Source organism: Biomphalaria glabrata, chromosome 9 (genome assembly GCF_947242115.1).
Source record: "Biomphalaria glabrata chromosome 9, xgBioGlab47.1, whole genome shotgun sequence".
Lineage (NCBI taxonomy): Eukaryota > Metazoa > Mollusca > Gastropoda > Planorbidae > Biomphalaria > Biomphalaria glabrata.
In genome coordinates this window covers 38,793,062-39,081,419 of record NC_074719.1, presented here as the reverse complement: position 1 = coordinate 39,081,419, position 288,358 = coordinate 38,793,062, and the positions used below count along the sequence as shown (strand labels likewise).

Below are 288,358 nucleotides of genomic sequence, written 5' to 3'. Positions count from 1 at the left end.
TACACCACATCTGTCAAGCACGATTAGTTTCCTTTGTTTAATACCAAACAAAAAAAAAATTACCAAGTGTTATTTATCTCAAACTTGTTCTTTTTATTGATTCTTGTGTTGTCATGTTCAAGAAATGATTGTGCAAAGATTCTACTTGATCCGAGATTGGGTAACAAATAACGTGTACAAACTTTTTACCAGACAGAAAGATTGAGTTGATTAAAGCTTTGTAATGTGTTTTAAACCAGAGGCAAATTAACCTGTACGCGGAGCATAGAGCGAGTGACATATGCAGTGCCTAACTCTAACCCAAAATATCACAAGCGCTTTTATCTTAAAAAATAAATAGAGTCAAAAGTTATCACAATAGTTAGGCAAAGTGCAAAAGACATAGTCCTAGAATTTGTTTTCATTAAAAATTGGTTTTCTGATATGATGTTATCTTTTGTAGGTTTTCTTCTTGTGTTTTTCTAGGACATATGAACACTATAGCAGGGATATAAAAGTTGTTGTTTTTTTTAAATCAATTCCTCGTGTATGAAGCTGATATCTTTTTGTAATATCGATTACCCTGAACTTTTGCCTCCTGTGTGTTTTTAGCCGCTTTACAGCAACACCAGAATTTCCTATCCGGGCGCATCCCTGGCCCTTAGATAAAGGAATCATGGGTGACTTATGTGTCATGGTCCCTCTCCTTGCTCAATAACTAATATGCGATTCATTTTTTTAAAGACTTTTTTTTTACCCTGCTTCAACTTATCCCCACCCCCACTCAAAATAAAATCCTGTTGTCGCTCATGTATAAATCTATTCTGGAAGATTCTAGTCCACGTGTTACGTATATTTTTTTTCCAAACAGCCATTGAGAGAGGTTTGCATATAACTATAGTATAATTGTAGGAAATGAGCGGGGAACTAATTAACTCAAAACTCGCGTGTGAGAATTTATTACGTTCCAAGCATGGGGCAATAAGTGAAACCAAATTATCAAGCAGAGGCGTAGTCTTTTCGAATGTTCCTTGGAGTATCGACGGTATTTTCTTATAAAATTGTTATGGAATGTGTGTGCGGGTTGCTATTAGATGAATAGATTCTCATGAAACCATCAGTGAAACTATAGCGGATAATTTGTTCCTATTGGCTTACGGATATTGTCGTTTAAATCTTTTTCTCCTAATTGACGATATCATCGTTGATTAGACCTCATTAAATTAAATTAATGTTTCATTTTATAAACTTGACTTTGTGTTATATAAAAAGGGCATGCATTTACCTTTAGATCTATACCAAATAAAACATTTTCTGATAACAAACGACAAAGCTATTGAGACTTAATCATAACAGGGGAGGGAAATAGTAATGTGTAAAAAGACGAATTCCTTCCAAACGTGAAAATAAATCATTACGGAGAGAAAGAGTTAACTATATGTAAGTCCACACTGTTGGAGTTATAAATAAGGGGGGGGGGAGTTGAAAAGGGTTGACAAGCTGGGGATGCGTGTTTAGAGCATACTGTACATCCACGCGTAATATATTTATATACAATATATATATATATATTCAATATACAAGATCTATATTAGGTTTAGATTGCTTACCATATTAATATTTCATTTGTGTTTTCTACTTGCATATAAATTGCAGATGAAAGCTGTGTATATATTGTCTATAAAATTTATGTTTATATCTGTTTAAAAAAAGAAGTTTGTTCAATGTAGAATCAATTTGGAAAGCTTTTCCAGATCTTCAAGGAATTCGAGGGACTCGACAATTTCAAAACAATAATTCATGTTGAACTTGTCTTCCAGCAAGACCTCAACTTTTGTTTAAAATTCTGGGGTCTCTACTAGACTCGAGCGTGCGTTCATAGAATCTGCTTTGATCTTTATAGACACTAAAGATTCTAATTAGATTTTTAATACTTTTATTTAAATCTATAAGCCTTAACATGTTTACTGTAGGCCCTATCTAAGACTTTGTGGTTGAAACAGCCATCAATCTTATCTGACAACATACTATAAGGTGTTTATTTTTTTAATACTATTTAAGTATTTAATTGGACTGCAATTATGAATTATTACCAAGTTAAAACGGGCATAGCCTTTCGGCCACACACCCCACTCTTTACCTTAAAAATCTTCGAGGCCAGAAAAGGGCGTTCATTGCAGCAGATCGGAAAGCCTGGAAAGACATCTCTTTATAGCATTGGAGTTAAGGAAATACTAAATAGATTATAAGTATGTAAATATTAATAGAAGAAAAAGATTTCCTGAGTATCACAGCCTTATAGATTCAAATACTGTCTGTCTGTTTGTCTGTCAATTTAAGATCACAAAAACTAAATTTGCGCATTTTTAATGGATTCGTTAGTTTGAAGTTTTGATATATTGTATGAATTGAGCGACTTCAAGACGTGTTTCGTTATATAAACTTTGATTTCATTGCACTGGAAATACTGCATTCCTCATCCCACTTCTGACTCGAAGAAAAGAATTAGTATTTTCATAGAGCGTTAGAAAAAATAGTTTACAGAGTTTGCACTTTACATAAACTCAGAGGCAGTTCTCTCAACTATTCTGCCCATAGCTCCTCTAGTTATGTGTTTATTTCTAAAAGCTTTTAAATATGGTACTCTGTGTAGTCCCAACACTGAGAGTGATCTACATTGTTTTTTACTTCCATAACGCTATCCCTCACGAAAACCCTTAAAGACATTTCATGACACTTAAAAAATGGGCAATATTTTTGTGAGGAAATCCTATACACTTACCACATGCCAATATAAACAAGTTTATTTATTTCTGTATGCTGTGTCGCTCCCCTATGTTTCTATAGTTACTAATATTTAAATGTTTTGCTCTTCCTTCAAAATCTTCAAAAGTGAAAATAAATATGTCCTACCCGTATCTATGTGTTAATTTAATCGTGCATGTTAAGTAGAGACTTACACTCTGTTAATACATTTGTTTCCATACATGATTCTGACAAACAGTGCTACGCTCAAGCCTATAAATCTAATGGTACTATGGAAAAAGGAGAACTTCCATGTTTAGCCCTAACATATAGGATAAGAAATATGCCTTTATCTTTGTGTCTTTCTGAGTATGTAATTAGGTTTTTGTTGTTTTGTTGTTGTTGTTGTTGTTTTTTGTTATGGTTCAGTCCTTTGTGTATTATCACTAATTTATTTTTTTGTCTTGTTCTGAAGTGTCTCTAAGCGAAATCAAAAGACAATTTCCTCCATTAGGAATTAGTACAATGTTTCACATGGCTTCGCAGACCTAATTGCGACCTATATATTTTAACATACGTTATACAGACAAAGCCGTAGTCCACCGCGTGTCTATGTAAGTTCTCTTTACGTCTGCTGTCTCTCTCCTCTACGAAGGTTTTCTCTTTGCCTCTAATGTGAGAGTTCTCCGTCTCTTTTAGAGTCCATCTTCTGCCAGCCACTTTATACTATGCCAGTGAGGACCGAATAGCGCCTGAGATGACTTTTATAACGCTTACCGGGGAGAGAGAGAGGGGGCACTTCTGTTACGCCGTCCTCCATTAAGCTAGCCAAATCTATTGATTTTACTGATTAACTAATACATCTCAAACAATCTACCTAAATATTATTTTAAATCCAGATTTTAGATACACTTTTTTTGGACTTATTAAAGAATAATTGGAAATATCTATCTGTTTAGAAATTAAGAGACTGTCAGGACTGAGTTCTGGCCAGCCTTGCGTCTCCTGTTAATGTAGAGGAGAGGGGGGGGGGCAATACAGGTTGTTTACTTCAAAACTGTTTTTGTTTCGGATGTTTTATTTTGTGAGATTTTTTTTTTTAATGGAATGTAACTCATAATAAAGTATTGTGGTTTTGTTCCTAGTCCAGTACAGATGGACTTTTGGTTATAGAGTTGAAGTGTAGACTCTATTTTCTGTATAGTCATTATTCAGTCTATTGGAATATTGAGCTGTTTCATTTTAATTGATACTGGATATTTCATTTGTCAGCACTGAGCCTGTATTATAGTACAGCATATGTAAAAACATGTTGTATGTCTGTGAATTTGGCGTTCTGAATCTTTATTCTGTCGTTATATGTGTCGTTACGGTATTGCCAAGGCCTTGGGTACATTTAGTAATTAGCATTGAAGTACGCATATGTATATTAGAGAAGAAAAAAAGCCTTGACAGAGACAAAGTGCTCAGTAAACATATCACATTAAAATCTATAAGGCTGTGGAAGTGATTTTTTAAATAAGTCAATAAAACTTACAACAATAATTATTGAACTATCGAAATTTTATTCCTTGATTATAATATAGAAAAGAATTTTTTTTTTGAAATACATTGAATATAGTTAAAAAAGAATATCTTGACTAATTAATTTTTTTTTAAATCTTGGACATCATAAGATTTGAACCGTGAAGCTGGTCGACATTTAACGTCTTCTTCTGACACCAGAGATGATCAAAGGAACGAGTCTTGATCTCAGAGTACCTGAAGAGGTTTTAAAAACACTATAATTTCACATAATTTCATGCATGTTAACCAAAGTCGTAAATTCTGCCCAGTCTCATGTTTTCCTGATAGAATGTATTGAATACATTAACGCTTTCGTTTCTCCTCAAGAATATTTTATAGGATACTTCCATTCATATGTATTTTATTTTTAATTGTTATGACGGATAAAAAATGTCTGAACATATTTGATTGTCTAAATTTGATGAACTATCTAATTAAAACAAAAGAAAAACTTACGGATGTGACGAACTTGTTGACCACAATCCAACTCCCTGGCAAAAGGCTGGTATTCAATGTCAAAAAGTTTTCGAGCAATGATGCCAAATTTTGGGCCACAATGATTTTCCACTGATCCCAGAGCGCAACTTCTCAGTTGATCTAAGTAGCTGTGAGGAAACGTTAGTTTGATTCAAACAATCCTACTATTCAATATACAAGAACACAAAAAAGAGTTATGTGTTTACACAAACGCATTAGCGGCCTGACAGGTCCTGCTGTTTGCTAAATGAATGAAGTTTAATAGTAAAAAATAATGCTTATATTTTCAGGAGTAATATTAGAAGCCATGAGTTTTTAAACTATAAATAAACTCTATCTATTTCCCTACATTTTAAAAATTATTTTTTTTTTCGCCCTCTTCACACAAATGTTGGTCCACTTCTGTAAAGGTATTTTAGCAAAACGATTTTTTGTAATGCTCAACTTGAAAGAAATTTAACTTACAAACAGATATTGACTGACTCCATTTCTTCCTCACTAGACATAGCGGAGAAAGTGGCCAACAGCAACTCATTCTGGAAAGTCTGCCCACACTCCTCCATTCCTTCTTTGGCTGACAAGAAAGTCGTTTGATCGTTGACACACGGAGAGTCTTTGATAGAATCTAGCTCTGGTCAAGAAAAAAGGAACTTCCTTACACTTGACGTCAAAATATGGGAATATTCTTGTTTTTACTCTACCACACAAATATTTATGGATTTTTTTTTCGGCGTGGGAAGGGTTAGACCTAAACCCTTAGTCTAAGTACAAGAAAGAACTTCGTCGCCAAAATACCTTTAAAATGTATAATTACTTTTCTAGTTATGGAGTTTCACAAGTAAGAAACATCAAGTCTCAAATGTCGTAACTCTTTTTAAATATCATATACCAAACTGCAAAGGTTAGCTGACTGAAGCTGGGAAAAATTAATTAAACTTAATGTCAACTCAAAGTTTGGAATGTGTGTTAGGACTTACTTACTTAGACTTAGGTCCTCATTGGGCTGCAAGCTGTCTCCACAAAGATCTGTCATTGGCAATGTCTGAAGCCTTCTCCCACCTGGTGTCCTCTGTTCTGAGGTCCTCCATGAAGGAGTGGGGCCAAGTTATACGAGGACGTCCCTGTTGCGCTTTCCTCGTATTGGCTCCCACGTTATAGCAACACTTGATATACGTAGTTCATTTTGTCGTAGAACATGTCCCGCAAACCTCATGCGACGCTCTGTCACAACCTCACTAAGTTTTCGACTCCCAGTTCCTTACTTGAGACCCGATCTGTGTAACTCACTCCCAAAATTCGTCTCAGCCATTTTTGTTGAGCCTCATTTAGTCTTTTCTCAATTTTGAAAGATGACTTCCATGTCTCACGTGCATATATTGCAGTTGGAATGACGATTGTGTTGAGAAGGTGTATTGGCTTGGTTTGTCCAGATAGGCTGCAGACTTTGGAAAATGCTCCCTGCCTTTCCTATTCGGCACGCTACATCATGGTAGGCATCCCCATCATTTGTTATGATGCTGCCAAAGTACGCGAACATTTCCAGCTCTTCAAGCTTTGACTCGCCAAGTCTGACGGGGGCATCCTTTGCCTTATATCCCAATTTTAGTCTTATCCAGGTCATTCGGATTTGTTCATGCCATGGAATACCAAAGACAGTCTGGCTCATTGCTCTCCTCATTATTTAGTTGATGACTAGGAAGAAAAGGAAGGAAGATAAGATGCACCCCTGTCTCACACCTGTTTTGATGGTAAAAAAAATATGTTGTTCCTTCTTCTGTTTTAATGCAGCAACTAGACTGACTGTATAGGTGTCGTAGGATCTGGACGAATTTTTCTGGGATGCCGTATTCTCTAACTATTTTACATAGTTATTCTGGGTGGACACTATCAAACGCTTTCTTGAAGTCTACGAAACTGATCGTTAGCCGTTGTTGGTACTCGAGACTTTGTTCTATGATATTTCGTGTTACAAGATCATCTGTCGTCATCGAGAAGTACATAGATGTCTAATTCATAAAGCACTGGTTGTGAATGTGTATGTGTTTCGTGTGTGATTGTTGTTAGAATTTTTCATCTATATTGTTATTGTACAGTAGTTACGTCGAGGTTGTCAATTGTAATGTCAAAATGAATTTCATATGTTTGGATCAATAAAAATTATCTTATCTTATCTTATTTATATATATTTGACTATATGTTTACTGAAAATACTGATTATATCAGCAAAAAAGGGCAGCAAAGATTATGATTACTAAGAAAACTGTCCTCGTTTAATGTTAGCTATGTTTTATCACGCTCATATCTGCAATATTTTAAGTTTCAATATCACTGCCTGGTATGGCAATCTGAGCATTAAAAATAAGAATAAACTTTATAGAATCCTAAATGCTGCTGGTAAAATCATTGGCAAAAAAACAAACCCCATTTGGGCAGATGTTTGAGACAAACATCTATAAAAAACGCTAACAAGATCCTCGAAATTAAAAATCACCCTTTGTGTCAGGATTTTGTGATTTTACCATCACAAAAAAGATACAAGACACCGATAGCAAAGACAAACAGACACAAACATTCTTTTGTTCCCCTGGCAATCAAATCATTAAATAAGAACAATCTGGTATGAACTTTATCACATGTAAATTATGAGTGAGTCTGGTGTGAATGTACACTTTGGTTTCTTATAGTTATAATGTTTTTGTTTGGTGTAATGCACAAATTGTAAGACGAATTTCCATACGGACAATAAAGATTATTATTATTATTATTATTTGTATTATTATATATATATATATATATATATAAGTAAGCTTTAATTGTGCTCCAACCTTCTTTGCCCTCTGCCGAACAAAGGAAGTCTATCGTCTGAATTCCTCCAAGAACCATGTTGGACAAAGTTAAATCTTGGCAGTCATCTTTGTTGTCGTCAAAACACTTTTGTAGTTCACCGTTCTTCCTGGAGAAAGAAATATTCATAAACATGTTGGTAAGATTTCTTCGGAATTTATCAATATATAGTGTAACATTTTTTTCTTTTTTTGTTTCATTGCACAACACGTGACTTTGCCTGTGTCAAAGATAATAGCAGGGCGGGTCTTAAGCATTGGTAAACTAGGCAGCTGCGAATGAAAACAATTTTGTATCGAGATGAAATGGACTAAACGTGTCCCAGTGTAATGTTAGAGTCACTCGCCTGACTAGGTTTTTATATATAATGCGTACTTTTATTTTTTCGCTATCAATTTTTTTATTTTTCTATTTTGTTCACGTAGTCTTGGCCACATTTTTATATGCTTGCGAGTCTTGGACGTTGAATTGACAGGCAGACAGCGTGAGTTTGCATTTTTCTTGTATTGGCCTCCATGCCATTGCCACCATTAGGATGCGCAATACATTCTGTAGGAGAACAGGTCCTGCAAACCTCATGCGAGTCACAACCTCATGAAATGATCTAGTGCGCGTTCGGCATAATATTTCTTTGTTTGTGAGTCCGATCGCTGTGACTTTTTAAATCCGTTTTGCTGAGCATTATCTATGAGAATGGAGCTCTTACTCCAATTTGTTCTGTTTCATTTCATAAGGATTTTTTTTCTTAAGTTAAACTTTTTAATTTATAGTTACAGAAAAAGAAGATAAAGCCATATAGAGCATTAAAATCTAAAATTAAGAATAGTTTATATAGATCTATGTTATGAATGAAAAGATAATGGTTTAGAGAGAATTTGAAAGAGACTATTATAAAGTGACAATGCCTAGGACGCCATATTAAAACATATTGAACATATGAAACAGTCCATAGAAAAGTTGGGAATGCAGTATTTCCCTTGGCTGCGCAGCCCCAGCTGGGATTTACATATTTTGCCTCATCCAGGGCAAGCATAACCATTGTCCGCAGGTGGTAGATTTAGATTTTCTTTTCTTTGCTACTGTGAACTGCATTTAGTTAAAAGAGTGATATTGGTCTGCGCGAGCCAATTATCACCTTAAATATACACTGCCCAGGCTGGAGGTATTGCAGTGATTAGCCCATATTAAACATATTAAACATATTAAACATATTAAACATATTAAACATATTAAACATATTGAACATATTAAAGGCCAACTAAATGGAATAAAAAAAATAAAACATTTATTGTGCTTCAAAGCTTAGAAATATGATTTTGCATAACTAAAAAGTAAAAAAAAAAACTATATTTTTTATTGAATGATAATATACACTTCTGTATTTGTAACACTATATTCATCAAATATTGAGCTACTTTTAGATTACTTTTACTTTAAGAAAATCTGCATACGAAAAATGGTTACGATAAAAAAGATTAATTTAAATTTAGAAACAAAAAATTTTTAATTGACTGTCTTACTGGCATAGCTGTTTGTATTGTTCTTCATCCTGCAAAGGACCAAGGCTGGATGTTTCCATTTTCGAAAGTAAAGCAGAACACTGTAACAACCCGGTGCATTGCTCGTCTCTCTTGGCTACATTCGCTGCTTCTGTGTTTCAGTAAATAATCATAAAACATATATTTCTGTGGGAGTCTTAAACTAGGTCACATTTGAAACATAAAGGAACTTTTTTAAAAAATTAATCTTATGTAATGAAATACTATTAACAATTTTCTATTTTTTTCAGAAGTATCGACAAATTAAATCGAAGAACTAGTGTCGATATCGCAAAATGATATTTGAAAAATAAAACTAAGGAATTAATGTCGTTTGCTTTCTCTCTGTCTTTGGGTTTCATTTTCTGCTTCCGGGTGGGCAACTAACATCAGGCAATAATGCTTGAATAATGTAATTGTATATCAAGAAATCAAGACACGAAATTTAAATGTACAATAAACTTATGCAGTATAAACACTAGTAGTCTGTTGGATTACATTCCCAATTATTGATTCATAGATAGAATATATATATATACGAGGCGCAGTGGCTGTGTGGTAAAGCCTAACCAGGGGTGGGGGCCAGGTTCGAATCTTGGTGAAGACTAAGATTTTTTCGGTATCCTTAGGACTCCTTCTATCCCACTTAACTCTAATGGGTACCTGACATTAATTGGGGAAAAGTACAAGAGGTTGGTCATTGTGTATGTGCTTGATCTGAAATCGGAACTTATTGTCTTATTTTGAAATATGTACAAAATATATTTGTGTATTATATAAATATATTCATACTACAAGTCAGACATATTTGAGTATCATGGTAGCCACTATAGTCACTAATATAATATATTAGAAACAATTAAATAAAATAATAATGTTATAAGTAAAGTGAATACGTGAATATAAAAAAATATTATGAATGGAGCAACAAAAAAGCTAATCGACCAAAATCCATGTATTTTATCAAAATATTTGCATGTATATATATTTAGAAGACAGACGCCCGATATACAAAAAAAAAACAGAGCTATTGGGCAAGGTTGGAACTAATTCAACGAATGTATGTAAAATAGCTTTAGAAACACACAGTTGAAGATTAATTTAATTAACCTATGACATCAATCAAATCCGTTTAATATTTTCATGTGTTAAAGTATTAAAGAAGAGCAGAGCTATCTTAGAATAAGATATAGAACTAGATTTAGGCTTCCAGAGATGTTCTTTCTGGGCATGCGCGACCTTTGGGTTATTTCCATCGCATACACCCCTCTCGTAAACAAAATACCATAGGTCTGAAATGTTTCGGTATTTCTTCAGATTTAAAGACTAACCCAATCCAACCGCAGAACGGAGAGGGGGGGAGGCGGTGGGAATGGTTCGAACCTGTAACACCGAGACGACACTCCAGAGAGCTTAGACTTTACCAGGATATCACTCGACCAAGCAGTCCTCATTCAAATCACACTGGTATTTTAGAAAGAACACTATGGAACTCTGTGGCTGTTTGGTTCCTTTCCTTTGCAACCTCTCGTGTGACTCAAGAAGCCAATACTTGAAGCCAATCTATGCTGAGAGGTTAAGCACACGTGATCATTAGACGCTACAGCATTTTCAGCATTTCTCTTACTGCTGGCCTGCTCACCATCTGAGGTCCAGGACATCTCCGTTATTCTTGTCCAGCTGTGCCCTTTTTTTTCTCCCAACTATTTGTGTCTATTTTAAAGAGCTTCATGTCGTGCTAGAGTTATCAGTGTATCTGAGGACTAGACGACATTCAGCTATCCTTCCCATTGCGAGATATTGTGGAACACAACATTTGTTGCATTTGGTGTCCAAGTCCAAGCCAGCCAAAGCGTCTACTGCTGGTAACATTGAAGATATCTTGGCACTCTGCTCTTCGCAGGACGTCCTCGTCGGTGATTTTGTGTGTGTGTGTTGCCTTATTTTCGGAATCTGGTTTAAGTATCAGAGGTGGAAGAAATTAAAATTCTTTTCCAGCCAAGAAAAGGTAGTCAATGTTTCACTGTAGCGTAGGGCTGCACCTCATGTGTACAATAATGACCCTGAAAAATATAAGCTAATCATTTTTGTTACTTGGTTCCACTATATGTAATGATGTGTTGTTTCTTTATGAAGACATCAGTTGCAGGATAGGAACAAGTTATGGGTGCATAGGTTAAAGAGTTTGAGACAAAAGTTTGCTGAGTATCACTACTAAAGCCCTAGTCTATATCTCGTGTGTGTTGGGCACTATGGTAAAAAGTAGCTACTTTTAGTTTAAACAGCTAAGCAATTTGCAACAATAAATACGGTATATGAGGAAGATTAAATATTATTATGTAAGTCCTTTATTAAGTTGTTTTCGATAATATAATAAACTTCTAATTTTATATCTAATTAAAATATTTCATAACTGTACCTTCATGTTCTAAATGAAAAAAAAATCGCAAATTTTACTTTTGATTTTAGTATCCAAAAATAAGCAAAACATTTTGAATATCTCCATAAAAGAACATTCTTTAAAAAACCTCAAGTAGTAGACATTGGACATGAAATATCTTAAAGGGAAGCAATTTTAAAAAGTCTGATTATAAAACGAAATGTTAATATCTCAATAATACAATTAGTTTTTACAACATCTTACCACAAAAAGCAAAAGCTGCTACAAGTAGAGTTACTGGCATGTACATTTTATAGAACACAATAAATGTATTTATTTATTTATTTTACTAAAAGAAAATGCGATAACTCTTTTTTTTTTGCACAGAAATTTGTGGATGGTCTCCCCTTGTTTTATAGACTCACAGTTCCAGATAATTGAGCCTATTATGTTACAATGTCACCTTTGAGCAACAGGAAATGGCATTGCTTGCCACCTTTATTCAGCCATTCTCAACTGGAAGCTCAGGAATTAGGCACTGGAAATAAAAAAAAGCGGAACTTTTTTATTACAATGTAACATTCATGTACTAACAATAGAAATGCAAGAGAACAATTACCATTCAATAACTCATACAATGTCAATTATCTAAACACTATTTACAGATTAACCACTTATAATTATAATATAAATAATAATAGAGTCTATATAGCACTACTTTTATGCTTATAGCATGCTCTGAGCGCTATGGTCCAATAGTTCACCAGTAGGGGGAAGGGGGTATATGGGAGAAGGTTTTTTCTCTGTGGTCGCTCAGTACCTCGAGCCCCTTTCATAGGTAGCCAAGATCAAGCGCACTTCATCTCTCGACCACGCTTCCATCTAAAAGCTTGCAAACTCTTTACGAATTCAGAAAGTAGGTCTACAATAGCTGGAAACTAAACTGTTTGCTTTTTTCAAAACGTCTTAAACTTTGTTTTTTCATAGAAATCTGACAGTTTATGTTTTTCTTTGAGGAAAAAATTACTAGTTTGCCATACAGTTCAAATTAAAATCATCTTGAAATTAAATTTGGCTTTCTTCTTTTTATTTTAAACAAGCTTCAGCGGGAATTCCCGCACTTGACTTGAATGTTGCTTTGCAATCTGTAAGGAGTTAATTAAATAAATAGCTATACAAGAACATTTTACAAGTTCCAGTCCACATTTCTTTATGGAATCATTAGCTGGACTATTAATAGAAGAGCTTGATTGTGAAAAGCTACAACCAAGATTCCTTGCAATATTGAAGCATTGCCTGAAATAAATTGAATGAGAAGTATGCCTAATTAACTTTCATAAAGTATTCTTATCATCATCAGGGCTCAATCCATTAAAGCAGTGTTTTCCAAACTGTTTTCTTACGGGAACACTTCACACATCCTGAGTATTTATTGGAACACTGTGCTTATTTTTTTAAGAGAGATTAATTCGCGAGTTGGCTTACTGGTTAATTTTTCAAACAATTTGTTGAACACCTATTAAGGCCTCGCAGAACTCAGTTTGGGAAACACTGCAATGAAGTAAAGTATTGCAAGAGACTTGCCTTGACACTACCATTTCTGGGCTCGACACTATAGTGCCTACACTAGTCAATGTCATTTATTATAAACCCCGAGCCCCAACATAGACAGTACTGTCTCATAGCGAGCGAGTAAAGCCAGTGTCAGTCAGAGCTTAGCGCTTCATTCAAAACCTAGCAGCAAAGTTATGCACAGGTGGAGAGTGCAGGCCAGGAGAAATCTGAGGCTCGCGTAACATTTTATTTTTAAACTTAATTTTCCCTTTAACATTTCAATTTTAGCCAGGAGAAGATAGATAGATAGATAGATAGATAGATAGATAGATAGATAGATAGATAGATAGATAGACAGACAGACCGACAGACAGACAGACAGACAGACAGACAGACAGACAGACAGACAGACGGACGGACAGACATACAGACAGACAGACAGACAGACAGACGGATGGATGGATGGATGGATGGATAGATAGATAGATAGATAGATAGATAGATAGATAGATAGATAGATAGATAGATAGATAGATAGATAGATAGATAGATAGATAGATTACACAGATATATAGATTTTATTTCCATGCTTGCCTGATATTAAATAACTTACAATTTCGCACTCTCTACAGTACGTACTTTTAATATTTCGCAACTTTTTAGTTTACGGTGCTACCACTAAGAGCGACCTTCATACATTCATTCTCTATGTTGAAATGTCACCCAGCCATTACTTTGACATTTTCTTCTAAAGCCATTTCTCAATATAATCAGTGATTTCATTTTTGATGTTGTGCAATGCTATCTGTGGCCTAGACTTTTAGAGATCATGAATCAGCAGAATCAAAGCAACGTAACTATCATTTGAACTTTTAAAAATATTAGGTGGACTACATTAAAAAAAGCATTGACTATTGACAGCATACAGTGGCATGCGACAGTCACAGGACTAAAGCTTGTTCAGCAAAAAAAGCAAACAATGCAAAACATTAATACAAATACATTGTTTAATGCTTATTGTCAAGGCCGGTCCTAGCAATGGCGGGGCCCTATGCGAAACATATTGCGCGGGGCCTAGTCTGGGTAGGGATAAGCATAATGTCAACATTAACATTTTTTATTAGAAAATACATTCGTCTTTACAATAAGTTTTTATTAAATGAAAGCTGACAATGCCATTTTTTTTATTGCGCGCAGGATTGGCACCCCAAAATGACAATTTTGTCTATTTTTCAGGAGATTTGTATGAGTTTCCAGAAGATTTTTAATTTCACGAGATTTCCAGAACTTTTTGGTATATTTTGCAATTACAAGAGATTTCCACTAGCCCTTGGATATCAGGAAGTTGCGTAAAACATAATATTATATATAAGTTAGAATGTTTTAATTTATTAATTTACACCTACAATTAGCGCTGGGCCTATGAAAGTGCGGGGCCCAATGCGACTGCATAGGTTGCAGTGGCCTAAGTCCGTCCCTGCTTATTGTAATACGCCTCAATACTTCTATATAGTATAAGTGAGATGCCCTTGTACCTTAGCGAACTGATTACTCCATCTGTTCCCCAGAGAGCCCTGCGCTCAATGGACTCAACGCTTTTAGTGGTGCCACGTTTCTCCCTCAAAAGCTACGGTCTGCGGGCTTTTTCAGTGCACGGGCCAAAGGTTTGGAACTCACTCCCCATTGATCTCAGACAGACAACATGCTATACCACTTTTAAGAAGAACATTAAGACCTACTTGTTTAAAACTTTCTTAGATTATTTTTAAACTTCCATTGTCGTGTTTGTGTTTATAATGTTATTACAGCGCCTTGAGCCTACATTTTGTTTGTTAACAGCGCTTTATAAATAACATTATTATTATTATTAAGTTCCATTACACTAATACATATTATTTATATCCTTTTATGTTCTCCAAGGCCTAGGTTATGAATGTGAATAGTCTTGCACGTGCTATGAGCTGAATGTTTTAGTCTTCGTTGAATGTGCGAGAGAGTGTGTTAGTTAGTGAGGTTTTGTCCCCGGTCCAGGAAGTTTGGACGGTCGCTTCTTCGACTTGTGGTTTTGTATTAATATTTATTGTTGTTGATGACATTTTTGTGCTCTATCGGATATTAAAGTATTAACTATATTTCCAGGGATAGTCGGAGTTAAAGTGTGTTAATTAATCATTGTAATTATAAGTAATATTTCATTGTAACCACTGATGAGCCAAGAAAGCCAAGCAAAGAATAAGAACCCTGACATCAAGCTATGTTAGAGCGGGCTAGGCCTCTCGGCCACACACCCCACTCTTTACCCTAAAAATCTTCGCGGCCAGAAAAGGGCGTTCATTGCAGCAGATCGGAAAGCCTGGAAAGACATCTCTTTATAGCATTGGAGTTAAGGAAATACTAAATAGATTATAAGTATGTAAATATTAATAGAAGAAAAAGATTTCCTGAGTATCACAGCCTTATAGATTGTAATACTGTCTGTCTGTTTGTCTGTCAATTTAAGATCACAAAAACTAAATTTGCGCATTTTTAATGGATTCGTTAGTTTGAAGTTTTCATATATTGTATGAATTGAGAGACTTCAAGACGTGTTTCGTTATGTAAACTTTGATTTCATTGCACTGGAAATACTGCATTCCTCATCCCACTTCTGACTCGAAGAAAAGAATTAGTATTTTCATAGAGCGTTAAAAAAAAAATTTAACAGAGTTTGCACTTAAGATAAACTCAGAGGCGGTTCTCAACTTTTCTGCCCGTAGGTCCTCTAGTTGTGTGTTTATTTCTGAAAGCTTTTAAATATTTTACTCTGTGGAGTCCCCACACTGAGAGTGATCTACATTGTTTTTACAGCCGTAACGCTATCCCTCACGAGAACCCTTAAAGGCATTTCATGACACTTAAAAAAGGCAAAATGTTTGTGAGGAAATCCAATACACTTACTACGTGCCAATATAAACAAGTTTATTTATTTCTGTATGCTGTGTCGCTCCCCTTTGTTTCTATAGATACTAATATTCAAATGTATTGCTCTTCCTTCAAAATCTTCAAAAGTGAAGATAATTACGTCCTACCCGTATTTATGTGTTAATCTAGTAGTGCATGTTATGTACGAACTTACACTCTGTTAAGTCATTTCTTTCCATACCTAATTCTGACAAACAATGCTCAGCTCTAATGGCACTATGGAAGAAGGAGATTTTCAACATTTAGCCCTAACATATGGAATAAGAAATGTGCCTTTATCTTTGTGTCTTTCTCTTTTTTGTTTTAGTTTTGGGTTTTTATGCTATGGTTCAATACTTTATGTATTATCGCTACTTTACTTTTCCGTCTTGTGTCCTACAATGTCCTAGATTCCAAAGATAAGGGAATTAGTGATTCCCATGACTCTGCAGACCCAATTGCGACCTGTATATTTTTACACACCTAATACAGACAAAGCCGTAGTCCACCGGGTGTCTATGTAAGTTCTCTTCACTTCTTCTGTCTCTGTCCTCTGCGAAAGTTTTCTCTTAGCCTCAAATGTGAGCCCCGCGGGCTTGGTGAGAACTCTCCAACTGTCTCTTTCAGAGTCTATCTTCTGTCAGCTACTTTAAACTATGCCAGTGATGACCCACTAGCGCCTGAGATGATTTTTATAACGCTTACGGGGTAGAGAGAGAGGGGGCACTTCTGTTACGACGTTCTCCATAAGCTCGCCAAATCTAGTGATTTTACTAATACAGTGACGCCCAAAGTACGGCCGCGGGCCACATCTGGCCCGCGACGTGGTTCCATCCGGCCTATTGAAACTCGGCACAAAGTGGAGAAAATCCCCTCTCCAACAAAAAAAAGGTTGAAAAATGTATCGTTACTAATTAAGGGCTCCCATACTTTCTCTGATAGATTGGTACCATGACCTTTAACGTATGTGCGTTTATGAACAAGGACTCTGATGTAAAATCTACCAGGGAAAGTGGGCGGATATTTACTTTTTTTTTTGTAGAACATAATAATAAGAAGCCAACATCTTTGTTTTATAAAGAAAAGTGGTTGTTTAAAAAAAACATCAACATATATATTGCATTATAAAATGAAAATATGGGGGCATCCTTTGTTTGAACGTTGAACTAAGAATAAAAGATTGATTAACTACAACTAGAGATTGGAACATTGATGGGAATATTCACCAAAAAGATACAAGAAAATGAGTTGGTTTTAAAGGTACTTTCACTGTTTCTAACATTTGAAGTAGAAAAATGAATGTTATTTTCTGACGCGTAAATTTATAATCGTCAAATATCACATCAATGTAGTACTAAATCTAGGGGGTTGTAGTAAAACATTTTCCGAACAATTTCATTTAATTTTTGTAACTTTCTGGTCATGTGGCCCGCGAGACGAATGTTGGAAATTAAAATGGCCCGCAGGTCGAATTAGGTTGGGCATCACTATATGATTACACCTCAAACAATGAACCTAAATTTTATTTAACGTGAGATTTTAGATACACTTTTCTTGTGGACTTATTAAAGAATAATTGGAAATATCTGTTTAGAAATTTAGAGACAAGGTGCTCAGTAAACACAACACATTAAAAAAATTTTAAGGCTGTGGAAGTGATTTTTTTTAAATAAGTCAATAACACTTACAACAATAATTATTGAACTATCGAAATTTTATTCCTTTATTATAATATATAAAAGAATTTTTTTGAAATACATTGGAGATAGTTTTAAAAAAAAATAATATCTTGACAAATTCATTTTTTTTATCTTGGACATCAAAAGATTTGAACCGTGAAGCTGGTCGACATTTAACTTCTTCTTCTGACACCAGAGATACTCAGGGGAACAAGTCTCGATTTCAGAGAACCTGAAGAGTTTAAAAAACACTATAATTTCAAAAATCAACAAGTGAAATATGTGTAATTTACTGCTATAAACTGCTTGGCTACCTATCTAAGGAGCTCGAGTTTGAATCCCAGCTTAATCTGAGTTTTGTTTGTTGAACGTTTTGTTTGTTGAACGTTGTGTTTGTTGAACGTTTTGTTTGTTGAACGTTGTGTTTGTTGAACGTTGTGTTTGTTGAACGTTGTGTTTGTTGAACGTTGTGTTTGTTGAACGTTGTGTTTGTTGAACGTTTTGTTTGTTGAACGTTGTGTTTGTTGAACGTTGTGTTTGTTGAACGTTTTGTTTGTTGAACGTTTTGTTTGTTGAACGTTTTGTTTGTTGAACGTTTTGTTTGTTGAACGTTTTGTTTGTTGAACGTTTTGTTTGTTGAACGTTTTGTTTGTTGAACGTTTTGTTTGTTGAACGTTTTGTTTGTTGAACGTTTTGTTTGTTGAACGCCTAAGTGCAGCACGAAAACCCTCTCTCAGTAACCTCCTCTTATCTTCTTATCTTATTTTATCTTATCTTATATAATACAGAAGTTACTTCAAAAAAAAAAAGAAGATGATTACGTCCTGTGCGTCCTGCATCTAGTCATGCATGTTAACCAAAGACGTACATTCTGCCCAGTCACAGGTTTTCCTGATAGAATGTATTGAATTCTTTAACGCTTTCGTTTCTCCTTAAGAATATTTCATTTGATACTTTCTTTCATATTCATTTTATTAAAAAAAATTGTTATGACGGATAAAAAATGTGTGAACATATTTAATTGTCTAAATTCGATGAACTATCTAATTAAAACAAAAGAAAAACTTACGGATGTGACGATCTTGTTGACCACAGCGCAACTCCATGGCAAAAGGCTGGTAGCCAATGTCCACAAGTTTTCGAGCAACGGTGCTAATGTTTTGGCCACAATCATTTTCCACTGATCCCAGAATGCAACTTTTCAGTTGATCTAAGTAGCTGTGAGGAAACGTTAGTTTGATTCAAAGAAATCCTACTATTCAATATACAATATTACAAAAAAAGAGTTATGTTTTTACACAAGCTCATTAGCGGCCTGATAGGTCCATTCATGGGTCCCGCTGTTTGCCAAATGAATGATGTTTAATAGAAAAAATAATGCTTATATTTTCAGGACTAATATTAGAAGCCATGAGTTATAAACTAGCAATAATTTCTATCTATTTCCCTACGTTTCAAAAATTTAAAATTGTTCTATTTTCATTTGCCCTCTTCACATAAATGTTGGTCCACTTCTGTAAAGGCATAACGATGTTTTTTAAATGTCCAACTTGAAAGAAACTTAACTTACAAACAGACATTGATGGACTCCAGTTCTTCAACAGTAGACATGACAGAGAAAGAGGCCAACTGTAACTCATTCTGGAAACTCTGCACGCACTCGCTTATTCCTTCTTTGGCTGACAAGGCAGTGGTTTGATCGTTGAGACATGGAGAGTCTTTGACAGAATCTAGATCAATCTCTGGTAAAGAAAAAATTAACTCCCTCAGACTTGACGTCAAAATATGGGGACATTTTTGTTTGTACTCTACAACACAAAATATTTATGGATTTTTTTTTTTCGGCGTGGGGAGGGTTAGGCCTAAACCCTTGTACAAGAAAGAACTCTCGTCGCCAAAATACCTTTAAAATGTATAATTACTTTTCTAGTTATGGAGTTTGACAAGTAAGAAAACACCAAGTCTCAAATGTCGTAACCCTTTTTTAATATCATATACCAAACCAAGACATTAGATAGAGACAGTTTTACTGCATGATAACCTGCTAACTATTGTAAAAAAAAAACGCAAGCTTAAAATCTATGGCGATATTACAAGATCTACGGGGCTCGCAAAGACCTTCCTTCAGGGAACAGTACCAGGAAAAAGAAGAAGAGGCAGACAGAAAAAAAGCGATGGGGGGACAACATAAAAGAATGGACGGGCCTACCATTGATAGAGGTTTTAAACAAGGCAAAAGACAGGGAGGAATGGAGAAAGAAAAGTTTTCCTTGATGCCCCAACGGTCCAACAGACTAAGGCAGTGATGCCCAAAATACGGCCCGCGGGCCAGATCCGGCCTGCGACGTGCTTCCATCCGGCCCGCCGAAATGTCGGCACAAATACAGAAATTCCCCCTCCCCCCCCCCCCCCAAAAAAAAAAAATGTTGAAAATGTATCTTTACCTACGTTAGGACCTTCACTTTTTTCTAATGGATTACTACCAAGGCATTTAACATTTGTGGGTTCATGAAATAGGACTATAGAATCTACTAGGAAAAGTGAACGGGTCTTTACTTTTTTTGTTAGCCAACATGTTGTTTTGTTTTTTTTTATAAAGAAAGTGTAGCTGTTTAAAAAAACAACAAGAACAACAAAATATAAACAAAACTTATCCATTTTTGAAGTGTAAAGAGAAAATTCTACTATCACAATAATTCAATGTAAGTAGGGCCTACTAGATCCCCCGGGTTTGAAATAAAATAGTTTCAGGTCAATTTCATTAAGTTTTTTGTATCTTTTACATCATGTGGCCCGTGACACTAATGTTGGAAATTAAAATGGCCCGCAGATTGAATTAGGTTGGGCATCACTGGACTAAGGGATAGGTAAAAATACCAAACTTTAATGGTTAGCTAACTTAAGATGGGAAAAAATCGATTGACTTGCTTGTCAACTAACTAATAGACTTCAAATTTTTGGAATGTGTGTTAGGAACTATAATAAAATGTAATATAGAGTCTAACATATACCAAACAACATCAGCTGTATACATCGGCCAAGTCTGTTCTGAATATAGGTGTGACATTGTTGTGAAAATCTTTGTCATTACAGCTCGTCTTATTCGACTCAATAAAACAACAATATTTAGCTGAGGAAGACATGTCTCGTTTGAAGACCACATTTTCGTTTCACAAAAATAATCCTACAAGAAGCAGTGCAATGTATAAGAAAGCCAGCTGTACTGATGAAACGAGAACAATGGTAAACCACGTTATGCATAGACATGGTCGATTTCTTTTCCACTTTCAAAAACCTTGATTAGAACAGTAGTGGATATTGCGATGTGGCGTAAAGTTGTAAAAGAGTCAGCAGAAGTGCCACAAGAAACTCTATTTTTAGGGAAAGTAAATTCTTTCTAAGGACTTCCAGTCTTATCTTTTCGAAAAACATTTTTTTTAATTTTATTAAATTATTAAAGAGGTCAAGCAGCCCCCTGCACCCAATTCCCTAGCTACACCACTGGATTAATGCAACAAACATTTGTAGACAGTCATAATGTGGTCTGGAGTCGACAAACTTAATGTGTGTGTGTATATACACCGGCGCCATATTCAATGTAGGTAACAAAAAATATTACGTTACTGCACCTTTTTTTACAAAAAAAGCACTGTATGAAAGATGAAAGATGCCTTTCCAAAACACTCACGATTCCGAAAGACAACCTGCACCCATTAAACCACTGTTACATCAGATCTGAACGAAGTGGTCGTCTCCTTTCCATTTGGACTTAATCAGAAAGATTTTTAAACTCCTTTATCCCACTTTTGGTCAGAGTGTTACAAGATCATCTGTCGTCATCGAGAAGTACATAGAAGTCTAAATTCATAAAGCGCTGGTTGTGAATGTGTATGTGTTTCGTGTGTGAATGTTGTTAGAATTTTTTATTCAATATTGTTACTGTACAGTAGTTACGCCGAGGTTGTCAATTGTAGACAAAATGAATTTCATATGATTGGATCAATAAAAATTATCTTATCTTATCTATATTATATTATTATTCTATTTATTATATTATATAATTATTATATTATTATTATATTATATACGTATATATATATGTGTGTATATATATATATAAGTAAGTTTTAATTGTGCTCAAACCTTCTTTGCCCTGTGCCGAGCAAAGGAAGCCTAACGTCTGAACTCCTACTAAAACCGTGTTTAACAAAAATAAATCTTGGCAGTCCTCTTCGATGTTGTGAAAACACGTTCGTAGGTCATTGCTTATCCTGGAGAAAGAATGTTCAGAAACATAGTTTTAAGTTTTCTGAAGAATTTATCAATATATAGTCTAACCTTTTTTTTCTTTTTTTTTATTGCACAACACGTGACTTTGCCTGTGTCAAAGATAATAGCAGGGCGGACCTTAAGGATTGGTAAACTAGGCAGCTGCGAATGAAAACAATTTTGTTTCGACATGAAATAGCGAAACTTGTCCCAATGTAATGTTAGAGTCACTCGCCTGACTAGGTTTTTATAAATTTCGTACTTTTATTTTTTTGCTATTAATTTTTTATTTTTCTGTTTTGTTTCGGGCCACCTAATTCATTTCACCTAGGGCCTCCAGTTATCTAAGGCCGGCCCTGTTGGAGAGTTAGAGTCATTTGAGTCATCACGTCAATATTTAGCAGACAAAACGTTCAAGTATACATGACATGCATGTGTCTAGGCCGGTTTAAGATTTGTACAAGTGCTCCTCTTTCCCGAGTACTGTAATAGTATAGAATTGGTTGCCTGAATCTCCATGAAAACCAAAGACTTGGTACATTTTAATCATTGATTAACAAAAGTGACTAGAATGACTCAGACATATGCGTAATGTGTAATTATCTCCTCTTTTAAAGTAACTGCTGTAATTTACAAGATAACATAAAGAAAAACATATAAAAATCCACATTTACAACCATACCTCGTATAAAAATACTTAAGACATATTTTCATTTTTCGATATTTGAATTAATTTTTGAGTTGATTGATGCATTTGTACGTACAGGGAATAATTGTGTATAATTTCAACTTGATCTTAGAATGGAAAGTAGGGGAAATAACGTGTACGGAGATTGTAACAGACAGACAGACAGACAGACAGACAGACAGACAGACAGAGCCAATTAACACCTTAAAAATACACTGCCCAGGCTGGAGGCAATGCAGTAATTAGCCCATATTAAACATATTAAACATATTAGACGCCAGCTAAATAAAAAAATAGAAAAATGTATTGTTCTTCAATGCTTAGTAGTATGATTCTGCATAACTAAAACGTTTTTAAAATACTATATTATTTAATGACGGATTAACGTACTATTTGTATTTGTAACACTGTATTCATCAAATATTGAGCTACTTATAGATTACTTTTCCTTTAAGAAAATATGCATACAAAAAATGATTACGATAAAAAAGGTAAATTTAAATTTAGAAAAAAAAAAATTTTAAATGACAGTCTTACTGGCATAGGTGTTCGTATCGTTCTTCTTCCTGCATTGGACCAAGGCTAGATGGTTCCATTTGCGAAACTATATTAGCGCACTGTAACATCCCGGTGCATTGCTCATCTCTCTTGGCTACATTCGCTGCTTCTGTATTTTTGTAAACAACCATAAAAACTGTATATTTCTGTAAGAGTTGTCTTAAACTAGGTCACATTTAAAACATAAGGGAACTATTAAAACAGCTAACAATTTTATGTGATGAGATACTTCCAAGATATTCTATTGTATACAAGTATCGACAAATGGAATCAAAGAACCAGTGCCGATAACGCGTAATGAAATACAAGTCCATTAAACAATAAAACTAAGGAGTTAATGTCGTCTGCTTTCTCTCTGTTGCTGTTTTTTTTTCTGGTTTAGAGCGTGAAACGAAGTATTTTATATTTAGTAGTAATTTTTCCAGGGTAGATAGATAGATAGATAGATAGATAGATAGATAGATAGGTGGGTAGATAGATAGGTGGGTAGATAGATAGATAGATAGATAGATAAATAGATAGATAGATAGATAGATAGATAGATAGATAGATAGATAGATAGATAGATAGATAGATAGATAGATAGATAGATAGATAGATAGATAGATAGATAAATAGATAGATAGATAGATAGATAGATAAATAGATAGATAGATAGATAGATAGATATACATATACATATACATATATACATATACATATTCATATACATATTGTTGTAACCCCGCTCCCGCGCTATACTAATGGTGCGCATCTGAACACGACTAGTGAAAGACATATTAGAGACAGGAAGAAGGACTGTTGTGAGCCGGCTAAAAAGTCATGGGAGTTTGAACAGTCTGGTGCTGAGTGCTGTCCTGTATGATACTAGGAAACTGTGTGTGAGACCTGGAGCGACACTGGGAAGTGTGTGGGTGGTCTGTTCTGTGTTCTGGTATGAAGTAGGACTCTTAGAACTTAAGACATATTACTCCCTGTGACTTTATAGCAGACGTCCAAGTCTAACTAGTAACTATTACTATTTGTTGATGCTTATACTTGTTATAATAAATAAATACATCGTTTACTGTTGCCGACCTGGCTTTCGTTGAGTGCCTGCCTTAGAAAGTTACAACAATATATACATATACATAGACATATACATATATACACATACCTATACATATAAAACCAAAGTCCACCAAAGGGTAGCTCAGTGTTTCTCAAACTGTGTGCCGCGGCACACTAGTGTGCCGCCGAAGATTTGCAAATGTGCAGTGTTTCTCAAACTTTTTTGCTTGCCGGCACAATAAAAAAACTACTAAAATTTCGCGGCACACTAGGATGAACAACAGGTGTTTTATAATAACATGAAAAATTATTTGACCTGTTTTTTAAGTATTACATTCAATGTGAAAGGTGTGCCTGTTTTTGAGAGGAAATGCAATCTAATCGAGACTCCAAATTCGATAGACAAACTCGCGTTTCATCGTCTATTGTAAGAAGTCTCTCTCTTTTCTTAGACTTGATTTCAGTCAGTGCTGAAAATCCAAATTCACAAAACCATGAAGATATATACTGATTGCAGGATATAACTTGTTGATTGAAATCCGAAAGATAAACTGATCACATTCCACAAAATTTGACTTAAGAACTGCATCATTTTTTTAAATGAATGAGCTGCTCTTCTTCTTCAGTTGTAGCTTCATTTTTCCAAATGGATAGCTAACCCATCCATATTCAAGACTTTTAACTGTTGGGAAGTAATACTGCAATGCTGACTGTCAAAGTGTTCATAATTTCGGAGGTGATTTCTTTAGTTGAAGCACATTCATTGTAAGTAGGAAAGCAGTCGAAGACTCCTTTCGAGATCTTACTTTGCCGCAAAGACAATTTTTCACCAAATGACTTCAGTTTTGAGGATGCAGTGATGGTCCTTGAAGAATTAAATTCAATGAATTTAATTTGTCAAATAAATCAGAGAGAAATGTTACCTTAACCCACCAGGTCTTTGTCATGAATAGAAAATCGAAACTATTTTTTTTTCAGCCTCCAAGAATGTAATCAGCTCAGCCTTGAGTTGGACGACACGCTTTAACACTTTTCTCCTGGAGAGCCAACGAACGTTGGTGTGATACAGGAGACATTTGTAGTCTGAATCCATTGCTTTACAGAGCTGCGAGAAAAGTCGGGATACATGCGGTCGAGATTTGATGAAGTTTACAACTTCAATCACTTGATCCATAACAGACATCAAATCTTTCGGCAAAGATTTGAAGACAAGAGCTTCTCTGTGGATCAAGCAGTGAACAACTAATACATTTGGATTTTCTTGACGCACAAGAGTGACGAATCCCTTTCTATTTCAATGTATGGAAGGACAGCCATCAGTGCAAACGCTGACGCAGTTTTTCCACTGTAGTTTGAAGAGCAAAATGTTTTCGTTCACAACATTGAAAATATCTTCGCCTTTGGTCGTAGTTTGTAAGTCTTAGCAAAATAAGAATTCGTTGACACATTTTTCATCCTTTATGAACCGAATAAAAGCTAGCAGCTGGGCTTTACCACTAACGTTAGTGGATTTATCAACTTGAAGAGACCACAGCAGAGACACTTCATCGTCAATCACGTCGAAGTGTTCGCAGATTTGATCTTGTAAATCTGACGATAAGTCTACACGAAATAGTATCATTTGACAAAAGAACTTTAAATTTTTCGGCGGCATCGGGTCCTAGAATAGTTTCAACAACTATTGCTAAAGCTGGTGCAATGACAGATGTGTGTGCGTTCTTGCGCTTTGCTAATAACTGAGCAACATTATAACTTGCAAAAAATCCCTTTTCTGGCAGCTTTAGGTACTTCGTAAGTTTCTTAGCTTGTTTATTTTGTTGAGCCCTGATGTTTTCCAAGTATTCCTTCGGTTGCGCTATTACAGCTGGATGTTTTGTTTCCAAGTGTCTCCTAAATTTGTTTGGAATAAGCGCCTCATTCAATAGAGTTGCATTGCAGATTAGACAGAATGGCAATGGAGCATCTTCAGGTCCAGAAGATATGAAACCATATCCGATGTAATATTCTTTGTACCTTCGTTTGGTTTCATTTAACGCTTTCACAGTTTCATTCTTGCTAACGTATTTCTCCATGGATAACAATGAATAATGCTTATTGATAATTTGTTATTATTAGCATACACCTAAACAATTTACATGAAACACATCGCTTATTATTATCGTGACCAATTCAAAAATTGTTGTGCGTCTGCTTAGGCGGCCTACATTTTAGACATTATAATAATTTTATTATAGAGGAAAATTTAATAACCTAAATGGCTAACACCCCTTTCCGTCAAAATAGAGCGATCCGATTTAGCAGGGTATAGAAAAGGGGACAGTGCGGACTACTATTACTGGTCGTTACAAGTGGGAATGTCATCGCAACGTAAAATAAAAATTTAATATTAGGCAGACCTGTGTAACGTTGCACGTATGGTGTTCTGAAAACTCCCGCGGCACATTTGCAAATCTTCGGCGGCACACTAGTGTGCCGCGGCACACAGTTTGAGAAACACTGGGTTAGGCACACGTGATCACTAGACTCTGCAGCGTTTTCAACATTTCTCTTACTGCTGGCCTGCTGGTATCTATCCTAAAGAGCTTCATGTCGTCGCTAGAGTTATCTGTGTATCTTAGGACTAGACGAGCTTCATCTATCCTTCCCTTTGCTAGATATTGTGGAACTGTGGAGCACGACATTTGTTGCATTCGGTGTCAATGCCCAAGCCAGTGCGTCTACTGCTGCTGTCATTGAAGATGTCTTGGCACTCTGCTTCTCACAAAACGTCCACGTCGGGGGGTGTGTGTGTGTGTGTGTGTGTGTGTGTGTGTGTGTGTGTGTGTGTGTGTGTGTGTGTGTGTGTGTGTGTGTGTGTGTGTGTGTGTGTGTGTGTGTGTGTGTGTGTGTGTGTGTGTGTGTGTGTGTGTGTGTGTGTGTGTGTGTGTGTGTGTGTGTGTGTGTGTGTGTGTGTGTGTGTGTGTGTGTGTGTGTGTGTGTGTGTGTGTGTGTGTGTGTGTGTGTGTGTGTGTGTGTGTGTGTGTGTTTTGTTGTTGTTGGTTTTTTTGGGTTTTTTTTTGCCTTATTTTCGGAATCCGGTTTAAGTATTGAAGGTGGAAGACATTGAACTTCTTATCCAGCCAAGAACAGGTAGTCAATGTTTCACGTCATGTGTACATTGATGTCCCTGTTACTTGGATCCATTATATCCAATGTGTTGTTTCTTTATGAAGACATCAATTGCAGTATAGGAACATGTTATGGGTGCAAAGGTGAAAGAGTGTGGTATAAAGTTTGCTGAGTATCACTACTAAAGCCCTAGTCTATATCTCGTGTTTGTTGGGCACTTTGGTTAAAAGTAGCTACTTTTAATTTAAACAGCTAATTTATTTGCAACAAAGAATACGATATATGAGAATAGATTAAATATTACTATTTTACTATGTAAGTCCTTTATTAATTTCAATCTAATTAAAATATTTCATAACTGTACCTTCATGTTCTAAATGAAAAAAAAATCGCAAATTTTACTTTTGATTTCAGTATCCAAAAAAATAAAACACCTTGAATATCTCCATAAAAGAACATTCTTTAATAACCTCAAGTAGTAGACATGAAATAGCTTAAAGGGAAGCAATAAAAAAAAACATCTAATTATAAAACGAAATGTTAATATCTCAATAATACAATTAGTTTTTACAACATCTTACCACAAAAAGCAAAAGCTGCTACAAGTAGAGTTACTGGCATGTACATTTTATAGAACACAATAAATGTATTTATTTATTTAATTTACTAAAAAAAAATGCGATACCTTTTTTGCACATAATTTTTGGATGGTCTCCCCTTGTTTTATAGACTCACAGTTCCAGATAATTGCACCTATTAGGTTACAATGTCACTTATGAGCGACAGAAAATGGCATGTACTTGCCACCTTTATTCAGCCATTCTCAACTGGAAGCTCAGGAATTACGCACTGGAAATAAAAAAGCAGAACTTTGTTATTACAATTTAACATTCATGTACTAATAATTGAAAAAAAAGCGAACAATTTCCATTCAATAAAACTCATACAATGTCAAGTATCTAAACACTCTTTGTAAGTATTATAGATTTATTGCAAATAATAATAAGAAGAATAGAAAAAATTACAAATGTGTTACATCGACTAAAAAAAGCTTTCGATTCAGTTCCGCATGATAAGCTATTAAAAACCCTGGATATTCATAGAATCAACTCAAGAATAAAACAACTATTGAAAGTCTGTATGGATAATTGGAAGATAAATTTGCACCTTAATCGTGATAAACTAGGTTCTGTGCACATAAGAAGAGATATATACCAGGGCGACTCTCTATCTCCACTCTGGTTCTGCCTAGCGATTAATCCTCTATCTACATTACTCCAAGACTCTACAAACGGTGTTAGGGTTGACACTAAATGTACAAAATGTGTCTCCCACTTATTATACATGGATGATCTTAAGCTATATGCAGAAACCGAGCAAAAATTACACACCTTAATCAAAACGGTAAAATGCTTTAGTGACGATATCTGTATGTCTTTTGGTCTGGATAAGTGTGGCATCATAAGCATTAAAAAGGGCAAGGCAACGAACACCAACATTGCATTTGAAGGCATCGAGGAATTGAACTCTGCCTCTATTTATAAATATCTTGGAATAAACCAGAATGCCAAGATAAACCATAAGAAATTAAAAGATGACTTTCTTGGTAAATATAGGCAAAGAGTTAATAAAATCCTCAACACCAAACAGTCTGGCAGTAATCTCATCACTGCAATAAACAGCTGGGCCGTCCCAGTGCTCCTTTACACGTTCGGTGTGATCAATTGAACTGACGCCGACCTACATGACATTGACAGACTCACTTGAAAATTACTAACCAAATTTCGATGCCTACACCCCAAGTCCTCCACCATAACTGCCCAGAAAGGATGGCGGTCGTGGATTTCAGAACATCTTCAAATTGTGTAAGATGCAAGTTTTAAAAATACAATCAAAACTGCACGCCTCCAGCAAACAATTAGTTTCCTTCCTACGGAAATACGACTCCGAAGCAGCCCGTCTGAACCTACAAAATGCGAATGTCAATGTCGGTTTGGACGACGTAGGGCATGAGATTCGCCAATGGGAAGAAAAACACCTCCACGGAAAAACCCCGGCTTTATTACATGGGGACAACATTGACAAGGCTGCTTCCTTAGCATGGCTCAAAGCAAGTCATCTCTACCCTGAAACAGAAGGCTTTGTTACAATAGTACAGGACAGAGTAATCCGGACAAAAAATTACGAGAAGCATATCCTGAAACTCAATGTTGTCGACAAATGTCGAAAATGTGGAAATGTGGGCGAGTCGATTGAACACATTATGGATGTCCAGCCCTATCAGAATCAGCCTACCTATGTCGCCATAACCAAGTTGCAAAGTTAATACACTTGGCTTTGACGCACAATTTGATCGGTAAGGACACTCCTCCTTATTATAAATACTCGGCCACAGGAGGTTCTCGAGTCTTCTTAACATCTGCTGTACTGGGATAGGCCTATTCTGACCGACAAAACGGTAGATTTCAATCGCCCGGATCTGCTGTTCATCGATAAAAAAGAAAAAACCGCTACCATTATCGACATCACCTTACCACTGTCTCATAATTTAAGAAAAACTGAGATAAAAAAAACAACGAAAATATGGGAACCTAGGCTTGGAGATTAAGCGTCTATGGAAATTGTCCAAATAACAATATACCCCATTGTCATCATCATCATCAAACTCCATTAGAGTGAGGGCTTGAGAGGCTCAAATCCTCTCTACCCCATTGTTATATCAACCGAGGGGATAATAACAACTGACCTCAAAAGATACCTTCAAGGCCCTTAACATTCCTAGGAACATCCTCGTTGCCTGTCAGAAGGCGGTACTGCTGCAGACCTGCCACATCACCAGAAAATTCGTCAGTGGAAACTGTTAAAGGGACTACGATGAATTGTGTTTCTCTTTAGCGAAACTCGACCCTGGCAGCGCCAGAGAATGACTACTCGTTCATTTCTAACATAATAATAATAATAATAATAGATAGATAGATAGATAGATAGATAGATAGATAGATAGATAGATAGATAGATAGATAGATAGATAGATAGATAGATAGATAGATAGATAGATGGATAGATGAATAGATGGATGGATGGATAGATGGATGGATAGATGGATGGATGGATGGATCGATGGATGGATGGATGGATAGATAGATAGATAGATAGATAGATAGATAGATAGATAGATAGATAGATAGATAGATAGATAGATAGATAGATAGATAGATAGATAGATAGATTACACAGGGAAATAGAGATTTTATTTCCGTACTTGCCTGCTATTTAATGAAGTACACTTTCGCCTTCTCTACAGTACGTATTTTTAATATTTCGCAATTTTTTTAGTTTTTTGTGTGCTACCATTAATAACGCCTTTCACACACTCATTCGCTTGGTTGAAATGTCACCCAGCCATTACTAACCAGATCTAGAATACTTGACATTTTGGTATAATTTATAAAGTCACTTCTCCTTCAATTCAGTGATTTCATATTAGATCTTGTGCAGTGCTATCTGTGGCCTACACTTTTAAACATCAGGTGAATAGGCAGCTCCAGCACCATAATTATCATCTGACCTTCAAAAAATAGGTCACAATTTGTGGATGGTTACATAGGTTACTGTTTTAATGTTTCTTTAGAATGGCGGCCTCCCGGGGCGACGTTTGTATTTATACACAACATTTATTTATTTACTAAATTGTGGACATTTTTACTTTAAAAATGTTTGATAAAAATACAAAATTGACCACGAGACATAAACATGAAAGTCATAAAAAATTATTAAAAAAAAAAAGCTTATATTAAGAGTAATTGTGTCTATTCTTATCTTATCTTATCTTATATAATACAGACGTTACTTCAAAAAAGAAAATGATTACGTCCTATGCATCATGCATTTATTCATGCATATTAACCAATGACTCTTTAAATTCTGCTAAGTCACTGGTTTTCCTGGCTAGCTCAGGCAACCCATTCCATGCTCTAATAGCGCTAGGGAAGAAGGAGTATTAGTTTAGACCAGTCATGTAAATGCATTTTTTAAAATCTACTTCAATTTGAACTCAGGGCTCAGGCCTTCTCAAGGGCACTAATTCAACTTATACACCACTTCTGTCAAGTAGAATTTCTTTCCCTTGTTCGATACCAAAAAACGAAATAATAATTACTAATAGTTAACTACTAGTTGTTGTTGTTGTTTTCTATTGATTCTTGTTTAGTCAGGTTCAAGAAATAACTATGCGAAATTTCAACTTGATCCGAGATTGGGTGAGAAATAGCGTGTACAAACCTTTTACCAGACAGACAGACAAACAGAAAGAATTGAGTTGATAAAAGCTTTGTAATGAGTCTTATATCAGAGGCGAATTCACCTGCGCGCGGGGCATAGTGACATACGCGGTGTCTAACCCTAACCCGAAATATCACAAGCGCTTTCATCTTAATTTGTATAGGTCTCGAGACAGGCTTAAAATATTAGAGTCAGAAGGTATCACAATACTTTGGCAATGTGCAGGAGTCTTGAGCTTTGTTTACATTACAAATGTTATCCGGTATGACGTCATCTTTTGAAGTTGTTTTTTTTGTTGTTGTTGTTGTTTTGAGACATATGACAAATATAGTACATTAACACGTGACATATAAAATTATTTTATTTTGTATTAATTCCTCGCTTATGAAGCTGATATTTTTTTGTAAGAATTAGGGTTAGGCTTTGCTGCAGCACATGGATTTCCTCTCTGGGGCGCATTCCTGGGCCTTAGATAAATGGAACATGGGTGACCCATGAGTCAAGGTCCCTCTCTTGACCTTTCTCAATAACAAATTTAGAATTAATCAAGAAAGAAAGTAAAATTTTGTACCCCGCTCCTACTTATCCCCGCACCCACCTCGAAAAACAAATCCGTTTGTCGCCCCTGTATAAATATATTCTAGAACAGCGGTTCTCAACCTTTTATGCTCGGCGACCCCTTTTTACAATCCCCCACTTAGCCGCGACCCCCCCCCCTTGCACACAAACACAGCAATAGAAGAATAGACAATAACAATCCATTTTTCAATGGTCTTTGGCGACCCCTGGCAAATCGTAAATCGACCCCCAAGGGGGTCGCGACACACAGGTTGAGAACCCCTGTTCTAGAAAATTCTAGCTTGGTGATAGAAAATCAGACATGGAAACATATAAAGACAGAGATCTATTCTAGAATACTGGATCTAGTTAGATATATGCTATAGGACTGAGGTTCTCAAACTCTTCACCTCTGGGATCCCATTGCTTGTCATATTTGTGGACCCCGACATAGCCTGATTTGCCCACTTAAATTATAATAGAAGAACCACAGGCTTCTTTATCTTAAGTCAACTTTATAAAGTAAATAATTCCTTGTCATCACATGAAAACAGCATTGACTATTGACAGCGGCATGCGGCAGTCACAGTCACAAGACTAAAAACCGTTTAGCCTACAATGTGGCTTATCGATGTTTCCTTTGTATAAAGTAATAAATCCGAATTGTGAATATGCAAGAGCATATTTACCTAACGTAATTACGCTAAAATTGTGAAAGATTAATAACCAAACCGATGATCTGTTCAGTCCGAGACATTAAACAAGGAATAGAAAAAGAGAATTTAAAATCAAAGTTTATCTAATGGGAAATAGCCGCTAATTACTGCCATTAATCTGAAAATTAAAGGGTTTAGCTCCCTTTATGTTACATGAAACAAAATTAATTAATCAGTACTAAATGATTGACCGACTGGTTTATTTTTGGATTGATTCGTGTAGGCCTATTATTATTGACGATGAATAATTAAGCAAAATTTCAACTTGACCTGAGAATGGGAAATTAGGGAAAAAACGTGTCCAAACGTACAAAGGGGACTAAATCCGCATATATATAAATAAATATAAAAAACTACATGGTGGAAATAGAAGGTACAAAACGAGAAAAGAAGAATTTATTATTTAATAAACACAAGGAACACCGCATTTCAATAGATTTGAAAATAATAAAATCATTAGATTGTAAATAACTCTTTCAAATATAAAGGGCCTTCCACTAAGAATTAATAAAGTTGTAATGAATTCTTACCTTTTATTCAAATAGTGAATACCAAGTCAACTCACACTCCGGTATTCATTTTGTTACAATTCTAATTAATATATATATAGGTACCCGTCGATTTGTCAGAACATCAATATTCGGGGGTGCTACCCTGCCTCAAGGTAACGCCCGGGTGGAAACGATTGTAGGAGGAAACGATTAGGCTAAAGGGTAGCAAAAGAAGACGCCCGTGAAGGTGTCTTAGGGGGTGCGATAGCATCCTCATTGCACTGTACGGAGTTGTAAAAAAGGTCACACAACCTTGTCACAATCCAGGCGTCTTTCCTCAAGAGGCCGTTACATAAATGGCGTGTCCTGCACGGTTAACCTGGTATAGAAAAGGAAAATGGCAGGGGTTTTAGTGTACCCGGCCTCTGGCGGCGAGTCTGTCCTACCCGCCAGACAGAACAGTGTACACTGTTCTCATTCAGGCCGGTGAGAGAGAGCTCTTGTTCACTTTTGCTGGCCTAGAGTTCCAAAAGCTGAAGACTCAGCTTTACCTGACAGTTTGAAGAAGAAGATCAATAAAATATGCAGTATTTCACGTGGCTACGAAGCCTCAGCTGTGATTTACATATTTAGCCACATCCAGGGCAGACATGATCATTTGGCCATCTACGCTTTTCCTCGGGAAGGGACATTACTGATACTCAGAAATAAGACAAATAAAATCTAATTGTTAATTCCCTTGAGTCTCATTGCGTATCACTGGGATCGTACGTGGAAAATATTTTAAAAAATTAAATAATCTTTCTGAAATTTTAATAAAATGTTTTGTCACGCAGCAAGAGTTTAATTGTGAAATGTCAGTCACTTAAGCTAATAAAAAGTTATCAAAATTAATTATTCACTTTTTTAACTATGTCTAAATTCGACAAATTCTGAAACGTGAGCTAATAATAGAAAATTTAAAACCATCAAAATATTGCAAGCACTTTTTTTTTTAAAAGTTCTCTCAGGGAAAGAGCACCACATTTACAGCCATCTCTCAATGCTTTGAGATTTAATTTCCCTTTTCAAACTAAAAAAAAATTAAATTAATTATTTAATTAACTAGTCGGTTAATTTTTTAAATTGGTTCATGTTTCATTAGGAACAACGAATAATTGTTGCAGAGTGAGTTAATATAGGCTTTGTAAAAAAAAAAAAAAAGTCAAACAATGTTAAATTTTTTTTTCAATCTTTTATTGCCATAGATAAGTACAAACTGTGTAAATCTATGGTACGTACAAATAAGTACAAATGTTCAGTTTCGTAAAAAAAGTTCAGTACAAACAAGTTATTCAGTTCATAATTCATGTGTTATACATTCAAATGTAATTTAAAGTACAAGAGCTCAAAAAAAATATTCAAGCTCAGTTATGAAGTTCAGTAAAAAAAAAGCAAATATTTAACAAATTCTAATGTATAACAATGTTACATACATAGCGTAGAGAATTAATTGAAATATACATTCAGAAAGCAGTATAAAATGTAACAAAATTCAAAGATACTTACAAAGTTAGGTACAAATTGTTACAAAATGTATTCACATTTAAAAAGTAAAAAAAAATTTGCTAATTCTAATGTACATACAAAATTAGTTATCAAAGTGAATTATCAAAGTGAGTTATCAAAGTGAGTCATCAAAGTGGGTCATTAAAGTGAATCATCAAAGTGAGTCATCAAAGTGGGTCATCAAAGTGAGTCTTCAAAGTGAGTCAATCAAAGTGAGTCATCAAAGTAAGTTATCAGATGGTAAAAAGCTTGTACAGTACTATGCATTCTAAATATGAAATGCAAACGGCTGGTGTTGCTTTTTAAATCAGAAATGTGAATTTGAAGTCTTCACCACTCAGACGGAAGACAAAAAAAACTTAATGATAAATGAATAATTTGTAAAAAAAAAAAAAAAAGTATCTTTATAATTACCACAAAAAGAAATATGTACAATTGACCAACATTAAGATAACATTAAAATATTTACATTTTTTTTAGAGTAACTAACACGGATTATCTTGCACCCTTTCGCTCTTTCTCTTTCTCTCTCTTTCCCTTCTCTCTCTCTCTTTCTCTCTCTTTCTTTCTCTCTCTTTCCCTCTCTCTCTCTCTTTCTCTCTCTCTCTTTCTCTCTCTCTCTCTCTCTTCATTACAAACTAGTTTTCTTTTCAATTTTCTAATACATTATTTCAACCTTTCTGTGTATCTAAGTGTTAATGCAACAGCGAATTTTAATTGTTTTAATAATTTAAATATTTAAAAAGAGCTCGTGTTTTGTTTGGTAAGAAAATTAGGTAATTTTGACTAAAAAGACATATTTAACATTTATACTGTGAAAAGAAATGTTTTTTTAATCCTTTTTCATTAAAATAACTTAACCCACTGAACAAGTCAGTATAGTCCAATTTACTTCTGTGAGCGTGCTAATAAGTATCAGTATAATAAAAACAATCATTGTACAAATATTCCACCACAGTCAAACTCCAGACGTTCTTGAATTAACATTTTTTTTTCATTTAGCTTATCACACAAGTACAAAGTACTTGATAACTCACAGTTATGATTAGCAGACGTAACGAATCAAAATATCACATGGTTTAACATAAGATGAGTAACAATGTGTAATCTAATGTACAGTAATATAAACGTAGTGTCAAAGCGTCAACATTATATACAGTATTCCGTCGTGTTCGTGTAAAACTCCAGCAATGAATTAACATCAGGTTTCACCGGGTGAGTTTTACGACCAAGATGAGTTAGAAAAAAAAACACAGACATTTATTTTACTACAAAGATGAGATTTAAAAAAAAAACACAGGCAAAGCTTAGAAACTTAAACCTTTCAAATCTTATGAAAATGGAATTATAGTTAAAATGATATGAATATAAGTGTTAAGGCATACTGTAAGTATGAATACACATTGGGTCACTGCGCATGACATGTAAAGACAGTCTGAAATCTGTTCTTAATTTGTTTAAGGCAACACAGTAACCTTAAATCCCCTACTGTAATACAAACGATTCCGTTTATTTGGACCACATTAGGTCACAATCGCTTGTGTCCTTTTAACCGGGTGGTCCCATAAAGCGGATTAAACAGTATAGTATAAGAGGATTTGTTAAGGGAACTCAAGGATTCAATCCGATTTGACAGATTCGAATGTACTTGCAAACGAAAAAAGAATAGAAGTGAATACATGATTACAATTATTAGAATCTATTATCTTAATAACAAGACTCTTGAACCAATAATCTTATAGTTGAATGTTTTGCTAATGTTGTACACACTACGTTAAATTATTTACAATATCAACAACGCTTGCATTCAAGTTTCAAGCTGCTAAGTGATGTTATAAAGGAAGTGCCATTTATTACAATCAAACTATTTTGACAATCACTCTCGTACTGTTTTACAAGTGACAACAATATAACAAACTCAATACACATAAATACTACACTCAATACACATAAATATTGCACCCAATACACATATACATTGCACTCAATAAACATAAACACTGCACTCAATCCACATCAATACTGCTCTCACTAGACATAAACACTGCACTCAATCGACATAAATAATGTGCTCAATATACATAAACACTGCTCTCAATAGACATAAACAATGCACTCAATCGACATAAATACTGTACTCAATACACATCAATGCTGCACTCAATAGACATAAATACTGCACTTATTACACATAAATACTGCTCTCAATCGACATAAATAGCAACGTTTAAAAAATCTAGCTTATTAGTACAAAATCTAGTCTATCAATGTTAAACTTGTATAAAAGAAGGGTAGAATTATAAAAAAAAACAACAATTAATTATAAATTGACAACACAAACAAAATAACAGTTATATACTAAGAAACCTCATTAGAATGATAGGAAGAAGAATGATTGTTTAAATAAAAAAAAAAAAAGAAATCACACTTTTGATCTCAAATAACTTAAATGACTAATATAATATAAATAATATTAATGAAGATCATGATGGCTGTATTTCTGTACTGTGTCGTAAGTTGGCGCTCTGAATGGCATGTGCATAAAATGTACTCATTCTATAAAGACATTCTAAGTCTATGACCAGTACCAATCATCATGGAATGTCTCTTAGGGTAGTGAGATGTTAGCTATAAAGGTTTCGCATAGCCCTTAAAGTTTGATCCATTTCTTTCTCACAATGTTCAGTTTTAGTTCATGAGATTACATTTCTTTTACTTCTTTTAACTTCTTCTAGTGATCATCTAGTTCAATAAGATATTTACAGAATTGATTCGTTTGTTTAAAACAAGTGTCGAATACATTAGGAAGGATCTAAACTTTTTGGTTACAGAAAAAAATCTAAGACAAAAAAAAACATTGTTTTAAGTAGATCTGGTTAGTGTACATCAGTTTCCTGTCTACTATATTGTATCGGTAGATAGCTTCCTATGTCGACCTTACATCTATTAATTGTAGATCTTTCTCTCTTGCTTTTTTCTTAGTCCGATTTTTCGGGTCACATTTCAAGTATCACAGATTCACAAAGTAATCGAGTTCCTTTTCTTTCATTCGCTACAGTTGCGAATGCTTGTAAGTGTCGTTTCCTCCTCAATGTAATCGATTTTCTTCAGTGTGTCGATTCTGTATAGATTCCAATATTTACAAGTATCGTAACCACTCGAAGTAATCGAGGTGCTCGTACACCCAGTCCATGTAGTTGGGCAGCCTGGTGAACACGTTGGGGAAGTTGGTGGCCGAGCAGTTGTTGATGAGCCACGACATGACTCCAGCCACGTAGAACCGGCCCTGGTCCTCGCACATCAGGGGACCACCGGAATCACCCTAAAAAGTTTATAAATAATGATTCGTAAAATCGGAGTTCAATTTAAAAACAAATTAAATCAATAAATGTTTTATTTATTTTTTTTTAATTAAAAAACGCTTCACACATTGAAAAAATAAATTCAAATAATGCAAATTAGCAAAACTCATAACAAAGACAAACTTTCAAAAATAATTTTAAAACGCTAGTATGCTAGTATGGGCATTGCGCTATACACTTGAACATAGAATATCAATTTCGATTTCGGGTTATGGATTGACTTTTTAATATTGAGATTTTTTTTAGAGCCCGCCACAAGTAGCTCGAAAATACAATTAATTTTGCTTTATCTAGAAAAAGGAAGCTAATTCCTGCAGTATGAAAATATTTTGCAGTGATTTTGCAAGACGAGATTATTTACACCGGATGCTGATAGTTCAACGCCTTACATGATATGAATTTCCAATACAGTTGATTTGAGTTTATCGATAATTGAGACACAAGAGTTGGGGAAAAAAAAAGGAAGTGAACATATGCAAATATAAAGGCCATGGGAGATAATGACTTAGGAAGAGTTGAATATGATAATTCCCCTTGCTCGACAATCTAGCACTTTTTATAAAAATAAAACCAAATATGGTGGTATCTACTGACGTAGACGTGAGGTAATGATGAATTTGTTTTGTTTTTTTAATGTAAGTATTTCTATGAAATGAAAGAGGTATCTTTAATAGTTTTATTTGTTGTTTATACAACTATAGTTCATATATTTTCTAGATAAGTCCGTTTAATTTATAGATGCGAAAAATATGAAGATCGAAACAAAGCAATACATTAGTCGTATACAAATGTCTTGATCTATGAATACAAATAAAAATATAAAGTTATTTATAACAGGATGAAAGAATCAGCTTACATAGCAAGCACCAGTTTCGCCGTAACCTAAGCAGACCTGTGTCTCAAGGACGTCGATGCTGACCTTGCCCCACATCTGCTGGCACTCTTGGAGGGGCACAACATCAACGGGCACTTCGTTCATCATGTTCTCAGCACCTCCAGAACCTGAAGCATACAATTAGATATACAATTAGGTTGAAAAGTAAGAAGCCATCTCTAGGGCAGGTGATGTAAAGGTCATCTGTTTCTATGGATGACGGTTAACGAGGGTGTCATGTGGCTAGCACAACGACCGACAGCCAACTCATGTCAGATACCCATTAGAGTTAGGTGGACTCAGGGGAGCCCTTAAAATCCTGATGTGTAAAAACCCACGTCTTCACCAAGATTCGAACCCAGGAACAATAGGCTAGGTAGCCAAGTTCTTTACCATACCACAACTCCAACAATTACTTTGGAGGAAAATAATTTGTTTTACAAATCAAGGTTTTTTTTTTGTCTCTTTAACTGTGTTTAAATGCAGAGAAATACCCATTTTAACAGCATCTATTTCATTTCAATTTAAATACAAGGATTATTCAAATCTTCACATAAAAACATAAAACATAAAAAAATAATTTATCAATGAAGTTTACACAATATTTTGTGTGAATAAGTTATAGACAAGACATAGTCCCCCTAAACAAGTACGATAGATTCTTTCTGAGCATAAACTGACTACACTCCGGAAATCAGCGCAATTATTTACCTCTGGTTTCTCCCCATCCACTGATCCAGCACTGTGTCCCAGACCCGAGCGGTAAAGTCTTTTCTGGAAGACACGCCGTCTGAACCTCCCCAGAGGTCAAGTCTACAGGTGTGTCCAGTTCCAGCAGGGCTATGTCGTTGGGGAAGTTGCTGGTCCTTACATAATCAGGATGCTGCAAAAATATAGATAGCTCACGATTAATAGGTGAACTCTAGATATATATATATAATTTTCTGTTACTGATACAAAAGTTGTTTACGTACAAATTTTTATTATAGCCAGACCTGCTAACTGTAGATTGTACATTGAATTGCTAAGAATGTAACAAAAAGAAAAGATTTGAATAAAAAACGGAAAAAAAAGTATAAACATTTTTATGCAACCTATTTTTTAAAATAAATCAAACACTTAAAAAAAAAAGTATTGCTATTCTCCTTTGTTAGACACACACTATCCTAATCTTATCGAAAAAAAAAAAAAGATTTGGTTAAATTAAGGTATTTTTTTTTTAAATATGTTTCTTTCGAAAGAAAAGGTAGTGGTTTATCAGGCATATGACGTGACGTTCATCGTTTTAAACTGTTGTTGTTTTTTTTTACGCTCACGTTTAAGTATGGTTACTTAAGGCCAGCACAAAGACTAACTATCTTTACTTTTACTCATTTCTGAGTCCCGTTGAGCTCTGTAGACGAATGGATCCTCAATTTTAAATCTCATCCTTTACAACCTCAAGACTTCTTGGCTTTGAACCCCCCCCCCCCTTTCCCAATCAAAATGTTCTCTTTGTACTTACACTTATAATCCTCACGACATCTCTGTAAATCTCATTTCCAGAAACAGTGTCAAGGTCATAGTCTGCCAAAACAACACGCCAGTTACGAATGTCACCGTAAAACGATCTGAAGAATGTAAAATATATTAATATAAATATTTTTATAAAAATAAGAAAACAAACTCTCTAGTCAAAGTTTAAGTCAGAATAAATTATTGTCTCAGAAATTGTGTACAAGATTTATGCCGCCAAGTTCTGAACATTGGGCTCAATTGTTGGGGAAAAGATTGTTATTTCTTGTCAGACGATGACTGATATAGCCTCGCATACAATTTTTGAACTATTTTTAGGAACTCCAGACATTAGATATCTTGATAAGTAATAATAAATGTGTCATGACGTCATTGTAAAAGTGCGATGACACCAGATTAGAATATTTTAATTTTAAGACTTGATACTCTATAAACCAAATAGTTTTGTATGACACAGAAATTGATGACGCGATGGTTTAAGGAAGTGACAACGCTACTTGTACACAAGCGAGAGACGACTTAAGCCCTAGTGAGAATGAGGTGCCATTTTGTCTCCTTGGAGATTGTTAATTGTTATAGGGAAATGATGTCTCGAACATTCTATTAAGTTTATTAAACAAAGCAGCTATTTGGACTCAATGCCGAATGTATGAATTAAATATCACAAAATATAATATCCAATAACATACGTATGCTTTATATTGCTCTGGGTTCACAGAAGATCATGACATATATAATATTCTATAATATACTTGTGCTATAAATTGTGCTGGACTCACCCCTCCACGCAATGAGCTGCCGTCAGAACCCATCGGGCGTGCACCAAGACGCCCCCGCACCTATGCCAAGGAGTAGTGGACGTGACGATTTGAAGAGAAACCTGCCAGGGCCACTGCCCAGACCTGGATCTCCTGCCGCCAATGATTAGCGGTCTTCCCATGATGCCACATCGATCTGAAATTAAAAAAAATAAAGATGATATAGGTCTTTATTGGTGGTTATAATAAAATAATTTCATATTTACATAGATATAGAAAAATATTAACAATTTTCATCCTTGACATGTATAGCTGGCTTTTTGGAATGCTCATTGTACAGAACATAGTGACATAGTGAGTTTTGATAATATCATGTGGGCTTCTTTTCAAACATCTGTAAACTCAATTTTTATTATTTAATTGGCCAAAAGTTATTTCTCCTGTTTTTTAATTCCTTAAAGACTGTAAAACTTTGACTTTAAAATCAAAATGTTATCCAGGAGAGATGGCTCTGTTGAATATGCTTTAAATTCCAGAATTGTATGTTTCGTGACAGTTAAAAATTAGTTTATGTTACAACTTATTGCCTTTCATTTCAAAAGTCTTGGTGCGAGGGATATAGGTATGGGGTCAACAATCACATTGTTGCTGCTCTTTTGAATGAAGTGTGACCAGTGCGAACACTTTGCACCAGAAAACCCATTTCCCAGATCAAGGTTTTCGTGATGAAACTATTTGTCAGGCATCTGACATCTGACATTGGATGACAAGCTGTCTTCCAGAATTATGAAAATGTCAAGAACAGTTGGAAAAGCAAGGGACAGGTCTAGGAGTCAGAAGGGAGGGCACGAGTGCAAGACAAGGGATCAACCATAACTCAAACATTTGTTCAGATGAGGTACCGCTACGCCTCTCATTCTTCGACCCTCTTTACGCTCAATGAATGGATAGAGAGAGAAAACAATAGAAAGAGAGTGGATAGGAGAAGCGAGAGAGAGAGAGAGAGATACAGAGAGTCTGAATGTGAGAAGCGAGAGAGAGAGAGAGAGATACAGAGAGTCCGAATGTGAGAAGCGAGAGAGAGAGAGATATATACAGAGAGCCTGGATGTGTTAAACCCATTGAACTTTAACTCTTTCTCTCTTAATTGACGATACCAACGTTGATTCCACTAGAATGTGATAAATAATTACGCAGAGAAAGAGTTAAAAATGTTTCTCTTATTTACTTTCCAATTCACTAATAAGAGAGTGAGTGACAGAGAATGAAAAACAAAGAGAGAGATAGCGTAAGAAAGACTAATTGAGAGAGAGAATAAGAGAGAAATACATAGAGAGATTGTGGGAGAAATAGAAAGAGAGAATAAGAGAGAGATGAAAAAAAGAGAGCTGGACAGTAAGAAGGGAGATAAACCTACATACAGAGACAGTATAAAATGAATGGAAGACAAAGTTATTGTATGAGACAGTGTGAGTAAATGATTTAGGTCAAAGAAGGTCACAAGACGAACTTGGTGTGTCAGGGTCAAGCGGTGAACTTTTCAGAGTGCATGCTTTTAAGTCTCCCCAAATCTTCGAGTGTGACAGAGGAAGAAATAAAAACAGACGAATACAGCAGAGATGAAGCATGTGTATTCGTCTTATCCCAGACAGAGACAGAGAGTACAATAAAGTATGAATCCGTCGTCTGGTCACCTGGTTCAGTCTGCGCTGTGTTTTCATTCCTCTCTCTCAAGACAATGACCGTGTGAAATATTAGCACGAATCAGTTCAACAAACAGGATTACTAGGGCAGACGACAAGTGATGAAACATGATTATTGAAAACTAGGATTGAAAGACAAAGAACGATTCTATGGGATTCGATTACTTTAATAGAATAGGGCAAAAGAAGATATTGCTCCTAATCGAATACTGAGAAAAGTACACATTCGGGATATTACGTTGAATTATTTTAATAAACAAATGTGAGATTTAATCAAATTTAACAATATTTCTAGATTGTTTTGTTATCTGAGCGAGCTTTAAAGAAATGATTCAGATTTTTGTTTGACTTACAGTTTGCTTCTAAGTTTAATAAGAACACTTAAAATTCTGTAAACCCTTCCCTCCCGCTATCGTCTGCTCCTATGGTGTTTTTTTTTTTTCGTTTATAAATTCTTGGCATTTAAAAAAAAAACTTTAAAATATTGATGCACAAATATATGGGGCAGTGAAAACAAAATACACTAAAAAAGAATTGAGAACTAATTTTGACTTTTATCAAATGCGTGGCAATCGAACATCTTATCAAATCTCTTTTGTTACCGCTAGTTAGCTGCTCAATTCTTTTCAAATAAGTTGTAAGCCATAGAGGGAGAATCTAATACCTCTTCCATATTCAAATTATTTTGTTTACAAACATAGAGAAGTTGAGAATTGTATTACACAAAAAAAAAACAACACAAAGTGCCAAAAAATTATCATATACCATTTAAAAAAAAACACACAGCTTATCAGCACTTTCTATTTTTAACACCGGATACGCCAAAAGTCTATTTAAAGTTTTATTCTGATTTAATTCCTCATTATAAAGTCATTGTTTTCCATTATTATTATTGTGTTGTGGTCTTTCTTACTCATCGTATTTATTTCGTTTTGTTTAGTGCAAAAAAAGGATAGTTTATATAATCTGATGCACATCTTGTCAATAGATTTTAGTAAATATTTTATTTAAATAACACCTTTTTTGTCTGTTCAATGCTAATCGAAAAGTATGATTTATTTCAGTGTAGGCCTATGTGACATTGGGCAAGCAAAAATATATCTTACTACCTATCTATTTGGTATCACACCTGTCAACCGACCACCAGAATGATACATGTAGCAAAAGACAAAAAAAAACTTTTTTTTATTAACGTGTTCAGAATTTCGTAATTTAATCAAAACTTTTATACAAAGACTTACGAACTGAAAACTAGCAAATATTTGGAAAAAAAAGCTTATCCAAGGGGAAAAACGCAGCATCAATTCAATATATCCCTACTGCAGGAATAAGATCCCTTTTTTTCTTAATAAAGCAAAAACAATTAATTACCAATAACTAATTGATTAACTAATTGGCTAATCTGTTTATTCAGTCATAATGTGTAAGCGACTAATTAACTGATTAATTATGCAAAATTTTAATTTGATCTTAGTTTTTGAAGTGAGAGAATAAACGGGTTTAAAACGTTATAAGGGGAATAATCCCATATACAGTCACACCTCTCAATAAGTAGCATTTATTTTCTTTTTTTTTTCGAACCCAAACAAAATAAGTAATCATCAATAATTAACTAACTAATTAGTGGGGGGGGGGGTATTGATTTATGCTTCGTTAGGTAGAACAACGTATTTCGTAAAGTTTCAACTTGATCAAAGAATTGTTGTGGCAGTGGGAGAAAATGACGAGTAAGAATGTGCAGGAAAATATGCAGGTTGCAACTGGGTTTGTGTAGTCATGCCCGGGTTCAAGAAGAGAATGGCGCTCCTACACCCCATCCATCCAAAACAATAAAGTACACAATTTTATGAGGCAAAAAAAAAAAAACAACAACTAATTGAGCTGTCCTGTTATGATCAGTACTTTGACTAAAAGACACTTCAGTGTTAAGTACCACCTTTTAGAAAATCTCTTGATATTCAGAACGTGTACAACCTATTTCAAAGTAATAAACAATAGTTTTTAGTGGCTCCTACAATCCCTGTCAGTCATGGACAGTGGCGGAAGTAAACCCTCTAGTGCCACGGTTGCCACGCCACTGCTTTCATGTCTTGAGGCTCTTCTAAACGTTTTTTTTTACAATGTCATGTTTCAATGACTGTTGGGAGCCTAAATGACATATAAACTAAGGCTTATATTGAATGTCAATCTTTGTCATTTATCTATAGGGATACCATATATTAACAAAACAAAAAAAACTTTTTTAAAAACAAAACTTAGATAAGTGAAAGAACTGTACATTTACTGCCATATCTCTCAATACTGAAAGATATTTTTCCCTTTCTCTATATGAATCACAATTAATTAATTACGCCTAATTAATTTACTAATTGGTTAATATTTTTAATAGATTTATTGTGTATGAATAATGGTGCAACGTTTCAACTTGAGCTGAGAATGGAAAGTGGGAGAAATAACGTATAAAAGAATCCAGACAGACAGACAGACAGAGTGAGTTGATATAACCTTTGTAAAAAAAATAAAGAATTATAAAATAACATTTCTAAAAGTTTTTTTAGCAATGCTCAAAATAAAAAATTATGAATATAATTTAAAACTTTCAAAAAGTTATGCGCCTGTCTGCCGCACTAATCTCTCGGTCAACTGTAATATTTGCTGAACTGGTCAGCGGCCGCAGAAGGTTACACAGAACGCACGAACGGATGACCCTATCTTTCTATGCCAAAGAACAATGCCACGCACTGTTTCTGCGACTTCCTCTAAAGGTCAGGCGTAGTTGTGGGTCAGTTTAGCATCCAGGCGTAAAGTTCGTGCCTTAAAGGTCAATGCAAGTTGAGCTGATCTTACAGGGCTTCTACACTTACACGCGAAATAGAGTAAACTATATCCTTAAAGTACATCCGACCGTTACGTTTTCAAAAAACTTGAGTTACATAGAGAGGGTCAACATGACGTAGATCTAAATCATTAATCTCATTCATTTAATAATTGGAACATAATTTTAAAGCTTTTTTGTTTTGTTGTTGTTGTTGATTTGAATGTGTGAAATACATTTTAATAATATTTTTTAATAAGAAGAAATAATAAGACAGCTCTGTGATGTTGGTTTTTTTTTTTTTACATAAGTTTTGTTTTGGTTTTTATATAGATTTGTATGTTCCTTCAAAAATGATTATTACATCCTTGCCCAACTTTCTATTGAATTACTGGGGATGATCTCGGGAAAGATTTGAACTCGTGCCCATCGTAACAACTATCGAAAGTGCAACCTAGACTGCCAGGTAGTTCTTGACTAGCTAGGTCGAAATAAAACTCTGCTAAGTTGTATTTTCTTCTTGTTGTTGATTGTTTGTTCTTATTTCTTAACTTCTTCAAATCTGTAACAGATTTGTTCCGCAACATTATTTTTCATTTTCATTTAATTTTCAGTCGCCACTGCATTTATTCAAGGGGGAAGGGCATAGTGGCAGTAAAACGCTTGGCTATCCGAACCAGTTTCTAATCTTCTTATCTTCTTATCTTATTATAATACAGACATTACTTCAAAAAAGAAGATGATGTCCTACGCGTCATGCATTCAGTCATGCATATTAACCAATGACTTAAATTTTGCCAAGTCACTGGTTTTCCTGGCTTGCTCAGGCAACCCATTCCATGCTCTAATAGCACTAGGGAAGAAGGAGTATTTGTACAAATTTGTCCTAGCATATGGAACGAGGAATGCGCCTTTATCTTTGCGTCTTTCAGAGTATTTTATTAAATTTTGTTTTTGTATTTGAAGATTATGGTTCAGTGTTTTATGTATAATTTCGGGATTTTCGGAACGCCCCTGAATCCACTCGACTCTGACGGGTACCTGGTATTAGTTGGCCGTTGGGGAAAGTAAAGGCGGTTGATCGTTGTGTTGGCAACAAGACGGCCTTGTTAACCGTCGGCCATGAAAACAGATGACCTTTACATCATCTTCCCTATATATCGCCAGTCTGAAAGGGAAACAGTTTGATGCATGAATGTTATCTTTAAGAAAATGGATAGTTCTATTTAGATCGCGATGCAATGTTGACTGTATGTTTACAAAGTGCTAAAAGTGTCAGTGAGACCACTAGATGCCAGTAAGTAAGAGAAAGTCTGGATCTAAATATTTTATTTTCAATTCCTACTATATCAGCTCACACTTCCGCAATAGTAAAAAAAAAAAGATTCATTTATTTTGGCAACTTTTTATTATCTAATTCGTGTTGCTGACTACCTATTTTAATACAGCTTTATAAAGATCAGTTCATTAGTTATTGAATTAATCCAAAATTACAGACAGGGAAGATACAACCCAAAAGTCCATCTATGGGACAGGGGGTAACAAACAATATAATCGGGTTCTCTTATGACTGTGTATCAGCAATATTCTTTTTGCATAAAGCCACTCCTATGCAAAGGTTAGACTTATGTTTATTATATTGTATGACTATAGGAATAATATTTAGTTTTATCATTATGGGGTGTTTTTCCACTGGTGAAAACTGGGAGTTTTAATTTCAGGATCTTAAGGGCGCTTCCGAGTCCACCCAGATCTATGACATTGGTTGGTAAAAAAATCAAAGAGATTGGTCGTTGTGCTGGCCACAAGACACCCTCGTTAGCAGTGGGCCTCTGAAACAGATCACGTTTACCTCAACTGCTGTATAGATCGCAGGGTCTAAAGAGATGCTTCACTTGTTACTTTTACACTAAGACTTCTGTATAGTAATCGTTGAGTTCTTAGAGTAAGAAATAGCTTAATGTGCAAATAGCATTGTTAAAATTAGACCAACTTAGAATCAAAATCAATAAGGAGGCCACGCAAGTTAGCCACATTTTTTTTTGTCTCTGCAAGACGTTAAAGAGAAAAAAAAATTCTTCACCATGTTGCTTCAAACTTCCCCTGAATTCTGTCAACACCTTCATGACCACATGAGACACTCCAATGCAACCAAGGGTTTTAACAAAATTCCAAGGGCGGTAACCATCTGCAGGATTACGCAAGCTAGCTTTGGTCAAGTCACGCTAACCTAGATGAAGGCTGTTTCTACATGTATCAAGAGTTGCAAATCTTTGGTCTAAAATGTGTGATCACTTTAGGAAAGTCGGGAGAAACAAATAAGCAGGTGGTATGGTTGACATCCTGCAACTGGAGCTGAAATGTGTATTTCAGGACTAAAAAATGTTTGCAATTCAAACACATAAACTCATTTATGAACAAAATAAACACAGTGCACCTCATGGAATCGGCCCCAAACTAAAATCCTTTGTATGTCATTTCCGATCGATTTAACTGTTTCTATTTCTCCATCTGTCACGCTCAAAGATAAAGGCACATTCCTTGTTCTATATGCTAAGACAAATTGGTACAAATACTCCTTCCCTAATTTTATTAGAGCATTGAATGGATTGCCTGAGCTAGCAAGGATAACTGATCACTTGGCAGAGTTTAAGTCATTGATTAACATGTATGACTAGATTGACCTAGGGATACGCACAGGGCGTAGGCTAATCATGTTCTTATTTTATTTTTATTTATTTATTTTTTAAGTATCGTCTGTATGTTTATAATATGCGCGAACACACTCACTGTGTAAATAACTTTCATTTGAGAAATAAAGTTTTTCCAAACATTAATAACAAGTATGATGTTACCGGGCCATAGAAATGTAAATGCTTGTGAGTTTTTCAACAATCAAATATTACATGTATAAGGACAAAAAAAATGTTCAGTTAACCCTAGAAATAAAACTTGCAGTGTGAAACAACTATGAACATCTAAAGTGAAAATGACAATCGTCTATTTTTCAGTAGATTTTTATGAGTTTTCGGAGATTTTAATAATTTCAGATTTCCAGGAGGCCCTGGAAAATCAGAAGGCCGCGGAACCCCTGTTATTATATATAATTTATAATGGTTTAAATTAATAACTTACACTTAGAATCAGCGGGGCCTATGAAAGTGTGTGGCCCATTGCGACCCCTTAGGTTGCAGTGGCCTAAGGCCGTCCATGAATGCATCCATTTACAGTTGACATTGTTCTATTTCGATGTCATGTGAGAACACTGAGATGACACATTCTGGCCCAGAATAGCAACTCAGTACAATTGTTTTAACAAGTCTTCTGCTCAGATTACTTCGCCTTAAGACTATCAAAGGGAGATTACCACAAGTGTTAAGAAGAATGCCGAATTGTCCGTCGGCGAGATATTTCGTTTGTCCAGACATTTCCCTTTTAATGTTTAGATTTGTGTGTTTGTCGTTGCTTGTGTGTGTGTGAGAGAGAGAAAAAAATTAAGCGGACAATCTAAAAATAGAACAGATTATTACAGCAGTAACTATCTATTTTGGAAAATGACATTTGGCGACCAGTTGTGACAAAACTAAAATAGTTTTTCTGGAAAAGAGAGAAAATACCAGAAAGAAAAAAAAAAGAACGTGACGGAATCAAATCGAATCGAAGACCTTAAATGGGCCTTAGTATTGTAATAAATAGAACAAAAGACTTACGCGGAATATACATTTATAATAACAAACTTTATGAGAAAAATTGATTCCATTTTACAAAGCTTAATATTATTCTGTTTGTCTTCTCGTAATTCAACATACGTTATTTCTTCCACTGCCCATTCTCGGATCAAGTTGAAACTTACCAACAATATAGATTGTCACCAACAGTCTCAATAGTTAATTAATCAATTGATAAATTTGTGGTAATTGTTTTTGTCTTTGTCTAGCTTAGTTTTTTATTTTTTTATTTTTAGATTTTTGTTTCTTTTTTTTTTTTGCTTTTGCCTTTCTGTGTTCTGGTTTAGACTCTTTTATGTACTAGACGGGAGAAGGGTTGTCTGCCCTTGAACACTCAGTAAGCGCAGCTCCTCCTAATTAAAAAGTCCGTGTTAACTTGAGGATTCGAACTCACCCCCCAGCGTCTCACCCGGCAGCCAGGCAGTTTATGTTAGATATCCACATTAATGTTTTGTTGTTTGTTGTTTTTTGGGTGGGGGTCTTTCTAACTAAGTTTCATATAAAACATGACGTCTGTTAAGTGCACGCATAATTTATGCAAAGGTCAGAGTTCCTACTTTGAAAATCTTCGCGTTTGAACGCCACCTAGACGTAGTACGTAAAGTAAAGTAAAGTAAAGTTCCCCTTTCAGACCTTGTGGTCTACAGGGCAGATGATGTAAGGTTTCTGTGGCCTATGGTTAACGAGGGTGTCATGTGGCCAGCCCAACGGCCAACGTAACTAATGTCAGGTATCCATTAGAGCTGGGTGGACTCAGAGTCACCCGAAGAGTCCGAAATTAATTTTACCAGTCTTCACCAGGATTCGAACCCCTGACCCCGGTTCGGAAGTCAAGCGTTTTACCGCTCAGCCACCACGCCTCCTAGACGTATTACGATATAAGATGCTATCCTGTTGAGAAGTTGATCAAAGACTAAACAAAATAATGTATGATTGCATCTCCCAATAAGGCTAAGCACAAAACAAATCGTGTTGCAAAGATGGAAAGAAATGTTTTCAAACTAAATAAAAGTCTGACGACCCAACCAAAACAAACAGCTCTATGCTCGGCCGAGCCAAGTAGGCCTTAAACCAAATGACTTTTTAAATGATACAATTGATACAAATAGCAAGGTCAAGGCTGAAATGACACCTGCAGAAGGACTGAGATTTTAAAATAACTGAGATAAAAATGGTTCAATCCAAAAAAAAAAAAAAATATTCACAATACGCCTTATTTTTAAATCTCTAGTTCAAAGAGCAAATAGAATGTATTGGGAACTCAAAGATATGTCTAAACTTCAATGATACAGTTTGTTTTCGAATGCTCAAATCACAATAGTGAAGTTGCGTATTGAGGCAAATTTTTCAAAAACTGTTTAGAAAGTGCAGATAACTATTAGGTGTTTCACGTGAGTCTTATTATCTACCCTTACAGTCGGCAAAATAATCTAACATGGATACAAGTGGAATATTGACCAAAATAATAACATCTTTTTGAATATATGAAATTTGAAATTTTTGGGTATATACGATTTTCTTACAAATATTTTAGATAGATAGATAGATAGATAGATAGATAGATAGATAGATAGATAGATAGATAGATAGTCAAAAAGCTTAAATTAAGTCTGGTAACCTAGGCCTACCTTGCATTTCTTTTCTGTATTCTGGGATATAGTCTGGCCCAACAAAGGGCGGCAACTTCTTCTGCTTCACGTCTATTTCAGTGGTAGTGGGAAGAAATGTGACTTCCGGTGTAGTTTTGGTTGTAGATGTGGTCGTCGTGGGTGGTTCGGTTGTGGTAGTCGTGGTAGGACTAGAGGTGGTTGGTAATTCAGTGGTTGCCAATGTGGTTGTCGAGAGTTGTTTCGTCACTGCTATTTGTGTAGTACTGACTGGTGATGTGGGTACTAAATAAGTAGGAGCCTCTGACTGTTTAGGTATCTGATATTTTGGCCCCATGGTCTGTGTTGGTATTAAATATTCTGGTCCTGGTTTCTGCGTAGATATCACATATTTTGGCCCAAGGGTTTGCATATATTTCGGTCCAATGGTTTGCGTCGATATTAAATATTTTGGCTCTTCTTTCTGTGTTGGCAGCAAATATTTCGGTCCATGAGTCAGCCTGTCCCACCAATAAGAGCTTCCCTTATCGAGCTTATTTTGACCCCAATTTGATGTCGGTTTGACATAGATCTGCATAGTTGTGGTTTCTAGGAGAGATTTGGTGATGTCCCTCCTTTGTGCGGTTGGAACGAGGCGGTTCCACAGTTTTGGCGTCAGTTGCCTTAACAGGTCAAGCTTTCTCTGGGAAATATTTGGGGATTGGGTGTTAGATTTTGTCTTTGATGTGGTGAATTTAGAGCCGTCTTTCTTTGTTGTTTTCAGAGTTTTTGGGGTAACCATGATGCCTTTGGTACGTGTGGGCGGTGGCACGTACTTGTTAGTTCTTTTAAATGCGAAGATGTCTTTGGGTTCTGTAGGTCGTGGTGCTACAGACTTAGTGAAGCTTGGATACGTTTTGTCTCTCATAGGGATCTTTCTATTTTGGGCATTGACAAAGGGATTGTACATTTGATAGAAGACTTGAAAAGTGGTTGGATACCAAGGGGTAATGAGCTTAGGTGTAGCATAGTTCTGCTTTGTGGGTTTTTGAATGGCCTGGACTTGTTTTTCCTTAAGCTTCTGAAGATTGATTTTATATCGAAGAAGTGATTCTTTATTACTTTCCAAGATTGATTTTAATTTATCTTGGGTGGTTTTAGATTTAGCTGTATTCCTCTGAGTCGGAGATATTTTTTTGTTTATCGGAGTGGTTCGAGTTTTCGGTGGTCGTGTTGTAGTTGGCAAAGAAGTTGTCTTTGCGCGTATAGAATGACGGAAATCGTTCAATGGCGCTCTGGTATTAAATTTTGTTTTTTTAATGGTACTTCGAGGTACGGGAACTGTTGTCTCGGGCTTGGGAACGTATGGAACTATACGGTTTGTGTGGTCTGAGTTTATCACTTTTTGAACTTTTGTGACTGGATACTTAGATATTGTGCGATCTAAAAACCCATTGAATTTATCCTTTGACCACGTTGACTTTGTAGGTAGAGTAAGTGATTGGTTAAAAATTCTCTTTTTGCTTGTCCATGTGATTGACGGGACTGAAAATGTAAATTTACTTTTCTTACTGGTTGGTCCTATATTTTTCGGCGAAACTGTTTTCTTCTGAACATTGATTGGAGACTGAGTAATTGGCCCTTTTACAAAATTTGGCTTAGTGACTCTCTTGCTCAAGCTTTGTAAATTTTGAAATTTCTCTTTTGCTATTCTATTGTTCTTTGAGTGGGAGAAATCTTGTTGGTTTTTTGGCTTTGAAATGTTAAGGAAGCGTAAGAATTCATCCATTAGTTTTGGATTGTCTGTTGCTTTTCTTGGCTGAGGTGGGCTTGGGCGACGGACAGGTCTTAGTGTGGATTTAAAAATCGAACTTTCAATCATTCGAGGGTAAAGTCTTGACCAGGGTCGGCCGAATGGAAATCTGGTATCCAAATTGTGTGATAGTTTGAGATTTTCTGAACTAAGGCTTCTACGTTTGGTATTTAGGAAGCCATTGTGTTTGTCTTCACTTTTGGTGGTTACATAAAGATCTGGTTTTTTTACGCTATAAAGCAGGTTTTTCATCGTTGAGACTTTGGAGTTATATGGCATGCTATTTTTGTTCTTTTTATCTGCAGAGGGATGTATTGTATTGCTTAGGATGCTTTTATATAGTTGGAGCGTCTGACTTTTGGAAGTTGTGACTCTGTTAGAGTGACCAGGCGTTTTACCCAGCCAATATTTGTATTCATTTGAGTTATATGACTGCGAACTATCATCCAGCTGATTTTCTAGATTGAACTGGGTCTCTGATTCTGATAGAAATGTTTGGTTGAAATTTTCAGCATTATTTTCATAGTAACTGGTTTCCGGTGCTTTAGTTAGCATTGATTTCTGCGTCTCTTCTTCCGGCCACGTAGCACTGTCGCCAACTTCAGACGGCCAGAAGGATAATTGTCTTTCATTAGGGCCATCGCTTCTATCGTCATTGAGCTGATCATTTAAAACCTGTAACTCTGATAAATCGCCACCTTTGATTTTGTTATTTTCCAACAAAGAGATGCGTCCATTCGTGGGCTCGGGGTCTGGATTAGATTTTACATCGGCATCTGGTTGCGAGTCATCTGCAGAAGTGGGTTGATCATCCGTTGATTGGGTTTCGACGTTAGGTTGTTTCGTGTTATACGAACGCCCGGTCGTGATGAAGCGAGTACCGTACGTGTCAAACTGCGGCCATCTGTCACGAATGTAATTGTCCCTGTAATTATACTTTTCATCTCCGACCATGTCTTTGTTCTCGTTTCCCGTTTTTATTTCGGATTTACCATTTAACTTCAGACTGCTATCTTTAGCTTCATTATTAGCATTTATGTCGTCATCAACTGTTGCGGTGAAAGAATATACCCTCGAGTCGTCAGAGAGAGCTTTTTCAGTAGATCTATATGTGGCTTCAGTAGACCAGCTATCTTCTGAGTCTGCATCAATATTATTATTAGAGTAGTCTCCCTTGTTATGATTATTTATCTCCTTCGAGCTTCCTTGTCGAGTTGCCGTGGTAGTGACGGAATATAGGTCATAGTCATCATTGCTTGTAACGTTATTTGGCTGTATGGCTGTGGATGGCTGTGTGTCTTCTGTTCTTTCTTTGTCGGGTTTGACATGATGTATTCCTCTTATGAGACTTTTGTAAACTTCAGTCTTCAAACGCTTTGGTCGGCTGCTATCAAATATGGGGTATTGTATGCTGTAGCCTCGGATTACTTGAGTAGAATGCCAACTATTTGTTTCAAATTTTGGGGTTTTGTAGTTTGTATCCCTTGTTTCTTGCTCTAGTCTAGGTTTTTGTGCTATGTTTTTCGATTCATAATCAAACTCGGAAAGAGTCGTACGAACTGTTTCATTTTTGGAAACGTAAGTAGAAGTGTTGCTAATTGTTATCATTTCGCTTGGCTTGGTTGTAGTGGTTCCTTGAGTAAGTTCAATTACAGCGTTTAAAGAACGTGCCCACAAATCGTTTTGTGTTGACAACTCAGACCCTTGTGTATTTGTAGGCAACATACTCTTTAGATCGGTGCTTGGAATAGTGTCATTGATTTGAGTCTCTTCATCTTTGCTGGAAACGACAACATCGATACTTTTATGCTGAATCTCTTTACCAAGTTTATGACTACTATCGTAAGTGAGAAAGGGGACCCTATTCCAGGCGTACGCTGTTGTCAGTCCTGTAGAAGGGGGCATGCAGTCGTCGTATTTGGATCCTTTCCAGACGCAAACGCTGTGCAGCAGAGAGAAGACTGTATTGTTCTGAGTGCAGGAGAGCTCCCAGTGCTGACTGCCGTAGCACATGTAAAAGATGGAGCAGTTGCTGGGGTGACGGATGTAGAACTGTCTCGTGGTCGCTCTGGAGACATGGCTGCAAGGAGCTGACAGAGTCTTGAGGTCCTGCGACTCGAGAGCCTCGCACCTTGTCGAAACACAAATGAGCAAAAAGATGGCAAATATCACGTGATATATGAATGTAGATAAATGAGCTTTAACAAGAGAAGAAAGTCCAGTGGTAAAAATACATGAAAGAAAAAGTTGTATCCCTTGAGCATATTGCAACAAAACGTTGGGGCAGGTCGAGTCAGACTCGGTCTGACTTGTTTTGTTACCATTGTCTTTTAGACGTGAAAACACAAGTCTTTCTTTTGCTTTGAGCTTATCATCATCAGAAAAATCTTCAGTACTCTTCATATTCTTTGTGTTTTCATATTGCACGTTTGATTTGCGTAGAGAAATATTCGGCAGGTCTTTATCCTGAACCGGAAATGCGTATGAACAGTGTCGGCAAAAACTTTCACAACTTTTCTGTCCGCTTTCCGGTGACTCCGAAGAATCATCTCCAAATAAGTTCATCGCGTTTTTGAAAGACGTTTTTCCACAAGCAATATTGACCATTGGAAAATCTCTCATTGGAGAAATCGTTTGTTTTGAATGCTTGGTCAGGGTAACGTTAACCTTTGGCCTCACTGCCTTGACCTTACGAGTATCAGGAACATGGCTACTAGCAGACGAAAGTTTTAGATGCTCCGAATACATGTCAACTTTCAACGATTAAAACGAGAAGAAGTGTTAAAGATTGGATGTAATGTATTTACTTTGAGAGCATAATTGAGACTTCTGTAGTCAACGAGGCAAAAGCTTTGATGTTTGATTTGCAATAACCTGTATAAAATGGACAAAGCAACCTTTAATACTGTTGTTTTTTTCAAATCGATTTTCAATGTAACATAACAACAACAAAAATAGGCATAATTAGTAGCCTGATCTGTAAAAAGTACCGCGACAACTTAAAGTTATTACATTGTGTTTTGGGACAGTGGTGGTAATTGAGAAACCGTTTTCTTTCCGATCCAATTAAGACAATGCCATCATAATTAATATTAACTAGGCGTCATATTTACAGTTAATTAATGTTTTCCTGACTTTATGTATTAAATAAAATTAAAGTTTAGCACCTTAGACATAAGCAATAGTTTTAAAGCTTAGTATTAAACAAAAAAAGAAGCATGAATGGGAATTTAGTTCATTAATTTTTTAAATTTAGAATAGGAAATTGTTTTCAATTACTACTAAATGTAAGAAATTTATTGAATACTATTTTCATCAGTTCCTTTTTTCTAAACTAAATACCTACAGTCTATTTCATTTTTTTTTTAGAAAAACGTTAAATTGGATGAGTTGTTTTTAACTCTTTCTCTCCATAATTATTTTCCTCGTTTCGATAATATTGTTCATTATGTTCATTTGTATTTCACTGTCCTGTTATGATTAAACTTCAATAGCTTTGTTGTTTGTTAACAGAAAATGTTAAGATTGGTATTGAATTGTATGAAAATGCATGCTCCTTTTACACAACACAAGTTAAAGTTTATAAATACAAAATCAATTTAGTTTAATGGAGGTCAAATCAAAGTTGGCATACTCTATTAGGAGAGAAAGGGTTAAGCTATATATTTTTATACAATATTTTATTGATATTAAACAACGCAAAAAAAAGCATATCAAATGCAAATCCTGAAATCTAATTAATTTGTGCAATATGTTCTTTGTAAACACTTAAAGCTATCATACTTTAATGAAAGTACGGTGACTTATTTAAAAAAAAACAAGACTAAAAATACATTCTTTATTAAACTTACGTGGATGTAATTATCTCCAGAAACTTTATGAGTCTCGGCAATCCTGGGAAAGTTTCACTAGTTCTGAGTCGAACAATACTGACTAGCAGGTATTACACAATCACAGAAGAAAAGAAACAGTGTATTGCTTTGCGGAGTCTAACAGCTTTAGCCTCTGCAGACGACACTGCAGACTCAACTGTTATTACCCGGGACTCGTAGCCTCCTTGGCCGAAGATGAACCAATGATCCCAGGTCCCACTTGGAGTCAAGTTTTATCAATGTTAATCGGGAAAAGCTGGAGTGTAATTATAGAACAGGTGAATACTTTACTATCTTTGTCTCGGCGTCTAAAAAGAGCATCAGAATTTGTAGATTTGTTGCCAAATGAGGGTTTTTTTTGTCAGGTGCCAATATGTATGTGTGTGGCGATTTGCTGGTCAGTTGTTGAGACTGATACAAGAAAGAAGACTAAGAAACTGCCCCCTTCTCTTCTCTCTCGGTATCCAGTCAAGATTGTAGCCAAGGTCACTCGCTGGATGGCTGACCAGTCTCACTGTGTTTGCATTCTCGGATTCAAAGCTTTTAAATCCTCGCTCGCCATTTGCTTTCAGCTTAAAGGCGAGAGACGTCATGATGAGCCAATAAGCAGAGAGAGAGAGGGAGGGATGGAGAGAGAGAGGGATAAAGAAAAAGAAACCAAAGAGAGGAGGGATTATTGTTGACATACGAAGAGCCATTCCTTACGACAACCTGGTTGATAGCTTAACATCGAGCCTCCCAATGAGTATTACACTGCACAGAAGAGGGTACTAGAAGAGTACAGGAGGTTAAGGGCGTGAAATTCCCAATCGCCATACACCTTAGCATCTAATCCCTGCTTCATGGTCATACGCCCTTTTTTTTCCTACTGGCATCTAAATTTGGACATAACCATTTCTTTTTAACTACCTTACGAATCGCCTTCCACTTTAGAGTTTAATTTTAGCTTTGACCTGTTCCAAAAAGGTATCCAACGATCTTTGAGTCAACACCTGTTATACAACAGGTTTCCTCTATTACTACACGCACAAACACACAGAGACACAAACTGACAATTAGGAATGTGCAGATTCTAAAAAAAAGGCAGACGATTTTTGCAACGCGACTTTTTCACGTTTGAGGTTTAATCGTCGAAAAAAAAATTGGGGAGTATTCATGTCAAATTTTAAGCGGTGACAACAGGGGTTGACTTAAGAGTTTAAAATCGACAATGACATTCCTTTGCAATACTGCCAACAAATAGCGTTCTATCTAATAAGCATTCATTAATACATTTCATCATATTTAGTTGGCGGAGGCCACGTCTGCCCATTGAGGGCCAGCCTAACGGGCATTGGCTAAAATACCCAGTCTGACCCTGAGTGACAAACATCGCAATCACAAATGGAGATTTCCATTTTAAAAATGTTATTCGCAGTTATCTAATGTTTATTTACATGTTAGATTTTTAAATTTGATTCTTCAGTGCCAAAAAATAAAAATCCCACGAAAATTATAATGGTATTTTAAAACAGAATAGTTTATCTATGCTTCCGTATTCTGTAAACAGGATACACATAAAAAGCTAGCTGTTTGTGAATTTGCATCCACTTGTTGTACATCTCCATTAGAGAACCTTTTTACAAAGCGTATAGCAACTCACTCCGTCTGTCTGTCTGGTACAAATTGTGTACATGTTATTTCTCCTACTTTCCATTCTCGGATCAAGTTGAAAATTTACATAATTATATATTACCCCTAACAAAGCATAAATCGATTTTAAAAAATAACCAATTAATTAATTGATTAGTGGTTATTGATAAATTTTGTATGACTTAGAAAAAAGGGTGAATTCTGTAAGATTTATTTCCCTTTTTATATAGAAAATAAAATTGTGTGTGTATATATATACACACTTTTAGGGCTTTTTTGTGACGATACGCACCGGTACGGTGTACCGGCACTTTTTTTGAATGTGGGGAAAAAAAATAATTTTCTTGCATTTTAACGTATATTATTAATTTATTAGAAGTTAAAAGTAAGCCAAGCAATCACTGAGTACCGGCACCTAACGCACAGAGTATTGTAACCAATTTTCTAGGAGAAAAAAAAGAACCCAAAATTACTTTCATCATTTGTATAAGCTGTGTACCTAAAGCATAATGTATTGAAATAGTTAACATCAACTAATGGAGGCACCTGCAAAGATAGATTACTATAACAGCCACCGACATTGACTTCGGTTGCATGTTTTGATTAATGCTTGTTTTTTACATTTATATAATTTAATTAGTAATTTTAATTGTAATTTTATATATAAAAAAAACTTTTCTAAAATTATTTTCATTAGTCATTTACATCTCAAGAATCTGTTTCCATATTTTATACTTTTTTTCTTGTTTTCAATTAAGTAATTAAGTTGTTAATTGTAACTTTAAAAAAAAAAGCAGAAAATAAAAGAAACCCAATAAAAAGGCCAGTAGCTCCAAAATGAGACAGAGCCCAACAAAGAGGCAAAGGTCATATGTTACTGTGGCCTAAGTTAAACGAGGGTGTCATATGGCTAGCATCACTGGCGGATTCAGGGGGACGGTAGGGGCGATGGGGGGGCGGACGAATTTTAGTAAAGAAATCATACAATTTGTATACGAATTTATTAGTTATGTTAATACTATAGACTAATTATTTATATTTCAGATTACTTTACCACCCCCTCTAGTATGTTGGCCGATTTGGTGGGATGGGGAGGTGGCGATGGCATCAATCCCGCCCCCCCCCCAACCATAAACGTTCTAGTGTGTGTGTGGGGGGGGGGGTCCAATTTAATTGTAGAAATCACAGCTTGTTTCGGAATCAATTAAATATCTATATAATTAAAACTTGTTATTGATATTTTAACCGATCTTTATATTATGTCTTTCCCCTGTTAGCCGATTGGGTGGGGGGGGGGGGGGGCGCATACATCTACTGCTCTTCCCACCTAAATCCTTTGAGTGGGGGGGGGGAGGGCGTCCTACTTTTATTTAGAAATTATAGTTTGTGAACAAAGTTAGTTAAATTACTACATAATTTTTATATTATGTCGCTACACTTCTGGTATCTTAGCCGATTCGGTGAGGTTGGGGGGGGGGGGAGGCGATTGCTTGTACTGCCCTCCCCACTCTAGCCCTCTGAGTGGGGGGGTCCTATTTTTGAGAAATCATAGTTTTTGAACAAAATTAGTTGAATATCTATATAATATAAGGTACATATTGATGTTTTAGCCCATTTGTATATTACGCCGTACACAGACTCTATCTCAAATTTTAACATTAGTAAATATAACATGAAAAAGTGTTGTACCAGGTGATAGGGGCGATACATGCAATAGCCTTCCGCCCATCGGACAAACCAATACTTTTTTCTTTTTGTATTTTACTTGAGAAACAAAATTTAAAAAATATGTCACTAATATAATTTATTTATGCTATAAATTAAATTCTTATATCGAGTCGCCCCACTCCCTATTCTTAAATGCTAAATTGCAATCATTAGCAGAAATTATAAAAAGGAGCAAGGCTTAACGTTTTCACTCTACCACCCTCTATTCTTTCCAGGCGAAAACATGACGTTTTAAAACAGAATAGTCAAATATGGCGACAGAGTTTATGTAATTGCACACGAATTTATCTTAGTTATTTTACGAAAGACTTTGTTTTGGAAAATTTAGAATTCATACCAAATTTTTCATTATAAGAGTAACAATTGAGATAAGTTTTGAAGCCAAATAATATTTTCCTAGTCACTTTTTTTTTAATCTTTACTCAAACAGATTTTTTTTAATTGTATAAAAATTTTGAGACGATAACTCACAATATATAATTGAATCCTAAATATGCAAAAAAAATAATAATAAATAAAAAATAGAGTAGAATCTAACTGGCCCACTTAATTTCTCCTCACACTTCCGAATTTATTTTTTTTTCCTTTGTTTAGAGCCTTGAATTATAATTCTGTAACAAAACAAAGTTACAAACATGCCTATTGAACGAAATGTATCACGTACAAATGAGCTTTTTAAAAAAATATTATTTTTCCAATTTTTTTTTTTACGGCGGCGATCCTCAAAGTCTTAATCTAAATCTGTGGGGTATCTTATCTTTTCAAGGAGCAAATCGGTTGTATTTGCAATGTAGTAAGGGCCTGTAAATTCATATTAGAATATTTTTCAAGTAAAACATTATTCAAAAGGTTTTTTATTAAGATGAATAATGAGCTGTAGATGTTTCTGCAGTGAAGAATGCAAGAAAACGTTTTTGGCGTCTGGTTAGGGACACTGGGAGAGCTTACAGCGCTCCCCCCAGATACCCTGTCAAGAGAAAGGCCTCAACATGGCTTTTATTTCGCCAAAGGTTGAGAAACACTGCTTTTTTTTTATCTATATAGATATAGATATAGATAGATAGATAGATAGATAGATAGATAGATAGATAGATAGATAGATAGATAGATAGATAGATAGATAGATAGATAGATAGATAGATAGATAGATAGATAGATAGATAGATAGATATTTATATTTTATTTTTATATTTTTAGATATATATGCTGTACGCGACTTTATACTTAGGGTTAGGGTTTATTGGGCGTTAGGTTTAGGGTTTGCAAAAAAATCGCCCCCCCCCCCACACTCCAATGTTCTGGATCCGCTTGTGGCTAGCACAGAGACCAATCGCCTTTATTTTTCCCCAACTATGTCAGGCACCCTTTGGAGATGGGTGGACTCAGAACAAATGACCACACCATTTTTGTCCGTACAATTTTGCTGATGACCTCATGGGATGACTGTATGCTTTAAGATGTTTTCTATGTCAGTGAAGTTGTTTATTTATTTGTTTCTGTGAACTTGGAATGTTTTTGTCTTTTTTTTTTTTAGATCATTTGACAGAAAATGTTTAAAGGGAAATAATCTGTTATAAAAGCTTTAATGTAATTATTGAGTTGACTCTCTTTGTTACACATTTTAACTAGGAATTGTTTGTAATTCCTTTTAGTCTGGTCGGTGTGGTGTATAATAGTGTATATATATAGAAGTTTATTATGCTTCCTTGTTGGAGGGTTGGAACAACAATGTTCATATATCCCCTGATAAAAGATTTATGTTAAACACATTTGACAATGTCATAAGTGGCGAATTCAAAGAGCGTATATAGTAGCTCTAAATGAAAGTAAAACAAGTGGCGAATTAAAAGAGCGTATATCGTAGATCTAAATGAAAGTAAAATGTTTTTAAAAAAAGTAAAGTTCCCATTTCAGACCTTGTGGTCTATAGGGCAGATGATGTTAAAGATTATCTGTTGCTGTGGCCCACGGTTAACGAGGGTGTTGTGTGGCCAGCACAACGACCAACCGCCTTTACTTTTCCCCAACTAATGTCAGGTACCCATTAGAGCTCAGAGGTTGGACTCAGAGGCGCCCAAAGATCACGAAATTAAAAATCTCAGTCATCACCAGGATTCGAACCCGGGACCCCCCGGTTCGGAAGCCAAGCGCTTTACCGCTCATCCACCGCGCCTCCAAAATGTAAGTGTTTCGTTGTTGTAATTCCATCTTGGATCTCTCTCAACTGTCCCTAGACTTTCATCGTAAGGATGCTGTGACAGCTCGTGTTTTCAAATCTCTCCATTCCTCTCGGTTAGCAGCTGTTCTTAGTAGCATATCAAGAGATAGGCCAGTCCGTTCCTTTTTTTACAAAGCTTATGCATACTCACTCTGTCTGCCTTGTAAAAAGTTTGCACACGTTATATCTCCAACAACCAATCTGAAATTTTGCACAATTATTTCTTTTACCTTACAAAACAAGAATCAATTTAACTATTATTAATTTATTATTTTGCTGGATATCGAACAAGGAAAAGAAATCGTACTTGACTGATGTGGTGATATACGTTGAATTAGTACCCTTTATAGATCGCTGCTTTAAAGTTTGAAACTAACAATAGATAACTATAAAGCCATCTATTTGCATAAGCTCTTCACTAGCAGAGTGGTTACTACGTCAGTTTGAGGAGACTTGAACCTAGAGTTCAAATTCAAATATTTTTGTTATATTTTTCTTGTTTCCAAACTTATATACACTCACTCTGTCTGTCTGCGAAAAAGTTTGTTCATGTTATTTCTCCCACACCCAATCGTGGATAAAGTTTTGCACCATTATATCTTGTACGTGACAAAATAACAAAATCATTTTTAAAAAAAGTTATCCATTTAGTCAACTTACTATTTTTTATCAATTATTTCGTTTGTTATTGAACAAGGGAAAGAAATTGGACTTAACTGATGTGTTGGTATAAGATGAATTGGTCTCCTTGAGGAAGCTTGAGTCTTCAAGTTCGAATTCAAGTCGTACAACTTTTTTTAATGCATTTAAAAAGCGATCACGGCAACATTTATACAGATACCCCCTTCTTGCACCACCACCACCCCCTTTGCCCAACTGAAATTGCGCTAAACAAAAACAATTGGTAAAAATATTTCTAATCGCACAGATGTATTATCGTTTTTTCTACATCTATTACACATTTAATTACATGACTGATTCATTCTTTTTGATATAATTACACTTAATATAAGATTTTTAAAAAAAAAATTATATGTTTTCCTGTTTTACATTGACTAGTCACCTTTTGTTCGGACACGGACACTCATTTCTTTATTCTTCCGCTTGATGAAAACTAAATATTTTTTTTTATATTGCTCTTTTTTTTTAATATATTTTTTTTTAGTGATTGCTGTTTTTCTTTAATCAAGATATTTTACAAAGTATACACTTCCCCCCCCCCTCTCCCTTCTCTCATTACTTTTAATTGTGTCTAATATATGATATCTTCATTTGTAACAGAAATCTCTCCTACTGCTTACTTCTAAGACAGTTTTAGAACCGCTGACTGGAAGAAGAACAACGGTGCCAACAGAACGTAAATAATCAATGCAGTTGCACTTTGTATTCTCAGCTGTATAGTTGTTGTTGCTTTTTTTTTTTTTTTAATGAATAACATCACATGTCAGTCACGTGATTTTCAGTAAAGATAAAAAGATCTGCATGTCACTGTGGACATAACATAGGATACAATTCAGATTTCATTGGGTCACCACCAGACGACTAGAGAAGTGTCTAATAGTACATCAACAGAGACACGTCAGGACAGATTGACTTTACGGTTTACTAGCTTCCTGGAAATGGAACGCGTAGAGACGTAAAAGACTGCAAAGTGAGGTCTGGTAAGTTTTTCTAATTATAATAAGACTTGTCTTCGAGTCCGAAGATTAATGAGGAATGCAGTATTTCTCTTGGCTGCGCAGACCCAGCTGTGACCTATATATTTTACCACATAACAAGCATAACAATTGTCGCCGGTAGTCGATTTAGATTTTCTTTTCGCAGTCTACGTCTGTGCTCGGTAGCGGATTTTCTTTTGGACTCAAATGTGTACCCCGCGGTCTTTGTAAGTGATATCCAGCTGTCTCGTTTGGAAGCCGCATGCTATCAACCATACATTCAAACTGATCTAACTCTTCATTCTCTATGGAATCCTGTTTGCCAGGTTTTGTATCATTTATGTGCCGTTCTTTCAGACTGACATTCTTAAAAGTTCGCAAACATTTACTGTTTATTGTTGTTGTTGTTGGACCATACAGTATATTCAGATTTTCTATAAACAAACATAGATAAAGAAATAAATATTTTTATTCAAATTTAATTCAGCTAGATTTTATACCGTATCCAATCATTTGTGTAAAGAAACATATATTTTCTTATTACAGCACAGTTGTATTTATTTGAGAATAAAAAGATACAATTTTAAGTTATGATTATCTATGTTTGCATTCAGAATTTCAGAATTGCGTGACTATTTGTCATTTATATTTAAAGGCGCGTTTCTTATTCCATGTTCTAGGACAAAATCGTACAAGTACTTTTTCTTCCCTAGTGCATTTAGAGCATATAGTTTGTCCATCGTGGTTCGATGATGACCACTTTGTCATCCAGGGGGCTGAGGGCTTTGCACTGGAGTTTTATGCCTCCTCATGTGGCTAGTGAGACCTATGTGAGCCCGGAAATTAGAGCATAGAATGGCATTAGCATTAGTTGTATGAGGGCGTAGGAGGATGCTAGTAGTTCGAATCTTGGCATTTCTGGGCTGAAAACAAAATAATAAAATAAATAACAAAATAAAAGGGGGAGATTTCATTTGGGGGGGGGGGGGGTTAAACCCCAACTCCACCCCCTGGCTACGCCCATGATATATATATATATATATATATAATATAATATATAAAATATTGTTTTTGCACAATTTAAAAGTAGTAATTCAATCTAAATAAAAGTTGAAATAGAATGTATAACCTCAATCTTAAGATACGTTTATATCACTTGATTAAACCTAACATATACTAGAGTAAACTGGCCAAATGGGGGTTGTTGAAATACGGACAGTCTTATAGAAAGTTTGAAAAAACAAGGGTGGGGGTGGGGTACTTCTAAAGTATTATGTGATCATTTGCAGGATGTAATCAGAAATAAACTCTATTATATAGCCTTGGAACAAATCAAAGGGAGAAACCGATGGGTAAGGCTATCACGATGTTGGTCTACAAATCACTCTTAAACTGGAAGCTCTCTTCACAAAATAATAAATATCCCTACACCCATTCTAAACCTTAAAAACTTTAAATAATAAATGATGAGTGGATGAAACAAAAGGACAATGAACATATAGAAATTCAAACAGAATAAATCGTAACAGTAGTCACTACTAATCATATCATCCGCACGTGTATACGACATACAGGTACACACACACACACAAACATTCAGAATTATTACTATTGGACCTAGACTCTATACACACACACATACCTGTAATTTTACGCAAGAATGATTTGCCAGCCCTAAATCTAGATCAGTGGGACTTGATATGATTTACTGTCCGTGTGTTTATTAGTGGTTCTAAAAAGTTACTTAGAGCTGCATAACCACAGGCAGAGGCGGCATAGGCAGTGCGCGGGGCACTGGGCGAATATTGCGCCCTTCCCTCCTAAGGCGCGGGTACTGTGGCGCCTGCCCGACTCGCCACCCACCAAGGCCGCCTATGCACACGGTCATGATATATAATCATAAGTACTTAGGCCTACACATCCACACGATCATAATTCAAATTTAATATGACTAGTTAGCAAGCATTTTTTATACACACCAATACTTACATATTAATACATGCATGACCATACACACCTATTAAACATTCATAAACACATATTATACAAAGACACACAATAAAAATATTAACACGGACATACACATAGTAAACGCCACATGCTGCTCGGCAGTAAGGTATTTATAGACATGCATGTGTATATTAGAACGAGCATAACATTTTTATAATTAACCATTTAACAGGCATTGTTAAGTTTACATAGACATCACATTCTTTTTTACATATTTTATATAGGCTTACATATTTACAGACAATAGGACTACATTATTACTAATTACGTGATTCAATGTTTTAAAACTTTATTTTTCTTCTTCTTTCTTTTCATAAACAGAAAAACTCCCTTCAACTCCCCTTCTCTTACATTTGCAATAGTATGCAAATAGCATGTGTATATTAGAACGAGCATAACATTTTTATAATTAACCATTTAACAGGCATTGTTAAGTTTACATAGACATCACATTCTTTTTTACATATTTTATATAGGCTTACATATTTACAGACAATAGGACTACATTATTACTAATTACGTGATTCAATGTTTTAAAACTTTATTTTTCTTCTTCTTTCTTTTCATAAACAGAAAAACTCCCTTCAACTCCCCTTCTCTTACATTCGAAATATTACTTCCCTTTTTTTTTTTTTAACTTCGTGTTTACATGTGTTCCCACTACGTAGATTCTACTATCAGATACTATGACTCAGCAGACTTTAGCGGTACGCATTTTATTGTAGTCCCGTCAAATCAAATAGTTGACCTACTGCACTAGCCTATATAGTGAAAAAAAAATAATTTAAAATGGTTTCCTAATCTTTAATCTGAGAAACAGTCTTAACTAGTTAATAAAAAAAAATAGTGCAAAATGCGCATGCGTGCATCAATAAAGTATACATATGAGAGAATAAACAATCCATTGCATTTTACAGTAAAAAGATAACATTTTATTATTAGCAGTTTTCTTATCTGCTATTATCATTTTAATGTATTATTACTATATTTAGGCCTTCTGGGTTGTCTAAATCCAAGAAACATTGTATGTTGCTTCTATATGTCCTGGTTTTATATGTTTTATATGCTGGTTTTGTATTTTGTTTTTTAAATAATTTTTTCCAAAGGCTCTAGTTGTTAACTTTTCTAATCTTATCTTATATAATACAAACGTTAGTTCAAAAAAGAAGATGATTACGTCCAAGGCCGCCGCTACCTATTGTGCGGCCAAAGCATTATTCCAAGGTTACCCTTTTTAACTTTTAGTTTAATAAACAAAATTACTTGAGTATTGAAGTATTTTATATAAATTCTAATTATTCTAATAGTATCCTTTGAAAACTTTTTAAAAAAAACGATATTCGTATATAAACAGTTTTTTTGGGAAACTATAACAAAACAATATAGTGCAGCGAGAGGAATTCCCAGGGGAGGTTATACATAGGCGCCTATTCATTTCTGGCCTAAAATTTTCGCATGTTGTTAGTAATATTTGTTTTGTGTTGAATAGCCCGCCCGGAATCATATGCCTTGCCGACTTGAGCGGAAAGCAACCGCATCTTCAATTCTATCTCCAGGAAGAACTTTTTACGACGCTTAAACATTATGTATGCACACTATTTTGGAAAAAAAAAAAAAAAAAAAAAAACGGACTCGTTTTAATGAATTCTCATGACGTAAATTTGGATTCTATACATAGTGTTCAATTAATATAAATGAAAAACAAAATTATTTTTTTTAAACTAAGATTCTTTTCTTTTTCATTACATTGACCTCACGATGGGAGCCTATATTGCTCCTATAGGTCCCCAGATTCTAAAGGGGGCTTCAATGAACATTTTGCCACCCGGTAATGTTTGAGAAACACTGCCGTACTGTGTTTTTTTTTTTCTCAAGTCATTGTGTAAATGACTTTTACTTGGAATATTTATTTTGTATTAATCTCAAGAAAAATATTCAGCGCTGAGTTTCTTCAATTTGTAGGCCAACCAGTGGTGTGTTGGATCAATGTGTAGGCACCTCTGAATCCGCGTATGTCAGATGATTGTGTCTCTCCAAAATACAATCGCGAGAATCATTATCAAACTTTACTTAACGTTGGAAAAGTTTCACCGTCTATGGCTTTTGTGTTTCGAGTCTTTTTTTGTATTCGGATTATACTTTAACTTACGCTAACACAAGACAAACAAGTTAACAGTCTACTTCCAGACCATATAACACAATTGAGCAGTCAAGTGTTAATCGGTGTTGTGTTGTACAGTGTTCAGCTCAGTCTTAATGACCTTTTTTAAAAAAATGGGGTGTTGGGGGGGGGGGGGGGTTAGGGCGTCATTTTTAAATTTCGCACGCAGGCGGCCACAACCCTCGCGTCGGCCCTGATTACGTCCTACGCGTCATTTATTCTGTTATGCATATTAACCAATGACTTAAATTCTGCAAGTCAATGGTTTTCCTGGCTAGGTCAGGCAACACATTCCATGCTCTAATAGCACTAGGGAAGAAGGAGTACTTGTTCAAATTTGTCCTAGCATATTTCGTTGAGAATATGTGAAAATGTGTGATGAGTTAAAAGACGAACACATAAAAAGACCATCTGTAATCCACGAGAACCTTTCCTGTTACATTGCTGTGTTAGTCAATAGGTTGATCATGTGACTAGGTCATGATGCAATAAGTCTGTTGCTATCGATGATACAAACTTATTACTAACTGATTGGGTACCCCATAGGCTTTTGTCGTGATATCACGCATAACAATATATAAACCAAAATATATGTAGACATATTTTATGCTAATTCCTCAAACTCATCATATATTAAGCATATGCCACCAAATAAAAAAAAACAGCAAAAATGGCTGAACCTGTACATATGTAGATCCTATTAATGGTTGTTGAAGGCCCCAACTCCACGTGTCGAGCTGCTATGTCAAGGTCAAAGAAAAACATCTTCAATCTGCTTCGATTCGATATAGACTATAGTTTTGTTTTTTTTTTAAGGTAGTAGAATAAACATGAATGCGTCCATGATAAAAAAACAACAACATGATTTTTGTTTGAAAACTAGAAAATAAGTTATTTTGGTTGGTTGGATATTGCTTGAACTTAAATTAGACACTCGATCTTATAAATATTTTACTTTAGAGCTTCTCTAAGCAAATCATGACTTTACATAGGCTATATATACACATGTCTCTTTTGAAATCTTATCTTATATAATACAGACGTTACTTCAAAAAAGAAGCTGATTACGTCCTACGCGTCATGCATTCAGTCATGCATATTAACCAATGACATAAATTCTGCCAAGTCACTGGTTTTCCTGTATAGCTCAGGCTCCATGCTCTAGTAGCACTAGGGAAAAAGGAGCATTTCTCTAGATCAGGGGTTCTCAACCTGTGGGTCGTGACTCACTTGGGGGTCGACTGACGATTTGCCAGGGGTCGCCAAAGACCATTGAAAAAATGGATTGTTATTGTCTATTGTCTGTGTGTGCGGGGGGGGGGGGGTCGCGGCTAAGTGGGGTATTGTAAAAAGGGGTCGCCGAGCATAAAAGGTTGAGAACCGCTGGTCTAGATCAATAATTCATTTTTTCCACTTTTAATTACGACGTAGAAGTCGTATATAGATTTAAATTTTTTCTTCCAGAAACGAGTCGCATTAATTGTATTACAATTTGTAAGCTCCTCAGTTGGCAACACTGCACTGGTTTTGTGTAATGTTTATATTTAGTTACCTTTGACCCCTAAAAGGTTAAAAACCAACAGCAACAGTTGTGAACCATGAGTTGGTTCTTTCTCCGGGGTGCACAATAAAACGCTTGGAATTCCAAACTCATATTATTCATTGATTAGATATGGATTCGTGTTGTTCTTTTCTGTACCCCCTTTTCGAATACTAAATTAAAGTGAGTAATATATAGATCTATATCTATACTCTAGAGACCTAGATTCTAGACAATCTAGATCTAGATCTATATTTTTGTTCTATGACCCATATAGATATCTAAATGAACACTTGAACTTGAATGAATTATTTCATATTTGATTACGATTTTACTGATTTAAATTTAGTAGACTCTAGGTTAATTTTGTCATTTTTAGAATCTCTAGATCTAGTTCTAGTAACACTCTACTTAATCTCTAGACAATCTAGTTCAACTCTAACTTAGATCTAGGCAATCTAGGCTTAGACTAATATAATCTAGAAATCTAGATCTAGACCTAGTAGACTCAGTCTGAGTCTTAGTCTTAGACTGTAGAATCTAGAGTCTTATTTATTACTTATTAGTGATTTTAGATTTAGAATCTAGATCTACCTAGATTGTCTAGTCAGTCTAGAATAGATCTATTCTATTTAGCCTCCGGCCTAGACCTAGACAATGATACGGTCACAATGAATCTGCTAACTCAACTCTTAGATCTAGATTCTAGATATCTAGATGTAGGCTTAGACTAATCTTAAATCTAGATATTATTTTTATGATATAGACATAGGACATAGATTCTAAAGTCTAAGTCTAGATTCTAATCTAGATCTAGTCCGAGTTGTTGGTTTCCAAGGCTGATTCAGGCAACACATTCCATCTGGCATCTTATGCTCTTAAGTCTTATAAGCTACTATACTCTATAGTGACTTACTTACTTTAGCCAGTATAGGGGAAGACACAGAGTCATAGATCTAGTAAATCACAAGGGAAGAGGGCTGCATGTCTTGTGCAATTATATAATTTTAATAATTTTATGGAAGAATGAACAGTTTTATAAGTTAAATTAGTCCTAAAGTAGGTCCTATAGTCACTAGTGCTAGCATATGGACCTAATAAGATATTTGACTTGAGATATCAGTTAGGGACTAAGAAACATATATTATACCTTTATCTTTTGTGTCTTTCTAAGTATATTTTATAAGGTTTTGTTCTTTAACATTATGAATAATGATTAAGTGTTTTTCTAATTTACTTTTTAACATCTTTAGCCACTTTAGGACAGAAGATTATTACTTTTCTCTAGAGCAGGGATGGCCAATCTAACTATGGCACATTCTCCAAAAGTGGCGCATTGAACAATTACAAGTGGTGCATTTCACCCTGTAAAAAAATCAAGAAAGAGCTTGCCTGTCTGCAGAAAATGATAAAAACTGATTTCTAGAAAAACAAAAATTCAACATAAAATTTAATTGTCTAGCTTTAACTATGCCCAAATCAGCCGGCGTGTTTTATAACTATTTCGACCATAAATTGTTGGTTTACTGATGTAGAGACATCACTTTATTGTTATCTAGCTAAGCTTTTAGTTTTTATAGGAATTGATCATTTCTACATTTTTTGAAAAAACAAAAACTAGTGATTAAATTTATAAATGCAAACTAAATTGTTAAAAAAGACAGACTTAGTATCTTGTTTATTTTTTGGTAAATCACCTACTACACAACACACTGACATGTACAAATATGTACTAATTACCTTACTTTAAAGGGCGGAAACTTGTAAAATTTAAAGTGGCGCATCTGAATTAGAAGTCAAAAAAATTGGCGTACGGAAGAAAAAGGTTGTCCACCCCTGCTTTAGAGGATATGTTGACAATCTAGAAATTAAACTTTCTTTTGCTTTTATCACCCCTAGCTAAAGGAAAAAAAAAATTAGAAATCATGTATAATCCTTAAGAAACGATGTATAATCCGTCTCTTGCTGGCATAGCGTTTCAAACCTCACTTCTCAGGAATAATTACTTCATTCTGATTTATGGTTTATCTTAAGTAAGGTAACACTATTGCAGACTCATGGGCCCACTTGGGCTAACTGAACAGGCTGTAAGATTCCATAGTGCCCTGGCTATAATTCAAAAAACAGAAATGGAAAAGTGGTTTGAGTGCTGAACAAGTCCCAAAAAGCCAGTGGAGTCTGGGAGCGCATGAGGCACCCTGACCACACTTCCCTGTGGTGGAGGCTGTCCAGGCCTGAGCAAGCTATTATAGCACAGTGCAGGACAGGCCTCTGTCCTGTTGGTTCATATTTCTCACGCCTATCCAAATTTTGATTCACGGTGCCCCCGCTGCAGGGAAGAAGAGGAAACCATGCCTCATATTCTGTTTGACTGCCCCAGACTTGCTGATCTCTGCCTCAACAGGTCTGGGAAACCAAAAAATTCTCGACCTGTATGGTGACATATATGCACTACGCAAGACAGCAGGGTTTCTGTCCAGGGCTTTTGCAAGAGAAGATTTGAGCCTCTCAAGCCCTCACTCAAATGGAGTTTGATGATGATGATGAAGTAAGGTAGTGAATTTGAGATTTGTTTGCAGTTTTAATCATTTTATCATGTGCTATCCATTCAAAATGGACAAATTCTTTATCATGAAAGTGTGAACTTCTTCTTCTTAAACTGTCAGGTAGAGTTGAGCCTTTGGCTCTTGGAACTTTAGCAAACGCCAGCAAAAGTGAACAAGAGATCCCTCTCACCGGCCTGTATGAAAAACAGTGTGCACTGTTTTGTCTGGCCGGTGGGTCAGACTCGTGGCAAAAGGCAGCGTATAGATCTACTAAGACCCCCGCCATTTTTCTTTTCTAAACCAGGCTAACCGTGCGGGACATTTATTATGTAATGGCCCCTTGAGGAACGGCGCCTGGATTGTGACAAGGTTGTGGGAGCTTTTTTACAACTCCGCGCGGTGCAATGAGGATGCTCTTGCACCCCCTTAGGCACTCCCATGGGAGTCCTGTTTTGCTACCCTTTAGCCTAATCCTTTCCTACGATCGTTTCCACCCGGATGCCTCTATGAGGCAGGATAGCATGCCCGGGGAAAGTGTGAACAAGAATCACAAAAAGCATTTATCATCAAGCAATATTGTTTACTCTCTTGCATGTCAAAGCACATGTCTGATATGACTCTATATCTCTCGCTTTTTTTCTTTTCACAGGTAATGGCTGTTAACACCATATCATCTTCTTTGTTGCTATTGCAACCAATGAAAACATTAAGCAAGCACACTGCAAGAACTTTACAACGTCATTGTAAATTAAAAACATCAGCCAGGAAGTGTCTGTTTTCAACCAGTGCATGGAACCCCCAAGATGCCTGCCCATTGGAACAAGTAAATTATTTTTCTGACTTTTAATTGCATTAAAATAAAATAGTATTTTACTTTGTCAATTATGTAGCTTGTTTTTATAAATTTAGTTCTGATTTAAAGCCATTTTTATTTTTAAATGTTTAAATATTTATTTAAATTTGTGCGCCCTTAATTTTAGTTGTATGATCATTAAACATTTGGTTGATTATATGGGGGTTTTCTTGAGAATTCAGTAAATTTGCATTCTATGTGATTTTTTTTTTTCATGTATAATTTTTCTGTTAATGTTTGTTTGTTTCACATCTTTCTGATGTAACTTCATTTTGAAGATAATTACATCCTAGCCCAAACCTCCCAGCAGGCAGGGTTTTTAACCTGGGACTATTGAGAGCACTGAAAGACAGTCCAGAGTGCATTCCATGTGACCAGGCATATATCATCATATACCTATGATACTGTGGAAACTGATATTTAGAATTGTTAATTTTTTTAAATGTAACAGTAAGTATTATTTGTTCCTTTGCTTTTGTTGTTCTAATGGATTTAACTTTTTAATAGGTTCCAACTCCTCCAAAGGAATCATTATTTGGGGATTCAGGACCCGCAGATGTTCAATTCAAAGGTCTAGAAACCAGTTTTCCTTGTGTAAGCAGAATGTATGTATTCTTTCAGCATCAAATTTCAGTTTAAAAATAGCATGTCTTTTTCTGTGTCATTTGCAGTAAAATAAAAATTTAAAAAAATAAAGAAATCTTTCTACATACAACATCAAGTTATAAAATTAGCAAAGAAAAAAAAAATTTCTAAATCACTTAAATATCTTTTAAATCTAATTTTACTGTTTAAAGAAAAATAGTTCTCAAATTGTCTTATGTATTATAAAACATAAATTGGCTATGCTAGAAATCAAATGGGTTGCCAAAATCGTTTCATAGAAAAATGGATTGTCTGCTACAAAACTATCCATTAAAAGAAATGATTGCACGCTAATAATGGCTGCTTTTGAAAGTTCTGATCTAACTATAATGACATCATGATATCTGTGTTGATATACAAAACAAAACATGCTTTATTTAACTAAAAAAACAACAACAAATGTAAATTCTGCTAAACCACTGTCACATAAATGTAGACATTTTGTCCCAATTAAGGAGCTGACATGATTACACCACAAGCATATAAAAAAATATAAAAAAAAACAAACAATGGTTACATAATGGAAAGAATTGATAAAATCAGGACCATATATCTTAACTCTTTCAGTGTGAATTTTTTTGATCGAAAAAAATTGAGTTTTCCGGAACAAACACAAATTTTCAAAGGGGGTGGAGTTACTAAAACAACTATAACTTTTTTATTTTATTCAATAATCTAACATATTTGATTTTATTTTGAAGGAAATGAATGGGCTACAAAAGTATAGTAAATCAAATAAATTATTCAAACAAACATTTTTTTCATTAATTTTAAACTGAGTACGGAAAAAGAAAATGTTTTCAAATGCATTAAAAAATCGATATATTGGGGATAGCATTTTGTTTTGTCCCGTCAACAAGTGTGCCGCTTTTGAATGACATTGTTGGCATTCCAGATGAGGAAGTGCTCCATACAGTTTTTTTGTTCTGTGTCCATAAGGATGTTCTCTAATTGTTTGGTCCTCTCGATAAAATGTGCAGCTTTTGTCTAGGTTTTAAGCTTCCAGATCATTCTGTTGTGACCTGTATTAAGGCAAAAATTCTATGTTGATAATGTCAGAAAAGCTGTAATATACATCAATATTTAGCTGCAATGATAAATTCTATGTATTTACTCAGTAAACAACAAGAATTATCCACAAGTTGAAATGCTAAAACTTCAATTAAATGAATTACACAAGTAACCACATAAGTTAGAATCACTGTATTGAAATGACAAAGTTAGATTTGTTGAACCAAACCAGAATTAAACAATCAATTACATTTATCTCCTCTGACACTAGGGTTATATATATATATGCAGTGCTTTTTTCTGTCAAAAAATAGGTGCTGGTACTCAGTAATGGATTGCCTAACTTATAACTACTAATAAATTAATAATAAATGTTAAATTACAAGAAAAGTAATATTTTTTCCCCACATTGAAAAAGGTGCATGTGCACCGTACTAGTGGATACCGTCACAAAGCACTGTATATATGTAAACAAAAATCAAGTGTATACACTTGTCTTTCATAGATGAGAATGATATTCAACAATTTATTTTCTTTGATATGATGCAAATACATAAAATAAAATAAAACAGTTTGTGCATGCCTAGTTTATTTTTTAAATTAAATGTTTCACTTTCAAAAAAAATCTGTTGTATTAGGTTTAAAATATCGTGATGCTGGATTTTCAATATCTTTTCTAGTTTTTAATTTAAATGAGATGGATGGAAAGACAGACCACACAAATGTAATAGTGGTTATTCCCCATTCAGGGGCCATTTAATGAATGTTAAATGGACATTGAAGTGGGCTCTATTTTAGTATAAGAACAGGTTAAGATTGGTATTGACTTAAATTTGTATCATCATTTTTGTTTTATATAATTGTAACAGCAAAAGCACTGGGCCAGAGCCTGAATATGACAAAGTGACCAAAGGCTACAAGCTGTTCACCACCAACAAAGCCTTCCCCATGAAGCTGAACAAAGGAGTCCTACCCAAGCTGGATATAGCTTACGAGACCTGGGGGACGCTGAACAATGACAAAAGTAACGCTGTGTTGGTGCTGGCTGGTCTTTCGGCTAGTTCTCATGCGAGGAGCTCAGTAGTGAGTTGAAAAAAAAAATGTATATGTATAAATATATAGTTAGACTTTCAGGATAACATACTAAAATCTTATAACATTTTCCTTTGTCATATTATTTTTATATATTTCAATGACAGGATAACATGAAGCCAGGATGGTGGGAGAGGTTTATAGGACCTGGTTGTGCTGTGGATACTAGCAAATTTTTCGTGATTTGTCCCAATAACTTAGGAGGATGTTATGGCAGTTCGTAAGTGTTGATGTTGATTCCCTACACATCCTAGATATACATCGTAATGTCCACATTTTCAATGATGGTCAAATTTGAGTAAAAATCATCTACAGCTTGTAGATCTTAAATGTTGTTCTTTTACAGAGTAATATCATGTACCATTCATTATAATTATAGATTATTGTTATAGATAATTTGGATGCAAGGGTAATCATTATGTTAAATTTTAAAAACTGTTTTTGTTGTTCTTGATGCCCAAAATTGCTTTTACTTATTTTTGATTTTATAAATTTATTCCAGTGGGCCTTCTTCAGTTAATGTTCTAACTGATAAGGTATGTATTGAGAAACTTCATACATATATATTTTTAAGTATTTGCTAGCAGATGCATCGTAGTAGCTTACATTAGGAGCAAATGTTTAAAATTATATGTTAAAATGTTTTTAAAAATCTAAATGTTTATCAGACTTCTTTCTGAGACTAATATATATGCATTTTATCTACAAGTATATTTGTTATTACATATAAATATTAATTACTTTTTTATAATTTCTCTTTCTGTTTTTAAGCCTTATGGGACCACATTCCCAATCATTGGGATCGAAGATATGACAAATGCCATATTTCTTCTCTTGGACCATCTGGAGATAGACAAGCTACACGGTTCGGTGGGCTCATCCCTCGGAGGAATGTTATCTCTTCAGTCAGCTGTCTCTTACCCTGAGCGCGTAGGCAGGTGAGGGAAATAAAAGCCTGTATCACTATGGACAACTTACTGTTTATGATCGCTGTCTATTTATCCAAGTTTTAGGCCAAGTTCATGTAAAGTTTGTCGGCTAGTTTCACTGACAGTTGTTTTCAACAGAAAATAAAAATAAAAACAAAATTTCATTAAAAAAAAATGGTTAACAAAAAGTTAAAACCAAATGTAGTTATGACTTGAATGTTAACTAGATCTATTGTGACCTGAACTAGTTAGTGTGTATCTCTATGATGACTTGATGCATAAGAGTGAACAATTGGTACTAATATCACCTTCACCTTTCCCTTAGTATGAAATGGTGAAACCTACATTTATATAAGTAAAAACTGAATATTTATTTTTTGTTGTTTTTTTTTGTATTGAAAGAAAATGCATAAGTAGGTATGTATTTCTTATTACTGCAAAAATAGTGGTAAATAAATTTTTTGTCTTGATAGCATAAGTACCATCATGCTTGCAGCATTTTGGGGTTGTCAACCACTCCTTTCAGGCAAAATGGGGCTCCATTCCTTGCATCCATGTCATGGCTTCATACCCTGACAACTGCCATCCTCCTTCATCCTGTGGGAGGTTTGGACTAGGAAGTAAATTATCTTCAACTCTGAAGGAACATCTGAAACCTGTAAAACATTTGACAAACACATTTTTTATAAACAATTAACTGAGGAAAGGTACCTCTTTTGTAGAGTGCCTTTCAAGGCTATTTACTTTTATTCTTGTGCTTATATTTCAATAGGTCTCTAAGATAGTTAAATTTAACTTACGTTCTGTTTCTATTACAGACTAATTATAATATCTTGTGTTGTGTTTCTATTACATACTAATTACAATATCTTCTTGTGTTCTGTTTCTATTACAATCTAATTACAATATCTACTTGTGTTCTGTTTGTATTACAGACTAATTACAATATCTTCTTGTGTTCTGTTTCTATTACAGACTAATTACGATATCTTCTTGTGTTCTGTTTCTATTACAGACTAATTACAATATCTTCTTGTGTTCTGTTTCTATTACAGACTAATTACAATATCTTCTTGTGTTCTGTTTCTATTACAATCTAATTACAATATCTACTTGTGTTCTGTTTCTATTACAGACAAATTACAATATCTTCTTGTGTTCTGTTTCTTTTACAGACTAATTACAATATCTTCTTGTGTTCTGTTTCTATTACAGACTAATTACAATATCTTGTGTTCTGTTTCTATTACAGACTAATTACAATATCTTGTGTTCTGTTTCTATTACAGACTAATTACAATATCTTCTTGTGCCCAGTCTCACCCGTCCTCTATTGCCATGAGATATTTGCAGCGTAAGTGCATCATGAGTGACCCTAACTGGAACAATGGACATTACTACGGCAAGGCTTATCCTAAAATTGGCATGAAACTTGCCAGGTACATGCTGTGTTGTGTTTGTGTTTTTTTCTTTCTTTTTGTTAAAAATTTATCTACTTGATTAGTTGCATCATGGTTCTAGAATAGTTTATTCTACTGTTATTGAGTTTTTGTAGATTTTGTGGTTATTTGTATTTTTTACTTCATGTGACAAGATTTTTCAAATAATGAATTATTGATGCATTGAACATAATTTCTATTTATATTTGGAGTGCATTCAACAAAAAAAAAAACTTAGTTAGAATTAATCTTTACTGCTATAAACTTTATCAGTAAAGCACCTGGCTTCCAAACCGGGGGTCCCGGGTTCGAAAACTGGTGAAGACTGGGCTGCTAAATTTCTGGATTTTTGGTCCTCTCTGAGTCCACCCAGCTCTAAGTCATACATATGCTGAATTATTTATTTATGACAATTTATGAAAGTTTGTATTATTATTAAAAAAAATGTTTATCAAAAGGAAAAAAATGTGCTTTTATATTACTCATTTTTAAAGTTGTAGACACATAAAGCAAACATTTGTATTTTGAATTAAAAAAAAATTTTTTGGTCACAGTTCAGTTTTTAAGGTTACTTCCTCTAGTTAAAATAGAAATTATAAAATTTCTACTATTCCCTTAAACAAATATAGTTAATTTTTTCACTTCACATAGATTTAGTCATTATATTTATCCTCAGGGAGATAGCAACTATAACCTACAGAAGTGGCCCTGAATGGGATGAGAGATTTGGCCGGGGAAGAATTAGTGATGAGCCTCCCTCCCTGTGCCCCACATTCCTGATTGAGGCTTACCTGGAGCACCAGGGAGAAAGCTTCAGTACAAAATATGACCCAAACTCACTTCTTTACATGTCCAAGGTACAATTTAATTTACAAAATTTGAGCTTTATATGAGCTAAGTCTCGTTTTCACTGTTTTATTATCCTGCAAAGAGAGCCTAAAGCTGGATTAAAGAGGTCCCTTTTGGTCATCTATCTAAATTAAAAACATTAATTAAAGTAATTAGCATACAATTAGTGATGGGTGAACACTTCCTGAAAGACATTTGACCAAATGGGGTGGGTTTGGGCAAACGACTGTGTGTACATGCCTGGAGAGGGAATGAGAGTCGGCGTGCATGCATGGTGTCCCACAGAGAAGATTACTTGTTCTCCAACCCTCCTCTTTTTTTTCTGAGCTGCGCTGTCTGTCGCCATGAAAAGTTACGTGGTGTAACTCTAGTCAGACTTGCAGAAACAAAACCATGACTTTTTCCATCTAGAGTTAGAGAGTGGGCATGTGTGCATGTCCCGCATGGTTGGGCGACATAGAGAATTATATATACATATTCTTCTTGTTTGTATTCTAAAGTATAGTTGTTATTTTAATCATTGATCAATTATACTATTTCCTGCTTTCTGCTTAGTTATGTTTTGAGTGATGGTAGGATGCTTTCTCAGTTCTCTCAATACAACAAGCCAGTAAACCTGTTTTAAAATATACTCTTGTTACAAATGTTCACAGGCAATGGATATGTTTGATATAGCTGAAGGATACAACTCATTAGAAGAAGGTTTATCTCGCGTCAAGTGTCCCGTCATGGTCATAGGAGTACAGACAGATGTTCTGTTTCCTATCTGGCAACAGAGAGAGTTGGCCAGCTTATTGCAGCGTGCAGGTTTGAGCTCATTTTGTATTACTGTTGTGGGAAGCGTGATCATGAAGCCAAGTACACTTGAACTTGGCTTGGCTACCTATGAAGAGGGCTTGAGGTTCAACACCTGACTCTGGCAGAGTAGTGTTACTGAGCTCCTAAAGGCAGCACAGAAAACTTTCTCCCAGATACCCCCTCCCCCCACTGGTCCACAAATGAGATTGGACCATAGCGCTCTGAGCATGCTATTAGCATGAAAGTAGCGCTATATAAAAGCTATATTTTTTTTTACTATTACTTGTTTTGCTTTCCATTCTAGAAGCCAAACACAGAATTAGTACTTGTCTCTTAAACTTTGTTTATGTTAACTTATTCTCTCCTAACTGACGATACCAACGTTGATTGGATCCCCATTAAATTTAATTAATTTTAGGTTTGATAAATTTTAATTTGTGTTATATAAACAGAGCATGCATTCTTTCTTCTATAATTATATACCTAATATACCATTTCCTGATAACAAACAAAAAAGTTATTGAAGTTTAATGATAACACATATGAGCAAAATTAATCATTCCATCGGAACGTGGAAAATAATTACGGAGAGAAGGAGTTAATTTTGCTTTAGTATACTTTAGCACTTATTGTTTTAGAGATCAGCTTAAAAAGTTGTTTGTTCTGTTCTTCCACATAAACCCTTACAGGAAATCCACAAGTAACGTTCTATGAGCTAAACTCACTGTACGGCCATGACACATTCTTACTTGATTTGAATGGCGTTGGTGCAGCCATCAAGGTAAATCAAGATATATTATAGGATATTTTTGACTGTTTTATTATCCTTCATTGAAAATTGAATTGCGAGTTAGATATATATTTATGAGTGGTCTGTGGCGTAGCTAGAGTGGTAGGAGGAGGGGGGAGAAATTGAAAATCCCCCCCCCCCCCCGGTCTCCCACGTTAGGGGGGGGCCCCCAAATTATTTTTTTTTACATTAAAAATTAAATATTACGCAAAATTCAGGGGCCCCCAAACAGGTCAAGCCCAACCGGTAGAAAATTCCTAGCTACACTCCTGTGAGTGGTGAGTCTGTCATTTGTTTTTCCCCTTTGTTGAGACAAAATATTACTTTTAGTTGGAATGCCAAATATTTGTGTGGAATTTATGTCCATATGATGAAAGTAAAGTTTTGTAACCGTCATGTTAATGGTATTGATACCCAAAGTATTTAATGTTACCTTTCATCTAAAACATTCAACAAGTGCTTTCATACATCTGCTCCTTCTTCCTTAAACAACATGACCTACATTATGGCAGACTTGAAGAAAATCCAAATCCTTTTTCCTTAGTTCTGCTAGAGGATTCTTGAATCAACCACAGAAACAAAAATCTTATAGTTTAAGTCTCTAATTAATATGCACAACTAGATTAACATTTGTAATATATAAGAAAAGAACCAGTTCCATATAAGATAAAAACCTGTTCAATGCACAACTAGAGTAACATTTTTAATATACAAGATAAGAACCAGTTCTATACAAGATAAGAACCAGTTCTATGCACAACTAGATTAACATTTTTAATATATAAGATAAGAACCAGTTCTATACAAGATAAGAACCAGTTCTATGCACAACTAGATTAACATTTTTAATATATAAGATAAGAACCAGTTCTATACAAGATAAGAACCAGTTCTATATAAGATAAGAACCAGTTCCATGCACAACTAGAGTAACATTTTTAATATATAAGATAAGAACCAGTTCTATACAAGATAAGAACCAGTTCTATATAAGATAAGGACCAGTTCTATGCACAACTAGATTTACATTTGTAATATACAAGATAAGAACCAGGTCTATGCTCTAATGCTGGAATAAACTTCTGTTTCACTGGTCTTGTTAATTAATAATAATTGAAAGATGGTAGACAAATCTTGCGTGGTGCCCCAACTGTCCAATCAGATTAAGGGATAGGTGAAGGTGAACTTGGTGTCCAACAGAAGAGATATATATTTCTGAATAATAAATTTCTATGTTGTGTTGATCAAAACATATATATCTATATGTACAGTCTGGCTTGTCTATGCCAACCCTGTTGAACTTTGATTAAATTTATTAAAATGGTATGTACATGCTGGGGTTCACTCATTTACTGAAATGGTAGGAATGTTGGCTTTTTTTATTACAATACAAAAGTTGGCAGCTTTATGGTGACGTACATCTTTTTTGAATTTCTCATGTCTTTGGTTTAAACTATTTCAAAACTTGCTTTTCTTCTGTATCTTTTGTTTTTCTGCATGTATTATAGTTACTGCCTAGAATATCAACTCTCTATTTGACTTTTTTTATAATTGTTTTCTGCATTATTGGGTTCTACAATTAGTTTAAAATTTACTGAGATTGTGATCAGATTGAAATGGAAAATATGAAAGTTTATAGCACTTAATGGTGATCGCTAAATTTTCATTTTATTCAAAAGGTCCTTAAAAAATACTGTTTAGAAATATTTTACACAGCAAAGCAATTTTATGTTACAATTCATATTATTTCTAAGGTATATTTTTTTTTGTTTAGATGTAATAAAATTTATTTGCTCTGTTGAGTAAAAGAATTAGCTATTGACAAAATGTATATGTTTATATAGTTATTTAATAGAAAAATGAAGACTAAGGTAATTAAAGAGTTCACTCTTTCAATAGGATTTAGAAATAAATTTTGAGATCATTTATTTAAAATTTAAATCAACATCTTTTTAAGGAAAGTTTTGGTCTTGGATTTTGAAAACAAAAATGTATTTGTGATTTATGGTCTGTAAATATGGTATTTGTTTTTTTTTTCTTTTTGATTTTTTTTTTAGGGCTGTCACATTCTCATTTTACTTAATAATATTCTTGTCCATTCTTAGGGTTTCCTTGAAACTGAACAGAGAGAGTCAGGACTTGTTTCTCAAAACAAACGAAGGAACAAAGAGAGGAAATTGTTCTAATAGAGCTTTGGTTCAAAAATATTTCCAATTTTCAACATCATCAATGATCATTTAGCAGGAACTTTGTTTCTAAATTGTGAAGCTCTTTAAGTACATTTCCATTTATTGTTTCCATTTTATGACATTCATGACAAACTAGAGTGTGGACTTTTTAAAAAAAATTGTTTAACATGGAGTATGCCAGGGAAAAACTTTTTTTAATGACTTGTTTCTCATGTTTGTATACTTTATTTTTTTTTTATCTTTGAATGACATGGAACTATGAGAGAGCAAAATAATAAATATATTATTGATTATGATGTGACATGATATTCTTGCCATTTATAATGTTATTAAGTGTTAGTGATAATGTAAATAAAGTCCCTGTGCTGCTGTGTACATTGTATTATGATGCAGCATTAGTCCTTAAAGCTAATCTAATTAAATCATTTTACATTTTAATCTGCTAGATCACCAACTTAATATCGAGGTTCATGTTTCTTTAACTTAGTTATGAACAGTAATTGAGGAATTTAACATATTTTGAGGGTTTTTTTCTTTATTTCAGTGTATTTGGCTTATGAGTCAGTGCAATTTTCTACCTGTTTTGAGTTTAAAATTTTTTTTTTGCTTTCAGTCCAGGAATATGAGTGGACCATCTCTCCACATTTTCTTTAAACATTAATTTAATGTCCATCAATCTAATGATTAGTTAGATAGTGTATTAATATAGTTTAAAAATAATTTGCTAAAGTTCTTTTTTGACACCATTGTAAAACTTTTAATTTTTATTTGGAAGGTTAAAATTTTTACCATAGTTGTATCAACTCACTCCATTTGTCAAGTTAAAATCTTTTATTTTATATCTCCCACTTCCCATTCTTGGATCAAGATGCAACTTTGCATAATTATTCATTGTTGATGACAACACATGAATCAATTAAAAATTACCAATTAGTAGTCTGTTTTATGTGGAAAATGTACTAAAATTATATCAGTTTTATTTTTTCAATTTAACTCAATATAATTGAGGTAATTAAAAAGTATTTTTTTTATATTTAACTTGTTAAATTATTGTGAAAAAACAAATAGGAATGTGTTTGACTGAACATGACTTCTGATAGTGATGTTTGAAATGGCACAATACATTTTTTTGACATTAAGCACTATATAATCATGCTTCTTTTCTAAAACTGAGATGCTGTTGTAATATACTGTTGTTTTTTAAAGCCTTTCTATGCTTATTTAGATTGTTATCTTAGTACCCTATACATTTTCTTCTAGTGGTTACTCTTATAACATTAGCTTCAATGTTATCGCTTTTAAGTATTATTACATGTATCTTGCTAATTACATTTGCTGTGATGGTAGTTTAGTTAAAGATCCACAATGACATTGGTTATGTCTGCGTTGGGTGCGTCAAAATATGTAGGTTGCTGTGTAGCCACGCGAAATACTGCACTAGTTTTCGGACTCCAAAACAAGCATTATAGATAGTAGTTTATGTTGAGCTGAGATTATACAGAGAAGCAGAAATCCAAAGCATATAGTTCTTATTGCAATAGTTATAGTATTTAATAGTATTTTATCTAATGAAGTATAAGTGAATGCTGTTTAGTTTAATTAGTAGAGTAAGAGGAAATGAGTTTGTGTGAATCTCATGTCAAACACTTTCATACTTTCATTCATGAGTATAAATTAGTTTACACTATTCTCTGGGACTTGTACTTTTCTCGCCATTATTGTAACTTTTGGGAGATAGTCAATCAAAGACAAATGTGGTTTCTAAGTATTCCTGTGATTACAAATAGTACGCTCATATGATTAAGTATTATATATCAATGTAAAGTTTTAAAAGTCTTTTTTTTATCAGGCCAAATTTCTAAAAAACATTTTGTTACCCTTTTTTTTTCCAGATTAGTTGTTTTTTTTTTATATATATATTTAGATTTATTGTATTGTTTAGTCTCAAGTGTGATCAAATATTATCTGAGACTGACTATATAAAATGGTGTCAAGAGAAAGTAAAATCAAAATACAAGTTTGTTGAAAAATAATTTCCCTTGCCTTTTTTTGTTTTGTTGACTATCAGTACGAGGTTAAAAAAAAAAAGCCAAACTTTTGGAAGAAGTCAGAACATTATTTTTGTGACAATTATTTCAAAGGGGAAAATCAGCTTTAAGAGAAATGTGTAAAGTATTAACTTTAAATTATAAAATTATATAAATTATATTCAAGAAACTGAAATCTAAATTTTAAATAACATGTGACATTTATTTAAATCTGTGTTATTGAAGAGAAGCTCTTCTCATTTACAGTAATGGAACTCTTTCAGTATCATTCACTCATTTTATTGAAACTATTTACACTTTTCACTTCACTCATTTTCAAGCACAAAAAAACTTTCTGTGATAGGCTCTTTCTTTATTATCACTGTCTGCTCAGTAGAGCATTACAGGAATTCACTTAAAAAAAATAATTTCTGAATGGAATTGTACTGGCAGGTCACCTCACATAATCAGTACCTGCTAAACTTTCATGTTCTATCTTTTTCTTGTTTGTATATCATCTGACATGAAATTTAATTAAGTGTTTTTTTGTTTCATTTTAAGTGTTTTCCTTATCACTGTTTCCAACTTCCAATTAGTTTGTTTATATCTCATAACTCATTTGTATTCAAGTCTATTTTTGTTGATGCTAAAACTATTTGCGTGATATAAGCATTAGAACGCATATGATGCAAAAATCTAGGAGGGTTTGTTTAAGTTAATTTCAGTGTAGACAAGTGGTTGGCATACATAAGGCCTGGCAGAACATTTTTTCACAGTCCATGGACAAATGCAAATATTAAAATAATTTTTAAAATGTAACTTTAATTGTAATTTGTCAGCTTGGAATAAATAAAAAATTATGAATTTGAAATTAAATTGCATTTTAGAGACTATAACTATAAATATGTATGCTGCCCCTCCCTCAACCCAGAAATATGTCTTGTGGCACTCCATAGAAAACGTTTGCCTACCTCTGGTGTTGATTTACTGTTCATGAGAATTCAGTACCCAAAAGCTCTTAAAATTATTGTATCAGCTCAGCTGTGTATTGGATAACATTCTTACTCTTTAATCTTTCCTTGCAAAAAAAAATGTGTTTATCATGTTCCTAGATCTCCAGATACTATAAGTGATCATACTTAAGTTTGTTGCCACAGGAGTCTTGAGCTTGAAACAATAACACTTTGAGTTTTGAAAAATTCAGATATCAAACACTAAATTGTAAGTGAGCTGAATGATGTTTGGTCTTTTACTTGTTATAATAATCCAGTGCCATTAAGTTTGAATGTGATATGAATTGCTACAGAATTTTATCTGTACTACATGTTGAATAACGTGACTTATATGTTTTGGAGATTTGAAGTACATATGTCTGAAGTAATTTCACTGTATGGTTGAGTATTGGATTTTACTGAATTTTCACTAAGTGATTTGAGTTTTTAGAACATAATTTGAAGGTACATTTTAAACTTGTTTACAGTAAAATATTATTAGAAAATAAAGTTGTGTGTATGTTAAAAATTATTTTTTTTTGTTTCTTTCCCTTACTACACTTCAGTTTTTTACACAGATAACTTTGCCTTTTGAATTCATCACATTTTATTCCTGTTTAGCAAAGAAGGAGACAAAATAATTAAAAATTTGAATTCATTTGCTGAAAAGTTTTGGTTGAAGTATAGAGAAATATTTTAACAGTAATTCTGTTTTCTAGCCACAGACAAAGATTACGTTGCTTAAAGTTTATTTGAACTTACTATTGACATTGTTAAAGTATCTAAGAAATTAATGGATAACTAACTGATGTAGTTACAGCATACCAGTTAAAAATCATTTAGTTCCCTTGATAAAATGTTTATAATACCAGATCTGTACACATATTAATTTTTTTAAATGCACATGAACTTTGTTTCTCCATTTATTACATTTGTTACCAAGGTATATAGCAATTGTTTATTTTGGTTTGTTGCATTCGCCTTAATAAAGTTGTTGAAGAAAAAAAAATGTTTGCATTTTTTCCTCATATAGTTATAGATGCTTTTATACAATTATTAAGAGAAGACTTCTAGAATTATTATTATTATTATTACTTTGTTTATTATTAATATTATTAAAGTTGTTGAAGAAAAAAAAATGTTTGCATTTTTTCCTCATATAGTTATAGATGCTTATATACAATTATTAAGAGAAGACTTCTAGAATTATTATTATTATTATAGCTTTTATATAGTGCTACTTTCATGCTTATAGCATGCTCAGCGCGCTTTTGGTCCCATCTCATTTGTGGACCAGGGGGGGAGGGGGTATCTAGGAGTTGGTTTTCCGTGCTGCCTTTAGGTGCTCATTTAACACAACTCTGCCCGAGTCGGGTGTCGAACCTCGATCCCCCTTCTAGGTAGCCAAGTTCAAGTGCACTTGGCCTCTCGACCATGCTTCTTGAGGTCTTTAAAAAAAAGCATTTTGCTTACAAATGAAAAGAATACTCAGAAAGAAAGATCAATGCAAATTTCTTATTCCATACAAAATCCTACAAGTACTCTTTCTTCCCTAGTGCCATTAAAGCATGGAATAAGTTTTCTGAATCAGCCAGGAAAACCAATAACTTAACTTATAAAATGCAGACGTCACTTCAAAAAAGAAGATGACTACGTCCTATGCAAGTTCCTAGGTCAATCTAGTCATGCATGTTAACCAATGACTTAAATTCTGCCAAGTCATTAGTTTTCCTGGCTGGCTCAGGAATCCCATTCCATGCTCTAATAGCACTAGGGAAGAAAGAGCATTTGTACAAATTTGTCTTAGCATACTAAATGAGGAATGAGCATTAAAGTAATTTTTAATTTTGAGTTTTATTAAAAATGTGCATTTTATAACAATAGTTAGCAGGTCATTGTGGGGTCAAATCGCTATAGTAACCCTGTCTCTAATGCTTATTGTTTTTTATTTAGCTTATGTGCAAAATTCAAGCCACATTACATAAGACAGGGAATATGTAAATACCTAAAGGTTGAGGATAGCACCAAGCTGATAGTTACTCTAACATTACATCCATCTGGCTGTAAGTAGAAAATTTAAAACTCAACATGAAACATTAGAAATAAAAAGAAAAGTACATATTCTCTACTTGTACATACTCTTTAATATCAAAACAACAATAAACATGAAGTCTTAAATTTTGTTGTGCTGTTTACTTATTGAAACAGAAATAGTTTACTTTTTCCTCAAAAGAATTTTCTCCAGGCCAATCATGGGAGACTCCAGGGCCAAGTTGAGTACAAATGATATCATGTAAGTCATAACCAATATACCCAAATAGGTTACAACCTGTGGAGCATAGAGAATGCTGTATTAGTTTATACACAATATAGAGTAGAAACATTTATCAAAAACAAGCTGATAATAAATAAATAATAAATTTAGCTGAGCTCTGAGATAAAGAAAGCAACAGGTTGACAAGAATAGATCTAGTTGAGCACCGAGATTAAGGCCAGGAACAACAGGTAGACTAGATAGATACATTATAGCCCTGAGATTAAGGCCAGGAACAATAGGTAGAGCAGATATATTATAGCCCTGAGATTAAGGCCAGGAACAATAGGTAGAGCAGATATATTATAGCCCTGAGATTAAGGCCAGGAACAATAGGTAGAGCAGATATATTATAGCCCTGAGATTAAGGCCAGGAACAATAGGTAGAGCAGATATATTATAGCCCTGAGATTAAGGCCAGGAACAATAGGTAGAGCAGATATATTATAGCCCTGAGATTAAGGCCAGGAACAAAAGGTAGACCAGATAGATATATTAGTGCTAAAGATATAAATTTGCTGATTTCTAGAATCAATTGTTTACTGTGGTGTTTGTGAAGCCAACATAATGACAGACTGACTTTATTGGCCCAAACATTTTGGAAGCTCATTTGAAATAACTCTTCACTGGTCATGCAGTATGCACACTGGACAGTTGTTTGGCTGTTTCTATTGCCCCAGGTTCATACCCTACCAGCTGCCATCCCCCATCATCCAGTTAGAGGTTTGGACTAGGAAGAAGATAATCTTCAACTCAGAAGGAACATCCATAGCATGTAAAAGATTCTGCAAACCATTCTATATTCAAGTTGGATACCACTTAGTTCATAAGGCTTATACTTTACTTTTTTTTTTTTTGGTTAGTGAAGGCAAAGACTTGAGTTTCTAGAAACTTACCAAGTTTATGTCACTTAGGTAGAACGGAACCTCATGATTACCATAATACACTTTGATAAGACAGGGATGAATCAGGTAAGCCATATAGGTGAGCCTACCTAGGGGAATGAAGGGTGACCAGGACAGAAGTTTGTTCACAGGACCTGTTCGAATATGAATTTCATAAGAATAATTAAACAATAAAAAAATCAAATTGATGGCTAAATTGTGACCAACATGAAGTAAATAAAAATGGCTAAAATATCTTACATAAAATGAAATAACTGCACTGACTTTCTCAAATTAAATGTATAGTTCTATTGTTTTAAAAAGTGTAATTGATAGTTACATAGAATAGGCTGCCTGGTTATGTGATATGCACTTTGGACTGTCAACAAAATGGTCATGTGTACAAATTCTGCTTGCTGCCATCCTGAAAGTGGACTGTCCATAATGTATAAAACAAACAAATATTTACTACATTACAAACATAAACTGAATTAATAAGGCTTGTCTTTGAGTCTAAAGATTAATGAGGAATGCAGTATTTTCCCAGGCTACCCAGCCCCAGCTTTGACTAAGATATCTTGCCACATCCAGGGCAAGCATAGCGATTGTCCGCCAGTGATCCATTAAGATTTTCTTTTTGCTGACTACGTCTGTCATCGGCAGAAGATTTTCTTTTGGTCTCAAATGTGTATGTTGTGGCCTTTGTAAGTGACCTCCAGCTGTCTCGTTCTGAAGTCAAATGAGGCAGCAATTTCAGGAAGGTATCTATGTCATGTTTTATTCAGACAGCAATGTATTTAATCTTCAACATCTACTGTCTCATACAAAATAAAAGAAATGTTTATAACAGAGCTTCTCTATGCCATTGATTGCTAGCTCACAATGAACATGATTTCCAGATGGAGGTCAACAAACTGTATTACAAATGTAATAACTACATTGATCTAGGTAATGTGAAATTCATACTTCAATATGTTTTAAAGTAATGTGTACCTCCATATCCTGAGACGCAGGCAACGACCACCCAGCACACACAGGCTCCCCAGGCTGACCTAGCCACTGCATTGTATAGAGCTGCCACCCCAACACTGCTTGGATGATCTCCTCCTGTGTCTCCATGCAGACCATAAAGAACTAACAGAGCTGTCCCTGCAGCGGTTGTCCATCCGAGCATTGCCAAACCCTGTAAACATATCTTGGATGAAAGTTTGTTTCAGACAAGTCCTTCATAAATGGAGATTATTATGTCTATGCTCAAGACATACCTTGTTTAAAGAGATTCTCCTATCAGATCTAACCAAAAAGTAACCAGTCAGTATACCAATAACATAAGGACCAATCCTGCACCATGGAACTATGTAGTAGTTTTTCATCCAGTGATCAGATGATTCTCTGCAATGAAAGAGTGTGAGGAGAGGAGGAGTGTCATATATCGCTTGACTACCTATAGACTATAGAGGGAGCTCGAGTTGGAATCCTGACTAGAGCTGAGTTTTGTTTTCTGACATAGGTCCACAAAAGAGATTAGACCAGAGCCCACTGAGCATGCTTTAGAATGAAAGATACGCTATATAAATGTAAAAGTTCTTCTTCCAGACCTTGCAATCCTTAGGGTAGATGATGTTAAGGTCATCTGTTTCTTTGGCCAATGGTCAATGAGCAGGGTGTCATATGGCCAGCACAATGACCAACTGCCTTTACTTTCCCAGACTAAAGTCAGGTACCCATTAGAGTTGGGTAGACTCAGGGACACACTAAAAATCCTGGAATTCAAAATCCCATTCTTCACTGAAATTCAAACCCAGGACCTCAAGTTCAGAAGCTAAGCACTTAACCACTCATCCACCTTATACAAAAGTAGTTTTTTCTTAAATTTCAAAGAAAGAATTCAATATATTTTTCATGGCTTGAAAATTTACAATTTTTAATTACCATGAATAAAAAAATAAAATGCTGAGAATTATTTATAGACTACATGTACATAGATATTATGTGTGACACTAAATTGTTACTAAATAGATTATAGAATTATCTTAAATGTTCAGTTTAGCAATATTATTTACATACTGAATATGTTTGTTGAGTCCTACCAATACAGTTGGCCATCTGTAGTGCACAGACAAAACAGCGACACAGATCCACTGACCAATCAGAAAAAAGGAACAAATGGATAACCCAAATATTATGTTGCTGAAACAAATGATGAAGAAAATATTCTCAATAGAAGCCTACCAAAACAATAAAATGCTTTCAAACTTTTATACTATATTCCATAATTAACTTATTTATATTTTATTTCTCATCAAAAAAAGTTACTTCTCGTTATGAACTTTCTAAATTATTTTCAAGTTTCATTCAATGCCATATTAAAGTTTCAAGCACAGTTCTCATTAGATTTGGCCACCACATAATATTTCTTTTATTGGTATATAGTATATAGTGATAGGCCATTTACTTTGTAATTTAAATGTTAAATCATTATTTATTGCAGCCAGTCTAAACCATATTAGAGATAACTTTACATTCAACCCTTAAAGAGCAAAGAAAAGTAACATCACTATATAGGCTACATATATAATAATTTGTGTTGTGTCTGTTCTATTTATGTGAAATAATGTTTTTAATAGAGAACAGAGTCTTTGTACTTACAATACCAACAATGATCAATAAAGCATTCTTAGTCTTAGTTTTCATTCTACTAATTCTCTTTATAAAAGAAGATAAACATAGATACCAGTTTAGGCTCATCCCAAGACATGGGCTTTCTTAATGAAAAACACTTACCAGTGCAATGGTATTAACATTAGGGGAGATAACAAGAAGAACTGCATATCATTAGCCAAATACCAGGAATGCCCAAAGCACTAGAGAGAGGAAACAATATGAGGTTAAATTTGTTTCAAATCAAACAGAATTATATTTTTAAAAAGTTGTTTTTTTTTCATATGATAAGGCAGAAAGATTTACATACACACCCACACAAGAACCATTATTTATAGCATGAGATACTTCAAGCAAACTAAAGTAAGATGTGATTCAGTGGCAAAAACTACTATCTATCAAAAAGACTGGCTGAGTTAGGTCCTGGCTGAGATGTTTGCTGAGACTGCAGGGCCGCCGTTACCTATTGTGCAATGTGTGCATTGCATAAAGGTGGCCGAATCGAATGTAAGGAGCGTCCAAATCATTATTCCCAGATTAGCCTACCTTTATTATTTAAATTTTTAGTTTAAACAAAATTTACTCAAATATTTTAATATTTTATATAAATTCTAATTATTCCATATCATTAGAAAGAGAGGCGTCAAAAAATACAATTATTGTAGATATTTTAGTTAGGTAATACATTCTAAGGTTATTTGTATTATATTATTATTAAATACTTTTTTATTTATAAGCCTATATTTCTATGTGATATTCATTGGGGGGGGGGGGGGCCAATAATGTACCTTGCGCAGAACGCACGTTTTGCTCATTACGCGTCTGCTTACCCAAAAGAGTTTATTTTACAATAACTTATATAAGTAGTTGGAGGCACGGTGGCTGAGTGGCAAAACACTTAGCTTTCGATCTGGGGGTCCTGGGTTCAAATATCAATGGAGATTTTTTTTAGGGTCTCCTCTTAGTTCGTCAAGTACCTGACATTAGTTGGGGAAAAGTAAAATTGGTTGGTCGTTGTGCTGGCCACATATGACACCCTTGTTAACCATGGGTCACAGAAACATATGACCTTTACATCATCTGCCCTATAGATCGCTAGTTCTGCAAGGGAAACTTTACTTAAGTAGATAATTTGTTTTGTATGTTTCAAATGTGGGTCAATGGTAAACGGTGGTGTAGTGTTCCTACCGCACAGTTTATATCGTATAGATAAAGGCTATAAATAAAAATCCACCATTTTCAGATCAGCAGTTGAATACTAAACTGACCCTTCCATAAATAAAATAAAGTCTTACAGATGTCAAACAAAGTGAATCACCTTCTCATATCTATTGACTATATTGTTTATATACAATAAATTGGTCCACCAGTTTTTCTCACAGGCCACCTGGTCGTTTGGTTGGACTGTATCCCATAAAGCACCTGAACCCAAAAACCTCTGAAAGCCAAGAACGAAAAGCAAGACCAGCATATAGGAGGGAGTCAATCTAGACCAAATAGGAAAAAAAAGATGAAAATATTTACTGATTTATAGATTCTGATATCTTTATTTAGAACAATAAACAAAAAAGTCCTTCAACGAAAAAACTATAAATAAATTTGCACGTGCCCTACTTATAAATTTATGTAGCCTAATAAGGCTTGTCTTCGAGTCCGAAGATCAGTGAGGAATGCAGTATTTCCCGTGGCTGCGCAGTCCCAGCTATGACCTACATATTTTGCCACATCCAGGGTAAGCATAACCTTTGTCCGCAGGCGGTCGATTTAGATTTTCTTTTCGCCGTCTGCGTTTGTCCTCGGCGGCAGATTTTCTTTTGGTCTCAAATGTGTATCCCGCGGCCTCCGTGAGTGACTTTCAGCTGTCTCGTTCTGAGGCAGCATGCAACCAGGTGCTCTCTTCTATGTCAGCCAAGGAAAGTTGACGCCTAAGCTGGTCTTTGAAGCGTTTCCGTGGGGCGCCATACGGGATACGTGCCTGCCCAGCGCAACTGTCGGACCAAAAGAAGTCCCTCTATACTGTCCATACCATATCTTAATCACTTTATCTCCATCAATCACTTCCAAGTTTTACGTAGAAATTATGTAATATTTTTATTGTAGATAAACGAAGCTTTTAAAAGTAGGCATAACTATCTTATGTTTTCATTTATAAACTAATAATACATAGGAAATAATGAAACAATAAGTAGGCTTCTTCAATGGAAATAAGCCAGTATATTGACTAAAACCTGGCTTTGTTAGCCAACTCAAAAATGTCGCGCATAAAATGAAAAAATACGAATTAAGCAATAAATCAATAACTGAAAAGCCAAACAAAATATGTGTTTTTTAGGCATTAGATCTACTATTCTCACCTCCAAAATCTGTGAAAGTAATAAAGTCCCCACTTTAGTCTCCAGCCTTTTATTGACATCTCCTTCAAAGTTAAATACGAAACAAGGAGACCACTGTAAATATACAACCTAAAGATTAAAGTTTGGTTGATATCTTATGATTGATATGATATGATTGTAGATTAATACGTAGAGCTATCATTATTGCGACATATTCGAATTGAATAAATGTAATATATAACATGATTTTTTTCCTTCTTAATTGCAAAAGACAGTCTATAATGCTACGTTTTTTGGAAGATTTTTTTCTTAAATTGAGCAAAGAAATTTTCAGCATTAATTTCTATTGCACTGATGTTTATAATATTACTTTTCTCCCACTTTCTTTACCCTATAGCTATGTAGATCTACACAGTGGCGTAGCTATGGTGGAGGGATAAGGGGAGAATTTGAAACTATTACGCCATTATCTCATGTCGACTCATGTCATGATGTTGAATGTCAAAATGCAGGGGCCTCTAAAGAGGTCAAGACCCACCAGATGATGGTATTCTGAACAATCGCAAGGCGTGGGAGCCTGAATGACAATACTTGACCATTTTGTTAGATATTGTCTTGAATTAGCCTAATTATCTTATAAATTACCGTCGTTCCTTAAAAAAAGCCACTCCCCTTCCCTTATCCAGCTTAAGTATCTTATTGAAGTTGTACAATCAATGACGTGGTACAGCCTCATTAGGTATGACCTATGACCTTTTTTAATGCTGTAGTTGACTATTCACAATTTGCAGTCAGTTTGTGATTTTTTTATGCTTAAATGTAATGTATGTATTTCTTTATCTCATAAAAAATCCACCACGCAAAAACTATTGATCATTGAATAACTTTTATAATAGTAGGCTATATAATTTTAAAAGCATAGAATTACCTGATGGCAAAAAATGTATCTACCGAGACAAAACTGTTGGATATAGCATCAGTTGACCATCGGCGAAGTAGATATGGAAACTCTGTCATTGCATTAGCTAGAAAAAAACATAAGCCTACTTTACTTTTAATTTATCATAGCCTAGATCTATAACTTAATATAATAATAATGGTAATGGCTTCGATTCCGAAGATTGAGGATGATTGCAGTGTTTCACTTGACTCTGCCAACCCAGTTGCGACCTGCATATTTTTCCACATATGTTGCAGATAAAGCCGTTGTTCGCTGGGGGTCTATATTTAAGTCTTCTTTTCACCTATAGCGCCTGTCTTCTACAATGGTTTTTCTCACATTTAGTTTAAAGATTTCAAATGTCATTTAGTGGTCAGTGCGCTATAGTCCTTCACTTGGATTGGAGGTATCTGGAACAGGGTTGGAGAAAAAAAAATTGTTTGACTCGAGGACTGAAGCCTTGTCAAGCCATTGCACTAACCACTATGCCAGCGACCTGCTTATGAATATAGGTTTCATAGCTATTTATTGTTTTAAATTTTTAGCGAGTGACATTCTCTACACAAGGCTTGTCTTCCCTTAGCTTAGAACGTTTTCTATATAAAACAAATTAATTAATTACTACTAATTGATTAACAATTTAAATTGGTGTTTTTTTTTGTCATTGACAATGACTAATTGTGCAAAGTTTCAACTTGATCCGAGAACGGGACTTGGAAGAAATAATGTGTTAAACATTCCATCCAGATAGTTAATATAAGCTTAGCAAAAAAAAATGCCTCTCGTTGAGTCATTGGAAAGTCTTTCTCACTTGTTAACTGTTTGTTGATTAGTAAATTTACTTTCAAAGTCAGCATCCAGTTACAACTTCTAAAAAGTAATACTTGATATCAATTAGATATATTTTTATTTTTGCAAGCAAACTTTTTTATGAAGACCATCTGTAGACCCTTAATGGTCAAGTCCGGGCTCATTGAACCCTTTCACGTAATAGTTGCTAAGACACTTGAGGAGAGAAGAATAAAAAGTAAAGCGGCAATAATACATAAAAAACTAAACCGTAGCTTACAAATAGAATGAATACTCAGAAAGACACAGAGGCTCAATTCTTATTCCATACGCTAGAACAATTTTGTACCAGTGCTCCTTCTTCCCTAGTGCCATTAGAGAATGGAATGGGTTGCCTACATCAGCCAGGAAAACCAACGACTTGACAGTGTAAGTCATTGATTAACATCCATGACTAGATTGACATGAAATGCGTAGGACTTAATTATCTTCTTTTTTGAAGTTACGTCTGTAATAAATAAGATAAGATAAAAAAAAAATGACAAACACAAAGACTTACCAAACTTTTCAAATCCATATGTGTACGTGTGACCAAGGATCACCCAGGTCATACTAAGAAACCGTACCCCACTGATAACAGACAAAGTGTCCGGGGATTGGGAGGTGCTCAGAAGTTTAGATCCATTGGTGAAGAGCGAAAAGGCCAGTAACATTTGACTAAAAATATTTGGCTCTGGGACTTCTTCTGAAGTAAGAAACAGTTTTTAAAAATAATTATGATAAAGGATTAAACATTATTTCGGGGCCGGTTTTAGATAATTGGAGACCCTAGGCGAAGTGAATTAGGTATCCCCAGATAAAATAGGAAAATTAAAAATAACAAGATTACAAAAAGAGTTTGTGTTACACAAACTCAGAGGCGGCCCCCGTCGAAGTCGGATCCCTGTCGGATCTGCATATTCGCAAATAATATTCAAGAGGTGATTTAATTTTGATGTAAAATGTTTTACACGTTTCGGATGTTCCTTCAGAGTGGAAGATAATTACTTCCTAGTCCAAACCTCCCGCAGGACGACGGGGGATGGGAGCGGGCAGGGTTTGAACCCTGGGCCATCCATAAATCTGAACGACAGTCCAGCGCGCAAACCGCACGACCAGGCAGCCATCCGATGGTCAAAAGTAATAATGTTTCAAAGATTCATTTGCCGTAAATTTAAATTTAATAAAAAAATAGTAGATTAGTTTTAGTATATTAAAACATTACAATATTGATCAAAACGTTTGGAAATGAAAATCTACACTTTTTTTTTTACACTTTAAGTTTAGAAATTGAAATTCTACATCTTAATCTAGTCTATTTTAGTCTAAACTAGATCTAGAAATTCTAGATCTAGACTCTAAAATAATTTTAATTAGAATATAAATCCAGATCTAGATATACTGTAATAAAAATCTAGATCTAGTTTAAAAAATCTAGATTAGATCTAAATCAAGATATCATTCCTTTTTTAAACGCGAGTCACATAACGAGGCTTAATAAACATTACTATACCGAGTTCTTTTTTCATTTCATTTGAAGAATTAATTCCATATAACGTCAGAGGGAAAAAAAACACTACGTCACACGGCCTAGCTAGACTAAAAATCTCCTTCATCTATAAGAGCCATTTATCGAGTGTTCATAGACATTGGTGCACCGAGTGCGTTCTTTTAGCATTTCATTTAAAGAATTCATTCCATATGACGTCAAAGGAAAAAAAAAACACTACGTCACAAGGCCTAGCTAGACTAAAAATCACCTTTATCAACACGAGCCATTTCTCGAGTGTTCATAGACATTGGTGCACCGAGTGCGTTCTTTTAGCATTTCATTTAAAGAATTCATTCCATATGACGTCAAAGGAAAAAAAAACACTACGTCACACGGCTTAGTTAGACTAAAATATGTTTTCATTAATACAAGCAATTTTTTCGAGGGTTAATAGACATTGGTGCACCGAGTGCGTTCTTTTAACATTACATTTAAAGAGTCCATTCATATGACGTCAAAGAAAAAAAATTCCATTACCTCACAATAGGCTAGTACCGGTACCATAAAAAAAAATGTCTTTATTTACACGAGATATTTAACGAGGGTTCATAGACATTGGTGCACTGAGTTCTAATAGATATTATTTAAAAAGGATCAAAGCCACATTGTTTTTGCGTTTTGTCTGTCAGTCGGTCTGTCCGTTATCTTGATATAAAAAAAACAACTAAAAGTTATTAAAAATTGATTAACCTTTATTTAACGTTTCAAAACATCGCAATAATTTTTAGGTATGAACACAATTGAAAAGTTTATATAATAGATTGTTCCGGATGTTTGTATAAATAGTAAAAGAAAAAGAGAATTTCAGATAAATGTAATACCGTTAATTAAATTTTTTGGATGGTCTCGTATAAAAATGAGATGTACTACAGCCACGTGGAGAGATTTTCATACCTTACTTTGGTGTTTGGATTCTGTTTTCCTTAAAAATCGGAACATAATATTAACGATAATTAGATTTTTTAATGTTTTAGGTAGAAAGTTAAATGTACTGTAAGAGAGTAGTGAGTTAAAATATTTTTCATAAAAATCCGTAAAAACATTATTTCGTAAATGAGAAGATTATTTGTTTATTAATTAGAAGAGGGAGTTCAAACAATTATTTGGCGTTAGTAGATTTTTAAATAAATTCGGAAATTTCTGGCGACGATTTGTAAGAAACAAAATCCGGAACTTTCTTTATCGATTACAAAACTTCTATGTTATGTTTTACAAGAAAATTAAATGTCTAAAAAGTAATTTTCAGTAATCAATTCTAGTAAATTACTTTTTTTAAAAGCCTTATGCGATTTCAAACAATCATTAGGCATAATTCATGTTTTATAAAACAATATCCGGAACATTTTTACACTTAATGAAATATAAGTCAGTATAGAGATTATGATTTAGCATTAATATGCTATTTACATAAAAAACGGAACAACATATTATTGATAATGTGTTTTTGCAACGTTTAAGCATGGAAATTGAATGTAATATAAGTTAGAAGAGCAAACAAACATTTGTTGGCGTTGATTAGTTTTGCACAAAAAAATCCGGAACAATCAATTTTAGATACTTAAAACTATTGAGATGTTATGGGAGGAACATTAAAGGGTAAATCAGATTTTCAATAGCTTTTAGAGTTCTAGTTTTTTAAATCTAATCGTGACGGACAGACCGACCAACAGACAAAACGCACAAAAATAAGCTTCTTTTATTCGGATGGGGGCACTAAACAAAAAATAAATAAAATCTGATTTTTAAAAAAAGTTTAAGGAATTGGTTTAGCACCTGATCATGTTGCGACGTTACGCTACTGCACGAAAATCGCTGCATAAAAAGTCCATTTAAAAAAATGTGCGTGATATTTACATACAAAGTGCATTATTAGCCTTTATAAACAAACAGAAATGTTTTCTTTTAATTTTAGCAGCTAGTTGACCAGAAAAAACGTCTTTAACTATTATTTGTATTTGTTGTAAACATTTCCTGTACATTTTAAAAATATATTTGACTTAGTGATACTGAAAATACACAAAAATTGTCCATCTTTGTTAGCATATTGTAACATTGCCTCCCTTACATTTACGTAATTGTTTTAGAATTGGTGTATTTTTATGAAAAAATCGCTTGCATAATTAATTTTATAAATTAAACGGTTTGCTTTTAGAAAACCAAAAGTAGCCGTTGCACCTAAACTTTTCAAGCCGGATTTAATGATGAAATAATATTTTTCATATCTCTTCTAGTTTTTGAGATCTGAGTGTGACAGACGGACAGACGGACAGACGGACAGACGGACATTTTGCACAAACCTAATAGCGGCTTTTTCCCCTTACGGGGGCCGCTAAAAAAGTGAAAAAATAAAAAATCACGCAATTTATTTAAAACAGTGTATTTCAACAATAGCATTGGGCACAAGTCTCGCTATTTCTTCTTTAAAACGTTATTACGTCCTGTGTGAGGCCCCCATCAATCGGAGGCCCTAAGCGGCAGTCTAGTGGGCCTTTACCTAAGGCCGGCCCTGATTATTTTATAACGCTTTGGAGTATGTGTTGACATATCACGGTAAAGCAAGCGCACGAAAACTATCAAAAAATTGTTTTCCAACTATTTCTGACAATGCAAATGCAGATGTGTTTATTTAAAAAATAAAGTTAATAACTTCTAGGTAAGTTTGGGTTCATCTATGGAACAACCAGATAGACCTGTTAACTACCTCACCCTAAGGTCAATGTTAGTTAACAATCACAAGGAGGAGTGGCTCAACCAATGGGCATCAGGAAACACAGGCAGAGCCATGTACAGAGAAATGACTACGCCTAACAAACTGGACAGTATTAACTTCCTCCCCCGCAAAGAACAATCTACAATCTTCCAACTAAGAACAGGACACACACCACTATTAAATTACCACCTGAACAATATAAACTCCACACAACTACCCCTTTGCAGACATTGCGTCCACCCCTTTGAAACCGTAAACCATATCCTCTTTGAATGCCCCTCCTTAATCCACCTTAGGCAGACCCTACTTCCACTACAGCCCAACATAACCAACACCCTGTACGGCAGTGCTGAACAACTGAAGAAAACAGCACACTTTTTTTCCTTGGCACAGTCTGCAAAAGAGCTCACAGCTCAGCAGCAATAAAGCTGGCTAGAAGAAGAAGGAGGTAAGTTTGTAGATTTTCAAATTAAACAATGTCAAGAACTCTAAATTGATGCCAATTCAATAAAGAAGAAATGCGCTGTAATTTTAACAACATTTCAATGCGTGACGGTTGATCATATCAAGTCTCCTTTATTACCGCGAGTTAGTTGCTCACTTGTTCTGAGAGTCAAAGAGTTTTAAGTATTACGCTTCCGCCATATTTAAACTATTTAGTACTACAAACAAATGGGCTTAGAAAATCTGATTCTAAAAATTGCACAAAAATTACAGACAACTTTTAAAAAATACATAGCTTAGCATTTCTTTTATTGTGTACACCGGATACACCAAATAGTTTTCCGCTGCTCCGTCTTCAAAACAATGAATTGTTTGGATTTACCTTTGTGTTTCGATGCTGAGTTTATCAAGTGTTCAGTTTCTGTTCTCTCTATATCACTTGGATTCATTTTCGCTTCGTTAATTTTCGTTTCCTGTAGCAGTGGTTTTAATCTTTTGGCGCATATTATATTTTCGCCCTTGAAGTTGCCTTGGGTCAGAGTCTCATCTTCAACGCCAGGCAAAATGTTTGAGGTTGGCTTCACCTGACTCCCCACAAAGTGCTTAGTATGTAATAAGTCGTACATACTTCCCAAAATGATCGCTACGCCAATAAAAGACGCCAGAATACTGAGGATTATAATTATATGCATAGATTAATGACAGCACTTTTGTAAATAAATTATATGGATGTCAGTGTTGTGAGTAAGATTATAGTGCGAGGGTGTTGTTCAATGGTCAAATGAAATTAACTCTCTCCTAACGGACGATACCAGCGCTAATTCCACCAGAATGTGGTAAATAATTACGGAGAGAAAGAGTTAATCCTTGTCTAGATGTGAGGTAACGCGTAACTGGGAGGAAAGATCTATAGGTATGGAAGAGAAGAAGGTGGCTCTTGTGTGAAGAAGTTTTCTTGAGTAAGTTTTTTTTTTTCTTGTTTTTTTTCCTCCTGTTTTTTTTTATAAAAAATCTTTTGTTTTAAACGAATAAACTACGAGTTTCAGTACTATATATTATTATATTGTGATCAATACTATTGAATTGTAATAACCGAGACATGTCTTTCAGATTGAGTAATCTCTCCATTCCTGGAGGAAAGCCCGGGCGGTAAGATTTGCAAGTGCTGGACTGCCCACATTCGCCTCTCTTCCATACTGACCGGTTCTAAGGGGATAGAAAACCATTGCTATTTGGGGTCAGGTTGCTGCAGGAATTAGCCAAAGAGCAATGGTCTTACCACTGTCCCTCCGCAAAGAAAAAGGATCCTCATTTGAGACGTAAAGTGCCATAACCCTACTAGTTAATATCATTACAGTAAGCTAACATGGTCTCAAGTCTATTTATCGTGTATCATACATTAACTAAAGAAAAGAGGATCCTTTAAGTTCCATGTTTTTTTAAGATTGAGAAGAACGAGACTTGTTCACTTACATTGAAGCTATTGTGGCTTTGGTGATGACTCGGTCATCGGTATGACATTCAGTGTCAATAGTTACAATCGTTGATAAATTTAATAATCTGAAACCTAAAAAATATGAAAAAGTGGATAATAGGAAAGTCTATTTCAAATTAATGTAACGTTGACAGGAAAACATTTTGTATATAATTTTTCGTCTGTGACTAGAATGTTTTTTAGTGGTATTGGTAGAGTCTCAGTAGGCCTACTTTTGTGTTGTGTTTTAATAACCAGTCCTATAACTGAGATGAACTGTGCAATGGTTTCCAAATGCTTGTTGTTGTTTTTTTTCTAAAAGAGTTTTGGGGGCTAGTATCTTGTTCGGGCCTCTCGGTAAAGTCTGCAGCTTTGAAAGAAGAGGTCAAGAAGGTTTCTAGAGACACTACGCAAGGACATTTTTTGCTACATCCAATTTTCATCTTCTGTTGCGAAAAACTATTTGTTGATCATGTCCGGATACCTTGAAATAAGCATAAAGTTTTTTAGACCGATGGCTTGTTGAAGTTTATTGAAGAGAGTTGAACCGAGACCCAATCGTTATAGCAGGGCCTCAACAATGATCTGCTACGTCGCAGCCTGTGTGCAGTTTAGAGGATAGTTTGTGGTCATTGTTTCGGTTCACTATAATGATTGGTCTTGGTTGAACTCGCCTTTATCCTTAAATGTAGTCGCCTCAGAGTTTGAAGACTGTCAAAATATCGTGTAGGATTGGGGGGGGGGGGGGCAGATGATGCTAAGATCATCTGTTTCTTTGGCCAACGGTTAACGAGCAGGGAGTTATGTGGCCAATGTCACGAGTCGAGTCTGTGACCTATTTCGACCAGTTTCTAGAAGCCCGAGGTCAAACCAGTGCAGTCCAGCGTAAACAAGTTAATTTTAGGTATCCAATCAAAGAAAGGGGTTAAGGAAAAAATAGCCCACGTCAGCTTCTAGAAGATCAAAGTTACTAATATAATTAGGGGAGAAGTTTCCATGATTCTGGAATGTACGATTAAGAAAGGTATAAATTAAGGGATCCTCGCTTAGTCCTCGATTAGTAATGGTTATAAGTTTTGTGATATTAGCGGGTCCATTAATTAAAGTTTTATTAGTTGAAGTTGAAGTTATACTAAGTGAAGTTTCATGTATCTTTAAGTTTTATTTAAGAAGTATCAAGTCAAGTTGTTATTGAATTGAGAAGTCTTTTTATGTGAACGTTGAAGAAGTATTATTAAAGAAGTTTTAAGAAAATACAGAGAGATGTTTCTTTCTTTACTTCATTGAATTGTCAAGTTTGGTAATATAAGTGTGTGATCGTCACAGCCAGCATAACGACCAACCGCCTTTACTTTCCAACTTTAGTTAGGTACCCAAATTAGAGTTGGGTGGACTCAGGTACGCCCTAAAAATCCCAGTCCCAGAACAGAGGTTCGGAAGCCAAGCGTTTAACCACTCAGCCACCGCGCCTACCATTGTGACATTGAGGGCGAAGTAATTTTTTCTTGTAGTTTTGGTAGGTGGTTTGGACTACGGTATCACTATGTGGACTTTAAAAGGAATGTGCGTTTCTTATAGTAGCTATATGCCAGCGTTGTAACTAATACATGCGTCGCAGTGTGCATAAACTTCTTTATTTCTGTAAATCGTACTCTACTTTCAAACTAAAACTATTTCAACAACCAGCTGGCAAAGTTTGGTTTTTTTTTTTTTTTTGTTTTCTTATTATCATTATTATTTTAAAAACAGTTATGGCGAAACGAACCTTCTCGAAGAAGCACACTGATCTCCCCTTGGGAACACGAAGCTGGGCAACACGCACCAAGCTGGACGAACTGACTTTGTAAATAGACTGGCGTCTCCTTGGCCTGAGAAATTTTAAAAAATGTGTAAATTACTAACCATAATAGTGACTATCGAATACTTCATAAAGCAAAAAAGCGCCAACTTCCTTTCGCGACTACTTATTCATAAAACGCACATGATCGACACCAATCGTAATAGTAGGCCTCAACAGTGACTTGCAACGTAGCAGCCTGTGGGCAGTGGAAACCAATTGCTCGTTTGCTACGTCCTACTGATCTATGACGTGGCAACTAGCTAGTGGTCTATATTTCCCATAGGTTGTGACGTTGTAGGTCAGCGTTCAGGCCTTCTATGACGATTGGTCTCGACATGATTGCAAGTCCTGGTCCTTTATTGTGTTCTAAAATTGAAATACATTCTAATTGGCAGGACACGTGGGACTTACGCACAATTCAGTGAGAATAACAACTTTTTAGGACAATTACTACCAAACTATAAACTTGGCTTTATTTTCAAAAAGAAATGGCTCAAATTAAGAGTCACGTGAAAAAGTTTAGGCACCAAGGGTAACACCAACTAGATTGGGAAAAAAAATTGAATACGTAGAATCGTAGATCAATGTTTCCAGATGTATAGCAGAATTAGTGTTGTCTTTAGAGTAGAACAAAAATCTACAAGTAATGGAAATTAAATTAGAATTGTAACACCTTAGTTTAAGAGTTAAACATTGTGATTGGCAAAGTATTTAGTGTCAATCAAAATGTTTAAGCTATACTTCAAGCAAAGCAATAGGGTTTATTAAAAGAAATTTGTACTAATGAAGCAAAAACATAAAATTAAAATGCCAATATTAGAATACGAATCCTCTGTTTTTGGATACCTCAAACTCAACAAAACAAAAAGAGATAGAACAAATACAAAATAGAGCAGTGAGATTTATAACAAACAAATATTCCGATTCGATTAGAGTAACACCATTTGTAAAATCACTAAACTTAGAGTCACTTCAGGACAGAAGAATAAAAAGTAAAGTAGCTATAATGCATATAACACTAAACCATAACTTACAAATAGAAAAACAAAACCTAATGACATACTCAGAAAGACACAAAGATAGAGGCATATTTCTTATTCAATACGCTAGAACAATTTCGTACAAGTGCTCCTTCTTCCCTAGTGCCATTAGAGAATTCTTGTAGTATGTAATTATGGGTTTAAAGTATCAAAAAGAAAGAGGGGTAAACACCACATATTAAAAGTAATTTTTGTCTGTAAGTCAAATTCATACAAGTGCTCTTTCTTCCCTAGTGCCATTAGAGAATGGAATGGGTTGCCTGAATTAGCCAAGAAAGCCAACGATTTAGCAGAGTTTAGGTCATTGATTACCATGCATGACTAGATTGACACGTGTAACGCGTAGGACGTAATTATCTTCTTATTTGAAGTAATGTCCGCAATATATAAGATAAGGAAAGTGTTTATATTTAAATCTACCGTGGCATTTTTCGTTTGAAACACACATTTCATTATTCAAAACTATTTAAGCAATGTTGAATAATTGGTGTAAAATGTAATTTATGCTAATCAGAATGTAACAGAAAAAAAAAAAGCTGCAAATGTCTATAAATAGACCTACCATTGTATTTTTCATCTTGATTTGTAGTACGCAGTAGTTTCCCTTGAAACCATCCATCGTATTGTTTATCGCCATCCCTTGAGCAGCGCGACACTGGCGATAATTGCCAACCAGGTTGAATCTTCCTTCGAGAAGAGATGGACCAGGCTTCCCCCATGAATCAATCACTGTAGAAGTTCAGGAATTAATATCATTTTAATTTCATATCTACACAAGATAATGAGAATGATCTTGAAGAACCTGCGATAACTAACAGTAAGAGCGTTGTAGTGTGAGCCGGTTCGGAAACACTAATAGATTTAGATTCTAGAAGGATCTTTTTCTTTTCGGGGCCCGAGTTGTTCTAGCCTGAGCTCTAATTTGTTTTACGTTTTCAAACCTTAAAATATGTAAATGAAGCTTTAATTAGTTAAAATCTATAAATTAGTGCAAAAAAAAGTCTAAAATAAGAATGCTCATTTGTATGCCCCGATTAATTAGGTCAAATTAATATGTTTTATCACGCTCACATCTGCAATATTTTAAGTTTCAATATCACTGCCTGGTATGGCAATCTGAGCATTAAAAATAAAAATAAACTTTATAGAATCCTAAATGCTGCTGGTAAAATCATTGGCAAAAAACAAACCCCATTTGGGCAGTTGTTTGAGACAAACATCTATAAAAAAGCTAACAAGATCTTCGAAATAAAGAATCACCCTTTGTGTCAGGACTTTGTGATTTTACCATCACAAAAGAGATACAAGACACCGATAGCAAAGACAAACAGACACAAACACTCTTTTGTTCCCCAGGCAATCAAATCATTAAATAGGAACAATCTGATATAAACGTTATCACGTGTAAATTATGAGTGAGTCTGGTGTGAATGTACACTTGGTTTCTTATAGTTATAATGTTTTTTGTTTGGTGTAATGCACAAATTGTAAGACAAATTTCCGTACGGCAATAAAGATTATTATTATTATTATAAAAGTATAAAACTTACCAGACAAGGCCCAATACTCCGACTTCCTGAAAGCAGAAATTAACTGATTTGTGTGTGCTAGGCATTTTTCGTTTAAATACGGAGTTATCGTTGTTGAATCAGCGGCTGCTCCTAGTCTCCCGGCATTGTTAGCAATGTTTTCGAGATCTTCGTTTAAAGATGTATTTGGTGTATAAAGTTTATTCATATCACGTAACTTCTTGACATTCTGTTGATTGCCCACTCCAGGCCGACTCGCTGAGCTAATGTAATCCAACAGATCAGATTGGTATAACACTTGAGGAACCAAGCGTTGAAACTCTTGGTAATGTTGATAATAGTTGGTTGTGTCCTGTGGTAGCTCTATACGGTAATCCTCAGAGGGTGATCTCACAATTTGGCACAAAACGACATTGGTCATAAAAACAAGAAAACAAGTATTAATTTCATACTTAAACATGTTGAGTGCTTTTTTTTTTGTTAACAATTCGCTTTTTTTTCATCCGAATAACACTTGTTCGAAAATGTAATTAAATTATATTTAAAAAATAATTGTGAAGACGCGATGCAATGCTCACACTCGACTTATGACAAAATGAAAGGACGATAGGCCCAGAGCACTACGTGTATAACACACTAAAATAGAATAGTATTATACACAAGACACAACTGAATGTAGAATGTTATGAACTCTTGCTCTTTGGAAGGAGACATTGTTTTCAAAAATTACACACTGGAAAAGCAAAGTGTGTCTATAGAACCTAATAGTGCTTTTGTGAGTTATTGTTTGTTTGTTGTTGGTTTGTTTCGGTTAGGAGAATGAAATGAATAACCACTTAATGGCAGTTCGTTTTATATCATTTCAATGTCAGTTGGTGTTGAAGAAATTGTACAATTTGATAACTGGACAAAATAATTATAATTTATTTATAAAGCGCTGTTAACAAAGAAAATATAGGCTAAAGGCGCTGTGATAACATTACAAACATAGTCCTAAACACGAGAGCTAAAATGACAAACTAATCTAAAAAAGTTTTTAACAGGTAGGTCTTAATATTCTTCTTGAATATAGTGAAGCATGTTGTCTGTCTGAGATCAATGGGGAGTGAATTCCAAGCCTTTGGTCCGTGCACAGAAAAAGCCCGCAGACCGTAGCTTTTGATGGAGAAACGTGGCACCACAAGAAGCGTTGAGTCCATTGAGCGTAGGGCTCTCTAAGGGACATAGGCCTATGGAATGATCAGTTTGCTAAGGTACAAGGGCATTTCTTCATTATAGATACACATAAAACGAATAGTCTATTAGATTTTATATTATGCGATCTATATTGCCCTATTCCTATACGCTGGCCGGGATTGTTAGCACGTGACTTGATACTGCTAACTTTATATATCTATGCTCTTATGAGACTGCATTATTATGCGTAAGGCTTGAACACCCTAAATTTAAACTATTTTTAGATAGTTTCTTCTCGTTTTGTTTTTTTATAAAAATACTTCATATAACACATGTGATTAATGTTCACTGAGACGAATGACATGTTCTACTGATTCTGCTGAGGGCCTGTATAACAGAGGTGCCAAGGCCAAGGCTCATAAAAATCAAAAGCCCGTGTGACTTTGTCAAGTTTAGTTGTAAGTTATACAAAAACGTTTGATCTAGTTATAACCATATATGTTAAACAGGCAAAATAGAAAAAAACAAAGTTTATCTAAGGGAAAGAACTGCACAACAGCTATATCTCTCAATAATTTAGAACTTGTTTCCCTTATTCGGTATCGAACAGAATAACCAATTACCAATAATTAAATCACTGATTAGTTAATGTTTAATTGATTCGTGTTTTGTTAGGTGTAATAAATAATTGTTTCGTTTCAACTTGATCCGACAATGGACAAAACCCTACATATTTAACTATATCTGTAAATACTGGAGGATTAATTTCCCTTGTTAGTATCAAACAAAATAATTAATTACCAATAATTAATTGACTAAATGGTTTATTTTTTGTATGATTCATGTATTGTATGCGCCAATGAATGTGCAAAGTCTTAACTTGATTCGAGAATTGGTGTGGGAGAAATAGCATGTACAAGCTTTTTACCAGATAGATAGTCGGTAAGACAGACATACAGAGTTGATATAAGCTTTGTAATAACAAGCCAAATAGAAAAAAGGGGGTAACTCCACATTTACAGCTATATGCTTTCAATACTTTAATATTTATTTCCCTTTTCGATATCTAACAAAATTTATTAATTACCACTATGTCTCTCTGTGGTAATTAACATCTCAAGACGTTAGCACCAACTGGTTATTTTTTTTTTATTAATTCATGTTTCATTAGGGACAATGAATAATTGTGCAAAGTTTCAAATTGATCCGAGAATGGGGAGTGGGAGAAAGAACGCGTTCAAAATGTGTACCAGACAGACAGGGTGAGTTGATATAAGCTTTGTAAAAACGTTGTGATTTGGTAGGCCTACTAAAAAAATATCGGTGGTAGTTGGCCTCCTTCAGTCGTAGAACGACTCTGGTTCATCTTGCACACTTCCTCATGTGGCTGTGGAGCCCTATTTTGGAGAGACAATCCCGTCCACAAATTTCGCAGGTTAAGGTGGTCTTTGCTTCGGTGGTAGAGGAGCTGGCCATTTTTCGTATTGTACGTTTTTCTTCCTGAGCTGACACCCATGTTCTTTCACTGTCCATAGCTTTCTTGGTCACTGTCTCTTTCCATCTGGTGCGGTCTAGAGCTATGTCTTCCCAATGGTCAGTATTGATGTTCACTGGTTTTAGGTCCCGTTTTATTACATCTATGTAACGGAGGTGGGGGCGACCAGTTTTTCTTGAGCCAGTCGCGAGTTGTCCATAGAGGATGACTTTCGGGATGCGATTGTCCTCCATCTGGCAAACATGTCCAAGCCAGCGCAAGCGGCTTTGTCTGAGGGCTGTAAAGATGCTGGGAATACCTGTTCGCGCATGGATCTCAGTATTGCACACTTTTTTCTTTCCATGTGCTTTTCAAGATCCTACGGAGACATTGCAAATGGAATGAGTTTAGTTTTATCTCTTGATTTGCGTAGGTGGTCCATGATTCACTGCCATAGAGTAGTGTACTCATAACGTATGCCTTGTAGACTTCCATTTTGGTCACTGTAGTGAGATTCTGGTTTTCCCAAACTCTTGGCCTGAGTCTAGCGAAGGTCGAGGCAGCCTTGCCTATTTTAGGCCTATCTCCTCTTCTAGAGACAGGTCATCTTGAATTTGTGAATCCCAGATAGCAGAATTCATTTTAAAAATATCGACAAGTCTCAAATTCGATTTCCGGGATTTTAGGACAACCTTGAGTCTACCCAGCTCTATTGGGTACCTGGCACGTTTGGGACATAAAGGCTCAATGTAATTTTGTCCCTATTAGTTGTTGCGGTGACGGTGGTTTTAAATAAGATAACCTAAAGAAAACATGGGAGGCACGGGTGGCTGAGCGGCAAAGCTCTTGGCTTCCAATCCAGGTTCAAATCCTGGTGTAGACTGTAAAATAATGCACTTTTACTTCTTGAATTTTGCCTTGGATATTTGCTAACATTCTTTTGTTGTTTGGGGATCTCGGGGCAGAGCTGTAAAGCACCTGTCTTCTGGAACGAGGGGTCCTGGTGAAGAATGGGATTTTTAATATTATGAATTTTAAGGGCAACCTTAAGTCCACCGATCTCTAATTACTACCTGACATTAGTTGGGAAAAGAAAAGCGGTTGGTCGTTGTGATGGCCACATGACACTCTCATAACAATCTGCCTTAGAAACATGTGACTTTTATATCATATGCCCTATAGATCGCAAGGTTATATATTAAGGGTGTAACTGTAATTGTATCAATAAGTTTGGATCAGTCTAGTATTTTATAAAGATCAATGACTGGACTGGATTAATAAATCTGTGCGATTAGAAATATTTTACAAATCTTATCAACTCACTCTGTCTATCTGGTAGAAAGCGTGCACACGTTATTTCTCCTCACCCATTCTCGGATCAAGTAAGGTGTCTGGGTATTTTAAGTATTTTAAAACCTAGATTCTGTGTTTACAAGAACTTGTTTCAATTTCAATGTTTACATTTTTTATTTTATTTTTGCACATGTCAGACACAGATTAGTGAAACAAATTGAAATAAAGCTACATTATTTTTAATGTGTACAATTCAATGGCACTTTCATTAACTCTCGAATTCAGGTAGACTTATCATAAATAGAAGATCTAGTCTCTAGATTACTCTAGAATACTCTAACTCTAGCTAGGCTTGAGAGCAGCTACTTCAATCAAGTAATAGAGATCTAGTAATAGAGACTAGTCAGTACTCTATAGTCTATAGTATAATACTAAATATTAATAGTACTATTACTAACTACTAGTCTAGACAAGACAGTCACAGTCTACTCTAGACTCTTACTTTACTTAAATTACTAGTCTTAGACTTAGAGTTGAGTGAGACTTAGATCTACTTAGAAGTTAGAGGACTTAGAGTAGACTAGAAATACCATTACTAGAATCTAGATTTAGATCTAGTCATATAAACATAGACTGAGACATAATTATAATTTTAATTATAATAGACTACTAAGTCACTACTAACTAAAAGTTAGTAAAAGTAACTAGATCTAGGCTAGTACTATATGGCTCCTTTTGTCTCGAAAGGCAATGGATGCGCCCAAGTGAGTCACTGGCTTTGGCTTAATCTTGAGACGGGGCAGAATCTGGTGTGGCTAATCAAGCCAATTCTAGAACGGCAGACTTTGCCACAATTCGTACATGTGTATGCCTCTGATTTAGGGCTAGCAGACAGGGCAGCTTTCTTTTTTTCCCTCTTGATTAAAGCCGCTTCAATTCTTTTGTTTTCAGCAAGGGTTGTCCCAGCACGCACAGTCTGTCTCCATGCACTCCGGTCTTTGGCTATGTTTTCCCACATACTTTCACTGATGCCTGAGGCTCTCATGTCTCGCTTGCAGACATCTCTATATGTTAGTCTTGGGCGGCCCTTTGGTCTGACTCCTTCCACAAGCTCAGCATATAAGATATCTTTCGGGATTCTACCATCTGGCATGCGGGTGACATGTCCGAGCCAGCGTAATCTTCTTTGTGTCAGGAGAGCATACATGCTGTTCATATTGGCCAATCTCAAAACTTCCTGATTGGAGACATGGTCCCTCCAAGAGATGCCCATTATGCGTCTCAGGCAGCGCAAGTGGAAACTATTCAATCTGTGCTCTTGGTACATGTATGTTGACCAGCTTTCACTGCCATAAAGGAGAGTGCTCACAACACAGGCGTTGTAGACTAGGATTTTGGTCGCTGTGGTCAATTTACCATTTTCCCAGACGCGCTTGGAGAGTTTTGCCAATGCTGTGGTAGCTTTTCCTATCCTTTTTGTCAGCTCGATGTCTAAGTCTAGGTTACTGACAATTGTTGAACCCAAGTAGGTAAATTCCTGCACCACTGAAAGGGTGTGGTTCCCAATTTGTATTATAGGTATTTCTGCGACGTCTTGTGCCAGGATTTCGGTCTTGGAGAGACTTATAGTAAGGCTAAACTCTTGACAAGCAGCTGCTAAGGCGTTCACTAGCTTCTGTAGACCTCCTTGTGAGTGAGATATGAGTGCCGCGTCATCTGCAAACAGCAGCTCCCTTATCAAGATACAACGCCTTTTCGTTTTGGCTTTAAGACGTGCCAGGTTAAAGAGCCTTCCATCGGATCTGCTATGGATGTATATTCCGTCTTCCAGGGATTTAAAAGCACTGGATAGTATGACTGAGAAGAAGATGCCAAATAGTGTAGGGGCCAGTACACATCCTTGTTTTACACCGCTCTTAATGGAGAATGGCCTGGAGGAAGAACTTTCAAACTGAACGGTGCCCTGCATATTTTCGTGAAAAGCTGACAGTAGTTTTCTTAACTTATTTAGGCAGCCGATTCTCTCTAGTACAGCAAACAGACCGCTTCTGCTAACAAGGTCAAAGGCCTTGGTCAAATCAATAAAAGCTATGAAGAGGGGCTGCTTTTGTTCTCTGCTCTTCTCCTGTAGCTGCCGCAGAGAGAAAATCATATCTGTTGTAGATCTACCTGCCCTATAGCCACACTGCGACTCTGGATAAACACGATCTGCCAGGATCTGTAATCGCTTTAGTAATACTCTAGCAAAAGCCTTTCCGACTATGCTAAGCAGTGAGATGCCTCTGTAATTGTTACAATCAGAGCGGTCGCCTTTATTTTTATAAATTGTAACAATGTTGGAGTCTTTCAATTCCTGGGGGACCATTCCTTGTTCCCAGCACAAGCTTAGCAGTTCATGGAGTGGTTTGATTAGGGCATGTTTTCCAGCCTGAATTACTTCAGCAGGAATGCCATCTCCTCCGGGTGTTTTCCCATGTGCAAGCATGTCAATGGCAATGCTCAGCTCCTTTACTGAGGGCGTTTCGTCTAATTCCGTCAAAACTGGAAGTGATGGGAAGTTGGAAACAGCATTTGGTGAGATGGTGTTTTCAATCTGGTAGAGTTCTGCATAGTGTTCTACCCATCGTTCCATTTGCAGCGCACGATCGCTGATGATTGAGCCATCTTTTGACTTGAGCGGAGCACACTTGCTGGTGTGAGGTCCAAAGGCTTTTCTCATGCCCTCATATAGTCCTCTTATGTTACCACAGTCGGCACAAGATTGAATATCTTCGCATAGCTCCTGCCAGTATTTGTTAGGAGGCGCGGTGGCTGAGCGGTAAAGCGCTTGGCTTCTGAACCGGGGACCGGGGTTCGAATCCTGGTGAAGACTGGGATTTTTAATTTCGGGATCTTCGGGCGCCTCTGAGTCCACCCAGCTCTAATGGGTACCTGACATTAGTTAGGGAAAAGTAAAGGCGGTTGGTCGTTGTGCTGGCCACATGACACCCTTGTTAACTGTAGGCCACAGAAACAGATGACCTTTACATCATCTGCCCTATAGACCACAAGGTCTGAAAGGGAAACTTTAGGCTAGTACTACTCTAGTCTAGAATAGTCTAAGTAAGATCATGTAAGATGAGACGCACAGTCTATAGTATAACTATTATCTATAACCACTGACTAGTCCACTACTGGCACTACTCAAGACCCAGTCTTCTGGTGACTACTGACTAGATACTTGAACGAGGGTCTATACTCGACTCTATAGTCACTAGTCTATCATGATTGATAATTAAGTATCATTAATTTGACCAAAATCACTATGATTCATACTGATTTATAAATAATATAACTGATTCTATGATTTTGATTCTACACTTGACTACACTCAGTAATACTCAGTATTGAGCATAGACTACACTCACTACAGTATCTAGATTCTAGTCAATCTTAGATTTTGTTTTCTAGATCTACTCTAGATTCTAGATCTAATATTCTAATATCTAGATTTAATTTAGACTAATCACTCTTGTTAACTCAAGTGACTAGATCATGGCTAGGCTAGTCTACTATAGATGATCTAATTAGGTTTTTTGACAAAACATTCAAAATAAAATATATATAACAACAGAAACTAACTAGTTATGTAGAGCTTGGTGAGAGGTTTACAATGATACCAAATTATCTTTCTATGTTATATAGGAGCAAATTTATGCCGTTTCATATGTAGAAAAATGGACTATAGAAAATGTCCAAAAAACTGTGATAAAAAAAAATGAATTTTCATCTTTATCTCATCATAACTTTATAACTCTCCACTAGGTTGATCAAAGATTTAGTAAGCCATTAAACAATGCATAAATCATTTATACTTCATATTATCAACGAGAATCGCTAATGTCTGGCGCTACATGTCGCTTCATCATGGAGTGACTTCATTTAACACAGTGATTCCCAAAGTGGTCTATATAGACCCCCAGGGGTCTATGAAGACTTCCAAGGGGTCTACGAAAGTTTAAAAGGGAATTGGGGGTCTATGAGATGTGCAAGGGGGTCTATGATAAAGAATCTCAATTTAGCATGTCGTGACTTTAATTTTGACAATGGGAATCTTTTCATACACACATTTATGATTTGTACCTTAGGAAATCCTTAAAATTTTTATCATCCTGATTGAATGAAAAGTTGTTTTATTTAATTTAATAACTAGATTTAAAGAGTGTAGTTTTGTCTAGTTATAAAATTAACAAACAGAAATGTAGACTGTACAGCGTTAAGTATTTGAAATTGAACTTCATTACTTCCTTGTCAAACAAGCGAGTGTTAATGTGCCATTTTTTATGATGCCATGAAACCAATTAAGCTGGAGGATCATTTGAGATGATGCCACCCTGATAAAAAAAAAGATAAAGGTTTGCAAAACGTTCAAACACTCAAAGATAAAATGTATAAAACAACCACAAAAATCTCTCTTTGACCTGACATTGAGAAGATGATGATTAGTGAACGTTTTACTATATCTCTTTACTTATAGTAAAATACTGAAAACCTCACACGATAGGCAAATTATTTATTTTAACAGCCGTTGAAGAAATTGTAAAAACTCTTACACAAACTTATATCATTAAAAGAATTTTATGTTTGGGTTCTGTGGCCGGTGTCTTGTTTTGGGCCTCTTGATGAAGAGTGCAATTTTGAAGACATGGTTGGCATTCTCTGGTGACACTCCAAAAGGGCAAAAGTCAATGGTCCCAATTTTGAGCTTCTGGAACATATGTTTTCTCATTATGATGTGTACGGTTCTGATGTGAAAAATTATAGGTGGTCCTATCGGAATAGATAATAAAAGATGTCATCGAATGAGAGCTTGTCCATTTCTCGATTTTACAATTGACTATTGGTTTCTTCATTTCTTCCGGATAGAGTGCGATGTTGAAGTGTGTATTTGTTTTCTCACATTTGGCAAGTGTGTCAGCCTTCTATTTCCTTCTATTTCAACATTGGAGAACAGCATTCTTGCTGTTGTTGTTGAGCTTTACAATGTGACCCAATATGTTTTGTACAAAATCTTTTGTATGTTCCTTCAGATTATGTGGATAATTACATCCTAGCCCAAACCTCCCGACTGGAGATGCGAGCAGGCAAGGTGACTACCGAACGTCATTTCAGACATCATGAGTTGTTTTACTCAGGAGGAATCAGAGTTTGTCAAGCTTTGAAGGAGTCTTTTTATATCGGCCATGAAAAAAACAACTGTTTAGTGAACTTGGCTGATTCGCTAGCATGGTAGCTGTTAGCTCCAGTGCTCCTATTTCTTCACTGTGGTTGTCATAGAGCTCATTAGTTATAATGAACTTAATTTTTAAATTATTTTTTCTCCATTGGGCCATTAAATGAGTATTCCAGCTCCTCCGTTTGTGGTGGATTTCTGAGAACCATCCATGCAAACTCTGACCCATTGGTTGTTAGGGCAATGGATTTATAGAAGAGCTCACTAAATTCTTGAGCTCTGTTGGAATGTAGTCAAATATTTCTTTCTTCTAATGTAAGTCTTTGCAAACGACATATTTCTGCAAACAACATATTTCTCTATACAGCTGGCTGAGTCAACCTTGTCTGGTAATGAGTTTTTTTTCAAATTATTATGGCTTAAGAAATCCATGAAAAACTGCTCCAAGTGAAAACTTTACTGTGATGTTTAAGGCACATAAATATTTAATGTTTTAAAGAACTACTTCATAAAACAGCAAATCCCTATAAGAAAAATTATCTCCGTAGCAACGGATGGTGAGCTTGCAAGACTTTAAAAACAAAAATTTTCCAATGTGTTTAGTGATTGTATGCTATACGTATTCACTGTTCTATAATGGGTTTTAATTTGTGCCAGTTAATAGAGTTATTAAGAAAAAGTTCAACTTAAAATGTAGTTTTAATTATGTGTAATTTGAAATTGATGAATTTTCAAAAATTCAATATAACTTAAGCAGGGGGTCTACGGAAAACCAGAAAACATGGCAAGGGGTCTACGAGACAAAAAAGTTTGGGAACCACTGATTTAACATCATCAGGATGAGCCCAAACTTGCCTTAATAAGCTGATTTCCTTTTATATTTTGTGTACCTAAGTATAGAAAAAAAAGATTTCTAACACTACTCTATTATAATAGAAAAATTGATTTTAATACTATAGTCATAGATTGTTATGGTAGTTATAATTTTTCCCATTTCGAAAAATGCCTAATTTGGCATCATTTATAACTAATAACAGCATGTTAGGGTAAGTTTTTTTTAATTTTGGAGGACAAAATTTCTTTAAAAAAATAATGAAATAACAAACTTTAAGCATAAATCTAGGTCTAAATACAATTTAAAAAATACCAAGCTTGCTTAAAAATGATAGTAAATGCAAATTCATTCTTACCAATGACTTTACTGTAAATTTTCTAAATAAAAATGACTTTCATTTGTTGACAATGTGGTATCATTCAAAAGCTTAGGAATCCTCCTTTAAGATTTTCACAAGGGTTTTTTAAAAAGAAAGCAAATGTAAAAACAACTTTGCAATCAATCAACTAACACCATGGGTTTGGAAGTCTAGCCATGCTGTTTCAAAACTATATAGCAGTTAGTCTAGCAGTTTATAGGTCAGTAGAGTAAGGATGTCAAAGTACCTAATCTAATGATAGTATTGATAATTACTTTCTATTTTTATATTATTATAGGTAAAACTACTGATCGAAAGCCACTTCTTAAGAATGTTACGCAAGTGGCAGCGCATCAATGTCTATCCCTAAGGTCATCTGGTCACAAGGTTACTAGTCGCAGGTAGCATAGTGGTATCGGTAGTATAATGTAATAGTTTGTGGTTAGGGTTAGTAGAGCGCTCGCGTGCAGTTGAGGTCACATTAGTATGTCATCATGCGTGTGGATAGACAGCTGCCAAATAATTGACCTGAAAAGATAGGGGCCTATGATCAGAAGTTTTACCTAGATTTCAATAGATGTCCATCCTATAGCAAGCGATTTGTAGACCAGATTGTATCAATGCCTGGGAAGATTTTGAAACATAGTCCGTCCCCTATCTATAGTCAACATTACTAACTCAAAGTGACTTTATGGACATGGGACTTTATTGCTTCATCTTTAATGGACACTCTTAATATACATTAAAATACATATTTGAAAAAAAAAATGTTTACATTTGTTTACTTCTATTTCTTTTAAGTGGTGGTGCAGAGTTGCTTTGTGGAAATGTAAAAAAGCACAATATTACTCTACCCAAGCAAGATGAAAAATGTGAGTTACTGTTATTGATGTATACATTTTTTTACCAGATTACATCCACCAAATTTGTGATTGTCATTTAGAGTTGAGATTCTTGAAACTAGGTCAATGGACACAGTCTTTCTATCAAAAAGCTTGATCACACAGGTTATCTTTGTACTAGTTCTTGCATTTTAGTTCTGCTGCACAATAGTTAGTTATCGCCTTGTATCAACACAGTGCATGGGCTTATTGTTCTCAGATCTTAGAAGGTTGAGGGTCAGTAAACCAAACTTCAGTTTAAGAAAACTAATCAAGGAGATGATTTGCATGGTGACATACTGGTACATGAATTAGCACAACAGCAGGATTTATGACCATGGGTTTTGCAAGAGATGATTTGAGCCCCTCAAGCCCTCACTCATATGGAGTTTGATGATTATGAAAAGCAGATAGTCTGTCCAACATTTATCATAATAGAATTTCAAGCTAATATTTAAGTCCTTGAAATAATTACCAGGTTTGTCAGGACTGAGTTCTGGTTAGCCTGGGTCTCCTGTTAACTGTAGAGGAGAAAGGGGGGCAATTCAGGTTGTTGACTTCATAACTGTTATTGTTTTGGATTGTTTTTACTTTGTGAGATGTTTTTTTGAATGGAATGTAACTCATAATAAAGCAGTGTGATTTTGTTCATAGTCCAAGACAGTTGGACCTTTGGTTATAGATAGAGTTGAAGTGTAGACTCTAATTATTTTCTGTGTAGTCATTATTCAGTCTTTGGGATATTGAGCTGTTATATTTTAATTGATACTGGATATTTCAATTGTCTGAGCCTGTAGTATATTACAGCGTATGTAATAAACATGTTATTTATCTGTGAATTGGCATTCTGAATCTTTAATCTGTCATTATATGTTTGTTATGGTATTGCCCAGGACTTGGGTACATTTAGTAATTAGCATTGAAGTACACATATGTATATTAGAGAAGAAAGGGAGTCTTGACAAGGTTGTTTGTTTTGTTTTTTTCGGTTAATTAAGACAAATATAATTTAAAATGGAATGTCTATCAATGTTTTAAAAAAGTCACAAAATAAAGGATTACTATGTCATAGCTAATAGTGAATGTGTGTTCAACTCACAATCAGCATTTTTTTTTTTTTTTTTTTTAATTTTTGTTTGAATAATTGAATAATTTTTTTTTTCACATCAGGGCTAATAAAAGATCTCTTGATATGGATTCAGAAAAATATAATCAAAGAGAGACCAGAACTTTTTTTACAAGGAAATACAGTGTATGTAGATAAATGATCTATTCTATCTAACCTACGGTACTTTAACTATAACCTTAGTAATTGTGGAAGCGCTGTGGCAAAGTGGTAAAGCACTGACTTCCAAACAAGGGGGTCCCTGGTGAAGACTGGAATTTTCAATTTCGGGATCTTTTGGGCACCAATGATTCTACCCAGCTCTAAAGAAAATAAATGAAATTGACCTTAAAATACTTTTATTAGAAACCCGTGGATTTAGTATTTACATTAATTAATGGGATTTTTGATGTTTGTCTTTTTTTTTTACGCATTCAAAAGTAGCTTCATTTTTCTACTTAAAATATGAGCAACATTGTAGCTAGCTTCACCACTGACTCATTTTCTTGTCTCTTTTTGGTAAATATTCTCATCAATCCTTTGATCTCTCGACATAGTTTAACCTATTTATGTCTCGAATCAAGAATGCTGCTGTGGTTATTTCATGATTCCGCTTATATTGTAGCTTTTTTTTTTTTTTTTTTTTTTTGTAAACAACCACACTTTCTTTGTAAAACAAACATGATGGCTTAATATAATGTTCCACACAAAAAAAATATGGTTCATTCACTTTTCCTGGTAGATTCTACATTCAGAGTCCTACTTCATAAACAAATGTTAAAGGTCATGGTACCAATCCATCAGAGAAAAAGTTGGGGCTCTGACATAGGTATAGATAAATTTTTCCTTTTTCTGGAAGTGGAGGATTTTCTACACTTTGTGCAGATGTTTGGTGACTTTGCTGAATGATAATTCAAAGTTTCTGTCTTATGCAATTAATCAAATGCAGTTCACAAAATAAGAAAGATAACATTGTCAGAAAAATGGAATTTCTGTGGATGAGTCACTTTCAGTACCATGGGTACCAAAAATGTTCAGTACTATTACTTAGCATTAGTTGTGTGAAAATCAGCCAGTCATACATATGTTTCATGTTCAAACTCATGGTACATAACTGTAGATAGTTTAAAATGTATTTAGCTCACTAGGAATACTATCATGTAGGTAAACATTTGTGCTATAATTTTATTTATACTGAACTGTAAAATTTTCCCTAAAATTAAAATGTACTTTTTCAGGCGACCTGGTATCCTGGTTTTAATAAATGATGCAGATTGGGAGCTTATGGTAGGCATTATTTTGTCCATTAAGGCAGTAATTCTGAGTAGGTCATGTGTTAATGCTTTCCTTCAAATTATCTGTAAATGTTTTTTTTTCAACTGGTGTGCTATATATATATATATATATAAATTCACAGGCAAAATTTAGAATTTTAGATCCATGCTGAGCATAAAATGTTTGTACAAATTGTAAATGTTTTTTTTTTTACTTAGGGAGAATTAGACTATGAACTAGAAGACAATGACAGAATAATATTTATTTCTACACTTCATGGAGGCTGACAAATCATTATGTTTTGAGAAACTGGTGTAGATTGAAATGCTTGCATCCATGGCAAGAATTTGTTAATGATAAGGGACTTCACTGTCAAACAACCCTAACTGTTAATGAAAGTGTCTTGTAATTATGAAATGTAAATAAATTATGTGTAAACATAAAGTATTTCGTTTTTAGTTTAACATGTGTGACAAAAGGGTCAAGATTACTTAGAAACATTGCCTCCTTTAGTGTAAACAGGAAATTTAACTTCAACATCACTACCTGGTATGGCTATTTGAATATTATTTAAAAAATACTAAATGCTGCTAGCAATGTCATTAGTATCAAACAAATCCCAATAGGACAACTATTCAGAAAAACAGTAAGAAGTCAATATGATTTTAACATATAAAACGGCCATTAGGTAACAATTTTAACATATTACCATGACAGATCACAAAAGCAGACACAGGAACTCCTTGTTTTGTTATTATGTAATGCACGAAGAAAAAAGGATAAATTTCCTCAAGGATAATAAAGTTATTATTTATGAACTAATCCATCTCTAAAAGTTAATCCCTGTAAGTTTTACAGGATATAATCTTAAATTGGAATTTCAATCAAGGGTATTGAAACGGCTTTGATTTAGTATTTCAGGCGTTTAAAGAACAAACATCAGTAAGACAGGTCCTGCCTTCAGTGACACTTCTATGTAATTACAAAGCCAGTACTTGAATACGCATCCTCCTTTATACCCAAGAAAACATTTTTTTAAAAAATGTTTTTGCACAAGCATATATGCAGACCCAAGAAGAGAGTTGACTAGATAGATGCACCAAGACAAGATTTAAAAATAATAATGTAAAAAGAACAAAAACAACAAAATAAATTAGAAAGTCACAAAAGGACATGGGAAAACCTATGACTAAACCGAGTTTAAATCTCTAATTATCGCGATCAACAAGGTACAGCATTCTAAGTTAATCTAATTTCATAATGTGCATTATTGTTATTAAAAAAAAACTTTTGTAATTTTAAACAAATCAGTTTGGATCATAAAAATATAAAAAAGGGGGAACAACCTGAATTCAAACTCTTGGCTCAAGCCAACAGTGTGACCACTCTGCTAGTGGAGGGACTATGAACATGGAAGATTGTGTAGGTAACTATTGTTTCTATAGTCAAGTCCTAATTTTCATGTTGTGTTCAGATGATGAATTATGAAGGGAACTAATTCAGTCATGTGCAAATTATTTTCCTTCTCAAACAAAATAATTACCAATAGTTAACTAATTTTTTTATTGATTTTATTGTGCTGTAAGTAAAAATAAATAATTGTTTGAAATTTCAGCTTGATCTTGAGATTGGGTGTGGGAGAAACAGAGTGAGTTCATTTAAGCTTTATAAAAAAACTTAAAGGTAGACAGGAGTTATTTATTGGTTCTAAAGTTAGATAAATTCCCAACTAATATTATAATCAATGAACACAATAATCTGTTATGTATCATGGACAAAAATGTTTATTTGTTTAAAATGTGGGCAGACAAGTAAAAATGAATATTTGTTTTTCTAACATCTTATCACATAACAAGTATATGAACTATTGAATGGACACATGTATGTGCAAAACATTTGTTTAAATATCAAATAAAATGGCTAATTAATTTGCCACATTAATGAACATCTGTTAGCAGTTATTTTAACATTAAAACATCAGTTCCCTTAACAAAAGGGAATGCAACAATTATTATTCATGTCTCACTTTTAACACTTGTATTTCAAAGAAAATGACAGAATGTACAACTGTTTTAATATAACAAAGTGTTAAAATACTACTCACTTAGTTTACGTTTATAAAACTAAAACAAACAAAAACATTTAATGAGATCGTTTTCTTTCCTTATCTTTGTGCTTGTGTTTTTTCTCTTCCTTCTTATGATGCTTGCTGCGGTGCTTGTCTCTGCTCTGGTATGGGGAAGACTCTCTGTCCTTTGACCTGCCTGGTGAGGTGTCTCTCTCAAAACTGTCATCAGGGCTGATGTGTCTGTCTCTGTTAATGGAGGGTGATCTTTCTGTTTCTTTTTGGTAAGGCGAGGCATGCCGATCAGGTGACATATCCCTGTCATGGCGGAGCGCTGGAGAGACTCTTTCTCTGCGGTACGGAGACAGATCTTTTTCTTTGGGGTGACGCGAGTCTTTACTTCTGTGTGGCGGTGAATCCTCCCTCTCTTTCCGTGATGATGAATTTCTTTCTCTGTAATGAGATGATGGATAATCTTTCTCTTTACTGTGGGAATGCTTTTTCTCCCTGGACCTTGACCTCGACCTGTGTTTGCTATGCTTACTTCTCTTGTGTTCTTTTCTCTCTCTACGCTGCCTTTCTCTCTCTCTTTCTAATTCTCGTGTAAAATCATCTTTGGATCTATAAAATTTAAATTGTATCAGTTTTATTTATGTATTATTACACATAGGTAGAAAAAAATGTTTTTGTAAAGAAAAAAGTTTTGTAAAGAAAAAAGTTTAATTTTAATCAAAAGTTTAGCTATGCAAGGCATCATTTAAAAAAAAAAAAACAACTACTAGTACTACAACTAAAAACTACTAACTCTTTAAAAATGAAAATGTACTAAGGATACATAATGTTATTACCTAGAAACTGGACTATGTCTTGGTGATATATGCCTTCGAGGAGGTGACCGCCTTGGAGATCTCCTTCTAACAGGGGAATATCTTCTTGGAGAGCCTCGATATGAGGCACCGTTTCTGAAATCTTCTCTGTTGCTGCCACCAAAACCACCACCCCGACTGCAAGGGAAAACACAAAATTATCTTTAATTTCAATAAAAAAAAATTTGATTAAGCTTATAGGGCAGTGTAAATAAACTCTTAAAGCCTTCATAGACAACAGTTAGGTATTTTTTTTGTTAAGCCAAACAAAAATGTATATCATTATTTATTAAAACATTTTCATTGTCACTTTTTAAATATTAACCAAGGATTGCTTTAAATATAATCTGTTACGCTTACTTTGTCCAACTCTTAATATACACTCACAGAAGAAAACAAAGTTCCAATTCAAAACAATCAAAGCTTAGTTCTTTATGCCTTAATCAATCTTGGTATTATATATATTTTTTCTGATTGGTATACTATAATAAAAGAGTGAGAACTGAATTAAATAAGGATAAGACAAGCCAGAGTGAACATACCCTCTTTGAGACAGAGCTGCTCTTTCAGCTTCCCCAAAGGAAACTTGATCATCTGGTATATGCTGTGGCTCTTCTTGAACCTGGTCTCCATAGCCCTGAAAGCCTCCTGCCGTGACTGGTCTGGTTCTTAGCTTTTGGTCAATTTCTTTCTATAAAAAAGAGAAGTTATTCATAATCAATTAGAAAATAATTTTTCTTACTATTAGAATAAGCTTTCTTCATGTTAAAAAAAAAAAGCAAAAGGTGTAAGATGGTCAAAAGTGTGCACAATTCTAGACAGTGTTTGTTGTTGCTTTTCTTTTAAAATAATAGAGAGAAGAATCTTGTGCTGTAACAAGTGAATCATTTATTTCAAGCTAAAATTCTGCTGGATCTCATTCAATATAGTGCTCCACAAATAACACAAATGTATTAGGTTCGAGTCCCATACTTGTCAATCTTTTTTATGACAAATAAAATATGACTGTTTACTATACTATTCGAACATAATGTAGGTGTTGATTTTTTTTATTTTATTCTATATTATTTATCTAAATTTCAATAACTTTCAACCCAAACAGAGAAAAAAAACTGGCAACTAAGTAACAAGCAATGAAGATAATAATTACAGCAATAACTGTCAAATCAATTAGTAATCTAGTCAAAAAATGCCCACATGCCAGAAGCATGGTGTATTAAAAGGTTTGTGCTAAAAGTAAAATATATAAACACAAAATAATAACAACAGTATAATTCAAATTTCAACTAAATTTCTCACAAGGAAAAATATGAACATGGGATATATTTACTTGAATAGGCACAGGAATCCTGGGAAACAGAGTGGAGTACCATTCCAATTTCACCAGCCACTGTCGCAACATCTCACCAATTGTCATCATGTGACCACCACCGGCCTTCACATCTAATTCCTAAAAAGATAAAAAAAAAAAAGAAAAAAAAATATAAATCATTTTTTAAATCAACACAAAAAAAGTATTATATAGCATGAATAAATATAAAAAGCATAATAATATTTGTCCCCATCTGTGAAAGAAAAGTTATTGCCCCTAACAGTGTATTGGTGATACATTAAAACAAAAGTCCCAGAGCTGTGTGAGAGGTTCCAGGACTGTAAATCAATCACGGTTCTTGTCCGCTATTGTAGTAGCATTTGAAAAGTTGTTCCAGAAATAGTTAAAACTGCAGGTTTAAGAAGAATTAAAATAGTTGAACTTGACATGAAGTACTTGTCTAACTATTCACTGATGATTTAGGACCTCACTCAAAAATACTTACCTAGATTTATACCACAAAAATCAATTGCAATATGGACTAAGATAACTTTTTTTTTCATTGTGTACAGATAACTTTTTTTTTCATTGTGTACAATGTTACAAGATTATAAAAGAAAAAAAAAAAAGAAATAAACATTATATATATAAAAAAAAAAATGGCCCCCTTTTGGGCCCCAAAGAAATCTATTATAACCTCTTCTCGAGGCGTCCGTGAAAGACTTTGAAGTAAGCTGGGAGATTTTGGAAATCCTCACACAGGCTAAGGCATAGACCCTGTACATACAAAACAGCACATCAATTATGGGAGCCATAGAAATAGTTAGCATTGTGTTAAAATGATCTAAATGCACACCTATAAAACTTTCAATTATCTTTTTCTTTTTAAACTTAATTTGATAAAGCTATGCTGCTATATTATTTCCAACTTTAAGTTGAACAGTCAGAGTAAATCCAAGTTATATATTTTTTTTTTAAATACCCAAGTTACACAAATGTATTGACATTATCTAATAAATATTGCTATGCTGTTTGAAAAGGTTCATGCTATACTATTAAAAAGTTCAAGGTACTTTGATTCTAGATGAAAAATAAGCACAAGTCTTCTGGTGCAAAAAAAAATAAAAAATAATTAGTTGGGGGCCTATGCCAATTCTAAGTAATTAATATGTTCAGCTGGCAGTATTTTTAATATCAAATAGACATTTTAGATAACGGCAATGAAGAAGGGTTGGTCGATTTCAAAGACATACAGACTGAGAATACCTATGTAGAGACATTTCAGCTACAGATCAATCACGCATAGAATGTGCGAAAATGTAAGCATGTTGAAAACAACGATAAAAACTGATGTATTAAAAAAAAGCATTTAGCTCCAGCTAATAATAAAATATATATATATATACCTTGCAAATAATAAATTATATCTAAGGGAAAAAAAGTGTGTGATTTCAATGGCTATGAAAGCTTTATCAATCTTAATGACAAAATAAAAAGCTCTACTAATCCATATTAGAACTTTGCTCTTTTCAATCAAAACAATATCTAGCTTTCACAATTTAAAAAACAAAAGCAAGGATTATTAACTGGTGTCACCCAACTCCTGAAAGCAACTTTTAAAAATACTGCCAGCATTTTTTTTAACTGAGTAAATGAAATCAGCAATGAACAATAAATTTAAAAACAAAAAACACAATTAGAAATTCTGATAGTACTCACCAGTCAATATAGTGAGTCGATCAACAGCTCAATATCCATATAGAACATGGATAAGTGTGTGTGTTGTAAGTGTGTGTGTGTGTGTATTGTTTAATGTACAGTTTGCACCAAATACTTGGCCCACTTAAAACAGATACTTCTAACATTAGATTTTAATTGTACTTTTACAGCCTACAATATTCACAGGGTCAATTGAACTTTCAAATATTTGGTGTAAAAAACAAATTATTGAAAAATAATCTTTATTTTTTCTATTTTTTTTTTTTTGCGAGTTCAAACTCAAATCTTTAAAAATAGATCTAAAAATGTATTCTGAAACCTGATAACATGAACAATTGTATTGCTTTTTTATTAAAAAATGTTTTTTCAATAGAAAAAAAAAACTAATGGTTGTTTAAATAGCAATAGTACTGATTCATTTATTACAACAGAAATAGATTAAAATTTATTCCCTTTGAGAGGAGAAAAAACATATGCCATGCTACTTGGTTTTAAAATGTACCACAATGATAAGGAAATTGTCATAGTCACTATGGACATCAAGTGAGCCAAATATGGTGCAAATTGTGTTCTTATTGTTGAATCATACCTCTTCATCGTCCAAATAAGGTTCATACCAATCCCATAAGTCTCCAGGATTCTGTGTGTATCTGGGCAAAGATGAAACAAACAGAAAACAAAATTTATGATACAATCAAAAAGAATTAAAATGTGTAACTAAATATTGTCCTTAGTGGATCTGCATTCAATAATTGCCACTTTAGGATTACACAAACATAGCACTCTATCAAAAACGAATGTGCAGATGTGTAACTGAGAAAATGAGATAAAATTCAATTCTTTCTGGGTTTTAATTTGTCTGCTTCAGTAGTTGTTTTTTTTTCACTAAATGAAAACAAAAAAAGACTAGTAAGTAACTAGTAAGTGTTGTGGAGCGTTTGTGCATAATTCTATTCACTGAATAGATACGGAAATAAGACACTATCGCAGATGAGGTTAGAAATAGGATTGAATGGTTGACAAAGAGTAAGTTGAAATAAGAGAAAAGTCAAGAGACGAGAGACAGAATGACATGTGTTTAATGTAGTTTTTGAAGCAAGCTTCATTTTGTTTAACAGTTCAACATGCGTTTCTACATATATCTAAATTGGAACTGAAAGATGTATATACTGTCAATAAAAATTAAGTTCCACCAATAGTAACCACACTTAGTTAATAACAAATTATATCTCCTATTTTTTCAGATTCATTAATATTCCAAATAGAGATAAACTCTAAGATTTCTTTACACTTGGTTATGCCATTTTTTGTTTCAATGTTTTTATACAAATTATATATGGCTGAAAACATAATGACCATTAATATATTGCCACACCATACTTTTAAAAAAAGGGTAATTCTTAAGACAATGAATAAAATTCATATTTTGTGTGCATTTTCCCTCTTTTACCCTGGGTATTACATGTTTTGTTTTTTTTTTCAAACTATGACAACAAAAAAGCACAAACCTGATATACATAAATCCTAATCCCCTGATGTAAGGGGAGTCTCCGTGTGTTATCAAGTTGTTGACTTGCTTCTTGGTCAGCTTAAGAGTGAACAGCTTGAACAGCAAGCAATAGGCACTAGAGACGATGCCACCAGCACCCACCCCTCTCACCTTAGGACAAAAGATGACAGGTGTGAGCTTCAAATCAAGGTCATGGTGCTATCAGGTGCGATAGTACTTATCCAGCTACTTGCTATCTTATTTATAGGTTGGAAGCACAATCAAATGGGAAAAAAAAAATTAAACTACTCATTACTGCCCTTTCCACTTAAAGTAAAGTAAAGTTTCCCTTTCAGACATGTGGTCTATAGGGCAGATGATGTAAAGGTCATCTGATTCTGTGGCCTAAGGTTAACGAGGGTGTCATGTGACCAGCACAATGACCAACCGCCTTTATTTTTCCCCAACTAATGTGGACTCAGAGGCGCCCGAAGATCCTGAAATTAAAAATCCCAGTCTTCACCAAGATTCAAACTCCGGACCCCGGTTCGGAAGTCAAGCGCTTTACCGCTTAGCCACTGTGCCTCCTCCTTTCCACTTAGCATGTATGTGAAATATTAACCCAAAAGCTACTATTTCAACTCCAAAAACAAAGAGAAGTAACACACAAAAAATTAACAGAGTAGCAAATAAAATACACATCTACATAATAAGCCACAATAGTTAATGAACAAGTAAAGCTAATTATTATACTTACTAATATATATATATATATATATATGTTTGTTAGGCACATCTGCATACTTTCAGCCATGTTGATATATATGTTAGACATATAGATAGATAGGTAGATGTAAGCTAGGTAGATATGCAATAAATGGTTACTTACCCCTCCACACATGCCCGTCTGACCTGCAGTCTTTCGACTCCCCTTTTCCCAAGGTTCTAAATGCTCTACCTAGAAGAAAGATAAATAAACAAAATAGATTATAGCTTTTATATTGCGCTACTTTCATGCTTATAGCATGGTCAGAGCCCAATTGTCCAATCTCATTTGTGGACTGCCATTAGGCGCACAGTAAACACAACTCTGCTCAAGTCAGGTGTCTAACCTCAAGCCCCCTTTATAGGTAGCCAGCCAAGCCAAGTTCAAGAGTACTTAGCATCTCAACCACACTTCCCATCACAAGAAAGACAAAAGTTTTTCTTGAAAAGATGTAAAAAAGACTGTCCTAAGGTATGAGATATTCATTGATTCTTCTTCAAGCCAGCTTTTGCTGAAGACATGCAGGATTTATTTCAGGTTTTATTTTTTTGTAAAAAAAAAAATAAAAGCAGTGCAGAAGTTTAAAAACTAAAAAAGTATTTTATCCGTTAATAATTTTGGAAAAAAAAAACAACTTCCACAAAAGTAAGACCCCAGAAAGTCAAGGGACCACTCCACATACCTAAAGGATAAGGTAAACATGTTTCAAAGTCTTTAATCTTACGGACATAAAAAGAAAGTTTCTTCCTAACAGCTGACTACATAACAAAAGTGAAAGAAACCTCAACTTTGAGAGAGCTAAAATATAAACTTGACTGGAAACTTACTCTGTAGTAAATCTCATCCACTACCTCATGAAATGTTTTCAGTTCAAAGAGTTGGACTTTGAAATAGGGCGAAGACTGGATATTTGTAAGTATGAGTGTGTTGAGATTCATGGTCTTATCATTGCCCCAAGTTGTTAAAGCATTGCTGGGAGCCATTTCTGATTTGATACTTCTTTAAACTGCAATGCAAAAAAATAATTGTAATAAATTAATTTAATGAGTAAATAAGACAAAATATCAATTTTTACCGTCAATGTTTAGTTGATGTTCCAAGTTTATAGCTCAAATTTTATAACCTTAATAATAAGCTCTAAGGAATTATATTCAAACTGCCAATACCAGCTGGATTCCAAAAACATGAATGCCAGGCAATGGTGGTAATTGATGATTGTGTCTAGTGCATGTGCTAAAACAGTCATTATAAAGTGACAATTTGATAATTGCCACCATCAGATCATTGAATTATTTTTCATCATTTAGACCTAGGACTACCATTAATGTGGAAATAACTGTAAATTCCACACATTCCATTATCAACAACTACTGAACTGTTTATAAAGGCTCTACCTTGTTATAAAAACAATAGTTATATCTACATGTAAATTATCAAGAACTTTTATTGTTATCAACATGTTTGTAAATTATCAATGATAGTATAAGTATTAATAAATAAGCATGAAAATATAAAGTCCAGTCCTGATCAACAGATCATGTTAATCAAAACAATACTAAGCTCAGACTATGATGAAAGATAAAAAGGTACCCCTTTCAGTAATTGCTAGCTATCAGAACAGATGATGCAAAGCTCATCAATATAGCCGACACTGACAGTTAAAGAGGGCGTCTGGTGGCCAGCATAATGATCAACTGCTTTTACCTCCCCAATGTACATCAGTTACCCATTAGAGTTGGGTGTACTCAAGTGTCCTAAAAATTTGAGACCTTTCCATCAACAATAAGTTCTAGATAATTTATATTTATAATTATATAGATCTAGTCATCTATATTCAATATATGTAGACTATTTTAGATCTAGTATTAAGTAGTATATAATCTAGTCTAGATCTAGCATCTAGAATCCTAAACTAAATTATCTAACATAAATCTATTAATAGATCTAGATCTAGACTAGAAGATCTAGATCTAGTTAGTCTAATATTCTAGATTAGATGACACATTGAATTGATGACATTGATGTTAGACAGATTAAGATAGATCAAGGTTAAGGTGACCAGATATTTGGCAGGCGAAAACAGGAAACATATTGATGATGGGACATAAAAAGAACAGGCCTACATTTTTTTTAGCAATATTGCTTTCAACAACTTAGACGTATTTACAATACATCACAGTGTAACACACAATTTACAAATGCAATGTACACTCACACAATAACTTAAATAATAAAATAATTGTAGGCTTTCTGAAATGTTTTCCAAAGACCATCTTTCTGTGCAATCCATCTGAGAGTGTTAACTTGTCAAATAGGCTGCTTCTCTCTCTGAAATACTCAGCACAATTTTCCTAAATGTTTACAAGTGCCGCTGCTACATCACTTTTTCTAACCAACTCAAACATTCAATTAGAACTTCTTTGGGGAGGACTCTTTAAAAATTAAATGCGTGTTTTGGAGCATTTATGAACCAATTCATCAATGGCATAAAAGATACTTCAAGAGCACTGACATTCTGTCCCTCAATAAAAAGAACTTCTGCATGGAATATTGTCGCAATGTTTTGTACAAAATGCAGTCACAATTCAGATCATAGATTTTCAAAGAAGCTTTTGATTACGATGGATCACTTCTTTTGAGAAGAAATTTGATTTCAAAGCAGGATATAATAGTTTCTCCACCGAAGGTTTCAGAGCTAACTGCCTGGTCTTTCCATAGCCCAAAATTCTGCTATATTCGAAATAGACAAATATGCTTTAAAAAAAAAAAATTTCCAGCAAAAAGGAGGCACAAAAATTGTATCAACATGGGAAACAATTCGTTTTATTGTGGACTTGAAGCATCCACAAACGCTGTCTAAAACTGAGCATCACTAACCAGATTCTTTACTTTGTCCAAACCTTAAGTTACAATTGCTTCACTTTGGTTCTTGCACTCATGTATTTTGGGTCCTACATTTCTAAGCAATTTCAAAGTACAGTCCATTGATCGAAAACTTTTATTATGGAAAATAGGCAAAGTACTTTTAGCGGCTGCGAATTAATTTTATGGAGGCTTACTGGTAGCTTCCTTTTGAAAATTACAAAAAAATCTGCATCTTGTAAGCTAGCATCTCACTTGACTGTGGTTGATTTTTCTTGCCTTCTTTAAAACCAGGAATTCTGCCTGTAGGTCCCTACTAACTTTGATGTTTGTTTTGTCTCGACATTTTTACCCTGTCATTGACTTGAAAAGAAGAAAAAGGCGAGCAAAGGAGTTTTGGAATTGATTAACAGAGTCATCGAGAAACATGCGGAATGGCAAAACATCAAAAGTCTAAAGAAAACGTGTGGGCGTCAGTTTCTGAGAAGAAAGCAGGATGTTGCAAAGTAAAACACAGTAATCAGCTAAGAAGCGAAAACAAGATAATGATCAAGAAGGAAATGCCGCAAGGCAGCACTTTGAAGTCATTACCCAAAAGATTAATAAAGATTTTAAAATTAAAGCCGAACAATTTATGAAACGCATGACAGATGGTCCAAAGCAGGACTGTTCCCTCTAGGTCTGGATGTCTGGTCACCTTATCTAGTATACTAGATCTATCATACTATTGTCACACTATTATGACTACTATTGTCACCTAGATCTGTATCTATAATAATCTAGTCCTAGACTGTAGCTAGACATTTTATATATTATAGATATAAGTAATTTTTTTTAATACTAATAAAATTTATTTCAAATATATTAATTATATTATAGACTAGATATTCTATAGATATAGAATATTAGATAGGATAAATTCTAGTCTACTAGTTAGTACTAGACTCTAGACAGTGACTCTAGTCTCTAGACTAGTCTACACACTACACCTAAAAGTTAGATTTAGATATATAGAGGAGGCTCTTATATAAGGGACACCCCATCAAATTCTCCTTCATTGAACGCGTCACTTGTTTTTTTTTAAAATCTATTTGTTTTTATGTTTGGAGCTAAAAATGACGTTTCGGTACTGCGCATGTCCAATTTTAGATAAGTTTCAGTATTTTTGTTCCGCTTTTCCAAATCAGATGGCAGTTTTTTAGATTCTCGGTAACCATGTATGTGAAGCTATTGTTTTAACCTCTCCCGGCACTTCACACCCATATAAGCGATAAGGGCTATATTATTAGCCTGTTTGATTGTAGACTGATGGGCATATCAAAATAAGCTTCCAAACATCTTTAGAAAGACATTCCAATCACATTTACACTGTTAGCTGTTAAATAAAATTAAAAAAGGAGCTGTCCCAACGAATAATAATGAATTTAACACATTCTCTTTTATTAGACACGGCAAAATCGTAATAAGAAATATTATTGGGATTAATAAATCTATGATTTTTTCAATGAATAAACATGACCTAGATCGAGATATCTACAATATATAATTTATGAATAAAAGAAAAAGTGCTGGCTGCTAATTTGAAGCCAGAGACCAAGCCCACTGCATGTGATCACACCAGGTGAGCTGGCGGTGAGGAGAGGTATACACTAAGCGTGTAGTGTCACAACCTATCAAACAGTCAGTGGAGGGAAGGGGGAGAGAGTCATGAAAAGAATTATAAGCATCTATGGAGGGAGGAGGTGTTAAGGTGTAACAAAACGAACATCCAAATTATGAAAACAAGAAGAGAGTCCTTGGATGGGAATTAAAAGAAAGAAATTAAAAAGCCAAGTTGAAAATATTATGTTTATTATATTATAAAAATTAATTTATAGATATATAATCTATATAGATTTATTTCTGTCTGTTTCTACACATAGATTATATATATATATACTAGACAGATATTACCCGCTGCCCACGGGTCTTAATTTGCGTATTGCTGATGTAGTGACTGATATAGTGCATTAGAAACTATTAAAGAAAATAATGTTATAAGTAAAGCGAATGCATGAATTCATGAATAAAAAAAATACCTAATCGACCTACATTCCCACGATATTAAGAATAGAGTTGCACTCATGTAAAAATGCTTTAGAAAAACAAATTTGAATGTTAATTTGATTAAAATATGAAATGAATGGACTATAATTAAAATGTTAATGTGTTAAAGTATAAAACTATATTTGCGAAGAAAAGTTATATCATCTTAGAGTTGAATTAGAGTTTTAGACCTAGGAATGGAAAGATGTGTAACATTACGGTATTGTCTAATGAAAGAATGTACATCAGGAATTCTATATTTGTAGATAAAAGGAACGCATTTATGTAAAAAAAGATTTTTAAACACAAATTTGAATATTAATTTTATTAAATAATGAAATCAATGGACCTTCTTTTGTATTTTCATATGTCAAAGTAAAAAACTATATGCGCAAAGTGTAGTTCTTAAAAATAAATCTAGATCTAAATCCTTTCAATCTTTTTCATGTCAACATTGTAAACAAAGCCTAGATCCATATAATACTATAGCTTAAATAGAGTCGGTAAACTTTGTTTGTTTTAGGGGTACGATACATACATTAAGGTCTAAGTTAGTACCCAAGGAACATTTCTGCCAAGTTTTATCAAGATTGGTCAAGCGATTTTAATTTCTATTCGTAACATACATACATACATACGCCTTACTTTCTACTTTATAAAGTATATATATATATATATATATTAAAATAAATTTATTTATTTTAAGACTAAGACTGCTTTAATGATCCTTACGGAAATTTGTTGTGATTACAAGGACTCGTTTCTCATATATTTTACAATAAAATCTTGACTTTGGCCGATGGGTGGTAACACAGCTATTTTGATTGTCCTTTAGTTGAAGAATAATTTTGAATAAGAATCTGCTTTCAGTTTTTTTTTGTAAGTTAAACCTTCACCAAATAAAAAAATATACTCAAAATTTGACCTAGTTCCCGACCCGAAAGTCGGTGTTCAGATATAAGAATCTACTTTTAGATCTAGATCTTTAGTCAGTAGTCTTAGTATCGTGACTCTATACATAATATATACTATACTAATATTACTTAGTCTTAGTATACTATAAAAAAGGTTATAATCTACTAGAATTAGATCTAGAGATAAATAAAAGTATAACTATTAAGATCTTTATTACTATAAGTCCAAGTCTAATAAGTCGGCTCGAAGTTTAACTTATCTTATAATTATAATATAATAAATTATAATGATTAAAATTTATTGGTTATATCCTAGCTAAAGTCTAAAGTAACATTTATGATTTAATTGAAAACTAGATCTACTTGATCTAGAATTCGCCTAATTGAATGATAATCATAATCATTGAAAATCATTCATAATCATAATGACATTAATCTAGACTAGATCTAATGACTAATGATGACAGTAATAATGATACTCTAAACTTTAAAACTCTAAACTCTTAAGTCCTCTAACTCTAAGTAGATCTAACTCTTCATTGTGACTGACTAAGTAAGACTTCACTACTTCAGACCAGTCACGCTCACAGTGAGTGTCTGAACTCACAGAACTGACACTGACTTGTGACTGACAGTGACAGTCTGAGTCTCATGAGACAATGATGAGTCTGAGACTGACTGAGACACTGAGTGTCTGTCTCTTTCTTTTTTTTTTATTTTACTTAATAAACTCAATTACTAATTTAGGTCTATTTTAATTTTATATTTGAACTTAAGTCTATAAATTATAATAAACCACAAACCAATGAATATAAAATAGAGTAAGAGTCTACATTAAATGGAAGATCTAGAGCCTAGAATAATTTCTTTTAATCAAAACGTCTTATTTGAACTATTTCAGTAAAGTAGATCTACTCGCTACACCTAGTCTAGTTTTCGATAACAACATATACTAGCGCCACCTAGATATAGATCTATGTAGGGTTTATTCGGTAAAGTTAACGAAAATGTCCGTTAAATTACGGCAATTTTCGGTAGTCTTTATTACCGGTTATGTTGTCACACTTGTAGATCTAGATTCTAGATCTATAATCTATATTTCAAAACATTTAAAGATAATCTTTTAGCGGCCTCCGGTGTAATATGGTCCTACTGTATTTTCGCGCATATAACCCGAAGGTCATACACGTTTTTACAAACTTATGGCAGCTGTGCGGGGTTGACATAATTTCTTTTACTTATAAACATATTAACGGAAACAATGGGCATACCGATGAGTCTTTAAATAGGCCAACCTCCTATGGTTCGCTATGTGCAGGTTGTGAAATGTACATAGGAAAGCTTTATATGAGCATCTCATTATGAATGGCAACGTCTTCCATTCCGAGTGTAGTGTTGAGATCAGAAAAAACTATTTTAAAAAAAGTGTGAAAATTCTATTTCCTGACAATTCATCTGAAAGCAAACCTTTTTGTTTTAAAATTATTGTACTATCATGGCCTATAAATGTTGACAACATTAAAAAGGCTGATTAAATTAATGTCATTTTCTGATTTTTTTTTTTATCACCGTTGATGGAATACCCTAAGTAATAATAGTAATCAAAGAGTCATTTTGGGACTTTGTGAAACAGATACAATAAGCATATTTGTGAAACAAATAGCATATTAAGATACCAATGAAAAATCCCCCGTTGTTTTGATTTAAAAAAAAAAAAACTACAACCCCCTAGCTGTATCGAATATTGGTGTCTTCATCATAAATGGGCAGAATAATGACATGACTATCGAGCATTACTTCAAACATTATTTGCAATATCCTAACCGCGCTAACCATAACTTTAAAATGTCATCAACGCTTTCTATAATTTGAAGAATTCTATGACTTGGTGCAAAATGTGTATGTGTTTTTTCCTTTTTTTTTTTTTAAATTCCGTTTTCAAACCATTTTGGTCTATATAAGGGCAGATAATGTAAAGGTTATCTGTTTCTGTAGCCCACGGTTAACGAGTGTGTCATGTGGACGGCACAACGACCAACCACCTTTACTTTTCCCCAACTGATGTCAGGCACCCATCAGAGCTGGGTGAGCACATGTGCCCTAAAGATCCCGAAGTTATAAATCTCAGTCTTTACAAGTATTCGTACCTGGGACCCTAAGGTTTGGAAGCCAAGCGCTTTACAACGCCTATGACTTGGTGCAAAATGTATAGTTCTTTTTTTTTTCTTATTAATATGGTAGTTTCTGCAATTCAAGAGTATAATTTATAAGAAAATTCCCCTCGTGCCCTACAAGGTATGGCCTAAATATTTTAATGTGCTTAAGGGGTTAACAAAAATTAATTTGTGTAGCCTACTCCAAAAGGATAGGAACGCAAAGCAGCATCAATCATGAAACACTCGATACTTTTCAGTTCATTGTAATGTCCAAGAGTGAGAGCGCAATCAAAGTCTTAGTCTTTTCAATTAGCGACCTTACTACTCGGACGGTCAGAAGAAGTACTTATAGTAGATTGATATGCTCCACGCTGATAAAATAAAATTTTGATTTCAACTGATTAACAATGATGAACACTGAGATATATTTTATCGTCGTAATTGGACAGTTCTCAAGTATTTTTGTAATGTAAATGTATGCAATAAGAAATATATAATAAAACGTGTTTGTTAATGTGAAACACCCCCCTATTAAGTTAATATAATGAGTCCTATAATCATGTCATGACACATTTAGGACTACACGTAAAAAGTTGTAGCTGAAATAAGAGTAAGCACATCATTGCTTCCAGAAGGTCGTAACCCTACGTACATACTAAAAAAAAAAAAAGGAATGCCGTTTATTAAAATGTACTAATGCAATCGTGGTAACTAGATTTGTTGTTTTTTTTGGTCATAATCTTGGTAAGGGGCCCATCATCATATTCTTGAATCCTAAACCCACGAGTACCTTGCTACTCTAATCTCTTCCTCTCTCTCTCTCTCTCTCTCTCTCTCTCTCTCTCTCTCTCCATTGAATGACTCTGCCATCGCTTTTGTCTCTTGCCTTTAAACTACTGTGCAGTACATCTCAGATATAGGATTACTGATCAGAACCTCCCCGACATGTGAAATGAGAACGGAGAAGAAGAAGTCTCTTGCCTTTAATATTTTTCTCTCTCAATCTTTCGCTCCCTTTCTATAGATACGAGACAGAGAGACACATCCACGCCACATAAACGTTGGACATACACGTATAATAGGACTACTGCTCAAATTTTCAAAATTTAATCTCCAGGAGGTCGTTAAAATTGGAACTATCCAGATCATTGTATAACAGCCCAGAGAGCATATACCAGGCAGCCATTTAGCCAAACAATACACCAAGTTGACAATTAACACTTTCATCCCATAGAAACTATTTAAAAAGGCATTTTGTAAAAAAAACTTTCATTGCTTACAAGACCCAAAGGTGGACCTTTCGATGGTCGCAAGTTTTTGTGTGAAACATGACTCTCACTGGAGAATCAAATTTAATCTTTTCTTTATTTGGATGGGCCTTAAAGTTGATTAACTCTTGTTTTAATGCGTAATGATAAAAACTTTTTAAAATTAACAACTGTTCTGAATATATTTTTTTTATGTATATGATTGTATAGTTAGTCAAAGCCTTTGGCCATCTGTAAGGGGAGAAAGAAGCTGTTGCAAAAGTGGTTTGAAAAATGCAAAACCCCAGAAGAGCATCTTTCTTTTACTAGCGCGTAACGAAGTCTATATATTTGTCTCGCTGAACTGATGGTAAGCCCAAGAGCATATAAGAAGAGCTAAAGACATTTTGCTACTTCGGGAACTAGACGATTGTGGTCATGTGGCTATTGCATTATTTTCAAGCATCATTTCTCACGAAACAGATAATAACGGAAGTAGAACATTAAGCTGTAACGTGCTATAGCGTATATATTTGAAGACAAAAATTATAAGATAATGTGTTATAAAAACATATTTGGCTTACCAAAAAAATGGATGGTTTCCTAAATGGACAAGTTGTGAACATTTATCAATACAGCCCACTCCTATAAGCCTATATGCCCCCCCCCCCCCCACCCAAAAAAAAAAAGTTTGTATTGAAGAGAAAAATTCCGAAAATGAATAAAAAACCAAAATGGACTTCCATCCGAAAACAATGGCGTCAATCATATTAGTTTTTTTCAATTTATCTAGGTTACTGCTTTGTCTGCATTTACATTTTAAATATTGCACTTTTCTAAATGGTAGGCCTATAAAGTATCATGGTCAATTATGTTTGTTATTCCTAATTGAAGTCGTTTGATATGATTCTGACGTTCTCAGAGTTGAAGAGGATTAATCCTGGCTCAAAACTACCGCAGGACGACTGGTGATGGCGGCGATGAGGGTTCGACAATACGCAGAGCCGGTCTAACAATTACGGGGCCCTATGAGAAACGGATTGCGTGGGGACCAGTCCAGTCTGGGTAAGGATACGGATAATAAGTGAAAATTAAGATTTTATCTTAGAAAATAAATTCGTCTTTGCATTTTATACATTCTTTACTAAGTACGAAATCACGATCAAATGAACGAGCCTTGTGTGTAGCGAAGTCATTCAGTATATCATCACAATTCTGTTTCCTACATCGTTCTCGCTCAATAGCATGAATTGCCAAATTGTTCAATCTAGCTGACCTCAAGTGATTCCTGATTAGCTTGAGGCGCCATAAGCTTCTATCACCGGATGCAACAGTTACGAGTATTAAGTATAATACTTTTTTTTTTATCGCGCCTAGTATTGGAGTTTTCCATATGCCCCCTATTGAGTGACAACCAAAAATAACAATTTTATCTATATTTCATGAGATTTTTTATAGTTTTTATGAGATTTTAATAATTTTAGAAGATTTCCAGGACTTTTTCGTATATTTTGCAATTTGCAGGAGCTCCTGAAGAATCAGCAAACCGCAGAAACCCTGTTATAATGATTAAATTTAATAACTTAACCAAGCATTAACGCGGGGCCTATGAAAGCGCGGGACCCACTGCGGTCGCATATGTTGCAGTGGCCCTGGATCTACGACACGACTAGGCAGCTATCCATTGGCACGAGAATATTGTTTAAATTAGATAGAACAATATAAAATGAATAGAGATAAATTTAGTTACAGAGAAACACGTAATTATATTCTTATGATAGAGTATATCCACACTTTGGTTAACTAAAATCAAAAAAAAAATTAGCAAAAAACATACGCATACTTACATTATTAATAGGCCCTAGGCCTATAATACAATTAAGAAATATCTGGTATTAGCTCACACTTAAATCACCACTAGTACGAAAATGAATTGACATATAATAGATAAACAATTTTGACGATGCACACTCCTGCTGTCTCAAATTGGAATAAAATGACGAGAGGGGATAAATGCGATTTTATATAGGCCTATAGCCTTGATGTTTCATTGGGGGTGGGGGGTGGGGGGGGGGGTTATCCGGAAGATGCCTTTACATTGAAGAGAAACACACAATGTGACAGGTCATAGTTTTTACACGAAAAATGGTAGGCTACTAGAATTGTTCACTTGCGATTAGCCAGCAAACATATTGGCGAGATGAATAGACCACTGACTAACCTATATCCTTTCACTCTAGCTAGGCCTAAAGTACGTGTTCGCCAATGTTGTGGCAACGAAAATAGGTCGCAGGCTGATTGAGGAGATCAAAGGTGGTGACAAGAAGAGGAAGGGTGGATATATAATAGGGAATACTAGGCGTAAATACCTTATCATTATAGCAATCGTAAAAGCTTGTGACAGACTAGCATACCCCAGTATATGGTTAGTGATGGGCAAAAGTGAACTAAAAAGTTCGAAACTTTTAGTTTAACAAAAAAAAATTAAGGGCAAAGTTTGGCTAGAATTTTTTTTTTGTTAAAATCATTTTTTTTTCAGTTAATAACTAATATGTTCAATTAAAATGTGTAAAACTTTTCAACATGTGGAAGCAGTTGAAACAAACATCCCTGTTTTCTGGTCATGTGATAACTTTGATTACCGTATCCAAAAAAAAAAAAAAATAAGTATGCAATTATCAATTATTTTGTCAGTTTGCATTTGAAGAGGGTAAATTAAATGCTGGTAGATGAAGTTGTGGGAGTCAATATCTGCACTTGAAAGTAGCAGTAAAACCTTCGAATCTATGCAATATTATGAATGGGGTTGTTTCGAAATTTGTTCAAGTCACGTGGTGATATTTAATTTAATTTCTGTTAGTTTATAGTGCGAATCTGATAAACGTGTTAGGTCAATGTATATATTTAGTGGTTTTAATCAATTCATTCGCGGCAAGCGATAGCCTTGATGTCTCATGGGGTGGGGGAAACATTTTTTATAGATGGCGCGGAAGAAAATAATAGGTTCTAGTCTCTAGACCTATTATTGAGTTCTAGGTCTAAATCTACAGTTAGACTTATATAGATCTAAGCGCATTAATATAACTAACTCTAGAAAAAAACATTTTAATCGACACCCTCCCTGCCCAAAAAGTAAATAGACTGTGTCCGACTGATTTTAACAACCTTGTCAATTAGACGTGCACATGTAGGCCTAGCTAGTGTGTAGTCGATGATTGTAAGAACACCATGCTTTCTTTCCCCTAACCCCCAATCTGGTCAGACGGATCTACGCGTGACCTCCGTGACCCCTATGTCTATGTCGAAGCTAGGCGCCGGTGCAGATGACAAGACCATCCCGCGTTTTTGTCCTTGCGCGTTTAAAAGTTATGCAATAGTGTTTGTTGTAGGCATATACTGAGTGGTCAGACAAGAAAATAACACATTGGTATGGCTATTCAAGCGTGTACTTTACACTAAAATAGTTACAGCGTAGAGGTCAAATGTTTAATTTAAATTTCCAGCAATTTCGTTTTTATTTCTTTGGTAACTATAGATCTAATTAATGTGAAATTCTAGACCTATTTTAAAATGAGATTTTATACGTTACCGATATAAGTAAGAGTGTCATTTATATTAATAATATAATTAATTATATAATAATATAATTAAAAAATAAAAGTACCTTATACCCTTCTTTTCTAAAGGTTTTAATTCAAGGCAAAAATACAAACACACTTAGGCTATTTATTTATAAACATATTTCTTTTCTCTCTTTTTTTTTTCAAATTTTATTGTGCGATACTAACTCTTCCTATTAATGATTTTATTATTCATAAATATTTCTACAATGTTAAAAGAATTAGATCGAACCGTAGGCATACAGTCAGTGCCGGTCTTAGCAGGCCACTGCAACCTAAGCTGCCGCTGTGGGCTCCGCACTTTCATAGGCCCCGCGCGAATTCTAGGTGTAAATTGTTAGATTAAACCATTTAACTTGCTATTAAAAATTGTAAAATATACGAAAATGAAAATCTGACCTCAGAATTCATCCCCACCCCCTAAAATAAAGCTAAGTCTAGTGGCAATACGTTCAAAACGAGAGATAAAAACGTATTCCAATCGTATCAAAAAAATGCTCCGCAAAAATCTTATTTTCTGAAAAACTAATATAGGCTCCCATCGTGAGGTCAATGTAATGAAAAAGAAAAGAATCTTAGTTTCAAAAAAAATAATTTAGTTTTTTTTATTTATATTTATTTAACACTATGTTTAGAATCCAAATTTACGTCATGAAAATTCATTAAAACGAGTCCGTTGTTTTTTTTTCCAAAATAGTGAGCATACATAATGTTTAAGCGTCTTAAAAAGTTCTTCCTGGAGATAGAATTGAAGATGCGGTTGCTTTCCCCTCAAGTCGGCAAGGCATATGATTCCGAGCGGGCTATTCAACACAAAACAAATATTACTAACAACATGCGAAAATTTTAGGCCAGAAATGAATAGGCGCCTATGAAAACCCCCTGGGAATTCCTCTCATCATACTATATCGTTTTGTTATAGTTTCCACAAAAAAAAAAAAAAAAAACTTCTTCTATACGAATATTGTGTTTTTTTTTAAAGTTTTCAAAGGATATTATAGGCCTAGCTAGTGTGTAGTCGATGATTGTAAGAACACCATGCTTTGTTTTCCCTAACCCCCAATCTGGTCAGAAGGATCTACGCGTGACCTCCGTGACCCCTATGTCTATGTCGAAGCTAGGCGCCGGTGCAGATGACAAGACCATCCCGCGTTTTTGTTCTTGCGCGTTTAAAAGTTATGCAATAGTGTTTGTTGTAGGCATATACTGAGTGGTCAGACAAGAAAATAACACATTGGTATGGCTATTCAAGCGTGTACTTTACACTAAAATAGTTACAGCGTAGAGGTCAAATGTTTAATTTAAATTTCCAGCAATTTCGTTTTTATTTCTTTGGTAACTATAGATCTAATTAATGTGAAATTCTAGACCTATTTTAAAATGAGATTTTATACGTTACCGATATAAGTAAGAGTGTCATTTATATTAATAATATAATTAATTATATAATAATATAATTAAAAAATAAAAGTACCTTATACCCTTCTTTTCTAAAGGTTTTAATTCAAGGCAAAAATACAAACACACTTAGGCTATTTATTTATAAACATATTTCTTTTCTCTCTTTTTTTTTTTCAAATTTTATTGTGCGATACTAACTCTTCCTATTAATGATTTTATTATTCATAAATATTTCTACAATGTTAAAAGAATTAGATCGAACCGTAGGCATACAGTCAGTGCCGGTCTTAGCAGGCCACTGCAACCTAAGCTGCCGCTGTGGGCTCCGCACTTTCATAGGCCCCGCGCGAATTCTAGGTGTAAATTATTAGATTAAACCATTTAACTTGCTATTAAAAATGTTCCTGGAATTCTCATGAAATTGTAAAATATATGAAAATCTGACCTCCCAATTCATCCCCACCCCCCTAAAAAAAAGCTAAGTCTAGTGGCAATAAGTTCAAAACGAGAAAAAAAAACGTATTCCAATCGTATAAAAAAAACGTATTCCAATCGTATAAAAAAATGCTCCGCAAAAATCTATTTTCTGAAAAACTAATATAGGCTCCCATAGCGAGGTCAATGTAATGAAAAAGAAAAGAATCTTAGTTTAAAAAAAAATAATTTTGTTTTTCATTTATATTCATTGAACACTATGTATAGAATCCAAATTTACGTCATGAAAATTCATTAAAACGAGTCCGTTGGTGTTTTTTTTTTTCCAAAATAGTGAGCATACATAATTTTTAAGCGTCTTAAAAAGTTCTTCCTGGAGATAGAATAGAAGATGCGGTAGCTTTCCGCTCAAGTCGGCAAGGCATATGATTCCGAGCGGGCTATTCAACACAAAACAAATATTACTAACAACATGCGAAAATTTTAGGCCAGAAATGAATAGGCGCCTATGAAAACCCCCTGGGAATTCCTCTCACTACACTATAATGTTCTGTTATAGTTTCCAAAAAAAACTTCTTATATACGAATATCGTGTTTTTTTTTAAGTTTTCAAAGGATATTATTAGAATAATTAAAATTTATATAAATATATCAATATTCAAGTAATTTTGTATATTAATTTATTTATTAAACTAAAAGTTAAAAAGGGTAACCTTGGAATAATGATTTGGCCGCCCAATAGATTCGGCCGCCTGCGTGTAATGACACATTGCACAATATGTAGCGGCGGCCCTGATTACATGTGAGATTTCAATAATATTTTATGCCCAAAGAATGTCGCCATTTGTTAAACAGTGACTATTAGTTGTCATCCTGGTATTACGGGTGCTTGCTACAAATTCAATAGATTCGATGAAAACATTGTTTTGAATCAGAGCAGTGTTCATATACATACATGCTGCTGGCAAACACCTGAAAGTAAGGTTTCGCGTTTTCCTTGATATAATAAGGCTAGTCTTCGAGTCCGAAGATTAGTGAGGAATGCAGTATTTCCCGTGGCTGCGCAGTCCCAGCTGTGACCAACATATTTTGCCACATTCAGGGCAAGCATAGCCATTGTCCACAGGTGGTCGATTTAGATTTTCTTTTCGCCGTCTGCGTTTGTCCTCGGCAGCAGATTTTCTTTTGGTCACAAATGTGTACCCCGCAGTCTTCGTGAGTGACCTCCAGCTGTCTCGTTCTGAGGCCGCATGCAACCAGGTGCTCTCTTCTATGTCAGCCAAGGAAAGTTGACGCCTAAGCTGGTCTTTGAAGCGCTTCCATGGGGTGCCTCTGTTACGTCGACCACCTTATAGCTCACCAAAAAACACTGCTTTTGGCATACGTTCGACTCCAATACGGGATACGTGCCCTACCCAGCGTAACTGTCGGACCAAAAGAAGTCCCTCTATACTGTCCATACCGGCGTTCGCAAGGACATCGCTGTTTGTAGTGCGGTCTTGCCACCATATGTCTATGTTGGGGCGAAAGCATCTTAGGTGGAAGCGCTCAAGAAGTCTTAGATATTTCCTGTATAGTGTCCATGTCTCAGAGCCATACAGAAGGGTTGAGAGAACCATCGCCTGGTAGACACTGATTTTTGTAGGCAGGCGGAGCGATCTGTTCCGCCAAACTCTCGCCTGAAGGCGTCCAAAAGCGCTACTGGCCCTGGCCAGACGGTTATCAACTTCCCTTGAAAGTGAGGCGTCATTTGACACTATACTACCTAGATATGTGAAGTGGTCTACCACATCAAGGGGCTGTCCGTTTACGGTGATCCTTGGGGCTGAGTTTCCTTGATATATTAAGTATGATATAGCATTTTAAACCTTTTGATAGAATTACATTAAAATAAATTAAAATATGTTTTGACCAAATGAAAAAAAAAAGTATATAGATCTATTTGTTAATTGTGAATAACATGTTCCAATATTTGGCCACTGTCTTTATTTTTTTTTATTGTCAGTTATTCCCAAAGTGATATTTTTACTTGGGTGTCACCCCCCTAGCGGGTGTCACTCGGTGCGGAACGCACCCCCTAGTGACGCCACTGGCCAGAACACATCTTTTTTTTTTACTCCGCTATTGATGGAGAATAGCCTCGAGGGGTAACTGTAAAACTATACAGTACCCAGCATATTTTCATGACCAAGGCGTTTGACCGTGTCAGCAGAACCGGTCTGTTTGCTGTATTAAAGAGAATTGGCTGTCCAAACAAGCTAGAATTAATATAGATCTAGAGCAGTGATGCTCAAAATACGGCCCGCGGGCCACATTCGCCTGCCACGTGTTTTCATCCGGCCCGCTGAAACGTCGGTACAAGGTGTTAAAAATTCCCCCTCCAGTAAAAAAAATATTTCCCTACGTTAGGGTAAATAAATTGTTACCGTTAAGCCAACAGATTTGTTTTATAAAGAAAGAGTTGCTCTTTTAAAAGAACGTAGCATTAAACAGCTTTAAGAAACCAAACACAAAAACAAATAAGGCGACATTCTTGGTCGGAGTCGCGATTGTTAGATTACATCTAGAATGGATGATTGACGAGACATGAAGCCATTTTCCGAGAAAAATGCATAAAAGAATACTTGCTAGTTATGACGGAAGAATTAATGTGTCCTGAAAAGAAGATTGCTGTTGGAGCCGTCCACCTTTCTCATGACAATTAGAAGGTGATTGAAAAATATGGTAAAAATTTCCATGCATTCAAAATCATCAGAAAAATCATATATCGAAATATTTACTTTTGACTCTGACGAGTCTATCGACACATCTGATACCACTCAAAATCTAGGTATTTTTCGTATTTATTCGCGATACAAATAGCAGTTTTTTAATTATAAAAGCTAGAAGCTATGAGGAGCATGGGATCACCACTGGCGAAGTTCTGTCAAAGAAGTTTCAACCACTACTATTTTAAATTTACATAAACGATTAACCCAATTGCATTAGTTCAGGAACAAAAGTCAGATTATTCGCAGACGATTGCATAATATATAGAACATTAAAAAAAAACAACACAAGATACATTAATACTCCTTCTTCCCTAGTGCTATTAGAGCATGGAATGGGTTGCCTGAGCTAGCCAGGAAAACCAGTGACTTGGCAGAATTTAAGTCATTGGTTAATATGCATGACTGAATGCATGACGCGTAGGACGTAATCATCATCTTTTTTTGAAGTAACGTCTGTATTATATAAGATAAGATAAGATCACATAGGACCTTTCGCTCTTTCTTGGAGAAACTATAGTGGAGGGCATAACTAACGAAAGTGTCAGAAGTATAAATATTTGTAGTGATGAATCGTGCGAAACCCATGTTACGCCATGTCCCATGGACAAACATCTAGATTTCTAGATGAAGTGCAGCGACTTGGCGTCTCATTCTTATCTATACAGCCGGATATTGAAAAATTGGTTTAAAATAATTAAACCTCTTATTAATTAAGGTACGCACTAGATTCAGGTGTTCGTAATAAAAAAAAAAAAACAACCTTTTTGTTGATGTGGCCCGCGACACGACTGTCGGAAATGACAATGGCCCGCCGGACGAATAAGGTTAAGCATCACTGATCTAGAGCTAGGCCTAAATATCTTAATTTGGCATTTGGACATGTTCAAGAAGATTTCTATTACTTGTGATGAACATACGGATTAGTCATTATAGTAGTTGACAACAAATGTCGTCACAGATGGGCTCCTTGTCCATCCCTTACTATCTGAAGAACACTCATAGTTCTGTGATAAATGTTTTCGAAAAAAAATATTTTAAAAAATAAATGTATGCAAGACAATATCTAATACGTGTTACTTAAATATATTGAAACAACATAAACTTATTGTAACATTTCAATATTACAGGACATTTAAACATGTTTAGTCTTAATTTAGTTTCGCATATTTATAAAGTGTCACACGTAATCAAACCCGAGCATGGATTTGATGTGTTACATCTTTGAGGTGTACTCTCACCAAATAGACATTTTTTATATCCCTTTACGTTCATTGATGATCTAATTAATTATTAAATTTATAGTCTAGTTATCTGTGATATAAACAAATAGATCTACTCCAGGTGAGTCTTTTCTCTCTTTGTTACCATCTGATCCTTCAAATCTTTGATTTTGTCATTTTTAATGATTTTTATAATTTTTGCCTTGGTCAAGACCAAGACTCAAGTCCAACTTAGTCCAAGTCTCAGTCGACTCAGTAGGCTGAGTAAATAGACTAAACTAAGACAGAAGTGTCAGAAGACACTAACTTCTAAGGCAGTACTCTCACTCTGTGTGTTACTTACTGAGAACTTACTCAGTTACTCATCTCTTGTCCTTGTTGAGTTGAAGCCATTCTCAATCATATTGTCAGTCACAGTGTCACTGTAAGTGTAACTTACCTGGACTTGGACTTTCGTCTTAGTCTATTTATTTTATATTATTCAATTTATTGTATGGAATTATATTATTATAATTTATATTTAATTAGGGCATTAGCCATAGATCGCTATTAATAGTATTAAGTCAAAGCTATTCTAAGTAATCAAAGGCTATTGCCACTATTATTCATTTTATTGGGCCAAATTAGGGCATTATATTATGATTATATGACTTAAACTTAAAACATAAGAACTCAGGCAGCAGAGATTCAGCAGCTTTCTCTTAGCTGCTTTTCAAAGAAATTTTTGGTGGACTTCATGTACAAAGTTTAATAAACAGTTTCTCCTGTACAAAATTGAATAATCAGTGAAACAAACAGAAGTGTAGCTCATACTTTTGAAGTATTTCCAAAACTCAGCATGTTTTGATTTTCAAACACATTAATTCTTTATAGTTGTTTGAGAGAGAAGTTGTTACAGTACCAACAAACAAAGCCGTTTTATCTATTGTAGAATGATCAGACTGCCTGGACCCATATATAAAGCATCTGCAAAAAGCTTTCTCCTCTCATCTATATGTACAAACAATAGTGCCTTGCATGCATTATGTGTGCAGTAAAGCTTATGCAGTGTAATAATTATGTAATACAACATTATTTAAAGAAAATATTAAATATTTAATTCTACATTATAATTTTTAAAAAATCAGCAACATTTTTTTATATGTCGCAGCGACAGGCTAGTTCAAAAATGCGGGTAAAATTTTTTCAAAGTCTGTTCCCATCACTGTAGTCTTTAACTATAGACTATAGATATATTTATAGATCTAGATCTTTATAGTTCTAGATTTAATCTATATATATAGGATTATTATGATTATTTTATAATATGCAGACGTTACTTGAAAAAAAGATGATTTCGTCCAACACGTCATCCATCTACTAAATGCATGTTAACCAATGACCTAAATTCTGCCAAGTCATTGGTTTTCCTGGCTGGCTCAGGCAACCCATTCCATGCTCTAATAGCACTAGGGAAGAAGGAGCATTGTACCAATTTGTCCTAGCATATATAGAAAGAGGAAGGTGCCTTTATCTTTGTGTCTTTATCTTTGTGTCTTTCTGAGCATTTTATTAGGTTTTGTTTTTGTATTTGAAGATTATGGTTCAGTGTTTTATTTATAATTGCTACTTTACTTTAAGTCTTCTATCCTGAAGGCTATTTCTAAATTTAGTGATTTTACTTAAGGTGTTACTCTAATAAAATGTGCATACACTGCTGTATTTTGTGTCTGTTCCAGTTTCTTATGTTTTCTTGAGTCAAGGGGTCCCAAACAAAGGATACACATAAATAACATTTTAGTTTTATGTTCTAATTTCATTTATTAAATAGAAATTTCTTTTAATAAACCCTAATGCTTTGTTTGATTTTTCAATAGTTTCATCAATATGGGGATTCCAATGTATTAATGTATTATATTATAGTGTCTAGACCTAGAATTTCTAAGTTTATACTATTTATAGTAATTAGGCCTATAGTTTATATTTTTATTATAATTATAATATATATATATAGACTAGATTCTACTGATTCTAGATATTAATAGATCCTAGCTATGTTTAGATCTAAAACATAGAATCAGAATGGCCTAGGCCTAGTAGTGTAGTGTATTTGCTATAATATAGAATCTATTCTAGGTCTTGATTTCTATTATTAGATATAATATAGTAGTTAGTACTAGACTACTACTAATACTAGATTAGATCTACTAGATCTAGTCGATCAGATGACTTAAGACTAATCTAGATTAAAGTATATAATATATAAATTTTTCTAGATCTAGAACTCTAGTAGAAAATTTATATTGATAAGTACAAGAAATTTTATTTTAAAAAAATACAAATAGATCTAGGTCATTCTAGGACTAGACTAGATTGTCTAGAATAGTCTAGATTATCTTAGACTTGCTTAGAATCCTTAGATAAAGATCTAGATATGATTAGATATAAATAAATATAGACCTAAATTATATAATCTAGATTATCTATAATCTATAGATCTAGAATCAAGATCTATAATAATAATATTTAGACCTATATATATATAAAATAATATAAATATTATATTCTTATTTTATAGATTACAGACGTTACCTCAAAAGAAGATATAATTACGTCCTTTAAGTTGCATTTCATGTGTCATTCTAGTCATGCATGTTGATGAATGACTTAAACTTTGCTAAGTCATTGGTTTTCCTGGCTATTTCAGACAACCCATTTCATTCGCTAATAGCACTAGGGAGAAAGGAGCACTTGTACAAATTTGTTATAGAGTATGGAATAATAAATGTTCCTCTATCTTTGTATCTTTCTGAGTATTTTATTATTTCTTTTTCTTATTCTTCTGTCATGAAGTGTCTCTAAGTTTAGAAGTAATTTTACTATAAGATGTTACTTTAATTAAATTTGAATATTCGTTTGTTATAAATCTCACTGCTCTAATTTGTTTTTTTTCTTGTTTTTTTTTGTTTTTTTTTTCTTGACTTGAGTGATCCCAAACAGAGAATACATACTCAAATATTGGCATAACTAAGGTTAAATTTTAGTTTTATGTTCTTACTAGATTTGTAAAAAAAATTTTTTTAATAAACCCTAATGTTTTGCTAGATTTTTAACAAAATATTTTTCATTATTATGGGGAGTCCATGATAACTTATCATTTATTATTACACCTTTATATTTTGAGTTTTTAGTCTTTGTAATAGGTTTACCATAAATAAAATAAGTAGTTTTTATTTTGTTCTAGTTTTTTTGTTACTCTTAATAGCTGGCATTTTTCTGGGTGGAAAGACACGCTCCAATTAGATTCCCATTTCTGTAATTCTTCTAATTCTTTTTGTAAAATTTCAGTATCTTGTGTTGCTTTTATTGTTCTATATATTATGCAATCGTCAGCAAATAATCTGACTTTTGTTCCTGAACTAATGCATTTTGGCAGGTCATTTATGTAAATTAGAAACAGTAGTGGGCTTAATACTGTTCCTTGGGGTACACTTGAGTTTACTATTATTGGTGTTGATTTGCAGCCATTTATTATTACAGTTTGTTCTTTTCTTATTAGCAAATCTTAAATCCATTGATGTATATAACCCCCAATGTCATCTAAAGTATTTTAGTTTTATTATCTATTATTAGATCCATATCTAATCTAGATCTATTTTCTATCTAGAATTAGAAAAGCAAAAAAATATAAATGAATAATATTGATCTAGATGATTATCTATATAGATCTAGTACAATAACATCAAAGGTTTTGAATCTAGACCTAGATCTTACTTAACCTATATATATGGCTTCTTTTGTCTCGAAAGGCAATGGATGCGCCCAAATGAGTCACTGGTTTTGGCTTAATCTTGAGACGGGGCAGAATCTGGTGTGGCTAATCAAGCCAATTCTAGAACGGCAGACTTTGCCACAATTCGTACATGTGTATGCCTCTGATTTAGGGCTAGCAAACAGGGCAGCTTTCTTTTTTTCCCTCTTGATTAAAGCCGCTTCAATTCTTTTGTTCTCAGCAAGGGTTGTCCCAGCACGCACAGTCTGTCTCCATGCACTCCGGTCTTTGGCTATGTTTTCCCACATACTTTCGCTGATGCCTGAGGCTCTCATGTCTCGCTTGCAGACATCTCTATATGTTAGTCTTGGGCTGCCCTTGGGTCTGACTCCTTCCACAAGCTCAGCATATAAGATATCTTTCGGGATTCTACCATCTGGCATGCGGGTGACATGTCCAAGCCAGCATAATCTTCTTTGTGTTGGGAGAGCATACATGCTGTTCATATTGGCCAATCTCAAAACTTCCTGATTGGAGACATGGTCCCTCCAAGAGATGCCCATTATGGTCTCAGGCAGCGCAAGTGGAAACTATTCAATCTGTGCTCTTGGTACATGTATGTTGACCAGCTTTCACTGCCATAAAGGAGAGTGCTCACAACACAGGCGTTGTAGACTAGGATTTTGGTCGCTGTCGTCAATTTACCATTTTCCCAGACGAGCTTGGAGAGTTTTGCCAATGCTGTGGTAGCTTTTCCAATCCTTTTACTTAACCTAGAATAGTAGAATCTAATCTAGGTAAAGTATGTTTTAGACTATAATATATATGTTCTATAAACTGTAATAAAAATATAAACTAATAAATACAACAAAGACTCTAGAGAGCCTGTAAAGTTTTAAGTGTAGAGATGTAGATCTAGTTTCTAGAGTCTATAATTATAAAGAAGGCCACTGCAATTAGAGACAGTTTATTAGTCATTAGTAAACTGTGGATAGTACGATTAAGATACCATGTAGATTTAGACTGCCATAGACCTCACTGTGAATGATAGTGATGATCGAGAATGACTCTCTAGATCTTTTTTTTTTCTTGTCACTCTAGACCTAGTAATAGAGTCTACTCCAGGTGTTTAATGATTAAAGATTTAGTAAAAATAACTTTTTCCACACACCCTCTAAGCACTGGCAGTGCATTTCATCATTTTGTTCTCTTTGCATGTTAATTTTGATAGTAATTGCAAAATGTCCTATTGGATATTGCACATGCTACATTTTCCAGCACTTGTATCAAAAGTTAAAATGTGCATCTTGGTGTGATTTTAATTTTTTTACTAAAGCTTATATCAACTCACTTTGTCTAAATGTCTGGTAAAAAGTTTGTACACCTTATTTCTCCCACTAAATCTTGGATCAAGCTGACATTGTACACAATTATTTCTTTTACTTGACAACACAAGAATCAGTAAAATAAATTAACCAATTAGTTTATTAACTATTGGTAATTAATTATTTTGTTTCTTATCTCAAACAAGGGAAAGAATTTGTACTTTACTGAAGTTGAGGTATAAGCTGAATTAGTCCCCTTTAAATTGGTCATCGTCTGAGTGTTAGTCTTAGTGAACACAACATTAAAAATAGGTTGAGACTTAGGACTGATTTAAACTTATTTATACAACTATGCTTAATATAAGATTTGTTCTTTTTTTTTTTATTTTCTTGTTTTTTACATTAGCTTTCTGTTTTAAACCAAGTCATTCATCTAATTTGATATTTCAATAATTTATTGCAGGATGAGCAATCATTGGAATAATAATCCATCTGCATTGCCAAATCAAGTTGGCAATGTAAAACTTTTTGACCCAACTCAGTTTCAACCACAAGCTTCTAATTTTGAAGGAGCTCAGGAAACGAAGGGCACTGAACATTACCAGCATTCTGCTCAAACTGATGCTTACACATCATGGAACAGCTGGAGTAGTTGGGATTGGAATACTGGTAGTAGTCAACAACATCAGTCGCAACAAGCTCATCCTGTGTCCCAGTACCAGTCCATGTCTGGTGATAGTGGAGGTGGTCAGTATTACAACAGTCCACAGTACAGTAATGTTTGGAGCCCTGCTCTAGAGGGAGCCACTAACTACTCAGAGCAGCAGGTTTTTCCTGCCAGTAGTTCTTACAGTGATCATGGACAGAAGCAGCAGTACGAGGGTATAGAGTTCAACCAGAGCCACTACCTACAGCAACAGCAGGTACAGCAACCTCACCAACAGGAGCAGCAAGGGCAGCAGACTCAGCAACCCCATCAGGAGATTCAGCAGTCTCATCTGCAAGTTCAGCAACCTCATCAGCAGGTTCAGCAACCTCACCAGCAGGCTCAGCACTCTCACCAGCAGGTTCAGCAGCCTCACCAACAGGTTCAGCAGCCTCACCAACAGGTTCAGCAGTCTTACCAGCAGGTTCAGCAGTCTCACCAGCAGGTTCAGCAGTCTCACCAGCAGGTTCAGCATACTCAAGATCCCAACTATTTACATGGTCAGTTTTATGACCAGCAGCCAACAGCACAAGAACAACATACATTACAGAATCTGCCTGTGCAGCATAACCATGATCAACCACCGCATCTCACCTACCATAACCAGGAACATCAAGCACAGTCTTATTCTTTCTATGCTACACAAAATGCTTGGGAAAGCGCAGCCCCTAGTGGTCAGTGGGAAGATGGCTTTCAGACACAGCAGTTGGCACCAGTGGGCCACACTGAAGCTGATAATGGAGAAGAGGGAAGTTTAAACCAGCCAGATAATGCTAGAGTGTCTGCTGAAATTACTTCCTATGATAAGCCTGTTGCTACAGCACCTGTCATTGTTAATAGCTACACAAATGATGATGATGGTACAGTCACTGGTTCGTTTGGAAATGAAGAGGATGGCAATGTCTATCTGGACAGGCAGGCGCGTATCAACACAGATCAGAATCATGATAATGAAATAGCATCTAATTTTAACAAACTATTGAGTGTTAATCCAGCCTTTCATAGAACTAGCTCTGATATCAGCAATGCAAGTCTATCAACACTCAATGTCTCTGGAGCAGATGATGATGATGCCAAAGAGGCCCTTCACCAGGTTGAAGAGGTGGTCAAAAGAATGGAAGGAATTGAATTGTCAAACAATGAGAACATTAAAGAACTGTTAGACCAAAGGGGAAATGATGGGTTAGCTTTAAATCAGCTTCCACGAGACACTGGCTACAATCCAGGGCATATGCAACAAACATCAGACTATCCTTACTTTTTCAGCGCTCCTCCCCCTTCATTACCACTAAACACAGATGCTAGACCTTCCTCTCCAGATGGTGATCATCCGAGCTCTGCTGAATCTGGAGCATCCGGCACGTCAGGTGGGTCTTCTGGGCTTACAGACTGGGAAATTGTTCCTCAGTCGGCAGCAAAAGCATCAAGCCGAAACATGTCCCCTGACAGCACTACAGAGTTTGCTTCTAGCCAGCCTGATGGCAACAGTAATTCAAATAGAAAAACTGGTCAAGATTATTTACCACGGGCCACTGGTAAAATAGATGCACAGGCCTACAGTGATTCTATGCAGACTTATACAAACCAAGAATTACCATCTGGACCTGATCATGCTCAGGGAGATAGACAGCCTGAAAATGTGCCTTTGGCACCTGTGGCAACAAGTTCTGCCACCATGGTGGGTCCTCCTCCCGGTTCAGGTTTAAATGTTAATCCATTCAGAAGAGATGGACGGAAAAGTCCTCAACAGCAAGAACAACAAAATGTTAGCAAACCTTCAGCCATATTGACACCATCGCACATACCCACAACTTCAGCTGTACTGGCAGGTAATATAGCCCTTGATAAGAACTCTGCCAATGCTTCCTCACATTCTCCATTTGACTCACAGAAAGGAAGAGATATTTCAGCACTTCCTTCCAAGCCCAAAATACCCACTTCTACAGAAGATGGAAACAGAGTTAGTCGTCGAGAGTATGAGCAAAGCTTTAAACCCCCCATAGATTCACAGCCATCACCACTAAAACAGCATGCTAGAAAAAGCTCCCAGGAATCTGAAGAGGTTGCCAGGGCTAATGAACACAGACGCCACCATTCCGCTTTTCACCCAGTCAATCGCCCACGCCAGACAACCATGTCTCCAGCTACAACATTGTGGGATACTCATGTTGCGCCTCAGCCCAATATACTTTTGGCCCCAGCAATGCCGCTAATCATCCCTGGTCTCAGCACAGCTCCAACAAGCAACACAAAGTCTGAACACACAGCTTCACCTGACAAGTCAAGATTAAGAGATCTCAATGTTTCATCTGAGTCACAAGTAGGTGATACAGTTTTATGAAAACATATTTTCTTATTGTATATTAATATATTATATACCAAAGTTTTATGTCCAGCCACTCATTCTTTTGCCAAGGTTATCCAAATTTTTTTTGTTTGGCTGTTGGTTGTAAACACTGAATAGATATAGTGCTTTTAAATAACATTTCCAATGTCAGTAATATTTTTAGGTGAATTTTGTCAATTAAAGCTTCGCAATACTTAAAAAAGTCTAAACTTTATTGATAAATTAATACACTGCAAGAATAGTTAAATGCTTGAATGAAAAATATTAGTTCCTTTCAGGACACCCTGATTTATTTATTTGACATATATGAAGTTTATTGATTCACCTTGCACTAATTGGGTACACATCCTCAGCTGGGGAAAATGTTTTTAAAAAGTGAGCATTACGGAAGCATTAATCATTGGCAAGGAAACCACCATAACATGATTTGATCTTTGACAAACTATACCTTTTTTTTTTTGTCTTGTACCACAGGGCAGAGATAATGTGGCTAGGGAAGAAAGAGACAAAAGTAGAGATAGCAGATCAAGAGATGAAAAGAACCGATCCTTTGACTCTTTAGATGAGATAGATGCAGTTATAGACAGATCAAGGTTTGTGTGTATACATGTGAACAACTAGTTCAGACAAAAGAAGATATAAAAGGTTGAACAAATATAAACAGTTAGAAGAGAAAACTCACTTCTAAAGTGGCTTAACTCTTTCTCTCCGTAATTATTTTCCACTTTCTGATGGAATCATTCATTTTGCTCATTTTTGTTTCACTGTCCTGTTATGGTTGAGCTTCAATAACTTTTTTGTATGTAATAAGGAAATTTTATAGTATATAGATAATTATAGAAGAATGCATACTCTTTTATATAACACAAAATTAAAGTTTATAAAACCAAAAATTAATTTAATTTAAATTGGTTCAAGTCAACGTTGGTATCGTCAGTTAGGAGAGAAAGAGTTAAGTAAGGTTAAAAGGGGGTAAAATTAGGAATAAAAGTATTATATATTCCATTTTCTTATCATGCATGAAAAATATTTCATGTCTTCATTATTTTCAAGATAAATATGTCAGAAAATTTTGGTATTTGAAGTGAAAATAATAACAGACTATGAATTAATGTATATCTCTGAAAAAAAATTTACCAGATAATTGCTCTGGCAATTAAAAGCACACATATATAATTTCTGTAATTGTAAAATAATGAGTATCCTTCAGTATTCTTAATTAGGCCACATTGGATAATGATCATTTTTGTCCTAATAACTGACTGGTCAGATTATGGGAACTTTATTGTCTTAGAAGACAATTTTTGTACTCTAAGAATCAGTACAATATAAGGAGCTAGTCTGATTAACCAGCAGTCCAATTAATTAAAATAAATGTGGGTATAGTTTCTTTCAAATAATTTGTTCAAATGTTACTTTGCTAGGGACAGAAGTTATCGCAGTCAAAAGGATTCAAAAGATTCTCGAGATGCTCGCTACAGTAGAGATGCAGGTTACAGCAAGGACTCTGACTTTAGTAGAGGAGACCGCCCATTGAGCCGTAGTGGTCAGTACCAATATGAGCGTCCTTACAGCAGGACTGATGGATATGGTAGAGATGATGCGACTAAATATCGGTCAAGCTACAGAGATTATGGAGATGGCCCATATGATGAAAGATATGACAGACCTCGTTCCAGACAAGGTATGTTGTGAAACTATTATATCATTTGAGTCAGTAATTTTATTTATTTGCTAGCATATGAAAGAGAAGGTTAAAAATAAATGTATGTAGAGTTATGGTTGTAAATTTAAGCTTCTGAAATTTTGTCATTTTTTCCAAAAGCACCAACCTCTATTCCCTAATGCTGTGTAATAGCTTCTTAAATATTAAAACAAGATTAATTATTAAATATCAGAGATTTTAGTTTAAAATATATATATATATCTAAATATAAATCTTGATTAGAGTCGAACAGTCCTGAAATACCTAAGTGTGCAGGACAAACACACATACATATGGGTGTATGTATGTGTAGATGTATAGGTATGTGTTGTTTTTTTTATGTCTTAAAGTAATTTGTTAATAGGCTTCCATGATTTTATGATAGTTAACAATATAAACTAGTCTTTAAAGCTATTATCACTTTAAATTACACTGTTAACAAGCTTTAGACCTAAACTAAATTAAATTAAAGCTACTTGTAACACAGGAAAATAGGAGGATAGTAGAGATGTATACAATCATAACAATTTTAAAAATTTAATCTATGTCCTTATTTATACACAATTTTAAATATCAGATTTATATGTTATTACTGTTCATTTACAAAAAATACTTGTCTTGCTTGTCAATGTGGGCATATCAGTATCATTAGCAATAGTAAGCATACAATAGCTTATATCATTAAATGATATAAATAGTAAAAAAACATAAAAAAATAATAATATTGCTATTATTATTATTATTATTATTATTTATTATTTTTTTAAAGGCATTACTATTTATGATAACAGCAATATATTGCAATAATATATTTTCAAATATATGCAGATATGCAGGATAAATGTTGGTATATTTTAGGTGGAAATGTAGTAACATAAAATTATATTTAATAAAACAAGCGTAAACTTTCTAATAAAAATATGCTTCTAACCCTGTTAACTTAGCTTACAATTTTAGCTTAATTCGAATGTTTATTAAGTTTGTCATTGTCCATGATGACCATGATTAAATATATTGATTTACCAGTGTGCTCACTTATTATGTTAGTATATTTGTCAACAACCCTGAATTCAATTCCTGTTTTTATAAACCAAGAAATCTGATACTGTATATACATTAAAACTAGTCACAGAAAAGCCACATTTTAAAATAATTTTTCTCAAAGGCTTACAAAATATTGAACAATATTGATTTATTTTATGACACTGTAAATGCATTCTGTGACAATGATGAATAAGGGCATGTGGCTAAAAAAAAAATTGAATAAACCCACAAGCTGCATGTGCCCTGCATTTAATCTTTGGTTACAGTTCACTTAATTTTTCATGGACTCAAAATAGTTTAAAAAGACAACACATATTTAGAACATTTTAATGAATTCATATTTTGAAAAATTTGAAACAAAAAAAACTATCTGATAATTAGTATCTGTTCAGTTTCAATTTATTAATAGGTTAGTAATGTTATTAATTGCTTTTTTTTTGTGTTTTTTTTTTTTTTTTTTTTTTGTTTCCTTTGAATTATTTTTAATTTTTATAATCTTTGTAATTAAAACCTCATCAAGATGAATCAAGAAGTAGTCGACCCTCTTCCAGAGCAACCCAGGAGGCAGACAGGTCAAGGCAGGATTATGACAGAGACAGGGAATATTACAAAGAAAGAAGTAGAGGTTTGATTTCTTTTCCCCCTTTAGATTAACTCTTTCTCTCCTAACTGACGATACCAGCGTTGATTCCACCAGAATGTGGTAAATAATTACAGAGAGAAAGAGTTAAATTGAAATTACTGTTTATTTTATTTTTTTAAAATGGTTTGTAAAAATGTTTAACATGTTTTCCTAATAAGTGAGCTGATTTTTGTTGTTTGTTTGCCCTAAACAAAGTAGGTTATGGAAGTGGCTATGGATATGAAAGCTATAATAGAAATGTGGACTACTACAATGAAGAAAGGGACAGATGGTACCGTTATTATAAAGACAAAGAAGCAAGATATACAAGGGGTTATTATGAAGAATATTATGGAGCCAAGTAAGTGTTGTGCTGGATGCTTCTTTTTTTTTGTGTTAATATTTTTGGTGTTTGTAGAAAGCTAACCCAGTGTTGTTTAGTTTATTGTAGTTCTTTTGGTTATTTGGTTGCGTCTTGTTTTTGTTTTTCTGTTGTATCCTAACCAGTTGTAAAGCTGATTTAAAAGGTGCATTAGTTGTTCCTGTTTTTTTTCCTTCTATAGAAGAATAATCCAACCCTCAAAGCTGTTTAAGTTTATATAACTGTCCATATCAAATTTTCTTTAATGATTTTTTTTTCTACCCGTACTAAGAGATGTGTTTTTATTATATCTGCTTTTTTTAAAATCTAATTATACTGTAACATAAAGGCCTCTAAATAAGCTACTAGATAGAACTACAGCTTTAAACTGGATTAAACTTACTTGAATAAATAAACTGGCATTTACCGTAGACTGATTTCCTTTACTTAGCACTGTTAGACAGAAGATACTTTCTGTTGTTCATGAGTTGTAAGTACAAGTGCAAGTCATCTCATTATTTTCTTGACTTCCTTTTTATGTCTTCTGCTACTGTTTTCAACACAAAACTTGTTTGTATGTGCATTTTGTTTTTATGGTTAGTGACCATTGCTTTCTGATGCATAGATAATGATCTTTTGTGCATATCTGGCTATTGGTTTTATACTGTTTTTTCTATGGATATGAAAGCTATAATAGAAATGTGGACTACTACAATGAAGAAAGAGACAGATGGTACTTTAAGTCCGACTGAATCTTAGTGAATTGAGTTCTCAGTCTTCTTTGTTATTCTTGTTCCTTTTTCTGTCTTGTTTTTAATTATCTTTTTTTTTTTGTTGGCTTTTTTACCGTACAAAAATCCAACACACTTTCGTTTTTATTTATTTTTTTTATTTAAATTTAAAAAAAAAAAGGATCTAAAACTTAAATGTCAAGTTGTTTTTTTTCTAATGTGCCAATGGTATTTAATTAGATCTAGATTTTGTAGTATGTTTCTTTTTGTTGTTTTTCCACTGGTCATCATCCTTATTATTTCATGCCATTCACATTATTTCCTAAAGAAACATTCAAAGTTAATAGGTCTCAGAAATCATGTGTAACCAAAAGCCGCCCTTAATACATTGTAGATCATAGCAAGTGTCAAAATCCCAAAATAGCAATGTTTATCATGTGCATTTCAGTGATATTTTAAAGAAAATGAAAAGAAAAATCTTTTTTTTTTTTTAGTTGTATTAAGAACATGAATTTTAAATTGTAATATTTTCTTTTTTAATTTAAGGCTTAAAAAAAAAATAACACAACTGAATTTTGAGAAAAAAAAAATTTGGTCATCAAGGGATAAGATTTCCTATTAATGACTAATTTTTAACATTAGACAAATATAGTTTGGTTAGGAATCCATAATAAAGCTTTAAGGCTTTATTGTAAAAATGTTACAAATTTACCAAAGTATCATTACCATGTTTAAGTAATTATTTTTTGTGTGTGCATCAAGTGGTATTTAAAAAAAAAATTCAAGTAGCTATCCCTAAAAGCTCAAATTATGGATACCACACAAATAGTTTAGTGACCTATTAACTTGTATTATTCCTTTTATTTTTTGTCATCTTGCCTGCCCTATTTCATTGCTAGACATTGTATTCATCCTTAGCATCCCAGCATTGTCACTTTTAACAAGTGTTGCTTTCATTATTGTCTTGTCCACTGATTGAATGTGTTTGACTAGGCATGCTGAGTACTATCAGCAACTACAGCAGCAGCAACAATCAAAACTTGGGAATACCAGCCGCCAAGAGGCAGACCGACCAAGCAGTCGCAGCCAGTCTAGAGGAAACACACCAGGTGTATCGGCATCTCCTGGTCCAGGCACTGGCCCTTCTCCCGCTCCCAGGATTACACCTTCGCCTGGGTAAAAATAGTGTATTATAGATCTCATTCAGTTTCACACCAGAAAAGTAGCCTAACATAGGAAGTACAAATAACTCATTTTGTTTATTTATATAGAAGTTATTTATATCAAATATTTTGTTCAGACTTAGGTACCTCTTAATTTTACTTGGCAATAGTCAATAGAAAGTTCTCCTGAGATTACTGTTTCCATATTATTTTAATGGCTTTACTAGTTTCATAACTATTTTAAGCTACTATTGGAAAATGTAAAAAAAGAAACTCTTAATAAAAAAAAAAAGCTTTGTAGGGTCTCTGAATTATTATTTCATCATTTTATTCTAACTTTAGCAGACTAATAGATATGATTTTAAAGTTTTATACGCCATAGATTAATTATCAATATGTTAAGATAACAATTGTGGATGCTAGGAAAATAAACAATCCACATTTTTTAAATATAGGTAAATACCATCTGAAAAATGTGAATAAATTCAGTCTATGCACAAAATAAGAAAAACCCCAGAAGATACAAAATACAACCAAACAAATAGAGGTACCCAGGTATGATACATATCTGCATTTACATACATCATTTATATGCATAGAAAAAATAGTAGATGCTTCTAATCTTATAACTTTCAATAGTGCAGTAGTGATAAACAAATGTAGTGAAACTTAAATTATATGTTTATTTAGAAATCCTAACATATAGTGAAAGAATTTAAGTCAAGTTTCAGATTTCTGTCCCAGAAAAACAGTTGAAAGAAGTTAGAGAAAAAAAAGTATTTTTCTCCTGCATCAGTCATTATGTTCATAAAAGTTCTTTTTAGAAAAGATAGTAGTGACTTCAAAAGAAAAAAGTTGCTTATACATATGCATATTAAGTTAATTGAGCACAAGATTTTGATCTGACAACATTAAAGATAATAATCAAACAAAATATTCAAAGTTGCATTTTGTCTGCAATGAATAAGCAAGAGTGGGACAATCAAACCATTCTCAAGCAGTGCTGTTTCCTTCAGTTAGCTTCTATACTTGACAAGGATTTTCTTATGCAATCATTAATTTGGTAGTTTGCTGAAGAAATATTTCTGTACTCTGATTGAGTAAAAGTGAGAAAGGAGTTGTAATAGTTCTATCTAATGATAGTATGAATGAAGCATGTCTGTCAACAGATATTCTATTGTGTGTTCTGGCAATAAATCAAATGTTGTACTACTAACAATAGTGAAGCATGAAGGAGAATGTTGTTTTTATGCATTTTAGCACCATCTTTTGAATTACTAACTCTGTCTAAACAAACAAAAAATACAAAAAGTTAACTGAAAAAAAAAAGGTTTCAATTAGTTTAACTGTGAAATATTGTTAGATTTAAAAAAAAAAAAAAAAGATTATAGAACTAAACAAACAAAAAATTTGTTATAAATGAATAGGAATAAACATTTAGCAACTCTGAATAATAGATATATCTAATTGTATTAATTAATTAATCTCATTATATTATGTTACAGCACATCGTCTTACATCTTTTTACAGCACATCCTATTTACTTCACAATACACTATCTTAAGGATAAATTTTAAAAAATTCTTGCATTTTATTGGTCATACCCACTTTAGTTTTTATGTTTAATAGTAATGTTTTCAAACTTATTACCTTTTTTATTTTTTAATTAAAAACACACTTTTGTTTGTAGTAACATCTATATTTGAACAAAGATCTTGATCAATTAACTTTTTGGGTCACGTTCTGAGTTTTTTTTTTTTTTTTATATTTACTCATTAGTATTACAAATATTTGATCCTGTTTGAAAAAGTTTTTCACTAATTGTTTTCTAATTTTTTAATTTTTTTTTAAAACAATTTTAGATATAAAAATATATATATATTAGTTTATTTCTAAACCAAAAGACTTTTTTAAAAAATAAATCAACATTTTTTTTGGTTACATCTTTGGTTTTGGTTAAGCACTGGTTTGTTTGTTCCAATATATGTTTATCTCATTCAACTTGATCACAACTTTTTATTCTACAAACAGTCCAGATTATTATGGTCGCAGCTCAAGGCCTGCAAGTCGAACTGACTATAACCAAGATTATTACAGGGCATATGGCTATCCAGGCTATGATCCTTACTATGAGGTGGGATATGGATACGATCCATACTCTTACCGCTATGGATATCCTGGTTATGAGGAGGCACTAAATCAAGGTAGGCCTAAACTTTGTTGTCTCTGTATAAAAAAATGTTTTTTTTTGGTATGTAATAGAGCACTTTTATGATAAATTTTACACAAAGTAATTTCTACTTTGTTTGTATTTTGATATGTAAGATTCAGTTTACATACTTTAACCCTACCAGCCCTAGGCCTCTGAAACCAACTGTTCCCAATGTCCTGAGCTCCTGGTGGTCATATCCCCCCCCCTCCCTTTTACTTATTGTCTTTCAAGCTCTAGATGTAATGAAAAGCAAAAGATTTTTTTAATCAATTGATCTCTCAAAGTATCATTCAATTAAAGTAAAATCATTCTTTTTTTAAACCTTGAATCTCTAGGACTCCATATTGAAAGATCACTGTTGGTATCCAAATAATACAAATTAAATTGTGCCTAGTAATTTGATGAAAAAAGCCAACAAAAATTATCGTTAACTTTTTAAAAAATACATAGTTGATCAACACTTCCTACAGTCTACTCTGTATGCACCAAAAAGGTGGTTATTTCTATTTAACCACATTAGATGAAAATCTCCAATACAAAAAAATGGGTGAGTCAAGAAAACCTGGTGTTGCTATGACATTTGTTTGACTTAGCAGGCTGATCTCAGTGTTATAAAGGAGTTTAGCAATACTTATTGGTAATGGAAAGTATGATAATTATTCTCAAGTTCTTTAAGATTTTCCTTTTTTTTTCTTTTCTACCTTTTCTATCTCTTTCTTAAAAACTTAACTGTATTAATATAGTGTTTCATTTTTTTAAAATCATTTTTAATGAATAATCCTCAACATTGACATTTTTGTGAACTAGGATATGACCAGGGCAGACTGACGCCACCAAAATATTCTTACCCTCACACTAGGGCCTCCTTTGGTCCCAATGGTCAGTTGGTGAAAGTCCATCCAAACCGACCTGCTGATGGTCAGCCTGCCATTGTGGAAGTGCAGGACATTCAGATACTTTTGGAAAGCTGCCCTGAAGCTGAAGAGTTTAAGCACTACCCTGGACCCTTGACCAGGTAAACATTACATTGTGGTATAGAAAACGATTTGCTGTTAAATTTATTAGTTTGTTAAACTTTTATTTTAACATTCTCTTTCTCTTTTTTTCTTAATTTGCATTATTTTAGCAATCATGTTTAGTTATAACACACTAACACAGAGATATCTTAGCATTTTTATTACAAAGTATTTTATGGTATATTGAAGTTAAAAAATCAGTCCTGTTACTAAGTAAGTGACTGTTAAATGTTAAATGTTGAACTTTTATCTTATGTTTTTAGGATTCTGGATGATTCTATTTCTTCTAGTGATACTTACTCTAGGTTGAAAAATATATTTTTTTTTTTTTACAGGACCAACACCCATAAGAAAGATGTCCTTTTGTTTTGCCAACAGAAAGCTGCTTCATGTGCTGAGAATGTCAGCTTGCTTGACAGAGAATCTGCCCAGTTGCTTTGGAGATTTTTGGAATTATTAATTAAACAAAATGGGGCAAGTTCTTTATCATTATCTATATATATAATTCGCTTCATGGCTCAAGAGTTTGGACACCAAGAAATGGAAAGATCACTCGTTTATTTCTGTAAGACTAGAGTTACCCCACGTAATATTTTAGGCGAAAAAAAAAAAAAAAAGTCATGGAAAGAGAACAAGTAATCTACCTGTATTCACCCGTCACTAAATAGCAGGGCCAGACTTAACCATTGTGGGGCCCAATGCGAAATGGATATCGCGGAGCCCAGTTTGGGTAAGGATACGGATAATATGTGAAAATTAAGAGTTTATATTAGAAAATATATTCTTCTTTGCATTTTATTCATTTTTTATTATGCACAGAATTACTACACTACTACATAGATCACACTCAATAGCAAGAATTACCAAATGTTTCAATCTATCTATGAGAATTGTTGACCTCAAGTAATTTTTCATTAGTTTGAGGCACGAGAAGCTTCTTTCACTAGATTCCACAATTACGGGTTTTGCATAATGCCATAATGACACCCCAAAATGACAATTTTTATCTATATTTCAGGAGATTTGTATGAGTTTTCAAAAGATTTTAATAATTTCCAGATATTTCCAGGACTTTTTGTATATTTTGCAATTTCAGGAGATTTCCAGGAGCTCCTGGTAAATCAACAGGAGGCCGCGGAAAATCTGTTATAGGTTATACAATGGTTTAATTTAATAATTTATACACCTAGAATTAGTGCTGGCCCTATGAAAGTTCGGGGCCCACTGCGGTCGTATTGGTTGCAGTGGCCTAAGGCCGGCCCTGCAAAATAGCGGCATATGCTACGTCGCTGGTCGACTAGTTTTTTTTAATTTAATTTTCTAGTAATGTGTTTAACCAATTTTTCTCTTATTATGCATCATCAATAATCCATCAACTAGGACATTTCAAGGCTAAATCTGTTTGAATATCAATAAAAGGAAATAACCTTTTTTTTTAAAGAAATATCATTTAAAAGATAATAATTTTTAGTAACTTACAAGCAAATTAAAAACACTCAAGCCACTATGCCCCTATATAAAAACACAGCATAAACAGTTGCTTCACTTACAAAATGTCTAATTATTATTATGCTGGGATATTGGTTATTTCCAGGTCAAACTACTTTTTTTTTTCCATCATTAAAATCTGCTTCACTTACAAAGTCTCTTATCAGTATTATTGCTTTAACAAAGAAGTAATTATGTGGACATTATTACAATTTCTTTTGTCTTTTCAGTTGGTGGTAGGTACAGACTTGTCTGATCTTTTGCTTGAAGGCCACGAGCCAATGACACATGAGTACAGTCTGCAGGGGATGAAGGTTTCCCAGACTCAGGATGGCATGGAGGAAGATGAGGACAACAACAGCAGTGCTAGAGACTCTCCTGCTATAAAAGTCACATCGGACAGGACTGTCATTATGACAGCTGAAGTGGAGAGGGAGCGTTGGATTGACAGGTTCAGGCATCTCTTGCTGTATGGCAGAAAAAAAGTGAGTGCTAGAACTATATTTGTCCTTGTTGAAGTTTTGTTTTCTTTGTCCTTATAGAACAATATGATTGTTGAACATTAGCTCTACATTTATTTGTGTGCTGATTGCAGGATGCCTTGGAGTGTGCTATGAAAAATCACCTATGGGGCCATGCTTTATTCTTAGCCAGTAAGATGGACACAAGAACTCATGCTAATGTCATGACCAGGTGAAATGACTCAATAATATTTTCTTTTGTTCAAATCTTGATTTTAAACACTTTACATGAAGTTTTGAACTGTAAATATTCACATGAAAAGCTATTCAACTTAACATTTTAATGGTTAATTCTTCAGATTTGCCAATAGTGCCATGCGTATCAATGATCCACTACAGACATTGTATCAACTCATGTCAGGAAGACAGCCTGCAGCAGTCACAGTAAGAATATGGTTCATCATATATATAACAAACAAATTTATATGCTTTTTATACTGTTACGCTTATATCTCTCTCTCTCTCTCTCTCCTAATTAGGTGTTCTGTAAACACTGCTAAACAACACAGCACATCTAACACAAGAACAACAAGAGTTTCAAGTAACAATGTGGCGGTTTAATGACAAATACATCAACAACCAATAAAACACTATTGGCTTCACTCACTTCAAATTTAACACTATAGAACTGCCTATTAAACACAAGTCTTTCTCTGTCTACTTCTTGACTCATACAGCTACATTTTCTTCAAGGACTCACTTTATACGGTACCGTCCATACTGCCTTGCTGTCCTGGACTCAACGCCTCTTTCTTACATGCTGTCTCTCGTCTGTGAAGGATTTTGATCACATGACCATATCACAGGTCATACTTGCGTGTACTAGCAGTACTGTCCCTTGTCCATCGACAGCCGTTGACCTGAGGGATTTTCCTAAGTTCATGCGTGTCAGCTGAACCTATAGTTAACCCTATCGCGCCGCCAATAGGGTTATAACAATACAGATTTTTTTACAGATGAATAAATTAATGTTTAAGAAGCTTTCTGGTGATGATGTGCTCTGGTTAGGATATTAGTCACAAAATTTTGACCAAAAGCTGAGTGGCTAGTGCTAAAATATTTTATTATATCTTAACTATCTAACCACTTAGGTTAAATATGAATGTATTTGTTTTGTTTTTTTAATTTCAGTGTGTGGTTGATGAAAGGTGGGGTGACTGGCGGCCACATTTAGCTATGATTTTATCCAATCAGACTTCAAGGAGTGATATAGATCGTAAGAGTATTTCAACACTAGGTGACACTTTGGGTGAGTCATCTACTGTTGTACCTTCTTTTGGAAGGAACTGTTCATATAATTATGTTGGACCAGTGTAATAAAAAAAATATTGTAAGCTAAACTCTTTTTATATTGTTTATGTAGATTCAGTTTTATTAATTACAATGCTATACAATATCATGTTCTCATCAGCCTCTAGAGGATTTCTCCATGCCAGTCACTTCTGTTACTTGATGGCTCAGGTCTCTTTTGGAACTTTCAACAAGAAGACTTCCAAGCTGGTTCTTATTGGTTCTAGTCACAAGTAAGTTTACTGAGAGACTTTGATGAAGATTCTACTCAGTTTGAATTATTTTCAAATAAAAACCTAATTATAGTAAAGTGACTTGCAGAGGTTACTGTTTTCAAAAAATATACACATTTTTTTTGTTTGTTCAATAGTTTATCCATGGAGGAGTTTGCCACCAATGAAGCCATACAGTGTACAGAAGTATTTGAGTATGCACAAATGTTGGGGAATGCTGGATTCTTTCTGCCACATTTTCAGGTAAAAGTATTCATTATGATGTTGGTAAGGAATAAAGAAACAACCCTCAATTGTGTATTACATTTTTCATTAACGTTGATACAAACAATGTTTTTTAATTTACTCTTCAAAATATATAATTTTGTGTACATTTTCATTATCAATTTTAATGGGTATGGAGATATAATATAACAAACAAAATGAAAAGAAAAAAAAAGTGTAGTGTTCTTACCTCTCACATTTTGGAGTTAAAAAATAAGTATGTTGATACTTTATTTGTTCAAAATTTTGAACAACATTAATTGCATTGAAAATTTAATGTTAAAAATATTAATCTAATAATTTCATTAAGGAAATTATTATAAATATTGTTTATGTAGACAAAATTCTTTAGTAAAGTTTAAGACTTTTTTTTCAAATATTGTTTAAAAATGTAGTATTTCTATTTTAATTGTAAGTAGATTCCTAAAGTTGCTTTCTTCATTCTTATAAAAATTCTGCATTCAAGTCAAGAGATAAATAACAGACAATTTTGTTACGTTTTGTTGACAGTTGTATAAATACCTTTATGCTTGTCGTCTTGTGGACTATGGTATGTCCTCTGAAGCCTTACACTACCTAGAGGTAATATCCACCAACATTCAACAGTACCCCACCATGTTCCAACCTTCTTTTGTTCAACTTGTTTATCAGGTGAGTTGTAGATTGGATTGCTTTGTTTCAGATTGTTTTATTTGCAACATTTATAATTGATCTTGTGTCAAGGTATATATTGACATTGCATTATTTGAAATAGTTATAATTTATCTTTTGTCATGGTAAATGATGATAGCAAAGTATACTTTTACTCAGACCTGTTATGCAAAGTATGCCTTTTTTTCTTTTCCCTTACTATATTTTTTGCTTCCTGTGATCTTCAAGACAAACTAAATCCTTCTGAACCTCATATTTTTGTTAAGCAGCTTACCCTTTTAAAGTTTTGCCTGTATTTTTTTCTTCTTTCTTATATTTATGACCTTTTTATTTCTTTTACTTTTTCAATTGGATCCATTCCATTGCTATGTTAAATGAATTCTCTTGAGAATTCAGGGGTCATGACACATCTTCATCTTTCTAGCCTAATTACATACTTGCATACTTGCAGTATCCCTTATAGGCTTAGTGCAATGGGTAAGTTGTTCATTATAACCAGCACAATGGCAAGTATCTTAACTTCCCCGGACAAATATCAGGTTTAGCATAATCTTCCTCAATGTGAGAGCCTGGGCCCCATGACATTCAAATATACTTTGAATAGGAATTATTTGCTAAGAAAAATTGCTATCATTTTCTTTTATTATATTTAAACTTGTTTACTGATGATATTATTTGTTATAATGTAACTTGTTCATGATGATATGGCTTACAGAACTAATACTTTGCTTGTAATATATTTTCAACGATATCCACTTTTATAACACTTTACTCAATGTGATGACTGAGAATTAGTTTTTAGCTGATACCACATTTATTAATTGCTATATCATAACTATCATAATTTGTATTCACATCAACATTTATTATTTAAAAGCTAATTTCTCTAATGTTTGTTAAAACACTAGTGAGGGAACTATCTTAAAAGTAACATCACTCACAGCCTTGTTCTTACTGAGCCCACTTGTCTGCTTCTCTTTTCTGCAAACCATCCTAGATTCTGTTCTCCGCCACTAGATTTACTCATCAAAGTTTTGTCCCATTTATAACTGTCTCATTTACTCTTAAACTATTTCTATTTTCCTTCTTTAATGCATTTTTAGCAGAGTTTTTTTTTTGGTTATATTCTAACAGTTGGCCAACAGATTAAAATTTTCAGACCCACAGCGCCTGCAGCTAAGTGAAGATGCTGAGGATCCAATTTGGCTTCAACAGCTGAATAAAATATGCTCAGCTTTTGCTGTATGACTTTTTTTTTTCTTTGCCTTAATTCTGGTACTTACATAATAGTGATTGTTCACTTAGTGATAAAGTAGTTGGTAATATTTGGTGTTATCATAAAGACATTTTAATGTCTTTATAAAACTGATGAAAAGAAAAGAAAAAGTATAATCCTGCCAAAAGCATTATAAAAGTTATAGAAGGTTAGATTAGCTTAATGATGAAAATGAAGAAAAAAACACAAGATTACAGTATAACAACACATATAAGAAAAAATTACAGTGGAATGTATTCTTTATTAGTTAAATGGATAGGATTACTTTACTGTTTTACATATAACTGCTACATGTGGATTAATTGTGGCATAAAAATCTAAGGGTTAGTGACTCAGATCTACGGTTTCATCTAAAATACATTTAATTATTTTAAATTGTACCCATTAATCTTCTGACATGCTAAGGCCCCTGCTTACTACATTGATTTGCTTGTGTTGTAGGATGGGTCCCTGCAGCCCATATCAGGGACAGCTACTCCAGCAGGTTTCCCAGGGACCACGACCAGCAGTGAGAGTGGGGACTACAACCAGCAGGGCTATGGAGACACAAGTATCCAGCAAGCAGCCAGTGCTGTGTCTGGAGATGTGTACACACAACAGCAGGTAATCAGACTTTTACCCAAAGAAATCTTTTTCATTGTTTGGACCATTATTCTTTGATGCTTCCTCTTTATCCTAGCTCTTAGTGGCCTTTTAAAACTCACATACAAATTTAAGTAAAAAATAAATTAGCTTATTGCTAATAAGTTTTCTAAAAAATATATATATAGTTTAAAAAATCTAGTCTGCCTTTTAGTAGCTAGAGGAAGCTTAAGTTTTTTTTTTCTTTGACGTTTTGACTAGTGAATACTGCAAATTCTTTAGCATTTATGTACTAACATTATAATGAAAATGGTTTTTATAATCATTGTTTAATAAATTTTGATTTACTTTTAGTTCTATCCTGGTCAGTCAGGCAATGACAGTTATCAGGTCATTCCAAGTGCTAGTGAAAGTGGAACTACCATCCAGGGTTACAGTCAGCCTGTTGTGGATCCCTCTCATTTACAGGAGGGAGATAATGCCTTCGTCCACCCTCAGTTGTATGGTCAGCAGACATTTGATTACACCCATTGGCAACTGCAACAGCAGCAACAAGGTATGTCTTTATAAAAATAATTGAGTGCACTGCAAAAGGCAGTTCTCAACCTTATGAGAGTCAGTTTTGTTTGTTAAGGATATCTGTTTCATGAAGGCATAATGTAGTAACATTGTAACTCAATTCTTCAGAAGATTTGAGTAAATAAGAGGGTCTGTAGATGGAAAAAAAAAAAAAAACCTGCTCTTTAGTAGTTGTTCTAAAATATGGAGATCACACTTGTCCACATTTTGCCCTCTAGACATTGTGCTAGTATCATTTTTATTACTAATATTTAAGTCAAAAGAAAATTTGCCTTTGACAATATGAAGAAAATAAGAGCAATTATCCAACATAAAGTTTGAATCTTTCTGAAAAGCAAAGTAAAGCAAGTGGGACAAGTTGTGTTCTTTCTGGTGTGCTCTGTATACTAAATCAAGGGAGTTATTCTGTTCACACTTTTTAAAACATTGGGTAACAAGTTGCCATCCTCTCCTTTTTTTTTTTTTTTTCTTTTGTTTTTAGCAAACATTTTTAACTTAGTTTTTTTTTATCATCACATTAAATACATATTTTCTGGTTGAGGTTTTATTTACTGTGGATACTGTATCTACAATGCCAGATGTGTTTAACATGAAGTATAGGATGAATTTGGTAATATATAATGAAATTGAAAGATCTAAAGATGATATGTCACAAGTATTCTTAGTAATGTGTACATAGACATGTTAATTGAAAAGTTACTATCTTGCTTCATCCTTTTTCTCACAGTTTCTTAAAAAAATCTGGCATTGTTTATGAGTATTTATAGTACATTTGATATTTAACCCACTTTTCCTTTTTGGTTGAAAGAGTTAAGCATTAATTTGTCTTCACGTAGTCTTAGTATCTCTTTGGCTATTATTCTTTACAAAACCTTGCTTGTCCTGGTGTAGGTTATTCCTACAGCGGTTATGCAGAACAGCAGCAGCAACTGCAACAGCTACCATACACTGAGCACAAACCTGAGGAGCAGTCCACAGTACAGCACCAGCTGTCTACAGGTGAGAGCTATCATGCCACACATGGGGAAGTCACCCAGAGAGAAACACTTCAAGACTCTGCCAGATTGGCTGATAGCAATATAATTCATGGTGGTGGGTTTTATAGTTTTTAATTTGATATCCCTTTTTCTTTCTACAAGAAGCTATTGATATTCTATTACCTCCTGCACACTATATATATATAGTTCAATGTAGTTGGAAATATAAATATTATTCACTCAATAAAATTATAACTTAATCCAATCTCTCTCCTTAGTATCTTTTTTTGTTTGTTTCATTTATTTTTAACTCATTTTTACTTTTTAATTATCTTGTTGATTGTGTGTATGTGTAATTTATCATTTTCTGTGAAATACAGTGATTTACATTTGGCTTATTGTTTTTGCAAACTTTTGGGTAGTTATGAAATATTTTCTTGATGTTTGTTTCAAAAATAGTTTTAAAAAATAAAGGACACATGATTTGTTTTTAATTTGTATCCTTACATTTGTGTGTGCATATTAATTGTTATGGCATTGCTGGTCACTTGTTACTTACTGACAATAATATTCATTGGTTAAAAAAAAATATGCAAGTAGAAATTAATAGACAAAATTTTTGTCTTTTATATTCTGTAACAAGCTTTTCAAAGACCTTTCTCTTAAGGTCAAATGTTAAACAATTTATTTACCACTGTTTTATTAGTAGTAATCAGTTACATCATATGTTTGAACTCAGACATTAGAAACAAAAGGAAAGTACAAACTTTTTTATCAATGAAATACTTAGTGCCATATAAAATAACCCTCAGACAAAATAATCTTTAGTATTTATATTTGAATTATGGCACATATACTTGTAATGTTTATTCTTTAAACCTGATTAAATCAAACTCAATAAGTTTGATAGAATCCTTTTCAATCTATTCTTAATATTTTTATGCAAAGAAGTGTAGCAGTCAAGTGGTCAAGTTCTTAAATACAGCTGAACTAAAGTAGATGGTTAGGAAGTAAACCTAACTTTCCTACTTATGTTTCTAATTTAAAGGAAAATTAATTTTTTAAAGATGGACACTGAAAATAACTTGTAAAATATTTCTCTAAATTATGCCATTTTTCATAACCCTGTTTACGTTTGGAGCATTACATTTGAATATGCACCCTTTTATTGAACATCCTAAAACTAAGACTGCTTTATTGATCCTTATGGAAATTTGTTGTGATTACAAGGACTCTTTTCTCATATAAAGGCAACACAATAGAAACATTCACTTAAATAGAAGACACAACATAAAAATCTAACAAGAGACTTAATAGAAATATAACATACATAAGAACTATTTTTCCGATTGGTGTTGGTGTTAAAAGCACTGTTCAAACCAGCAGTGATATTTTTTTCTGCTTGGAAAATTCTAATTATTAGTGGTTGCAAAAAGAAAATGTTTCTTAAAGTTGTGGATATATTCTTTAAATCCCTCAAAGTTGTGGATATATTCTTTATTTCATTCTTAAATTGTGGATATATTCTTTATTTCATCCTCTGACTATAATTATTTAATTTTCTCAACTGATCAGGCACTACTGGAGCTGCAGGGAACCCTATAAGCCAAACAGTCACACATAACAGTTATGGCAACCAACAGCAACCAACCCCTAGGGCCAGCTTTAGTGCCAGTGAGGCCACAGAAGAAGATGAGGAGGATGATGATGATGAATCCCTGACTAACAGCAACACTATGGGATTTGATTATTTTGGCAATGTTGGGCAACAGGTAAAGAGCTAAAAGTCATTTTAGGTTGGAATTAATGTTTAGTTAGCTGTCAAACAGCTTTATCTTTAATATTTCTTACAACATAAGTCATAGACTCAATTCATTTACTATGAATGATTGATTCTTATTCTCCACAATTGTTTTTATTTTGTTATTTATTTTTTTCGTTTAATTCTGTTTTTTTGTTGAGCATTTTTTTCCCCACTAAAGCTTGTTTTTATTAAGCTTGACATCTTTTTTACTCTTTCTGTTAAATCCACTATGGTCTTACATCTGTGGTGGCAACTGAGTCTGTTATATTTTTGAGGGTCTCAGCAGGGCTTGCATATCTTGGTGGGCAAAATCATGATTTTCCAGATGGGAAAAACAAATGTCATAAGTAGTCATGTGTCAAACATTGTTGCATTACTTAAAGATATAAATCTCTGAGCAGTTGAAGATTTCACTTAATTCTTTGACCAACCACCTTTATTATCCTGGAACAGATGGGATTTACTTCATCGTCTGAAAGCTCTTTTGCTATCTGTGCCATAGAAAAGATGCGAGTTGTTCTTCTTAGCTGTTCCGCAATGCCATACAGTGTTAGTTATGCTGGGTTGTTATAGGGTCTGTCAGAGGGGAATTAAATTGGGGTATTGAAGACGGTATGATTAACAGTTTTTTAATAGTGGGTGCAGTGTCTACAGTGTGGTAAGTTGGGTTGATTCTGTTTAGTTGAAAATTTGAAGATGTTCTTAGCTGAAAGAAGGTAGATTGCTCTTTTTTGGGAAGGAAAGTGATACTGTCCAGTTTGTTTTGCATGGTCATTTCTCTGTAAATAGCTCAACCTGTGCTTCCTGTGCCTTTTAGTTGAGCCATTCCTTTTAATATTTGCTTGCTAACATTACCTAACAATGTTGTAATTTACTGGTTTGTCTGGTTGCTCCATGGTAATATATCTCGTCTTTTCATTCCCCATGAAGTACACAATAACGCTGTTACATCTCCTGAGTATGGGAAAATTCTGTAAATCAAGAGTTCAAAAAAATTCCCACCAGAATGTGAAAAAACATTAAACCAGCTTGCTCCATGTAGCTTAAAAGAACTGGATTCTTATTGCAATTCAAGATTATAAGCAACTAGACCTTCTGTTGGACAGGTTCACAATTTTTTGTTGAAATGTTTTTAAAATTCTTGTCATATTTGCCTGTTGATCATTAACAGAAGGTAGTGGCTCCACCACATAGATACAGAACACTGTCCAGCAGTTCTGCTGGAAGCACAGCTAGGAGGAGGAGAACTACATCTGGGAGTAGCACAGGCAGTGTGAAGGCTGCACCTTACAAGTCTACACCCCAGCAGCAGCAACAGAGCTCTGGGAAACCTTTGGATAAGGTATTATTAATATTTTTGGGAATCATAATTTAATAGACCTGCGTTAAATTTTATCTATGAAATAATTTTTTTTTAAATTTTCATATAAGAACTTCATCTGTTTAAACCCACATTGTTCAATGTTGAATGCACTTGATTGTAACCTTAGTTTTTTTTACCTTTTGTTACTCAGCAGAAAAGCTCAGCACCACAAAGTGGCAATGGCTGGTTTGGTGGACTCTTTAGTAAACTTGGGCGTAAAGGAAAAAATGAAATGATCCTACCTGATGATAAAAACCCAGCTGTAAGTTATTTTTTTTAGTTTGCATCTTTTTTTTTTACTAAGTAACTAACTATTGGTGTTGAATACCAACAGCAGATTGATAATTGTAGATATTTTTGTTTTTATTGTGACCATAGTGTTTTTGAGATGAAAAATCATACTAAAAACTTATTTTAAAAGTATTCTAATGGAAATGCAGAGATCTTCTGTTCTTTGCTCGTAAACTTTAAAATGTTATTCTACCCAAAACTTTCAAAGAATTAGTTATTTAACAAATTGGCTTTAGATTAAATATATAGTATAGTCATTTCTTCAAAGTGGGCAGACTGAAAAACTATATGGAAGAAATAATATTTTGAAAAAATCATTTACTTATTTGTAGTTTTTGTTCATCTTCTCTCTCCCCCCCCCCCCCCCCCAATTTTTTTTTTTCACCTCATAAATGTGCATTTATATATGTACACACTTTTTCACTGTAGATTTCTAAATTACACATTCATAATACTCCAATGAAGTTTTATTACTGTACAAGTTTCTTAAATTTTGTTTAGATTGTTTGGGATCCTGTTAAAAAGAAATGGATGAATGCTGACGGTACAGAAGAGGAAGAAAGTACAGCACCTCCCCCACCCAAAGACTTAGATCTCTTAGGTACATTCTAGTAACATACATTTTCTTACAGTTTTTTTTTAATTATATGAAAACTGTCAAATATCAATAGAGACATTAATGAAAATAAAATAGTATAGCTGTCTGTCAGAAGCAGGTGTAAGTTTTAAACAAAAAAACAAAACGTAAAACAATTACAGACATTTTTTTTTTTAATCGAAGAAATTAAAACTAACACATGTTTATAAGTATATTAGAAATAAAATGCATCTTCAATATTAGAATCATATAGGAAGCATATAAGCAAAAGTACTTCTATTAAAAATTTAAATTATAGATAAGGATATTCTTGCCTGTAACAATTATTGAGCTAAAAAAATTATGCCACATTGATATATAATCGTTAATGACACTTTGATTTACATCAATATTTTTAATGTTAGGTAAAGCTGTTCCATCTGGTGTGCCTCCACCCTCAGGGCTTTCTGCAGGAAACAGGTTCTCTTTAAAATCTATAGGTGAGAAAAAATGATTGTTTTTTTTTATTTCTTCATCTGAGAAAAAAAATCTATTTGAATTCAAGTAATATTGTAATTAATTATTTGTACATTAACAATGAGGTAAATGTTTGTCTAGTGTTATGGTGCCTTATCTCAGTTCAGACTAACTACTTTATTGGCAACACAGGCATATATAGATTACATATATTTATAGTATGATAAAATAATTCCTCGTGACATATTAGGCTTACTTTTGTTCTAGAGCTGAGATAGTTGCTTTTTCATTGTCAGTAGCGTTCTTTGTCCTCTCTCTCCACATAGTGCATTCTAGGGCTATGTCTTCGTAGTGGTCAACATCAATGTCCACAGTGTACATTCTAGGGCTATGTCTTCCTAGTGGTCAACATCAATGTCCACTGCTATTAGTTCATATTAAACTACATCTAGATATCATAGGTATGGGCAACCAGTTTTTCTTATGTCCGTCACAAGTTGTCCATAGAGAATGACTTTCAGGATATCTTCATCCTCCCTAAGGTAGACATGACCAAACCAATGCAATGTCTCTGAGGATGCTGGTAACACCTATTTGAGCAAATGTCTTAGTGCTACGTGCTCTTTCTGGCCATGTAATTCATTGAATTTAACTAAGTAGTCCATGACTTGCTGCCTTTCAGTGGAGTACTTAGGACAAATACCTTATAAACCTATATTCTTATTTTTATGGTCAATTCCTGGTTTTCCCAAATTCATGGCTCCATTCTTGCAAAGCTCAATGCAGCTTTTTAATCCCCTTTTCTAGGGACAGGTCATCCTGGATTGCATGATCCAAGTAACAGAACTCATGTACGACATATAGCTTGTTTTCATCCATGAGAATGGAGGCTGGTGTTGTGGCAGGTGGCCTCATCACATTTGTTTTACTAGTGCTAATAGTTAGCCCATACTCTTTGCAGCCTGGGAGAAACAGAACATTAATGACTGGAGTGTCTTCTGCGCATGTGTCATTGATGCATACCTCTAATAAGGATGGCTCTCATTTTTGTTTTTGCCCTCAGTTTTGGAAGATTCAATAAGTTAGTCATCAAATCTTGAAAGGTGGTGTGAATGATGGATGATCAATGAGAAAAAAGAGTTTCTCCTGAGAGTTGCGGCCAGGACTCTTTTACTCTTCTGCTTATACTAAAACTTTTGGAAGCAGACATTAAATTGCACAGTTCCCATCATGTTTTCATGGCAGAATACTACTCTTAATAGCAGCATGTGTGGCTAAGATTCTGAGCTTGGCGTAACCATTATTACAAACAGGAGAGGCAATACCAGCAACTGGTATATAGCTTCAGGCAGGAGGTGGTCATTAGCTTTGGTGGATGATTCACCTTATATCACTACCCTTTCTTTTTTTATAACACTTTGTTTTTTAGACTTTTTTTTTCAAAGGTCTTTAATAAAAATTTGTGAAGTATTCCTTAAAATTTAAAAGATTTTGACATTTATTTATTAAACATTTAAGATACGTCATTGAAGTGTTTAAATTAGCAAAGTGTCCAACGTTAAGACTCCTCTATTCATTGATCTAGGTTCAAAGCCCCAGTATGTAGATGTAAATAATCCTAAACCTCAACCAGTACCTCAGAATTTATTCAACACAATGCCACCAAGTGCAAACAATCCTGCAGCACCCCCACAAGTGTTTCTACCTGGTGCAGGTAAGGTTTTACTACTTAGAAACTAAATTGTGTTCTGTAAATAATGTTGGCTATTCCTTTCCTTTCATAGAAAAATTCTCATTAATATTGTACTGCTGCACTGTTTAGGGTGAAAGTTTTAAAGAAGTGATATAAACTTAATCTTCTTATAAAATACAGACATTACTTTAAAAAAAAGATGATTACGTCCTAAGTAGTACTTGAATGGTTGACCATCTGCCTCTAAAGAGTCATATATCTTACAGTGAATTCTCTAATCAATGTATATTTTGATTTCAATGGCAAAAAAAAATTTTTTTTTAAGTATCATTAACATGTCATCAAACAAAGTCTCTTAGCAGCAGAACATTTTATTTCACTATGATTTATGAGTGTCACAAAGCTTGAGAGAAAGAATTTTTTTTTTTAATACGCCATCTGATTGGACTAACAATTGTGTTTAGTCATTACTATTTGAATTTGTGCAATAATTCCAATTGTATTTAAGGATTAAAGTGTTCAGAATGTCATTCCTGGATTTGTGAGTGCTTTGCTCTGTTTCAAGTCATATAAAGCCATGAAACTGCTGATAATAATCATTACAATTGAAATATAATCAATTCAAATAAATAAATAAATATATATATATATATATATATATATATATATATATATATATATATATGTTGTAACTCTAAGGCAGGCACTCAATGAAAGGCAGGTCGGCAACAGTAAACGATGTATTTATTTACTATAAGCATCAACAAATAGTAATAGTTACTAGTTAGACTTGGACTTCTACTATAAAGTCACAGGGAGTAATATGTCCTAGGTTCTAAGAGTCCTACTTCATACCAAACACGGAACAGACCACCCACACACTTCCCAGTGTCACTCCATGTCTCCCAAACAGTTTCCTAGTATCACACAGGACAACACTCAGCACCAGACTGTTCAGACTCCCATGACTTTTAGCCGGCTCGCAACAGTCCTTCTTCCTATCTAAACACGTCTTCTACTACTAGTGTTTAGTAGTGCTCAGATGTGCACCATCAGTGTGGCGCGGAAGCAGAGTTACAGCATGGAATGGGTTGCCTGAGCTATCCAGGAAAACCAGTGACTTGGCAGAATTTAAGTCATTGGTTAATATGCATCACTAAATTCATGACGCGTAGGACGTAATCATCTTCTTTTTTGAAGTAACGTCTGTATTATATAAGATAAGATATAAATATATATATATAATGGCAATATATTCAACTCCACAACTTGACAGCTCTCTCTTAGACCATACATTTATTTAGTAGCCAAAAATGTACTTCTAACCTTACTTTTAATCATTGTCATGATTTTATTTCATACATTTTTTAGTGTTTGACTTAAAAGATATATATATATGCCCGTGTTTAGCAAGTGAATGATGAAAAAGGGAATAGAGAATATTTTGTTGCAAATAAAAAAAATAAAAATAATAATCGTTATTTTCCATGAGGAATTTCAACTTACAATTTGTGCATTAAAAAAACAAACGTCATAACTACAGAAACAAAATATACATTTACACTAGTTTCAGTCAAGTGTAACATAAAATGTTTACCTCAGATCAATCGTTTCTGTTCAATGATTTTATATTTTATAGGGGCACTGCGACTGAGTGGTAAAGTGCTTCGCTTCTGAACTGAGGGGGGTCTGGGTTCAAAGCTCTGTTAAGACTGAGATTTTTCATGCTCTTGAGTCCACCCAACTCTAATGGGTACCTAACATTAGTTGGGGAATCAGCCATTTAAATATTGAATTCTCTAAAGATTAGTTTTATCTCGTTAGGTTGCTTAAATTTAAAACAAAACAACAAAGGACTAATCAGCATAATTTAAAGAAAGTGGTTAATAACATTTGCAAATAAGGTCACTTTCAATGAGATTTTATTTTTAAAATATTTGATTGCACCAGTCCTCATAATGTTCTAGTCTAAATGTTGACATTGTATCTACAGCTCCTCCATCTAACAATAACAACAGTAATATGTTGAGTGTACCTCCAGGCACAGATGAGGTAAGAGCTTTAGTAGGTCTAGTGTCTTGGCTAGCAACCCAAAAGTCATAATGGCCTACAAAATGGGTTAGGAAGTGAGCAAATAAGTGTAATCATATTTTTTTTTCCCGCTTTTAAATTGCATAGCTTGAAAATCAGATTCAGTCTTCATGCAAATTTATTGAATTTTATGCTTAAGAAAAAGTTAAGAGTTAAAAAAAAATAGCCTTGTATAATCATTGTCTTTTTTGTTTATTCAGAAATGGTTAAAAATCATTTAATGTTGCTTTATATTATTTTTTTTTTAAATAAATCAAAGATATTTAAAATCTGTTTAAAAAAGTAACAAAAATAGTCTCTAAAATTCATATCTTAATTTGCTAACATCCCTTACCATTTCTTGAGCCATCAAGACAGCTCTAAATTTTTCTTTATACAAATCTATTAAACACATCTTTTTAACAAGTGGTATGCTGCGATGATATTTCATTCTTTTCCTGTGAAACTATATTTGTTGTCCACAAAGCTTTTATGGATATTGTTCAGCCATTTTTGTTCTCGATCCAAATTAATTTTGTTTTATTTAATAACATTTTGGTTACAGCTTATTTCACTTTGGTTTGCAAATAAAATGTTTCTTTAAGGCACTGGAATTCCTTTTCTTTTTTTTTTTTTTTTTTATACAAAAGTTGTTTTTGGGAGTTGCAATATGAAATGAGACATCATTTTATCAGGAAGTATAAATCTTGTTACTTGCATTTAAAAGAAAATATTAGACCCTAAGGTTAAGGGCTGAAAATTATATTTATATTTTTTTTGTACATTTAAGAAAGATTATTTTAAAATGTAATTATAGAATAATAATTAATTAACTTAATGAATATAGTTTTTTTTTAAATATTAGTACCAGAAAAGAAAAAAGCTGTACGTTTTTGTTTTTTTTTGTTCATTGACAAATGTTGGTGCATCTTGAGCAAGCAAACATGATTCATTTTTTTTATTGTGAGTGTGTGACATCTATACACTTAATTAATACCTCAGTTAAAACTCTGATGTCTTTTTTTCAAATTTAAATTGTGTGTATATGTATATCTAGCTAGATATCTAGGCTAGGTCTATCAGTTTGAAATTAAAAAAAAAAGCATATTGAAACTAGTGCTAGCAGTCACTGCAAGAATATTATGATAGGATTGGTTAGATCTAGAAGTCTTAGAATTATTTGACCTTCTTATAAGTCACTTCCTATTTTTCTGACAGTAAGTCTTGAACAAAGTTTGCCTCATGAGAAAATGTAATATTCTTGGCCTACTTACTGCCCTTGTCTTTCCTCCACATAAAGCTTGATGGTGGTTTAACATCTTAGGCTACATGGCCACATTCTGTATAGGCCAACTTTTGAATCCTGGAGTGATGGTGCAGGGTAAAAGAAAGCTCAAAATAGATCAGACAACTGTTAAGATTCATATTTGAATGATATCAAGCAACCTCTAAGATTACTTCCAGACTTTATTCAATTTCACCTCAATTGACCCATTGCATATAAAGAAAGATGCAGAGTTAGCAAATGCAATCTGTAATAAATTTCTTTCTAAATATTAAGTACCCCCAGATGCACCCCTTTTTAGCAAACCACTCAACTAATGTATAATTGTTGCATGTATTGATTTCCTATGTTAAACTGTATTGTGTACAATAATCATATGACCTGTTGTTGTACTGTCCCCCCTCTGTAATGTTGATGTTCCAATGTTCCAGCTGTCACGGTCTAGTTCAGTGAGCTCATTATCTCAAGAAATTCAGCAATATTTCTCCGAGGTAACCCTTTCATTTCAGCATCTAAAAAAACTAAAACAGCCAGCAATCTATCAAACTGTAGACTAACCAAACTGTGTATTTCTGTTCATCAACACTTTTGGCCTTTAATTTGTGTTATAGTTCTTGATTTGTTCTGTTCGGTGTTGATGTTTTATTAATAATGAACCCTTTATGGTGTACTATCTAGTTGTTAGTTGTATAGTTTACTCGCTGTTCTCTTAAGAGTAGTTGTAAATACATTGAGGTCAGCACTTTATAGACCTGATCTCCCACACATTTTCCTGACCACTGTTAAGGCTTCCGCGCAGTGTTGCTTCTTGGCAATATGTCTAGTGTAGATCTGACTGGAAGTAACGCTGAACTCAACTACTTCAGTAACACCGGCGAAAGGCCGAAACAATCAAATATGTAGTCGACGCTGATATGTTGTTCTATAAAGATATTTAATACTCAAGAAGGGAATCGTCCGATGTCGGCTATGTCCGTAAATCCGTATATCTATTGTACTCAAGTCTACTACCCTACAAGAAGCGTCTTCTTTTTGCGTCGCTTAGAGCGCTCTTGTTTTTTAACCAACTTTACGTCATCGTCGCTAAGTAAAACTTTACCCTATTCCCGAAACAAATAACTAATTCCTAATCATGTCATAACACCACAAAACAAACATTTGTTTAGAACATTTAAAAGCTACAGATAGTGAACTAGTCAACACTTGAAGATGGGAGATCTGAGTGGTGTGGAAATGTAGGGAAAAAACAAAATGGTGCTTCAAACTTTTACACTCATTTGGAAATGACACTAAAAACATTCGCCCTGAGTCTAGACTACTACTTTTAAATACTTTATTTTTCTTTTCTGAAGTGTATTACTTACTAAGGCTAGTCATAGATTTTGTTTTTTTAAATTACTTTTATGTAGCACATCTATAAAGATGCTCAGTGTACTATCTCTTTTGTGGACCTGTGGGGAAGGGGATATCTGGGAAGTTTGCATGCAGCCTTTGGGTGCTAGGCAAACACAACAGTTTAGAATTCAATCCTCCCATGATAAGTAGCCACGTGGTTTATGCCACTCAGCTCGACAGTCTGTTATTGAGATGATCAGCTGAAATAAATGTTGCAGATTATACCTCCTGTTGCTTACTGTCACAGTACTCTAGTTGTTGGAAGTGCTAGAATGTGTCACAGGTGCTCTTGTTGAAGATTGTTGAGATGTGCTAATATGTTGTAAGTCTTTTCTTGAGATGTCAGATGTTAAGAGAAGTTACTGTGACATGCCAGGGATTCTGTAGATGTATATCTCTAGATCTAAATGCTATCTTGAGAGATTCAATAAACAAAGATCCTTTTAATTCAAATACAGAACTTTAATTCAACAACTAAGAATCACTGTATGTACAGAATATACAAAATAGACTGTATCAAATAAATATTTTCTTTCAAAGCTCAATAATGAAATATATTCAGAATAATACTAGATCTAATAAAATACAAGACTTGCCACTGCAAGTTATAACTCAAAACTCCAATATGTCTTATCTCTATGAATATTTCTCCCTGACTGCCCATTCTAGATCCCGCGTTTCCTTAGCCCCTCCTTAGACGGTTGCCTTTAACCAATCAAATTATTTCCTGTCAGATGTCACGCTATTGATGGATACGTGTCAGATTACGTCATGGGAAATTTTGACACGTGTGGTACTGGGCATAAACATGTTAAGTTTTTTAAATTAGACTTTGGTTTATTTAAATTGATACGTGACATTTACATTACTGCCAGAGCCATGATCATAATAAGTGTTGGATCAGCCAATATTCTTAGGTACATCTTCCTTCTATTATGTAACGTTGTGAAAGTGTTACATAGACTTGAATAGTAGGATCTCAGAAATGAAAGAAACCTAATTCAATGCGATAAAGAATATCTAGTTTGAAAAAGAAACTGTGAGAGTGAAATATTTCTCATTCCATTTGCTGCATTCCTTAAACAAGATAAAATTTAACTTCACCATGACATTGCTGATCAAACTAACTAACTTTCTGTAATTCTTTTCTACTTCTTTAAAAACAAAACTTAGGACTTTTATTTTTAAACATAAAGGCATTTGTTCAGTATTGTAAAAAAATTAGGAAACAGTATGCACGGTTCATTTACATATTCATAGTAGACCTATATATTCTTTTTTTTTACAAAGCTTATATTGACTTTCTGGTATAAATTTTGAACACCTTATTTATCTAACTTCCCATTCTTGAATCAAGCTGAAACTTTGCAAAATTATGTATTATCTTTAACAAAACATGAATCAATAAAAAAAAATGTAATAGTGTGATTACATTTTTTTTTATATAAAAAGGAAATAAATATTGCAGTACTGAGACATATGTTTGTAAATGTAGAGTTTTCCCCTTAGATAAGCTTGGGGTGGAGGTAGTATTTAAAAAAAATAATCTATATGCCTTGTATCTATAATATTTGTGTTGAAAAAATTAAATGTATATAATTTTTTTAAGTTTGATAATAATATCTTGCATGTATTTAGGAGTCACAATGGAGTAAACTTCTATAGGATGTTAACTTTTTGTGTCCTATGTTCAATGTACATCCATCATGTAAACTGTCAGGCTACCAAGTTAAGGATGTATTACTTGGAGTTAGACTAACCATCTCTCACTTATTTTTTGAGTGTCTTTTATGACTTTTTATTGTTCTCTCTTTCTTTAATTCTGCCATATATTGATTTGATTTTATATTTTATGTGCTATCAATCAAGTAACACAGCAGTTCTCAACCTTTTCAGCTCGGCGACCCCTTTTTACATTTGCCAACTCTGATGCGACCCCCCTCCCTTGCACACACATACACACACACACAGGAATAGAATAGACAAAACAATCCAGTTTTTCAATGGTCTTTGGCGACCCCTGGTGAATTGTCAATCGACCCTCAAGGGGGTCGCGACCCACAGGTTGAGAACCCCTGAAGTAACATCTAAAAACAATTTCCAAGTTCCTTTACCAGAATTAGAGATTTAAAAAAATGTTTTTTTCTAGATTGAATGTTTTCATGACATTCTGTTGAAATGTGTCTTATTAGTATATTATTAGAGGATTTCCTTTCACCATGTCCTTTGTGTACTTCTGTGTTAAGTAGTCAGTAAACTTTCCCCTTGAAGAGCTCTTCTAGACTGGATCAAGTTGACTTCAGCTGGTCTCTCTCCACCTAGCCCCAATTTTTAATGGAGCTGATTATTTCCATTGTCCTCAGTAGGAGCCTTCATAAATACCACTATGCAGCTGGATTCAAATTTAAGACCTACAAAATGGTAGTCTAATTCTCTACTGCTTGGTCCCCTCATCTTTTAATCATTTCTCATGTTGGCAGTCATGGTATATAAGATTGTTGTGCTTAGCTACTTAATGTCTGTGTTTCAAATCTGTGGCATTTTAAGTATTGAGAGATGATATTTTCCCTTTGCAACTTCTCATGTGACTAAAGAGGCCAATCCTTGATAAACAGCTGCTGTCACAGGTTGGGCATCTGTAATCACCTGGTGCTGTTGCACTTTCACCCTTCTTTCTACTTCTGGTGTATATGCCATAAGCAATCCAGGAATCTATCCAGTGCCTCTTTTTCCCAACTGTTAGTGACGTTTTTTGAATAGCTTCATGTATTTTTAGCATACAGTATACCTTGAAAATAAGCGACCGACTGTAAATACTATTTTAAGAGATGTTTTCTTGTTTTTTTTTAAACTAAGCTTTGCAAAAGATGTTCCTGAATCTGTCCACTTCTAATGAATACTTTTATTAGGATGGAAAGAGTTAAGGCAGTTAGTTGTTATGCAGGCTAGTTAAACACTTCATTGATGGCTCTTGAAAAATGTTTGAACTCATTGCTTTCTGCTCTTTAATGCTGGCAAGATTTTCCTTATCTAAACACCCCAAGACAATGGGGGGATATTATTATACTAATTATATATATTAATATTATATTAATAATTCAGCATGTTGTGTTTTGGTTGTATTTGAAAGTCAACAAAAACTGCCTTTGAGCTGATTTGCATGATAGACATTAACAAGATCACTGGCATTTTGTTTTGTTAAATATTAGCTCTGGTAGAAAGGAAGTTCATGTTTTTATCTTGTTCTTAGTTTCTTTTAAGTATTTTGGGCTTTCATGCCACATTTAAATTTGTTTTTTCAACCTAATTCTATTTATAATAACTTAAATTTATATTTATCACCCTATATCTTTCATTTTTCCTTTAGAGAAGATATGCATTTAAGACACACACAATAATCTGCTGATTTGTTTTTATGTGTTTATTATTTTTTTAACTAATAGGATTAATTAATTTTGCATTAGATAATGTCTGGTTTTTATTCAGCTTTATTAAATATTATAAATTAGTTTAAAATATATATTTAATTTTCATTAACTTCTTTAGAGTAGTACAATTTTTTTTAATTCATGAAAATAGTCTGAAGTTTGAAATAAAAACACTTTTAATGTAATTACTACAAAATCATAAATAAGTCAGAAATTTACCTTAATATTCTTTTTTCGTTACCCTGAGTTCTTTTTATATTTTTTTGTGACTTATTACTGTAAAGTAAAAGTCAATATGTTTTAATAATAAATAATGTGCGTTACTTGAGCCAAGCAACTTTCTCTATTCTCTTGCTTAATAAAGTTGTTGTTATTCTAACAAAACATTGTCATTAATGTTAAAATAAATTCCTTTTTTTTTTCTTCTATTAATAGAACTCAACTGATGCTCCCCCATCAGCCCCTGGACCCAATATAATGCCTGTCTTGTTCAATCCAGCCACTTTAAAAAGTGGAACGTCGGGGGTCCAGACGGCGGCAGGACCTGGCCTCAAGTTTGGACAACGCCGAGCCTATCCCAAGTGATCGTCACTCCCCAGGCCCTCATTTATTTAAACTAAGCCACCTTAAATTTTATTGAAACTTGTAGAGTTGTTCGTCTCTTTGAAGATTTGAAATGATTTTCGACGAACATTGTGTTCCATACCTTGTAAACTTGTAGATTTGTTCATATGGATCTCTAGAGCATTATCTTTGACTGATCACTGAATGAAATTGTGGAGCACTGTGCTGGGACCTAATCAATGTGGCTGCTTTAAGTTATTAATAAACTTTTGTATATTGTAAAGTTAATATCTAAATCTGGCCTTAATGAATCTATGGCATGCTCTAAGCTGACAAAGTGGAGGCCCTGATATGTGTTATATAATGTATTTGGTCTTTTTGCTTGTGTCTGTGTTGAACAAGAAAACAGCGTTGGGGACCTATCTAATCCTTTCACTTTCAGCTTGCATTGACTTTATTTGAAAGTTGTCTTGTAGATTATGACAGTGGTTTTGCAACTGAGGATTATAACTTCCAGAGTTACTCTTTGCCTTTAATGTAAGGGAAAATAACCGGAACCACTAATTCCAGTTTTCTTGATGCTACTTTTATGTTTTGTTTTGTACATTATTGTTTTGTTTCACTCTTGCTGTAGATTTTTGTTTTTAATGTTAATTATATAACTTTCCTATTTCTTGTTTAAGCCTTTGTATTTATTTTGTTTAATTAGGTACAAGGGCGCACATTTAAAGAAAAATACTTTCCAATATTATTTTATAGGGGTTAAGGGATATGTTAGCATTGACCTTTTTTTTGGTTATGGTATAACTACTGGACAAAACTAAATGTTTATTTCAAGAATGAGACTCAATACAACATTGACAATAACTTGAGCTCATTCAGTAGTGTGTTGTTAAGTTTAGAAATCAGCCTTTTGTTGACTTGATTCCTTACTTAGGAAAAAGTAGAATAGAAATGGTTGGATTGTTAGGTTTTGTAACTGGAATCAAAAGTTGCTCCAAGTAGTTGGTAGGAAAATGTAAGTGAATAAAAAAACTATTAATCATTAGAAAAACTAACTTTTTCATTTCTTGAGTCATCGTTCAAGGTATCAAGTGACTTACCGGTACAACCAACTTGTTTTCATTCTAAATGCAATCAATGCAGACCTTCTGGCACTGTGTTGTTTTATTTCCAGACTGTACACTCAAAGAGCTCTCATACTCTCTTGTATTATAATCAGTAATTCCTCATTTTTCAAACTCGTGTTAGAAATTTCAAAAGTTTGAAGAAATTAGCATTATTGTCCCCTCAATTTTTTCATTAATATAATTATTTATTAATATTTTAAATTCATTTTAAAACTCTTGTGATATTTGTAATCAGACATGATAGAGAATAGTATAAGTGTTAATTATTATTATTCCTTATTTTTTGTTTCAATACTGAAATTTTTTGACTAAAGGTGCACATGTAGGCTAAAATTATTAGTTGTTGTTTTTTACTGCAGACTTAGCCTTGTAGACTTTAAGTAATTGACTTGTAGACACCAATATTTGTTCTTTGGAACTGGGTTTAAAATAATTCATGGTTTAGATGTTGAATAACATATGCTGCCCTGAGCCTGTCTCATTACAAGTCATACAGAAGTGACCTTGTATGCCTCACTAAGTCATCATTAATGGAAAGAGTTTCTTTTATTATATATGCTTATTGCTATCTCACTTTATCAGACTTTTTTTTCTTTTGGCATTCTACCAGTGGAAAAACTTGCGATGTTTTGATTCTGAATCATCCTCTGTTGTCTACAATGTAGTCATTAAATGTGTGTTTGTGTTAGTTTTATCATGACAGGCTTGTACTTGTGTAAGAACACAAATGGTGGCCAAGTGATGCATTGCTCCACGACTGAATTGTGAAGCCAGAAAAAAGATGGGAAATTGAAACTGGACATCTCCGAGTACCATGGATAAACTGTCCTTTCATGGTCCCGGGTTCAAACTCTGCCAGCCGCCATCATCCTGTGGGAGGTTTGGGCTAGGATGCCATAATGTTCAAATCTGAAGGAACTTCCGAAACGTACAACAAAACAAGCAACAGTTGAGGCAAAAAAGTCTAATCAATGTGCTGGTCACAGTGATACGCTTTAAAATTGATTATCTGTTATCTACTCTCTGCGCTGCTAGGTCCCATACCAAAACTTTATGCAGAGTTGTGTCTATGATTTATAAATATCTTTAAAATAGGCCTTAATCTTTTTGCTCTAACAGTTGGCGATGTTGTGTTTAAAATCATAATTGTAAAATAAGATTCTGTGCCCACTAGTTTGTATTCCAGATCAGCTTTAATTGAAATAAAACTTGAGCGTCTATTTAGTTTTTCTGATGTATAGAATTTATTTTGTATTTTATATTTAAGTCTTGTTAATTTTTTTAAATACCACTAGACTAGCTTTTTTTTTTCTCAATTGGTTCTGGTTTATGTAGAATCTATTTTAAACTTTTATTTATGAAAAAAAAAATTGATATTTTGAAACGTTGAATGGCTGTTATTTATTGCTCTTTGCTTTTGAATCATTGTCAAAATATTATATATAATTTATTATTGCAATTTTAAAAAAATTGCTTTTAACTAAAAGCAGTTGTATTTGTTTAACTTTGTTAATATTTGGAATATTTTTTTTTAATGACAATCACGTATTTAATCCTACATAATTACTTGGCAGGTCAGCATACAATGTGAATGCAATATAAAAAAGAACTTGTGAAGCAGTAGATGAACATTTTAAAACATCTTTTTGACGTTTTAAAAAAAAAAGCCTTTTGTGAATCAAGATTCAAAAGCTTCATGTGAATCAGCCAAAGGTTTATGAGACTGCATGGCCTGATCTAAGTGAATCTTTATGAAACTTCTAGATATAAGGTTTTAACCCACGACCTTTGGCATTGCTGCTAAATGATTAACACTTTTACCATCTCTTTGCATTGGTGGAATGCACTAAATATTCATAAAATAATGACCTATATATAAACCAAACTTTTCTCAATATTTTATTTTTAAAATTCTAGTTGCATTGCTTTATTCATTAAATTTATTTTTTTTTGCCCTTGATTATCTTATAAGAATTATCCAAGGAAGCTATGACAAAGTTGTTACACCTTGCTGTAGTTTTAGACTTTGTTTTGACCCTACATTAATATATAATGATACAAAAAATCAGTTCATTTACATTGTTGAAAAAGGCTAAACACAAACACATGATGTATTAATGGCCTTGCATTGACTGAAATGTGTAACACATGTTGCCTGTGTTTTACAGGACTTGTTGACTGTTGGTGTAACTTGTTGGCCAAGGTCACCATTACCAGTCTTTTTTTTTTTTTTTTTTTTGTTTAAAAATTCCTGTCCTATGTCCATGTGTAAAATTTTGTTTTGTTGTCTAATGTAATTCATGTTAAAATTTTATTTGGATACTGTGTTGACCTTATGATAATCTGTGAATGAAATGTTGATATAGGAAGATAAGATGTAAAGATATTTCTTTTTGATTAAAATCCTTGTTTCACTTGTATAAGCTCTCTTACTTTGGGATGTTTTCATTTTTACATCAGCCCTGCATACCAGCAAGAAATTGAATGGCTTAGAGCGAGTAATGAGACAATTTACTCATGCTGTCATATGCTGCACCAACATTTTAATTATTCTTACAGAAATCAACAAAAAATGTTCAAACTTAACCAAAATACCTAAGCCAAAAAAAAAATTGTTTTTGTTAAAAAAAAAAAAAAAAACGATTGTTAATAAATTTGGCCCTATTATTTTAAAGCATTACAGTGAAGATTAAATATAAAATCATGTGAAATAAGGGTCCAAAATATTTTGTACACATACACTCAAGTAAATGAATTTTTGGCTAAGAAATGAGAGTTTGTATCCAAGCAAAGTCACTTGGCACATAAGTCATTAATTTGACCTTTTGCAAAAGATTCATCACAATAAGAAGCAATGCCAAAAGGTTTTTGTAATAGATGATTGTCATAAAAAGTTGAACACTGACCATTTGTTTCAAAATGTTTATTCAAGGCACAAATGCATTTCTTTTGATTACTGTGAAGGAAGACAGGACGTTCAATGACAATTACATTGTGGACAAGCTTGTTTACTCCAGTGGAGTCAATTCTAAAACTACTACCATAATTTTCAGGAAAACAATTTACAGCCAATTACATTTTAGCATCAGTACAAAAATTAGTATAATTGATGCTATAGATATCTTCTGAAGGCATTACAGTTCTGAATATTCCTTTAATTTAAAGATGTTTATCTGGAACAAGGTCATTTTGTTGCTTTTAAAATGGTTACCTAATGACAGGAATGTTTCATATCTACACTTACCAATCCAAAATATCTTTTATTCAATACTATGTCTAGACAAGATATTTAGCATCCAAGAAACAAAATTTGCTTTTTTTTAAATTGTCCAAATCTTAATATTAGAATCAATTCAATAACCATTATTATTTTTGCAGAATCAAGTCATTGGTGATGTTCCTTTCATGGAATCAAGTTGGCCACCTATGTCTTTCTTGTGTGGCCGAGTAATATATATTTTTTATTTAATGAAGCTAAACTACAAAATAAAATAGTTAAGGCGACTACATTGCCCACACTTAAGCATCAATATTTTGACTAGGCACCACCCATAAAATTTCACAAAAGCAGTTAAGCATAGATATTTTTTTTTCAAGTCAGAAAAAGTCTTTAGTTGGCCCATCATTGCACTTGTCTGTATGGTTATGTCAGAGTTGAGCAATCCTATTGGCGGAACCTGACAGACTTACTTGATGGCCTTTGGTCTTTCTTTGATCATCAAAATCTGGTCAAGAAACAGAATGAACCATGAATTAATTCTTTGTCATCTTATTTGCTTTAGTGCTAGAAGGTGGAGGACTATTGAATACAAAAATGTTAACTCTCAAAGACATTGCATCTGTAAATCAGCTCTTAACCCTATTTAAAAAGGGACTGTTGTTACTGATTAACCCAAAATGTCACACACACACACACAATTGCACAAACCCGCTCCTGAAATGAGAATTACAATTCTTAAACTATTTACTTCAGATAATGATGTGTGTGAATAAGGGAGAAGACCAAAAAAACAACTAGATTACATAAAGAGTATTCACATGACTTCTACTATTTTACAAAAAATTATCAAAATAAATTAAAAAAATAGGAAGTGGCAATAATACAAAGCGCTATCTAAATCATTAAAACATAAATGTAAATATTTTAAAAATTAAACTTTAATAGAAAAAAAAAACACTGAAAGAAGGAAGAATAAAAACGGATTTCTTGTTCCTTATGCTTAGGCCTATAAAGCAGTGGTTCTTATCACGTTTTTGCATGGCTCTGAGACTACATTACAAATACCTATGTTATGCCGGAGGCCCGTGTGGACAGTATACAAGCACTAATTACCATTCGACAGCTGCGCAGGGTCGCATACTTATCCCGCATGGGAGACAACTGCATATAAAAGTGATCTTCTTTGGTGAGCAGTGAGAGAACAGTGTAACAGAAGTGCCCGATGTAAGCACTATAAAGATCAAATGAGGTGTCATTTCACCCTCCTGGCATAGAGGAAAGTAGCTGGCTGCAAATGGCTTCTAAAAGAGACAGTTGGAGAGCTCTCACAAAGGCTGCGGGACACACACTTTAGACCCAAAGAAAAGCCCATGTTGAAGACAGGTGCAGAAGATGAAAAGAGAAATTAAATAGACAGTGGACAATGGCTTTGTCCACACAAGATATGGACAAATATGAGTGTCGCAACTGGGTTGAAAAGCCATATGAAACACTGCACTCAACCTTAATCTTTGAAATCAATGACATAATCATTATTAGTATATTAAGCTAAAACAATCATATTTAATGCTTTTCTTAACTTTTTAAAAATATTAAATAGTGCAGAAGTTAAAAAAAACAAACATAGCCAAGCATTTGTTTTCCTTTTTTTTTTTTACACTGTTAATTTTGTTGACAAAGTATTTAGCAGAGGTAGCAATAGAACAGTATGGGGGAACTAGGCTAGTGTCATATGCAGGGGGTAACCATAACTCAACTCAAATTTCATTGTAATTGGTAAAAAGGCCGGAATGGCTTCAACAATATGACAATAATAACAAGTCCTTGTTTGGAGCACATTGTAATTCAGTCTCTGGTATATTGGTACAGTACATAGAATACATGGCAGAAGCACTTATCTTATATTATCTTATATAATACAGACGTTACTTCAAAAAAGAAGATGATTACGTCCTACGCGTCATGCATTTAGTCATGCATATTAACCAATGACTTAAATTCTGCCAAGTCACTGGTTTTCCTGGCTAGCTCAGGCAACCCATTCCATGCTCTAATAGCACTAGGAAAGAAGGAGTATTTGTACAAATTTGTCCTAGCATATGGGACGAGGAATGTGCCTTTATCTTTGTGTCTTTCAGAGTATTTTATTAAATTTTGTTTTTGTATTTGAAGATTATGGTTCAGTGTTTTATGTATTATTGCTACTTTACTTTTGAGCCTTCTGTCCTGAAGGCTTTCTAAATTTAGTGATTTTACTAAAGGTGTTACTCTAGTCAAATGTGAATATTCGTTTGTTATGAATCGCACTGCTCTATTTTGTATCTGTTCTAGTTTCTTAATGTTTTCTTGAGTTGAGGGGTCCCAAACAGAGGATGCATATTCTATTATTGGCCTAACCAAGGTTAAATAACATTTTAGTTTTATTTTCTTATTTGATTTATAGAAATTTCTTTTAATAAATCCTAATGCTTTGTTTGATTTTTTTGTAGTTTCATCAATATGTGGATTCCATGACAGTTTTTCATTTATTATAACACCTAGGTATTTTGCGTTTTTAGTCTGTGTTACTGGTTTGCCATGAATAAGATAAGTGGAATTAATGCATGTTTGTATGATGGGCTGAGGTTACAATTAGAATCTCCTTATCATGGGACTCTTTCAGGTGCTGGACTTTGAATGTTGCCACTGTTCACTGAGGAAAGTAAAGGCAGTTTGTCATTGTGCTGGCCACATAACACCCTCATTAACCACAGAAATAAATGACCTTTACATCATCTGCCCTATAGATTGCAAGGTCTAAAAGGGAAACTTTATTTTTACTGTTAACCACTCCAAAGGCCACCTCTGCGATTTGTTAACTGTGCTAAGGCTATTTTATAACATTCTGTTATTTAAATCACAGCTTGGGACACTAAAAATATGCTTACTGAAGAGTGATTACACGCGGCCAAGAATTTTGCACCAAATTTATGTATAATATTTATGCTAAGCTAAATTCATTCATTTGAAAAGAAAATGCTTTGAATAAGCTCAGTATCCTTACATATAAAACTAAGTAAGAAATAAAGGCTTTATTATGCTCAATCAAAGAAAGAAATATTTAAGCGTAAAATACTTGTGACAATTTTAATTATAAGTAAAATGAGATGAGTTGTCTATTTTGATACTAGTGTCAAGCAAGAAATGATCAGATGTTACCAAAGAAAAAAAGTATTTTTTAAAAAGCTAAGAGATTAGTCTCTACCTGATATCTGGCCTTCTTTTACTTGGAAATGTTTTCATAACGAGTTGCTAAGCTCATATAAACTCGGCCATTAGGATCATACCACATCTATTTACATTACATCACAAAGAAAAAGAAAGTAAAAATATAAAAAAAAAATTGCACTACATCAAGTACAAAGATTATAACAACACAGAAAAAAACTTTTAGAAAAAGTAAATAAAAAGTTATTAAATTAATTCAGTTATCCTTCGAAGTCGCTGTTTATAAAATAAATGAGGGAAGAGGAATTAGTTTCAAAATAGCTAGAAAAAAATATATCAACATAAAAGGATCTTTAAAAAAAAAGTATAAAATAAATGTACACATTTTATAAACAGTACAAAAAAGAAAACATGAAATATAAAAGTTTGTTAATTTTTTTTTTTTAAATCAGCAGACAACAAGCTATGAGAAATATCATGCATGCATAGTTTGAGAACTGGTTAATTAGTATTACTTCTAAACAGTCTGAAAACAAATCTACTTTTCCACAATATAATGTTTTTCTAATCTAAAACAAACCAGTTTTTGTTCTCCTGATGGACTCTATTATTAATGACCTTAATAGCTGAGAAAAGTAAACAATGTTGTCTGTTAGAAAATATTCAATGTTATAGTAACTGAAGTTCTCTCCACAAGTTATATATCAAAAGATACTCTAAAGTCTATACTTTAAGGTAAATTTAAATAGAATAACTTTCATTTTTCTTTAAATGTAAGTAGATATATTCAATTTTTTAATAGTAGCCTAATCAAACCTACATACTTTTTTTTACATAAATAAAAACTTTAAAAAATATCTTTATAAGATACAAATGTGGTAAATAATATAAATAAACAAAATTACTATAAAAAAACAGTCTAAATTACTAGTTGTTACTATTCCTTTAAAGAAAATGTGCTTTGGAATAAACTCACATATTTTTTTTTAATTCTTTAAAGTTAGATATGTGAACATATAGCAAGATTATTTTTTTTTAATTCACTCTAATGATTTTCTCAAGTGCAATTTCAAACACACAGTTAACCAATTTCTTTTAATTGTGTAACAAATAATCAAAAGCAAGCATAAATTAATGCTGTGAACATATACAAAAAAACAACAATCTATGCTGTACTATGCTGAATTAAAATGAGTGGGTGAATGTTTATATGACCTACTTATCATAATTATGCTTCTAATTATATTTAGATGTAGGGCTTATAAATAAATATATAATTTTTAAAAGTGTAAACTGTATGTATAAAAAAAGTGAATAGAAAATAAAAGTAAAGTATCCCCTTTCAGACCTTGGGCAGATGATAAAAGAGTCATGTTTCTATGGCAGATGGTTAACAAGGGTGTCATGTGGCCAGCACAACGACCAACCGCTTTTCTTTCCCCAACTAATGTCAGGTACCAATTACAGTTGGGTGGACTTAAGGTTGCCTTTAAAATCCCAATATTAAAAATGCCATTCTTCACCAGGACCCCTCGTTTCAGAAGCCAGGTACTTAACCACTCTGCCTCCAGGTCCCCAAACAACAAAAGAATGTTAACAAATATTCCAGGCAACATTAAAGAAGTGAAAGTACATAAAGAGTACAGTATTATTATTTGTGTTTGTTTGATTGTATTGCCTACTTGCGCTTTTCTACTTTTGAATAAATTTTGTAGGTCTATTGAAGCTTTTAGTTGACTCAACCTTTGCAATGGTTACATTAAATGGGACACCTTATAATTAAAGATTCCTGCCATTCTAGCTATAATCTATAACTCCTCTTTTGTCTCTTTCCTCAGCGATTACCAGTCAGTTGACCATTAGGACTTTGAATTTTATATTAGATTTCATGCAGATGGTTAAAAAAAATGGTTTAAATAAAGAAAATGAGTTCAGTAAACGTGCTAATAGAGAAAATTGTTATTGTGCTTTTAAAATTTATTTTGTTTTATAAGTTTCAAAAGTTGTGAAAAGTCAATTGCAGCAAGTTTGATATGTTCCTTCAGAAATGAAGATTATAATATCTTCAAGATCATCATGATGACTGTCTGAAGCGAATACCACACCACCAGGCAAACAGCAGATATAGGTCTACTATGTCATAAGTTAATAGATTATTGGATTTGATCTTTTTTAATGGTAAAAGTAGTTTAAATAAATAGTAAAGAGATCCAAGCTTGTGCTAATTAACTCATGATAAAGATGATAGTTAAACATATTGATAATTTATTTATAATTTTCTATCCTGGAGACACTGGAAGATAAAAAAAAAGGATGCTAATTAGTATAACATAATTTAATGTTCTTTCAAATTGGAAACAAAAGTGCACATTAATATTATGACAAAAAAATTGTAAAGAATAATATTAATTGTATTAGCTAATGTATTTTTTTTATAATTTGTAATTACCAATTTATTTTTCCAATTGCTACCAGAAATTTTGTTTTAAGTAACAACAAAACAATTCATCATTTAATTATGAATTCTTAAATATTTAAATCAATATGGAGCAGCAACATAATATAATATAGATTGAAATCCCTCATTTAAACAATTATTCTCCAAATTAAAATGTAAAGAGGAAAAGTAATGTAAACATAACATTAAATAAATGCTCCTTTAAATGTAAGTAAAAAATAAGGTAGTATTGTTATTAGCTATGTAATTGTAAGCAATTGCATGATAGCCTATATTAGCAAGAAAAGACTAGAGTATAATTCAATTTTCAATGTAATGTAATCCTCTGATCACACCAGCCAACAAATAAAAATACAACTGTCAATAATCTAATTGTATGCAAGTGCTGCTAATGAGCCACAATGTTGCTAAAATCACTTAACACAAATACTGGGATTAAAAAAATGAAACTCCATAGTTAGTAATTAGTAAAATAACAAAGAAGAAACTCCTGATTAATTGCAAAGCCCCAAGCTGAAGCCCATGAAGTTTGAGACTAAAGTGTATCTTCCTACCCCAGATGTGAATGTTGATGTTGCTGACTGCTGCTGTTCTTCTTCTAGAGCCTTTCTGGCTCTCTTTGCAAGTTCAAGGTCATTGCTAGAGGCCTCTTGGTCTGCCAGCATCCACTCTGTCAGCTGTTGCAGAGTCTGTTCATGCGATATGTTTCTTCGCATCTTGCAAGATTTCGGAGGCATACTTGAACTCCAAAATTTAAAATAAGGTGCAGAGTTCCCTCTCAATTCATTGTTCATGTCTTTGCCTACTTTACTATCAAAAATATTTGGGAAATCTGATGTCTGTTTTTGTTCCCAAGGGCTTTGCTTAGAATCAGTAGAACTCCAGGAGTCTGTTACAGACTTTCTATAGCCAGAGCCTAAAGGTTTGCTCTTTGCTATTCTCTTCTTAGTAGAGACACTTGAAAACTTCTGTTTTACATTTTTATTCAAGCTTGATGAAATGTCTAACTTGAATGACTGAGCTTTCAGCAATGGAGAACTGTCAGCTACAAAATCATTAAGGGATATTGTATAGCCATAATCTAACTTTGAGTCCACATTTGGTGTTAAAATAATATCAAAGTCATGGTGATATTTTTGCTTAGAGAGTGATTGGCCACTACGACTGTTTAAGCCATTTCTGTCTTGATCTACTTTCCCATTCCTCACTAAATTGTTAACATCAGGAGCTAGAACTATTCTGCAATCACCCTCTTCAGAAAGCTTAGAGGATTCAGGAGTGCTACTGACTGACACATGCTTTGGTACTGACTTTAAGCTGTCAGTGCTGTCATCTCTGGCCAAAGAAGACTGCCAGAGCAAAGGAATCAGATAATATTTAAAAATTTAATGCAATCATCTTCATTATATTGAAATAGCAGCTATAAACCATGCTTAGTTACTATTGCAGATTTTTTTTCTAAATTCTAAAGAGATATTTATGCTACACTAATAATTCATACACATCATTAAGGTACATTCTAGTTTCCAGATAATTACTAAAAAAAAAAAAATTAAGACAAGATAAAATTAGTACTTGTTATGAAACAAATGTGGAAAACAGTATAAAAAAATTATCTCCCATAAAAAAGTGTTTTGTTTATCTTCTTCTTTTTTGCTTTAATTGTACACAATCAGCATTTCTGATGCCACAAAGAAATAATTTCACACGGGTATACCTGCTTTTCATTTCCAGCAACACCAGATTCAATGGTTCTCAATTGATTAGCTGATTGACTGCCAATTTTATGGCCTAAGAACTGGTATGTGACAAAAGTGTCCTTTGGACATCTCAGGCTATGAAGAGACAAACAAAATATGAACAATTAATAATTTTTACCCCCAAAAAAGGCAGTAAAAATAATTAAGTAGCTTAGCAATGATCAAACGTTTTTTTTAGATTTCAAGCTTAACTCTTTCTCTCCATAATTATTATCCTCATTCTGATGGAATTATTCATTTTGTTCATTTGTGTTTCATTATCATGTTATGATTAAACTTCAATAACTTTTTTTTTATGCAATCAGGAAATGTTATATAAGGTATATAATTATAGGAGAATGATTGCTCTTTTATATAACAAAATTAAAGTTTATAAAACCAAAATTATTTTAATTTACTGGGGTCAAATCAATGTTGGTATCGTCAGTTAGGAGTGAAAGAGTTAATCAAGTATACACAAATAATCAGTCAAAAAGTAATGATAAGAGGCAGTTTAAGTTTCTTAAATTAAATTTTTTTTAAAGTTGTTTTTAACCAACCTAAAGCTATGAGTGATATTAGTTAACGAAAACATGAGCCATCAATATGTTTGACAATATTTTCACTAAACTTCAGACTAGTTTTGAAATTAAATGGTCTAGTGAACTTGCAGGTAGAATGTTACTCTGCTCTTATGTTCCTTTTTGAGGCCTAAAATTTGAGGAAGTAAGGACAAAGAGTTTACCTACTTTTTAACATTTGGTCAGCACAATTGGAAAGTCTAATTATTCCTAACAGGTGTCACATTTAGACATTGAAGAAAAATACTCATATCTACTGAAAGAATCAGTTTGGCGATAAAAAAATTTTTATGTACATTACTGAATAGCATAATGATGTGCTAGTATTTTTTTAATAAGAAAAGAAAAGACAGTGAACCAGGTAATATGCTGACAAGTAGTGACAAGTAATAAAAAAAAACTACACAACATAGACGATGATAACTTATGACATTTAGAATGTTCCCAAATAATAAAAATTAGGAAACGCCTGTGTTTTTGGGATGATAAATAACAAAGCCACACATAAAGTATAATAAAATTAATGTGTTTTTAAAAGCTTTTACCTTGCAGACTTTGTTTTTAAATTATGAAGAGATATTTCACTAGTTGTTGGAAGAGTCTGTAAACTGACTTTGGTATCTATATTTTTATTAAGTGAAACAATGTTAATAGCAGGAACTAGAGAATCATCAAGCTCAGAGCTGCACATTTTTAATTTGTCTCTAATACTGTCTTTTTCACCAGATGACAACAACACTGGCGTTTCCACTTGTGATAAATGACTAGGGAACTTGAAATGTTTCTGCAAGTTTTTGAACAAATTAGCACTGATGATCTGTCTTTGGTTATCTCTTTTTGTAATGAAATGTGGCTGTGATGATCGCTGCTCAAGAAGTGTCGTATGTTCTCTATTTTGAAAATAATTGTCAAACAGCTGTACAGATTGAAGAGATGAAAATTGTTGAGCGCACAGTGGGGAGTTTGTCGGGGCAATTAAAGTGTCACTTTCACTGCAGCTCCGCTGTTCTAAAAGTTTATTTTTAACAGCTGATCCATTGGAGACACATGAATTCTCCCTTCGATACTGTTCAATGTAACGTTTAGAATCAGAATAGTGATGAAAAACAAAATCATTCTGTGAGTGCTTGTAAGCCTCAGGTAAATAATCTTTATCACAAGCTCGTGAATTTCCTTTTAATCTCCCTGCTGGAGCACTTTCAGTTTTTCTAAACGTGACTTTTGGGTTAACAAACCAGCCACAAATGTTACTTCCATCATTGGCATGTGTTTTGTGAGAGTTAGGTTTTCTTTGGCCAAGATTGTTAGTTGCAGCAAGGGCACCATAGAGATTTAAGGCTTCACATAATTTAGGTTTAAGGTATGATGCTGCCATGTTTATAATGTTTTCTTTTGTTAAATTATCATCAGCTTCAAGAAGTTTTGCTTGAATTTCTTGATCATTAGTTGCATTAAACTCATGTTTGATATTCATTCTGTGTACAGACCTCTTTCTAAGTAGTAGTTTATATCAATATCCTTACTAGGTTAACATGAGGCATGAAAAATTATGAAGCATGCTTCCACAAAATTTAACTGAAAGATGCACAAATTAAAAATATTTTCAAAATGCTGATAAATAATTAGCTTTTAATCAAAACAGTATTTGCAAAGTACAAGAGGCAAGAGGAAAGCAAGGGTTACTTTTTATCAAGAAAACTAGATCAGTTCTCACTATACTATAACTATATTTAGTATAATACTAGTGGTATGGTTATATATTTAAATCCTAATCTAGATTAGACTGATACTTGTAACTTAAGGTCTTTTGTCAGCATTTAAACTTTGAGATATCAAAGTAATCAACATACTGTAGATCCATATACCTTATAATCTTATTTTCTCAATCTAAAATCTATACACATTTAAAAGATTATTTAGATAGAATCTTTTAATTTAGAATAAGAATCTAGAAGAGTATCTATATCTAGTATCTTAAATTGTGTAGATAGTACTATCTTTAAAGTTGAGAGTTAAATAGATCTAGATTTAAATATTAGTCTACATGCAGTCTGACTGAATTTACATAACAGATTTAGAATTTAGATCTCTAGATTTTGCAATTCAATGAGATCTAATCTAGATATATAATGATATATAGGTCTAATATATATATTCTTCAACTTGTTACTTCAATTCAATATAGATCTATAAAATCTATATATTGTATAGTATAGTTACATAGTAATAGTAATAGTATAATAGATGTTCTTGCTTTTTTTTTAAACTTCAGTTTAAAGTGTAAAGTCTACTAAAGTTACTTAAAGAAGTTAGGTCTTACTCTCAAGTCACTTAAGACATTAAGCCAATTGAAAATAATAAATGATTAAAATCTGGATAGACTGAATTGAATAGATCAGGACAATATTAATATAGTTTATATTAATTATATCTATATATTTACTATATTTAATTAATACTATTTATCATACATTTACTCTAATAATCTATAAATTCTATATTTATATACTAACATTAAACATAGACTTGTAACTTGTATCTAGATCTAGATATCTATAATAATAATTACATATTTTTTAAAACTTAAATTAATTTACATCCTTTTTTAAAATAAATTGTATATTCAAATACTTATATCGAATTTAATTTAAAGGAATTTTAAAGACAGTATTTTATTAATTTTTTAAAGGGTTGTTGATGGTTTGGTTTCCAAGGGGAAGTTGACAACTCTAATTACGGTAGCGGTAAAGACCTATATAAGTATTTATTTCTATGTATATTATTTGTATACCAATATTACGCTCACAGACCTATATAATAGTATTGTCGTTATTATAAACAGGAAACATAGTGTACAATGGTACGCATGCGTATCTTCAAAGTCTAAAGAAAAACATTCCTGTTTACCTCGACAACCCGAAAAACAGTGATGCAGAATTGACTAATGAACTAGTTCTAAACTCTAGATCTATTTCTAGATTAGATCTAGATCTAAGTACTGTTGAATAATTATTTTGGAAACCTAGATATCATTACGGGTTAGGCTCAAGGCTGGTTTAACCATGACAAGGGGTTAGCGGCGGGGTTAGCCGCTTGCGGTTTTTTAGCCAGGAATCACGACTCACTCAAGTCGAGTCAAGTCTCAACTCACTGTCATGATTGTCAGACTGTCACTCAGTAGTTTTAGTCTACTAGTACTTACTACTACTACTACTAGGCTGAGTAGTAAACTATTAGACAATTAGTAGTAACAGTAACACTAGTAACAGTGTTATCAGTCAGTATCAGTAAAAAGTATCTCAGTCAGGAATTACACATTTAATCATTTACTCACTTCATTTAGTAAATACTAAAATAGTTTATCAAGAAATCTACACTAAATTAAATGCATGACGCGTAGGACATAATCATCTTCTTTTTTGAAGTAATAATGTCTGTATTATTAATATAATTATAAATTATAGAATAATATCTACTTTGTCTTTGTTACACTTTGTAAACTATTACTAGAATTTCTAGATATTTGACTAGACCATAGATGTAAGTAACTATCTAGAATCTAGTTCAGTAGATTATGGATTTATAGATCTATTATTTCCATACTCTATATTAATTAATTCTTTATGAGTATGTCTAGACCTCTAAACTCTAAATCTACATGATCTAGATTCTATGATCTAGACTAGAAAAAATTAGATCTAGTCAATCTAGATATCATATAATAAATATGTAGTATAGGGACAAGATATCTACTAGATCTAGATTCTAGAGTATCTAGAGTCGGTTTATTTTTCAACGACAACATCTCTAAACAATTCTAGGCTACTTTGCCAATGATATTGATCATATTCTTCCACCTGATGATTAAACACAAATTTAGTTTTGTTTAGTAAGTTTCATTTTATCAGAATTATATTATAATACAGTATTGATCTTGATATCTATAATGATATCATCTTTAGTCTTATATGATCTAACATAATTTAATAATAGTTATACTATTTATAAAGCTAGATAGTAGATGCACTCTAGTCTAGAGCTGAATGACCTTATAAACATATAGATCTAGATCTCAGCATTGACATACATGATTCCAGCCCATCCATATGGGCATTATGGGGTGTAGATCTAGAAGTAGATGAAAGTAATTTTAATATTTTAAAATCATGCAAGTTAGTTATTAATTATTATGTCTGAATGAGAAATTTATAGGAGAATGTTGTAAATAATCTTAGAGTTATAAATAATGAGTAGCTCTATTAAAAATCTAGTTCCACAATGTAATGTGATTTTAATTTATTTCAATTAATGGTATTGTAAGTCAGAATATATATTCTGCATGTAGTAGAGAGTATAAGGACTCCGCTACTTATATTATGCTTCCCGTGGCATGCTTTTCAACTAGTCCAACTCCTGGCCTACATATGTGGCAAAGTCATTAAGCATGAAAAACTGGGCTGCCTGATCTTGTGATATGCCCTTTAGGCTGTCATGATAGTGATCCAGAGTCTTGAACCCTTTCCATCTTCCTCCCCTGCAGTCCTGCAGTAGGTTTGAGCTAGGACCTAATAATTTATTTTTTTTCTGAAGAAATGTCTGAAACTTGTCAAACAAACTAAAGAGGTCATTAGCTTTGGTTATCCATCCAACTAGGAGAAGGAAAACTCTGAATCCAAAACTCCTCTGGTAAAAGCTCAAGTTATCAAGGAGCTGTTGACCTTTAGCAACTTTTAGCACAATTACTAGGTTGAATTAGATGTGAAATTTAGCTGATCCTATGCTACATTGGTTTTCATTGTTATTTGTATCAGATGTTGGAACTGTGTGAATGACACTGTTCTGACCATAGCTATTTATTTATTTATTTATATTTCTAAATTGTGCAACCTTTTGACTAAAGTAGATAAAATATATCAAATTTTCACTGAAAAAACAACAATCTCTTAGCTAATTAACACTGATATTTATCAGTACAAAATCAATATAGTTTGTTGTTTAGCAATTTATTTGATGATCATAAGGGCAGTTAACTTGAAGATAGGCAAGTATAATATTAGGAGGGTGGCCTGGAGGCTGAGTGGTAAAGCACTTGAATTCCAAACCAAGGGGTTTCAAGTTAGAATCTCAGTGAAGATTGGGATTTGAATTTCGTGATTTTTAGGACACTCCTAAGTCCACCCAACTCTAATGGGTATCTGACATTAGTTAGGGCATAGTAGAGGCAATTGGTCATTGTGCTGGACACACGGCACCCTTATTTACCAATGGCCACAGAAACAGATAACCCATCATCTGCCCATAGATTATATGGCCTGAGAGGGGTGCTTTACTTTACTTTACTTTTTATATTAGGCGGTCTCATGAAAGTCTGTTAGCAAGAATTTTGCAAATATAGTTTTACACTAATATTTCAGCTACTTTGATATGACATAAAAATATTACAACTTTAAGTTTTTAAAATTCAAACATTAATTTGTTTTGCAGAATTGAGAGTTACAGTTAAAATAAATTATGGAGGATGCTAACGATGATGAATTAGAAACAATTACAACAACAAGGCAGCGCAAAAAGAAAGGTACTTTAACCAAGCTAAAAGAGAAGAAGCAGAAGGGATTGGGATCTAATACATCTTTGAATGTAGAAAGCAAAACTGATTTGGTGAAAGTAGATGGGGATCCTCAAATTGTGCAAAACAGCTCTACTACTACTAATGCAGACAATCAAAATTTTTTCCAGTTTTCAACCAAAGATAAAATTGAAAGCAATGATAAATTGGTGGATAAGCCCAAGCCAAAAGCAAGAGTTTCTAAACGTCCACAAATAGCTTCAGATGAAAAGGACAATTTAGAAAAGCAAGACAATGAAAAAGAAAAGATAAAATTATTGGATGATTTGGAGAATTCAAAAAATGTGAAAATAAATGGGGAGCAGAAAATTGATTCTATTTTGCAAAGCTCTGGCTTTGTTCCTAAACCACCGTTGACCCCACGCACCCCAAAGTCCACTCCTAGGACCCCAAGAGGCTACATACCTTTCGGTAAACTGGATAAACAAAACCAAGATGGGGGATCATCTTCTAGTGGCATTGATGTTGATGATAAACAAACTGCAGGTTCTACTGATATTAAGGGAAAACCATTAAATGACAGCAATCAAATAGAAAGTGAAAACGTAATGCAGAGGCTAACTAGACAGCCACCTGTTCAAAACAGACCTGCTAAAAGGCTCTTGAATAGAAGAGGGTCAAAAGACAGTCTTTCTAAAGACACTTTTGTTGAAGGTGATAACGAAATTAAAAATGTTGTCTCCACTCCTTCCAATCCAAAATTGAACAATATTTCAACAAATAAAAACATCGAAGACATCAAAAGTGAAAAGTCGATTACAGCAAGTTCACCAGAGAATCCAGATATCTTATCAAAAGGCAAATATTTAAAATCATCAAAGAAAAAATCAGTTCTTAAAAATGATTCTAATGAGAAACCAAGAGCAGATAATCAAAGTTTGTCTCAGTTATCTTTGAGAAACCTAGACCAGAATGAGTCTTCCATTAACTCCCTTGACATGAAAGAGGTCAACTCTAAAGTTCGAAAGGTAGAAAATGAAAATAATTCATCGTCGATGAAAGCCAAATTTGCACATTCCCCTCCTTCGTCTGTACGTCTTGATCCCATCAGCCCACTGCATCATCCTCCACCATTGTCTGAAGAGTTCACATCCAATAGCTTGAGAACTAGTTATAAAATAGATTCTAATGCAAAAAACAGTTTACCTCTAGAAGAGGTAGACAAAATCTCCAACAAGTCTGACTCTGCCGCTGACAGGTTGTCTCAGAAGTCATTTACCTCAACTAGTGTACTGCCATTGATTACTACCAAAGAAGCAAGGTCAAGGTGAGTTTTTGATGATGTTTACATTTATAGCTGTTTGATTTTTTTACTAATAAAAAAAAATTATTGTGCTAAAAACATACACATTAAAATATCTAAACTCTTTTGTACTACTATTTTGAATCTAGTAAAGATTTTAAAATAAAATTTAATAATAATTTTTTGTAAAACTAAATTTCATTTTTTTTTTTTATGTTACAAGCTAAAAAAAAAAAAAAGGATTGCGTAAACAACTCACTTTAGTTTGCAATAAACATTTTAATCAGCATTGAAAAAAACAACTTATGTGCAATGTGGAGGTCATTGATTGTTACATGCTCAGGTCTTAACATTTTCAAACTACTTTATTGGCCTAGAACTTTTCTTTATATATTTATTTTCACTTTTTTTTTTATAAGCTTTGAACGCTCCTTTTTGAAATATATTTTGTCTGTGGGCCATTTTTATTTCCGACACTCATATTGCTTGCCACAGCGCTGAAAATGAAAAAAAAAAGTTTTATTAGAAACCAGTGGATCTAGTACATGTAACCATTGTTGCGAAATGGACTCATTATTATTATTATTATTATAGCTTTTATATAGCGCTACTTTCATGCTTATAGCATGCTCAGAGCGTTTTGGTCCAATCTCATTTGTGGACCAGTGGGGGGGGGGGGGGGGAGGGGGTATCTAGGAGTTGGTTTTCCGTGCTGCCTTTAGGCAACTCTGCCTGAGTCGGGTGTCGAACCTCGAGCCCCCTTCTAGGTAGCCAAGCCAAGCCAAGTTCAAGCGCACTTGGCCTCTCGACCACGCTTCCCACTCATTGCACACTTTTGTTTGCTGAATGAAGAGTTGCAGTTAGGGTTAGGGTTGGAAGGTGCTTATGTATTGTTACGTTGTCTCTGCCAGGTCTCCTGAAAACACTGCTCAACACAATACATCTAACTCAAGAACTTGACAACAAGAGTTTTAAAAACAACGTGGTGGTTTAATAACTAAATACATCAACAGCCAATACTACACAATTGGCTACACTAACTACAAATGCTTTGTCGTACTTAACAGAAGTGCCTACTAAACACTATTAGTCTCTCTGTCTACTCCCTGACTAGTACAGCTGCATTCTCGAGGACTCATTGTCCAACACCGCCCTTACTGCCTTGCTGTCCTGGACTGAACTGCCCTTTCTTACACACTGTCTCAGGTCCATGAAGGCTTTCGATCACATGACCATAACACAAATCATACTTACTTGTACTAGCAATACTGTCCCTTGTCCATTGACAGCCATTGACCTGTATGATTTGCCTGAGTCACGTATGTCTGTACGTTGCACACTCACTAACCCTAGATACGCTATCGCTCTGCTACTAGAGTTACAGCACTATGCATGCACATCAACCTGTTTTTCATTTAGATGTGATGGGATGTTGCATAATATCATTCAGTTTTTGCTCATAAATATTTCAATTTCATTTTATAATTTAAAAACTTAGGTTTTAGTACTTTTTCTCAGATTAACTAGCATACTTCACTGTCAAAGTGATCGTCTTCATATTCGGACTTTATTTCTATCTGAAAATATTTGAAAGTTCAATGCCTGTGGTTTGCTGAAATTTACTGAACACAAAAATCATCATATGATCTAGATTTCAAATCTGAACACAGAGTTGTTGGTGAATAATGCAATGAAGATGCTGAACTAGGTTCTGTTTAACTCAACGACTTTTCGAATAACTCTTTCAATTACAAGCTATTCAAAACATGTTTTTGAGAAGAAAAAATCAGAATTAACGCATGCCTTTGGCCTGTCTGAATACTGCATACACCTTCAAAGACTGTTAAGAACTGCCTTGAAACCACTGCTTTTGTTCATCGCAGACTTGTTAATTAAATCCTACCCATGTTACAGATAAATATATGAAAACGAAATCAAATGCAGTGAAAAGATAAAATAGTTTTCTGATGTTCTTAGATCTATTGTATTATATTTTTGTCACTTGATTGAATTTTTTTTAATTGTTTTGCTCTATTTCAGTAAACATAACTAATAACATTTTTTTTTTCTTGGGTAAATTCAAGAATGTTTATGCTGTCAGAGACTACCATAGGATCTTGTTCTGGCTCATACCTTGGTGTGGAGGAACTCACTCGGTATTTCCCTAATAAAAAGGTGAAAGTGTTTGTTGGCACTTGGAACATGAATGAATTAAAGGTAATTAGCTCCTAGTGGATAGTGTATAATATTCTACAAAAATGTAATCTGTATGTCAATTTGTAAAGTTTGGTTTTCAATGTATAGTACTGAAAGCCTAGTATCTTTAATTTGATGACTTAAAATTCATTGGGAAGTACGTAACACATTTTACAAATTGAGGGAATAATTAATTAATTTATATAGCGGTGTTAAAACACAAAATGTAGGCTCAGGGCGCTATGAAAACATTACAAACATAAACACAAGGGCTAAAAAGAAAAACTAATCTAACAAGTTTTAAACCGATAGGTCTTAATGTTCTTCTTGAATGTAGTGTAGCAGGTTGTCTGAGATCAATGGGGAGTGAGTTCCAAAAAATGGACCAAAATGTGTTGGTATATGTCTTATCTTAAATAATACAGACGTTACTTCAAAAAAGAAGATGATTACGTCCTACACATCATGCATTTAGTCATGCATATTATTCAATGACGTAAATTCTGCCAAGTCACTGGTTTTCCTGGCTAGCTCATGCAACCCATTCCATGCTCTAATAATGCTAGGGAAGAAAGAGCATTTGTACAAATTTGTCCTAGCATATAGAACGAGGAATGTGCCTTTATCTTTGTGTCTTTCTGAGTAATTTACTAAATTTTGTTTTTGTATTTGAAGATTATGGTTCAATGTATTATGTATAATTGCTACTTTACTTTTAAGTCTTCTATCCTGAAGGCTTTCTAAATTTAGTGATTTTACTAAAGGTGTTACTCTAGTCAAATGTGAATATTCATTTGTTATGAATCTCACTGCTCTATTTTGTGTCTGTTCCTGTTTCTTAATGTTTTCTTGAGTTGAGGGGTCCCAAACGGAGGATGCATATTCTATCATTGGCCTAACCAAGGCTAAATAACATTTTAGGTTTATCTTCTTATTTGATTTATTGAAATTTCTTTTAATAAATCCTAATGCTTTGTTTTATTTTTTGATAGTTTCATCAATATGGGATTCCATGACAGTTTTTCATTAATATAACACCTAAGTATTTTGCGTTTTTAGTCTGTTTTACTGGTTTACCATGAATAAGATAATTGGAATTAATTTGTTTTAGTTTTTTTGTTACTCTTAATAACTGACATTTTTCTGGGTGGAAAGACATGCTCCATTTTGATTCCCATTTCTGTAATTCATCTAATTCTCTTTGTAAAATTTCTGTATCTTGTGTTGTTTTTATTGTTCTATATATTATGCAATTGTCTGCAAATAATCTGACTTTTGTTCCTGAACTAATGCAACTTGGTACTCTGCCCTGGTAAATCATTTATGTAAATTAAAAATAGTAGTGGACCTAAGACTATTCCTTGAGTTTACTGTTATTGGTGTTGATTTAGAGCCATTTATTGAAAATCTTTAATCCACTGATGCAATGGACCATCAATGCCAAAATAATTTAATTTTTTAAGCAAACTATGGTGGTGAACTTTGTCAAAAGCCTTGAAAAAACTAGTAAGATAGCATCTATTTGCTCACTATCATCTAAACCTTTTGAAAAATCATCAATTAGTTCTATTAGTTGTGTTTCACATGATCTATATTTCCTAAAGCCATGTTGGTATGGTGTGAGGACATTATGTTTGTCTAAGTGGTTTATGATGTTGCTACATATTATGTGTTCTAGGATTTTACATGTGATGCTGTGATACTGGTCTGTAGTTTCCTGGGTCAGATTTTTCTCCTTTTTTAAATAGAGGGGTGACATTAGCTTCTTTCCAGTCCCTTGGTACTTTGCCCTGGTTAAGATGCCTGAAAAAGTATTTTGAACACTGGTGCTAGCTCATTGCTTAGTTCTTTGAGTAATCTAGCTGGAATACCATCAGGTCCAGATGCTTTATTCGGTTTGATGTTGGCTAATAGTATTTGGATTCCCTTTTCTTGTACTTCTATATCTCCTATGTTGTCTACTTGGTTCAAATTAAGTAATATGTCTTTTTCTCCTGGAGCTGAGAATGCTGATGCAAAGTATTTATTTAGGATGCTAGCTTAGTTTCATTATCATTTCCTATAATATTTTTAAGATAGTTTTTAATGAAATTCCAGAGGTCATTGACTGGTTGGTTAATGTCTTTTTCTGACAAGACTGTTTGTTAAAAGTTTAATGCGCTTGGTGTAGTTGTGTTAGGTTACATTTGTTCCAGAGTAAGATTTTTCTTTTGGGTTTTGAATTGGCTACTACTTTTATCTGACTGTGTATTTTAATGATATCATGGTCTGAAAGACAAGGGATAATATCATAATCTACTACTAATCCAGGTCTCTTGGCTAAGAAGAGATCTAATGTGTTGTTAATCTACTTGGTTTTTTATTGATTTGATCTAAACTTAGGTTGTGTAAAGTTTCTATGAAAAGCTCATTTATTTCCTTAAGGTTTTCTTGTTTATCTATGGTTAGTGTTTTTAATTTATATCAGGTAGGTTGAAATCACCCATAATCCAAAAAACAGCTTTTTTTTTTTCTTGAAGTGTAGTTAACTGATTACATAGTTCTTGCATATACTCTAAACTAGAATTTGGTGGTCTGTAAATACTGCCTATTATTAGGGATGTTGAGGTGGTGTTGATTTTACAAAATGTTGATTCTATATTTTTTGAGTTAGGTAAGGTAACTGCTATAAGAGTGTTTTTTATTGCTAAAGGAACTCCTTTATGATTATCAGCCCTATCTTTTCTCAAAATTTCTTAATCACTATTGAAAATTTCTGCATTATAAATTTCAGGATGTAGCCAAGTTTCTGTTACTACAATTATGTCTGGTTTCTCACGTTCTAATAAAATTTCTAAGTCTGCTGTTTTGTTTCTAATGCTTTGAAAATTTATTACTAAGGTTTTAAGGTATTTTGGTATTACTTCTTTAGTAGGTCCATTTTTATACCTGTGTTCTTCCATATAACGAGCTATATAGAATAAAGTTTTTTTAATTAGTAGATAGTTTTGGTCATGGGCTCAAACATGGTTGGAGAAAATTGCATAGAAATAATGAATGTAAGAAATAAAAATTAAGATAGGATGAATTTATTTTTAATTCTAAAGAGATATTAATATCTCTGCAGGATGTGAATGCACCTTTACAAGATTTTATCCTTCCAGAGAAGTGTGAATATGTTCAAGATATTTATGCCATCGGCACTCAGGAAAATGATATGAACAAGTGAGTAACAAGATGTTCATGCCACTCTGGCAAATATCTATTAAACTGTGCAAAATTTGTAGGTCGCAGCTTGGGCTGCGTTGCCAGGGAAAATACTGCATTCCTCATTAATCTTCGGACTTGAAGACATGCCTTATTATTATTATTATTATATAATTAAAGGCATGTATATTTATAAATGCCTTAATTGTTAATTTCTATAAATGTAAGTACAGGCATTTATTCTAAGAAAAAAAATTATTGCTGATATCTATAACCCCATTATTCTTGGAGTGGATGCTTCAAGATGGTGAAAAAGTGAGTTTTTTAAGTTTAAAAGATTGTGCCGTGAATTAGAAACACAAAATGTGCAACTTGTGTGTCTTACTTTGATATTTATCTTTAGTCTAGCCTAAGCACTAGGATTTCATTTACATTGACTGAAGGGAAGTCCTCAATATATAAAAGTTACTCCACTACAAGACTTAGTGTGGTATCATGTGGGAAGTGTGGTCGAGAGGCTCAGTATGCTTGAACTTGGCTTAGCTTGACTACCTATGAAGGGGACTCGAGGTTTGAGATCCTACTCGAGCAGAGTTGTGTTTACCCTAAAGGCAGCACGGGAAACCTTCTCCCAGATAACCCCTCCCCCCACTGATCCACAAATGAGATTGGACCATAGGGCTCTGAGGAAGCAATAAACATGAAAGTAGCGCTATATTAAACATGTGGAATATAGTAAAAATATGTTGTTTTTTTTGTTTTAATCCAAATCAATGTGACATTAAAATAGTGATGCGTAATTGGCCTATTTTAAAAATAAAATTCATAACATTGTTTCAATTCATATAAGTTCTTTTTTGTTCATTTTAAATAAGCTCTTTATGTTTAAAATACCACCATTTGACATTGTTTCAATGTAAACCATTTAAAATGTATAACTATACTGATATTAATCAAATGCCTTTGAATGTGTGCGAAATATTTTCATCTTTTTTTCCAGGAAAGAATGGGAGCTAACTCTGCAGGAATTGTTGATCTCTTCACATGTCATGTATCACTCTGTCTCTCATGGCTCACTCCATCTTGTCATCTTCATCAGGCGAGATTTAATTTGGTTCTGCTCTAGTAAGTGAAAAGAGATTTAGGATAGTGGTTGTTATTTTTCTTTGTTTATTTGCTATTGTTTTGTTGTAGTTGTTGTTTTGTTTATTTGTTTCATAAATACAATAATTACTATTCACTTTTATTGTAATTTGTTTTTGCATTAATTTTAACATTAATATATTTATATTATAATTACTATTGATTTAGGGTTAGGAATATCTTTTGCAGTACCAGAACCCAAGCTAGTCCCCATATGACAGATGAAATATTCAGATGTCTTTATGCCAGATGGTTTAAAAAATTGTTATTTGACAATTATTATAATTTTTTTCTGCAGCTGAGTGGACAAAGGGAGGTCTCACAATTCTGAATTAAAAGTTAAAACCCATTTAAAACAAACACATCTTTGAATCTGTGAAGCTTTCTAGTCAATAAAACTAAAATAAGTAAAAGTTTAGTTCTTTTTTTAAGTTGTCTGCAACCCAGGGTTTTACCGTTACCTTTATGTATCCTTTAGTTTATTAGACAGTTGGGGCACCATGCAAGACTCTTTGACTGTCTTTCTCCATTCCTCTCTGTCTTTTGCCTTAGTTATTTAGGGTACACATTGTGAATTGGTAAAAAGTCCCAGAGACATAATTTAAAAAAATAAAAAACTTAATCTGATACGCCATTTCATAGCTTACACAAGACCCATTTAGTGAACAGCTTGGTATTATGAGAATGATCAAGAATTTTTTTTAAGGCTATAAAGGTGCTCAAATAGTTTGCCATCTAAATTTCAATTTGTCACCAAGTCAAACACTTCTGTTTAGTCAAAGATTATTTGACTTTTCCTTTTGTTATTAGCTTAAAGATTAAATAACAAAAAATAATGTTAAAAAAGCTGAGCTTTGAGAACTTCTGTTTAAATTTGTTTATAAACAGACCCAGAAGATGATATCATATCTCTCCGAGCTTTGACCATGGTAAAAACTAAAGGTGCTATTGGCATCAGCATGAGACTGTTTGGAACTTCTTATTTGTTCATTAACTGTCACCTGACCTGTAAGTAGACCAAATACAGTTTTTGTTTCACTATTTTATATTGCATGTAATTATTTTATCAATTTCTTTTTCTTTTTTTTTTTTTTTTTGTCTTTGAAGCTGATAGAGATAATGACATTTCTCGCAAGAAACTCAGACTGGAGAATTATTTCAAAGTGATCAGGGAAATGCGACTTCCCAAAACAGTTCAGAATTCACCTTCAATTAAAAAATCAGGTATTCTGGCAAATGTCATCAACATAGATATTTGTAAAAAATATTTTTAAGGTATATTTAGGTTTGTGTTGAATTTCTGAAGCCAATCTGTAGGTTTATTAAGATTCATTTGCTCAAGTCAGGCTGATTTGCTAGTGAAAGGTTTCTCTTTTTGAGATCACAAGATGTTTATGGCAGGTGTTATAAAAGTTATTGCAATGACATGACTACCTTTCTTTACTTTCAATTACAAATGTTTGGTACCTATAGGAGTATCTTAAATCTCAGGTGAAAATCCCTTTTTAATAAACTTCTGTGTCTAAGACATTGGACCACTTTTACACCAGTTAATAATAATGATTTGATTTTGTAAAGCACTGTTAACAAAAAAAAAATAAACATCTAGTGGCAAAATAATCTATAAAAAAAATTTTGAACAGATAAGTCTTTATGTTCTTATTAAGCTTAGTGAAGCATATGGTCTGTCAGAGCTCAGCAGCACAAATGAAGGCATATTCCATTTTTCTATACAATTCTGTTATGACATGATTAGAATTTAGTATTTGTTTCGGGAATAAAGGGAAAGTTTTACTTAGCGACAAGTGACGTGACAGATTGTTAAAAAAGAAGAACATTCTAAGTGACGCTACAACCCAGATGCTTTGTGTGGAGCATTAGAAATAACAAATAATAGATATATGGCTATACGGAAAGACATTGGACGGATCCCTTTTTAAGTATTAAAGTATTTATGATTGTTTGATACAAACGTCAACTACTTATATTGATTGTTTGACATTTCGCAGTGTTCTTGATTTAGTTGAAGGTTACTTCATGATCATTGCATTGATTACATTCGACACCACTGAAGAGCCATAACAATTCCTACGTACTGTCATCTCTTCAGATGTTTTTTACAAGACAAGAAATGTTTAAATTAAAGTTTATCTTAATGAACAACCCTGTTATCAATTAGGGAAGGCAAAGATGGGTGGCAAAAAACCTCCTATAAACAAGTGCCCACTAAAACAAAAAAGTTTAGTAGGTTTCAGCTAATCAAAGATCATGTGACTAGAAGTCAAGTATATAATATACTAATTTCTTTTTGCAATGTTATGATTTATATAATAACAGAATAAAAAATACTGTATTAAAAAAAATGACTTGAAAGAAAAGACAGACTTCTAACTGCACACATGTAATAATGAGTAACAATCAATTCATGTTTCTGCATTGATGTGTTTAGGGGATGTAACTACAGCCTTTGATTGTGTTTTCTGGTTTGGTGATTTGAACTTCCGCATTGAACGTGAGCGCCAGGCAGTGGTTGGCAAAGTAAATGAAATAACATCAGAGGAGTTCCCAAATTTCGAAACGCTGCTAGGTGGAGACCAGTTATTAAAATACATGTCTGAAGGTATGGATTTGCTTTTGCATTTGCTTTTTTGTTAAAATAAAAATTAACTTTAAAAATTTGCATGTATTTACATAATAGACTTATAAGATTTCCTATATATAAAAATGAAAACTACTTCAAAAAATTCTCTAATTTTGTTTGAGATTACCACCAGACCCTTGACTTGCTTCACGGAGAACTTCAAAAAATGTATAGATAAAATGGAATTAATCATGATAGTATTTTTCACCAATTTTTACTTTATATTCAATAGGTTTTGCTATCATAATATTTTTTTTGATGAAATCATACTTTATATTTCTTATTACTTTAATTTTTTTTTTGATTAATGAAAAAGTATAACTCATGAATATTTAGAAAAAGGAAATAACTACAAGGAAAACAAAAAATCAGAAATAAAATGTGTCCCTACTAGGACATATCATAAATATATTAAAACTCAGCTTGATACATTATTTTAAAATCAGTTTTTAGGTTTCTCAATACAAACAATACAGTCTCTCTGTATCACTTTTATGTTTAGAAATTTTTGTTAAAACTCCGAAATATGTATATTGCACCTTCTTCTTCAAGGCAGCTTTTTCTTGCTGCTGGGATGGGATGTAGTATATGTATGAATACTCCATATGTTCCTTAGAGATCTCTGTGCTCCATGGACATATCTCTTCAAATTGTCACAACATTGTTCACTAAAAAATGATAGTTTGCTGGCCTTTTAAATACAGGAGCCAATCGTGAAGAGCATCAAGACATACTTGCTGAAAACATATTTATATTGGCTTTTAAAATTTTTTAAAATTATCTGCTTTGTTCTCATTGGCAATGTCTGAAGCCTCCTTCCACCTGGTGTCCACTATTCTGAGGTCCTCCATGAAGGTGTGGCGCCAAGTTATACGAGAATGTCCCTGTTTGCGCTTTCCTCGTATTGGCCTCCATGTTATCACAACTCTTGGTATGCGTAGTTTATTTTGTCATAGAACATGTCCCGCAAACCTCATGCAACGCTCTGTCACAACAGCACTAGGTGTTTGACTCCCAGTTCGGCATAGGATTTCCTTGTTTGAGACCTGATCTGTGTAACTGACTCCCAAAATCCGTCTCAGCCATTTTAGTTGAGCCACATTTGGACTTTTCTCCATTTTGACAGATGACTTCCATGTCTCAAATGCATATGTTGCAGTTTACATTAATTTTTAATAATTTAATTATAGAGAAACTCAAATTGACAAATCCAATACAAATACATTTTCTCCATTTTCGTTCTGTTTTACTCATTTTATTAATTATCGCTTCTTTTGCAGATAAAATTTTTGGAGGTTTCCAAGAGGGCCGAATAAATTTTTATCCCACATTTAAATTTGATTTGAATAAAGACTCGTATGACAGCTCAACAAAGAGTAGGGTTCCTTCTTACACTGTAAGTTTTTCCAATTTTTAATTTTTTTTTTATTTTTTTTTTGTGATCTGCTTTGTTTTACATTTTGATGTTCATTCAGATTCTGTAGATAATTACATATTAGCACAAACCTGGCTGGGGATGGCAGTGGACAAGGCTCATACCTGGGACCTTTGAGACCACTGAACTACATTCTAGAACGCATACCACACGACTAGGCAGCCAGGTTTTTGGTACAACTATTTGACGATTTATTAAACTCAGCACCATAGAATTAAATACTATAAAGAATGTGAAAGAAAATCCCACTTTGAAAATTAATGTGAATGTGTTAAATAATTAGGCATAAGATTTTATTAGCATTCACCCATTAGCTCCTACAGCAGTTCAGATTATATACATAACAAGGGAACGTTGTGACACAATTATTATTTTAAAAACTTTCCTATTAGAAGAGCTCTCATATAGAACGAGAATGAGAATGTGTTGACTCTATTTTTTAGTGAAAACCAGAAGTGTACCTCATTTTTCATTATTTTTAAACGAATTTTTAGAATGAAAAGACCCAGTGTACAAGCCCCCAACCAGGAAAATTAGTTGTTTTTTTAAGCTTTTTTTTTTATATTCCAAAGGTATTAAAAGTATATATATTTTTTCTAAACTTGACATAACTATCTATTTTTTTTAAAGTTTTTTTATATATTTATTAGTATAAGTTCTTAAATTTTTATGTATATTTATTTTTATTTTTTAAAGAATTTTTTATTCAGAGTTACCCTTCTTTGCTTAGGGTTTAAAAGAGGATTTTTCAAATAAAAAATAGGAGCTGTTACATAATTTCACCATTACATAATTTCACCATTACATAATTTCACCATCACCCATCTATTAGTCTGTTGACCATCTCTCTCCACTCCTCCTTTTTTTTCTTTTGTTTTGACTAGAATCACTTTCAATGACAGGCCCGTCCATTCTTTGATGTTGTCTTCCCACTGCTTTCTCTGCCTCATCTCCTTTACCTGGTAGCAAGGTCCTCTGCGCGTTCGAAGGAATCTGTGATATGACTGTGACGTTTTCTGTTTATCTACTTCTGGTTAATTCTTCTTATATTAAGTGTTGATCAAACAGAACCATCACACGCCGGAGATTGTATTAATAACTTTATAATTCACTGAAGAAACATCTGTATTATCTCAAAACTTCTTTCATAATACTTCTTCAACTTTCACATATAATTAACTTCTCAATTCAATAACTACTTCTTCATAAAATAAAACTTAAAGATAAAAAAACACTTCACTTAGTATAACTAATAAAACTTCAACTAATAAACTTCATACTAAACCGTTACTATGCGAGGACCATCGCTCTACTAGAACCATTACTATGTGAGGACCCAGACTAACTCACTTTCCCCTAATTTATATTTTTTTCCAATCATACATTCCAGAATCATGGAAACTTCTCCCCTAATTATTTTAGTAACTTTGACCTTCTAGAAGCTGACGTATACTATTTTTTTTTGCTTAACCTCTTTCTTTGATTGGATACCTAAAATTCACTTGTTTACGCTGGACAGCACTGGTTTGACCTCGAGCTTCTAGAAAGTTGTCGAAATAGGTCACAGACTTGACTCATGACAATGACCATACAGTTTTAGTTACTGCACATCCTATGCTGATCTCATACTGTACAATTTATTATTTGTGTAAACAGCAATATCTATTAATATGTTACTGTGCTTACTATTTCTAATTTGCTATATACAGGACAGAGTGGTGTTTCGCTGTAAGAAGAAAAATGACATTCAATGCCTGCATTATGATGCTGTCATGTCTATTAAAGTTTCTGACCACCGCCCAGTTTTTGGTCACTATGAGACCAGCATTAGGCCAGGGGAAGACGGGTAATTTTAAAAATATTTTAATCTTATTTTTAAAGTAAAAAAAAAATGTTTTACATATTTCGGATGTTCCTTCAGAGTTGAAGATAGTTTACTTCCTAGTCCAAACCTCCCGCAGGATGACGGGGGATGGGAGCGGGCAGGGTTCGAACCTTCGACCGTCGATAAATCCGAACGACAGTCCAGCGCGCAAAACGCACGACCAGGCAGCCAACGTTTTAATTTATACTCAAGCAGTGAACAAAATCTTTAATTAAACTATAATCATATGATTTAGAAAGATTAAAATTGTATAATTTGGACAAAATACAAAAAGAGTCTAAGAATCATCAGATTTTGTTTAAAAAAATAACAAAACAGAATCACAGAATTTAATACATTTTTTAAAACTTCCAAAAGTTAGATCCTCTTGCAGCAAGCAGTCTCCCTAGGAGATTTGGACATCCCTGCTTGCATTCACCTCGTACATTGGCCTCAATGCTATTTCTACCCTATGAAACCATGATTCATTCTGTTGGAGGACATGTCCCTAAAAACTCATGTAATGCCTAGTCACAATCTCTTCAAGGAAAAACTTTTTCTTTGGCACACAGCAATGATGTTAAGGATTTAAAATTAGAATTTGAAGCAATGAAGTCAATGATAGTTTTGTTGTTTCTTCTCACAGGGTAACATATTCACCTGGACACTTTGATAGAACCATATATTTAGAAGGTGAGTGAAGTCTGGCAAAGGTTATTCAATCTCATGTTTTTACTTGATTATGCATGGCAATATGTGGCCCAGTGACACAAACCTATAGGCATCAAGAACTGAGGGGCTCAAAAATTAATCTTTAACAAGACTCAAAATGTTTTATTCATGTTTTTTTAGAGCTTGGAGGCACGGTGGCCAAGCGGTAAAGCGCTTGGCTTCCGAACTGAGGTCCCGGGTTTGATTCCTGGGATTTTTAATTCCCCAGCTAATATCACGTACCCATTATAGGTGGGTGAACTCAGAGGCCCCCCTAAAGATCACGAAATTCAAAATCCAAGTCTTTACTGAGGTTCGAACCTAGGAGATTCAGCCACAGCATAAGCAAAGATAGTAATTAATCTTCTTTTTTTTTAAAAAGAAATGTTTATAAGATATGATAAAAAAAAAGTGTTATGCATTTCATACAAGTTATAAGTTAAACTTTTTTTTCTCAGCACTTCGTCGACGGGTGACTAAAAAGTCTGGAGAGAAGAAGCAAAGTGCAATATGCTTACTTCAATAGGAACTCTTCAGTTGGAACTGGGTATTTTATTGTAGGATCAATAGTGCTTCATAGAAAATATCTTTATTTAGGGCATTTTTGTTTTTGTTCTTTTGAATAATGAAAAAATACATTTTGTTATACATGGATTATTTATTAATATGTTTAATTTCTGTACTGAATGTTTGAACTTTGTATTTTGTACAAATCTTTCATGTGATACCAGTACAGAATTGTTTTAAAATACCATCATGAGAGTAATGGGCCCTGAATTGTAAGTGTTCAATTCAGGCTTTCAACAAATTTTCACCTGTACTCAATAATCCATTGGTGCTTATTTATGTGTCTGTCTTGTGAAAAAAAAGTTGTATGTATATAGAAATGTATTTAAGTAAGTTTATTGCAATTGCATTCTTTTTTCATACATGTTTATATAAATTAGATTCTTTCTTACCATTTTTTCATCACTGGATCTACATCACATTTGTATAATCTTACTCTAATATCACCTATGCATCATTTAATTTAACAACATTCCATATTTGCTTGAGATTAATTTTAATGGGTAAATATAAAGGATCTTTTTTTTTTGTTAATCTCAAAACTATTTCCCAATTTGATTTAGTTTATCAGTGTTACAAATCCACAGATTAAAGGAACTCACAAAATAACAGTATTTGAACTTAGAATAGAATGGATTAGATATAAACCCTAAATTATTCAATGTACCTCAGGACTATGGTTACTGTTTTTACACAACTGAAAGTGAATGCATCAATGATAAAAAAGAAAGTACTATTCATCTTTGTTATTTGCTGTGATATCTCTCTCTCTCTTTTTTAAATTGATTCTTAGATTAATGATGGCAAGTTTTTTAATGCATAAAAATACATTTGGATAAGTTGTCATTGCAGTTTGTATACCAATATATAATTTACATGTGATCAAATTGAAACTTTGGAAAAACATTTTAAATTTTAGTTTTAGATATATGCAGTTGGATATTATTTTTTTTTTTTTTTACCTCTATCACTAATTTATTGGCAAAAAAGTAAGTTTAGTTACGACATGTCAGTTTGTTTTTTTTCTATTTATTTGTATTAAGAAACTATTTTATCTTTTTTTAAGACATCATCAATACTCTACATGATTATATAATTACTATCACAAGTGTTGAATTAATCCGTCCAGCTTGTTACACAGCCATGTATATAGTATATAAATATATATATATATAATATTGATTAGACATTTATTGTAAATATGTGTAAAGCAATGTAATAATGTTTGGAACTTCTTTCTATTTCTACTAATATTATTTTTGAATTTGTTTGAAAATAAACAATAACAAAGCCATGAGTGCAAGTCTTTATTATTTTAATTTCTTCTTAGACCAGACAATTATTTGACCCCTTACAGTACAGCACACCATTGTGAAAGTCCACCACTAAAATTGTGCTACAAATCTAGGACTCTAAATACAATGTCATAATAATAACATATTTTTTCATAAGTCACAAGCAATGACATCAAGATGATATGCGACTTTGAAAAAAAAAAAGTTACAAACTACATTAGAAAAACAGTTCCTGCTCATTTCATTCATGTAAGCAACTAAAAATATTATAAAGGCATCTAAAAAAACATTTTTTACTGGTTGAACAATTTTGTAACATACTTTTCTGATTTACATTAAAACGTCAAAAAGTATGATGATAATAATGTTCATATTTATCAATACTGACTTGTTAATAGTTAACTTTCTAAAAAATAACACAAATCAATTGTAGAAAATCTTGCATACAGACACCTCGAACTGCTGTGTAGTAGTCCCACTTGTCCATGCAGAATAGACACAATCATTTTGTAACCCATTAGATGCCAACAAACTTCAGGGTAAACTAACTAATGTAGAATAAATCTTTCTGGATAGACTAACCGGCAGCTTATATTCAAGTGTCGAACCATGATAATAAAAAAAAGAAACAGCCAATAATCATTTAGAGAGTCGTTACTTGTTTTCTTTTAAAAACTATTAGTTTGCATCATTGGATCTTCAAAACTATATTGAAAAACAAGCAGCCTGAGTATTTCAACCATATTTTATTAAAACCTTAAATATTATTATATATATATAAGTGACTATAAAACCTGTTAATATAAGTACCATAACTTATATTTATGTCAAGAGGTTGGTAAATCATGGGGGTTATAAGCCTATAATATAACACAAAACATGTGGAAATTCTGGACTTGTAAGCTTAGAAAAAAATATCAAAGGGTTTTGATGTTCAAGCTTAGGTTCAGATCATAAAGGACGGAACATTCAGAAGATAAAATAGCATCTGATATGGAATGTACACTAAGGTGAATAGTACTAAGTGACCAGCTAGTACAATCAACACACTTAACACATTGTATACTTATGTTACATTTTACAAATACTATGTCATCATTACAAATTTCAGTGTCATTACAAATAACAAAAGACACCATACAAATTGAAAGTAAAACGATAAAGGTTTCAAAAGAGCTGACCAAGATAGTTGGGACTAAAAAAAAAATATTTTTTTTTATTGAAGTGCATACATCAGACCAGAAACTCTAGCCTGAAAAAGCATTGTTCAATGCTATACAAATATATTACACTGATAACATCTCACTAAAAATGTCAGGACCTTTACCTGGGAAGTCAAGCTCTATCACTTAGGCAAATAAGTATCATTTTTACAAATGAAGTCAAAAAAATAATGTATTATCAAATATCTAGCATGTCACTGATAGTGCATGCTGGGATACTTCTAAATGTATATGAAGATACAATCTCTGATATTTCAGAACTAATCACAGAAGTGTTTGGTAAAGCTACAGGTTTATCACCACAGATTGTCTCAACACAACAGCCAAATACCAAAATATCCATTCACAGAATCTCAACATTCTCATCTTTGACAAATAAATACTTCAGTAATCTCTTTTCAAATGTATTAATAATATATGTACTAAGAAATTAGTTCCAGAATTGAATAATTATATCTTTTTTTTTTTTTTACAGTATTATGCCTACACAAAATGGGGCACAGAAAAAAAACAAGTGATTTTAGGAAATTATAAATACTAGCTCCCTCAAAATGTTTGTAATATAATAACATTTTCTACACATTTTTTTTTCATATTTAAACTAGAAAAGTTAAATTTGTGGGATATCTATTTCAAACACACAAAAACAAAAAATGAAAATGTTACATAAAAAAAAACAGTCACCTATAAAAGTTTACAAAAATTTGTTTTAGAAAATCACAGAGATTAAATTTTTGTGATTTAGATTTTCTAACAAAAACTCAACAGTGTTTAGAAAAAACAAATGCAAAAAAAAAATAAATAAAACTGGACAGACTGTCCCTCTGGACAGCTTTATCTGAGTTTCAGGATACTTTAGAAAATATTATTTATAGAGCATTCATTGTCAGCCTTCACTCATACATCAACATAGTTCTAAAATGATTAATCCTGATTCCAATGTTTTATCACAATATAGTAAAAAGGAAAATTCAAGATGGGATTCCACTGGCCAAAATTTAAATTAGTTCTGAATTAGGCAAAAAAGGGATCAAATGAAAATGATTAAAAAACAAAAATAACATAAAAAGTGGCATCTTTGAAAAATTCTGTAGACATGGTTATAATACACAAACTGTAAATACATAAGCAATACTTGCTCTGTTCTACTATTGTATCTTACTACTTAACTTAAACAGCAGATTATTTCTTTTTTTTATCTTATTACATAAAAAGTTGAATCACATTTAAATGAATAAATAAAAATTTCTTTAACTCTTTCTCTCTATAATTATTTTTCTACGTTTGGACGGAATTCTTCAATTTGCTCATTACTTTTTCACTACCCTGTTATGATTAAGCATCAATAGCTTTGTCATTTGTGATCGGAAAATATTTTAATTGATATAGAATTAAAGGGGAATGCATGCTTTTTTTATAGTACACAAAATAAGGTTTATAAAATTAAACATTAATTTAATTTAAAGAGGTCAAATCAACGATCATCAATTAGGAGAGAAAGAGTTAAAAACAAAAATAAGTGGAGAAGCTTAACAGAACAACAATATAAACTCAGCTTTGTTCTTTAAGAGTAAAAAAAAAATCTCCAAAAGAGTTCATACATTATTTTAATGAAGAACAAAGTACAAAATATAAAATACTTGGATGGATGGGAAAAAAATAATAAAAACAAGAAAATACTGCTGAAGGCTAATTGCTTTGAGAAAATAAAACAGACATGTTGAAGATTTTGTAATATAAAAAAATAATTTTAAAAAAATTAAAAATAGAAATCATTTACAAGTATTTAGCAAAGATGTATCCCAACCAAAATAACATGTTGAGAAATTAGATAAAAACAAAGTACCAAAATTCAAGGACGACAGGACTAGGGTTTTAATATGGACGGAAGAGGTCTTTATACAAGCCTTTTGTCTTCATTTTTTTTTATTTTTCAAAGGCTGACATCAAAAAATTGATTTTTCAAAATTTGGGCAAAGTGCCAATTGTAAATTTTAAAAATGTTATGAATAATTTTATCAAAAAGCAGTTTAGTTAATGGTTTAAAAAAATATTCACCCAGTTAAAAAATAGTATAATATGTTGAACACAGGCCCCAAAAAATAAAATTGGTTAAGCAGTTACTCCACTTGTTATAACTAATGATTTGCCTGGTAGGTGGTCAACTTCTGTAAGGTGGACAATGCATATTGAAATTTTTAATTCAGAAGTGCCTATTTCAATATTAATATTAGAAGAGGTTATCACATAGTAAGATATAATTCAAAATTCTTATCCTGTAAAACAATAGCTACTCAATTTTCAAATTACCACCATGGTATTAAAACAAAGTAAAATCTGTTTTATCTAATGTTACATTTTCACAAGATTAGTTTAGTGAAAAAAAAAAAAAAAAAAATACATACAAAATGTAACAAGTTTCTTAAATTAAAAAACAAAGCATAAAAAATTCAAATATCTTTTTACCTCAAATAAAAATAAACCAGAAAGACTGCATGATATAAGCAAGCCTGGATACTTTGCAGTTTATAATGTCATATTGCTGTGCTTTCTCAATGTAAACATTGTTATGCTATATAAAATATTAGCAATTAAACTTAGAATCATTAACAAAACACCAAAGACAAAACTTAACTTATGAATGTTTGGTTTTTGTAATGCCTTGATTCAAAGCATATTTATACTTTGTGGTAGAGAACAATAATTACAGCAGCAGAAATATTGGAATGTAATGGTTATTTTTTTAAAGAGTGAACATTTCTTGTCAACAAATTTACTATCTTTTTAATTGAACAATTCATAATTTTGCATTTCCGCTATAATGTGTTTTACAACAGCTTTTAGTTCATTTTGTGATGTACGCCAAATGATCATAGCATGTCCCTTTAATGTACCTCTGAGAGACGCTGATCCATGGCATTAATCTCTGTGTGATGGTACCTCCTCGTGGACTCACTGTGCCACCTGCTGGGGCATGGGGGAAATCTGCTGCTGTTGCTGTACTTGCTGTAGCTGGCGCTGCTGCCCTTGCTGCTCAGACATGTGGTACATCCTCTTGGCAATCTCATACACATACTGGATATCAGGGCGCTGGTCAGGGTCTGGGTTGATGCACATGTTCACCAATGAACGCAGCTAAAGTAATTAATAGAATACAACAGAAATTCTTCAAGGGTATTATATGTTAATTACAGAACTACTTACCAAGTTCTAGATACCAAACAAAAAGTTCAAAAATAAATTTAAAAAATTGCACAAATTGTGTAGCACAAACTTTAAAAAAAATAGTGCAAAAAAGAAACTTTTTATCTTATAGAAACCTAATTATTTAAATATGTTTCTAAAACTGCTTAATCATTGAAAAAAATACTCTCCTGGTCTTATACATAACTTTTTATATTACAAATAAAGCAAGGTCACTATTTTTTTGTGGTGAAAAAACGATTTTTACAACTATTTAAATTTTGTCATCAAAACTGTTTCAAATGAAATCGCAGGTTCTTTTTTAAATATACTAAAAATTAAAATTTTTCTAAATTTTGATAATGGTTCATATTTTAAAATGGATATAAGCACTACACTGCCTACAAAATGCTTCCTATGGTATGCAGCTCAAATGACCTCTGATAGCCAGATCAAATTCTGGCTTTCACATTTGGCTCAGAAGGGGTAATGGCCAGTAACTGGAGCCTAAGCCAGTAAGGTTCAGGAAGAAGGGGCTCAAGAGCCTTGACTGGCTACACACCTAGGAGTAGGAAAATTCTGAATTCAAACCTCTTCCGCCTTGCAGCTATACCCAAACATGGGAAAGGCTTCAGAGGTCAAAGCTGAGGAAAAAATCAGGAGCTGACAACCCTTAGGTGTTTGCAGCACTTAAAACTACACTCTGGCTGAACCTGCAAAGCCACAGACCCCAAACTGTATCAGCATTTACTGTTTTAGATACATCAGCTGCCTGGAGAGGCGGAACAGCTGTGTGGGTGATTATGTTCTGACTATAGCTAATGCCCAGGCATTCATCTCATTTTTATGAGAGGATCCATACTTTTAAAAGTTTGATATTTCTGCTTCAAGTTTGAATAGAATTTTCAACCCTGAAATAAGGGATACAAATCTCAAGCATAAACATTTAGTAAAAGCCAAAATATATCTATACTAGCTGGATATGACCCGCGCCTGCAGGCCTTAATTTTGGTATTATTTTGAATTATTATTGGCTTGAATGTAGATCTATGTCAAACTTGGAAAACGTTCCCTTCACATTTTTTTATTTTGCTACGAAAATAAAAGTAGTGTGAAAATGGGTTTACCCGAATTGTTAAAAAGTTTCGTTTTTAATAGAGATACAATTAGGTACTTTTTGTCTATTTTTAGGGCCCTCCGGTAGTGGTAGGGAATAAAACATAAACTACAGTTTCCGCCATGATCTAAGGAACCTTTATGCCAAGTTTTATCAAGATTGATCTAACGGTTTTGATTTCTATGCGGGACATACCTACATACGCCTTTCTGCTTTATATATTAGATTACCTGATCTGAGTACCAATCAGCGGGAAGAGGAGGGTAGTCGCACTGCTCAATTTTCTTACACAATGAGAATAAATTCATTTTATCTCCATAGAAAGGAGATTGAAGAGCAGCCATCTAGACACAGACAAACACAATTATTAGTTATAGAATTATGCATAAAATTAAATTTGATGTTACAGAAATAGTAATAGATTCAGAAACTAAAGAGATGTCTTCTTAATGCTACTGCTAAGGAAACTGGAAAGCCAACATTAATTGGAGTAACTTTGCCAATGTTTTGTAAAATTATGCTTGATTAAATCATGATGGTTTGTCTTTAAAAAAAAAATATAAAAAATCAATTGTTGACAATGATAAAAGCACATTTTAAATAAGTTTTAGCTAACAATTTCCCATTTCTATTGTTCCATATTTACACTCACAAATTATTGTTTGAAATACTAATGATCCCTTTTTTTATATAACTATCTGCAGATTTATTCATATGCTTTGTACACTACAAAAATGCAAGTCAAATCATACAGATTTACATTTTATAGAACCTTCAGAAATAGATACCATAATTACATTTATATCAATTTCAACAAAGGATAAAATGAACTAGAATAGACACCCTCTCAGAGTAGCTAAGTTCAATATTCTGTATAACAATATAAGTAATAATAATCTATATTAAAAGATCTATGATGTTACCTCATACAAAAGACAGCCCAAGGACCATATATCAGATTTGAAATTATAAGCTTTTTCATGAATTCTCTCTGGTGACATGTAATATGGGGTTCCAACTGAAAGATAAAAAATACAATGCCACTTTATAACATTAAAAATAGAAATCCAAAAGCATTTGAAGATTTATAACTCAGTGGCACACACTGTTCAACTAATAACTACATAAGGCTTGAGTTTGTGTCTTGAAGTAAACTAGAAATTATAAATTCAAGATCACACTTGAGTAGTGTTTGCAGAGTGACTAAAGGCAGTACAGAAACCTTCTCCCAGAAAACAGCAAATGTCCCTAAGAAAAACTAGGAACATTGAAGTGATGGAGACATATAAACTAACCATTATATATCATACTAAAATACTACAGTTTAAAAAAAATTGGTATAATGAAATCTAACTCTATAAAGGTTCTTAAAATAAACAAACAATTCTTAAAAAAAAAAGCAATAATTAACCTAGAGACATGGCAGCTGTTGTTTTGGAGCTGAAAAATCGACCAAGTCCAAGGTCCCCAAGTTTCACTACTCCTTGTGCTGTGATGAAAACATTGGCTGGCTTGATGTCTGCAGTAGATAATTTCAAAATCATATACAAATATGAATTTATCTAGAATTACATTACTTTTATTTTAATATATATTATACCAAGTAATCTAGTAAACCAATTTACTTTATGTTAAATATATACATAGTTTTAATATTTCATGAACTAATAATAGTCCAATTATATTTTTTTTCCACTGCAATTTTATTTACCAATGGACAAGTTTTGTCCAGAAATACTTCCATAAATAAACATATGAGTAAAATGTAATGCTACATATATTTAAAAAGAAAAAAAAACAGTAAATAATGAGTTGACCAAAAATTTTTTTAAAATCCCTGACTGTAGAGACAAGGAATTGATTTCAAATACCTGAGTAGGATGGGATTTTTCATAATATTCTCGATGCCTTGCTCCACTCCCCCCCCACTCAGCTATAACAAGCACATGTACAAGATATATTGTGGGAAAGTTGAGCATGTGTCACTAAAACAAATATGGAAAAGCTCCAGACCTTTGTTAACAGATGCCTACGCCGGATATTAGGAATTAGGTGGCCAGAAAAGATAACTACTATCGATTTGTGGGAGAGAACTAGACAAAAGCCCATAGCCCAAGACATCACAAAACAAAAATGGAGCTGGATAGGACACACCCTGCGAAAACCAGCTACCAATGTTGCAAGGCAGGCACTTGACTGGAACCCACAAGGAAAGAGGAAAGTGGGCAGACCCAAGCAAACCTGGAAGAGGTCAGTCATCAGTGAAGCTGAGGGTACTGGAATGACATGATAGCAGATGAAGAAAGCTGCTCAGAACCGAGTTCGGTGGAGAGGTGTGGTTGCGGCCCTATGCTCCACTGGAAGTGCACAGGATTAAGTCAAGTAAGTCAGTGAGCATGTGGCCATTGGTCACATGACATTTATGTCAGCTGTTAGCTACAAAAACTTAACATCCCCTGCCCCTGAGATCTCAATTCCTGGAAGCAAGCCCAAATAGTTAAGCATGAACCAAATAATTAAACTCTGAAGTCTACCTCTGTGCATGATTCTTTTGGAGTGCATGTGATCTAGAGCACTGCATATCTGTACAAAGTATTTCCATATTGTCTTCTCTGGGATCAGCCGACACTGTTTCTTGAAATGCTGCCAATGAAATAAAAACTTCAATTAAAAAAAAAAAGTTTATTTCATTCAATAGTTAAAATAGTTACAGTCCATATGGCCCTGGATCATCTGCTTCTATGGCCAATAGTTAACTAAGATGTTATTGGTATAAGAATCTAGCTGGTATTGTGTAGCTATTGCAAACATGTAATTCTAGACATAAATCTAGTGTCATAATATCCAACCATAAACTGAAGGCTCGTGAAGCAATGTTTAATTAATGCTAATCCACAAAAAGAAAATTAGTATTTTAATATCATACAAACTTAAAAAGCATTAACAATACTTCAAGTACAAAAACACATTAACAGTCAATTTAAAAAATAAACTCACAGTGTTGAAATGAAACAATATACGAATGTCCATGACTTTTCACTATTGTCCCTTTATATACTCTGCGACCCAGAATACTTCTATACATTCCAACTTATCTTTAGCTCTCTTGGACTGCTATGAGCTATTATAATTATAGCTATTATGTAAGTTTACAGTGATTTCAAGAAGAAAAAAAAGATGTACCTGCAAGTTTTTTGTTGTTGTTTTTTTGTCACTGGCACTCAATAACGTTTTTTTATCATGAGACAATAGTGTTCTCCAGGAATTCAACATGTGACACTTCGCTTGGAAAGCCAAGCACGTTATCACTTTGCCACCATGTCTCAATTATTCAATAGAATTTAATTACAAATTATAAAGGAATAAAAATAGGGGAACAAATTTCAACTCACTCGGATCATTCTCTGCAAGTCCCCAGCATCAGCAAGCTCCAGGACAATGTTCAGCTCATTGTTCTCAATGAATGAGTCTAAATATTTGATGACATTAGGATGGTCCAGTTGCTGTTAACAGAAACAATTCAAGCAGCTAGTTATATAACATGCATTGAAGAGGTTGCTTATTTGAGTGTCAAACATTTAATATTTTTCTATATTGACAATTTTTGTTTTATTTGGTGACAACTACCTAGTGTCTAAATTTAAAAAATTGACTTACTTTAAGCAAATCTATTTCTTTCATGCAATCATTTCTTGCTTTAGCATCCATCATCTCAAATATCTGTTCGTGTAAAATAATATGCTAGTATAGTTTGTTACAAAGAATTAGTTCCCCTTTTCAGACATTGCTACCCATAGGGCAGAAGATGTTAAGGTCATCTGTTTCTTTGGCCAACTGTTAACAAGCAGGGTGTCATGTGGCCAGCACAATGACCAACATTAGCTGTATACCCATTAGAGTTTGGTGGACTTAGTGTCACATTGGAAATCCCCAAAATCAAAATCCAAGTCTTCACTGAGATTTGACCCGTGGAAGCCTAGCACATAACCACTCGACCATCATGCCCCCTACAAAGAATTACAATGTACATATAATCACAGCTCAGCAGCAAAAAAGCTGGCTAGAAGAAGAAGATAATCAAAATGAAGATAATGGGTGAAAAAAATGAAGTTAAACATATTAGACCATAAAGATAGGAAATAAGGAAACTAGTTCATCTATCCACAGGTCTAACATGGCTGCCTGGTCGTGCGGTTTGCGCGCTGGACTGTCGTTCACATTTATCGATGGTCGAGGGTTCAAACCCTGCCCGCTCCCATCCCCCGTCGTCCTGCGGGAGGTTTGGACTAGGAAGTAATTATCTTCAACTCTGAAGGAACATCCGAAACATGTAAAACATTTTACAAAACATTTTTTTTTAACAGTGGTAATTTCCATATATATTTTTTTTCAACTGCTAGAAGAATTAAAAGCATAAATTTGCATCCCCTCTCCCTCCTAATAAAAACAATGTTTATCATTTATTAAACTAAAATATTGACAATGAGAATAACAGTGTGCTGACTACCCACAATTTAAAATGTCTAGTGTACCTGTACTTTCTTCAAAGCCAGTGGCATTCCATCATCTTGCTTATATTTTGCTCTGTATACCTCAGAGAACTGCCCTTTGCCAATTTTTTTCTCAACATCAAAGTTGGCAAGCTTCCCATGCTGAGGTGTAACCAGTGATGTAAATGTCGGTGATGACATTCCCGCCACGTCCGTTGTCTCCATCTCTTCAGCCATCACAACAATAATTTAGCTAGTAAAATTTAAAAAATTATTAGATCAAAGAATACAACAGTATAGCAAAACCTTTTGAGGTCATAAAAAACTTATTAGCACTTAAACCATCATAAGTAGGTAGATTCTTGTTAATTGAATTTGTTTAAAAAATATGACTTTACATTATTAAAAGTTAAAAGCTAGAATGAAAAATCTAATTCCAAAAGGTTAGAATTTAGAATATATATTATAAATATTAATAAAAGTATTATCAACTTATGATTCCACTTATTAACTTACAAATTCTTCATGGGAGGAAACTAAGTTGGTGGATGAGTATTTTGAAAACGGTCTAACGATTTTCCAAGAAGTTTGAAAGTTTATGTACATCTTTGGGAAAAAAATACTACCTAATTGGCCATACAGTGACTTCTATAATTTTACAAAATATAATAATCTTAAGATTAAATTTGGCTTAAGTCTTTTTAGTCTGAACATGTCTTTAGTGAGAAGTGTCACACTCGACTCAATTGAATTGTTTCTATTTATTCAGCAAAGAGTTGAATAAATAATAGACATGCACGAACATATTGTGCACTGTTTTATGTAGACATCAGTAGAAGAAGTTGATTATGAAAAACTCGCACCAAAGACTCCTTAAAGCATTACAAGATAGATTGAATGAGAAATTATAGACCACCATCATAGAAACACATGTTTTGCAAAGGCACTATCTGCGCTATTGTTGCTTTCTAAAAGTGAGTATTATTTTTGTAGGCTTGCATTTTAAAAAAGTTCAGTTGTCTCTTACAAGGCAAGTTAATAAATAGAATCTGTGCCTCAGAAACGTTTTATGGAGGAAGAGTTGCAGCCAAGGAGTCAAAGAAATGCATAAATTTGGCTCACAGCCGCAGCATACAAACACTGTGTATAGTGCAAACAAAGGTAGGCCTGTATACTAGCATATGTTCTAAAAGAAAAGAAGAAAGAAGATGCTTCATCATGTGTTTCAGTCTCCGAAGTAGCAGGGTCAATGTTCAAGGCTCAGAGATGCTTTGAAGATGTCCTTGAAGCATTTTCTTTGTCCACCTCATGATCCCTCCCCTTTTTTTAATTGACCATAAAGGAGTCTTTTGGAGATGTGCAAGTCTTCAAAGGCTTTTATTAACACCATCAAATAATTTCTTAGTAAACAAAAGTCAAATTAAATAATTATTGATCATTTAAATGATTTAGAATTATGCTTAGTTATCAAATTTTAAATATAGATCTAGATCTATATCATCCATGTTATTGTTAACAAAATCATGACAAGAGAGAAAGTTAAAGTATGTATCAGTATGTCTCTTACCAAACTCTACAATATCAATCATCAATGATAATGATAAATCTGTAACTGTAAGTAACTAGAATTTTACTTGAATCTACTAACTTACTATTTGTACTGTAAGATCATATCTAGATCTAGATCTATAAGATATATTTAATATTTATTTATTTATTATATCATAATGATAATCAGATCATCAGTAATCTTATAACAGTCCCTAGTATTTAAATATAAATTTACAAAGTAAAATAAAAAATTAATTGAAATGGAGTAAGCCCTTCTCAAAAAGTAAGATTAACATTTCATTACGCCATTTTGTTAAACTGGACGTTTGTTGACATTGCCTACGGCCTACGAGTACATTTTTAGCTCTCCAGTCCCAGTCGGCCAGTACAGTTAAAAATATACATTTGTCTATAAAATCTACAATTCATACTCTTCAGTTGATTAGCCGAAGCATACCTAGATCTATCTCTTTGAATCTGGTCAAGAACTCTAGATCTAGACCTAAATTCCAATCTAGACTATGACTAGATCTATTTATAGGTCGATTTCTGATCTAGATATCTAAATATTCAGTCAGCGTCCAAATTTAATACCATTTAGTTACATAGCCAGATAGTTGGTTTTAGTCAAAATAGAGCTTAAAACTACTTTGTAATAATTACATTATAATATTAAATATATTATAGGTTTAGTGTCTATTGAATGTGCTTATTATATATACATAAAATTATTTGCTATAAAATGTATATAAACATATAATTTTAAGCATTAATAAATATTTACATAAAAACATTTCGAAATTTACTTATTTTATCCAAGCTGGCATGGATTTTTTTCCCCGTTCGTTTTATAGGCTAAGTGAAATCAGCAATTATTTTGCTGATGTGAAGTTTTAAAGTATTGATTATTTGTTTTAGACTTCGCAGTTACAACGAATTTTTTTTTTTTAAATTATGTAGTCGTGGTTGCATATGTCGTTTACCTGTGAAGTGTGCACGTTAGTTAATTATTTAGTGCTCCTAAAATCTCCTATAATCTTTTAATTAGGCCTATTATAAATGAAAATTGTCCTAAGATTTGCAAGGATTCTTCCAAAATTTTGATCACACTCCTTAGAATATGTGGACTTAATTTTTTTTTTTTTGTTCAATAGATCTAGAGTGACTAGGAAATACTTGTGATACTCCTATATAACACGGTACCCCCCCCCCATCACCCCATCAACCAGCTAGGCCTATCCACCAGCAGAGTCCGCACGCCAAGCATAAATCAGCATTCTAAACTGCAGTAACGCATTCTAAAAAGTCCCCCTATCAGACCCTTCGTTCTATAGGGTATATGATGATCAGGTCATCTGTTACTAAAAGTCAAAGTGTCATGTGGCCAGCACAACGACCAACCGCCTTTACTTTCCCTAACTAATGTTAGGTATCCATTAGAGTTGGGTGGACTCATGGGCGTCCTAAAAATCAAAATCCATTCTTCAATGAGATTAGAACCCAAGATCCCTCGGTTCGGAAGCCAAGCGCTTTAAACTCAGCCACCACGCCGCACAGAAATGCATTATACTCGCGCACAATTCGCCATAGAAACGGGGGGAAAGGATCGATATTCATAATGTAGCCTACATTCAAAGCACATGAATGTTTTTGTGATTGGCTTTATATTATATCCTCCTCCTCGTAAAATTATTTTCGTGCCTTGTAATAAGGTTGTAGGGGACCTGTTTTTTTTTAACGCAAAAGACATCAACGGAAGTGCGCGCCTAACAGTAGGAGAGACGCCATTGTTTTTAATCAATTTTATAAGATAAGATAATATAATTTTATTGATCCAATCTAATGGAAATTTAGTTTGACTACAATTGACAAGCTCAGCGAAACTACTGTACAAAAACAATATTGATTAAAAATTCGAACAACATTCACACACGAAACACATACACATTCACAACCAGCGCTTTATGAATTTGACTTCTATAGAAATTCTATTTAGGCTACTAAAACTAAAAACAATTATTACTTGCTCTCGGTATGGCGCAACAATGATTTTATTAAGACTTTTAACCAGTTCTTATTCAGTTCTTATTCAGTGAACAAAATTGCCATATTAGTGAGCTGTAAATTAACGTTGATCGCGCAAATAGTTTTGGGTCAACTTTATCGCGGGAACATTTAGCTGTCGCTGTTGCCACATTTACTGCGATTGTCAGAATATCAGAAAGATGACGATATTCGAGAGCAGTGATGCCCAAAATACGGCCCAAGGGCCAGATTTGGCCCGCGATGTGGTTTCATCCGGCCCGGCGAAACAACAATCTGATTCTGAATATAGAGCCTACCAGGAAAGTGAACAGATCTTTACTTTTTTGATGAACACGACAATAAGCCAACATATTTGTTTTGTAAAGTCTGGATGCTTTAAATAAGAACAACATATAAACAGCATTATAAAACAAATATGACGGCATTCTTGGTTTGAGCCGCAATTGTCAAACTACGACTAGAGATTGGGGATCGATGGGAATATTAACCAAACAGAGACAAGAAAATGAGTCGTTGGTAAAGCTTTCTATAATGTTGCTCACATTTTAAGTAGAGAACTGAAGCCAGTTTCCGTCGCGTAAAAAAAAAAAGATAAACTTCCAATATCCCATAAATTAATGTAGCCTAAATATTAGATACACAAGTTTCTAATCTAATTGTTTCAAGTGAATCTCATTTCGTTTTTGTACATTTTCGGTCATGTGGCCCGCGACACGAGTGTCGGAAATTAAAATGGCTCGCAGGTCGAATTTGGTTGGGCATCGTAACATACGCCGCTATTTTGCAAGGCCGGCCTTTGGGCACTGCAACCTATGCATCCGCAGTGTGCCTTGCACTTTCATAGGACCCGCGCTAGTTCTAGGTGTATAAATTATTGAATTATACCATTCTATAACTTATAACAGATTTCCCGCGGCCTCCTGATTTACCAGGAGCTCCTGGAAATCTCATGAAACTGCAAAATATAGGCTACGAAAAAGTCCTGGAATCTCCGGAAATTATTACAAATCTTTTGAAAACGTATAAATCTCCTGAAATATATAAACAAAAATTGTCATTTTTGAAGTGTCATTCAATATGGAAAACGCCAATCTAACGCGCGATAAAAAAAAAATACCCGTGATCTACCTATGTAGGAAACAGAATTCTTATCATTTACTGTATGACTTCGCTACACGCAAGGCTCATAAAGTAATTCTGTACGTAGTAAAGAAGGAATAAAATGCAAAGACGAATTTATTTTCTAATACAAACTCTTAATTGTCACTTATTATCCGTATTCTTACCCAAACGTGGCCCCGCGAAATCCGTTTCGCATAGGGCCCCACAATGGTTAAGTTCGGCCCTGCTATTTAGTGACGGGTGAATACAGAGCAGATTACTTGTTCTTCCCTCCCCCTCTTTTTTTTCGCCGCTAAAGTTACGTGGGCTAACTGTAGACCGACTTGCAGAAATAAAACAGTGATCTTTCCTTTAGGCTACTTCTTGGTGTCAGGAATGGTTGAGCCAAGAAGAGTTATATATATATATATAGTCCAACCACGGCGTAGCATACGCCGCTTTTTTGCAGGTCCGGTTATAGGGCACCGTAACCTATGCGACCGCAGTGGGTCCCGCACTGCCTTACGCTAATCCTAGGTGTAAATTATTAAATTTAAACCATTTTATAACTTATAACAGATTTTCCGCTGCGTCCTGATTTATCAAGAGCTTCTGGAAATCTCATGAAATTACAAAATATGCGAAAAAGTCGTGGAAATGTCCGGAAATTAGTATAATCTTTTGAAAACTCACACAAATCTTCTGAAATATATAGACAAAAATTGTCATTTTGGGGTGTCATTCAATATGGAAAACGCAAACCAACGCGCGATAAAAATTGTGGAATCTAGTGAAAGAAAGAAGAAGTAATGAAGAATTACTTGAGGTCAACAATTCTCAAAGATAGATTGAAACATTTGGTAAGACTAAGACTAAGACTGCTTTATTGATCCTCACGGAAATTTGTTGTGATTACAAGGACTCTTTTCTCATATAAAGACAACACAACAGAAAAATACACATAAATACAACAGACAACATAAAGAGTTCATTCAGCGACTACACACAGGTATCTTGGTGCATTTCATGTTCCCTGATCAATGAGTGGCGGTTATTCCGTATGTTAGCAGATTTTGTATAGTCGCGCCGTAATTCATGCTATTGAGCGTGATCTATGTAGGAAACAGATTTCTTATGATATACTGTATGACTTCGATACACGCAAGGCTCGTGTAGTAATTCTGTGCGTAGTAAAGAATGAATAAAATGCAAAGACGAATTTATTGTCTAATACAAACTCTTAATTTTCATTTATTATCCGTATATATATATCCCTACCCAAACTAGGCACAGCGAAACCCGTTTCGCGTTGGATTAATGATAAGTAATCACAAATATATGTGTAGATAATAAATCATAAGTTCAGTCCAAGTTGTCCAAGTCGTAGAGCGACTATAGTTTATCTCGAACACTTTTTCATGTGGCTGTGGGACCTTATTTTGGAGAGACACTCCCGTAAACTGGAGTGTCCTCTCCAGTTTTGGGGTTAGGGCTTTGAATAAGCAAGATGGAAGTCTGGGCATTGTTTATGGTCGGAAAAATGCCGCCCTCACAGCAGTTCCTTCCTCTCCACGCAGCTGATGTGACCAAAGGAACGGAATATCTGATACAGTTTGGGATCAGCAGCGCGCAGGCTCTGCCAGGCTGTAGCACAGAGTGCCACAATCTGCCTAAGAGTCACCAGCTCCTGATTTTTCCTCAGGGTTGTCTCCCGAAGCCTTTCCCGAGTTTGGGTATAGCCGCAAGGCAGCGGAGGTCCAAGTAATAACTTTATTAGTGTTAATAAAGAAAGCACCTTATATTATGTTTCTTGATATAACATTGACGTCAACAACATCCCAGTTTCATAAATCATGACAAAGATTCATGTCTGTAACAGTACTGTTCAAACTGTCTATACACCTCATTTCTTGATAGTAGCATACAAGAACTGTCATTACATTCTGACCAAGACTAATAAAAACAATTTCCAGGGTATCACTTGAACCTTGAACCCACAGTGTCGATATGTAACACCAACACTGAAACCCTATAGACATAAATAACAGAGATTCTAACGTCTGATCTACAACTAGAAATACGAACGAATCCGTATAAAAATATCTTAACAATATGAAATAAAACTCATCCTAAACAGGAGTCAAATAGTCCTATCCGATCGAGGCTATTCGCTAAGGCTGTCCGGTGACGTATTCATTTTCATATGATACCATTTAATACCATTGTATTAAATTTATCATTTATTTTTAAATCATCATATACATCGTTTATTAATTTAAATAAGTCTACAACTGAGTGTGTATAGTGTGTCTGTTAAACTGAACCTTCGGAATGGTGTAATTGACAGGCAAAAAGAATGCATAATCAATTTTAACACACACGCACACATTGCAATTAAAATTACACTTTACTACCTAGATATTTAAATATCTAATCTCTCTCTCTCTCTCTCTCTCTCTATATATATATATATATATATATATATATATATATATATATATATATATATATATATATATATATATATATATATATATATATATATATATATATATATATATAGGCCCCTATATATATAATGCTCTTCATGGCTCAAGAGTTTGGACAAGAAGTAAAGGAAATATCACTCTTATTTCTGCAAGTCGGACGGACTAGATCGAGTTACCCTACGAAAAAAAAAAGAGGGGGGGGGGGGGAACAAGTATATTCACCCGTCACAAAATAGCAGGACCGGACTCAACCGTTGTGACCAAGAAGTCATGGAAAGATCACTCTTTTTTTTTATAGGTTGCAGTGGCCTAAAGCTGGCCCTGCAAAATAGCGGCGTATGCTTCTCCGCCGGTCGACTAGTAATAAATAATCAAAGTCCTGACAACTCACAAACGGTGAGTTAAAGCAGGTCCGGCCTATATTTCAGCATGAAACCATTATTATGTGTGTAAGTGTGCGACTATGTATGTGAACAAGTCAGAACGAGAGAGAGAAGAGAGAGCAACAGAAATCCACATTTCTGGGGGGAAATCTCAAGCAATAATTGCTCTGCTCTGCTCTTTTCATGATTCGAATTTGTATGTACTGCATATTTAAACGACTCGGTGGGATTTTCATTGATATAATTTTATAATATAAATTTTGATAATAAAGTCGTAAAAAATTGAAAATAATGAAATATCTATGACATTTACGACGCAATTTTCAATAATTGCTTGATCTAGTAAAGAAATAGAGATATCTAGATCTATATACTACTTTACGGTGTACGCTAATGTAATGCAATCATAACTCTGTACAATCGAATTAGAACTCTCCGCAAATTTATTGGCTTGCCAAGTGAATGTCATCCAATCATCAAGTAGGGTTTTGTTTGCCTTGTGAGACCTTTTAAAAGTGACGTCTTTTCTCTTTACTTTAGAATACTAGAAATCTAGTCAATATAATTTAGAATCATAATCACAATAATCATAAAGATTCTAGATCTGAGTAAATCTATTCTTTTTATGTAGATTAGGTTTAGGTGGGTCTCTATACTATAATTATAACATTCTAGATATAAATCTAGATTCTAGATCTAGGTATATTTTTATAATATAATTATTTTAGTTTTATTATTATAAAATATAGATCTAGTCTAGATTCTAGATTTAGACATAGGACTCTAAGTCACTCTAAGTCTAGATCTACTTAAAAGAATATAGATCTATAGACTCTAGGTCTACTAGTCGTCTAGATCTAGAATGATAAGAATCTAGATCAAGTAAATCTAATTATTAATATTTAGTCTCTATGTCTAGTCTATATCAGGGTATTTGATGATAATAATGTTGCTTATTTACTTATAATTATAATTTACTAGAGTAGACTTATCGTATAGAGTAGTATATAGATCTAGTAGTAGTAGTATAGATCTAGAATTTATAGATATTTTATTCTAATTATAATCATGATAATGTTGATTCTATATAGTGACTATAGACGTATAGATTATACTCAGATCTACACATATAAATATATTTTTACATTTAATTAATTGACTATAAGTATACTAAATTAGAATTTTCAATTATAGTTATAGATCTAGATTCTAGATCTAGAATCTAGTATTAGTTCTAAAGATTCTAGTAATTAGAATTTAGATTTATTAGATTAGATCTCTAGAATAGATCTATTTAATCTTCTATACTAGTATTTGATATCGCTCATTATATTTATTAATTAAATATGATTATTATGATTATTTGGTTAGTTTGGACCAAACTTCTTAATACTTTGATTTTGATTTTAAAAATGTTTAAATATATCGAAATATCTATAGAGACTACATCTATATATTTTATTATGAATTGTATATTTATATATTTAGATCTAGATTCTACATTATTTTGGAAGATGACAACTGTTTTAAACAATGAAAGAGATACTACAGATGGACTACCCAAGCAGTTTCTTTCATCGTTGCGAATATTATTTGATATTCTAGACGAGAACCAAACAGGTTTCATTCGTCTTCGAGATATCGAAAGCAGATGGAGTGATGATGGTGTTAAAGGATTGCCTCCTGGAGTAGTAGAAGGCTTAAGAAAGGTAACACCGCCTAACGGGCTGTTAAGTTTTGAGAGGTTTGTTTCTGGTTTAAAGCTTGCTTTGATGAGAAAACATGAAATTATTGACACTCGTAAACCTTTTGTCTCCAAAGAAAACCGATCACCTATAGACTACAGAGATAGAATCCGAACTGCTAGCACTAATGAGTTAATTTCTGAAAGATTTTCTGGTGACAATAAACCTCAACAACCTTTAAACAGACTATACCAACAGAATCCAACAAATTTTTCTCAGAATCAGAAAGCTAGAAATTCATCCCAAAATGATTTAAACTCACATTCCGGACATCAAACTATTGAAAACCAAAGAAAAGAATCAGTACAAGCACCATACAGGGTTGACCAGAGCAATTATACAAACAAACCAGATTCTAGAAATACTTACAGCCTTGGTGTCCAAGGATCATCTAATGGTAATCCAAGGCATTATTTCAACAGCAAATCACAGACGTCAACAGACCAGCCACCAATAATTCCACCTAGAAGAGATCAACCTTTCAGGGCCAGTACTACTTCAGCACATATCAGGAAATCTGTTTCAGGTCCCAATCTTCAGTCACATTCCACCTCACCCCCTGTGATTCCACCAAGAGATGCTCAGTCGAGTACCAGAGTTCTGAACGAGCTTAAAAGCTGGCAAAGAGAATGGAGTTCCAGTCAACTGTCCAATAACAAGAACACTAAAGACCAAAATGACAGAGTGACTTATGGGACAGATGGAATGATATATGGTAAGTAAAATTGCTTTTGAGCATTCTACATTATAAGCATGAAAGTTGCGCTAAACAAAAACAATTTATAAAAATATTTCCAATCACACAAATTTATTATTTTAGTCTAATTTATAAAAAATTAATTACATGATTGATTTCAAAATAATTGATGGGTTTGCACTCAAAATAAGCTTGGTTTTATATTTAAAATATTTTTTTTACATTCTGATTGTTCTAGTGTCAGGATATGAGAGTAATAGTTTTTTTCTTTAGATTATTAATTGAGTGTTGGAGCTGCATGTTTTATTTGTAGAAATATTGCTTGATGGTGCTTTGTTAAAAAAATACATATTCTAAAATGGGTACAGGTAAATCAAATGAACTTTGTAATACTTTGATGATTTCTAGAGCTAGGCAATTTACAGCCCAGCATTTTCTGGACATTTTGTACAATTTTAGTTCAGATAGTGAAAAGTTGTAGTATGCTTATTTGTCTGATAATTTTAATAAGTAAAAATTGTGACATATAAAAAATTACAAATAGCATTAGATTATATTTGTGGATAAAGAAGAGCATATAAAAACACACATTTGTTAACACTGTGCTTGTCTACTTCTCTTTTTTATTCAATTCAGAAATCTTGTCCCACTATATTTTTGGTGTGTAACTTTATTAATCATTGATCTGGGATGTGTGACTTAGTGGCAGAAACTAATTGGCCGCCTTGGAAGAGGGCCTGAGTTTGAATCTCAGTGTAGTATTTTTAATTGGTATTGACTTGAGTTGTGTTTGTTGAGCGTTAAAAGGTAGCACAGAAACATTCTCACAGAGAACACGCTTTCCAGATGGCACAAAAGAGATTTGACCATAGCCCACTTTGTATGATATAGCATGAAAGATACAGGATCTATTCAAAAATAGAAAATAAAAATCTATTGCTATTTTTTTTATTTCCAGCCAACATTGAAGATTTTCAAAAAAGACCTGATGAGCAGCTATCTACTCCATCAAAAGCCACTGTCCGGCGCCATGGATCTGGCAGAAGGCACACACTGGCTAACGGCATTGACCAAAATATGGTAGATTTATATTTTTTTGCAACACTCAGATATAACCTGACTGTCTTATATTATATTTTTTTTTGTGTACTTTCAGTCTTTCTATGTTGTTTTATTTCATTTCACATGATTTATTTAAAATAAAATTTAGAAAAACTTGACCACTACTTAAATAACCTAATAAACTTTTTTTTTGAAGAAATGTCTAATTTATAAGGTAAGATATAATAAATGAAAATTAAGTTTCAAATTGACATTTTCTTTAATTTAAAGCTCAAAAGAATGAAGCAACTTGAGGAGGAAATGTCTGTCCTTCGTTCTGGTCTAGCTATGATGGACACTGCTCGGGACTGGTACTTAAAACAGATTCGTGCTGTCTCAGACAAGCAGGCAATGCTAGACAAGGTTAAGTTTAATGTAAGTGCATACTTTGTGATAGCAAGGGTTTTTGTTTTGATTGACTATTAGTTCTATTGTGTGTGACTGTATGGACAAACTAGTTGAACTCCTTATAGAATGTGTCATGTACTACTTTGTAGAAGTGGGTCAGTGAACACTAGAGTGCTGATAGAGACAGCTTCTACTGATTGAGGTGCAATGTCAAGATTAATAAAGTTAAATTGTTGATAGTCATAAGGTCTTTTCTTATTGTTTGCTAGATTTCTAATACAAAGCTTAGCTTACCTTGTAATGATTTTAAGGTTGAAAGAGTTTGTGGTAAAGAGCTCACCATTGTCTTGGGCAGTGCTGTGAAAGCAATTTAGGTACCAGTCTTTAAAGTCACTTAAACTTTCACTAAGTTGAACCCATTGCTTGGTGTACATTGTTTATTGGTGCAGAAGACAGCAGGAATGATGTTTGGCTCTTTTTTTTGTTTCTCTAAAATTTTATTCAGAAACACATTATTTGTTTGAGGCCTTGACGTTGGTGATCCATTGGTTTTAATTACCGGGTATATTACCAGTCATCACAACTAGGACTTAACCTCAAAGTTCTTTACAAGTGGCACAGAAAAGTAAAGTACCCTTTCAGACCTTGTGATCCTTAGGGCTGATCTGTTTCTGTGGCCCATGGTTAAAAAGGATGTCATGTGGCCAGCACAATGACAAACTACATTTATTTTCATTACTAATGTCAGGTATCCATTAAAATTTGGTGGACTCAAGGGTGTCCTTAAAATTCTTAAATTTGAAAAAAAATTATATTAAACATTAGATTTTTTATTTTGTAGCCTTTATATTCAAAAATTTTTTTATTTTTTTTTGAGGAACATGTTTTTTTTTTAGGAACTGGGAACATATTCGGTAGTTTATTTTTTTGGAAGAAAATATTTTTTAAATGAAAAGAAAAGGATTTTTTTTTTATTTGAAGAACATGTTTTGTTTTTTTATTGGAAGAATATGGTATAATTAATAATTTGACCTAAATGAAAGTTAGATAACATTGTATATGTAAATAAATTTAAAACACAATTTATTGTTATCCTCAGGATAATTCTCTTGATGCACATCAAGAAAAAATGAATTTTCAAAGAGCTCGGATCACAGAAGTGAACCAGCACTTGCATACTTTGATAGAGAGTTCAGAAAAGGTAAACAAGAATCACGTATTCTGTTGCATATAGTTGTTGGCCTTATATTGAATGTTTTTTCTACCCATCTTTGGAAAAAATAAAGTGAAAATAAAATTTGCTTGTTTGATTTACTTCCTTGCACCAGTATGATAAATTAACTACTTACTTCTCATTTCAAAGAGGAAAATTAGAAATGATTGATTAGCAGTTTGAAATGGAGTTGTATTAAATTATCAGTTAAAATTACTATTTAACTCGAATATTTGAATTTTTAAAATTTCTGTTAAATGAGGAAATGAAGTAAGATATACATTTTTAAAATATCAACATTTTTTAACATTGGGTGAAGCTTTTAATACAGGGTGGTCCAAAAGTTGGTGGTACAATAATTAAATTACTTAATTTGATTTATACTCATAGTTATTACTATTACATTTGTCACATTGACAATAGTTTAATTGTGAACAATAATTCAAAATCTCTCAAATTTTGTCAACGCTTGTGCCATCTTTGCTTTGACAAGTTCTGCACACGTTTCTTTTGGTATTTCTTATATAATTCTTCTAATTAATGTCACTTTTTGACTATAAACTTTGTGCTTTTGAATACTTCCCAAGAGAATAAAGCCATTGGGGTCATGCCTGGTGAATTTAAAAAATAACCCTATCCCACAGCACTTTTGGACCACCCTGCACTAAAAAAAATAAGCTTGGCTTATAAGATGTTTAATAAAAACTTGTCAGCTTTCATGTAATTGAAACTAAAATTTATCAATTTCATTGTTTATACATTAGAATGTAACTAGTGAAATTATATGCACCTTTACTTTAGGGTTTTCCTCTTCATATGAATCTGGCTGTGCCTGGGATCAAGCTGAACATGTCTGGTAAAGAGCCCACTGCACAGAATATAAAAGAACAAAACAGAAGCTTGTTAGAGGTACTGTATATTTTGTAAAGATAATTTAGGTTATAGCAGCACTGGAGATCCAAGGTGGAGATAAATAAAATTCATTGAACATTTTGAATCTACTATTAATTTGTGGGGTCATTAGTAGAGCTGTTTGTGAAGTCCTAAAATGCTGAGACTAATTCTTAAAATCCCACTGGCACGACATGGCCTAAATTGTGCCGATGTGCTAAAAACTCAAACTTAAAATCCCTGTCTTAACCAGGAACCAGGATTCACACTTTATGTCTTAACATGATCAGGTACAAAGTGTTTTGTAATTTTTTTTATTTTTGAAAATATCCATTTAAGTTTTTAATGAAAAAAATAAATAAAAACTCCTTATAATGATTGTTCAGTCAAATGTAATCTTCATTTGTACAATCACGTCAAAGATTACTTTATACATGTTTTGTTTATAATGAGAAAAGGTTTAAAGACTGGTTTACATTTAGGCAACATGTATGTATTATTATTTTTTTGTAGGAGCTGAACCAAAAGAAAGAAATAATAAGCCAACTTGAAAAGGAAAAGTCAACTCTTGTTCGTGAATTGTTTGAAGCTCGCTCCAAAAACAAGTCCAGCTTTGACGACACAACCTTTATGTAGCGGTCTGACTCTCATATTTTATTGTTTTTTGTTTACTATCTATTGCTACCTTTATTTTCTGTACTACCCTTTAGCTTAATTTAATGCCTTTAAACTATTTGTGATAAGATTTGCTTTGCAACCAAAATGCTGTATTTATTTTGCTATGTTAATGTTGCTTCCTGTGTGTTCCAAAGATATTTGTCTTTTAAATAATTTCCAAAGATATTTATCTTTTAAAAGGTTTTGTATATTTTATGTGACACCACCATTGTTCAGTCGTTGGCAAGTCTAGTTGATTAATTATGTAATCACCCTTAAGCATTCAAAGGTCTTGAGGACCAACTTTACGATATACCATTCGTCAATTAAATTTGTTAAAGGCAATAGCGAGGAATATTAAAAGTCCATAAAAGGCATTTACAATACAACTAAGCCAGCAAAATGAAAAGTTATTTCCTTGTGTTCAATTCTTATTATTAGCTCAACATTCTTCCTAAATTAGCTCAACATTCTACCTAAATTAGCTCAACATTCTTCCTAGTCAAAAACAAATAGGAGCAGGTGGACCAAAAATTGGAAAGTGGTAAAAAGAACAAGACAAAAATTATGTCATTCATTTTTATACAAATTTAGCACATAGTAGTATAGCTAGATAGCCAAGTTGATAGTCACTTTAATAAGGTGAATGTCATGGGATCTATCTTACTATATTACTTAAACATAAAGTAGAAATTGTTTTGTTTTTTAAATTTATAATAAAAAATATATAAAACTTATAACACTTGTTTTAGACATTAAATTTCTTTGGCCAATATTATTGATGCATCAGGAAGTGGTTTTTGAGAGCTGCTGAGTGATGCTTACAAGGAATGGTCCATGTAAAACTTGCCATAGTTGTTAGTACAGAACAACAGCATTACTGAGTGCAATATTCAGAAGAAAAAGATCAGAGGTGTACTTTTGAAATGCTTTTTCATAAACCATAAGTCTACAAAAATTAAATAAGCAGTCTACTAATTTTGTTTTAAAAAAAACTGCTTATAAATTATTTTTTTTCATGTATTCATTCATCATTCACAGGCTTTGTTGATTTATTTATAATGGGTGTTTCTAAGTATCTTGTTCTAAATCTGTAGTGCTAGGGTCATGGAGAGTACACTCTAGTAGACATTGTATTATATGAACTTTTTATTGGTTATGAGATCAGTGTGATCTGACTGAGGTACAGCTGAAGAGTGAACTTAAAATCCAAATTATGTACACAATTACTGTCATCAATAATACACTTTTTCATTGTTTCTCCATTTTGAATTTAGGCTCTAATCTGTTGCATATGTTTTCGATCAAGTTGTCATTAAACTAAGAAAGATTCTACCATAGTTGGGTGATCTTAATTTCACCATTATTGAAATATAAATTTGAGTTCAAGAACTTTAACTTTCACATATCAGCCACATGTATCATTAATGTATATATATTTTAATGGTTTGCTGTGTAACTATAATAATAGTTTGTAATATAACAGTAGGTAAAAGGTATTTTTCTCTGTCAGTATTTGAGATATTACCTTTGTTTTTGTTTTTTTATTAAAAATTAAAGCTAAAAAATAGTGCTGTAGCCAGTAATATTTTTCTGTGTTGTTATAAAATTATTATAACTATTTAGTTGATATAGTTTACCAATAATTTTCTTTTTCTAAAAAAAGACTGGAAAAATGTAAAAGGACAGTACCTTCTCATCTATTTAATTTCAAGCAATGTAGTGTATATTGAAAAATAAATAAGAACTTACTTTGCCCTTGTTAAATTCTAATTGTTTTGGTGAATAGTCAAACGGTGGTCTGATTAATTAAGATCTGCCTGTATTGTTTCTTACTAACTTAAAGGTAAGTCCTCATAAAAATCTCTTATCAGAAAACATGTTTAACTTAGTGTCATACTGTGGTACATTATCTAACATTGCCTCAATGTTTCTGGTGTAGGCCTAGAGCATTATTGAAATAATTTTTTTTTTAAGAATAGCTTTTACTCATCTGTTATGCCTGATATTTTAACTTGTATTAACTTAAGGTGAGCAGAATACATTTTTCTGATCCACTTAAGACAGGATTGACCCCGAAGTTGAAATTAATTATATGGCTTACTCACAATGTATCTTCCTGAGCACTGAGTTCCTGTATTAAGTCCTTCAAAGCCACAGACACTTGGATGCATTTCTTCTTGAATGTACATAATTGCTTACTCATAACATTTATTCGTGTTCAGTGTTTCTCTGCCAAAGCTTTTCATTTCTTCCTATTTCTTTTTATCCATTGATGTCAATTGTGCTATATATCTTCTTCTAATTGTGATAAGTGCTTGGATAGTTTACATTTGTTACAGTAAATACAATGTATTGATCACATTAATGTGTTCACATCAACCTTCTTTACTAAGTTATATATTTGATAACCATGAATGCTGAGTTTAGCTGGATTTATGACTTTGTGCTTGGGAGAAACAAAGAATTGAAAGTATCTTGTTTAAACATCTTTAGATACATTTGAATTTTCAGAATATTCTATGCCATTTTGTTTTTAAATCATTATTTTGGCCTTGCTTGTTTTTTAAGAGAAACAAAGTTCTATAACCTAAGCACACTCAGGATAAGAAGAATTACTTCTCCCAAAGTGTTTATGGCTCTAGCCTAAAATATTCTAAACCTATTTCGATCATGTTTTGCATATAATTTCTAATATTATGTTCTTTCGCCCTTATTTTTGAAACCTTTTCAATCTTGCAAATATTGAAAGCTTATTATTCTTATAAAATTGATAATGAGATATTTTGTTGCTTTATTTGTTGTGCTGTAGAGTTTTATGTTGTGTAACCCTAAATAAAACTATATGTAAGAGTGTATAAAGGGCTACCCTCAGCCCCCCTGGATGTCAAAAGTGGTCATCATCGAACCACGATGGACAAACTATTATTATTATATAGGGTTACTTCACTTCATAGTAAGGTTCCTGTGCTAAACTTGTTTTGCTGGTCAACTTATTTCTATACTTTTAACAATGTGGCTCTAAGGTACGTGTCTCACCACCATGTCTGAGCATAGTGCTATCTTATTGCATTGTTCTCAACCTTGTTCTCAAACACCCTTTATGCAATCTCTTTCCTGGAAAGTATTTTGTGCAATTATAAAACATCTTTTTTTTAACGCTTTTAACTGGTCATCTGGGTATTCCCCAATCCCAGGAAGAGCAATGCTTCCCTAAATAATCATGATGATTAATGATTATAAAACTAAATTTTATTATAAAACTAACACAAAAGTTTTGAGCCTATAGTCAACCTGACACAAAAGTTGTGCTCATAGCCAAACCAGATACAAAAGCTGTGAGCCCAAAGCCAACTAGACTTAAGTGCTGTCAGAACTACAGTGTCTATATACTGTTGATTGTAATTAATCATCGAGAAATGCATTCCAGTGTTTTTTTTGTATTAACTAAACCATTTGGTGCTATTCTCATTTACCTTCAATGATATTCAAGATCTTTGTGTGTGTATTTTCAAGTGCAGTGTTGACTGATCATTTAAAGCCTGATAATATTCTAGCCATGCTTTTGGTGTGTAGATTTGTGTTTTCTGATAATGGTATCATTAAACTTTTGCTTCTGTGCTACTGTTTGCAGCCATGACAAAAACTGTTTACATATAATTCCAATGTAATCATGAACATTTAATAAGGTGTATCTTGTGATTGAAATAAATATGTTCTCACCTGTACTCAAACAAGATCATTTTGATCACATTTCAAACTGAGATCTTTAAAACTTTTTTTGTAACATTGCATAACAAGGACAAGTTTTCTTTGTTTTCTTGCTGTATTCACTACATAAAACATAAATGTGCCAATAGTTGCTAATATGCTTGCCACTACATGTATGAATATAGCATTGTAACAAACAATTGTTCATTTAATAGCATCCAGCAAGCCTCCAATTTACCCTCTTCTGGTGTAGAAAAACAATATTACCAATACCATTAAAGAATTCTAAGTTGTGCTCAAACAATCTACTGATTTGACTTTATTGTTTATTTATTCAAAATGTTTAAAAAGTGTAAAATTGTTAAGACATGTCCACACTTTGTAACAATAATGATATATCCATATAATATGTGTCAAAATTATTCAACCTTACACACTGGCTCCAAATTATGATACTAAGAATATTGAATACTCAGTTTCAATCTATCAAATCTTGTATTGATCCACACGAGTGAAATACATAGTTTGAATCAATCTCATTTTGAATTCAACCACACTGGTAAATTGAATCAATGTTTTATTGAATCACTTCTTCAACTCAACCACACTGGTGAATTGAGTCAATGTTTTATTGAATCACTTCTTCTACTCAACCACACTGGTGAATTGAATCAATGTTTTATTGAATCACTTCTTCAACTCAACCACACTGGTGAATTGAATCAATGTTTTATTGAATCACTTCTTCAACTCAACCACACTGGTGGATTGAATCAATGTTTTAATGAATCACTTCTTCTACTCCACAATACTGGTGAATGAATCAAAGTTTCAATGAATCACTTCTTCCACTCCACAACACTGGTGAATGAATCAATATTTTAACGAATCAATTCTACTCCACAACGCTGGGGATTTGAATCAATGTTTTAATGAATCACTTCTTCTAATCCACAATACTGGTGAATGAATCAAAGTTTAAGTGAATCACTTCTTCTAATCCACAATACTGGTGAATTAAATCAATGTTTTAATGAATCACTTCTTCTAATCCACAATACTGAATTGAATCAATAACAACATTTTTTTTTTGCTTATTTTGTAATGATTGATCTTGAGCTTAAGTATTTGTTATCAGCTGATATACAGGACTTTGTCTTTCCATTTTGTTTTGAGTAATGCCCTCGACACCAAAATCAGACTAATACGCTTCCTGATCATGGCCACATTCTTATATGTTTGCGAGTCTTGGACGCTGACTGCAGATCTAGAGTGGAGGATCCTAGTAATGGAATGGAGATGCTACAGAAGAATCCTCGGTATCACATTTAAAGAGATTAGAGACAGGTAAACAACAGCGATTGTCCCCACGATGACCTGCTAACTATTGTTTAAAAAAAATGCAAACTAAAACTTAATGTCAATAATACAAGGTCTTCGGGACTCGCAAAGACCTTCCTTCAGGGAAGTTACCAGGAAAAAGAAGAGGCAGAAAGAAAAAGTGATGGGAATAAAACACAAGAATGGACGGGCCTGCCATTTAAAGAGGTTCTATCCAAGGTAAAAGACAAATGGAGAAGGACAGTCGAAAAATCTTTTGTGGTGCCCCAGCGGTCCAACAGACTAAGATGAAGATGATATTTGACTATTTTGTGCTGTGAATAAATCTTCATATGCTCTTTTTCAATTGTCTGAACAACGAGTTAAAATTGGTCCATGGCGTCTGCTAGTGCAGACTATGGCCTTACTTCTCATGTCCTACCAATACCAATTTAGGCGCCAAGCTTGTCTCTTACTAATTGATACATGACTTCCATATGCTACGTTAATAAAGACGTCAGTTAATAATAGATGCATGTGTATGCAAAACACCGTGTGTGTTTATATATATATATATATATATATATATATATATATATATATATATATATCCAACACAAAAAGTCTCCGAAGATTGTCAAGAATTGCACAGGAAACTGTTTCTGGAGACTTAAGAGAGATGCATTGTGCCACATCTGTTACAGGTGTATATCTTTAGGGTGTTGACTTTTCCTCGTAGGAGCATTTCTTTTCATCATCAAATAATTTATTTACAAAACTGACAAAATTGTGTTCCAGAAAATGAAAACAAAATTTAAAAATCCTGATTGATACTATCAATGAGTATACCAAGGCAGGGACGTAGCTAGGAATTTTCCATCGTTTTGGGGCCCGGGGGGCTTGACTTCTTTTGGGACCCCTGTATTTTGCGCAATATTACATTTTTAATGTAAAAATCCACCACTCATTTGCCCCCCCCCCTTTTTTTTTCAAGCAGGGGCCCGGAGGGATTTTCAAATTCTCCCCCTCCCCTAGCTACACCACTGTACCAAGATATGTGTTATAAGAAAAATGAAATAGAGACATACATTATACACATAAAATGCTGAGCATGTTTACTGGTGTTTAAAAAAAAATAATGTAAAATTAAAAAAAAGCAACAACCTCTTTGGCTGCCAGATTGGATAATGAGATGAGCGTCTTTAACACAGCGCATTGGATTTTGGCTATTATTCACTGATTGCATCAAACCACGTTCCATCTCCCCCACGTCTGTATAACTGAAATACGAATATTTCTGAAATACTTTGCCAAAATTGTATATTGTATCCTGACAGTTAATTAGCGCTTTGTTGTGCTGTAATTAGCAAGGATAAATAGAGCAGAGCTAAAATAAAAGATCAAATTTGTGAGAGGATAATTTCCATCCTCAAACCATGAATTAGATCAGGATTCGTAAACGTTAAGTAGAGAAATATAAACTGTGAGTCGCAGTACTGTATAAGTGTAGGTAATAAATCACCAGAGGGCGCTCATTTACATTATGGTTTCAAACATATATGAAACTTTTGAAACGCACTATATATATATGTCAGTAATATAGCACTTCTTTCTTTTCAAGCGATTCAAGTCTTTAAACCCCGCTCAAGTGTCTATTCCTCAGCAGGGTATAATCCACACATGTCTGCTTTCTCGACTCTACGCCATATACTGTGTGCCAGGGTTGGGCTGACCTTGTGCGCCACCATCTTCTTCCGGTACACGAAATCGCACAGCTCCGGCCTGCTGTTGGGGCTCCGGTCGTAGAGGCTGTCCGGTATGTTGACGTGCCTCGCGTCGAAGACTTTGGCGACGATCCCGGTGATGAAGGCGTCCTCCACCCCGACGTACGGGAGGTACTCCGCTATTTCCAAAATGCGCTTGGCAAGCGTAGTAGGCATAACGTAGCAAGCACCCTGAAATAACAAACAGCGAGTTAGAAAGGTCTGCCTACTACTGTGTGTACACGTTATTTCTCCTACACCCATTCTCGGATCAAGCTGAAACTTCGCATAATTATTCATTGGCATAGACAAGACATAAATCAATGAAAAAAAGTAACGAAGTAAACAATTAAATACTGGTAATTCATTATTTTGTTTTAATAGCAACAAGGGAAACTAATACTCCACTATTCACAGATATGGCTAAATTTGTTGGGTTTACGCTATTTCTCTCTCACACATTCTCTGGTCAATTGATCATTTAAACAATTATTTTATTGAACCTAACAAAACACGATTCAAGAAACAGAAATACTCAATTAGTCAATTAATTATTGGTAATTAAGTATTTTGTTTGATATCGAATAGGGGAAATAGCTTGTAAATTAATGGTAGATCTAGTTTTAAGGACGGAGCTCTTCCCCTTTAGATAAGCTCTTTTTTTTTTTTTTTTTTTTTTTTTTTTTTTAAAGAATTTGTTATATTTAGCTTGTTTTTAAAATCCGGTACCAGTGTACGTTTTTTTTAGCAACAAAATACAACAAGAAAGTAAAAGAAGAGAAAGGGATATGGATAAATCTGGTGGCGATATAGGCTAATGGAACCTCAAGAAGAATGAAAAGCGGAAGATTGTGCGAAATTTGGAAGAAGACTAGATAAACAATGCTAAGAACTCTGCATTGAAAGAGCAATGTTGACAACTAAGTTGAATTGAGCTCTCATTTAAACAATGTCTAAATGATTGGCAAAAACTGAATTCTGCAGTTCTAAAAACTGCACAAAAGTTGTCATATACCATTTTAAAAACCTAGCTTATCAACTCATATACCATTTAAAAAAACCTAGCTTATCAACTCATATACCATTAAAAAAAGACCTAGTTTATCAACACCTCCTTTATTTCGTACGCCGGATACACCAAAATGCTAGCTATTTATAATTTTTCCGCCCTGTATGAAAATCTTCATGCTTCTAGCTCAGTGCGTTCTGGTCCAAACTCTTTTGTAGACCCGTGGGGGAGGGGTATCTGGGTACTTACTACGCTGAGACCTACTCACTTTAACATACGGAGGATACCAGTCTGGGGAGTACGCTTTCTTCGAGACCATGATTTTGTTGTCGTCAGTCCTCCTGTTGACACTTTCCGCATAGACCACTGCCCCGAAGATCATGTTGGTCAAATCTTGGTAGGCCAAGACCCCCAGCAATATGGGCAGGTCAATGAATGAGTCTTCTTCCACCTGTAGTATGTATGGTACAGTGATAGGTTAGAAAAAGAAGTGATTTAGTATGAATACTATTCAGTTGATTAGTATTGTCTTGACTACTATCAGTTAATAATACATTAATCATGAATTGTGTTAATTGACTTTTTTTTTTAAAATTACAAATTAAACAGGAGGCTACGATAAAAATAAAAAAATAAAAATTAAGAAAGTAAAAAATAGAAAATGCAGTGCAAACTTTGTATTTTACCCGCCCTCAACCCTCCTTTTTGGGTGTGTGTATGTGTGTGTTGGGGGGGGGATGAATTCACCTTGCTGAAATAAGCCACACCACTATAGGCCTAACAAACTACACTGAGACTTTTCATAAGATACTCTTCATAAGATAAAAAATTGAAATAAAAAGTCTATTTAATTCATTTTAAATGTAAGCTGTCAAAGAAAAATTCATCAGGTGAACTGGTTTGACCACATACAAAATGTTGAAATCCTACCAATGTCAAATATGAACAGTATCCACGTCACAGCGACAAGGTCCCTATTTCAATGGGTGGGACATGCAGCCCGTATGCCAGAAAATTGCCGTCCCAAACGACTTCTTTATGGGGATCTGTGTGCAGGAAAGCGTTCTCAGCGGAGGTAAAAAAAAAAAAAGCCTTACATAGACACCCTTAAGATTTCCCTCTAGAAGTGTGATATTAAAATTCACTGCTGGGAAATACTAGTTCTCGATGGCTTCTCATGGAGTGAAGCCGTGATTGTCGGAGTCTCAAGATATGAGGCAAGGAGCGCGGCCAGCATGAAAGAACGCAGGGCTAACAAAAGACTGAGAGAAAAGCAGGCCTGTCTGCAGTAGGCCCAAATTACCAATGCCATATGTGTGGCCGGCTTTTTAAAGCAACGATTGGACATTACAGTCATCTTCGAGTTAATAGGAAATGAGAAATGTGCTCATCTTCAATGACGAACTTTCCTAAAGCGACGATCTCGTTTAAGTCATCTCTATTGGACAATGTTAGAAGCAACTCATTATACGTTTGGGGGAAGCCGGTCAGTAAAATCTATGAATGGACAAGTATAATTTTTAGTAATTAAGTACCTTCTCAACACAATCGTCATTGCAACTGCTACATATGCATGTGAGACATGGAAGTCATCTGTCAAAATTGAGAAAAGACTAAATGTGGCTCAACAAAAAATGGCTGAGACGGATTTTGGGAGTCAATTACACAGATCGGGTCTCAAACAAGGAAATCCTATGCCGAACTGGGAGTCAAACACTTAGTGAGGTTGTGACAGAGCGTCGCATGAGGTTTGCGGGACATGTTCTACGACAAAATGAATTACGCACACCAAGAGTTTCGACAGCATGGAAGCCAATTCGAGGAAAGCGCAAACAGGGACGTCCTCGTATTACATGGCGACACACCTTTATGGAGGACCTCAGAACAGTGGACACCAGGTGGGAGGAGGCTTCAGACATTGCCAATGACAGATCTTTATGGAAACAGCTTGCCGCCCAATGCGCCGAACGGCGCGGGAGGACCTAAGTCTAAGTAAGTATCAGCGAGCCGCAAAGGATCGGAGGTCGTGACAGGGTGCTTTATCTACTACCAGTGGTGACACGTTGACCTAATAATATACTCATTTTTAAAGAACGGGATACTTGACAGTGAAGGTCTGTTGCTACTTATTTTAATATGTATGTATTTACCTTGATGATGTAATGTGTTCCGGGGCAATAATCCAACACCCATTTGAAAGCTGAAAGAATCTTCCTAGATGCTGGCTTGTGTGTTTCCTATGAATATTTGAAAGTGACTTGTTTCAGGAAGCAACCAATCAAGTCATACATGAATAATTTGTACCTAATGGTTATGTCTATTACTTTAACCAATAACACTCATAACATAACTTTTATAAGGATATTCTTAAAGTCCAAACTAAGAACGAGTAAGGAATCAGAATTATATGTGAAATTCCTTTCGTGATGAGAATGATTGATCGCGGGAAAGAAATCGGACATTATGTTTTAAGGTCTCCCTGTCCCCGTACAAGGAATAATTTGAAAATAATTAAATGTGAAATTAAAAAAACAACTTCATTTGATCTATCTACTTAGAGTGTCTAGAAAAATGGTCGCTGTTGTCCTGTATATTCTTGTTAAATAGGTTTAGAAGATCGCCAAAAAAATAATTACCCTAAAAAAACAAAAAAAAAAACAACTCTTCAATTGATATTTGAATACTCAATTTCCAAGGTAGATAACCCCGCGTCACTTTTGGAATGTTTGAAAAAAAAGGGTAACAACAAGAATAATAAAAACAACTTCTACTTTTATTAAAGTAATACAGTTAATTAAACATTCAAGTTTTATTTGTTCATAATTGATTTGCATGAAGGTTACTATTAAATCATAATTAGAAAAATAGAATATAATTGTTAGTTCCCCCTAGTGACTTAATTATACTTACAAGTATAAATCACGAAGCTCTTTAATAACGCTAAATATGTAATACAATTGTTACAATAGTTGAAGACAATGGAGTGACCTATATACAAGCATAATGTGATCACAGCAGCACGAGTTGTATGTGCGACTCTTATTTTTAATTCGGTAAGATAATGAAAATTTGCCAAAATAAATTATTCAACTTAAGGACTATGCTGAAAGGTGAAATAATAGTTGAAATTGAACAATCTTTAAAGTTATATCTGGCTTCTAAACATCATGTGCATATAGCTCGATAAGACCATAATTTCATTACATGAATTAGAGGAATAGATAGTCCCTTTATACCCAACCGTAAGGAAATAACTACAAATATGCTAAATCAAACAATGTTTTCTGTCTGTGAGCGAGAGACTTCACATAATTCAACATTTGTCAGAAATTAGTGCACTCTGCACAATTATAACACGTTTTGAAAAAAAAAAAAAGAAACATATTGAAAAGACCATGATCTATTTGTACATAAAATACACTCACCTGGATGTCAACCAAAATGATGTCATTGAATTGTTCTGACTCCTTGGTGGCCAGGTCATTGTCAATCGGGTCGTCACTGACTTCTAATACGAAAATAAGCTTGATCTCTCCCAACAGCTGAACAAAGAATTAGATTAGCAATTAGAAGCTCAAAGTAGAGGATATAGCTGAACAAGAAATTGGATTAACAATTAGATGCTTAAAGTAGGGGATATAGATCATATGGATTGAAGATACAGAAAAAGGGGCAAACAAGCCATTTTCATATAGTATTGCCAATTATGCTATTCTTTAAAGGTTTTCCTATCCTCTAGATTTCTAGGCCTAAATAATCATGCATAATTTTCATTCTTAATATATCTGATTATGTGCTGATTCTGAATCTATCATTTTGAAATGCTGTGGAGAACAGGCCTATTATATTATTTCAGGACTTTAATTCATCGATAAAAATGTGTGTTTGAGTCTAAAAGAAAGTAGCAAAATCCTATTAACTGCATCTTAACAAGGAGAGGACTTGTAAGCTAGAATCTAGATCTATAGTTGATTGTACGTTTAAAAAAAACTTACACATTAATTGTCAATCTATCATTAAAAAATTAATTCCCTTTTCAGACCTTGTTTCTATGGTTAAAGGTTACCAAGCAGGGTGTGATGAGGCCAGCACAACGACCAGCCGCCTTTACTTTCCCCAACTAAAGTCAGGTAACCATTAGACTTGTGTGGACTCAGGGGCGCCCTAAAATACTGAAATTCAAACATCCAGTCTTTACCGAAATTCGAACTCAGGACCCAAGGTTCGGAAGCCATGGCCTTAACCACTCAGCCACCGCGCCCCTTACATCATGTGTAACATACGCAAGATAAATTGTTAACTAAGATATAAAAAAAAAAGTAGCAGGTCTTTTAGCCAAGATTAAATGATAAAAATAAATACTTTGACAGATACTTAACTTTACAATTTGTTTCCTTCACTATTTGTACAAAAGAGTGCGTGACATTCTATCAGTCATACAATTTGTTTCATTTCAAGAGTTGGGCCAAATTGAAGGTGGACAGTAGAAACTTTTTTTTTTTAAATACCGGTTATAAAAACTTTGCTATCCACAACATCTTTCAGCGTGCCCACAACCTTGTATCTTAAGAAAAACCGCGACATCTTCTCGTTTTTAGCAGATGCTAAAGTAAGCCTTAGATTTATATAACGGTCTCTAAAATATTAAAATATTCAAACCTGTCTCCTGGGCCAGTTGTTCCCCTTGGCAACACTTCCCCAGGTTTCTCGTACGACATTCCTCTCTATCATGTGACGGTGATGTGTGTGCACAACAATAACAGCCAATGGCGCCATGCCGTCTGCACACATTTCCTTGGCCGCTATGAAAAACACCGGGCTCATCTCCCAACGCTTTTGCTTGCTGGGGACGAACGCTTCGATCTGCAAAGCTAAATCTTGTTTGCCATAGAAATGCTGGAAACTGTGTTTCACTAGCCTACGGTGCTTTTGTGTATCGTCCTGGTGGAATAAGGAATTAATATTTTTAGCACTTGTGGAACGAATAAAACGAAATGACAAGGACAATATATTGCCATAGATCTAGTAGAGCTAAAAGAAGTTTAGAAACAAAACGCACTGTTTCACTTTGTTCGGATAATCCTTCGGATTCGGAAGATAATTACATCAAAGCCCAAACTTCCATCAGGACTACGGGAGATGGCAACATACCTGCAACGGGCAGGGTTCAAACCAGGGATCTTCGTGACCACAGAACGTCAGTCCAAAGCGCAAACAACACTACCAGGCAGCCACCCATTAGTCTAAGTCAGTGATGCTGAACCATTTTCGTCCTAAAGGAAATATTATGTTCCGACATGCATGTCACGGACCACACTACCGCTCTAATCCTATGGAATTCAGCCTAGTATACTTCATTATAATTATCGGCTGAAGTTTCTAGCCTATAAGCAGATAGCACAGCATCACGGGCAGAATATGGCCCACGGGCAGTAATCTGAGCATCACTAGTGTAAGTGAAGAGCTGAAACTAAAAATTCAATACTTGTGTAGTTTTTCTTAAGAATAAAATAATAAAACAAAATAGGGCCGGGTTTAAGGCAGGGCAGGCGGGGCTACAGCCCTGGGGACTTCCACAAAAAAGGGCCTCCAGAAAAGAGATTTCGAATTCTCTGCTATTAGATATGAGTAATTAATACGTGTTAAAAAGTGGATTTTCATTAAAGCTTTCGAAAAAGTGTATACATACATAAATCCGGCCCTGAAACAAACACTCGTTTTCGTTTAAATCCTGCATACATGTTCATTAAATATTTAAACTCTGCTAAGTCATAAACATTTGTCAGAATACCTCTTCGAAATTCGAATGTCAGTTGAAAAGGAAAGCAATGAGTTTAAAAGACATAAGTTTTTATCTCTTTCTGAGCATTAATATTCAGTTTATGTAAATTATTGTTAAGTATGTTTCAAGAAAGATAAGATAAGATAATTTTATTGATCCAAACATATGAAATTCATTTTGACACTATAATTGACAACCTTGACGTAACTACTGTACAATAACAATATAGATGGAAAATTCTAACAACATTCACACACGAAACACATACACACTCACAACCAGCGCTTTATAAATTAGACTTCTATGTACTTCTCGATGACGACAGCTGATCCTGTAACACTCTGACCGACAGTGGGATGAAGGAGTTTTTAAATCTTTTAGTCCTAATGGAAAGGAGACGACCACTTCGTTCAGATCTTATGTAGTTGTTTAATGGGCGAAGGTTATCTTTAAGAATCGTGAGTGTTTTGGAAAGGCATCTCCAAATTGGGTATCAAAACACTTTATAAAATACTAACTGAAACTCATTTTAATCTACTTTGAGATCTTCAATGGGACAGGTGTGTTTGACTTGTCAATTCTAAGGATAGAGAAGGAGCTGGTTGAAACACATAACTTTAATGATTGACAGCTTTGCGAATGAAAAAAAAAGTAAAGTTCCCCTTTCATACCTAGCGATCTATAGGGCAAATGATGTAGGGCCTAAAGGTCATCTGCTTCTGTGGCCCACGGTTAAATTAACGTGGGTAAGTTTTTGTATTGCTTAATGGTGGCTGTCTCTAAACAAATATGGTTTACATAAAAATAGGAGGTGAGGAATGTGTACATATCTTTCTGCCCGGGGTGTCAGGCACCCTAGGTACATCACTAGAGCAGGTTTATGCTTTAAAATCGTAATGCAATGTGTCAAAGAGCAAGTTGTAAAGTGAGTTTTAAAAAACGTTTAAATTATATAATCCTTGACACAATACAAAAGCGTCTAAATAGCATTGTTAAAGTATGCACTAGTTAAATTGTTTGACACAACACAATGCCGGTCATAGACCACTGAAGCCTATGCGACCGCAGTGAGCCCCGCACTTTATAGGCCCCGCGCTAATTCTAGGTGTAAATTATTAAATTAAACCATTATAACTCTTGGAAATCTCCAGAAATTACAAAATATACGACAAAGTCCTGAAAATCTCCTAAAATTATTCAAATCTCCTGAAAACTGATAAAAGTATCCTGAAATATAGACATAATTGTCATTTTGGGGTGTCATTCAATATTGAACACATCAATCCTGAGCGCGATAAAAAACGGCATTATAGGCCTACAATACCCGTCACTGTGGCATCAGTTGAAAGAAGCTTCTTGTGCCTCAAACTAATCCAGAGGTCAATAATTCACGAAGATAGTTTGAACAATTCGCTAATTTTCGCTTTGAATGAATGAGTAAAATGTAAAGACGAATTTATTTTCTAATACAAAATCTTAATTTTCACTTTATATCCTTATCCCATTCCCAACCCAGAGTGGGCCCCGCACAATCCGTTTTGCATAGCACCCGCAATTGAGACAGAACAGAATTACAGGTCTATTACCTTACCCCTAAAAAACTGTTGTCTACTTCACAGCGCGAGCAGTCGCAGTCTTGCGTGTCCTCCTGCTGAGCTTCCTGAGGCGGTTCTGGGAGCTGAAGCCTCTGTTGCTGCATCATTTGAGCTCTGGCTTGAATCATGGAGGCGTGGTCCCTCAGGAGGTTGCCAAAGAAGTTGTGACTCCTTGACATGTCTGGCTCGTCCTCGCTGAGCTCTCTGGGGCTCTGGTAAGGGCTGTAACCTTGGTGATTTGTAATAAACAATCGCATCAAGTCTAGTGACTGACACAGGAAGTCAAAAAAAAAAAACACGACACGAATTTAAGTAAGGTGTGTATAAAATAAAAATGTTAGTGTAGAAAGATGGATTTTGTTGGGCAAATTAACTTGCAATTTGAAAAGGAACAGGAGCTGTTAACTTTGAAATGACAGCTGCCCCAAAACATCCGTGTCAAGAACATGTAGGTTACAGCAGAAGAACAGAAATGACAAATATGATGTTAAAATTTTTTTCTTTAGTGTAATGGCTTTATTTTTATGGTAGAGAAGTGTGGAGGGAGAGAGAGAGAGAGAGAAAGAGAAAAAGAAGTGCGATAAGCATAGATAAAGATAAGAAGGATATAGAAAGAGAATCCGGCAGAGAGGCCAATAAGAGAGAAATAAAGTGAGATGAGGGGGCGCGGTGGCTGAGTAGTTAAACACTTGGTTTCCGAACCTGGGGTTGTGGGTTCGAATCTCGGTGAAGACTGGAATTTTGAACTTCGGAATTTTCAAGGCGCCCCTGAGTCTACACAACTCTAATGGGTACCCGACTTTAGTTGGGGAAAAGTAAAGGCGGTTGGTCGTTGTGTTGGCCAAATAAACCTTCGGCCAAAGAAACAGATGACCTTAACATTATCTGCCCTATAGACCCCATGGTCTGAAAGGGGAACTTTCCTTTTTTTTATATAGTGAGATGAAATATAAATTGAAAGGTAAAATGCGAGAAAAAGAGGAAGAGAACGACAAACGCAGAAAGAAGAGCGAGAGAGAGAGAGAGAGAGAGAAAGAGAGAGAGAGAGAAAGAGAGAGAGAGAAGGAGAGAGAGAGAGAAAGAAAGAAAGAGAGAGAGAGAAAGAGAGAAAGAGAGAGAGAAAGAGAGAGAGAGAAAGAGAGAGAAAGAGAGAGAGAAAGAGAGAGAGAGAGAAAGAGAGAAATAGAGAGAAATAGAGAGAGAAAGAGAGAAAGAAAGAGATAGAGAGAGAAAGAAAGAGAGAGAAAGAGAGAGAGAGAAAGAGAGAGAGTGAAAGAGAGAGAGAGAGAGAGAGAGAGAGAGAGAAAGAGAGAGAGATGGAAAACGTGCTTCTTCTCACCCATGTGTGCTGTTGATGAGGACACTGCTCTCGTGAAGGCCAAAAACAGCCCTAGACTGACAGCCATTAGAGTCGGAAAGACTAAATACTTCATATTGCCTCCGCAACAGATCTGAAACCAAATAATAAAATCAGTCTTTTTAATATCATATGCAAGCTAATAATGCAAGCTAATAGCGCAACAAGCAAGCCAACGGAACAATACTATTTGGACTATCGTATTCATTAAGTTATCTATTGAATCCATTGCACCGTTATAAGGATTGCTTTAAAAAAAAATCAACAACAATTAAACTTACAGTAATAATGAACCATAAAGGGAATGGCAGTGGCTCAGGTGGAGGTTTTGGAGTTATCTGATAACTGATTAATTGTTTCACTTCACTGGACTTCTGCTCCATACCACTTTTTGTATTGATCCTGTTGGATATTGTCACTGATATATCTGAAATGAAATAGTTTTATTGATAATGATAAAGGTAAAGTTTCCCCTTTCACACCGTATGGTCTTTGGTGCAGAAGATGTAAAGCTATTGGCGACTATGGCCTACGGTTTTACGGTTTTACGTGTCCAGCACAATGACCAAGTGTAGGGCCGGCCTTAGATAATTGGAGGCCTTAGAATTTGATGGTCCCAACTGAAATAGAAAAATACAAAATAAACAATGAAAAAATAAAATTACGCTCTTTATTTAAAACATTATTAAGGCTAGTGAACAATAAAATTGGGAACAAGTTATTTTGAGTCTTGGAGTCCCTAGGCGGCTGCCTAGTTTGAATATGCTTAAGGCCGGCCTGGCCAAGTTCCTCTACATTCCCTAATTAATTTTAAAGAGACTTTAGATTTGGTAGAACTATTATGGACATTCTAATAACTCGAAGTTATAGATTCTTTTTTTTTTTATTAGTACACAAAATCGCAAGCTCTCGGTTATGAAGTCAATAAGTCATTTAGAATAATAATTTAGAATAATAATCTTTACATAATATCTCTCTCATATAAAAGAAAAAGCCCCTACTCATCACTAATTGCCTACTTTGACTCCGTAAAAAAAAATTCGGATTATCTTATACCGTTTTTTTCTTACACTTAAAATAAGAATTATTGTAAACAATAAAAATGTCTGTGGCTAACATGCAGTTTCATTTTTTCTCCTTGTTATTTCATTATTTGTCAAAGCATTCACTTAGTGTTACCAAAAAAAAAAAATTGGAACTTAGTTTGGAGTTGGTAAGAGACGCAAGAAAAAAATTGAATCATTTTTTTCAAGCTAAAATTTCGCCCATTTCAGTGGGATAAATAGGAAGCGCGTTGGCTGAGGGGTAAAGCACTTGGTTACCGAACCGGAGGGTCCCTGGTTCAAATCTTGAAGGATCTTTAGGTCGCCTCTGAGTCTACCCAATTTTAATGTCTTACTTGACTTTTTCGACCAACTTCCAACTAAGATCCTCCTGACATTAGTTGTGAAAAGTAAAGGCGGTTGGTCATTGTTTTGATCACATGACACCCTCGTTAACCCTGGACCATAAAATATACCTTTACATCACCTTTCCTATAGACCGCATGGTTTGAAAGGGGAGCTTAACATTTTTAGTTGCATGTATAACTCAGTTGTAAGAATGTCGTTGGTTCGATTCCAATGCTGGATATTGGGTATTTTTCTTTTTCTTTAAGGAAAAAATTTACATTTTTTTTCATTTCTTTGAATTTAAAAAGTGTGACGGGAAAAGAAGAGAAAAAGAAAACTTTTAACCCAACTTCTGCTAGCCCGCAATGACGACCCTCCAAAATGTTTGAAGGAAAATGTAAGCTACTAACTCTGATCTCCTGCTCGGTTGTCTCCCTCCACGACCACCATGTTGAAATCTGAATCGATCTCCGTTGTAGTCTGTCCTTGTCGATCTGCCACTTTGTCATCCACACTGCGACATGAATTGCTCAACGTATAGAACAACACAAACATAGCACATAGCGACCAACAAAATACTGTCACGAAAGTAAGAGCACTTTAATACATAGATTTAATAGTCAACAAAAAATCACAATAAATAAGGCTTGTCTTCGAATCCGAAGATTAATGAGGAATGCAGTATTCCCGTGGCTTAAAAAAATATTAGCAAATCTAATTATTATCTCGAGGAAAACTAGAGTTTAAACCATAAATAGTAGCGTTTTTTGGTGCATCCGGTGTACAAAATAGAGAAAGTGTAGATAAGCTATGTGTTTTTTTTAAAGGTATATGATAATCTTTGGGTACTTGTTAGAACTTCAGAATAAAAAATTCTAAGCTTTTAGGATTATAGTTCAAATACTTTCCATATAAATGAATCATTAGACTTTCACTCTATGACTTTTAAAAGTATTTAAAAGCAAAACGGGCAACTATACATCGTTATTAAACGAGATATTGGATACGAAGATAAACTGCCACGCAGTGAAATATTGTTACAATGATATCTCAACTCTTTTTTATTTAGTTGGCAACAATAACGTTCAGTTTAGCGTCCTTGACATTTCTTACTTTGTAGTGAAAATTTCCAATAGCGACTACACGTGTACTTTCAGTGTGCAAGATGCCTGAGAAGACCAGCAGGCTAAAGAAGATATAATTAAGGACACGATCACACAAGGAGGATGACTGGTGCCGTACACATCAACAAATGCATGGCACTACAAAGAATGAACTGATATGGCCACATAGTAAAAACGACGGCCAAACGGCACTACAAAGAATGAACTGGTATGGCCACATAGTAAAAACGACGGCCAAACGGCACTACAAAGAATGAACTGGTGTGGCCACATAGTAAGAACGCTCGCCAATCTACTAGGTCTTTGAACATGCACAATCAGAAGGCAAAAGGAAGGTCACAAAAAACCTGAATCAGTGGAAAAAAAGCAGGACTCCAAAGTATATCTCGCATCTAACAAGAGACTTCCCTCTACATCCTTATTCGACACCTTCTTAAGAACAAAGTTATGTAAATCTAAGAACTAAAGTTTTAATCAAATTTAACACTCAATGTCGCGTTGAAATAGTTTATAAAGCTCTACAGTATATGCGTGCATATGTTTCACACTTCATAAAAAAATCTTTAGCTATTTATATCCGATTGTTTAGAATCTTCCATTTTAAATACAAGAACAATCACTCAACAGATATCAAAATGTTCAATTTTAAAATGGAGACTTTATCTCAAACATGTGTAAAGAAAAACAAAATACCACATAAAGAAAACAAAAATAAACCTTTAACGCGTGATATGTAGGTACTACAGTGTAATTATACTCTGAACACAAAGTAACCAGGTGGTTAGGACTATATATATATTTTGATGAAGTTCAACACCACAGCCTCGCAGAAACGAATCAATCAGTGTGCCTTCAGATACCACGAGATGAGCGGAGTCGGGACACGTTCGATTTTGGCATTAGAAGAAACTTGGATAAGTGGATAGGCTGGTTGGGTATAATTGGACGTGTAACATCGCTGTTGTCTAAGGGGTGTGCTCACGTGGTGGATTGATAGGTCTAGAACGCATGTGCGGGACTATTAATCGTTTAATTGTGCGTGTGTTTAGTTTAAATGTAATTTAATTACATACAACAGCGCAGATCTTAGCAGCGTGTTCGTACGGCACAACAGTGTAAGATTATTTTATTTCTGCGATACTGGAGATTTTTTGTATAGCCTACATGGCGAAAAAAACTATAAATAGCTAGCTTTTCGGTGTATCCGGTGTGCAAAAGTTTGTAAAATGTTTTACATAATTCGGATGTTCCTTCAGAGTTGAAGATAGTTTACTTCCTAGTCCAAACCTCCCGCAGGACGACGTGGGATGGGAGCGGGAAGGGTTTGAACCCTCGACCGTCGATAAATCCGAACGACATTCAGCGCGCAAACCGCACGACCATGCTGCCATCCTAAAATGTTAATTACATGTTGTTTTTTTTTAAACTTATTTTAAAACATGTGCAGCCAATTTACAGGCAACAAAGGAGACTTCATACAAACATCACTGCCACTCATTGAGATTTTAAAACTATATCTTTTTTTTTTTTTAGTTGGCAACAGTGACGTCCAATTTAGCGTCCTTGACCTTGTTTAGTTATAATGAAAATCTCCAAGCTGTCCGTGCAAACCATCAATCCAACAGATCTGTAACCTATACAGCAATTTTAAAGACTAATCCAAACATATCTGTAAAACAATCCAACACAAATGCGATTTGTATATTGAATCACCACAAGTCTTGCTATCCTGCTAACCTGTACTGCCTATCACCTTAAACTATCCATTAATCTGTTGAACCGTTGGGGCACCACACAAGATCTGTCGACCATCTTTCTCCATTCCGTTCTTTCTTTTTGCCCTGGACAGAATCTCTTTCAATGACAGGCTCTTCCATTCTTAGATGTTGTCTGTCCGTTGCTTTCTCTGTCTGCTTCTTCTTCTTTTCCTGGCACTGTTCCCTAAAGGAAAGTCTTTGCAAGCCCTGAGGGCCTATACTATTACAAGAAGTATCTGTACGAGAGGTAGAGCAGAAATGACGAGTTGTTAACTTTTCTCTAGAATGTTGTGTGGGCTCCACATGAACAACTATTTTTAGACTTGTATCAGACGATAAAACTGTCTCGGCTAAAGAAATATTTACTTAGACATCTGCAAAAACAACAACCAAGGAAAACTTAGACCTAAGTACTATTAAACAACAACTCTCAAAGTAAAAAGTAATCGCTTTATTATTTTCTAAATTAAAATTCTTCTTCTTCGTTTCTAATTTGTTTGTTTTTTAGAGAGGAACAAAGAGACAGAGCTATAACTGTCGCCATTGTGATAAGAATTCCTGCAAACGGTATAAAAATGTAAGAGGGTGGGGAATGAAAACGGTAGTAGGAGCCTTTCAGCACCTGGTATGAGGAAGTGTTGCAGTAGCGCCCTGTCCACCCCTTCAGGCAGCCACCACTTTCGCATTCTCCCGAAATGGAGTTGCAGGTAGCAGCTTCGTTGCAGTGACATTCGTGGCTGCAGTCAGGCCAGAGGAAGCGCCCTTGACCACATAGTCTTTGGTTGCAGTGTCGTCCTTGCCAGCCCTCTTTGCATCCTGCTTTGCACTCTCCTGTGGTGGCGTCACATGGACGTCTGTTAGCGCAGTGACAAGCGTGTTTACAGCTGGGTGGGTTGAAAAACCCGCGAGGACATCCCACTTCCTGACAGTTAGCACCTTCACGATTTTCCTGACAGGGCGATCCCATGCAGTCACCGTTCCAAGGGTTGCAGAATCGGTCGTTTTCACAGAAGCATGTCCCAGTACAGTTGGGAGGTCCAAAACTTCCGAAGGGACATTTTCTTTCGGAACAGAATTCACCTTTCCACCCTGGATCGCACAGACACAGCCCAGGAGGATCCTCGCACGACCTGTCTGAGCAGAAGCATCTCCCAGAGCAAGACACGCGGGTGCATCTCTCAGAGCAGGTTTCTCCCGTCCAGCCGATGGCGCAACCGTGCTCGCATTGTCCGGTGTTGACGTCACACTCCTCGTCGTCCTTGCAGTGACACTGGTGCAAGCAATCCGGTGGGACGGCGTACCCGCTGGGGCACTGCCTTAAACTGCAATCCACGCCAGCCCAGCCTTTCTTGCATCCGAAGTGGCAGTATCCAGTATTGACATCACACGCGACATCATCCTGACAGTTACAGCGTGACAGACACAGCGGCGGTCCATAGAATCCTGGGAAGCAGAGGTCGTTCCGACACTCCCCTGTTCTGATTTCACAGTATTCTAGTTGTTTGCAGATGCACTTTTTTTGACACTCGGGCAGGTAAAAGAAACCAATCGAACAAGAAGGTAACTTACAGACAAATCTACAAGGAAAACAAGCAGAGAAAAAAAATAGTTTACATGCAACAATTTTTTAAAGAATTTATAATTACTATTTCTGTTATTATTATATATATATATATATATATATATATATATACATATATTTAATTTAAATTTTGATATTTATAACTTGTTTATAGCGTCTCTACATAATTATTCATCATTATTAAGCAGAAATACGGGAAAATGTTTGATAGAGCGGCCCAATCTCCTAGTAATGCATCTTTTAAGGAGAACTTACATAGAAAGATGCAACTGAAGCGCTTTGAGCTACAATAATAATCTTTGATGTCAGCCTACCCTAACTGGCAGTGAAGAAAACAAATCGCAAAAAATTTTAAGGGACTTTTACACTGATAGATAGAGAGCCGTTAGAAAGACCACAGCAGTAGCCTACTTCCGAGACCCAGTGAAAAGCTACCATCGGCCTAACCACGAAGAGTGGCGATACATTTTGATTTACAGCTTCGGACTCGAAGACAGCAGTGACTCTACCTTTGATAATAACAAGTGGTCAATGTGCAACAATGTCTGCATGGTCTTGAGCGCTGGACTGTCGTTTGGTCGTCTCGATGGTACCGGATTCATTGGCCTACCCTGCCCGCTGTCATCCCCCCGTCGTCTTGTGGGCGATATTGGATAGAATGTAGATTATCAACTCTGAAGGAGTACCAGAAGCGTTTTACAAACACGGAGCAGATGATGGATGTTGGGTTTACATATTTCTATGCTCAAAGGGCAAGATTTAATGTCATGTGATCAAAACAACGACCACCTCCTTCCCCCGTGAGATGTTTTAAAACTCGGAATGGAAAAATATCACCATTGATTAAAATTTGAACTTGGATACGAGTTTAACCACCACTCTGCCCGTACAGGAGAAAGGTGACAAATTTATTTATTTGAGTTTTAAAAAAACACACAAAAATAGACATTGAATCGATTTATAGGTGTTTTTTTTTAATGCACTTCGATATCTGACAAGTTTTGTTCCAATTAGATCTTATCTTATAAAATACAGACGTTACTTCAAAAAAAAAAAAAAGAAGATGATTACGTCCTAGGCGTCATGCATGTTAACCAATGACTTAAATTCTGCCAAGTCATTAGTTTTCCTGGCTAGCTCAGGCAGCCCATTCCATGCTCTAATAGCACTGGGGTAAAAAGGATCATTTGTACAAATTTTTCCTAGCATATGGAACGAGGAATGTGCCTCTATCTATTAAGAAGCAGATCTAGATGTAGCATATATCTATATTTAAATCCAGTGTTGTTTTCAGTTTTATATGGATCCCTTCTTATTGTTTATTTAATGCTAACGTACGTAACTAGATTTCTACGCCGCCGCCTCAGCACAGGGTATCTGACTGCGCGAAAATAGTCCAGCACAGGGCTGTCATTCACAAGTTGACCACGTTCGGACCGACAGTATTCCATGGCGCTCTCCTGGTCCAGCTGGTTTTCAAACTGTTCAGTGGTGTCCACGAAACACGAGTTACCAATTCTTTTTCCCTCGAAGCCTCCATAAACGCACATCCACAAGGCATTCTTCGTCATTGACATCAAGGATGTCGCCTGCGCTACATAAAATACACTTAAAGTAATAAAGCCACCTAGATCTAGATTCATTTCGTGATCTGTTACAATAAGATATTTGTAAATAATGCTTTTAATCATAGACATTAAACACTCCCTTTGCAGATCTAGTTCACTCATTGGTTATCTCGGAGCTCTCCCATAGTCTTCACTTTGGATAAATCCGTTTAGTTAAGAGTAAAAACAAAAAAGTGCTACATCATTGAATATCTTAACACTGTTACTTGTACCATAGACAGTATAGGCCTATATTATAGTCTTATGCTTGAACGAAGTCCAAACTGAATTGAAGGTAATGAGATACATTGGAATGTTTTTTGTTGTTGTTGTAGGCCTAAATGTAGTTTATACTTACAGGATGACTTTTTTTTTTGGCGCACTCAAACTTAGAATAACTCAAGGGGTGTTAGGTAGTAGTGAATGGATTAGTTTAAATATAGAATTGTGCACTTTTGTTAGGCCAGAAGAATAGGAGCGAAAAATAATTAAAAAATACTTCTAAAAAAGACTATTTCTCTTTTAAACAAGTTAGCACCAGATGACCGAGCCTCGCTCGGTTGAATAATTTCTTAAGGAAGGATATATAGGGCCTACCCGAAATCGTTTTGAGAATCGTTGTGTAATGGACCTCATTCACCAATTGTGAACAAACAACATTTAGCCACGTGATTCTCTATCTCTTCTATACAAATTACGTAATCCATAAAGGCTGTCACGTGATACGTTTTTTTCATTGTTTTATCAATATCATCACGTGGCTTAGTGTTGTTTGTTTACGATTGGTGAATGAGGTCCATTACGAAAATGAACAATCAGATAAAGACTGCATTGCATCTTTTGAGTAACACTATTGGCCTATTATTGGCTTGGAGGAAAGTCTTTGTAATGTAACTTCTCAAATGGTTACATTCAGACATTTAATTATGCAATTAATATATTCATTATGGCTTTAGTACGAAACATCAAATGGTGCAAAATCTCTACGTTATAGGGTAAAACCATAGACATAAATAAATATATGTCTATGGGTAAAACATACACTTTGTAACAAAGTAAAATAACGCATTTTTCCCTAAGAGACTAACATTGCGTTAGTAGGCCTATTCTAAAGAAGTTTCCGTAGGGCACCTCTGTTACGTCGACCACCTTTCAGCTCACTAAAAAAGATTGCATTTGGCATACGTTCGTCCTCCATACGGGATACGTGCCCTGCCCAGCATAAACGTCGGACTAAAAGAAGTTCATACCAGCACTCACAAGAACATCTCTGTTTGTAGTGCAGTCTTGCCACCGTATGTTCATGATGGTGTGCGAATATCTTTGGTGAAAGCGTTCAAGAAGTCTTAGTTGCTTTCTGTTAAGTACTCATGTCTCAGATCCACAAAGAGAGGTTGAGATAATCACTGTTTGGTAGACACGGCAGGCGGAGTGATTTATTTTGCCACACTCTCGCTTGCAGGCGTTTAAAAGCACGACTAACCCTGATCAGACGCTAATCAACCTACCTTAAAAGAAATGCTTCATTTGATACTATGCTTCCCAGATATGTCTACCACGTTAAGGGGTGTCTATTCACGGTGATCTTTGGGGCAAATTCGTTGACCGCGAGCTGGAGATCATGTTTAATAAGTAAGGCGTAGAGAAGCTGTGTTATGACCATTTCATTGGTTTTGGTACGGGACAGTAGACTTCATCGAAGCTTCAACACATTGCAATAATTCACCAGCAATATAACAACTAAGTAAAAGTTATCTAGACGTCTCTACCCACTTAAAGTGTAAACAATTTATAAAGCACGTAAAACACAATAACTAATCATACATCGGCAAATTAAATTTCACTAGTCGACCGGCGGCGTAGCATACGCCGCTATTTTGCAGGGCCGACCTTAGGCCACTGCAACCTATGCGACCGCAGTGGGCCCTGCACGTTTATAGGACCCGCGCTAATTTTAGGTGTATAAATTATTAAATTAAACTATTTTATAACGGATTTCCCGCGGCCTCCTGTCGATTTAACAGGTCTTGGAAATCTCCTGAAATTGCAAAATATACGAAAAAGAAATTATTAAAATCTTTTGAAAACTCATATAATCTCTTGAAATATATAGACGAAAATTGTCATTTTGGGGTGTCATTCAATATGGAAAACGCCACTCCTACGCGCGTTAAAAAAAGAACAAAAAACGGCATTATGCAATACCCGCAATTGTGGAATGTAGTGAAAGAAGCTTCTCGCGCCTCAAACTAAAGAAGAATTACTTGAGATCAACAATTCTCGTAGATAGATTGAAACATTTGGTAATTTTTGCTATTGAGCGTAATCTATGTAGGAAATAGATGTACTGTAAGACTTCGCTACATGCAAGGCTCATAAAGTAATTCTGTACGTAGTAAAGGATGAATAAAAATGCGAAGACGAATTTATTTTCTAATACAAACTCTTAACTTTCACTTATTATCCGTATCCGTACCCAAACTTGGCCCCGCGAAATCCGTTTCGCATAGGGCTCTACAATGGTTAAGTCCGGTTCTGCTATTTAGTGACGGATGAATACTACTTGCTCCTCGCCCCTCTTTTTTTTTTCGCCTCTTAAATTACCTAGGATAACTCCCTCCGTCCGAGTTGCAAAAATAAAAGAGTGATCTTTCCATGGTGTCCAAACTCTTGTCGCCTCGATAGTTAATACAGAGTAGATTACACCCACCCCCTTTTTTTTTTAACGTGAGGTAGAAAAAAAAAAAGAGTGATATTTCTTGGTTACAACGGTCCGGCCCTGCTATTTAGTGACTACGTGTTCTCCCCCCCCCCCCCCTTTCTTGTTTTCTCGTGGACTAAGCGCAGAAATAAGAGAGTGATCTTTCCTTTACTTCTTCTCGTTTAAACTGTTGAGGGATACGCCGCTATTTTGCATGGCCGGTCTTAGGCCACTGCAACCTATGCGACCACAGTGGACCCCCACTTTCAAAGTACCCGCTCTAATTCAAGGTGTATACATTTTTAAATAAACCATTTTATAACTTAAAACAGATTTCCTGCGCCCTTCCAAGACTAAATTAACACCGTAACAAGATTCCTTTCATTGCATGACATAACGTTTAGTAAACAAAAAAAAATACTTCTTGAGACTTTAAAGTAGGCCTATAGTAATTTATATCAGAATGAAGATGAATGTGAAAATTTTTTAAAAATAAAGAGGGGTGGGGGAAGGTGGACACAAATCTGCAAACTTGTCCAGACTGTCTATGGTTAACCAGACGTCCGGCTTTCTAAGGTAGAGTTCTCCGGCTTTCTGAGGCCGAGCCCTCCGTCTGGCAGGCATTGGTCTGAAATTTAAAAATGTTCGGTATTTACTCTGTTGTCAATTGCATTGGCGTATTTTCCAACACTCTTGATTCTATCCTTTCTATCTTCTGGTCTAAACACACATACTCACTTCGACTTGCTTTAGAAATGGGCTATTGATGTTTACAATGCTCAATGGTTTGGCCAATGCAACTTTCTTTGCAGTGCAGAAAGATAATTTAGGATCAATGATGAATTTGTATTGTGCTGCTATATCGGGGCAGTTCATTTGTTATTCAGAGCTCCTCAAGATATGTGAATTTTAAATTTAAAAAAATGTTTTCTATGATCAATGCACAATCACTGTAGAGCGACCAAAGGGTAGATTAGAATTTCTGTAGACTTAATCAGAGGCATTCTTCTCCCGAAGAAAGTGTTACTTTGCCTGAGAAATATAACACTGTAGCTACGATTAATGGATATATTTAATCAAATCACAAGCCTTGTTTGTAAACTTTGTCTTCCCCCCCCCCCTTTCTTTTTAAGCCTTTGTACTTTCTCTCCTCCATTGGGTGAAAGGTTACCTTATGTGAAGTAAGTTGCCCAGGCTATCTAAATTTGTAAGTCACATATACTCATTTTCGGTACTATATAGTTGTATTTAGGCAAAACAAGGCACAATAACAACATATTCATTTAAATAATGCAAAACAAGGCACAATAACAACATATTCATTTAAATAATGCAAAACAAGGCACAATTACAACATATTCATTTAAATAATAATTTTTTTTTAATGAGCTTCACATATTGGTCATTATAAGTCATTATGTATATAAGTGTTTTTTTTGCAAAAGTTTATAAAATATACTATTTTTATTTCAGAACAGAAACTAATTTTTCTTATTAAAGAATACTCTTAATAAACGTCTCAAATTGAATTTCCATACAGTTTTGGCCATAACAAATTGAAGCATAAAATGTAAGTGTAAAAAGTGAAATTATATCGTTATAAAGATATGAAAATTATAGTTACTTTTCATAATATTTAAAGAAAAAAATAGTCGAAGTTTAAATTTATATTCTTTAAACTAACATTTTTAATAAATTTTAAAAAACTTTTTTGTAGAGTATATTAATAATTAAAAAAATACATTTCCTAGTAATTCATCAATAAGAAAAAATCAAACTATAAAATATAACATACACAGCAACAAATTCTGAATGTAATATCTTAAATTTTAAAAAACATTTTGATAAAGTGAATAAATATGTAATCACACAATACTGTAACAAATTATGAAGTAGTGAGTTTAAAGTTTTTTTATACTTAAATATAAAATCTTAAAAAACAAACCATAAAGAATTAAAATTATGGTTGAAGTGAAACTCCCATTACCTTTTTTTATCTTAAAAAATCAGCCATTTAAAAAAAAAAATTCTTTTGAATTTACAAATTATATTTGCGATTGTTATTCTCGATTAGATTGAAAATAATAATAATATAAAAAACCTAGAGAAAAGTGCTGAAAAAGTTAAAGCTTCTTAGACTGATGAAAACAAATTATTGAAAAATCAACATTAAAAGATTATTTTTTCTCTTGTGGCAGAGGCTGGTGACTACTTCTTCCCTCAGCCATAACACGCTCTATTTCCTCAACTGTTCTGGGGACAACAGACAACAGCTCACAACCAGTTTCTGTGACTGCAATATCATCTTCTATTCTAACCTGTAAGAAGGATTAAAATACATTTTGAGCATCCTTTCGAACAAGTGCAACCAAACATTGTTTTTAAATAAATATTGTAAAAACAGTGAAAAGATTTGCCATCTTTATATTACATTTCTTCATCTTGGATTCGAAAAAAGTTTTCTGATGAAAACTTTACCGCAAGCTATTCAAATTCCTTTTTGCTTTAGACTATGTATTTAAAATTTTTTAATATTTTTTTTTTGTTTAACCCTTTTGAGACGGTGATTTTTGGCACATTAGGTGCCAAGAAGACAGAGCACTGTTTACAAACTGAACACTTCTATTACAAAAAAATTAAAAACAAACTAATTACTTTACTTACACAAAACTATATATATATTATTGAAGAGAAATGAATGAGCTAATATAATTCCATAATCCCATGTTTATTGGTCAGAAAGTTAATGTCATCATATTTATTAGTCTCCCTGACAAACATTTGAACTAAATTGATAGTAAAAATAAAAGCATCAAACAGTCTATGGGGTTCTAATCCCTAGGGGCATATTCTCTATCCAACTCCTCACCCCTTACTATATCCATGTTACCACGGATGGGCACCGTCAACACTAGTACTAGATGGACTACTGCTAAATCTAGTACAGACCTAGATCTAAAGCCCTTCTAAATACTGCTCTTATTATTATTATGGCTATCAGAGTCACTAAAATCAGATTCAGTTAGTATGCTTTCATCAATTTCACCGTCTGACATGTTGAAATTTTCACCTATCACTAGCTAACTTCAGAAAATAACTGCAAACAAATTATCATATAAAAACAATGAAGGAAGCTACCATTACAGGTTACGAATGTGTAAAAATAGTAAGAATTATTATGACTGGCTGTCACAAACACTTGAAAGCCAACCCTGTGGTAGAAACTGTCATGGCCGATAGGCCAGCCTTTCGTCTTTTTTGCCAAACCAGACTGGGTCAATAGATCAGCCGTCTCAAAATGTTTAAAGACCATGTAACACATAACACAGAAATGTTTTGAAAAAACAACTTGAAAAAAAACAGAACATTTCTGATAGCGGCTTGTAGCTGAGAGGAAATGCAGTCAAGCTTTTGTGTAATATCTTGGTAGAACTCATATACCAGTATACAAATAAGTAATTGTTTAAATACAACTACTAAACCTTAGCACAGACTAAAAGTACCTAAAATAAACTTTTAAATACATCAATTTAAAAGAAAAGTATGCTTATAAATAGAGCTTCATACCATTAATGACAGTGCCTATACAAACATTGAAGGCTCACAAAATAGTTGAGGGAGTTTCTTTGAATGGTCATGACAGTAAGGGATGAGACTCACAGCTTACGTTTCCTTAGGCTACCAAGTTAACATTTAAAGCTAAGTTGCTCCCAGTGAATGCTAAGAGATAAAAGAAACACACACAAGTGCCACTGCTCTCCTGGTAACCAAATGAATAACAAGTGAGAAATTAACACACAGAATAGTCCTAAGGACGCAACACAAAACACCATAAGCCATAAAATTGTATTGGAGTGTACAACTTACCCCACCAAAGTGTCTAAATCTTCTAATCACAGTTTCATCAATGAATTGTCTCTGGCGCTCATCTTGCAAGGCTCTATCTAACAGCTGTTGAAGAGAACAAAACAAGTCATATTTTCCCTCCTGTCACATAGTAAAGATAAAGATAAAGATAAGTTATGTTAGTTACTATACCTATCTGATAAATTAAATAAAAGTAAAGTTCCCATTTACTGACCATGCAGTCTATAGGGCAGATGTTGTAAAGGGCAGATGTTGTAAAGGTCATCTGTTTCTGTGGCCCACAGTTAACATGGGTGTCATGTGGCCAGTGCAACAAAAAAAAAAACGCTTTTACTTTTCCCAAACAATAGTTGGGTACCCATTAGAGTTTTAGGGTGGACTCAGTGGCACCCTAAAAATCTCAAAATTAAAAAAACTTCAGAGATTCGAACCCAGGACCCCAGGTTCGGAAGGTAATCACTTTACCACTCAGCCATCAAGCCTCCCCCTATCTGATCGCAAAGGGTAAAAATATCTAAAAATCTAAAAATATGTCTTTTATTTATTGTTTAGTTTTGTTTTCAGAATTGTTAGATTGTAGCCCAGGGATAGGATGGGGTCTGGCATGGTTCAAACTCAGAAACATCTAGATGACAGTATAAAGTGCATACCACACCACCAGGCAGTTATGAGGGTATAAAGCTTTCCATCATGGTTCACTAATACTAATGCTAGACAAAAATCTAACTTAAAGTCACCTTTTAAGATCTGCATCCCATTAATGGTCCATTTCAATTCACCTTAGGTGAATTACTGAGAGCCTAGAGCCACCCAGAGCCTATTATTACAACAGCCCTACATAACCAGCAGTCTGTATGGCAGTGCTGGACTCAGGATAATCCTTTAAAGAGTGCACCCTGTTATGATTAACAGACTTACTGTGTCAATAAAATAACATCCTGGTTCTATGGTTATCACCATTCGAGGCTCCAGTGTGCGCACGGTCCGTAATGACCTCAAACCTGGCTCATCGATTCGTTGTGTTCCCTGACAATTGTAGATTATTAAATAAATAACAAATTACACATTTCTGTTTAACGTATTCTTTAGTGTAATTAGAAAGTAAAAATGTTTGATTTAGAAAAATGTTGACAGGGTGGCCAATATCAGTACATAATAGTGAAAACTATTCCATTTATAGATGGTACTTATTCTTCAAGTTACTAAGTTGGTAAAGTTTCCCTTTTAGACCCAGGGATCTATAGAACAGATGATGTTTCTGTTTCTATGACCTACAGTTAATGAGAGTGTCATATGATCAGCACAGTGGCTAACAGTCTTTACTTTCTCCAACTAATGTCAGATACCCCATAAAGATCCCAAAATTCTAAAATCCAAACATCACAGAGATTCGATCTCAGGCCCGTCTGTTCAGAAGCAAGCACTTTACCACTCAGCCACCATGTCCCTTTAGAGTTACTTAATAAAACATATAACATCTAGTGTAACAATAAAGAAATGGTGGTGTTTTTTTTTGTGTACAAATTATACCTAGAATACAAACTAAATACAAAGTTCTCAGCTATTAAGACGAAATATTGGCACAAGCAAGAATTGTGAAATCACAAAAGTTGTAATATGTTAAAAGAAATATTGCTGCTTGTCCTATGATTTTCATGAGTCAATCCAGTCATGCATGTAAATCAATGTCTTAAACTCTGCTAAGTCGTTGGTTTTCCTGGCTGATGCAGGCAACCCATTCCATTCTCTAAAAGCACTAGGGAAGAAGAAGAAGTTGTACGAATTTGTCCTAGCAAATGGAATAAGAAAAGGGCCTCTTATCTTTTTGTAGTATTTTATTAGTTTTTGTTTTTCTATTTGTAAATTATGGTTCAGCGTTTTATATATTATTGAACTTTGTGAAATGTAAACAAAATTTAAGCTAAAAAAAAAGCACCTGTGGATATCCACCACAATCATGTGTGTCGATGCCTAGGAAATGCCCGAGACCATGAGGCATGAACACAGCACCAAGCCTCACCCTCATCATGTCTTCTACATTGCCTTTCAGTAAGCCCAGTTGGACTAGGTGCTCCAGTAGGACACGCTCAGCCAGTTTGTGCATATCCACCCACGAGACCCCTAAAGCAATAACATTTGAATAGTTGTTAGGCAAACAATGAAAAGAAATTAAGTCAAATTAGCAATGTTCCTCTTCATTATGGAAGTAAACTTTCTCTTGGATATGTGCAAGTTCTAGAGTGGAAATTAAGTTTTATCTGTTATTGCGGCTAACAGTTTACAAAAGTGTGGTGTCGTGACTTATTAATGCTCTATTAAATATCAAAGGTAATGTGAAGACGTTTAGTGTAAACAACATTTTCGGTGAATGACTCGGATGTGATGTTCTTTATTAGTAACATGAATAAACATACATATATAAATTTGCATAATACAAGAATAATAATGATAATATACCACAAAAAGAGATATATGGCCAGCACATTTTAAGAGGTAAAAGAAAGTAAAGTACCCCTTTCAAACTGTGATCTACTTGGTAGATGATGTAAAGGACATCTGTTTCTATGAACGAATGAGGGTGTCATGTAGTCAGCACAATGACCAACCATCTTTGCTTTCCCCAACTAATGTCAGGTACAAATTAAAGTTTGGTGGACTCAAATGTTGTGAGGTGTGCATCGTCAAAAATGCAGCATTGGAAATTTTTGTTGCACATAATTTTGTTGGTGTCAATAATTTTCTCCTTGTTACTTTTGTTAGGATGCTGGAGTGAGATGTTGGAGCCTCTTGGTCTTGTCTTTGGGTTTTTTTACCATTTATTGCTGCCATTCCAACGAACTGATGAGTGTGGTGGCTGACAGTGTATACTAAGTGGTGGTGCTAAACTACTAAGGTTAAGGAGCAAGGATTGACAGCAGAGCAACAAGTTTGGCTTAAATAATTCTTAAACATAAAGAGGTGAAAGATGTTGAGAAGTGCCCACACACTTTTTTTCCCACTCCTTCCCGACAAACAAACAAAAATAAGGAAAGTAAAATTTTAACTAAAAAAAAAATTCTTAAATTCTTGCAGGTGATTACCTGGCCTGACTGCAGCCAGGACTGCTCTGTTGGCTGCCAGCACAGCTTCGTAAATGGCCTTCTGATCCTGTGTGAACTTTCCATTGGCTGGGTAAGAGCATGTGATGTCTGAACCATAGCAGTAGTACTCAGCACCCATGTCTAGCAGGCTGAGGAATATAAACAGACTTCATAAAAGGGAAATAACTTTCAAACCTTAACACAGAATACCAAAACAAATTGATTAAAAAATCCCAGTAAGTTTGTTTCCATGTACCTGTAAGGTTATACAGCAATGAATTGTTATTAACAAACTTAGATAAAAAAACAACAACCATGTTTGTTGCACTTGCTGTATAGTTATGATGCTGTTTATGTTTAAAAAAAAGCAATAGAAAAAAGATTACATTAAAAAAAAAAAAAAGCTTATCTAAGGGAAAGAACTGTTAATTACTACTATTATACTAATAAAAGTAATTAATTAGTTGATAATCTAACTGGTTAATATTTTGATTGTCAAGTGTATTGTCATTGACTATGAATAATTATTCAAAATTTCAACTTTGTTTGAAAATGGGTAGTGGAGAAAATGTGTCCAAATGTAATAAGGGGTTAAATCCATATATACATCCACATCTCTCATTGAATAGCATTTATTTCCCTTATTTCAACATCAAATCAAATAATCACCAATGATTAATTTTCTAATTGTTTTTTTTTAGATTTATTCATGTCTTGTCAGGTTCAATGGATAAATGTGCAAAGTTTCAACTTGATCCACTAATGAGTAAAGGGAGAAAAAACATGCTCACACATTTTACAAGACAGCCAGACAGACAGACTGTCTACCAAATAAACATAAATTTTACATCCTCTGCCCCATTGATCACATGGGTGCATGAAAACCTAAGTAAGTAAAATACAATATCATTTTTGATCACTCCTAAATAAAAAAAAAACTCCATTCATATCCTTGAACATTATTCATCCTTTAACATTGTTTATTATACTGAATTTTTTTAAAAAATTATTTTTTTTGCATTTGGAAGGTAACATAGTACAAAATGCGAAAGATCCTGTACCCTGATCTATAGCAGTCCAATGCTTCAGATTATTGCAGTTAAGATAATGTTACAATAAACAAATTAAAAAATATAACATCACTATTGAATGACCACTTATCAAATCAAGAAATGCTAAAATGGTGTCTAGTTTAGATTTTTCCATTATAAAATCTTTACATAAAATGGTACTAACCATATGTCTCCATCTTCCAGCCTCTTACTGTTAGGTGCACCAGAGTGTCCGTAGTGTAGGATGGATCCATTGTGTCCACTTAAGAAGGACAGAAAGAAAAAATGTAGAATTAACTAAGATAGAGTGAAGATTGTATCAATGATATAAACTAAGACAGTGTGAAGATTGTATTAATAAAATACCAGTAGCTAGTTGATAGAAACTGGGTTTTAAGATAGATGAATTATAAGTTTTTGTTGATTGCACTGGATGTTAGGTTCAGGTTTTTCTAGAGAATGGAGTTTCAGCTCTTGGGCCAGCGTTTTTGTTGTACTAGCTCTAGATATAAGGATCTACTAAGATGTGCATTGTTTTAAAAATTTCAGTGAACGTTTAGTGTGTTTGATTTTTTTGTAGGGATACCTATAAAGGTAGTTTCTCTACAAGTCTAGGTGTCCCTTGGTTCAGCTGTAGTTACAAAACACTTAACAACTTGATCAAAACAAAGAAACTTCATTATACTTCATGGTACATATCAGATGCTGCCCTCTCTCCTAGTCTACAACTGGCTCACTTCTGGTCATTCATGCATATGTTCCAACTGATATATATATATATAATAGATTATCTACACATTCATCCATGACACACATTAAAAAAAACACTATTTCACAGTGTTATTAACTCTTTGATGGACTTGATTCATTAATTCTTTCATTTGCGAGTTCACAACAGATAGTCGTAATCAATATGACAAAACGAAAACGCCCAACATCTCAAACTCTCCTAAAAACTTGACATCAAAAAGCAGAAGAAGAGATTTACTAAAACAAAACTTTAATTTTTATATTCATTACAGAATAAAAAAAATAAAAAAAAAGATTTAATGCAATATGATGTAGTATATTATTTATATTTAGATAGAGGGAGAGAGACTATTTCAGACTAATGTACAAGAAAGTGTGCTTATTGTAATAGTGGGTATATCATCAAGTTGTAGCAGTCACTATCCTGTTTTTATTATTATTGTAAAGCATGTCCTTGGGCCATCCCATTTATTATGTAGGCCAAAGTTACAGGTCACTGATATGAAACAGTCACTGACTAACACTGATAAGGTGATAAACAAAGGCTGTACACCAGTTAGTTTTATAGACAACCATAAGTCATAATTCAAAGGTATACAACAGAGTCCAATAATATTTGTTCCAAATAGTCAAAATAAAAAGAAAGGAATGTGTTTCAAGGCAGTAACATGTCCTAGACAATATGAAATGCAAAATAACAAAAATAAAATGTTTAAAAAAAACTAGCTTGCTTTTAGGTAAAGAGATATACATGATATACATACTACATGATCTTTCCAAAAAAAATGTCTCTCTAAAAGCTACTTAACACAATTCCGAAGCCATACAAATATCAAAACTGAGATGTATGTCAATAAGTAATTGAAAAATAAAAAGTATGTTTCTATGGAATCATATACTGGTATTGTTTTATCTAAAATGAAAAAAAATATGGGAAAGAAATTGAAGGAAAATTAAAAAAACAAAACGGATGTGTTAACAGAGACTGTCACAAAGAAAAGTAAAATCAAGTAGAGAAGCAGCTAACATTTTTTTCTAACTGAAAATTAGCCTAAAATATTAACTCAAAATAAATCCAAACACTAACCTGCCACAGATACAAGTATAGGCCAACATCCTAAGTCCTCCAGTATAGTGACAATAGTGGCGGAAAATGCTGTAAAAAAAATGCAGTAAATATTTTAACGAGTTTGTTGAAAATGAAATAAATAAAAGTCTAATTTATTGTAAGAACAAGTGCTTCTACAATACCTCTCAGCTTGATATTCATACATTCCTGGACGAACATGTTTCATCACCTAAAAATTAAAAAAAAAATTTTTTTTTTAAAAACAATTTTAAATACAGTCAACATGAATTGAGAACAAATATATAAACATGCTTGTTATGAGCCAGATGATTCATAATTACTAATTTGGTCCTCATCTATAATTTACATGCTGCAATATGTTGAAGGCTTACCTCAATATGAGCCTCGCTGCTGATTTTGTTGGCATATCTGATAGCTTGAAGTTCAAGGTCAGTCTTAAATACACGGCTGTGTCCAAAAAATAAACAAAGTTAAAATCTATGCTCAAACTGATTTATTTAAGTAGTCTTAACACCCACCTAGGAGAAAACTAAATAAAAAAATAAACTAGTTTAGCAGGCAGAAGAATTGATAGACCTTACTTAACTAAAACTCTGAAAAGATCACACTTTGTCAACTTGTGTCAATCCAAATTTATCAGTCTAAAGGACAAGTAAAATGATTAATGTCTTACCACTCCGTGATCTCTGGATGTAGAATTTCATTGTTGACTTCAAACCTGTAGGTTCAATTATACTTTAACTTAATCCAGTAAGATTTAAAGTAAATTACATTTTCAAAACATAGTTATCTAACTATCCTGCAATTTTTCTATGGAAGTTTTGTAAGAAAAAAAACCCCCAGCCAAACGCTTGATGTGAGGCCCAAAGAAAGCCTGGGTTCTTATTACCTAGCTTTCATTTCATCTATCTACCCCATTTTTTGGTCTTTCTCTTGCGTAGTATTTTAAGTATCTGGTGTTGAGGAGTTATGGAGCGTAAGAAAGTAAAGTTCCTCTTTCAGACCTTGTGATCTATGGGGCAGATGATGTTAATGAGCAGGGTGTTATGTGGTCAGCACAACGACCAACCACCTTTACTTTACCCAATTAAAGTCAGGTACCCATTTGAGTTGGGGGGACTCAGGGACGCCCTAAAAATTGCAAAATTGAAAATCCCAGTCTTCACTGAGATTCGAACCCAGGACTCCAGGTTTGGAAGCCCAACGCTTAACAACTCAGTTACTGAGCCCCCCGTTATGGAGTGTATGTGCGTGATTAAGATGCAACCATGAGGAAAGTAGGGTGGATGTTTGGTTGAATAGGCGAAAGAGTTTCTGATGAGCTGTTGTAATTAAAGCTGATAAAAAAAGATGTGTGAAAGTTGACGAGGAGACTAGCAAGAGAAGTGAAATAGAAAAGATGTGTATTTGCAGTAAGTTATATCTTGTTAACATAATCATTTCATTTGTAATTCTACATACATCTACTTTCAAGTTGAAGTTGTGTATATTCATAAATAGACGTTATATATATCTTGGTTTAAAAGAATTCTGCTCAAGTTTATTCCAAGAATTTTATACACCTACATTTGTTTAGTTGTCCTAGCTGTTTGGAGCTACAAAACAATGATCGAGTATCTAAATGAAGACAGTTTGATTGAGTTGGCATTGTTACAAGGTGGCTTTAATTTTCATTCATTCTAACTATGAAAGCACCAACCTTCTTCTTGCTGTCATAGTTTGTAAAGTGATCTAGTGATATGTATAGTTAATGCTAATCCTTGAGCTCTCAACCTGAGAGGTTTGCCTTCCTCCCTTCAGGAGGTGAATTTTAAGGATAGGGGCCAACTGAGGTATTTTACTTTTAGTTGACCTATAAGACCCATCTCAATAGATTAAAAGGTTAACTGCATCTATTTTTCCTCCGCTAAACTTGTTTAGATTTAAACTATTAATGAAGAGTTAAGTTTACTGTTTCACAGACACATTTGTTAAAAACAAAATGAAGATTTTGAAACATTTCCATGCTTCAAGGTTTCAGGAATGTAATATTTAAATGTCAACCAGATAGACCTGTTAACTACCTCACCCTAAGGTCAATGTTAGTCAACAATCACAAAGAGGAGTGGCTCAACCAATGGGCATCAGGAAACACAGGCAGAGCCATGTACAGAGAAATGACTACGCCTAACAAACTGGACAGTATTAACTTCCTCCCCCGCAAAGAACAATCTACAATCTACCAACTAAGAACAGGACACACACCACTATTAAATTACCACCTGAACAAAATAAACTCCACACAACTACCCCTTTGCAGATATTGCGCCCACCCCTTTGAAACCGTAACCCATATCCTCTTTGAATGCCCCTCCCTAATCCACCTTAGGCAGACCCTACTTCCACTACAGCCCAACATAACCAACACCCTTTACGGCAGTGCTGAACAGCTGAAGAAAACAGCACACTTTTTTTCCTTGGCACAGTCTGCAAAAGAGCTCACAGCTCAGCAGCAATAAAGCTGGCTAGAAGAAGAAGAAGAAGAAATGTCAAAGAGAACAATTTAAATTATTATTAACCACACAAATGAACTTTAAGCATTGAAAATATAAAACAAATGACGTACTCAGCAATGCCTTCAAACACAGCTTCTTTACTGTACTTCCCACTGTCTGTATTGAGGCCATGCTTTTAGATAAAAAAAAAAAAAAAAAAAAAAAAAAAGCAAGATAACTAAAACATATTACCTAAGCTATAATAATACTCAACAGTTTATAAAATTTAAATAAATGGTGAAAAATTATTAACTTAATAAAACAATATCTCAATACTTACTAAGGTCAACAGAAGTGATGCATTTTTACTTTTTAAAACCTCTGAAATCTGAAAATTGTAAAAAAAATCTTAAGTCCTTTATTCAGTTTCAGTACATTTTATGGTTTGTAGCAATATAGTTATGCATTTAGTTTAGTTTATTATTTAAACTTCTTTACTAACAATTGATTTAGATATATTATAATATTACTTACAAGTATGACAGAAATAACAATACTAAGCTTTCATTTCAAATTATTTTTTAGTGTGATGAAATCTCTATGATATATATATCCCTTTTATTTCAGGACATTAATCAAATTATAATTAGAAATTGTCAACAAAAATTATTGTATTATGTGGACTTGGCTCTGTTAGTAGTAAGAAATTCTGGATTATTTCTTTGTAAGGCCTGAAGGTAAATAATTCACTAACCAAAATACTACTTTTATAGATTACAATTATTATATTTCTTCAACATAGAAAAGTAGCCTACAAAGTTATGAAATCTATCTTGTAAATTGTACACCACTTGTAGCTTATATAAACAAAACAAGCCTTAGCGATTGCTACTAGACTAGCAAACCAAAAAGATTCTGCTCTGAGAAAGGAATCAAAACTCAACTTAGGTCTAACATAATGGGATACTAGTCCTATTAAATTATATCCTCCTCAAAATAGCCTAATTTAATTTGAAGACTATTATATATTTTGACAAAATATACCGGTAATGATCAAACCAGAGTTTTCACTGTGTCGCCAATTAATTAGTATTTTTTTTTACCCAAAGAAATTCATAAGCTGTTAAATTTTTAGGAAAATTGTTAAAGCTGTTTTCAATAAGTCGAAGCCTCCAGGTTCTACCCAGTGTTCCATTTTTTTAGCCCATGAAGAATTTTCAAGTTTATTGGAGGACTTGTAAAGTAAAAATAGTGTTAAAATACCTCACAAATATTTCTATAAAACTAAAAGACAGTGTGATTATATATATTACCTGATCAGAGAAATGAACTTCATCCACAGAGTACAGGTGTTTAAAGTCATCTTCTGTTAAAAGTCTTAAAATTTAAAAAAAGACAAAAAATCAGAATCTTTACAAGATAGTCTGATAATTAGTGATACTTCTACAGCTACCTGTATAATGTCAGAAATAATCACTTAACTATAAACTATAGACAACAGATTGATTATAATTACCTTCCCATCCAAACAGCATATGCCTCTCCAAGTCGGACTGGAAATAAAATAGCACGACCAGTGTCGACTTCAATGGCACCAAAAAAATCAGGTTCTTCCACACCAAATGCCCAATGAAAAAATGATTCCTGAAAGACAATAACATTTTTAATTTTGTAAATAATACTTGTTAGTTAAGTACAGTCGAATCCTGTTAATTGGACCACATTTGGTCATGATTGTGTTGGTCCTTATAATTGGCTGTATAATAAGATTTGTTTCAGTTCTTTAGGACTAGGTCTTAATAAGGGGCTGGTCTGATTAGCCAGTGGACTAATAACTGAATTCAACTGTAATATATATGATAGTATATCTTTTTCTTAAAATATAAAAAATTATAATAACAATTTAAAACAAATTTATAACTGTCAAATAAAAAAAAAAGATTTTAAACATGTTAAAAAATTACTTGTCGAAAGATTGGTTCATGATCTGTGTCGTTACGTGTCTCTGAGACACCTCCTTGAAGTACAACAAATGTACCATTTGGAACTTGACCAGTAGCTTTGAGCCTCTCACAAAGTCTTTTTCGATTTTCCTGGAAAAGTTCCATGGGAACTTGATGTGTGTGTTCTCCTCTAGAGAATGTTGGACTGTAATAGTAATTAGCAAATTGAACAAAATCATTGTTTTAATTACTATAATAATCTTATAATTTTATATTATAATCTTATATAGTTTTTACTTATTAGTTAAAAGAATGTATGCAGAGCAATTTCAGAGATTAGATCTGTTTCTTTAAGAACAAGCTATGAGTATGGTACATAAAGTCAGTAAAGAAGACGATAAGATATAATCTTTAATTAACTATAGATCTACAATATAGTACAATTAGTTATTAGATATCTAGAGTCTAGTAAAATTTTAAAAAGTTACCGTACTGGTTCTTCCCAGATGCCATGATCAATGATGAACGATGCAGATTTAAAATCAAATTTACTTATGGTTAAACCTAGAGTAGACCAGTGAAGCTAAAGTTCAAAAAGAAACTCCAACAATAAATAATCAATATTTCCTGAAAATGTATTTTATAAAGAAGCTTACTTCAAGCTAGATCTACAAGTTACAAGTGTAAGACTAAGACAAGTCGACTGAGTAAGAGAATAGACTATTACAATATAGTCTATATAGAACAAGTACTGTAGTAAAAGGCTTAAAACTTGAATTATTAAGTTAACTTCACAGTTAAGTCACTAAAGTCCTAATAAAGATTTTAAAGAATAGGCATCTGAAACATTCTATTTGGTTTTGAATTTAAAAATTAAGCAGTAGATCTAGTCTAGTCTAGATCTCTAAAATAAGATGACAGTAGACCTATCATAGTGGTCTAAACCTAGATATCTAGATCTATACACATAGATCTATTTAAAAACTATCTTTATTTACGGCCTCAGTGTGTATTTGTTTCCTAAAAATAAAGTCATGTGATAAATGTCACGTGAACTTTGTGGTGTTTACCGGTACAAGTAATTTGAAAAAAAAAAAAAAGGTTGCTTCCCTTTGACAATGACAATGCATAGAGTAGAGTGTAGGATGGCTGCCTGGTCGTGCGGTTTGTGCGCTGGACTGTCGTTCAGATTTATCGATGGTCCAGGGTTCAAACCCTGCCCGCTCCCATCCCCCGTCGTCCTGCGAGAGGTTTGGACTAGGAAGTAATTATCTTCAACTCCGAAGGAACATCCGAAACATGTAAAACAAACAAACAGACTTTAGACCAGGCATGTCAAACACGGCGTTCGGGCGCGACCGCTTTGCATGCGGCCCGCTTGGCCACCTAAAAAATTATCAAAATAATTTTAATAATAATTTTAATAATTTTACGCTGGAAAATAATAGATGACAAGCTACTTCAATAGCAAAACACTCACGATTATTAAAGATAACCTTCACCCATTAAACCACTATTACATAAGATCTGAACGAAGTGGTCGTCTCCTTTCCATTAAGACTAAAACAGAAAGATTTAAAAACTCCTTTATCCCACTATTGGTCAGAGTGTTACAAGATCAGCTGTCGTCATCGAGAAGTACATAGAAGTCTAATTCATTAAGCGCTGGTTGTGAGTGTGTATATGTTTCGTGTGTGAATGTTGTTCGTATTTGCATCAATAATGTTATTGTTACAGTAGTTACGCTGAGGTTGCCAATTGTTGTCAAACTGAATTTCCATTTGATTGGATCAATAAAAAAATATCTTATCTTATCTTAAAATAGTAGTTGTTAAACTGAACAACGAGAGTGAGTCTGCAGCAACAGCCAGCTACATTTAGTTAAACTTAATTGCAAGCAATAGCAAATCATTTAGTGAATGTGATTTTATAAAGGCGTGTGTCGTT

At 34.0% G+C, this 288,358-nt stretch overlaps 14 protein-coding genes across 47 annotated transcripts; 5 read left to right on the top strand and 9 right to left on the bottom strand.

Annotated features, from left to right (window-relative positions):
- Positions 1-4,269: 4,269 nt before the first annotated feature.
- Positions 4,270-11,956, bottom strand: LOC106052790 (uncharacterized). The gene is made up of 6 exons (XM_056041806.1): positions 11,794-11,956; positions 9,132-9,261; positions 7,593-7,720; positions 5,233-5,398; positions 4,747-4,895; positions 4,270-4,485 (listed from the first exon to the last, which is right to left on the bottom strand). The coding sequence occupies exons 1-6, from the start codon at positions 11,837-11,839 to the stop codon at positions 4,427-4,429; spliced, it is 678 nt and encodes a 225-aa protein (XP_055897781.1). The 5' UTR covers positions 11,840-11,956; the 3' UTR covers positions 4,270-4,426.
- A 5,762-nt stretch (positions 11,957-17,718) lies between these two features.
- LOC106053021 (uncharacterized) lies at positions 17,719-28,183 on the bottom strand. Of its 2 annotated transcripts, none has more exons than XM_056042560.1 (6): positions 28,061-28,183; positions 23,197-23,326; positions 21,846-21,973; positions 19,273-19,444; positions 18,772-18,920; positions 17,719-17,934 (listed from the first exon to the last, which is right to left on the bottom strand). In XM_056042560.1, the coding sequence occupies exons 1-6, from the start codon at positions 28,071-28,073 to the stop codon at positions 17,876-17,878; spliced, it is 651 nt and encodes a 216-aa protein (XP_055898535.1). In that variant the 5' UTR covers positions 28,074-28,183; the 3' UTR covers positions 17,719-17,875. The 2 variants fall into 2 exon arrangements, with proteins under 2 accessions (XP_055898535.1, XP_013063946.2); XM_013208492.2 differs by having other exon boundaries at positions 27,957-28,099.
- A 6,476-nt stretch (positions 28,184-34,659) lies between these two features.
- LOC106060424 (elastase-1-like) lies at positions 34,660-41,667 on the bottom strand. Its single transcript, XM_056039928.1, has 5 exons — positions 41,500-41,667; positions 40,710-40,815; positions 39,917-40,088; positions 39,188-39,333; positions 34,660-38,291 (listed from the first exon to the last, which is right to left on the bottom strand). Exons 1-5 carry the CDS (start codon positions 41,658-41,660, stop codon positions 38,109-38,111), a joined length of 768 nt encoding a protein of 255 aa, XP_055895903.1. The 5' UTR covers positions 41,661-41,667; the 3' UTR covers positions 34,660-38,108.
- Positions 41,668-64,042: 22,375 nt separating this feature from the next.
- On the top strand, positions 64,043-86,643 carry LOC106071356 (uncharacterized). Of its 2 annotated transcripts, none has more exons than XM_056040990.1 (12): positions 64,043-64,234; positions 73,138-73,311; positions 73,849-73,946; positions 75,867-76,080; positions 76,197-76,309; positions 76,592-76,625; positions 76,861-77,027; positions 78,308-78,457; positions 79,134-79,314; positions 79,960-80,113; positions 80,794-80,885; positions 83,000-86,643. In XM_056040990.1, the coding sequence occupies exons 2-12, from the start codon at positions 73,141-73,143 to the stop codon at positions 83,078-83,080; spliced, it is 1,455 nt and encodes a 484-aa protein (XP_055896965.1). In that variant the 5' UTR covers positions 64,043-64,234; positions 73,138-73,140; the 3' UTR covers positions 83,081-86,643. The 2 variants fall into 2 exon arrangements, with proteins under 2 accessions (XP_055896965.1, XP_055896964.1); XM_056040989.1 differs by lacking the exon at positions 64,043-64,234 and adding an exon at positions 69,965-70,125.
- A 1,580-nt stretch (positions 86,644-88,223) lies between these two features.
- LOC106071353 (O-acyltransferase like protein-like) lies at positions 88,224-107,625 on the bottom strand. Of its 3 annotated transcripts, none has more exons than XM_056042334.1 (16): positions 106,673-107,625; positions 105,685-105,851; positions 104,008-104,110; positions 102,242-102,335; positions 101,151-101,437; positions 96,583-96,768; positions 95,223-95,319; positions 94,316-94,423; positions 93,280-93,448; positions 92,085-92,164; positions 91,368-91,490; positions 90,566-90,692; positions 90,294-90,483; positions 89,641-89,724; positions 89,313-89,455; positions 88,224-88,431 (listed from the first exon to the last, which is right to left on the bottom strand). In XM_056042334.1, exons 1-16 carry the CDS (start codon positions 107,109-107,111, stop codon positions 88,318-88,320), a joined length of 2,511 nt encoding a protein of 836 aa, XP_055898309.1. In that variant the 5' UTR covers positions 107,112-107,625; the 3' UTR covers positions 88,224-88,317. The 3 variants fall into 3 exon arrangements, with proteins under 3 accessions (XP_055898309.1, XP_055898310.1, XP_055898311.1); XM_056042335.1 differs by having other exon boundaries at positions 94,316-94,408; positions 106,673-107,624; XM_056042336.1 differs by lacking the exon at positions 89,641-89,724 and having other exon boundaries at positions 106,673-107,623.
- Positions 107,626-110,731: 3,106 nt separating this feature from the next.
- On the top strand, positions 110,732-120,704 carry LOC106080060 (ubiquitin-related modifier 1-like). 2 transcript variants are annotated; one of them, XM_056041159.1, is made up of 5 exons: positions 110,732-110,879; positions 117,801-117,871; positions 119,051-119,132; positions 120,224-120,272; positions 120,479-120,704. In XM_056041159.1, exons 1-5 carry the CDS (start codon positions 110,851-110,853, stop codon positions 120,545-120,547), a joined length of 300 nt encoding a protein of 99 aa, XP_055897134.1. In that variant the 5' UTR covers positions 110,732-110,850; the 3' UTR covers positions 120,548-120,704. The 2 variants fall into 2 exon arrangements, with proteins under 2 accessions (XP_055897134.1, XP_055897133.1); XM_056041158.1 differs by lacking the exon at positions 110,732-110,879 and adding an exon at positions 116,744-116,852.
- A 1,317-nt stretch (positions 120,705-122,021) lies between these two features.
- On the bottom strand, positions 122,022-135,293 carry LOC106080067 (pre-mRNA-splicing factor 38B-like). Of its 3 annotated transcripts, XM_056041156.1 has the most exons (10): positions 135,142-135,291; positions 134,157-134,253; positions 129,305-129,483; positions 128,601-128,669; positions 127,731-127,882; positions 126,812-126,872; positions 124,522-124,641; positions 123,734-123,882; positions 123,174-123,329; positions 122,022-122,946 (listed from the first exon to the last, which is right to left on the bottom strand). In XM_056041156.1, exons 3-10 carry the CDS (start codon positions 129,458-129,460, stop codon positions 122,403-122,405), a joined length of 1,407 nt encoding a protein of 468 aa, XP_055897131.1. In that variant the 5' UTR covers positions 129,461-129,483; positions 134,157-134,253; positions 135,142-135,291; the 3' UTR covers positions 122,022-122,402. The 3 variants fall into 3 exon arrangements, with proteins under 3 accessions (XP_055897131.1, XP_013096822.2, XP_055897132.1); XM_013241368.2 differs by lacking the exon at positions 134,157-134,253 and having other exon boundaries at positions 135,142-135,293; XM_056041157.1 differs by lacking the exon at positions 135,142-135,291 and having other exon boundaries at positions 134,157-134,272.
- An 11,837-nt stretch (positions 135,294-147,130) lies between these two features.
- Positions 147,131-190,532, top strand: LOC106080064 (protein transport protein Sec16A-like). Of its 9 annotated transcripts, none has more exons than XM_013241360.2 (30): positions 147,131-147,309; positions 152,728-155,290; positions 155,792-155,910; positions 156,742-157,001; positions 158,587-158,691; positions 158,908-159,049; positions 160,774-160,956; positions 162,975-163,147; positions 163,963-164,170; positions 164,507-164,645; positions 165,890-166,144; positions 166,255-166,352; positions 166,480-166,564; positions 167,312-167,429; positions 167,592-167,703; positions 167,841-167,946; positions 168,478-168,618; positions 169,753-169,860; positions 170,336-170,497; positions 170,831-171,032; positions 171,947-172,147; positions 173,608-173,804; positions 175,008-175,178; positions 175,351-175,461; positions 175,992-176,091; positions 176,493-176,567; positions 178,130-178,258; positions 180,231-180,289; positions 182,024-182,083; positions 186,851-190,532. In XM_013241360.2, exons 2-30 carry the CDS (start codon positions 152,729-152,731, stop codon positions 186,998-187,000), a joined length of 6,531 nt encoding a protein of 2,176 aa, XP_013096814.2. In that variant the 5' UTR covers positions 147,131-147,309; position 152,728; the 3' UTR covers positions 187,001-190,532. The 9 variants fall into 9 exon arrangements, with proteins under 9 accessions (XP_013096814.2, XP_013096817.2, XP_013096815.2 ...); XM_013241363.2 differs by having other exon boundaries at positions 158,905-159,049; positions 171,947-172,054; XM_013241361.2 differs by having other exon boundaries at positions 158,905-159,049; positions 175,354-175,461.
- LOC106080062 (uncharacterized) lies at positions 190,049-202,043 on the bottom strand. Of its 5 annotated transcripts, none has more exons than XM_056039960.1 (6): positions 201,828-202,043; positions 199,860-200,889; positions 198,712-198,829; positions 197,549-198,343; positions 195,117-195,162; positions 190,049-191,834 (listed from the first exon to the last, which is right to left on the bottom strand). In XM_056039960.1, the coding sequence occupies exons 2-6, from the start codon at positions 200,786-200,788 to the stop codon at positions 191,758-191,760; spliced, it is 1,965 nt and encodes a 654-aa protein (XP_055895935.1). In that variant the 5' UTR covers positions 200,789-200,889; positions 201,828-202,043; the 3' UTR covers positions 190,049-191,757. The 5 variants fall into 5 exon arrangements, with proteins under 5 accessions (XP_055895935.1, XP_055895940.1, XP_055895937.1 ...); XM_056039965.1 differs by lacking the exon at positions 195,117-195,162 and adding an exon at positions 194,574-194,660; XM_056039962.1 differs by having other exon boundaries at positions 201,884-202,043.
- Positions 202,044-202,188: 145 nt separating this feature from the next.
- On the top strand, positions 202,189-221,850 carry LOC106080069 (phosphatidylinositol polyphosphate 5-phosphatase type IV-like). Of its 6 annotated transcripts, none has more exons than XM_056040947.1 (13): positions 202,198-202,309; positions 203,136-203,203; positions 204,799-206,207; positions 208,268-208,400; positions 211,486-211,583; positions 212,566-212,690; positions 213,597-213,716; positions 213,816-213,932; positions 215,158-215,328; positions 216,630-216,745; positions 218,494-218,630; positions 219,295-219,341; positions 219,818-221,850. In XM_056040947.1, the coding sequence occupies exons 3-13, from the start codon at positions 204,826-204,828 to the stop codon at positions 219,883-219,885; spliced, it is 2,514 nt and encodes an 837-aa protein (XP_055896922.1). In that variant the 5' UTR covers positions 202,198-202,309; positions 203,136-203,203; positions 204,799-204,825; the 3' UTR covers positions 219,886-221,850. The 6 variants fall into 6 exon arrangements, with proteins under 6 accessions (XP_055896924.1, XP_055896922.1, XP_055896921.1 ...); XM_056040946.1 differs by having other exon boundaries at positions 202,198-202,738; XM_056040948.1 differs by lacking the exon at positions 202,198-202,309 and adding an exon at positions 202,836-202,854.
- On the bottom strand, positions 221,221-233,381 carry LOC106080070 (serine/threonine-protein kinase Nek7-like). Of its 3 annotated transcripts, none has more exons than XM_013241372.2 (9): positions 233,243-233,381; positions 231,277-231,487; positions 230,402-230,464; positions 230,137-230,247; positions 229,279-229,387; positions 228,156-228,263; positions 227,668-227,762; positions 226,975-227,088; positions 221,221-225,579 (listed from the first exon to the last, which is right to left on the bottom strand). In XM_013241372.2, the coding sequence occupies exons 2-9, from the start codon at positions 231,469-231,471 to the stop codon at positions 225,397-225,399; spliced, it is 978 nt and encodes a 325-aa protein (XP_013096826.1). In that variant the 5' UTR covers positions 231,472-231,487; positions 233,243-233,381; the 3' UTR covers positions 221,221-225,396. The 3 variants fall into 3 exon arrangements, with proteins under 3 accessions (XP_013096826.1, XP_013096827.1, XP_013096828.1); XM_013241373.2 differs by having other exon boundaries at positions 233,217-233,371; XM_013241374.2 differs by lacking the exon at positions 233,243-233,381 and adding an exon at positions 233,090-233,219.
- Positions 233,382-239,150: 5,769 nt separating this feature from the next.
- On the top strand, positions 239,151-249,473 carry LOC106080068 (suppressor APC domain-containing protein 2-like). Of its 6 annotated transcripts, none has more exons than XM_056041716.1 (7): positions 239,151-239,284; positions 240,293-241,264; positions 242,205-242,326; positions 242,579-242,722; positions 243,795-243,896; positions 244,710-244,817; positions 245,313-249,473. In XM_056041716.1, exons 2-7 carry the CDS (start codon positions 240,319-240,321, stop codon positions 245,433-245,435), a joined length of 1,545 nt encoding a protein of 514 aa, XP_055897691.1. In that variant the 5' UTR covers positions 239,151-239,284; positions 240,293-240,318; the 3' UTR covers positions 245,436-249,473. The 6 variants fall into 6 exon arrangements, with proteins under 6 accessions (XP_055897691.1, XP_055897689.1, XP_055897690.1 ...); XM_056041714.1 differs by having other exon boundaries at positions 239,152-239,319; XM_056041715.1 differs by lacking the exon at positions 239,151-239,284 and adding an exon at positions 239,308-239,446.
- Positions 249,474-251,102: 1,629 nt separating this feature from the next.
- On the bottom strand, positions 251,103-264,102 carry LOC106075916 (beta-1,3-galactosyltransferase 4-like). The gene is made up of 9 exons (XM_056041713.1): positions 263,795-264,102; positions 262,275-262,420; positions 261,976-262,087; positions 260,633-260,865; positions 257,919-258,200; positions 256,685-256,801; positions 255,410-255,496; positions 253,528-253,710; positions 251,103-252,442 (listed from the first exon to the last, which is right to left on the bottom strand). The coding sequence occupies exons 1-9, from the start codon at positions 263,937-263,939 to the stop codon at positions 252,140-252,142; spliced, it is 1,608 nt and encodes a 535-aa protein (XP_055897688.1). The 5' UTR covers positions 263,940-264,102; the 3' UTR covers positions 251,103-252,139.
- Positions 264,103-274,160: 10,058 nt separating this feature from the next.
- Positions 274,161-287,448, bottom strand: LOC106071198 (xaa-Pro dipeptidase-like). 3 transcript variants are annotated; one of them, XM_056041496.1, is made up of 17 exons: positions 287,410-287,448; positions 286,905-286,994; positions 286,433-286,616; positions 285,985-286,112; positions 285,782-285,845; positions 284,809-284,856; positions 284,600-284,661; positions 282,668-282,712; positions 282,366-282,441; positions 282,156-282,202; positions 281,992-282,060; positions 280,339-280,416; positions 279,103-279,251; positions 277,959-278,143; positions 276,941-277,048; positions 276,023-276,106; positions 274,161-274,473 (listed from the first exon to the last, which is right to left on the bottom strand). In XM_056041496.1, exons 2-17 carry the CDS (start codon positions 286,922-286,924, stop codon positions 274,333-274,335), a joined length of 1,488 nt encoding a protein of 495 aa, XP_055897471.1. In that variant the 5' UTR covers positions 286,925-286,994; positions 287,410-287,448; the 3' UTR covers positions 274,161-274,332. The 3 variants fall into 3 exon arrangements, with proteins under 3 accessions (XP_055897471.1, XP_055897470.1, XP_055897469.1); XM_056041495.1 differs by having other exon boundaries at positions 286,905-287,038; positions 287,410-287,428; XM_056041494.1 differs by lacking the exon at positions 287,410-287,448 and having other exon boundaries at positions 286,905-287,401.
- Positions 287,449-288,358: the final 910 nt, after the last annotated feature.

What these genes read in the sequence shown, in the direction of transcription:
- LOC106052790 (XM_056041806.1), bottom strand. Translation starts at nt 11,839, where the DNA reads ATGTACATGCCAGTAACTCTACTTGTAGCAGCTTTTGCTTTTTGTG. An exon ending in TTCGGCAGAGGGCAAAGAAG is followed by an intron (nt 5,399 to 7,592) that starts GTTGGAGCACAA and finishes TTTCTTGACCAG; the next exon opens with AGCTAGATTCTATCAAAGAC. An exon ending in GAGTCAGTCAATATCTGTTT is followed by an intron (nt 4,896 to 5,232) that starts GTAAGTTAAATT and finishes GTTTCCTCACAG; the next exon opens with CTACTTAGATCAACTGAGAA.
- LOC106053021 (XM_013208492.2), bottom strand. Translation starts at nt 28,002, where the DNA reads ATGTACATGCCAGTAACTCTACTTGTAGCAGCTTTTGCTTTTTGTG. An exon ending in CTCGGCACAGGGCAAAGAAG is followed by an intron (nt 19,445 to 21,845) that starts GTTTGAGCACAA and finishes TTTCTTTACCAG; the next exon opens with AGATTGATCTAGATTCTGTC. An exon ending in TCAACAAGATCGTCACATCC is followed by an intron (nt 17,935 to 18,771) that starts GTAAGTTTTTCT and finishes TAAACTCTTCAG; the next exon opens with GTTCTCTGAAATCGAGACTT.
- LOC106060424 (XM_056039928.1), bottom strand. Translation starts at nt 41,660, where the DNA reads ATGGGAAGACCGCTAATCATTGGCGGCAGGAGATCCAGGTCTGGGCAG. An exon ending in ATGTCGTGAGGATTATAAGT is followed by an intron (nt 40,089 to 40,709) that starts GTAAGTACAAAG and finishes ATATTTTTGCAG; the next exon opens with CATCCTGATTATGTAAGGAC. An exon ending in GCGAAACTGGTGCTTGCTAT is followed by an intron (nt 38,292 to 39,187) that starts GTAAGCTGATTC and finishes TAAACTTTTTAG; the next exon opens with GGTGATTCCGGTGGTCCCCT.
- LOC106071356 (XM_056040990.1), top strand. Translation starts at nt 73,141, where the DNA reads ATGGCTGTTAACACCATATCATCTTCTTTGTTGCTATTGCAACCAATG. An exon ending in ATTGGCATGAAACTTGCCAG is followed by an intron (nt 78,458 to 79,133) that starts GTACATGCTGTG and finishes ATTTATCCTCAG; the next exon opens with GGAGATAGCAACTATAACCT. An exon ending in GCGTTGGTGCAGCCATCAAG is followed by an intron (nt 80,886 to 82,999) that starts GTAAATCAAGAT and finishes GTCCATTCTTAG; the next exon opens with GGTTTCCTTGAAACTGAACA.
- LOC106071353 (XM_056042334.1), bottom strand. Translation starts at nt 107,111, where the DNA reads ATGTTTAAGTATGAAATTAATACTTGTTTTCTTGTTTTTATGACCAAT. An exon ending in TACTTTCACAGATTTTGGAG is followed by an intron (nt 93,449 to 94,315) that starts GTGAGAATAGTA and finishes TATTTGGTCTAG; the next exon opens with ATTGACTCCCTCCTATATGC. An exon ending in GGAGAATCTCTTTAAACAAG is followed by an intron (nt 90,484 to 90,565) that starts GTATGTCTTGAG and finishes ATATGTTTACAG; the next exon opens with GGTTTGGCAATGCTCGGATG.
- LOC106080060 (XM_056041158.1), top strand. Translation starts at nt 116,809, where the DNA reads ATGCCTAATTTGGCATCATTTATAACTAATAACAGCATGTTAGG. An exon ending in ACTAATAACAGCATGTTAGG is followed by an intron (nt 116,853 to 117,800) that starts GTAAGTTTTTTT and finishes ATTTCTTTTAAG; the next exon opens with TGGTGGTGCAGAGTTGCTTT. An exon ending in TTTTTACAAGGAAATACAGT is followed by an intron (nt 119,133 to 120,223) that starts GTATGTAGATAA and finishes GTACTTTTTCAG; the next exon opens with GCGACCTGGTATCCTGGTTT.
- LOC106080067 (XM_013241368.2), bottom strand. Translation starts at nt 129,460, where the DNA reads ATGGCTCCCAGCAATGCTTTAACAACTTGGGGCAATGATAAGACCATG. An exon ending in GCAGCTCTGTCTCAAAGAGG is followed by an intron (nt 123,330 to 123,733) that starts GTATGTTCACTC and finishes TTTCCCTTGCAG; the next exon opens with TCGGGGTGGTGGTTTTGGTG. An exon ending in AGACATAGTCCAGTTTCTAG is followed by an intron (nt 122,947 to 123,173) that starts GTAATAACATTA and finishes TAAATTTTATAG; the next exon opens with ATCCAAAGATGATTTTACAC.
- LOC106080064 (XM_013241359.2), top strand. Translation starts at nt 152,729, where the DNA reads ATGAGCAATCATTGGAATAATAATCCATCTGCATTGCCAAATCAAGTT. An exon ending in GCAGTTATAGACAGATCAAG is followed by an intron (nt 155,911 to 156,741) that starts GTTTGTGTGTAT and finishes TTACTTTGCTAG; the next exon opens with GGACAGAAGTTATCGCAGTC. An exon ending in ATGTGTACACACAACAGCAG is followed by an intron (nt 170,498 to 170,830) that starts GTAATCAGACTT and finishes ATTTACTTTTAG; the next exon opens with TTCTATCCTGGTCAGTCAGG.
- LOC106080062 (XM_056039960.1), bottom strand. Translation starts at nt 200,788, where the DNA reads ATGAATATCAAACATGAGTTTAATGCAACTAATGATCAAGAAATTCAA. An exon ending in TTAAAAACAAAGTCTGCAAG is followed by an intron (nt 198,830 to 199,859) that starts GTAAAAGCTTTT and finishes GTCTCTTCATAG; the next exon opens with CCTGAGATGTCCAAAGGACA. An exon ending in CATCAGGAGAACAAAAACTG is followed by an intron (nt 191,835 to 195,116) that starts GTTTGTTTTAGA and finishes TTTCTTGACCAG; the next exon opens with ATTTTGATGATCAAAGAAAG.
- LOC106080069 (XM_056040949.1), top strand. Translation starts at nt 204,826, where the DNA reads ATGGAGGATGCTAACGATGATGAATTAGAAACAATTACAACAACAAGG. An exon ending in ACCTTCAATTAAAAAATCAG is followed by an intron (nt 213,933 to 215,157) that starts GTATTCTGGCAA and finishes TGATGTGTTTAG; the next exon opens with GGGATGTAACTACAGCCTTT. An exon ending in ATTAGGCCAGGGGAAGACGG is followed by an intron (nt 218,631 to 219,294) that starts GTAATTTTAAAA and finishes TTCTTCTCACAG; the next exon opens with GGTAACATATTCACCTGGAC.
- LOC106080070 (XM_013241372.2), bottom strand. Translation starts at nt 231,471, where the DNA reads ATGGCTGAAGAGATGGAGACAACGGACGTGGCGGGAATGTCATCACCG. An exon ending in TGGGCTGTCTTTTGTATGAG is followed by an intron (nt 227,089 to 227,667) that starts GTAACATCATAG and finishes GTCTGTGTCTAG; the next exon opens with ATGGCTGCTCTTCAATCTCC. An exon ending in CTGATTGGTACTCAGATCAG is followed by an intron (nt 225,580 to 226,974) that starts GTAATCTAATAT and finishes TAATTACTTTAG; the next exon opens with CTGCGTTCATTGGTGAACAT.
- LOC106080068 (XM_056041716.1), top strand. Translation starts at nt 240,319, where the DNA reads ATGACAACTGTTTTAAACAATGAAAGAGATACTACAGATGGACTACCC. An exon ending in TAGACAAGGTTAAGTTTAAT is followed by an intron (nt 242,723 to 243,794) that starts GTAAGTGCATAC and finishes TGTTATCCTCAG; the next exon opens with GATAATTCTCTTGATGCACA. An exon ending in AAAACAGAAGCTTGTTAGAG is followed by an intron (nt 244,818 to 245,312) that starts GTACTGTATATT and finishes ATTTTTTTGTAG; the next exon opens with GAGCTGAACCAAAAGAAAGA.
- LOC106075916 (XM_056041713.1), bottom strand. Translation starts at nt 263,939, where the DNA reads ATGTTTGTGTTGTTCTATACGTTGAGCAATTCATGTCGCAGTGTGGAT. An exon ending in CTTTATGGTTCATTATTACT is followed by an intron (nt 262,088 to 262,274) that starts GTAAGTTTAATT and finishes ATTTGGTTTCAG; the next exon opens with ATCTGTTGCGGAGGCAATAT. An exon ending in TCATTTTGGTTGACATCCAG is followed by an intron (nt 255,497 to 256,684) that starts GTGAGTGTATTT and finishes AAATATTCATAG; the next exon opens with GAAACACACAAGCCAGCATC.
- LOC106071198 (XM_056041496.1), bottom strand. Translation starts at nt 286,924, where the DNA reads ATGGCATCTGGGAAGAACCA. An exon ending in GTGTTTGAAGGCATTGCTGA is followed by an intron (nt 282,713 to 284,599) that starts GTACGTCATTTG and finishes TTGAACCTACAG; the next exon opens with GTTTGAAGTCAACAATGAAA. An exon ending in GATTTAGACACTTTGGTGGG is followed by an intron (nt 274,474 to 276,022) that starts GTAAGTTGTACA and finishes TCCTTCTTACAG; the next exon opens with GTTAGAATAGAAGATGATAT.